General features: G+C 42.9%; 1 protein-coding gene and 1 long non-coding RNA gene across 5 annotated transcripts; one reads left to right on the forward strand and one right to left on the reverse strand.

Moving 5' to 3' along the window:
• Positions 1-6,692: 6,692 nt before the first annotated feature.
• SMTN (smoothelin) lies at positions 6,693-226,648 on the reverse strand. Of its 4 annotated transcripts, XM_073631091.1 has the most exons (20): positions 226,412-226,610; positions 133,548-133,699; positions 128,943-129,024; positions 125,667-125,745; positions 124,745-124,845; positions 119,797-119,896; positions 111,852-112,180; positions 98,806-98,863; positions 63,276-64,022; positions 60,701-61,017; positions 43,214-43,360; positions 42,222-42,297; positions 41,481-41,645; positions 41,265-41,327; positions 36,960-37,023; positions 35,385-35,537; positions 30,352-30,475; positions 29,702-29,853; positions 25,247-25,416; positions 11,376-11,514 (listed from the first exon to the last, which is right to left on the reverse strand). In XM_073631091.1, exons 1-19 carry the CDS (start codon positions 226,460-226,462, stop codon positions 25,272-25,274), a joined length of 3,105 nt encoding a protein of 1,034 aa, XP_073487192.1. In that variant the 5' UTR covers positions 226,463-226,610; the 3' UTR covers positions 11,376-11,514; positions 25,247-25,271. The 4 variants fall into 4 exon arrangements, with proteins under 4 accessions (XP_073487200.1, XP_073487183.1, XP_073487173.1 ...); XM_073631099.1 differs by lacking the exon at positions 25,247-25,416 and having other exon boundaries at positions 6,693-11,514; positions 60,902-61,017; positions 226,412-226,648; XM_073631082.1 differs by lacking the exon at positions 25,247-25,416 and having other exon boundaries at positions 6,693-11,514; positions 124,745-124,842; positions 226,412-226,611.
• Positions 63,550-74,928, forward strand: LOC141144954 (uncharacterized). The gene is made up of 3 exons (XR_012244485.1): positions 63,550-63,680; positions 69,442-69,510; positions 74,218-74,928. It is a non-coding gene; the product is annotated as an uncharacterized lncRNA (long non-coding RNA).
• Positions 226,649-288,358: the final 61,710 nt, after the last annotated feature.

Genomic DNA, 288,358 nt, shown 5'->3' on the forward strand with positions numbered 1-288,358 from the left:
CCCATTTGGGCAGAATCAAAAGTCTTGACGCTTGTAAAAGCGTGTAACACATTTAAGCACATGAAGCGCTTGGGTGTGACTTAATTTCATTGGCCAGAATAATCATTTATTCTGCCCATTGAAATTAACACTCAAGCGTTACATACACCAAGCGCTTAGACGCATTTAGGCACATTGTTTTTTTCCACCGAAAGACTGCTTCTCCTGGACACACTGCCTCTAAATACCTATTTGTACATGGACACATAGGCTAACATGGAGGGGCATAGAGGCAGGGAAAAAAAAAAAAAGGGCAAACTCCCCTAGGAGCAGGAGAAAAAATAAAACTGTCCAGTGTGCATGAGGCCTAATGCCCCGTACACACGGTCGGACTTTGTTCAGACATTCCGACAACAAAATCCTAGGATTTTTTCCGACGGATGTTGGCTCAAACTTGTCTTGCGTACACACGGTCACACAAAGTTGTCGGAAAATCTGATCGTTCTAAACGCGGTGACGTAAAACACGTACGTCGGGACTATAAATGAGGCAGTGGCCAATAGCTTTCATCTCTTTATTTATTCTGAGCATGCGTGGCACTTTGTCCTTCGGATTTGTGTACACACGATCGGAATTTCTGACAACGGATTTTGTTGTCGGAAAATTTTTTATCCTGCTCTCAAACTTTGTGTGTCAGAAAATCCGATGGAAAATGTGTGATGGAGCCTACACACGGTCGGAATTTCCGACAATAGGATCCTATCACACATTTTCCGTCGGAAAATCCGACCGCGTGTACGGGGCATAAGAAATAGATTTTTATACTTCCTGCAAAATCCTTTTCTTGGAGTTCATTAAGGGAGACTTAAGATCATAGGCTGTTGGGTTATACTGCCATATACAGAATAATTGGACACTGGCAAACAAAAAATTTGTAAGCCAGCCCAGGATAATCCCACCTCTACTCAGCATACCTCAGTATGTAGCGATCAGTTAAAAAAAAGCATTACTGTAAACAAGATTTTTTATGGCAAATGCAAAAAAACTTTTTCAAAAACAAAAACTGGGGATTGTATGCAGCTGAAGGGTCGCCTGAAAGACCAAATTCCTAATTTGACACCGCAAAGGTCTAAAAAACGCATACTAATGCCGCGTACACAGGATCGGACTTCTCGTTGGAAAAAGATATGATGGCTTTTCCGACAGGATTCCGCTCAAGTTTGCCTTGCATACACACGGTCACGCAAAAGTTCGCTGAACTTAAGACCGTCAAGAACGCGGTGACTTACAACACGACGAGCCAAGAAAATTAAGTTCAATGCTTCCAAGCACGCGTAGGAATTTTACGCGTTGGAATTTTCCGACTGAAAAATTAAGAACATGCTCCCAATCTTTTGCTGGCTGGAATTCGGCCAACAAAAGTCCAATGGAGCATACAAACGGTCGCATTTTACGACGAAAAACTCTCATCGGTCTTTTGCGGGCCGAAATTCCGATCGTGTGTACGCGGCATAACAGGGAAACCTGCCAACACGACCAGAGGAAGGACAAGGAGAAACAACCTGATGCCCTAAACCAGGGGTGGTCCGCCACCTCCTGCTCAGGGATGGCGGGTCAGCAAGCCCAGATTGTGGGTTCCTGACCTAACATACCCAAGCATCAGTGTGAAGAATGGGGACACGCTAGAGGTAGCAGAGCCAATGCTTCCTGTATAGTGCCGGCTCCTGTCACAGGTGGAGTGATACCAAATGTACTCAGCCTGTGACAGGAGTGATACAGGAAGCATCGGCTCTGCTCTCTACTACAGCCACATGCTTCCTCTAGCGCTGGCTCCTGTCACACTTATGCTTGGGGATGGTGGATTGGGAACAAGCCAGCAATATCCAACAGCAGTACCAGCCCTGGGGCACAGCGAGCAGCAGCCACCAGCCATACCCGCCTGGAGGACAGCAGCAGCCAGCGAAACCTGTAGGAATCCTGAAGAAGTGAAGCTTGAGGTCAGTTGAGGTGCGGGTAAAACCTGTGCATCAGTGTGAAAGCAGCCTTAGGCCCCTTTCACACGATCGGTCCGATCAGGTCTTCTTGTCTGTTTTTCAGGTGGACCCAGTCGGACCCTCCATTCACCTCTATAGGGAGACGCAGATGTAAACAGACTTGTGTCCGTTTACACTGGCCTATCTCCAATCCGATCCACTTAAAAAAAAAAAAAAAAAAAAAGGGCATCTGTCCCCTTCTATCCGGGTGGATTGGAGGGCCCATAGAGTAGAGCGAGCTGTGTCCGTATCTGCTCTGCATATGCAGAGTGGACATAGACCTGTCATGTGCCCACTCCGCTCCTTGTGGCTCGCAACCAGTTACCAAGTCCCTAATGTGGCTCTCGTTCCTCAAAAGGCTGGGCACCCCTGCCCTAAACCAAGTTGAAAGTGGTCTATCAGAGGATAATAACTACACAGAGGGTGAAATGAACCGTAGATCAAGCAGAAACTGATCAATCAGAACCCATATAGGGAACAAAACCACCATCTTGATGTGTGCAACAAAGAATGAGGTCAACCCCTTGCAGAAAACGTGCTGTAGAATGAACCTATGAAGGAGGTAGGGAAACAGATCAACCAGTCCTAAAAGGAAGGCCCTAAGCTTTTAGCTGACCCCACAAGATCAAGGAATGAAAACTTCATATCTATAGATGGTTGTTGGGATATAGATGCACCTCTGGGGTGAACTTAAAAATGGATCGTGCTGATCAGCAATCCTGCCTATCCTTGAACGTAAGAGCTAGAGGGCTACTTCATTAGAGTCCCCTTTGGCTCTGTCGAGTAGGGCCCTTCTTTGTCAAACCCTGTTGAGCATTCAAAATGCACCCGTTTCCCCATATCCAGCAAAACAGCAAGATATTTTGAGCAAGGGAGAGTAATTTTATAAATTGGGTGAAGAAATTTTCCACAAGTGAATCCCAAACAAGGTAAAGAAACCAAAGGGGTCAGCTACATTAATCGGCCAAGTAAAAGGGACTGAACTCCAGGTGTACAGATCCCCTGAGAAAAAAACAATCCCTGTCCCTTACAGAGGATATGTGCAGCAGGGAACTGGGGTATGCCATCTGCAGACAGTCCAGGGTGGCTCCTCTGGAGTACTTTACCTTCAACACAGGGTCTAAGATGCAATTTGGCTCATGAACCTTTCATTTCTTTCCAGAAACAACCAGTTGGGAAGAACTGTTCTTTAGGGAACCAACCACCCTTAAGGGAATCAGTACAGATGGGAAAGAGGTTCACAGTGCTCTCCTCAGCAGGATTCAAACGACCTCTCTTGACACTGGGAGGACTCTCTGGCCTACTTGGTGGTGAAGATACAGCCATATTTAGGTGGTGTCCAGCAGAGTTTAACTGAAGAGAAAAAGGGGTTACAGGGTACAAGGTACCACTGCTGACCTTGCCCACCATGAGGAAAGAACTGTGTGTGTGTGTGTGTGTGTGTGTGTGTGTGTGTGTGTGGGGGGGGGGGTAGTGACCCAGATGGCACTGTTCTAGCAAGCTAGCAAGCTTACAGATAATCAAATCTAGAAGCCCTGTGTTGAGTAAGGTCTGTCAGTCTGTGCAGTTGCACAAAGCCTAAGGCTCCATTCACACCAGCGCGTTGTTTTATGCTTTTTGCAAAACATTTTTTTTTTTTTTTTTTTTTTTTTAACATGGGTTCCTATGGAACATGTTCACATTGATGCATTTTTGTGCCTCTGTTTTTGGAAAGGGTCAGGGACTGTTTTAAAAAGCAAAATGGTGCTTTTTTTGGTTCAATAGATTTCAATGGAGAAGCTGCAGAAAAGCATGTAGTGCGTTTTTAAATCTGCCCAACAAATCCCCCCCCCCCCAAAAAAAAGCATAACAAAAACGCACATTGTGGCAAATTCGCTGTAAAAAACAAAAACAAACAAAAAAACACAACACATGCAGAAAGCACTGCAGAAACGCTCAAAAGCATAGATGTGAATCGAGCCTAAAGGGGTGCCTGAAAGGCAAGCTATCCAAATACCTGAAAGGATTAACCCACCACCACCTGGAAATTTGGGGGACACCACCTTCATATTGAAGGCGTCCCAGGGGGCTTAGCAGGTTTTTTTTTTTTTTGCCTCTAGCCCTTTGGGCTGACCAAGGCTCAGGGGGTCAGGGTGCACCTACTCTAGAAAGAGATTAAGGGACTAGGCAGACTTAATTAGCCTTCTTGCTCTGGTGGTTTTTCATGTTAAGGTGGGTCACTGGTGGCTCTGCAGTGGGTAGAGATCACAGTCTTACAAATTTCCTATCAAAAGTGATATTTCCAGCACACACAGGTGGGATCAGAGCCCATTCAGGGTGCTTTCAGTCCACACAGAGGAATGTAAGAGCTCTGCAAGATCCAAGGCTAAAAAAAAGCAGGCCAATTCTCCAAAAGCAGAATAGTATGTATTTCATCAATAAAAACAAAAATGGTCTCTTATAAATCAGGGGACTGTGACACCTCAAGAACAGTCTCATCATCTGTACCACAGTTTAACTACTCTGGAACTGTTTAACATGTTCAATAAAATTTATTTTCCTTGATAGAACCCCCCTCCCCAAAAAACAAAACAAAAAAAACAAAAAAAAACAAAAAAAAACAAACACACAGTCTAATCTGAAAATGGAGTCAGAAATGGCAACTGTGACCAGCCTGTTCTAAGGTTGTGGGGAGATCAGAGATGGACTCTGATTGCAGAAGCAGCGCGAAGAAGCGTGCTTATAGCCTCTGTGGTCGGTACTTACAAGGAATTAGGCGAATGTGACCAGTCTGATGTGACTGCAGTAGAGGCCCCTGAAAATAAAGTGGGGGACTCTGCCCTACTGAACAGAGCCAAAAGGGGACTCTGTTGATAAAGTAAACCCTATAACCATTAGGTCACTGTATTCCAGGTTGCAAAATGTCAGTGCCCTCATTGGGTACAAAGAAACATTTCCGTGGAATCTATAGTAGAGCATGAGCTGGGGTCATCCTTAACAGTAGGATGCCCCCTCCGCCCACTCCACCCCGTGTCTAAGTAAAACACATATTGTGACTGCTTGGGAGTGATGCAGCTGGGCAGAAGAGGAAAGTACTTACAATTCCAGGAAGAGGGTCAGAAGGCCAGAAATGACCAAACCATTTGTGACCAACTAGGCCCAAGGTGCCAAAAAAAAAAGATATCAGTACTCACAAACCCATGGTGGTTGATGGTCAGAACAGTCAACAGTTCCAGTAGGAACAGACCAGGGATTGGAATTCCACATGGGGCATCTGTAAACCCAGAGCAACAGCAGGCCGATTCTTCCACTATGTTGACTGGTGGAAAAAGCGCAGCGCATGAAACACTTCTCTCAGTGGATGATGTCAACAATCCCTCACTATTATTTTTTTTTAACTAGTGGTGGTGGGAAATTTGCACTGTTGGGATCCTTTCAAAGAATTTTCTCTTAGTGCCCTACTCGATCAAGTGAGTTTTTGGACAGGTCAAGCGTTAAGGCAATGCTACAGCTCTAAATTTGGAAAGCGCTCCATGGTTAACTTTTACCAGTACAGGATTGTCTGACATTTGGGCACTGGGATCTTCTTGTGGCACTTTTCACATTGCAGGCTAGATAGGTACAGGACCCCAAAGCAAAGCTGAGGAGAGGACAATACAGATATCTGCCATGTAAAGACCAGCTCAAGCAGCTACAGTATGTAGCAAGGAATCTTGATTGAAGACTGTGAAAGCAGAAATGTAAAATAAACTCCAAGACAAAATGACTAGTAAAGTGTTTAAACTTTTCTCAGCAGAGCCAGAAAAGCTGCATTTATCCTCCTAGTGCACTAGCAAAAAAACTGAGGTATGCTGGTTAGAGTAGGGTTTATCCTTGCCTAGCTTACATATTTTATGTTTGTTACTGTACGTTCACCAATAACCCAATTTGACTTCCTATGTCCCTCAGTGGATGAAAAATAAATATGTAAACATTAATGAGCCTTACTTAAAAGCTGCATTTAAAATAAAAAGTTCACCTTATCAACAAAAAATTAAAAAAAGGTGAACGCCAAATATGCTGGCAACCCCCTCCTGAGCTTGATGCACATAGCCACGATGTCCAAACTTCCAGTGTATTGGTCCATACACTGCAATACACAGCCTCAGAGTGAGTATCCATCGTAACACTTGCAATAGTGTGTCATGGTCATGTGCCCATGCTAACCAATGAGAAGCGCATCTGAGGCATCTTTTTTTCTGGTAAGGTGTCAAAGAAGAAAGAAGTACTTCTCATTTGTTAGCCTGTTCACGCTGACCCTGCATGTTTTTCATGCATTTCCGCATGTGCATTTACATGCGTTTGCAGCAATTTTTTTCTAAGGGTTTTTGACATTCGGAAGGACAGATCAAAAAGAGCTAAATTTGTTTTTTGTGCCCAGTCTCATTATTAAGATTGAATTGACATACACTTATGTGCATTTGTGTTGTGAAAAAAAGGCAGGTTTGCTGTCCTTTTTTCCACTGCACTGCAAGGCAATGGTGTGATCTATGCTTCTTAGGTAACATTGATTTTTGGACTGTATTTACAGTAGGAATGCGTTAACAAAATGCATCCCCTTACATCTGGTGTGAATGGGCTTGAAGATACATCAGCTATGCTTGTATGTAGAAGTCACAAAATGTATTAAGAAAAAACAAAAAACAAAACAAAACACTCAAATAATTCAATATAACTTTATTAAAATAACACACTGGTGTATAAAAATAGTTGTACACATAAGCTGTGTATGAGGAGTGATACAAGCTTTCTGTTCACAACAGACAGAGCAATGATAAAACCCGTGTGTTTTTTCTTTCTTAGACTCTGATGAACTGCATACATGTGCTCTTTATTTGAATGTCAGTCAAGTATGCATAATAAAACCAAAAAAGGTTTGAGGGTATAACATGATAAATTTAGGCGCTCACACTCCTGAACCTGGCCTGGGCTCTAAAAATTTCTTGTGTTTAAAATGTAGCCATAGAAGGGGGTCGAAGAAAACAGATGTGCATAACCCACAGACCGACATTAATAAAAACCTTTGCGACACTTCAATAAAAACAAGAAAAAAAAATAAAAAGATGCAGAGTGCAGAGATTTTAGATTAAAACTAAAAAATGGCCACCTTCTATTTGATTGTTTAGGTAGGCAAGAGTTTGTTTCATGTTAAACCTCTGCACCTGGCAGTCGGTGTTAGCATGGTAGATGAAGCTGAAAGCCAAGAACAGGATACAATGAGTCTGCAAACTTAATTGCACACTTCACGCAGTTGGTTTGTTTTTGAATGTTTGGGTGTGCTAGTGATGAAATTTTAACTTGTATGGCGAGAAACCACCAAGCTGTAAAGAACTGATCCAGATACACATTTTTTTTTTGTCCCAGTAAAGGGGTCTATTAAAATCTGACGCCCAACACACATACACAATTCCCCCCAAAAGGGTCTAGGCTTTTTTTGTGCTGGGGCAACCTAGACAGTTGATCAATATTGGTTTTAGTTCTTTGTAGAGTGTATTTGAAGCTTACTTAGTAAAGTAGCGGGGGATAGTAGCTATAAAAAAAAAAAAAAAAAAAAAAATCTGCTGTAAACACAATATACATAACTGCTCAAAATGTGTAACTACAGCTACATACCTTCTGCTGGAACTGGGTTTTGTTGGTTATTGTGACTTCAACCTGCATTACACAAAAATGTGCTCAAAAGTGATGAGGATGTCAACATAAAAAAAAAAAAAAAATCCCTAGTTTGCATGTACTCTTAGAGCCTAATGGTAAGGGTTGCATTAGCCTCTGCAGGCCATGTAATGCTAGGTAGCACCCTGATCACAGCCAGCTATACACACGGGTTGATTTACTAAAACTGGAGAGTTCAAAATCTGGTGCAGCTCTGCAGAGAAACCAATCAGCTTCCATGTTTTATTGTCAAAGGTTAATTGAACAAGCTGAAGTTAGAAGCCGATTGCCACAGCAGCACCAGATTTTGCACTCCCTACTTTTAGTAAGTCAACCCCACCGATTGCAGTATTTTTGACAAAAACATCCCAGATATAGTGTGACTGAACAAAAGCCTTGTTTTATGGGAAAATGGCCTTATTTAATAGAGATATTTTGATTGCGATAACCTATAATTTATCTTTTACTGACCCAACATCAGCAATGTCAACTCGGATTGGCTGCTATGGTTTACTGCAAGAAAGAATTAGCAAGAACTCTGTTCATGGAAATCTCCATGAAAAACTGTGGTGCGGTGTGACAATTGGAACCTATTTCACCTATTTTTGGAGAAGATCCTTTTCACCACATTTTAGCTGTGTTAAAATTTCTGTGATAGAATACCCTATTCACAGACTTTTGATGCCTTGGTGTGGTGAATATACACACTACAAAAAAAAAAAAAAAGAGATGCTTTATAATTCTCATTATACTAGCTAGAATATCAAAATTAAACACGCAATTGGTTGCAAGACATCTACATTTCTTATAGCTTACTAGTTTTTAAATAAATGGTGAGGAATGGACACCCCCGAACCAAAGGATAAGGGGAAGCTTTATGTGCAAATTGGGATGTGGGAGTTTAGTAGATCGCTGGGGTATATTTCTAATGTTTTGTTTTTAGGTCTTCATCTTTTTGGGGGCCAGGGTTGTAGAAAACATCCTATGTTATTTTAGCTAGCATACAACATCTAAAACAAGAAGACACAGAACGCCTGCAGCTCTAATTTATATTATGCTCCTGGTACTATAGGCGGTTCATGAATATACAATATAAAACTATGCGGGGCATAACAAAGTGGACAACTACATCAAAAGTCCTGCTTTTTAAAAAAAAAGTATCTAATCCAATTTAAAAGTGATATAAATCTGAACATTTCACACACAACACTCCTCTAAAAACTGAAGAATAAAAAAGACTCAATACTGTAGAACAATACATTAAAGTGCCGTTCCTAAAGATAGCAACACTCAGTTGTACTCAGCAGGAGTCCTAAATTTAATCGAGATGGTACAAGCCATATCAACAACCTAGCATTATCTGCAGTTGCCTTGCCAAGCATTAACCGTGCAGTAATGAGGATTCCTTATAAGGGAGCATCAACTGGTCAGATACATCTGTGTACAATAAAAAGCCCTTTGGCCATTCTGCAGCATTTTACTGTGTAGCATAACAAGATATTCAATGTAGGCATCTCCTGATAGAGAGGGAGCAAGCATCTCAATGGCATGGCTTGGTTAAGGCCAATGGTCAAAGAAGTATATTAGTGCCTAAATAAAATGTTCTGCTCAGGCATGTGTTGTCACACCAAGGCTGGCCATACACACAGATTCCTCCACCATGCTCTACATCACAGATGGGCAAATCTCCTGCCGCGCCTATTATAGTCTGACAGCCGTCTCGGTAGCTATCAAAATACCCAAACTGTGGCTGCATCTGATTGGATGCAACTGCTGTTTGACAATTTTCTGCCTGGATATTTTGATTCTTCAATCAAATTGTGCTGGGCAGGGGTAAGCAGACAGGGCCACACACCAAGTGACTTTGGGCTCCTTCATCAGCAACTGGCTGAAATTCTAAAATGTACTGCAGGGAAGCAGAACACAGAAGGTTTTTCACCTTAAGACAGAAAATGCACCAAGATAAAAACCCTTTTTTTCTTTAAAACTACTTTAACGCTTACCATCTGTAAATCCAGAATTCTAAGGGATTGTTCAACACATCAAAATAAAAAAAAAAAAAAAAAAAAAAAAGAGCCTCCACCTTCACATTCCTAGTGCACTAAAATAATACTCCAAGGGCTGCATTCACTGCAGTGAACAGGAAACTTATCACTTATCTGTTTTATTTTCTTTTACATCTGTGTTAGCGGAGCTGTGCAAGGTGCAGCATACTTAAAAGTGCAACAGCGTAGACTGTGCTTCCCAACTTACTCTGTACAAGTGCACAGATGTAAACAGGATCAAAGCTAAAGGGTCATTGTACACAGTTTACTTTGCTGTGCCTTGGGTAGGTAGGGCTTACACATTATCAAGAACACTCTGCAGGTGAGGACCAAAACTCAAATGTTAACTCAGACACTCACTTTGCCAATTTAAGGGAAAAGAGGGGCAACCTTTGGACAGACACTGTCACTTTGCCCTGAATGAGAAAGGTGGCAGTGCCTTTTTAACACTAGGTTTAATGTCTTGCTGAGGTGGATAGAGATCAAAAGGCTGAAATACTTCCCTTTCCTGAGGAAAATACCCATTCAAACACCCGCTTCTGAATGCGGTCATGTGATCCCTGAAGATCAGAGATTGGCAGATTCTCCACTTAAGCAGGACATGTAATCAAATGCCTAGGCGTTTGGTCATATGACTGGCATTTAAAAGGAGCCTTGTATAGGATTTCATGATGTATTTCAACCCTTTTTACCCCTCAATTTTACACCCAGCAAGACTGTTTGCATATCTTTAAGTTAAAATGTAAGTCTTTAAAAATAGCAAGTCAAAGCTATGTTGGCAGTATTCGTTAGTAGTACAAAAGCTTTTTTTCCCCTAGAGATAGTGTAGTTTTCCTGATTTTAAAAGGCCAGTGACACAGACTACAGTACAGCTCAGGCTCTGGAACGTAGTGCTACACTAAGCACCACGTTGCATGGGCATGTTGCTGTTCATTCAGCATATTTAGGTTACTTTGTGTTAGCTACAGAGTGTAGGTGCCAGGTTCCCTGAGCCTAAGGCACCTATGTAATACTACTTTTAGCAGTTTTCATAAAAATAAACATTTTTTTATTGTTGAACAAAAGTCTGATTAGATATTCTGTATAGTTGTTACTGCTGCCATGCATTTTATAAAAGAGGTTATTTCTTCGGACCTGAGTGCTTCTAGCTCCATTCCAGAGACTCCTGCAGCGCAGACAACCAGTGAATTGTGCAAGATAACTGAAAGCTATGAGACTCTGGTGACCGTTCTATAGCTTGTGGTTGTTATAAAGTTCCAGCGCTTACCTGGTGCTATATTTAAAATACTATCTAAATATATTAATCTGTGGAAGGGAAAGGGATGGAAGGTAGTGATAGATTCCTACCAGCACAGCACTTGATTACAGCCTAAGTGCTTCAATAGGGATACAGTGCATTGCATGGCAATGTATTACAAGGCTCTGGAGACACGCAAGTTAGGGTGAAGATGCGTAAACAAAAGCACAGTCAAATATACAGTCAGTAACTCCAAGAAACCGGTTGTTAACAGTACAATATAACCCCAACAAATGTCTTTCAAGTGATCCTGGGGTTACTTGTGAAGTTGTGCAGTGGCATTAGCTGCACGGTGCTGGTGCTGTGCCAGGAGACGTCAAGGGAGAGTACAGGGGTTTATTAAAATTCACTCTTGCGTAGACGCATCTCATGCCGCCTCAGGTGGTTGTATAAGGACTGGACATAGGTGAAAACGCACTTTGAATCTGGCTTCCTCCCCATTATCATCATGTCCTCAACTTCCACCAATGGGACGCAGTCCACGAGATACCTGTTACAAGAACACCATGGTGAGAATAGAGTAGAAGATGCTCACAAGGGTGGAAAATGGAAGAATTTTAGCAGAAGCAGAAAAACACAAAAGGAAAGCGAGAAGACTATAAAAGAGGACTAAACAAATATACAAAACAGAGAGTGAAAATAAGAGCAGAACAAAATAGAATTCTCCTAGAGTAGAAGGCCTGGTTCACACCCATGCAGGTTGCATTTTTCATATTCTAGGTGCATTTTGCGTTTTTTAATACACATTTTTGATCCACTGAAGTCACTGAAATCTATGGAAGTCAAAAACACAACCTGCTGGTCCCTGGGCCTTTCCATAAAATGCACAGATGTGAACGTGACCCATAGGAAACATGTGAAATGGACTGCAGTGTGTTTCTGCAAAACATAAAACGCACTAAAAAAAGTGTATAGGTGTGAACCAGACCTAAAAAAGTGTAATTTACACAGTTTTAGATAAATCTAGTTTTTATCTTACCCTTTGAAAAAAAACGTAAACATTTTCACTGGCTGAGACAGATTTCCTTTTCTAAAGCCGAATAAAGGGTATATTTAAAAAGCAGTCAATGTGAAATTCATTGAACATTCACTGCAGGTAAACCTGCCTGGTGCATGTGCTTTAAATTTAATGATTAATTCACCTGTGAATGTTTGGGAAATATCACACTGACTTCTATTTAAAAATGCTCCTGAGCAAATAGCACATGAAGTACCAACACTTTAAACCTGCTAATTTTAGTGAGCATCTACATAGACGGCCTCTCTTTCATAAATATTTAAAGGGATTTTGATTTTATAGGATAAAAAAAAAGACTTTACAAACAGGTTATACTTACCTACTCTGTGTAGTGGATTTGCACAGACCAGCCCAGATCCTCTTCTTCTCGGGTCCCTCCCTCCTGTTGAGTGCTCCCAAAGCAAGCAATCTGTTATGGGGGCACCCAAGCCGAGTCACAGCTCCCTGTGTCCATTCAGACAAAGAGCCCCACCCCCTACCCCGATTGGCTAGCGGACTTTGATTGAGAGCAGCGGGAGCCAATGATGCCGCCGCTGTGTCTCTGCTGAGATACTCGTTGACATCACTGGACAGAGAGGGACCTTAGGGGGCTGATGCACACAGAAGGCTTTTTATCTTAAGGTATACCTTAAGATAAAAAAACTTTCTGACTTTACAACCACTTTAACTATATAGAATACTTGGAGGGAAGACTGACATGACTGCAAAAGCAGAGAAGTGAATTGGGTTAAAGAAGAACTATTGGCAAATTTTTGTTTTTCATTTTAGATAGAGCAAGGGAGGGTTAGAACCCTTCAGATTTTTTTTCACCATCTGTGTTCGATTGCAGAGATTTTCCTTCACTTCCTGTCATATAGCCAAACAGGAAGGAGAGGAAAGCCTTGGAAATTAAAAAGGAATTCCTTGGGGACCACTAGGTCACCAAAACAAGTGACCCTATTGGAAGATTTTTACTCCATTAATAGGACAGGCATTACCGCAGTGAAGCTTTCTCTAGGATCCATCTGCTTGCACATTGTGGAACATACTTCATTAAAAAGGTAAGTGATGTGAGTAAAGCTATAGGGATAATTTTTGATTTTTTTTGGGGGGGGGGGGGGGGGGTTAAACTTGAGCTCTAAAAGGGAACCTACAAGCAAAGAAATATGAAAGTGGACGTAGTTTTGTTTTGAAAAGTGAATGATATGGGTCTATCATCTTGGTCCTTAATTCCCGACCTGCATTATTGATCTAGTGACTCTCTAGGACAAGTGATAAAAGAATAAAGATGAGAGCCCCAGGGCATGCATTTGTTTTTTACATAATAGTGGGGTGTGACCACATGCAACAATTGTCATTCTCAGTGAACCATCTCTAGACTGCTATAAAACTTTCTTACAAATCTTTTTTTTTTTGTACTATAAAAGGGATTATTGGTCAAGCATCAACAATACTTTCTGGCCAGAAACTACACAACCAACAATACTCCGGGCAGACACTTTCACATACAAATACATGCCCATATAATACCAGTGGGGTAATATGACATGGGGAGAAGAATTACTAACATGCACTGAACTAAAAAGGTGGGGGGGGGGGGTGATTTACTAAAACTGGAAAGTGCAAAATCTGGTGCAGCTCTTCATAGAAACCAATCAGCTTCCAGTTTTTTTTTTTGTCTAAGCTTTACTGAACAAGCTGAAATTAGAAGCCAATTGGTTTCTATGCAGAGCTGCACCAGATTTTGTACTCTCCAGTTTTAGTAAATCAACCCCACACATACACTATACATACACACTCTGAATCCAAGCAGACAATCAAAGTCTATTGCAGGCCAGTGACCACTTCTGCAGATCTGCTCTAACTGAGCCTGTTCGCTGTACCGGCAACCTATGAGCAGTCCTGAGCGTTCCTAAACATTCATATATTAATCACTTCCAGCCTGGGCCAATTATGACATTCCTCTCCTACATGTAAAAAACAAAAAAACAACAAAAAAAACATTTTTGCTAGGAAACAACTTAGGACACCCAAATATTATATATTTTTTTAAGCAAAGGACCTGGAGACTAAAATGGTGGGTGTTGCATATTTTTAAGTCGCAGTTTTTTCAAATGCAAATTTTTTTGAAAAAAAACACTTGAATGAACTTTAATGCACACAAACACAATATAATACCCAATTGTTTGATAAACTATAAAAGGTGATGTTACGCCGAGTAAATAGATACCAAACGTCTTGCTTTAAAATTGCGTCCGCCCATGGAGCGCCGCCAAACTACTGTACCTAAAGATCTCCATAGGCATTGCTTTAAAAGCCTTTATAGGTTACAAGTTTGGAGTTACATGGAAGGTCTGGTGCTATTGCTCTCGCTCTGGCTTTCGTGGCAATACCTCACATGTGTGGTGCGATCACTATTTAGATAGGAGTGTGGGACCTATTTGCGTGTGAGGGGGAAAGTCAATTTGTTTTTTTTGTTTTTTAACACAGTACTTTAGTTTTATTTATTTTTTGATCAACTTTATTGCTATCCCAAGGGATGAACAGCATCCCTTGTGATAGCATGGGCAGTGACAAGTCCTTTTTATGGAGAGATCTGGAGTCTATGAGACCCCAGATCTCTCCTCTGGCCCCCCAAAGCATCAGATCAAACATGGCTTGTTTACATTAAACCAAAAGCAGAAGCAAAGAAATCCTTATTGCTTCCGGTTTCTGACATCACACCATGGGAAGGAACAACATCAGTTCCTCTCACGGTTTCCTAGGGCACAGCACGTGAGAGCCCAGTAAAGGGCAGAGGGAGCGGGGGGAGGGGGTGTGTGTGCGCTATTTAACCGCTAGGAGTACTTTCACTTTGTAGGGAATCGCTGGCACAAGAATATGAGATCTTGAGCATCGCTGCAGCAATGACCAAGATATCACACTTCCCTATGCAGGAAAAGAACAGAACAAAATTTCAGATGGCAACACTCCAATGACTAATGAATTCTTTACTGATATAAATCCATACAGCAAGGATGAAAACAGCTAACGCATTTCACACCATCAAGGCAGGTGCTATGAGTAAGCACCTACCTTGACAGTGTGAAACGCGTTCAAGGTTTTTATCCTTGCTGTATGGATTAATATCAATAAAGAATTCATTTTTTCATTGGAGTGCGGCCATCCAGACTTTTGTTCTGTTCTTTTCCTGCATATGGTTGCATATTGAGCCACACCCACAACTGAAGAGGGGAGGAGATCTTTTTGGAATCAGACACCTGGAGAGGGTCTCTTTTTGCTATCACACTTCCTGTCGGAGGATAAATATATTATACATATGGTGTAAGAGAAGCGGTTAAGTGTTTGCAAATATAGGTTCCTAGCATATTGCCATTAAAAGACTGGCCAGAGAGATTTCTTGGTTGCAGTTGGCCAGTTTGAACAAGTTTTGCCATTTACAGGAACAAAGAATCCCCGTGCTCTCAGTTAGTTCCTCCATTTCTATTTACATAAGCATTCCTATTGTGCATGTACCAACCTTTGAGGTTATTTACCCTGAATGATGAATTTTTCATGCCTTTGGAATCCACCCCCCCCACAGAAGGACTTATGATCTTTATTTACGGGGAGCACAAAGGGATCACAATTGCCTTCCTACAAACTTGTCCGTTCAACAGACATCGAAAGTGGACTGCTATACACAGATCTACATTTGGCTGGTCCCTGCTGAACTGGCCAAGTTTTGGTCAGTGTTTGGCTAGCTTAAACCTAAATCTGTGAAGGAGCGCAAGTGCCTCCTTGAAAAAAAGTGTGATTTCCACTTAAATGGAACCTGGTCAAAATAATGGGAGCAGCCACTCTGACTCAAGGACCACATACTAGTTCTGGACAGTCACCTCACTTACCAGCTACCTAAACTGGCTCAAATTGTATTGCCTCGACACTAGTATGCAACCTGCAAAACAAAGTGGCAGTTTCTGTCTGATGCTTGTGAGATGGGCGTTTTCATCTGCAATGGTCAAACAACAATATGCATTTTACATTTTAGAAATCATTTCCAACCAATCCATTTTAGCTTGAGCGACAAACTTTTTAGCATTTTAATTGTAAGCAAGTCCAAACCAGAAAATGGTTTCTTTATTCTGTTTATGTAAGCTGTATTGGCAAAAAGCATGCTTCAGTGGACAGTGAGTAACACTTGAGATGAAAGCAGGTCATTGGTAACTCTTTTTTAGTATGACTTTGAATAATTACAGTGGGAAAAATGGATCAAAGAGGGTTCTTTTTCTGCCATCATTTTAGTTAAGGCACACTGTCCAGTACTGGGGCCCTGGTATTAACGTGATCTTTGCTTGGGCACATATACAAGCTCTGTGACTCATAATTTCCATGATTTAGTTTATGTATCTACAGAAACAACCTCCCTAAGTTCCATATAAGTGCATGACCAGTCTCCTGGATTTAACACTCTTCCAACACAACTGTGAGCTGATGAATGTTCAAGCAATGTGTTGAAGATCTGAGCACGCCAGAGGACAGCAATGAGATACCTCCAGCTGAGGGACATTAAACAGATATGACTATTGGTTGTAAACCTGGAGACAATCAGCTGTGGAAACATGCCTATTAACCACTTCCGGACCACCCACCGTCGTTAAACATTGGTACTTTGAAGAGGATTGTCGTTGTTATGGCAGCAGCTAGCTGCCATAACCCCGGTATCCTCTTCTTCAGCGGACAGTCCGCTTCAAGATAAGTGGTCTCTGTGGCAGATTTGCTGCAAGATCAAATTTATCGTCGGCGAGAGAGGGCCCCCCCCCCCCTCCCGCCGGTGCCCTCCCCCTCCCGCCGGTGCCCTCCCCCTCCCGCCGGTGCCCTCCCCTGCTTACCAGAGCCGTCGGCAGCGGTGATCTGATCTTCTCGTGTGACATGGAGATGAGTGAGGGGAAGATGGCCCCCACACGTCTCCATGTCATTGCAAGGCGGAAGCAACGTCAAAACGTCACTTCCGCCCATAACTCTTAATGGGCCATTTTTTTATTTTAAATGACAACATTTTTTTTGTTTTTTAATTGCATTTTAGTGTAAATGTGAGATCTGAGGTCTTTTTGACGCCAGATATCATATTTAAGGGGTCCTGTCATGTTTTTTTTCTATTACAAGTGATGTTTACATTCCTTGCAATAGGAATAAAAGTGACACTTTTTTTTTTTTTTTTTTTTTTTTTTAAGAACAGAGTAAAAATAAAAAGTAAAATAAATAAGAAAAAAAAATATTTAAAAACGCGCCCCATCCCGAAGAGCTCGTGTGTAGAAGCGAACGCATACGTGCGTAGCGCCTGCATATGAAAACGGTGTTCAAACCACACGCGAGGTATCACTGTGATCGGTAGAGCAAGAGCAATAATTCTAGCCCTAGACCTTATCTGTAACTGAAAACATGCAACCTGTAGAATTTTTTAAACGTCGCCTATGGAGATTTTTAAGGGTAAAAGTTTGTCGCCATTTCACGAGCGGGTGCAATTTTGAAGCGTGACATGTTAGGTATCAAATTACTCGGCATAACATTATCTTTCACCATATAAAAACAATTGGGCTAACTTTACTGTTGTCTTATTTTTTTATTTAAAAAAAAAAGTGTATTTATTCTAAAAAAAGGGCGCTTGTAAGACCGCTGCGCAAATACGGTGTGACAGAAAGTATTGCAATGAGCGCCATTTTATTCTCTAGGGTGTTAGGGGAAAAATTGTATAATGTTTGGGGGTTCTAAGTAATTTTCTAACAGAAAAACCTGTTTTTAACTTCTCAGACAAAATCTCAGAGAGGCTCGGTTCCTAAGTGGTTAAAATGGGACATATGAATGTTTTTTTTTTCTACAGATTAAAGGGCAACAGATCTTTTCACTTCTTACATACCTAACTCTTGGTATGCTACGAATATTCTAAAATGTTTATAAAGCTGGCCATACACTAGTAGAATTTAGTTTGAAATAGATCATTTTAAATACTTTTGTCCAAGTTTTTAATTATTAGGGGAGTCAAATAGAAGTTTGTTTTTGACCAAAGTGATAAGAGAATTTGAAGGAGCAGGTTGGAAAGTTTTTCTTGAACAAACAAATTTCTAACCGCTTATGTGGTTTTCATTTGGGAAATTACATTCATTCCAAAATCAAATATTAAAAGCAAACAAAATTGGCTTTTGAACAATATATGTTCAGTCATCGGATGTACAAAGAATGTTCATTTGAAGTTCTACTAGTGTATAGCCAGCTTAACCAGTTAATCTCTTTGGACCTATGCAGTAATAACCATCAGCTTGTGCCCAGTTTTTCCTTAGTTGGCTCCTGGCTGTAAAGTAAAAGTGATCCAGCAGCTGTGCGCTCCCCCACGTGGTTCCTGAGCTCCCCCACTCTTAGGGCCCTTTCACACTGAGGCGGGGGGCGGCGTCGGCGGTAAAGCGCCGCTATTGTAAGCGGCGCTTTACCGTCGGTATTTGGTCGCTAGTGGTTTTACGCCCCGCTAGCGGCCGAGAAAGGGTTAAAAACCACCGTAAAGCGCCTCTGCAGAGGCGCTTTGCCGGCGGTATAGCCGCGCCGTCCCATTAATTTCAATGGGCAGGAGCAGTAAAGGTGGGAGGAGACAGAGGAACATCCATTCCGAAATCTCCTTCACTTCATGGGCACAATGTCCAGCTACTACAGACTCAGGGTAGCGGTCTGCCTGTACCGCTGATACGGGCAGGCAGTTATTTGAGAGCAGGAAGATTAATGAACTACAAAAGACGCTCTCGCAGTTCATCGAGAACTTGTAGTCACAGGAAACTGTAAATGAATGATGCGGCTGTGTGGGCAGAGCTTAGGACCGAAAAAACAACTAGTCAACATAATCGATTATGAAAATAGTTGTCAACTATTTTCATAATCGATTAGTTGACCTGCATACAGAATGCATTATTTGTTTACATATGCCTCATGGGACAGCTAGAATTGCGTTCAGGATAGGAAGGTTTTGACTGCCGGCCACAACATAGTCTGTGTGTACATGAGCCATTACAACCACTTTAACCACTTCAGCCCCGGAAGAATTTATCCCCTTCCTGACCAGAGCACTTTTTTGCGATTCGGCACTGCGTCGCTTTAACTGATAACTGCACGGTCGTGCGACGTTGTACCCAAACAAAACTGAAGTCCTTTTTATCCCACAAATAGAGCTTTCTTTTGGTGGTATTTGATCGCCTCTGCAGTTTTTATTTTTTTGCGCTATAAACAAAAAAGGAGCATCAATTTTGAAAAAAAAAAAACGCATTTTTTTAACTTTTTGCTATAATAAATATCCCCCCCAAAAAATATAAAAAAAGCTTTCCTTAGTTTAGGCCGATATGTATTCTTCTACATATTTCTGGTAAAAATAAATAAATAATAATCGCAATAAGCGTATATTGGTTTGCGCAACAGTTATAGTGTAGACAAAATAGGGGATAGATTTATAGCATTTTTATTGTTATTTTTTTTACAAGTAATGGCGGCAATCTGCGATTTTTACCGTAACTGCGACATTATGGCGGACACATCGGACAATTTTGACACATTTTTGGGACCATTGGCATTAATACAGCGATCAATGCTATAAAATTACATTGATTACTGTAAAAATATCACTGGAAGTGAAGGGGATAACACTAGGGGGCACTCGAGGGGTTAACTATGTTCCCTGGGAGGTGACTAACTGAAGGGGGAGGGGACTGACTGGAGGAAGTGACGGATCGTGGTTCCTAGAAATAAAGTAAGATGTAAATTGTACAGCTAAATTGATTATGAAAATAATCCCTAGTTGCAACCCTTGACCAAACAGTTCAGTCTATTTTTAAATCTATTTTTAGATCCTCAATCTATTTTTAGATCCTGGTCTAAAAGGTTCAGTCTATTTTTAGATCCTGGTCTAAAAGGTTCAATCTATTTTTAGATCCCGGTCTAAAAAGTTCAATCTATTTTTAGACCCCAGTCTAAAAAGTTCAGTCTATTTTTAGATCCTCAATCTATTTTTAGATCCTGGTCTAAAAAGTTCCATTTTTAGAACCCGGTCCAAACAGTTCAATCTATTTTTAAAACCCGGTCTAACAAGTCAATCTATTTTTAGAGCCTCAATCTACTTTTAGCTCTTGTTGTAAAAAGTTCAATCTATTTTTAGAACCTGGTGTAAAAAGTTCAATCTATTTTTAGATCCTCAATTTTTAGATCCTGGTCCAAACAGTTCGATCTATTTTTAGAATCTCAATCTTTTTAGATCCTGGTCTAACAAGTCAATCTATTTTTTGAGCCTCAATCTATTTTTAGAGCCTGGTCTAAACAGTTCAATTTTTAGATCCTTAGGTCCAAACAGTTGCATCTATTTTTAGATCCTGGATCCATTTTTAGATTCTGTCTAAACAGTTCGATCTATTTTTAGATCCTGGTCCAAACAGTTTGATCTATTTTTTAGAGCCTCAATCTTTGTAGATCCTGGTCTAAACAGTTCAATTTTTAGATCCTAGTCTAACAAGTCAATCTATTTTTTGAGCTTCAATCTATTTTTAGATCCTGGTCCAAACAGTTGCATCTATTTTTAGAACCTGGTCCAAACAGATCTATTTTTGGAACCTCACTCTGACTTGTTAGACCAGGATCTAAAAATAGAGTGAGGTTCCAAAAATAGATCTGTTTGGACCAGGATCTAAAATTAGATTGACTTGTTAGACCAGGATCTAAAAATAATCTATTTTTAGATCCTGGTACAAACAGTTGCATCTATGTTTAGATCCTCGATCTATTTTTAGATCCTGGTCTAAGCAGTTTGATCTATTTTTAGATCTTGGCCTAAACTACGGCTGAAACAACTAATCGATTATGAAAGTAGTTGTCAACTACTTTCATAATCGATTGGTTGACCTGCATACATAATTCATTATTTGTTTACATATCAGGAAATACAGTGCAATCTACATACAGCTCAGTACACCGTCCATACAGGTCAAAAATGACCTGAGAACTTGTGAATTTGAATGTGTAAGGAGCAATGACTCATGGGGACAGTCTTGGGCAGGAGAAAGAAGTGATTTAAAGTGACTATAAAGGCAGAAGTTTTTTTACGTTGCTATAGAGGCACTCTATACTATACTTTGTGGCTTGCTATAGGGGCACTCTGAAGGCAGGAGGAGTCAGAGGCACCAGTAGGGGGGGGCCCAGAAGAGGAGAATCAGTGCTGCTCTGTGCAAAACCATTGTACAGAGCAGGCAAGTAAGACATATGTAAAAAAAAAAAAAAACAAAAAAAAAAAAAAGACAAAAAAACAAAAACAAACAACGAAGTTCAACGTTTACAATAAGGGTAGGGAAGATCAACATCTGAAACCAGAGAAGGTGGAGGCTGATCGACTGGAGGCAATACGAGGCATTATAAAAATTGCATTTATTTAAATTAATTGTCTTTTTTAAACTTTACATATTATCTAAATTATACACCACAATGAGGTTTTTATCCGAATAATCGATTAATCGAAACAATAATCAGCCCTAGTACAGATACTGGAACATGTTACATGTTCCAACCTAAGAATGGTTGTAACATGTTCCAAAGGTGAACCTTAAAAAAAAAAAAAAAACTTAAATTACAATAAAATGTATTAATAAAAAATGAAATACAACCTCCACTGCCCTGCACACACCCGCAAATACAAACATGGGCCCAGGGTGTGCACATGTATGTAAACCATGATTGCACCACCCATGTGAGGTATTGCCCCAAATGTTGAAGTGAGAGCAATAATTCTAGCACCAGAGCTTTCAGCTAACTTTAAACTGATGAGCTGTAAAGTCTTTTAAAGTAGCACCTATGGAGATTTTTGTGTATCGTAGGTTTTTGCAATATTACAGGCGCATGCAATTTTAAGACTTGACAGGTTTGATATCTATTAAGTCAGTGTTTCTTAACTGGGGGGTTCCATGGCGATCTACCCATCAGTCACAGGTAGCTGACAGGTAGATCCCATCCCCTCTGATGGCACATGCAGAGATTGTATCCTAGCCACTTCCCTGCCTATTGGCTGTAGTGCACTGTTCCCCGCTGGCCCCTCCTCCCCTCCTGTCCATCCCAGGTGCTTATATGACATCATCTGGGATGGACAGGATGGAAGGATGGGCTGGCCAGGAACAGCGTGCCACTGCGCAAAAAAGAAGCTGGTACAGTAGTGTTCCCCACACTCTGCCCCATGTAGTATGCCCCTGTGTAATGTGCCCTGTGGTCCACCGTATGTAGCGTGCCCTGTTCTGTCCCATGTGGTGTGCCCCATGTAATGTGCCCTGTTCCATGTGGTGTAAGATACCCTGCGGTCTGTACTATACAACTGCCCCCATGTAATGTGCCCAGCTGTGTGCCCCCCCCCCCACACACACACACACACTATGCACCCTGCTCCCATGTAGTGTACCTCCCTTTGTACACGGTTTATCTCAGGTTAGAACCAGAATTAAACATCTGTGCAAAAAAAAAACAAAAAACATTAAATTAAATAAGTACATTTTAACATTCATTCTATTTAATGTAATTTCAGACTTTTTGCCAGGGGTTCTTCGAAGGTAAAAAGGTTGAGAAACACTGTATTAAGTTGAAGCAACATCATCTTTTATATTTTACAAAAGATGGGTATTTTATTGTGTGTTTGCACTAAAATTAATTTTATTATATTTTCCTAAAAACATGCGTTTAATAAAACTGTTGCACAAATATAGTGCTACATAAAAATCTTCTTATTCTACAGGACTGTTGCTTTCAGAAAATATGTAATGTTCTGAGGGCTATAGGTACATTTTTAACCAAAAATTCAGATTTTTGTGTGCAAAAAAAAAAAAAAAAGAAGCTTTAATGCTAAAGTGGTTAAGTACTTGTTAAACACTTTATTAAAAAGGAGACTATATTTAAAAGTGAGCTGACAACTCACTAAGTCTCAGTTTACACTAATGCGGGAAACGCACAAGACTTGCTGTGTTTCCCCGCATCGCACGACGTCCATACAATCTGCTGCAGGTGTCAAAGTTATCTTAACACCCTGAAACCGATGACAAAATGCAGTGCGATTGCCAGAATCGCATTGCATGTGTGTGAACAATTATGCAACGCGATTTAGGTGCGGGAGAAAAAAAGGGTCTTGGACCATTTTGGTGCGGATGCAATTTCCCGCCATACAAAATGTATGGCTGAAATTGCACCGCATAGACAGCGCACGTGATGGGCACAGTAATGTGGTGCAATTCCTGTGCGAATAATAATTTTCCCCACGCACCAGTGTGAACCCAGCCTGCATATTATCTGTGACACATTTATCTGCTTTCTTTGTAAACAGAGAATATCCTATACAAATTGAGATGTCTCCAGAATGCCCTGGTAAACTTGGTCCTCACTGTACAGCATGACACATGCAGAATCAAAGCAGTAAGAGCTCCCAAAGCACAATGTAGTGAAGGTTTTTTTTTTTTCATGATTCACATATACATTATGAAATGCTAAAGACACACAAAAATGTTCAATTATATGCATAGCTTTGGTTCTTAAAGCGGGATTCCGGCCACTATAATTTTTTTTTTTTTTAAAAGTCAGCAGCTACAAACACTGTAGCTGCTGACTTTAAATAAGTAGACTTACCAGTCCTGGGTGCCCGCGATGTCAGCCGCCCGAGGCCGACCCATCCCTCGGCTCTCGGCACCGCAATCCTAAGTAAGGGAAACAGGCCCTGGAGCCTTGCGGCTTCACTGCCAGTTTCCTGGGGCGCGGCGATCTGTGAAAGGCCCCACGGTTTTCTGGGAACACACAGAGTTCCCAGAAGGCAACGGGCCGCTCAGCTAGGAGCAGAACAGGCCGCAGATTAGGAAGACTGCCTAGCAACAAGGGTTCAGGTAAGTTTAAAAAAAAAAAAAATTTTCAAATTTTTTTTTTTTTTTTAAATATTTTTCATGCCATTTTCTATTTTAAAGAAATGTTCCACTTTAAAGAGCATTTGGAGACACCATATACATCTTGTACATTGTCAAAATTAATTTATGGTTTGCCAATATATTCCTTGCTGTAGTCTCTCTACTGTAGAAGAGAGCTTTCCTATTCTCCCTCTACACAGAATGGTGCTTAGAAAATCTGTGTCATATGCTAGGGCTTGCCCTATGAGGAAGACCAGTTTGTAGAATATAGTCGTGGACCTACTGGATGGCGTAGGTCCAGGACCAGGACCAGTGAATGCAAACTGACCTTTCTAAAACAGAAAGCCTTAGCTTAGCAGAGGGAGATTAGGAAAGCTCAGTGTGTTGTTCCAGCAACAAAGGATGGACACTATGTAAAACTGCTAAACAGAATTGTTACATACCTTAAACACAAAACATATTCATACATAATTGTTCAATGTACTGAAAAAAACTAAAACTAGATTCCTACTCCACAGATTGCTCTTAAAGTGGCTGTAAACCCTTACCAACCGAAGTGACAGGCTTCTTGTGACACAAAGAGATGAAACAAATTTTCCTACATAAGTCGCACCTTTTTATCTGTGGCCCTCTGTCCTCTACAGCTTTCTAAAAACACACAGACCAAAGGCTATTTCTCAGCTCCAGCAGGAAGGTGGCGGGATAGGTCACATATGGCATAGCCTAGAGCAGGGAGACGAGTGTAATCTGACACTTGAATGGAGGGAAACACACCCACCTATAGACAGTCTCATAGGGAAACATGCACAGTTGAGGCTGTCAACCACCTTCTGTGCACTGAAGTTGGGGTTGGGCCATCTCCCGAGATTCTGTGGTGTCGGGATAACCTTTCAAAAGTGACTAATGCAGGTAGCAGAGGGGAGACAGAAATGTCACTTTGTGCTTTGGATTGAGCTACCACACACTCCAGAGGGATAGGCTCTGTTCATTTTTTATTTCGGAGGTTTACAACCACTTTAAAGCACACTTCTCTTCTGTTGGAATGTGCTGCTTAGCAGAAAGGAAGAGATTCTCTGGAAACACTCAGAAGTAAGACAATTCACAAGACAAGTTGAAGTGTCAAGCTAAGTGCTAGATCTGTTTAATTTATTGTTTAAAAAAAAGCAGACCTTGTTCTTCACGTTAACCCTTGTCAGCACTCTCTTCACACTCTTGGCATTCAGCATCACATGCATGGAAAACTGCACTCCTCACAAACAGCGTACACAAACAGCTTCCTATGTACTGATAAATAGCATTCTCACCAGTGAGTCTATCTTGGAAAAAGTCCTAGGACTTTTTGGTTTTTACCATCCCCTTCTGCACGAGGCAGCGGTAGAACTCCTGGATGTACGTGTACACACACTTCCAGTCCGGTTCTCGCATGCGGACCATATCCTCTGCGTCTAGTAACTGTGGACAGTCAGCGTGCTTCCTATTGGTGAACGGATGGGAAGAGGAGGTGGAAAGAGAGGAAAACCAGTGAACACAGCCCGGTGGGGAGAAAGAGAAAAAGAAGAGACAAGAGACATTCATCAGTGGTTTAAACATTCTTGTGCCATATCATGAACATACCCATGCTGTGAGGATTCAAGAATTGAGGTGCATGGTTGGGTAAAACAATAATCTACTGGGGTGACAAACAGATATCTGGCAATTACATGGAGTGTGTTTGTGAATGGTGGAAGAAGTGCTGGGGTATGGAAACAGTCAATGTGAAGTGCAACAAAGCCAGACAGTAAAGAGGTGGCACAGATTCTGTAGGAATCTGAGCGTGTGCAGCACATGAACGTATGTATGTGCGTAGTTGGTGGCTGCTCACAAGACAGGACCCACAACTGGAAAAAGTTCTTAAAAAGCCACACAGCTGCTAGACTTCTATAAATGCATGAAGTTCTTCAAGGGCAAGGCCACCTTGGCCCTAATCCAACTTTAGTTTTCCATAAGATGCCTTGCTTGGATCTTGACATTCAGGAAGGTCCCTTGTGAGCTACAGCAGGAAAATGCAGATGGCCAGACCAGGGTTACTGAACAGCGTAGAATAATAGAATTGTACCTTCCCACTAGATTGTACTCCCAAGACTGAAATCATTCAGGATCTGACTTTATGGTTTTGGAGATATGGCCATTTGGGTTCCAAACCAGATAGCCAGGCCATTTGTATTTTCAGTGCATCATTTCATATTTCAAATAAATTATGAACAAATCTAAAGCCCATGCATTGTTTATAAATATATAAAAAAAAAAACTTCATTTAAAAATGCAATTGTTTTTGTTTGTAGAATTTAAATCATTTAGTTACATATACATATCCCATATAGGTTCTGGTACATACTCTACACTATTCTCGAAATACATGAAGATAAAGCAAGCACACAGAACATTAAAAATGATAGGTTGTGCAGAATTAGAAGCATTATCCTAGAGGCGTTACTGTAAATTAGGTTTCAGAATCATGACATTTCATGTACATTTAAGTAAGAGAAGCTCAGATAGACAACTATACTTGGTAATTGTCCAGTGAGGCAGCTCGAAGCGGTTTCAATAGAAAAAGACATTAAAAATGATAAAACTACATCATTAATGTTGTAGAATGGCATGAGAGGAACAGTGCATATGCATGCTAAAGGCGTAATTTCAAGATCTGTAAAAGTAGTATTTCCCAACTTAATCACTGGGAACCACAAGCAGTGGCACACAATTTCCAAACTAAAATTTGGGTGCGTTTGTTAGTACCCAGCACATGATACCACCAAAAATGGAACGATAAAAAATGAATATTTATGATGCAGGGCTAACCAACAAGATGCTTTAATGCTCCCCAGCCAGCAGCACATACCCACCATTCCTGATGTCTGCCACCAGGAGCAAAGATCACACTCACCAATGTGACAGCACCAGTGGTCAGTGAGTGGCCTATTGGTCTCACAATGGGGAGGGAACTCAGTATGATGACCTGGGAACATTAAATGTAGCACCTAATTTAAAGTAGAACTCCAGCCAAAACCTTACTTTTGATCTGTATTCTGCCCAAAACCTTACAACAGGTCAGAGTTCCAGCTTAAAATGTCATCACAAGTGGCTACTCGGTTATTGATAAGAAACTGGGGGATACTGGGCCACTAATTAACACTGAGAAGTGTACTCCATGCTTCCTTTATTCTTGCTAAAGGCTGGGCTGGAGTGTCTATATGCACACAGTCTTTGTAATTCTTAAGAACTGATTTAGGGAACACAGGTCTGAGCAAAAAGGGTAGCTTTACTGTCCTCCCTTTTCTAAAGATAAAAAAGCCAAATTGGCTTGCATATCAAATGCAACCACATTTCACTGGACTGCTTGCAATTGGCCAAGTGCAAAGTCTAGAAGCTGCCAGCAGAAGAGAAGCCAAAGTCATGTAGTTAGAGTTCCTAAAGCAGCAGCACATGCCATGTGACAGAGCAGGCAGGGACTGAGGGCAGCGTGGGCCTCCACTATTTACCACCCCCTGGGAATTGTACTATTTCATCCTCACAAAGTACTGTTTTCTTATCATGAGCACTTTGGAAAACATTTGAAACAAAGTCAATAAATATTCAGACTTTCACAGCAAATAGGACATTTCCTACATTAATAACATTCAAATGATAAAAGAAAGCAACAAAATAATTATACAAAAGCAGGAAAAAGTATGTTGAAAGTAGAACTTTAAAAAGGTAACATAAAAAGCATTCCAAATATAATTATGAAACATTCAGTTAAATTTTAAAATCCTGCAAGTCCCTGAAATAGGCAGGCTTATGTAATGAGAGCCTGTCAGGGTCTTATATATTGCCCAATATTGAAAATCGAATGAGTTTTCTGGCACTTAAAGCTAGAAAGGGAGCTCTTTAAGAACCTTATAGAAAGAAAGCCAGGGAGCGCATCAGTTTTAGGGTGATGCATGGTGCAATAAGCAAATCGTACAGCAGGTAAAACAGTTCACATCTTTGTTTTTTTTAATTTAATTTAAATTTATATTAGCATCCAAAGGGCAAATGGCACAGTCAAGATTAAATGGTCATAGTTACACAGCAGAATGCATTCTGGCATACTAATGAGTAGCCAGACCTCATTACTGGTCTCAGCTGTCCACAGGCCTTTATGTTTGTGAGCTTAAAGAATGATGCACAGGGCTCTCTCTCAGGTCATGGAATGGGATCAATTTTCAGTGACATTTGACAGGTGATATGTTGACCATTTTAACCCTGTAAATGCTGCACCAACACGCTGCAAGTGCGTGCCATTCACTTGAATAATGGGTCACTGCCGCCCCCCCTCCCCAAACACAACGGGGGGGAATACATTTTACCATGGTTGTGAAGCAAAGCATCGCAGGCATGGCATGTCTTTAGAGCATAAGGGGCTAGGGGTGTGTGGGTGTGTGTGTGGTGGGGGGTTATTGTAACATTAAGGCAGCAATGAGAAGCAACATTGCAAAACTGATCTTATGTAGGAGGAGAAAGCCTGCGCGAGGGAGGAACAAGGAAAGTAATTCATCTAGTTTCAATACCCTTGACAAAACAAGCATTTGAGCCTTAGGCCCCTTTCACACGAGGCGGGCTCCGTTTCTACGGAGCCCGCCTCGGTCCGCCGGCTCAGCGGGAGATCTGTCCGTTGATCTCCGCTGAGCCGGCGGATGACAGTTCCCTCTCTGCTCACTGAGCGGGGAGGGGCTTGTCAGGCGCCGCTGCCGCCTATGGAGGGATCGGACGAAAACGGACAGCGTGTCCGTTTTCGTCAGATCTCACCCGATCCGATCCGCCAGCGACGGATCTGGACGTAGAGCCATACGTCTGCTTTTAGCGGATCGGACGGGGTCGGATGTCAGCGGACATGTCTCCGCTGACATCCGACGCTCCATAGGCTAACATGGAGCGCCCGTTCAGGTCCGCCGTCAAAACTGACAGGCGGACCTGAACGGTCCGATCGTGTGAAAGGGGCCTTTGGCTCCATGCACGCTGGAGCTCATAAATGGCCGTTTTTTGGAGTTTGGGCTTTTTTTTTTTTTTTTTAAACAGGCCAAAAACTCCACTCTATGTTATCCTATGTGTTCATGCACAAATGGACGTTTTTAAACTTTTATTAGCAGTGGAGTTCATGGGCTGTTTTCTGAACGCCATAAAATCACGTACAGGAGTCATTTTTCTGACCACAAAAAACGCCAAACGCTCATAAACGCTGATAAAAGTCAATAAACGCTCAAAAACGTGGCTCTCCAGTGTTTAACGTTTTTGATCCATTGAAAAAAAAAAAAAAGCAAAAAAAACGCTAATACACACTATTGCAATGTTAAATGTTAAAAAAAAAAAAAAAAAAAAAAAAAAAAAAAAAAAAAAAAACTTACTGCAAAACTACTAGCATTTTTATAAGGTTATTTTAAACGTCCAGTGTGCATGGAGCCTTACCATGTACAGGGGGCCCCACTGTAAAGGTACTTTTTACACCAGCATGGAGTTCAGCTTTAGGCCACCACATTATGCATAGCTATGACCACCAGAGAAGGACTGTGCGTGTCCTAAAGTTTTGGGAAAGCCTTTTGCTGATATAAAAAGTAAAACATTACTGTTCCCTCTGTGGCAATATGAGTCTGACAGTAAATTCTGCTAAAATCAAGCCACATATATAAAAAATAAATAAATTAAAAAAAAACAAAACAAAAACACAAACACACGACAAGCCTCTCAGGAAAGTCAATACATACTCTGCAGCTGAGAAGGCCAGGTCAAAATTCTGTCTTCTGTTCTGTGGAGTAAGCTGGTTGTAGTCGAACGCCTCAGGGAAGAAGTTATGGACCAAGGCACAGAAGGCCATTCCATCACTCCAGCTAGAAGAAAAGTTATGGATGTCCACATGCTGAAAAAAAGGAAGTAAGCGACAAATGGTAGCTTCCCATCACTTCAGTACTAAAAATTCTGGAAAATGCATTCTTTTTAGGACGGTGTAAAATCATCTCCCAAACATTCAAATGATGGTAACTACAGCTAAAAGAAAACCTCTACAGAGAGAATGTGATTGCTGACCTCCCACTATAATGCTACTCATCTGACCCTCTTTGACTTAAAAGCTTTCCATGTCATTGACCTGGAGCAAATATGCAGAAAATTAAATCAGTGCAGTCAAAACCACTGAACTGCATATGTGTATCAGATAAAATAAATAACCTCAATGTTTTTCCTATCAGCATGATAACCAGGTAAATACAGTAGCATCTTCGGCATGAAAAAGTTAGCAATGGTAACTTTTATAATTATCTTAGTACATAGTTTTCTGAAGCTAAAGCTACTTTATATAATAACATTTTTTTCAGGATCAGGATACATGGCAACATATAAGATCTCATAGAAGACGTACCTCATAACCTCGGGTCTTTGCTTTGCACCAGTCTAACAACATTTGCTTGATACTGTTTGCATTAGGGACGCCAAATGCAGATGACTTTGGAGTGGCGACTTTGGCAAAAGCAGGACTAGATGAGCTAGGGAAAAAAAAAAAAAAGGAAGAAGTGAAGATGCAAAAAGTCATTATGAATAATTTCAAGACAGAGGTCTTTAGAATGCTCAGTCCTCATTCTAGGTGAATATTAAAGCAAATCTACACCCAAAGAATAGCATTGTCCTTAAATCTGCAGCCATGGGTCCCATAATTTGTTGAACTTGTGGGGAGTGCCTTGTCGTAGCATGATATTATTACTATTATTATTATTCACGATTTGTATAGCACCAACAGTTTACACAGCGCTTTACAATGTAGAGGGGGGGGGCAGCACAATTACAGTATAGTTCAATACAGAAGGGACAGGAGGGCCCTGCTCATAGAGCTTACATTCTAAAGGGGGGGGGGTGGTGGTACAAAAGGTAATAAATGCGGGGAATGATTTGATGGGGTTGTTAGGTGGGTGTGGGATAGACTTCCCTGAATAAGTGAGTTTTCAGGAATCTCCTAAAGGTGGACAGATTAGGGGCTAATCGGATATACTGGGGCAGGGAATTCCAGAGGAGGGGAGAGCTCTGGAGAAGTCCTGAATGAGAGCAGGTAACAAGGGAGCTAGAGAGCAGGAGGTCCTGGGAGGAGCAGAGGGGACGGTTTGGGCGATATCTGCAGATGAGGATGGTGATGTAGCTGGGGGCAATGTTGTGGATGGCCTTGTATGTTGTGGTTAGCATTTTGAATTTTATACGGTGGGTAGGGGAAACCAGTGAAGGGATTGGCAGGGAGGAGCAGCAGTCACAAATCGGTTAATGAGGTGTATTAGTCTAGCAGCAGCATTCATAATAGACTGAAGGGGGATAGCCTGCGTAAGGGTAAGCCATTAAGGAGAGAGTTGCAGTAGTCAAGGCGGGAAATAATCAAGGAGTGAATAAGTTGCTTTGTGGTGTCATTAGTCAGGAAGAGTCGAATTCTGGTATGCCTTTCTTTAAGCAGGGTAAAATTAACCTGCATTCGCCAGTCCACAAAAGTAGAAGTGAGTGGTGAAAGCCATTTTAACAGAATAGATTTACAGTCCAGAGATAGAAGTCCAGGCTTGAGTCATATATACCTTCATTTAAGAAACCCAATGTACAGATCAAGAGGTCATTGTGCAAGGGAGACTGGAATGCCTGATTGACAGTAGCGATAACACAACGCCAGTAACGCACCAGTTTGGGGCACTTCCAGAGCATATGTAGAAGATCTGCAGGGGATCCTCCACATCTGGGACAGTCCAGACTTTCTCTCCATAGTTCCAGATATGTAATTTATACCTTTCTATGTACGCCTACGTATAACAAAGAGTTGGGATAGATGTTGCGTTGGTGAAAGGGACACTACTAGGACCTGTTTCAGAATAGTTTGCCAAATCTCCCCATCTAAGGCAGCTATATTTGTAACCCACCCTCTCCTGCCAGGAAGCTGTAAGGAACTAGTCAACAAAGATCTAGAAAGGGTGGAAATGAGGCCCTTGTCCATAGTGGTAGCGAACTGATCCATAAGTGCAGTGTTACTGTGTCTAAGAGTAGTCCGCTTAGCTTGGGCTAAGAAAGCATAACAGAGTTGAAGGAATTGGAAGAATTTGTAAGAGGACATACTGAATTCCTGCTGTAAATCCTGAAAAGGATTTCAGTTGGTCATTGTCAAATAACTGATGAAGGAACTGGGCACCCTTGGAGTACCAGCCATCAAAGCTCTACAGCTGACCAAATTCTTCCAAACACCCTCCCTCCCAAATAGGTAGGTACTTTGCTATCCCATCATATCTCATGATTCACCTCATCTCATCCCAAACATTGCACATAAGAGTCAAAGTGGGATATTGGGAACATTCCCAAAGCCTGCACGTCTTCAATCGAGTCAAAAAATGGTATTTACTGGATCTAGACAAAAGCACAGCCTGAATGAGACATGTCGTTGTTCATAACACCCCACCCAGAAAAGGGTTGCAATTGAGCACCTATGAAGTACAATCTCACAGAGGGAACGGCCAAGCCCCTCCCCCTTTAAGCTTTTATTCCTTTACTACACCTGGTGATCCTGTCAGTAACACACTTCATTTCCTAGGGTGACAATGATTGCTCACTGTACTGTATCCATGCGGGAACAAGGAGTTCTGTAGTCCGCAGAGAACCGGGCAGTTGATAACACTGCAGGGTGCACAGCACTGGATTTCCGGCAGATAAGCAGGTTTTTTTTTTTTTGCACAAAAATAATTGAAAAAATGCTTCCCAATCATAATTTCTCATTCTATCCCACTGAAAATAAAACCGTATCAGCAAAAATTTTTACAGTTTGCTTTGCTTCACAGAGTGTTGTGAAAGCTGAGCATCTACCAAGTCCTGTATTAGTTAGACATCCAGCAGGCAGCTAAATGGTCCAGCAGCAAAAAGTAAAAGTAAACAATCAGCAATCATCTACTGCAGGGGTAGACAACCCCTGGCACCGGTGCCGTAAGCGGCACTTGAAGCCTCTTTTGCCGGCACTCGACTCCCTCCCCATCAGCAGAGCAGCGCAGGGAAATGTCAGTGAGAAACTAATGCATTCTAATTTCAGAGTTCCCCACACCAAACCTGCACTGAGGGGGGGGGGCTCTGTGCCCCCACACATTGTAAAAGATGGGAAACATTGTTTAGTTCTCTAACTTTGCTGTAGCTGTGATCATCAGCTTTTGTGATGGGGAAGAGATTGGGTGCAGTTCAAGGGGGGGGCGGTCCCTGTTTTCAGGAGGACTGTCTTGGCCACTGCTAAAGAAAGAAGGGATTTCACTGTGATTGAGAAAACCACAATCAGGTGACAGTTTGTGGAATTACTGTTGAGCTCCTGGAAACTTTGTTGAAATTATTCCTGAACCGTTGCGTCAATTACTATTGAACCCCTGCAGGTTACAGTGGTGCGGCAGATGAGCAGATGGGTTCAGTGTTAGGACAGGTGAGAAGGCGATTCAGTAGTGAGACAGAAGAGCATTGGGATACAGTGGTGAAGCAGATGTGCAGGGGGGTACAGTGGTGGGACAAAAGAGCAAGAGGGTACAGTGGTGGGGCAGATGTGCAGGAGGTACAGTGGTGCGAGAGATGAGAAGGGGGTTCAGCGGTGGGACAGAAAAGCAGGGGGGCACAGTGATGGGGCGGATGAGCAGGGGGTTACAGTGGTGGGACAGATGAGCGGGGGGGGTCAGTTTCAGTGTTGGGGCAGAGGAGAAAGGAGGTACATTGGTAGGACAGATGAGCAGGGTGTACAGAGGTGGGGCAGATGTGCAGAGAAGAAAGGAGGTTCATCAGTGAAACATATGAGCAGGGGCTACAGTGGTGGGACAGAAGAGCAGGGAGGTACAGTGGTGGGACAGAAGAGCAGGGGGTTACAGTGGTGGGGCAGATGAGCAGGGGGTTACAGTGGTGGGGCAGATGAGCAGGGGGTTACAGTGGTGGGGCAGATGAGCAGGGGGTTACAGTGGTGGGGCAGATGAGCAGGGGGTTACAGTGGTGGGGCAGATGAGCAGGGGGTTACAGTGGTGGGGCAGATGAGCAGGGGGTTACAGTGGTGGGGCAGATGAGCAGGGGGTTACAGTGGTGGGGCAGATGAGCAGGGGGTTACAGTGGTGGGGCAGATGAGCAGGGGGTTACAGTGGTGGGGCAGATGAGCAGGGGGTTACAGTGGTGGGGCAGATGAGCAGGGGGTTACAGTGGTGGGGCAGATGAGCAGGGGGTTACAGTGGTGGGGCAGATGAGCAGGGGGTTACAGTGGTGGGGCAGATGAGCAGGGGGTTACAGTGGTGGGGCAGATGAGCAGGGGGTTACAGTGGTGGGGCAGATGAGCAGGGGGTTACAGTGGTGGAGCAGATGAGCAGGGGGTTACAGTGGTGGGGCAGATGAGCAGGGGGTTACAGTGGTGGGGCAGATGAGCAGGGGGTTACAGTGGTGGAGCAGATGAGCAGGGGGTTACAGTGGCGGGGCAGATTTGCAGAGGGGGCAGTGAACTGAGGTGTGGAGTTGCAAGAATTGGGGCTGATCTGAGGCGTGAGAGTGCAGGATGTTAATTTCTCAATACTAAAGTAGTTTACAGCATTTACTTTACAAAAAATCCTTTGTGAAGTTGACATTTTTTGTTTTTGTTAAATCGGCACGCTAAATTTCTTTGAAAACATTTTTTGGCACACTGTGCTCAAAAGGTTGCCTACCCCTGATCTACTGCATGTAAGGGGCCTAGAGATATAGCAGGCTAGATGCTCAGCCAGACTGTGAAAAGACAGACTATTGCTTCACTGGTGACTGCAAATAAAATCCAGATATCTGACAGCAAGACAGGAGGAAAACCATGAAGTTTCCATACCGTTATAAACTTTCCTACAAATGAAAATCTCTGTAAATGGCATTTTCAGATTATGGAAAGAAATGGCCTTTTATGAATTGGATTATGAATTTAAAGCTTTACTTTGACTTTCTAAAAAATCTTTACCACAGAAAGGTCGGCCAGTGAATAATAAACACCGTAAATACATCTTTTAGTTATTTTCATCCACTGCAATATTAGAGACTTTGGAAAATTCCCATAGACACAAATTCCCACTCTGCATTCAGAGAAAAACAGGTCAGAAATAGCACATATGACATTGATAATAATGCAGCCTTTTCTTAGACTAATACATTGCAGAAACAGGCAAGAAAAGGGAGAGATTTTAAAATCAACGACTTTTAGGTTTGTGACTGAGTTACAATAATATCCTGCAGCCACTCCAGTAACAATTTCCTCATCATAGTTCCTAGATCTGTTCCTAGAAGTGTTACTCTTGCTGTTACTTGTTCCATTACATAAAAGTAATAAATCCAACAGGAACTGAAGAGTGGGATCCCTTAACAACTGATATGGCAGGTGTACAAACCCAGGCATTGTGCCATGAATAATGTAAAAGTGCATACCTTCCACTATCCTTTCCCAGTTTCTCAATCATGGCTTTGCGAGCTTGTGTGGCTGGTGTTTTAGGAAGGTTTTGGGCCTTCATGAGCTCCTTCTTCCTTTCTGCCTGTCTCCTCTCCAAGGCTGCCACACCATCATCCTCTCGATCAAATACACTGCAGGCATTAAAACAATAAAACAGAGTTATACCAACTTAAACTGGAATTTATAGTATTGTAGAACTCCTAAAAAAAAAAAAAAAGTTATTGAAACCAATTTTTGGTGCTAGGTATTACAGCATGTGATCTTTGGTAGAGATCACTAGACCAAAGGCCTAATTTTCTTGTTTTTTCTCCCATTGCAGATTTTTAATGCAGAACTAATGGAACAGTATTGTAAAATGCACAGGGCATTTAGACCTAGGCTGCTGCCTGGCTGAAACATGCACAAAAAAGAATCCCACTGGACTAGTATCCCTGTTTTTTTTTTTGTGAAGTCTGGAGCATAAATACACTCATTCCTACACCTTTGGCTGCTGGATTTTCCTAGAACAGTTTTACGCTTTATGATTTTTTGTAAAATTCAATACATTGCAAGTCAAGAGTAGAAAAAATTGATCTCTAGTACCAAGCTATACAATACATAGTGAAAAAAAGATTTAATTGGAAAGGGAAATAATATTTTGGGTAGATTTTTTTATTTAGTTCATAAGATTTTTCCAGTTTCAGATTTTTTTTTAAATATATAATTTACACACACCATATAAAAATACAAACTTTGATCTGCAAATAAATATTTAACACTATAATAATAATATTATATAATACAATTTAATAATGACAAAGTGGTCCCAGAGCACCATGGATCAGCTAAACGGACAGCATGGAGATAAAACCAAGCTATGTTAGAGTTGAACCTCCTACTAAGTAGTCTGATAATGTAATAAGTCACTGCTAAGAGGTCCCCTTGAGTGCTATAAACAAAGGGACAGCCGAGGGTGATACAAGGCTTCACATGTGAAGAGTATACAAATTCTGGCTGGATAAAGTCCACATAATAATATGCAACATTTCAGTTACTTGACAAAACTGCTTTTCAGTCCTGACCACACTGGACATTAAGAAAATGACAGTAGCTTTACCTGTAGAAAGCTGTAGCTGTAGAATGAATTTTTACAGCGTTTTTTAACTTTTTTTTTTTTTTTTTTTTAAGCAAAACTACACTCCTACAAAAATTTGTGGCTCAAAAACGCTCATAAACACTGAATAGCCGGGTTTTTCAGCTTTTTTCAGAGTTAGATCGTTTTTACAGCTGAAAAACTCCTCTTCAAACCCAGTAGTTTGGGGTATTTTTTCCAGCTAGAAAACGCCCCTGCCAAAAAATGCGGATAACAGCCTATGTGTGCATGGACATGCTGGGGAGTTTACTGGCTGCAGAAAAAAAGCCTGAAGCCAAAAACAGCAGCTGTAAAAACATCCAGTGTGCATGAGGCCTGTGAAAAAAAAGAAGAAAAAAACAAAAAAAAAACAACAAAAAAAAAAAGACATGAAATATGTGCAAATCCACCATGCATCCCTTTAAAGACATCTCGTATTTACCTGCCCACTTTCTTAGATGTTGCGCTATATGAAGCAGATTTTGTCTGGACAACTGTACCACCACCTGTAATAACAAGACAACCAGAGACCTATATTGTGGCATATGAGCAGTCAAACACAAATCAATTCCTCTCTAATGGATGGATACCTAAACAAGGGCTAGCTGTGGTCCCTGTGAGAACATGTGTTAACGAATGGAAGGCATCCTCCTCAGAAAAAAAAAAAAAAAAGGCTGATAAATTAAAAAGCATGATGAGGAGAAAAGTCATAAGGACATAAAAAAATGCCTATTTCAATCCCTGGCCTCAACAAAGATATGATGTTTGGTCTTTTTGAGCCTACCCTAGGAAGTTACACCCAACCATTGGAAGCTCTTGGTATTACTCAAAGAAGATTTCCTAATCTGTGGAAAATCTTTGCAAACCGTCTGATTCTTCCTTTTTGCTGAAAAGTCCTGAACAGTGCATGGGTCACAGCCTGGGGGTAAGAAGCAATAGCAGGTGTCTACGCTACAGAGGACAGGTAGAGGTCTCCTCGCCTGCTGTTCTCGGGGAAATATCTCTATTTATGGCTAACTCAGCCCACAACAAAAGACCAGTTTTCACCTTTTCCCAGGCTAGAACTATAAAATGACCATTACTATTGCTACGATCTTATACTACTTGCATATATGCATATATGTATATATATATATATATATATATATATATATATATATATATATATATATATATATATATATATATATATATATATATATATATATATATACACACACACACATATACACACACACATACATATATATACACACACACATACACACACACAGTTTCCCCAAAAATAAGACCTAGCGTGATTGTCGGTGATGACTGCAATATATGCCCTACCCCCCCAAATAAGCCCTAGTTAAAGTCTTTGTAGGTCTTATTTTCAGGGTAGGGCTTATTTTTGGGGAAACAGGATAGGACTTATTTGAAGGGTAGGGCTTATATTGCAGCCATCACTGACAATCATGCTAGGTCTTATTTTCGGGGAAACAGGATAGAGATAGAGATATATATACACATATATACATACACACACACATATATATATATACACACTGCAAGGGCATTTTACCTTTGCTTATTTAAAATGATTGTAAAGTCTCGTTAACAAACATGTTATACTTACCTCCTCTGTGCAGTTGGTTTTGCACAGAGCAGCCTGGATCCTCCTTCTTGGGTCTCTCTTTGCTGCTTCTGGCTCCTCCCTCCTGTCGAGTGCAGCCACAGTCAGCAGGTTCCTATGAGAGCACTTGAGCCGACTGACAGCTCCGTGTGTGCATTCAGGCATGGAGCCTCGACTCGGCCTGCCCCCTCTCTCCCCTGATTGGCTGACTGACTTTGAATGACAGCCGTGAGAGCCAATGGTGCCACTGCTGTGTCTCAGCCAATCAGGAGGAGTGTCCCGGACGGCTTAGACATTCGTGGACATCGCTGGGGAGAGATGGGGCTCAGGTAAGTAATTAGGGGGTGCTGGGGTGGCTGCTACACACAAAAGGTTATTTTGAATAAGCTAAGAGAAAATGGGGTAATTGGCGCTACCTAGGAACCCTAAGTGCTAAGTGTATTAGGGAACACCACAATAAGTAGTTATATGGTACAGTTATAAAGTTGCACACCAATCCTCATATCATCACAGTCAATGGGTAAGGAAAAAAAACCAAGTGACTGGTATGGAATGAAATAAGAAGAATCTTAGGATCCCTAACCGGCATACGGTAGAGTATATGATAGTATATGTTCAAAGAAAAAAAATTAATAAAAACTTGGTATGAAATGAATAAAAAGTGGTGTATATTTGAGCTGCCTATGTGGGCAGAGTATATTGATCGAGATGTCCCACTTTTTATGTGTTAGTTATATACTGTGGCAGCTATATGGAAAAATACACAACTCAAATGTAATCAGTCAACCAATTGGGTATACCATAGATCATATCCACCAATCGGGTGCATTATAAGTCATACAGTAAGACTGGACCCAGCATGTGCTAAAGTAAATAGATCAGAGTGATATACAATATATATTAGTCCCATAGGCTTATATCTGCATCAACCACAACCACATGTCTATATAGATCAGCCATAAAATGTAAACCATATGGGTGCACTACAGCTCATATATTGAAGTCTAGACTCAGCATGTGATGCAGTAATTAAATCAAAATGGTATACAATAGTCCCATAAGCTTATATCTGCATCAGGTCAGGGGCTCCCAGGGGTGACTTTAGTGCTCAAGATGTTTCCAGATGACTTCTGTGCTCCCCCTTCTGATTTCCTACTCACCGACTCCTGGTACCCCTGCAGGGGTAATGGGCATGTAGTGCTTTAAATGGAGATCGTTGCTCCCTGTTGTTTGCGGTGGATGCCTCAGGTGTATCCTGGCTAGTGGAAGATGTTGCAGTGCCCTCATACACCAAAACATAAAAGAAGAGCTTCCATGGTGTAATAACGTAAAAACATCCGTTTATTGATGAAAACATATATTCAGAACAAAATGTCCCAAGAGAACTGTATGTTCCTACCCCGTTAACACTGGAGTGGGATAACAGCAATTCCCGACAGAAAAAACTATTTAAAATCAATAAAACCAACGGAAGTGACGTAGTGTGCGTGGTTCCGTCGTACGCGACGCTGAGGACGTCAAATGACGAAATGCGTATGACGGAACCACGCACACTACGTCACTTCCGTGTTTATGAGTGGGTGGAACGCAGGTGGAGCGCATAGCTGCCAGCATCCCCCACCTCGTTACACGCGCTGGTTTTATTGATTTTAAATTGTTTTTTCTGTCGGGAATTGCTGTTATCCCACTCCAGTGTTAACGGGGTAGGAATATACAGTTCTCTTGGGACATTTGTTCTGAATATATGTTTTCATCAATAAACGGATGTTTTTACGTTATTACACCATGGAAGCTCTTCTTTTATGTTTTGGTGTATGAGGGCACTGCAACATCTTCCACCAGCCAGGATACACCTGAGGCATCCACCGCAAACAACAGGGAGCAACGATCTCCATTTAAAGCACTACATGCCCATTACCCCTGCAGGGGTACCAGGAGTCGGTGAGTAGGAAATCAGAAGGGGGAGCACAGAAGTCACCTGGAAACATCTTGAACACTAAAGTCACCCCTGGGAGACCCTGACCTGATGCAGATATAAGCTTATGGGACTATTGTATACCATTTTGATTTAATTACTGCATCACATGCTGAGTCTAGACTTCAATATATGAGCTGTAGTGCACCCATATGGTTTACATTTTATGGTTGATCTATATAGACATGTGGATGATGCAGATATAAGCCTATGGGACTAATATATATCTCACTCTATATATCTGATCTATTTACTGTAGCACACGCTGGGTCCAGTCTTACTGTATTACTGTATGACTTATGATGCACCCGATTGGTGGATATGATCTATGGTATACCCAATTGGTTGACTGATTACATTTGATTTGTGTATTTTTCCATATAGCTGCCACAGTGTATAATTAACACATAAAAAGTGGGACATCTTGATCAATATTTACTCTGCCCACATAGGCAGCTCAAATATACACCACTTTTTATTCATTTTATACCAAGTTTTATTAATTTTTTTTCTTTGAACATATAATATCATATACTCTACCGTATGCCAGTTAGGGATCCTAAGATTCCTCTTATTTCATTCCATACCAGTCACTTGGTTTTTTTCCTTACCCATTGACTGTGATGATATAAGCATTGGTGTGTAATTTTATAACTGTACCATATAACTACTTATTGTGGTGTTCCCTAATACACTTAGCACTTAGGGTTCCTAGGTAGCGCCAATTACCCCATTTTCTCTTAGTTTAGTCACGATAGCAGAGTACCCCTTGGGAGTGCTCTATATAGGGGAGGCAGCAACCTGTCTTTTAGCCATATAAGCCCATCCTAAGCGCAGTCTCTCTACGTGTTACTGACAAAAGGTTATTTATTTTAATGCACAGAATGCATTAAGATAAAAAAACCTTCTGCCTTTACAACTCTCTTAATGTTGTGATAATTAACTTTGCAAATACTATTGTATTAGGTGCAAGGTAAAAAAGTGGATTGGATAATGAAAGTCAGCAGTTTCACCTCATTTCTTAAGCCAGGGAACATTCCCTTGCAAAGAGAACAGTCTATCTGCCTTTAGTAAATAAACCCTGAAGTGTTCAAAATGACTGTAATAACTGGTGGAACAACACTGCAGCATGGCCCGAGATATAAATACAGACTTACTTTCTGATCTTTTCATATAACTAGCCTCCACTGTAGTTGTTCTTGATGTTCTATTGCCATCATCTAAAAAAAATCAAATGATTAATGTTCCAATTATCACCTGGGGAGAGCATAATCCAAGATATTCCATTGATGTAATAAAAACACAGAAATATTGTGAATTAAAAATGCGCTTATGGAATTAACTTCTAGTACTTTCCAAAACTATAAACTTACTGGACTGCACCAGTGTCTGTGTTTTGGTGACAGTGCTGACAGCATTGCCATGGTTTATAGTCTCACTCTGCCGCACACTGGTCTCAGTGCTTCTTGCTAGCCGGGCTTCCTTCTCCTTGGTCTTCAGCTCTTGTAAGCGCTGTTCCCTCTCTTTCTCACGCTGATCTGGAAATGGAGGGAACAAAACGGAATAAAGCCTTTTCAAAAGAATGTAAATCAGGAAATGACTAAAGAGCATCGAGTGCACATGGCTCCAAGCAGTACGCAGAAAAAACGCAGAGAAGAAGCTGCAAAAGTAATGCTGCGTACACACGATCGGAATTTCCGTCAGAAAAAACTTGGATGGTTTTTCCGACGGAATTCCGGTCAGGCTTGCCTTGTATACACATGGTCACACAAAAGTTCTCTGAACTTTCGATCGTCAAGAACGCGGTGACGTACAACACTACGAGGACCTGAGGAAATTAAGTTCAATGCTTCTGAGCATGCGCCAAATTGTTTCTGAGCATGCGTGATTTTTTGCGCATCCGAATTGCATACAGGCGAACGCATTTTCGGATAGGAATTTTCCAACCGAAAAATAGAGAACATGCTCTCAATCTTTTGCTGGCTGGAATTCCGCCAGCAAAAGACTGATGGAGCATACACACGGTCGCATTTTCTGACAAAAAGCTCTCATCTGAGTTTTGCTGGCGGCATTTCCGATCGGGTGTACGTGGCATTAGGATACATGTAATATACCTCTCTTCCTCTGTCGTAACTCCCTCATGGCTGTCCTGATCAACCTTCTTTCTTCAAAGTCTGTGGTCTTATCCAGCTGTAGAAAAACATTTTTCAGAAAATTTCAGGAAGGGCAACATCCATACATATGCTTGAAAACATGTTGCATCTAATAGTCAAATTGATTTAAGCAGCATGAAATGGTCCTTCAACCTAATTTTCCTAAAGGCAATAGAAGATGTAATAATTAGTGTAAAGGTGGACTCTATATCTCCATTTTCATGTGGGAACACAATGCTGGCAACTATGAACGGAAAAAATATGGAAATGGAGAGTTAGATTTTCTTAGTGCATTTCCTGTTCCTTTCAGAAAGGCTGGTGCTGGGAGTTCTGTATGTAGTAACACGTGTGTTATAAAAAAAACTATGTCCAAAAAAAAAAAAAAAAAAAAGTTTGGCAGTCTCTTTATGAGATGCCATAAACAGGCGTTCTGGTTGCTTGTTAAATTCTTGGGAAATGCCTTCGTCTAACTTGTACATCCACAATTCAGTGCATAGCCCAAAATCCATGCAGCAAGACGCTGACTTATCTCCGAATAGACAGAAAAGACCCATAGTTTGTTGGACAGAATTCTACAAGAGATGATACATCATAGAAAGAGATCCAGACTTTCCCTGCCCATACATGGTGACACCATCACATTAATGTTTAAAAACAATTTATGTATCGTGACAACTGCTCTCCATTTATGGTGTGCCTTTGTCTTCTGTTATCTTAAAATGCCTCCATTTATCTCTGGAGCGAAGATGAGAAAATGGCAAAAATAGGAAGCTGCCGGTTGCTTTTAAATTGGTTTACATAGCAATAGGTTATGCTTCAGAAATCAGTATAGAGATGGCTGTGGGTTACACTGACCCCATTTCTAACTAACCAGATGGTGCTTTGTCTCCATTAGGCAAAAAAACAAAATCAACTGTGCATTTATAGTAGCAGCCAGTTCACGACGATCTCACCATTTTATCAAGTACATCTTCATCTTCTATAGCGTGCAGCTCCTCTGCTGTCAACTTTGCTTTCTTTTCTGGTTCTACCTTTTCAGATGTGCTCGGAAGAAATACCTCTATTTGCTGGCTCGTTTGCTGTGGTTGCTCTGCTTCAACCTGTAAAAAAGACAGGTCATGTATGTTAATATTTAGGTGTAAGGTTAAAGTAGAACTAAAGAACTTTTTTCTGTTTGGCTGGAGTAAGGGAGGGTTATAACTCCTATCCCATAGCCAAACAGGAAGTGAGAGGAAATCCCTGCAAATTAAAGCAATTGCAAAGTCTCTTTTTTTCTATTAAAATAATACACATTATATTTACCTGCCCTAATGCAGTGGATTTGCACAGAGCAGCCTGGATCCTCCTCTTCTCTGGTCCCTCTTCTGTGCTCCTGGCCCCTCCCTCCTATTGAATGCCCCCACAGCAAGCAGCTTGTTATGGGGGCACCCAAGCCGAGCTGCAGCTCCCTGTGTCCATTCAGACACAAAGCTGTGATTTGGCCCCACCCTCTAATTGGCTGACTTTGATTAACATCATTAGCTCCCACTGCTGTGTCTTAGCCAATCAGAAGGGAGAGTCTTGGACAGCGACACACTTGTGGACATCGCTGAACAGAGATAGGGCTCAGGTACGTATTAGGGGGGCTGCTGCTGCACACAGAAGGTTATTTTTTTTAATGTGTAAAAGGCAATCAGCGCAAACAATTGGTAAAACTAAAATAAAAATGCAAGCAAAACACTACAGGCTAATCACATCACCTTCAATGAGTATACAGAAGAGAAAAATTAGTGCAGCGCAATATAAAGAAAGAAAAGTCCATCCATAAAAATAAAGGAACTACAAGTCCCAGAGTGGAAGATGAGACCCCCCCTTGTGAGAAGGCAATTCCAATCCACTGGTAATTCTAGGTGACAAGCCCTTCACCGGCATACAAATGCTCTTACCAGAAAAGATGGACCCCTGAATTAGCAGGTCAGAAACGCTTGTATGCACAATGGGATGATGGTATTCGTCAGCACAGCAGTGGAACCGGAACATCCAGGGCAAGGTTAAAAAAACAAGGGGACATGTTCTAAGTGCTTTCCGTTAAGTCATTTATTAGTAAAAGATCCACAAAGAACATAACGTGATGGTGCAAACGTTGTGCTGCATATAAAAACGATAAGCAGGTGTACAGATAAACACAGGATCTGAAGATCCAGAGGTGGCAGCGGACATCACCAGGGACATAAATTACACATCTAATTTTCTAACTACCGATTACACTTTTGTGAGGCACTGTAGGGCACCATAGTGGCATGAAGGGGCACTGATGTGGCATGAATGAGGCACGGATGAGAACTGATGAGGCACAGTTAAGCACTGATGAGGCATGAATGAGGCACGTATGAGCACCGATGTGGTATGGATGAGCACTGATGTGGCACGGATAAGCATGAATGAGACAGGGATGGGCACTAATCAGCGCTGTGGGCACTTCAGATCCAGCCCACTCAAGCTGCTGCACTGGCTCCCGCCTCTCCTCACATGCTGTACTGATCTGTGTCAGGAGAGGAGAGAGCTGAACCAGACATGTGCCAATTTGTTGACAAGTGATCACTCCTTCATTGGATTTGTCATTGACCCTTTAACCTGATCTGCTGGGTCCGGAAGGACCTGGCGATCACGGACACTTCCGGGGGAGTGCCAAAAGGGGCGCGCGGGAAGAGAGAGTCTGGGAGGATGTAATCATTGTACACCCTCCCAGAACTAGCTGGCCGCGCTGTAGCCGTCATTTGGCTTTGGCCCAGTCAGCAAATGGCTAAGAACTGAAACTTTAAGATCCCTGTTTTCTTGTGGAAGTAAAGAAGCTGTCGATTGTTCATCAATGAGTATTCTTCATGTGTGAATGAAGGGAATTTAGCTCCACCCTGGAGATTTCTTAAGACAGGCATGCTCAACCCGTGGCCCACAACCTCAAACCTATGGCAATCCGCACAGCCTCCTTCGGGTGCACGCCACTCTACTGAATGAGTGCAGGTGCTCCATAATCTGGGCGGCAGTCATACACAATCCACTGTTGCAGCTGGCTCCCCACTTTTCTCTCTCTTTCCTAACACAAACATGGGGAGAAGAGCCTTTAGCTCAAGGTTTCTCAACTCCAGCCCTCAAGTACCCCCAAATAGGTCATATTTTCAATTTTCCCCTCAGATGAAACAGCTGTGGTAATTACTAAGGCAGTGAAACAGATCAAATCACCTGTGCAAAATAATGGTATGCCTGAAAACATGACCTGTTGGGGGTACTTGAAGACTGGAGTTGAGAAACATTGCTTTAGCTTAATGGATTAAATCTAGTGGCATCCATACAAGAGTTCTAAAGGTGGGTTCTCAGAGTTGTGTGATGAGCTTGGTGTCATTCCGGGGAGCATGTGAGTGCATTACGTGTCATTTTATTGTTGCTTAATAAAGTTTATTGCACTACTAGGGCATGAGCTTTCCTGGTTTATTGTTTTTTTTATTTCACAGTCCACAGTCCATGTTTTGGCAATTCAATGATGGCTGCAAAGACCCAGATATAGCAAGGGCTCATTTACACTTGCTTCAGCTTCAACAAGGCTTCGGACACACTTTGTTAAAGCTCCCTGAAGCCAAGTCAAAGCTTCTGTCACTAAATAAAATGGTTAACTTACAGTCCTGTTTACACCTGCTTTTGCTTTGCTTCAAAAATTATACCCCATGTAGTTTCAGTGGTGCTTCAAATCGTCCTCAAAGCCTCCATAGAAGTCTATGGCAAAGCTCGCTTTAAGACCTCATCGAAACCTCACTGAAGCCCCATCAAAGCACCAAGCAAAAGCAGGTGTAAACAGGATTGTAAGCCAACCATTTTATTTAGTGACAGGGGCTTTGACTGGCATTCAGAGAGCTTTAACAAAGCGTGTCCGAAGCCATGTTTTGAAGCAAGTGTAAACGAGCCCTAAGGGCTCGTTTACACTTGCTTCAGCTTCAACACACATTAACGTTTAGTTTACACTTGCTTCAAAACAAGGCTTCGGACACGCTTTGTTAAAGTTCTCTGAACCATAGTCAAAGCCCGTCACTAAATAAAATGGTTAGCTTACAGTCCTGTTTACACCTGCTTTTGCTTTGCTTAAAAAATTAGACCCCATGTAGCCTTAGTGGTGTTTCAAAGCGTCTTAAAAGCCTCCACAGAAGTCTAAGGCAAAGTTCGCTTGAAGCCCCACGAAGCACCACCAAAGCTCCCCCGAAGCCTCACCGAAGGTGTAAAGAGGACTGTAAGCCAACCATTTTATTTAGTGACAGGTGCTTTGACTAGCGTTCAGAGAGCTTTAACAAAGCGTGTCCGAAACCATGTCTTGAATCAAGTGTAAACTAGTCCTAAAGGCTGAAACACTGATTTTGGCTGGTCACACCTGAGCCCGAGTGTGGAATTAATGGTGTTCTGGTTGATAAAAAATTAGAAAATTAGATTTTTGTGATCATGAATAAACAGTGGGTAAACTTCCAATGGGGATTAGTCCCACGGAAAATTGTGATTTTGATTGTTGTTTAAAATCTTCACTATGCTATTCAAAAAAAATTAAATATTGAAATTCTGATCCATTTCATTGTGGCCCACGACTGGTTACCAAATCACTTAAGTGGCCGGTACTCTTCAAAAAGTTGAGCACCCTTGCCTAATGCATGGTACACACGATCAGATTATTAGATGAATGAGGTTACTAAAGTCACCAAAATTATTGCACGTCAATAAAAATTCCGAAGTGATAGAACGTATTGCATTTTTGGACGACAACTGTTCGAAAGTGGTACTTTTCATACGGCTTTCTGATCGTGTGTGCAGGCCTTTAAGCTGATCACAAACACATACATTTTTTTAAAAATATCAGGCGAAGGATATAATACAGTAGCAAAGTTTTTTTAAAGAGAAGTTTCTTTTTTAAAATCATAGTTACCTAGGTGGATGCAGCATCAGTCTGATGCTGCATATGTCCCCTGCTGGCTCTAAGACTGAGAACTGATAAAGCTACAATAGTAGGAGAACATTTGTAATGTTGCTAGGTATATACTGTCCAAAATTACCTTTGTTGAAAAAAAACAAAAACAAAGGAAGAACTTGTATGTCACTTCTTAAAAAAGGACTACAGGCTGAACTCAGCCAAATATAAACTTGAAATACATATAAGGGGGCTGTGTTTGGCTACCTTAGGACCTGTATTCCTGTCCATCCAGTCCAGAAGTGTACATAAATCGTGCCAGACTGCAAAGCCAGGTTGGTGACCCGACTATTCTCTACCACAGGTAACCAATAGTTAATGCCCAGAGGTAAAACAAATCCTCATACACAAGTTGTACCTGTTTATCTGCAGCCCTCTCTCCTCTACATTTGTTCAAATTGCTGAAATATAAAACTTATCTGAGAGTTCAGAATAAAGGGGTCGGAGAGCTGAAGTTACACCGATTAGAGCTGATTGGAGGGAAAGGACACACCCCCTCCACACAGGAACAGAACTGAGGCTGTCAATTAGCTGAAGCTACCTCCCCATCATTTTTTTTCTCTTGGTGTCAGGAAAACTTGGAAGAAGTGATTCATACAAATGGCAGAGGAACGGGGCAGCACACAATAAGTGCTCTGGATTGAGAAAAGTACACACTGTAGAGAGATATGCTTTGTTCACATTTCATGTCTGAGGTTTACAACCACTTTAAGTCACCACCATGCATAATTATATTACATTATATATATTTTATTTATCACACACACAGAAACTAAAACAAATATTAGATTTTAAAGAAACCCTAGTTACATGTTTTTTTCGTCAACCATTTGGAGTTGAGCAAAACACATAGCAGCCAAGTAGCAAATTGCTAACATTCTAACATTTTGTATTTATTTAGGACAGAGAAAATAGTTTTTTTCACCATCTTATTTCATTAGGATGAATGTATATCACATCACTAATAATCATTATTAATGCTCAGCTTCTCTGGTGGTCAGTGGCTGCTTTCCATTTGTTGCCGTTCTTCTCTACATATGTTAAACAATTTCACATGTCAGAAAACAATCTTACTTATGTGAGTGCTGCCCACAGGATATGAAACCAGAGCAGACAATAGAGGATTTGGATGGATGAGTTGCCAATGAACCATACAAACACATGGACATTTGGCTCCTTCCTCTTGCCAAGAGCTATTATAGGATACAAGGGCTGCAGAACAATGCAAATGACATTCCTGCAAAACCTTAAAATAGTAATAAAAAGGGTAATTGCAACTAATTAACCTCACTGCAAATTTTAATGTATAAAATGTTCTCAGATAAGTCGAGAAAATCGAGAAACCATTAGCCAACCAAAAAAATTTTATTACATTTTTTTTTTTTTTTTAAGGGAAGTTTACATGGAGTTTTTTTCCTTGGTTTTCAATATCTCATACATTTATGTACCATAAAGGGTTACTGCCACCTTTCTTGTACAGGGCTTGGACTCAACAGGGGGACAGCCAACACGAAGGGGATCCTGGACAGGTGGGGGCTATCGGTGCAGCATTTACTGGAAGAGATTCCCTGTAGTTACCCCCTGCAACAGCTGAAAGCTAACTTCTTCTCTCCAGCCCGTCAGCTTTCAGCTGCTGCAGGCGGTAACTACAGGGGACTGGTTCCAGTAAATGTATTTCCAAGCTTCAGTTTGTGAATGAACAAAGTCTCTGTACAGAGTGCTCCTCCTTCATTCATCTGCAATGCAGCTGAGGCTGCACAGAAGAGGATTGGGGATCTAGGTCCTCAATTATTTTCTCGGGGGTCTGTTTAGACCCCCTGATATTTTACCAAGCACCTCCTTCCAGAGTTCTGAAAACAAAAATTGTAAGAGAAAGAAACAGTAACAAAAAAAAGGGGCTCATTTACACAGGTTCTCTGGCCCATACAGCGTGAATGAGCGGTTTGTGCGGCTGGAGCAGTCTGTTAAGCTGGATACACACTATACAACATTTGCTGTTAGATTTCCTTTAGATTTACCCATCAACTACAGTATGTAGTGCAAGGACCTGCCTGATGGCATACAAATTGAAAGTGTTTAGGTTTGACCTTATATTATATGGTTTTGGTAAATCTAAAGAAAAAAAAAAAAAAAAGGAAAGAAAATTGTATAGTGTGTATCCAGCTTTACTCTATGGTTACAAACACAGCTGCAGTGTTCAGGTGTGTAGGCCCAAATTCACACTGTCTGTGTTTGGGAGCCATGCACCTTCACCTACGTCGGCCAAATTAGGACTTGCTGCATTCCCATACCATAACATAGGCTGCCTGCACACGGCTCCAGCCACATAGAAAAAAAGCTCTGATTAAGACTGTGCAGGACATAGTGCTTATGTGAGCAAGTCCCAATACCTCATTTGCACAAAAAGCTTTATGTATTAAAGCAGTACAGCTTATTTTTTTAGATTTAGCAGGAATTTTGTAAGTTATAGTATGTTGTGTGTGTCTATTAATAAAGGCAGCAGGTTTACATGAAGGTAGTATGTTGTGTGTGTCTATTAATAAAGGCAGCAGGTTTACATGAGGGGTAAAAAACTTTCTGCGTCCCAAACTTCCCCCTAATACTTACCTAAGCCAGATCTAGAGATGTGCATGAGAGCTGCTGCTCTCTGCCTCCTAATTGGCTGAGACGCAGCAGCAGGAGCCATTGTGTTATGGACATACGCAGCGGGGCTTTGGAGCAGCTTGCTATGGGGGCACTCAACTGGGGGGAGGAGCCTAGAGCGCTGGCAGGGGAACCGAGAAGTGGAGGGTTGGGGCTGTGCCCAAAGCAGGTAAGTAGAACATGCTTGTTATTTAAAAAAAGAAAAATTATACCGTTTTCTATCACTTTAATGTAATTTTTGTAGGGTGGGGCAGGGTGGCGGGGTGGGGGGGATGCAAAAGCACCACAGTTTTTGATGTTAAGAAAGTGTTGGTGTGCTGAATCCGGTCTACTTGGAAGAGGAAGGTATTTTGGATATCTGCTTACATGTAAACCATTTTCTTGTCAGTGAAAGAAATAAAGCTTTCAAGTACAGATAGGTCAGTTTGCTAGCACTTTGACAGGTGAGCAAATGTCAAAGACAAGTTTGTCATCCATCTCTGCATCAAAGCCATAAAAACCATGTATCCATTAAGATGATCCGCACAGCCAGTTTTAGCTCTTAAGAATCTTCATGTTTATTGAAAAACCAGTGTACAAACGCAGATAAAAACCAGTTGATGCGTTTCAGCCTACAAGGCCTTAGTCATAACTAATAAAAAAACATGTATGCATAGATCTACACCCTATAATAAAGCATGTTTTGTACCAAGGGAGAAAACAAAAAACAGCAGAAACAGTGGACCACTTCTATGTAAAGAAAAGTAAAATACACTGCAGAAAAAAAAATTATCACTTTTAAAAGCAAGGATGCAGGATGATAAAAAGGGAAGAGGTGCAGAGTAGATCTTCTCACATAATAACTTCCAGACCATGTTACCTAAACTAAATGTCCCTATGCATTTAAAAAATTGTAAGAAAACAATGCAATAATGGCTTAACCAGTACACTTACAAGACTGTTACTTCGTGACAGATGCACAGAGGAGGATCTACGAGTGCTTGCAAATCTTGGAGGATGAGGCACAGAGTTGCAAGGTTCTTGCACACCAAGAAGAAGTGTCAGCTCTTCCACCTGTCGCACTAGCCTCTCTTGCTCTATATGGAGTCGAAGATTCTCTTCTTTTAAGTCATTGACCGTAGTGGTCAGTGGTTCCAACAGCATGGCCATATCTCGCATCTGCTGAGTGATCTGCTTCTGAAAAATCCGGAGATCATGCTCAGCACTGTACACCGATTCTGAGAGCTGGTTATCCAGCTCCTGAGTACCTGCACTAGGCATGGTTAGACAAGCTCTGTCTAGGAAGCTATCCTAGGACAGTAACCAGTAGAACAGACACCGGGCAGGATAGGGGGTGGGTGTGCCTTCCAACAGAGTAACTGTCACAAATCAGAGTGGATCTGTCCAAGGACACAGCTTGGGCCCACCTCCGATTCCCATTCTAATCCAGATATGGGGGAATGTTTACAGACAGGAGCTATAAATATATTTACAAAACATCTCTGTGCAGACACAAAGGGAAGAAAGATATGGATGCAGCAGGTGGCAGGAAGCTGCCTATTCCTAGAGCTGAAGCAGCAAGTTAACCTTTGTGCTGCCAATACTAGAACAATACTTTGCAGGAAACCCTGGCTGATGCAGATGGCAATCTGAAAAACTGTTGTTCTTTAGTTCAGTTCAATTAGAAAGCATTTAAGATTTTCCCACACAGTACTGTTTGACTTTTTACAGTATGTTGAGCTAGGTTTAAAGAATACGTAAACCCAGCATTTCATATTCCTGATATGTGCCTGCTGTACCATGTACTTGTATGAAAAAGTTTCCTGTTCTTTGTATTGCTTACTTTAAAAGTCCCTCTGCTTTCCGATTAAAAAAAAAAAAAATACCACACTAGGCATGAGAGCACTGCGTGGTCAGTTCTCTAGCAATGCTGGGAGCTCAGCCTGCTTTCCTCCAATGATCAGACTTGTCCCGACACCTATGCCCTGCCCCTTGCACAGCCTTTCACTGGGAGCACCAGTGTGCTGTTATTTCTCCTCCCCAGCTCTCTGAACCCCTTATGCAGCTGAGAACAGAAGGTATGTGATAAAAAAAAGGTGAATTTTTAATGTTTTTTTTATATCTATACACAAATGGTTTGCCTTTCATTTCTATTTGACACTGAATGGGTTGTTTTACAAGATGGCGATCATGGAACTACTGTTGCTACTTACTCCAAAGATGGCCATAGATAGATTGCAATTTGTCCGGTTCAGCAGGGACCAACCAAATTTTGATTCATCTATGGCAATTCCCGCACGACAGAAATCAATCAACTTCTGACAAAAACGGCACTATTGGAAAATGTTGCATTTGATCAGTGCAGCGCTGAACTGTGTATTCTGGCAGCGAAGGAGTCCCACTGTCAACAATAGCACAGTGGGGAAGATTCCCGTAAGTATCTCCAATGTGTGGATGGGAGAATCAGTTTGATTGCCTGCAGACTGATTGAGAGAAAAAAAAAAAAAAAAAAGCAATGGCCAGCTTAAAGCGGAGGTTCGCTGAAAAAAAAAATTATTAAAATCCAGCAGCTACAAATACTGCAGCTGCTGACTTTTAATAATCGGACACTTACCTGTCCAGGGAGCCCGCGATGTCGGCAGCCGAAGCCGATCCGTCCATTGGCTCTCGGCTGCTGCCATCCTCGGTAAGGGAATAAGGAAGTGAAGCCGTGCGACTTCACTTCCTGGTTCCCTACTGCGCATACGCGACTCGTGCTGCGCGTCCTCTCTGGTCCCTGCTGTGTCTCACATGAATACAGCAGTGGAGGAGAGTGTGGGTGCCGGAAGTGGCGTAGGTCACTGCAAGCGCCACAGTGATCTATGCCAGGAAGTGGGAGCAAATACCTGTATTAGACAGGAATCTGCTCCCTCCTCCCCCCTGAAAGGTGCCAAATGTGACACCGAAGGAGGGGGGGGGAGAAATCCAAAAAGTGGAAGTTCCATTTTTGGGTGGAACTTCACTTTAACTATGCAATCAGGTCTGACTAACACTGTATTACTGAGTTCTGCACTAGTATATAAAAAGGGGCTCATTATGAGACACACCATCTTGGTTTTCCTACTGCTTGTCAGCTAACATCCTGGGTAAACATGAACATTAGTCTGCTTGCAACAGTGTGTTCTATTCTATCCCAGGTAATAATGCAGGAAAATCTCCAGAAACCCAGACTGCTGATAATACTTTACAAGCAGTTCCTGCAAAACGTTTTCTTTTCTCATTTAGAAAAAAGGTTTTACATAAATAAAAGCCAATCGTTGTAAGCACTCCTGTCAGTATTAAATGGTTTATCTCATCAACGTAATTGCAAGAGAGCTTGCAGACTTACTGGCTGGATTACTAGATGAAAATTTGAGAAAGAAAACCTTAAAAAGAAAACGAATACAGCCATCACTTCTAAAAACTCATAAGCTGCAATATAATAAATATTTGCTTTTACGTTTAAAGTGGTTCTAAAGGCAGAAGGGTTTATTGTAACGTATTCTATGCATTAAGATAAAAAAATTCTGTGTGCAGCAGCCTCCCTCAGCCACCCAAATACTTATCTGAGCCCCATCTTGATCCAGTGATGTTGCAAGAGAGAGACTTGGCTGTCCAGGACTCTCCCCCCTGATTGGCTGAGACACAGCAGCGGGCGTCAAAGTCAGCGAGTCAATGAGAAGGAAGAGGGGGCAGGGACTGGCCATGGTTCCGTGTCTGAATGGACACACAGAGCAGCGGCTCGACTCGGGTGCCTCCATAGCAAACTGCTTGTTGAGGGGGCACTCAGCAGGAGGGAGGGGCCAGGAGCGCTGGTGAGGGACCCGAGAAGAGGAGGATCTGGACTGCTCTGTGCAAAACCACTGCACAGAGCAGGTAAGTATAATATTTTGTTTTTTATTATTTTGAATACACAAACAAGACTTTAGTATCACTTTTATAAGGTTTTACCTGACCTGACAAAGATACATTCAGTCACTTTTTAGTGCAAAACTACTTTTGGAAGTGGTTGTATGTGCCACTGAAAACGAATGTACGTTAAGCCAATAAAATAGTCTTTATAAGTATATGCTCCCTTCAAGTTATTGAGTAGATGCAACTTTTGCAGCAATTACATTCTGTATGGATAAGGCTCGATCAGCTTTGCAAAATTGGACACCGCAGTTCTTCTCATTCCTCTGATCCAGCTCTGCATTGATGTACCAGGATCAGAAATGGCCTTTAAGCCTAGCCATAAATTTTTTTATTGGATTAAGATTTCAACCTGCCAAACCAGGGCATGTACACTGTTTAAGACTAGGTTCACACCTATGCTTTTTTAGTGCGTTTTTGCAGTTTGTATACGTTCACATCTATATGTGTTTTTCAGCAGGTTTGTTTTTGGAAAAGGGTCAGCGGCTTTTTTTTTTCCAGCAGCAGATTGTATTTTGCGTGCAATAGACCTGCACCAAAAACACCAAATGTTGCATTTTTAATTAGTTTTGCATTTTTTTTCTCCATAAACTCTGAATGGCCGATTAAGGAGCAGGCGGCCACCACAACTGATGAGTCATCAGCGGTCAGTGGGGTTCTCCGCTGGCAGCAAAAAACGTGAAAAAAAATTGCCGGCAAAAATAAATAAAAAAATTAATTAATTAGGATTTTTTGTCATACTTACCTGTAAAAGCCTTTTCTTGGATAGTACATCATGGGACACAGAGTCAGGCTAATATTCATTACCTGCTGGGTTATACTCCATCATCAGGTGAATGGACAATGGTAGACCAAAGGTCTTCAGACAGGAAGTGATCCCCTATATAACCCCTCCCATACAGGAAGTACTTTAGTTCTGTAGCAAGCACCAAATCCTCAAAAAAAGAGGGGAGGTATCTCTGTGTCCCATGATGTACCCCAAGAAAAGGATTGTACAGGTAAGTATGACGTAAAAATCCTATTTTCTTTTTCATACATCATGGGACACAGAGGCTAATATTCATTACCTACTGGGATGTCCCAGAGCAATAGCCTTGAGGGGAGGGAGACACCCTGCCAAACAATAGCCATCAGAACTTATACGGGAGCCTGCAGTACACTGCGGCCGAATCCTCGGCTACTCGAACATTCACTTGATAAAATTTTGTGAACGTATGCAAGACCAGGTAGAAGCCTTACAAATCTGAGCCACAGATATCCGATGGCGAAAAGCCGAGGAGGTTCCTACACCCCTGGTAGAATGAGCTCTCACCCTAAAGGGAGGAATTTTACGTTTCAGACCCGTAGGCCTGAATGACCAATTGACGGACCCAATCGGCAATGGAAGCTTTGGAAGCTGCCTGCCCTTTCTTGGGTCCTTTTGGTAAAACAAAAAAAGGAGTCTGATCCTCGGATCTCCACAGATCTAGACAAATAAACCTTGACTGCCCAGACAACGTTCAAAGAATGCAGTCGCCTCTCTTCCGCCAAACAAGGTTGAAAGAAAAAAAGAAGGCAAAATAATGTCCTGCTTTAAATGAAAGGCCGACACCACTTTTGGCAAAAAGGTTGGAACAGGTCGTAACACGACCCTGTCATGGTGAAGGATCAAGTTTGGTTCCCTGCACGAAAGGGCCGCCAACTCCGACACCCTTCTAGCCGAGGTGCTGGCCACCAGGAAGGCTAGCTTGCATGACAGCAAGTCTAATGGAATTTCCTTGATTGGTTGAAATGGTCATTTCTGTAACACAGACAACACCAAGTTCAAGTACCACAGACACATAGGTGACCTAATGGGGGGAAGCAAGCGAGTTACCCCCAGCATAAAAGGTTCGGATCAGTGAATTGGAGGCTAAAGGCCTTTGGAAAAATACTGATAGGGCCGACACTTGACCTCTGATTGTACTCAAAGCCAATTTGATATCCACAGCTGACTGTAGAAAAGAGAATTCTCCCAATCACGTATTTCCGAGGATGTAATTTTCTGGCTTCACACCAAGCAATACAAGTCTCCCAGACATTATGATAAATTATCCTAGTGACAGCTTTTCTAGCATTCACTAGGGTAGACACTACTGGTCCCGAGATGCCACGGTCCTTCAGCACCCCGGCTTCAATAGCAATGCTGTCAAATGTAAAGACTGTAAATTGGGGTGGAATATGGGATCTTGAGACAGTAGATCGGGGCGACAATCTCTGGGAACCAGGGCCTTCCGGGCCAGGCTGGTTCCACCAGAATGACTGGAACCCCCTCTTTCCGAATCCTGCGCAAGAAATGTGGAAGGAGAGGGATCGGAGGGAAAGCATATACCAGGAAGTACTGTCTCCATGGAACTATCAGAGCATCTGCTCCAACTGCCAGGGGATCCCATGTTCAGGACACAAATTGCTGTAGCTTGTTGTTGAATCTGGATGCCAATAGGTTGACCTCTGGCCATCCCCAACGCTGGTAAATTTCCTGGCACACCCCTGGATGTAGGGACTATTCCCCCGGGCAGATCTGCTGGCGGCTGAGATAATCTGTTCTCTACTCCCGGGATATGGACTGCTGATATAAAATCGGCACATGTCCCTCTGCCCAGGCGAGTATGTGGTTCACCTTTTTCAGAGCTGAACGACTCCTGGTACCGCCTTGGTGGTTTATATAGGCCACTGAGGTGGCATTGTCAGACTGAACCCAATAGGGCAGTCCTGAAGCTCTACTGTCCAGGACTGTAGGGCCAGACATACTGCCCATAATTCCAGGACGTTGATGGGCAGGATCTGTTCTGTCCCTGACCATTTCCCCTGAGCTGTGAGCCCTTCTAGGGTCGCTCACCAGCCTGAGAGACTGGCATCTGTAGTCAGTACAGTGGAACCTTGGTTAACGAGCAACGCTGTTAACGAGCATTTTGAAAGATGAGCAACGTATCTTTTTTAATTCGGACTCGGTTTGCGAGTGTTGTCTCGCAAAACGAGCAGAATTCAAGCTAATGAGATGTGCAGTACCGCATTTGGCCAGAGGTGCGGGGGCGTCGGTGACACTCAGGACGGTTCGGAATAGTTCGGAAATACTCCGTTCCCGAGTCTTTCTGAGTTCAGCCGAGCTGTCCCCGAGTATTTCTGAGGCTCTCCGGCACCCCCCCTACCTCTGGCCACATGCGGTATCGCATGCAATAGAAGTCAATGCGGAAAAAATTATCTTTGTTTCCATTGACTTCTATGGGGAAACTCGCTTTGATATGCGAGTGCTTTGTATTACAAGCATTCTCCTGGAACGGATTATGCTTATTATCCAACGTTGCACTGTACTCTCCAAGTTACCAGGAGAAACGATTTTCTCTTTTGCAGGTTCTGATCTTGCAACCATCCATTTAGGCTTAAACGTGCCCGGGAAGATAAGCACATTGCATAATCCAGGGCTTTTCCTCTTCTAGTCCAGGCCAACAAGATGTCTTGTTGTAAAGGCCTGGAATGGAACTGGGCATAGGGCACTGCCTCGAAGGAAGAGACCATCCTCCCTAGAAGACTCATACAGAGCTGAATGGAGGGTTGTCTGGTGTCCCTTACCTGATGCACCTGAACCTTCAGGGCACAGATCCTTCTGGGTGACAAGAATATTCTTGCTTGAACCATATCTAGGATCAGACCTAAATACTTTAGACTTTGAGCTGGTTTCAAGGCTGACTTCAGTATTTATGATCCAGCCCAAGCTTTTCAAATACCGCACTGTACATATTATGCTCTGTTCATATTATGCTCTGTTCTAAAGCCTGTAATGAGTGATCTCTGAGTAGGTCGTCCAGATACCCGAGCACCAGCATCCCTTGGGCCCTTAAAAGACCCAGTAGTGGTGCTAGGACCTTTGTGAACACCCGGGGAGCTGTAGCAAGCTCAAAGGGTAGAGCCAAAAAATGAAAAAGACGTTCCTATACTGCAAAATGTAGGAACCTCTGATGAGGCTGAAAGATAGGTATGTGTAAATGTGTGAATGTCTTTTATATTGATGGAGACTAGAAAGTCTCCCCTCTGGAGTGAGGCTACTACTGAACATAGCGGCACTCTTGCAAACGCACGTGTGCCCCAGTGAACCAAGGCGAAATGGCACACAGTCGTGCTCCATCCTACAGGTAAAAAAAACAGCCAGACACAAGCAAAAAGAGCACACTTTGCAAACACCCATAGATAGCCCAAAACTCCCCCATATGGTCAACACACACAGGTGTCCAGCCTCTAGCTAGCTTGTCTGATTGTTACAATCACTGGGACACCCCACAATATTAAGTAAAGGGGTTTCACTTACCTGCGCAGGGCAGCTTAGAAACTAAGAGCCTAATCTTCACCCTTCCCAAGGGGTTCCTGTCACTTGAGGAACTTCAAGGACTGGGTACCCTTTGGGTCCACTCCCTTGGACCTGTACAGCACCCCTCAGGAATGCCTTAGCGCTGTAGAGTCCAGGATTTCATCGCAGGGTCCAGCGCCCAGAGCCGCATTACAGGCAAAACCTTGCAGGATCTTGAGTCTTCTTTGCGAGGCTCGGGTACCAATTATCGAAGCATATAAGCCTGTGTCAAATGGATCTGATCGGTCAATCCCTGGATTCATTTAAGAATTGTTTGTGGGACTAGAGACCTGGAGTTCAGAGAGCTCAAACAAACCGTGCCATCCACATTGCAGATACTGGTAAAAAACTAAAGAACCTCCTGTGAGGGAGGGGTTATATAGGGGATCACTTCCTGTCTGAAGACCTTTAGTCTACCTGTGTCCATTCACCTAATGATGGAATATAACCCAGTAGGTAATGAATATTAGCCTGACTCTGTGTCCCATGATGTATGAAAAAAAAAAAAGTCCAAACAACCTTGTCCATCGTCAATCACAATGCCCACTGCCAACCCACGTAAGGCTACCACCGTCTGCCAGCTCCGCCATCTGACAGTTCTAAAATAACTAGGGGGGGCGGGGGTCACCCACTGACATCACTGGTGGCCCCGCCTCTGGTGACGTCATCAGCCTAGCATGCCCCTGGCCGACAGCACCACAAGGCAGTGGGGTCACTCGGTGACGTCAGCGGGTGGCCCCACCTATTGGTTAAGAACTGTCATATGGTGGAGCTGGCAGACAACCTGAGTGCCGAGTGGTCCATCCCCCACCCCCTATCCCCCCCTCCCCAGGTGGAGGCGGGCGTCGTGACTGACTACAGATCTACATCAGGGGTCATTGTTTTTTGTTTGTGTTTTTTAAATAAAAGGACCTATCAAAAACTGCCTACTGTCATTCTTTACACTACTTTTTTTTGGGTGAATGTGTAGGGGTACTATTGAGGGCATGTGGCCTGCTATGGTTAAGGAGGGGGTGCTCGCTCTTCCCCTCGCTTTCCTGACCTGCCAAGCTGCCTGCTCGGATAAGGGTCTGGTATGGATTTTGGGGGGACCATTTTATTCCTTTTATTGCTGGTAATGCTTGTTTTTACATTCAGCGGGAAACCTTGCTGACAGCTATTGGCTCATTGGTCATTGAGGGTGCAGCGGCCTGCTTCCTCCTGAACAACAAGCTATTCAGTTTGTTAAATGAAAAAAAAAAAAAAAAAAAAACACAACACGCAAAAACGCATGAAAACTGCATGCAAAAAACACCAAAATCGCACGTTCTAAAATGCAAAACGTGCTGGAATACTGCATCAACTGCAAAGATGTGAACCTAGCTTAAAGCCATTTTAATGTCAAATGGCATTTCTCCTGGTGTTACCATCTTGCTGGAAGAAAAGTCTTCACCCTAGGTTTAGGATTCTTGAAGCATACATCAGGATCTCCTTGTATTCTACTGCATGCTTTCCTTCCCCTTCACAAACCTTCCAGGGCCTGCTGCAAAGAAACACCTATGCAGCATACTGTGCTACTACCATGTTTCATAGTGGGGATGGTGTGTTTTTGTTTAGTGGCCATCGGAAAAAAAACACTGTTGGTGTAAGCACTGCAAGCACTCAGTTCTGGTCACATCATACAATAGAACTTCTTCCAGCTGACTTCAAAGCCTTTCCTGTGCATTCTGGAAAACTGTAGGTGAGATGTCTTGAACGTTAGTTATCAGTGGGTTTGTTCTGCCATAATGCAGCAACTGGTGAAGCACCCAGGCAACAGTTACAGTCTCAGCAACTGAGGTTTGTAACCTCCTTCAGAGTGGCCATAAGTATCTTGGTGATCTCCCTTGCAGGTCTACTTCTTTGCCAGAGGGGGGTGTTGATCTTTAGACTTAGGAGATGTGCCATGCTCTGTCACATTTCTTATCGATTTATTTATCTGTACTCCTGACATGACCTTTTTATGGAGTTGCTTTAAGCATTTATTATGCCAAAATACTGATTTGCCAGTGGCTGGACCATACTGACTCACCAGTGGCTGGACCTTACAAATACTGCAGCTGCAGACTTTAAAAACACACCTACCTACCAGCTCATTAGATCCAGTGAAGCCTTAGGGTGGTACCAAGACGGAGCCCAATAGGCTCCTGTGCCGACATCTTGTATTTGGGAGCCGGCTGTCGCCAACTGATGATTTACAGCTGGCCCCCAAATGCACATGTGTAAGATCAACCAGCTGAAGTTGACTGGTCCTTTAGCCTCCTGGATTAAGGAATAAGGAAGTGGTTTTGTCATTTTACCTTTTAAACGGGTTATGGTTTCTCATTTTGTTATTTTTGTCTGGCGTTCTGCTTTAAACCTGCCTAAATACTACTTGGCACAATAATCCTATGATTATGTAGTATGCCGTGAAACCAGCCAATTCATTTATATATGTGCACTGTTTATCTGAACTCGTCGGTGATGCTTACAATTCAGAATTTAAAAATAATGAACTGCTTTAATCTGTATTACCAAACAGTTTTCAAATACCTTGGAGCTTTCACCATTCGTACTGATTCCAGTGTCCACACTGATGCTGCTTGCACTGATGGTTTTGCCTGCATTGGCACTGCTTGTAGTGAAACTGCTTGCATTGGTCCTGCTGCCCAAATTAAAGCTGCTTGTACTTATCCCACTGCCAGCATTGGTGTTGCTTGTGTTCACACTCCTTGCATTGACACCACTGCTTACATTGATGTTGCTCGAACTGATTCCGCTGCCTGCATTGACTCCACTTGTATTGATGCTGCTGGTGGTGACACCACTGCCAATTCTGAATGGGGATGCCGTCAGACCCAAGGTAAGTTCTTAGAGGGGGAAAAAAAAAATATGACACACAGATTACCTGCAGAACTCACACATTCTTGAGATTTTGTCATATACTGCAAATGTTACAGAATTGATCCCAAAATGAAGAGCTAGTTATTGACAGGCAGGTTTAATCCCATTATAGTTCAAGTAAAATACCAGACACCACAGGTACAGACTGAATGCCAGTTTACGTGATGTACTGTACTCAGGGAATGAATTTGCAAATTTTACACCAGAAGTCAGTCATTCGACAGGGGAAGAGTATCAGAATTGTTATAATTTCTGTATCTGTTGTAATTGGGTTTCCTTGTCGGGGATCTTTACCCTACCAATGTTTTGATTTCTCTCTGATGCACCTGAGGCATTCTAATGTTTACCTGTGAATGTACTTGTCGCATTGTCCTAAATAAAGAAATATTTAAAAAAATATGAACAGCTAGTGTATAATTATATCCTGCTGTGTTACTCCTTGCCACCTTCAGGTGAAATATGGCTTGTGACAACTGCGAGGTTGGGTTGGGTTGGGTTGTGAATACTGGTGCAAGAAAGAAGTTGTGTCTTGCTTTATTGACCTGGAGAATAAAAGCTAAACCTTATAGGTTGTTTTGATCAACAGCTACACTCTTGCTTCATCTTTCATAGACCAAACCCAATGCCTCTTTAGTCCATTAAGGAATAACCAGATCTATGTAGAAGGATCTGTCTGTTATGGTGTAGAGAAGGTCAATTAGAAAACCCCAATATCAGTCTGTTGGCATGTAGATACTGTATTGTCAATATCCTATAGAACTTGCCTGTCATCCCAATATGATGAGACACAGATTCAAGTCTCATTTTCCATACTGGGCAATAAAAAATGGTTACATTTGTCTTTAGGTCATAATAGGTTGCTGCCACAGATAAATGAGACATCTGAAACACAGCTGCTTGAATAACAATCACATGAAATTCAGGAACATTTATGGAAAGCACAGTCCTTGCAGAAGCCCACTCTGTATATACACCAAAAAGGTCTGCACACTCTGAGCCAGTATAAGTGGTAGTTAAGAACAGTGCTCTGTTTTTAATAACTGACACTAAAATAACATAATGCTTTTTTTTGCTGCCAATAAAAGTTTCTGCATGTGGCAGAACGGGCTTCTGTTTATTTCCATGACCTACTAGTGATGTAATGGAGCCCCATGATGGATGGCCTAGGAGAAGACATTGTACAGGGGCTAAACATCTCCAAGTAAACACGCCAACAATGGAGAGACACACTGGTGGTGGAGCTGCATGGATACTGTAGAGACATACTGTATACATTCATATACAAGGCAACAGGTACAGAAGGCCAACTAGCAGGAAGAATTAGTGTCTTAAACAGAACAGTGCCAACTTAAACAAATTAAAATGCCGTGTTTTTATTAATGTAGCTAGTGTTCATTAAAAAGTGGAACTTTTATTTAGCATGCAAATCCAGACCATTTACAAATCAGGAACACATACAAATACTGGGCTACATCATTCAGAGGGCAGTATTAACATAAACGGCATTAGCATAATAAATGAGTGAACCTGGATATTAGGCCATTAATATAGATTGTCAGGGTCTTAGAACTTAAAGGGCTGAATTGAATTATTATTACACGATTTCTAAGGGAATCTAAAAAGGCACTTCACTTAAAATGTATTTAATTTTTTAATGCACATGGTTTGGCACCATGAAAGAAAGCCTCTGGATTTGAAGTTAGAGGGACAGAAAAAGTCCACTCTCCCTGAATGAGCTTGGCTTTAATTCAACACTCCCAATAAGGTTTGTGGCTTTTCCATGAAGCCATTATAAATGCCCACCACTAGGGGTCAGCAGAACACCAAAGCAATTCAATTATTACACCCTTTGAACGCTACAGTAGAGAGGCACTTATTATAACCTGTCCATTAGGATAAAAGATGATGATTCAGAAAGATCATCCAACTTTAGTAAAAACTTAATATTGGATCCTAATATTAACCAGAGTTATGTGTATCATTAAAAATAATTTGTGAATTATAGTTCCTCAAAATCGGTCCTCAAATACCACAGGTCATGTTTTCAGAATTACCTTCACTTTGCAAACGTGTTTAAATCAACATCAGCAGCTTGGTATTATCAATAGCCATTTTATCTAAGGGACATTCCCAAAACATGGCCTGTTGGGGGGTACTTGAGGACCAAGGTTGGAACCACTGCAATTTACTGTATAATAAAGATGTTTAATAAATTGAAGTCTACCTGCTCTTTGATTTCCTGGCTGCCCCACGATCCGACTACTAGTCCCTTGATTCCGTCCATCTTTGATCTCAATGGTGAGCAAGGTCTTCATGTCGTCGTCCTGCTGGTTGCCCTGAGTGTCTTTGGAAGATGTGCGCAGAGTTGATGTAGCACGTTGTGCACTGCCTTGTACCACTGATTTTGTAAAGGTCCCATCTGTATTTTCAACTTGTCTCCCCCCCTCTGTTTTGGCCTGGGTAACATGCAATTGGTCGGTGTTGCTCCTCCCACCTTCCTGCTTTGGGATGAATGAGCTTTTGCTTTGGGGAAGTCTCCTGTTCACTTCCCCAGAGGATGTGCTGAGTCCTGCAGAGCTGTGAGCTGAGGACCCTTTTATGGAGCTGCTCCTGAGGCTCTTGATTTCAGGTACAGATGCTGTTTTATTATCTTGTGTTCCGTTACCGCTTTCTGCTTCTTTAGCACTTTTCTGGCTGCCGAGTCCTGACGTGGTGCGATTAAGTGCAGGTTTAGCAGCTACCTTTTCTTCCTGTCCCACCTGAAATTTGTCCTGGTTGTTTTTCTGACCTGTAGAGAACAGGGATTGCTGTAGCTGTATACGTCCTCCTCTTGCAGGGAGTCTCTCACCTCTCATGCTTGAGAATCTGTTACTGAGAGGAGGAGGCATGCCTGGGGGCTCTTCTGTAAACTTCTTCACTCTGTCTCTCACAGAATTGGCTCGTCTGAAAGGGGATAGTGGAACCTTGCCATCTACGATGGAAACAAAGTAATAGCATTAGTATAGATATTTATACAGGACGACTATAAACATGACATGTCAAGGGGAAAATTTGATTTTTAAAAGCGCTCTCCCTATAAAAATCTAAAAAACAGCAAACAATAACCTTTAGTAACCAAGGTTCGAGACAATAGCTGGTTGTTACAGATTACTGTAGTTTACACTGCCTTGTAAGCACAACTGTGTGCTGCACCAACCAGGTTATTAAATAAAAACTGACGGACCGCATTGTGCACTGTAAGTAATTGTAAGAAGGAGGCAAGCTATACATATAAAAAAACAAAAATATTAAAAAAAAAATACAATATAAGGAGTATTGAGGTATAAAACAAAGTAGTAAAGAATGAATCATAAGAGTCATTCTTGTAAAAAGGCATACAAAAAGGTGCACACAATATTTAAATTTCATTTAATACAAGTACACTGCTCCAAAAACTGAAACGGAACACTTGGAAAACACATCAGATCTCAATGGGGAAAAATATCATGCTGGATATCTATACTGATATGGACTGGGTAATGTGTTAGGAACGAAAGGATGCCACATCATTTGATAGAAATGAAAATTATCAACCGACAGAGGGCTGAATTCAAAGACACCACGAAATTCAAAGTGAAAAAATTATGTTAGTCCATTTTTCTGAAATTTCATTGCAGAAACTCAAAAAATGGTACTCGGTAGTTTGTATGGCCCCCACGTGCTTGTTCGCATTCCTGACAACATCGGGGCATGCTCCTAATGGGACGACGGATGGTGTCTTGGGGCATTTCCTGCCAGATCTGGACCAGGGCATCACTGAGCTCCTGAACAGACTGAGGTGCTACCTGGCAGCATCGGATGGACCGACACATAGGGGGTTATTTATTAAAAGGTAAATCCACTTTGCACTATAAGTGCAAAGTGCACTTGAAATTGCACTGAAAGTGCAGTCGCTGTATATCCAAGGGGGACATGCAAGGAAAATAAAAAACAGCATTTTAGCTTGCACATGATTGGATAATAAAATCAGCAGAGCTTCCCCTCATTTCAGATCTACCCCTCAGATTTACAACGAATGCACTTCCAAGTGCACTTTCAGTGCAATTTCAAGTGCAAAGTGGATTTGCCTTTCGTAAATAACCCCCAATATGTCTCAGAGGTGTTCCATTGGGTTTAGATCAGGCGAGCATGGGGGAAATTCTATGATATCAATTCCTTCATCCTCCAGGAACTAGCTGCATACTCTTGCCACATGAGGCCGGCATTGTCGTGCACCAGGAGGAACCCAGGACCCACTGCACCAGTGTAGGGTCTGACAATGGGTATCGGGATGAAATCCTTGGACCCAGTTGCAGTCAGGGTGCCATTGCCTAGCCTGTAGAGGTCTGTGCGTCCCATGGATATGCCTCCCCTGACCATCACCCACCCACCACCAAACTGGTCATGCTGAACGATGTTACAGGCAGCATAAACATTCTCCACAGCTTCTTCAGACCCTTCCATGTCTGTCACATGTGCTCAGGGTGAACCTGTGAAAAGCACAGGGCGCAAGTGGCAGACCTGACAATTCTGGTGTTCAATGGCAAATGCCAATATAGCTTCATGGTGCTGGGCAGTGAGCACAGGGCCTACTAGAGGATGTCGGGCCCTCAGGCCACCCTCATGAAGTCTGTCTCCTGGACTCTCCTCTATGCTCTTGAGACTGTGCTGGGAGACGCAGCAAACCTTCTAGCAATGGCACATATTGATGTGCCCTCCTGGTAGGAGTTGGACTGCCTGTGCATTCTCTATAGGGTCCAGGCATCGCCTCATGCTACCAGTAGTAACACTGACCCTAGCCAAATGCAAAACTAGTGAAAAACAGTAAGAAAAGAGGAGTATTTTCGGGGTGTCTTTGAATTCAGCCCTCTGCAGGTTAATAATTTTCATTTTCATCAAACAATGTGGAATCTTTTCGTTCCTTACACATTACCCAGTCCATATCAGTATAGATATCCAGCATGATATTTTTCCCCATTGAGATTGGATGTATTTTCAAAGTGTTCCTTTAATATTTTTCACCAATGTTTTTATATAGCAACCCCGCTTTAATCAGCATCTAAAATTTTGTGCGTTCACATAAGTCCCCTGTCCTCAACGAGCTTACAGTCTATGATCCCTATCTCACATGCATTAAATACATATCCTAGGGTCAGTTTAGACAGTAGCCAATGAACCTACCAGCATGTCTTTGGAGTGTGGGTGGGGAACTGGGGTACCTGGAGAAAACCTACGCAAGCAAAGGGAGAGCATGCAAACTCCATGCAGTAAGTGTCCCAGTTGGAATTCTAACTGATGACCTCATGCCACAAGGCTTAGAAGCGAGAAACACTAAAAAGGTAGACCAGGGGTGTACAGCAATGCAGATGTTTTATTTTAACTCTTTACACATTGGGACCTAGGGATTCAGTTATTCAAGATCTTGTACATGTTAGCAGTTTAACTCAGAGAAAACATCCTGCCAAGTGTTGAAAACGTCACTGTAAACCAAGATGATATAAGGAAAAGAAGAGTTCAGAGAGAATACAGAAATATGTATAGTCCATGCATGATAAACTGAGGGACCGCAGGGAATCCACCTACAGAGGACCTTTTCCTGCACTGCTGCACATTCCCAGCACTAATGCCACTGTGATGGGAGTGGGTTAGGCAGGTATAGACCAGGACAGTCTTCTGTAGGACTTCCTTTCTCAGTAGGATAGAGCCTCTCTGGAAGAATCACTGTGTATTGTTCTCCGTGCTCTCTGATCTATGCATTGTCCCCATCCTTTCTGAGTACACCGTCTAAGTAATTCCTTTCCTGTCGACCATTAAACACATCTCAAACAACTATGGCATTCAGAGAAGAACGCAGAAGACAAGGAATTGTAATGATTTCTAATGTCTTGCTTACTAAGTGGAGAAACAAATTGAAATTGATTAAAGCAAGTTACCCACTTCTAAAATGACTACAGATTACAGCAAAAAAAAACAAAAACAAAAAAAACACAAGGCCAGGCAAATAGTAGGGAGGCTTATACCAAACAATCCCCCTTCACTCTGACCGCATTACAACTAATAAAAAGTGACAACTGTTTTCTTTGGGCCACTGTATTTGAATTTTCCATTCCTCTCTACTCTGTTCCATCAATTGTGCCTAAAATAAAAAAAACTGGTGAGGAAATAAATGGGTTGTGTTAGACACCAGGAAATACAATCTGAGATTTTTGTGATGCTGATACTGCATAGAGCAGAAAAGAGGATACGTACGCTATCATAGAACATTTATCAAGTTAAAAGAAGGATGCTAGTTACTATAAACAATATACACTGATAGTCTATGCAGCACTATATAAATCCAGTGCTTTAGGATAAAACTCAGCATGGTTTTCACCCTAGACGGCTCCCTTATTTGGACTACAAACATGTCTTTCTCTTCTCTTCCACGCGATAGGAAGGCGCTTTGTAGTTTTAAAAAAAAAAAAAAAAAAAAAAAAAAAAGACACCTTGTAAGGAAGATAATGTTGTATGCGATTTCAGTTTAATTGACAGGACCTTGGCAAAACAAGTTACCAATATTTTTTTGTATTCACTAAAAATGTAATGTAGCCACTATATTAAAATTAACAGAAAGATTGACAAGCTGCAATATAAAAAAAAAAAAAAAGTTTATTCTTGGGTTTAGATATACTTAATATTAAATTATAATGCTCAATATGCTAATGTTACATCCACTGGCTTAAATTAAAGGGTTACTAAACCCACAACAGTAAAATCAGTCTGTATAAGCAGTAAAGCATGCTTGTTATAATAACTGTGGAACCTAAGGGGTTAATCCTGCACACTGTGTAAAAAGGCTGCTTGATCCTGTCTTCTCTGATCTTCCCCTTCTTTCACTGTCCCCCAATCTATCTGCTGATAGAACAGAGGCTAGCTGCACATGCTCAGTTTTGTGTACAGTATATTGCTAGTGTTTTTTTATTTTTATTGGAAGAATGCATGTGATCAGCATAGGACCAATCAGCACTGTCCAGACAGAGGGTCAGGGGTCCTGCAGCCTTATAAGACAATTAGAGTAGAAGGAAAACCTCTCTTTCAAGTTTTAACCAGACACTGATAGAAGTCGCATTATACTGCAGATGAAAAAAGGTATTTAGAAGTTTATATTTACTAAAACCGTTGCATTTCCATGTTCGGTGTACTGTGGGAGACCAGATATGGTGAATGCACGGTCCTATGTTTGGTAATATCGTAAGTAAACCACCAAGTACTTCATAAGTACTTAGTAAGTGTTATGAGATGCCACCATCACATCATGGCAAACACCTACAGTGCCTGCATGTCAGTTGAGCTTTTATACAACAGGTGGTCACAATAGCTAATGCCAACTGGAAAAGTATAATTTGTGACTGGAATGTCCTGCTGTATGCTCCTCCATATAGACCCCCTTGCCAGTTGGGCAACAAGCCAACACCAAAACCAGTTGCAGGCAGCTGGGCCTGGCTTCCTCTGCATGTAATGTACAGGCAAAATGGTTACCCCATCTTATAGATGTGGGGTGGGTTGCCCGTCTGATGACAGGTAGATTTGAACAGGGGAGTGTTTAAGAAGAACTACTTTACCTGTCTGATGTAATCTTATATATCCAGTGACTACACCAACGAGTATGCATGGACAGGAGTACGGGATTTGAACAAAAGCTGTATATAAAGCGTGTGTATGTATATACTGTGTATAAAACCACTCCTGGTGACGGGAACTGCTTATGGCAGATAAAACTGCTTGCCAACTTTCTAAAGCTGGCTCTTGGATTTAAAGAACATTTGTCCAGGTCTGTACTAGAGTGCCCAAGTCTCCACAAACACATTGCTCTTCAACACAGTCATACATACTTCCAACAGACAGTACCTAGCTCCACTTCAGCCAAATCTCATAACTGGCCTGTCAATGTGACTGGTGGAGTCAATGACCAACTGTAAGCCAGAGGTAGGACCACCTTCGTATAAACCCCCCCCAAAAAAACAGCATTTGCATATCAGTGCACCCTGGGTTTTGGGGATCTCTAAACAACTCACAGCCACTTAGAAGTCCCTGCTTTAGAATGGAGGTGGTAATTTAGGAAGCTTCATAAGAAAAAAGTACTTGCTCGTAAATCTAATAAAGGGCATAAAATAGATATAAGAATAGACGCTGCTGACATGATCTAGCTGTACATTTTGGATCATTAATCACTTGGTTACCTAAAAGTTTCAATTGCATCATCTGCTGACTACTGTAAAATTTTGAGTAAAGGGTTTTGGAATCCAATTGCCTTCTTCTGTATACACCATACATAGGTATGTGCTGCAATTCAACCATATTTCACCCAAAAATTATATTTTGTTTTTTGGCAGATGCTGGAATGCTAACTCAACTGACAATTACTTACATCATTTGGGGACTGGATTTCAATTTATAATAAGGTAAATATAGTAGGAAGTATTGCAACACATAAAAGAGGGGCTGCAACACTAATGCCCCGTACACATGGTCGGACTTTGTTCGGACATTCCGACAACAAAATCCATGGATTTTTTCCGACGGATGTTGGCTCAAACTTGTCTTGCATACACACTGTCACACAAAGTTGTCGGAAAATCCGATCGTTCTAAACGCGGTGACGTAAAACACGTACGTCGGGACTATAAACGGGGCAGTGGCCAATAGCTTTCATCTCTTTATTTATTCTGAGCATGCGTGGCACTTTGTACATCGGATTTGTGTACACACAATCGTAATTTTCAACGGATTTTGTTGTCTGAAAATTTTATATCCTGCTCTCAAACTGTGTGTCGGAAAATGTGTGATGGAGCCCACACACGGTCGGAATTTCCGATAACAAGGTCCTATCACACATTTTCCGTCGGAAAATCCGACCGTGTGTACGTGGCATTAAAGCGGAAGTAAACCCATCCATAAAAGAGTTTCATTTCCGGCACGTGCCGGAAATGTAACACTCCCATTGGTTGTGACACCAAACCATGCACATGACAACAGTTATGACACCAAACTATCCAATGGCTGGTGTCATAACTGATTACGTGTGCAGCATCATGGCAGTTGTAGAATAAACAGAAGCAAAGATGGCAGCTTCCTTTAGTGAAAACGATAAGGGGGTTACTTAAACTTTAAAGGGTAAGTTCACCTTTACAAAAAAATAAATGCACATCTTTTAGCAGGTAAAAAAAAATGTGCGTTTTTTTATTTTGTTGTTGGGAGCCTGGAAAGCATTGTATCCACAAATCAGATCGTGGGTTCTATGAAGAGTTCTTGCAGACTATGTGTAAGCTAGCAGGAAGGATCAATGAGCTACCACAGCACTCAGTGCCGTGGAAGTTCATTGAGAACTACAAGCCGACAGCCGCAAAGGCTGCTGGACCTTGTAATTTTCTGATTCACAGAACTCTGTGAATGAATAATGTGGCTGGAGGGTGGAGCCCTGCATGGACACATTTTTTTTTTACAGATTGTGACAGCTAGCAGGAGAGAGGAGATCCCCCGCTAGCTGTCAGACTTGGCGCTTGGGGGGAGTGGTGGCCGATGCATCTGTAACATGTAACAAAAAGGTGAACTTATCTTTTAAATGTGATTGTAAAGAGATTTTTTTACAAAAATAAACTCTGTATAATTACCTGCTCTGTGCAATGGTTTTACACAAAGCAGGCCCAATCCTCCTCTCGTTTCCCCCCTTGGCACTCCTCCCCCCTTCTGAGTGCCCTCATAGCTAGCCACTTCAATCCTGAGCCGCACTTTATGTGTCCATTGACACACAGAGCGCGGTTCGGCCCTGCCCCCTCAGGCTGTGACTGATAGCAGGAGGAGCCAATGGCTCCCGCTGATGCCCTGAATGGCCAGTGGGGCAAGAGAGCGGAGAGAGATGCTGCTCTCAGGCACATGCTGGATCGAGATCGGGCTCAGGTAAGTTTAGAGAGGGGGGGGGTCTGGGGAAGCTGAACACAAATTTTTTCTTACCTTAAAGTAAAGAATGCATTAAAGTGGTTGTAAAGTCAGAAGGTTTTTACCTTACTGCATTCTATATGCAGCAAGGCAAAAAAACCTTCTGCATGTGGCTTCCCCCGCAGCCCCCCTAAATACATACCCGAGTCCCATTTCGTTCCATCGATATGCACGAGAGCCGAGGCTCTCTTGGGTCTCTTGCTCCTGATTGGCTCTGATACAGCAGCCAAAGCCATCGGCTCCTGCTGCGGTCAATTCAAGCCAGTAGGAAGGGAGCGGGGCCAAGCCGTTCTGTGTGTTTTAGGCCCCTTTCACACTTGTGCGACTTGGGACTGCAAAGTCACATGACAAGTCTTACCCCATGATTTCCAATGAGTACCATTCATATCTGTGCAACTTCAAAGTAGTCCCTGTACTACTTTTTTCCGACTTTGTAAACTTGAGGTCTATGGAACTCAACTCGCATCATAGGCATTCCCTGAAATCGGGCAAAATCGCGGTAAAATCATGGCAAAAATTGCGTGACTTTGAAGACGCAGTAGTGTTAAAGCGGCCCTATGGAAACTCAGAATGTGGCTGGGGAGTGAGCACGCACGAGTGTCCCCATAGCAAGTGGCTTGCTGTGGGGGAACTTGGCGGGGAAAGTGGAGCCAGGATCATTAGCAGGGGACCCGAGAGCAAGATTGGGGCAGCTCTGTGCAAAACCACAGAGCAAATAAATAGAACGTTTGTTATTTTAAAACACAAATCAAACAAAAAACAAGCCTTAAAAAGGGGTTGTAAACCACTTTTCTTTTTTATAAATAACAAACATATATCATGGTTTATAGTGCTGTGTCACTTTTAATATGGCCACTAGGTGGCTATTGTGCATTTTCCGACATGTCCCCCTATGTACAAATTAAGCCGGGTCCGGTCTATGACACGGACCGTGCTGGAAAGTAGGACCTACACATTTAGGACTATATCGAGGCCCCCTTTTTTTCTGCCTTGAATTTTATTTATATAATATAGGTTTGCCATTTGTGTGCTCCTATGATTTTACAATTTTATTATTTATGGTTTTACCCTTATTTTTATTTTGCAATTTTCCAATATGGCCACTGGGTGGCCATGGTCTATTTTTAGTAGGTCCCCTTATGGTTATATCAAATCAGGTTCGGTCTATGACACGGATCGTGCTCGCTGACTTGACAATTATTTAATGCCTGGTTGACATTTTTACTTCATGTCTGGGGAACCTGATTCTATATGAGTTTAGTGGTTCCCAGACACTTGATCTTACATTCCACTTCCAGTCGGCGGGGTTTTGCCACTTTACGTATAGGATTATACCCCCATCGATTGCTTACGCACTTGACCGTACTCCGTGTCTGATATTATTCGATCTGGGTAAGTTCGCTGATGGAGCGGCACCCATAGTGAGGCTTGGTCAAGTAAGGCATCACTCAGCTCTTGGGACTATTCGATCCTCTGCGCAAGTCCGCTGATGGAGCGGAATTCAAATCGAGGCTTGGTCAGGCTCTTTGTGCTATAAGGGGAGGTGACGAGATGCGCCGCCCGTGCCCCTGGATGATGTGACTATCACGAAACGCCGCATAGGGCAGAGCGACGTGTTCTCGCCACCTCCCACTGCTGCTGTTATCTCCAGTAGGATGGGTTGTCTGTGAGCTTTCGGCCGGAGCTCCAGACTATACAAAACGCTTACTATTGTCTACTAACATGTGAGTTTAATTCTTTTACTTATTTAATAAAGTCAACGATTTTACACTATATGGAGCCTTCTTTTCTTTCATGCCATATCCGTAATGCTGTGGGCTGAGGTCTGAGTACCTGTCAGTGTGAACATCCCTAGTATGATACCAAGGTCTCTGATGTTTCATCTCAGTGTAAGGCTTCTGGTCCATTGACAAACAGCCCTCTCTGATCCTCTGTAACGGGGGATCATGAGTTTCTGGTAAGCGGCCAGTCTCATTTACGGTGGTGGAACAAGCACTTTTTTCTTCTCACAGCAAGAATTAATGTTTTGTGGAACTTTTTTGAGTTTTTTTATATATATTTTATACCACTTGGGTGATTCACATTTTTGTATATGGACTTTTATATAATATCTTTGGTTTATCATTTTTGAGTGATTATCAATGTGTTAATGTGTTTTGAATTTTACGTTTAATGCACTAATGGGGATTCTTTCACTCATTTTTTAATCATTTGGTCTGGCGATGATGTGTATGATCGCTAACCCTTTCTAGCGTGATTCAACCCCCCCTTTTTTCCCCCTTTTGATTTCACTGTGTTTTTGTTACATAGATGAATCGCAGCTGTAATTGTTATTGTTTGTGTATTTCACCGTAGCGCAGTTTCCCCCCCCCCCTTTGCATATATCATACTTCCCTCCACTGTGCAGTTCGTTTTGCACAGTTTACCGCATCGGTAAACCCCCTAGAAGAAGCGCTCTCCCTGGGAGTTACCGTGCGGGCGCGCTCCCGTGTCCAGCATTTGCGTCCATAGACACAGAATGCCCGACTCGACCCTGACTCCCAGCACCCGCATCATTGGATTTGATTGACAGCAGCGAGAGCCAATGGCTGCGCTGCTCTCAATCTATCCAATCAAGTAGAGCGTGTCTCCGACGTGGGAACGAACGGGCTCAGGTGAGTAAAACGAGGGGTTAGTCAGTGACAGAAGTTTTCACCTTAATGCATAGGATTCATTAAGGTGAAAAAACACAAAGGGTTTACAACCCCTTTAAGTCTCGATTCACCCTAGCTACGGTGTGAATTTGCTTCAAATCCACACCACATCAAAATCGCAACCCGTACATGTGAACCAATTGTGTATGTTACGTTAACAACACCCCAAAAGTGATTTGCAAAAAGCAGTGTGATTTACAGAATCAGATCGCATGGGAGGGAACCATGCGATCCGATTCTGGTGCAGACAAAGAAGGGTCCTGCATGAGTTTGGTGCGAATGAATGCGAATGTGCACCCCAGAGACACCACATGTAATTCTCACAGGAATGCGCCGAGATCCCTGTGCGAATTACATATGGTGTCCCGCAGGGTGATCTTGCGGTTAGTATTTGCTAGGACGTCTAAAAGGCCAGGGCGATGACTTGAGCCCACTAATGTCAGTCTACTACTAGTCTTGTATATGTTATCTCTTTTCCAGGTTTTGTCGGTGTGGCAGAATGAATGCGGAAATTCCTGTCTCACATATTGCATCAAATACACAGACCCCCATGACCCCCTAACTCTTTTTGCACTCATACAGAAGAGGAGGACTAGCGCTCTGCTTTCTGTCAGCCAAAGACAACCAGGTAACACCAAGCAGCCCAAACTGCCATATGGGTAAGTGGAATTGGCCAATGTCAAAAAAGGGAAAGTGAATACCAGGAAAAAACTTCTTTTCCTTTCCAAAAAGAGCACCGTCAGGGTATTTTAAAGGGTGAATAAAGCACAACAGAGCTACATCATAAATGGTGTTGGGCCATGTCACACTGGCAACCTCTTCGCAAATTTTTTTTTTTTTTTTTTTTTAGCAAATTCTCACGAAGGAAACCATTGCCGTTTTCAAAAGGAATCCCTAAATCGGTAATTTTACAGTAATTTTTAGCTCAGCTGCTCAATGGATTGAGTTTTGGCAGCATTACTTGTCAGCAAAATAGCTTGCCAGCAACAATCACTATGGCTTGGCTACAATTTGTTGAAGGAATGATTGTAGCAGAGTACACCAGCCCGATGTTCTAGCATTAGGTAAACTTGTGGACGTGACAAATGGCTTCTTAGTGACAAATCGTCAACAACTCTGGTGATTAAATCATTAGATAATAAAATGCTGACATTAGTTTCATAGCTGGTAAGGTTGAATAAAGACAGTAGTCCATCCAGTTGAACCTGTGTGAGTGTTTGTGTCTTCATGTCGATAATCATTTCTCATATCCCTGTATATTGTGTTCACTAAGATACATGTCCAAGAGTCTTTTAAAACTCTCAATCCTTCTTGCTGGCACCACCAATTAAGGTTAAACTCTCATTGTGTGGCCCCATGTCCTCTTACACTCTGAGACTGAATAGTTTCCTACCCATGCTGGCATCACCATTGAGATATTTGTATATCGCTATCCTGTTTCCTCTCAAGCGCCTGTGTTTCTCCAGGGAGAATAAATTTAGCGCTTGTAGCCATTCCTCATAATTAAGATCCTCCAGTCCCCATATTAATTTTGTTGCCCTTCTCTGGACTCTCTCCAGTTCCAGCACATCCTTCCTGAGGATTGGTGACCAGACCTGGACGGAATATTCCAGATGTGACCAAACCAGAGTTTTATAAAGTGGCCAACTGTAGCAGCAATTAATCCACCACAAAATCACCCACCCTACATTGTTCTTTAGGGCTCATGCACATGAACGATTAGGGCTGTATACTGCCCAGATCATCGTTTTTCTGCGGCAAGTTCAACCTGGTGTTTCCGATCAGCCACAGACAAGAAACCTGGACAAAGCAATGACCAGTTGACATTGTACTCGATTGTCTGCAGATGTTCACATATAAATCGCACATGAGCATGAGCAGACAGTGCATGTACATACAGTATGATTTGTGGCAGCTGGTATAACGGATTGCTGGAATTTCTTATAAAGGAGGATTACAGGTAAATTACATATGGCTTATGACATGCCACTAAATCAACAGGAATGGATACTTAAACTCTTATGCAATTCTGCAGATGAAATATGATAATATTGTAGACCTGGAGTTCCACAGCTGTGCGGAATTGGCAGTGACCCTACTTTTTTTTTGGGGGGGGGGGGGCGGACGGTTGAAAGCATACTTTGCTAATGTTGGCTGAGACAGAGGAGTAAGATACTCAAAGCATGTTTATATTATTGCTCTAGAGCACGGTTGCCCAACCTGCGTCCCTTTGGCACTTTTTGTGTGGCCCTTGAATTCGTGTTTCCCTATTGCCCTGTTGTAGTGGCATTTTCTAGCAGCCTTATAGGTTTCTAGTCTAGGATTATCTCCTGCACCATGTCCTGCACCATGTCGGCCGTCCCTGACCACGTCCTGCACCATGTCGGCCGTCCCTGACCACGTCCTGCACCATGTTGGCCGTCCCTGACCACGTCCTGCACCATGTCGGCCGTCCCTGACCACGTCCTGCACCATGTCGGCCGTCCCTGACCACGTCCTGCACCATGTCGGCCGTCCCTGACCACGTCCTGCCCCATGTCGGCCGTCCCTGACCACGTCCTGCCCCATGTCGGCCGTCCCCGACCACGTCCTGCACCATGTCGGCCGTCCCCGACCACGTCCTGCACCATGTCGGCCGTCCCCGACCACGTCCTGCACCATGTCGGCCGTCCCCGACCATGTCCTGCACCATGTCTGCTGTCCCTGACCATCTCCTGCACCACATCCGCTGTCCCTGACCATCTCCTGCACCACGTCCGCTGTCCCTGACTATCTCCTGCACCTGAAAATTGTAAATACCTCTTAGGTGGGATTTTTAAGGCAATATTCAAAAAAAATTTTATTGATACAAAATCATACAACATTGAAAAAAAAAAAAAAATCAAAAATATCAAACTTACATATTAGCTATATTATTGGAGATAGCATTCCCTCAAACCGATGGTTATCATCAAGGTCCACAGAGACCTTTTTGTTTTTGCAGCCTGAATACCTGGGCCTCCCTTTTTTTCTGCTTGGGTGCCCTTATGGCAGAGGTTCTCAACTCCTGTCCTCAGGACCCACTAACAGGCCAGGTTTGCAAGATAACTGAAATACATCACAGGTGATATAATTTGTTGCTCAGTGATTGCAGTATTCTTGTCTGCATCTCCCCAAGGTAATACATAAAACCTGGCCTGTTAGTGGGTCCTGAGGACTGGAGTTGAGAACCACTGCCTTATGGGATTTTATCCAGTGGTCCTTTTATGTGGTGAAAGGCTCGTCTCTGCGGACTTTGACGATAACCATCGGTTTGAGGGAATGTTCTCTCCAATAATATAGCCGATATGTACTGTAAGTTTGATATATTTTTGATTTTTTTCAATGTTATATGATATTCATTTTGGATTCTAAATTGCATTTGTACTCTATACTTTCAGAAGTGGCATTAGTCCCTGAAGAAGAATAAAATTTATACACATTTCGAAACACGTTGATATTCCCAATACTCACCATCATTTGCATCTTGTATGCATGATATAATAATGTGTAGTGGGGGATACCACTTTTAGATGATCATTGTGCAATATTATGATACATGTGCTTTTTCTGTCTTGTTTTCCACTTTGGGGCTTTTTTAATTATGTTGATAATTTTGTACCAATAAAACTTTTTGAATATATATATATATATATATATATATATATATATATATATATATATATATATATATATATATATATATATATATATATATATATATATATATATATATATATATATATATATATATATATATATCTTTTCATTTTTTAAAATCTGTATATATTTTCATATATACAGGAATGATGAAGTTACACGCCAAGCTGCACGAGTCTTTAAATTTCAACTCCTACATCATGTCCGCCGCCCCCGACATCTCCTGCATCATGTCCGCCGTCCCCGATCAACTGCTGCGCTATGCGCGCTGTCCCTGACCATCTCTTGCGCCATGTCTCCCATACTTGACCATCTCTTGCACCATGTGCGCTGTCCCTGACCATCTCTTGCACCATGTGCGCTGTCCCTGACCATCTCTTGCACCATGTGCGCTGTCCCTGACCATCTCTTGCACCATGTGCGCTGTCCCTGACCATCTCTTGCACCATGTGCGCTGTCCCTGACCATCTCTTGCGCCATGTCCCCCGTTCCTAACCATCTCTTGCGCCATGTCCCCCCGTCCCTGACCATCTCATGCGCCATGTCCCCCCGTCCCTGACATCTCAAGCACCATGTCCCCCGTCCCTGACCATCTCATGCACCATGTCCCCCGTCCCTTACCATCACTTGCAACATGTCCCCCGTCCCTGACCATCACTTGCAACATGTTTAAAAGTCTTGCACTATTGCCCGTTGTGTTTATGCTGTCTTTGATAATATTTACAGACAGAAATTTTATGTGCAGTCCTTGGCTCCTTGCACTTGAGGCCCCTCCATATCAATAGGGTTGACTACCACTCCTCAAGGGCCCAACTATGGGTGCACCTTATGTTCCAAAACAAAAGTTTCATAGTCATTCCAGAGGGACATAGAACTGGTACTGAGTCCCACAACACAGGCATGCTTAACCTGCGTCATAATTATCCAGTAAATACGACTAAAACTAAAACAATTGAGATGACTAAAATGGGACTAAAACTAAAATGGCATTTTAATCAAAAGACTAAGACTAAAACTAAATTGAAATTTGACTTCAATATTAACACTGGTCTGTAGTGCATGTTCATACCTCAATACCTTAAATAATAAAATATGAGATTTTCACTCCAGCAGTATATAATACGTTTGGAAATTCTAGAGAAGTGTTAACTAATGCATTACAATTTAATTACACCCATTATATTTTAATAGTTTTAGTCGACTAAAATGTACTGGAGATTTAGTTGACTAAATACGACTAAAACTAAAACAATTGCAGAAGACTAAAATGGGACTAAAACTAAAATTTCATTTTAGTCCTATGACTTATGCCCTGCACACACGGTCGGACTTTCTGACGGAATATGTGCGATCGAAGCTTGTTATCGGAAATTCCGACCGTGTGTAAGCTCCATCGGACTTTTTCCATCGGAATTTCCGACACACAAAGATTGAGAGCAGGCTATAAAATGTTCCCACAACAAAATCCGATCCCTTAAAATTCCGATTGTGTGTAGACAAATCCGACGGACAAAGTGCCACGCATGCTCAGAATAAATGAAGAGATGAAAGCCATTGGCTACTGCCCCATTTATAGTCCTGACGTACGTGTTTTACGTCACCGCGTTCAGAATGATCGGATTTTCCGACAACTTTGTGCGACTGTGTGTATGCAAGACAAGTTTGAGCCAACATCCGTCAGAAAAAAAAATATGGATTTTGTTGTCGGAATGTCCGATCAATGTCCAATCGTGTGTACAGGGCATAAGACTAAAACTAAATCGAAATTTGCTGCCAAAATTGACACTGGTAGGCACCCCTGTCAGTGGTAAATAGTGCGTCTCAACCCTCCGCTTTCTGTAGGAAAAAAAAAAACAAACTTACTGGCTAGATCACAAGATGAAAAGCCTAAAAAAACATAATGCAGCCATCACATCTAAGAATTGGTAAGCTGCAATATAATACAATACATTTTTGCTTTTGGATTTAATACCACTTTAACATGAAACCTGCTATTATCAGTTATTTCGGAGATGGCCAAGTTAAAAACAGCTTGCTAAAATTATGGATTCATTAAATAACCTTTGTGTGTGCCAGACGTCATGTTGATGTGAACTTCCCACACACTATAGGTTATTAAAAGACATATTAAAAGGCTTCTGCCAAACCATAAACTATTCAACTACTCAGGATTGTACCACAATGCTTTAGCAAGAGACCCAGAATTGCAGCAAGACAATAAGCTGTGTGATTGTGCCAGAACAGGCCACACTCGGGGTCTTTGTACGCTCCTGTAGAGTGTATAGATGTATGCAGGATACACTTCCACAGACCTGCTCATCCTGCGCTGCCCCAGGCCCTTGTTTAAACACAGCTCTGCCTGTCTGTCCATTAAAGGAATGGTACTGGATGCTGAACAGGTCCCATGCATGCTCCCCACTTTATACATATTTTATCCCAATAAGGCAGGGAGATCAGAAGTTGTTTAGTTTTCCCTTTCCCCTCCTTACCAATCCAGTGCTATTTTATCTTAACCCTCTTACTGCTGTTCGGGTGAAAAGTTCATTATCTATTAGCCACGTGTGGATTTCTGCAGGCTGTACCATGCCTAAAACCCTTTCTGCAGACGTCATTCTCTACAAATACACCGTATTGTGGATTACAGCATAAACTATACTGCATTAGGTTATACTATCAGCAATGAAGTTACAGCATGTTCTTCGGGTGAAGTTATTCCATTATGTAAACGGATTTCAAAGATCGCTGCTTTCAATTTTCAAGAGGGATGAACAAAGTCTAGTCAGAGGAATACATGAGCTAGGGAACCACAATTTTTTTAAACATGTATTATGGGAGGGGGTGCACAGGTGATCACCACCACATTTAAGCGGCCACTGCAAACTTATGAAAATGCTAGTTAACCTGAAACGGTAATCTATGTCAGAACACTTGAAGTACTGAGGCAACAGATAAGGTCACATTAAAAACCAGGCAAATGGCATTCTCAGAAGAAGCTGGTAATGGAAGCCTACATGCACTATATTACCAAATGTATTGGGACACCTGCCATTACACGCACATGATCTTTAATGGCATCCCAGTCTTAGTCCGGATTCAGTATTGAGTTGGCCCACCCTTTGCAGATATAACAGCTTCAACTCTTCTGGGAAGGCCGCCCACAAGGTTTAGGAGTGTGTCTATGGGAATGTTTGACCATTCTTCCAAAAGAGCATTTGTGAGGTCAGGCACTGATGTTGATGAAGATCTGTCTCGCAGTCTCCGCTCTAATTCATCCCAAAAGTGTTCTATTGGGCTGAGGTTAGGACTCTCTGCAGGCCAGTCAAGTTCCTCCACCCCAAATTCGCTCGTCCATGTCTTTATGGACCTTGCTTTGTGCACTGGTGCGCAGTCATGTTGGAACAGGAAGGGGCCATCTGCAAACTCGCCATCCCCAAACTATTCCCACAAAGTTGGGAGCTTGAAATTGTCCAAAATGTCTTGGTATGCTGATGCCTTAAGAGTTCCCTTCACTGGAACTAAGGGGCCAAAACAAAAAAAAAAACAAAAAACAAAAAACAAACAAACTCCACCCCATAACCCCCCCCCCCCCCCCCATCAAATGATTTGGACCAGTGCACAAAGCAAGGTCAATAAAGACACGGATGAGCGAGTTTTGGGTGGAGGAACTTGACTGGCCTGAACAGAGTCCTGACCTCAACCCAATAGAACACCTTTGGGATGAATTAGAGCAGAGACTGCGAGACATGGCCTTCTTGTCTAACATCAGTGCCTGAACTCACAAATGCACTTCTGGAAGAATGGTCAAACATTCCCATAGACATACTCCTAAACCTTGTGGACAGCCTTCCCAGAACAGTTGAGGCTGCTATAGCTGTAAAGGGTGGACCAACGCAATATTGAACGCTACAGAATAAGACTGGGATGTTATTACAAGAAAGCCGACTGTCCGCTTTAAAGAACGGTACCGGGGTGATGCTGGAAGCTGCAGGCATCACCCCGGTACAACCACTTGAAGCAATATCGGTAATATTAGTAAGTTTGTGACCAATACTTCATATATCAATATTGACTGCCGATAATCGGTTGACACCTACTTGGATTAACTACCTTGTAGGGAATTTGTAGCATCTGAAAGCGCTTCTGGAGTATGGTCATCACACCAAATTCATTACTTACTCTTCTTCTTTGACTACACCCCCAGACTAGTTCTTGGAGTGTAGGAATTCTTCAACTTAAGGGGGTAGATGTAAAGGCCTATTCTCAGGCCATCTCTCGTTTTGTATGTTATTTGATGTAGATAGAGAATAACACTCTCTATTAAACATTTGTATCTGTTTGATATGCATTACCGGAAATCTTCCAATAAAAACTATTGGAGACTAAAAAAGGTCTTCACTCAAATGTTAACAACAAACCCATGTTAAAAAAAAAAAAAAATAATAATTTGTTGGGATGGATATCATTTCCTATATAAAAAAGTTGCTCTGTTCAGGTGCTCTCCAGATCTTGTCTTTAATCATATGATCTATAAATTAAGATCCAATTAGGCCTCTTTCACACTGACAATCCGTTCAGGTCCGCCTGTCAGTTTTTTAGGCCGACCTGAACAGACCCTCCATAGATCTCTATGGAGCGTCGGATGTCAGTGGTGACATGTCCGCTGACATCCGACCCGCTCCGATCCGAAAAAGTGTAACAGAGGCAAAACCTACTTTTCCATCCGTTTTCGGAATGGATGACGACAGACTCTACAGTCCGTCATCATCCGATTCCCCCTTAGGGGAGAGCGGTGCTCTGACAGGTCCATCGCTGTACAGTGTGCAGCAACAGACCTGTCATCTGCCTGCTCAGCGGGGATCCACGGAGCGATCCCCGCTGAGCAAGCGGATGTTCACGGGGCGGATCATCTCGGATCCGTCCCTTGTGAAGGAGCCCTTAAGCTCAAGTCAGCAGCTTACAGATCACAATACCAAACAGATACCAGCTGTGTGAAACGCATTGGAAAGTTTCTTTTTTTTTCCCCCCATGAAAGGAAAGTATTGCAGTCCCCTTATTTATCCATAATCAGCAAGACATTTAACATTGTTTAAAAGTTAACAGAGTACAGGACTACTTCAAATTTTCCAGTACACTGGTATCGTCCATCAAAAAACAACTTAGGCCTCATGTACACTGCTGCTGGTAAACAGACGTTTAGGAGCAGTTGGGCATTTTTTTTTAGCTGCCCCGAACTCTCCTCTATGTTATCTTATCAGTACATGTACACAGGGTCATTTATAGTTGTTTATAGGCAGCTGAGTTTAGAAGCATTTTTTGGAACGCAAAAAAAACCCAAAAAAAAACCAAACAGGTTCAGAGGCATTTGAAACGCCAAAATGCCTTTAACAGCTTGTAAATGCTGCTAAACGCGGTAACTCATGTTTAGCAGCGTTTGCTTTACAGACATTTTGCATTTTTACAAATGCTTCTAGATGCAAACGCGGCTAAAACGCGACTAAACGCCCGTTTTTTAGACGCCGGTTTCTAGCTGTCAAGTTAAATCTTTCAGGAGAGGTTGAACAATGTCCTATGCACATGAAGCCTTTGGAGGAGAATTATGCCCTGTACACACTGTTGGACTTTCCGACGTAAAATGTGTGATCAGAGCTTGTTGTCGGAAATTCCGACTGTGTGTAGGCTTCATCGGACAGTTTCCATCGGAATTTCTGACGCACAAAATTTGAGATCTGGTTCTCAAACTTTCAGACAAAATCTGTTTGCGCAAATGCCAATCGTGTGTACACAATTCCGACGTACAAAGTGCCACGCATGCTTGGAATCAAGCAGAAGAGCCGCACTGGCTATTGAACTTCATTTTTCTTGGCTCGTCGTATGTGTTGTACGTCATCGCGTTCTCGACATTCGGAAACTCCGACAACTTTGTGTGACCGTGTGTATGCAAGGCAAGTTTGAGCCAACATCCGTCGGAAAAAAACATGGATTTTGTTGTCAGAATGTCCAATCGTGTGTACAGGGCATTACTCTGATGGGGAACAGAACGTTCAGGTGCTAAGCAATCAAAAGTTCTTAGACTGTCATAATCATGCCTCCATAATGCATGTTAAACCAGTAAATTAATGGCAAATGTATTAATGTAATAAAGCACGTTGGCTTTCTGAAAGCATTTTACAGTAGGCCCTACTCAATACTCTAGGAAAAAAAAAAGGATCTAAAAATTCTAAGGCCTCATGAACACGAGACGCTGTTAAACGAGCGTTCAGAGGCAGTTGGACCCTTTTGTCAACTGCCCCTGAACTCCATCAATGTTATCTTATGTGTCCATGTACACAGTCTCGTTTTTTGGCGTTTTTAGGCAGTTGTGTTTAGACGCAAAAGTTTTCCACGTTTCAGGCGGCTAAATGCCGGTACCACGTTTAGCCGCGTTTGCGTTTATGTGTTTTTAAAGGAACCCTATTTTTTGGACCAGAAAACACAGAAATATGATGGTAAACTGCAGCAGAGAATGACATTTTGCGACCCGACTTGGTGTGCAAACACAGTAGAACTAGCACTACAACATATCCAAATTTGGGGTTCCTAGCACCAAGTGGCCCCGAGATACGGGGCCCCAAAGTCAGGTCACAAAATGTCAAGCACTTTTCTGCAGCAGAGAATGACATTTTGCGACCCGAATTTGGGGCCCCATATCTTGGGCTGCTTGGTGCTAGGAACCCCAAATTTGGTATGCAAACACAGTGGAACTGGCACTACAACATATCCAAATTTGGGGTTCCTAGCACCAAGTGGCCCCGAGATACAGGCCCCAAAGTCGGGTCGCAAACATTTTGAGACCAGAATTTGGGGCCCCATATCTTGGGGCCACTTGGTGCTAGGAACCCCAAATTTGGTGTGCAAACACAGTGGAACTGCACTATAACATATCCATATGGGGCCCCAAAGTTGGGTCACAAAATGTCAAGCACTTTTTTGCAGCAGAGAATGACAAAATTTGGGTCGCAAAATGTCATTCTCTGCTCTGCAGACGCAAACGCAGCTAAACGCAGCATGCAAATGCGGCAAAACGGGCGTTTCTAAACGCCGGTTTCAGCTTTTAAAAACATGTGTTCAGCAGAGTTTGCACCGGCGTCTGGTGTGCATGAAGCCTAAATCACAAAAATACAGAACCAGCCAAGTCCATTTTGAAAGTTTACTATTATGTGACCACAGCAATGGGAAGCTATGTAATGGAAAAACGGTCAGACAAGGCAGTTTGTTGCGCAACTGGAAAGATTTCTAGGGAGGTTTGTAAAAGAAAGATTATATCAAGTATAAACCAACGTAACATTATACATTTGAGGGATAATGACTAAATCTACATGAAAGGTCATTTTGTAACATTTATAAATGATGGATGTGAAGATCTTGGAGTACATAAAGTATCTTTTTTGTATATACAATGTCTTAAGCAGATTGAGAATCAGAGTGGCTCAATGCATTTTCTTTTCATAAACCCGAAGAAAGTTAAATTGTGCTTCTTCAAATATATGATTAGAATATTGGGTAGAAACAATTCTATAAATTCACAGACTGATCCAAGTAAATGTCAATTTGTGATGAACCACACACACGTTTAGGTTTACAGGATGTTTTGTAGACCTCAGCCTCTCAAAACCTAACAATCTCTAACACCTTGAACATAAAATTTTATTACACGGACACACATTTAGGAACAGTCTCATTAAAGTATATGTGAACTCTTATCTTGTAAAAAGCAACTTGTTCAGTTTAAAATAGAAAAGCGACGCAAAACGGCCACTTTATTGGGTACACCTTGCTAGTACCGGGTTGGACCCCCTTTTGCCTCCAGAACGGCCTTAATTCTTCATGGCATAGATTCAACAAGGTGTTGGAAACATTCCTCCGAGATTTTGGTCCATATTGACATGATAGCATCACTCAGTTGCTACAGATTTGTCGGCTGCACATCCATGATGCAAATCTCCCATTCTACCACATCCCAAAGGTGCTTTATTGGATAAGATCTGGTGACTGTGGAGGCCATTGGAGTACAGTGATCTCATTGTCATGTTCAAGAAACCAGTGTGAGATGATTTGAGCTTTGTGACATGGTGCATTATACTGCTGCAAGCAGCCATCAGAAGATGGGTACACTGTAGTCATAAAGGGATGGACATGGTCAGCAATAATACTCAGGTAGGCCGTGTCGTTTGAACCATGCTGAATTGGTACTAAGGAGTCCAAAGTGTAAGAAAATATCACCCACACCATTACACCACCAGCCTGAACCATTGATATAAGGCAGGATGGATCCATGCTTTCATGTTGTTTACGCCAAATTCTGATCCTACCATCTGAATGTCGCAGCTGAAATCGAGACTCATCAGAACAGATTTTTCCAATCTTCTATTGTTCAGTTTTGGTGAGCTGTGCAAATTGTAGCCTCAGTTTCCTGTTCTTAGCTGACAGGAGTAGCACCCGGTGTGGTCTTCTGCTGCTGTAGCCCATCTGCTTCAAAGTTCAATGTGTTGTGCATTCAGAGATGGTATTCTGCATACCTTGGTTGTGACAAGTGGTTATTTGAGTTACTGTTGCCTTTCTATCATCGCGAACCAGTCTGGCCATTCTCCTCCGACATCAACAAGGCATTTTCATCCACACAACTTCCGCTCACTGGATATTTAAAAACCCTAGAGATGGTTGTGTGTGAAAATCCCAATAGATCAGCAGTTTTTGAAATACTCAGACCAGTCTGTCTGGCACCAACAACCATGCCACTTTCAAAGTCAATTAAATCCCCTTTCTTCCCCCATTCTGATGCTCGGTTTGAACTTCAGCAAGTCATCTTTACCATGTCTAGATGCCTAAATGCATTGAGCTGCTGCCATGTGATTGGCTAATTAGCAATTTGTGCTACCAAGCAATTGAACTGGTGTACCTAATAAAGTGGCCAGTGAGCGCAAGTACACACACACACACTTTGCATTTTAATTCTATTTTAAACTGCATGTGTTATTGAACAAGGCAAGGGTTCACATATACTTCAGGTAGGTTTTTAAGATAAAACCAGCTTTGTCTTGTACATATGTCAAACGTTTCTCCTAGAAGGCTCAATCCGATTGGACTGGTTTTCTCCCAGTTAACTTAAATTTTGAATTGGAAGTCACCTCAAGGACAAACCTGCTTTTGTGCTGGTTCACACTATAGCATTGTCAGACATCGCAATTGATTCTCACCGCACTGCTGTGCAGATCACATGCGATGCCTGTGCAATGCGAATTCAGCCATACAGATTGTATGGGAGAACTCGCATTGCATTCAGACCAATATCATGCATGACCCCCTTTTTTGTCCACACCAGAATCAGATCGGAATACCGTCCGAATTCACAGTCCGCACTGCGATATGCCAACCGATCTGGGGGCGTCATTAAATTTCTATTGACACCTGCAGTGTGAACGGCTTGCGAGTTCTATGCGATACGGGAACGCGCTGGTTCCCGCATCGTGCTGGTGTGAACCGGCACTTAGTGACGATTCATTTTATCTTGGCATTCAACACGTACAACACACACACTAATAAAGCAGTGACTGCGACCTTCACAAAACATTCACAGCCAGTGAATCTTCCTGATCAATGTGTTTTATAGAAGTCGAGTGCTTAACCAGCAGTGATTGTTTGGTGAATGCTACAAATCACTTCTTGCACCTATGATTTTAGGTTTTTTTTTGCGAAGCATGTAAAGTGAAGTGTTCTCTGGATCCAAGTGTTGCCTCCTATAGCTCTTACAGAATAGAAGACGTGCAATTTGTTTCAGTCCAAATATAAATTCAGACAAATTTTTGGTTATTCTGAGATTTGGATGTATCCAAATCCCTGAACAAAAATAGTAACAAATTTCGTTGAAATAAATCTAATTTTGTTTATTCTTTTTCGAACTAATTCCAAATTTTCGGAAAGATTCTAATTTAGATCGAAAAATTATTTACCAATGCGAATTCTGTGTGAAGTATAGCTGGTTGTTGAGCTCGTTTGGCTTGACTTCTCCTATGGGTCACAGCAGTGCAATTAGTTTTGCACTCCTGTGACCAGTTTTCAGCAGAGAGCGGACTGACGTCACAGGAATCAGTCCGGGCAGCGCGTCTTTGTGACAATGAAGTCTGGATCCGCTAGGTGCCTGAACTGATGACCATCTCAGGTTCTCAGCGAGCCGCTCCCCGCTCCTCCACATTTCAGTGCTCCAGTGAGCGTGGAGGAGCAGGGCAGAGAGCTGCTGATTGACAGTAAGCGGCTCTCTGCTCGGGTAACTGAGACCTGAGCCATTGGTGATGTTCGATCGCTCGGTTCTCTGTGTATAGGTGCTGGGGGGACAAAAACAAGCGCACCCCCCTCTTTTCCTGAACTATACTAGGCCACATGCCCTCAAAATGGGCTCTGCCACCCTCTAAGCACTTTTTGGGTCCAGTGGTGGCAGCAGGCAACGTGATTTATGATGGATCTACATCGGGGGGGGACTTTTTTTTTTTTTTTTTAACAACTTCCACTTCAGCCCCAGAAGAATTTACCCCCTTCCTGACCAGAGCACTTTTTGCGATTCGGCACTGCATCGCTCTAACTGACAATTGCGCAGTCGTGCGACATTGCACCCAAACAAAATTGACGTCCTTATTTTTCCCCACAAATATAGCTTTCTTTTGGTGGTATTTGACCGCCTCTTCGGTTTTTATTTTTTACGCTATAAACAAAACAAGAGCAACAATTTTGAAAAAAAAAAAAAAAAAAAACATTTTGTACTTTTTGCTATAATAGATATCCCCTTTTTTTTTTTTTAAAAAAGCACATTTTTTTCTCAGTTTAGGCAGATATGTATTCTTCTACATATTTTTGGTAAAAAAAAAAAATATATCGCAATAAGCGTATATTGATTGGTTTGCGCAAAAGTTAGTCTACAAAATAGGATATAGATTTATAGCATTTTTATTATTTTATTTATTTATTTTACTAGTAAGGCGGCGATCTGGGATTTTTATCGTGACTGCATCATTATGGCGGACACATCGGACAATTTTGACACATTTTTGGGACCATTGGCATTAATACAGTGATCAGTGCTATAAAAATGCATTGATTACTGTAAAAATGTCACTGGCAGTGAAGGGGCTAACACTAGGCGATCAAGGGGTTAACAATGTTCCCTGGGAGGTGATTCTAACCGAAGGGGGAAGGGACTGACTAGAGGAAGTGACGGATCGTGGTTCCTAGCTAATAGGAACACACGATCTGTCACTCCTGTCAGAACAGAACAGGGAAGTGTGTGTTTACACACACACTCGTCCCTGTTCTGTGTCTCCTGCTCACGATCGCTCGTGGCCGGTGGTCATCGCGACTGTCGGCCACGAGCATCGGCACACCGGCTGTGCAGCTTGCACACGCGCCTGCTATCCCGAGCCTGTGAGCCGACGTATAGCTACAACTGCTCGCGCAGGGGAGCCAACCTGCCACAGTATAACTGCGGCGGCTGGTCAGGAAGCGGTTAAATGAAGGAACTGTCAAAAACTTGTGTTGTGTCTTCATTCACTTTTTTGGTGAATGGGTAGGGGTACTATTCACATGGGATGGGGGGGAATCTAAGGGGGACCCCATGCTGTTTTTTTTTGGGAATTTTCTATTGCCGGCATTCTATTGTTTACATTTCAGCTCGGGGAAGCACGCTGACAGCTGATGAGTCATCGGTTGTTAAGGACGTGGTGGCCCACTCCTTAACAATCAGCTATTCTTCACACAGAATTCAAATCATTCCCAAAATTTGGAATTCGTTAGAAAATTAATAAACTAAACAAAATCAACCGCTTCCGGACCACCTCCCGCAGATATACTGTGGCAGAAGGGCACATACAGGCAGATTAACGTACCTGTACGTTGCCCTTTAAGAGGAGACTCGCGTGTGCACCCGCCGGGAGCTCCATGACCGCAAGTCCCGCAGACCCGATGTCCACGGGGATACCCGCGATCCTCTCATGGTGAGGAAGAACGGGGAGATGCTAATGTAAACAAGCATCTCCCCGTTCTACCTAGCGACACCGTCACTGGTCTCTGCTCCCTGTAATCAGGAGCGGTGATCAGTGTAGTGTAACACACAGCCACTCCCCCCCACAGTTAGAATCACTCCCTAGGACACACTTAACCCCTACAGCGCCACCTAGTGATTAACCCCTTCACTGACAGTGACATTTTTACAGTAATCAATGCAATTTTTTAGCATTGATCGCTGTATGAATGCCAATGGTCCCAAAAATGTGTCAAAATTGTCCAATGTGTCCGCCATAATGTCGCAGTCACGGTAAAAATCGCTGATCGCCGCCATTACTAGTAAAAAAAAAAAAAAAAAAAAACCATCAATAAAAATGCCATAAAACCTATTTTTTAGACGCTATAACTTTTGCGCAAACCAAATGCTTATCGCAATTTTTTTTTACCAAAAATATGTAGAAGAATACGTATCGGCCTAAACTGAGGAAAAAAATGTTTTTTTTTTTAATATTTTTTGGGGATATTTATTATAGCAAAAAGTAAAAAATAATGTGTTTTTTTTTTTCAAAATGGTCGCTATTTTTTTTCTTTATAGCGCAAAAAATAAAAACTGCAGAGGTGATCAAATACCACCAAAAGAAAGCTCTATTTATGGGGAAAAAAGGACGTCAATTTTGTATGGGAGCCACGTTGCACGACCGCGCAATTGTCAGTTAAAGTGATGCAGTGCCGCATCGCAAAAAGTGCTCTGGTCAGGAAGGGGGTAAATTCTTCCAGAGCTGAAGTCGTTAAACTAAACTAATTCCGAAACGAATCAATGCAGCAAAATCATTAACAAATCTATCCGAAACAGAACAAAATTTTTCCGTTCTGCGCAAGTCTACAGAATAGGAAACTTGTTTTCATGATCCTGAGAATGCATACTTTGTAAGAGCTATGCTAAATTTCTTTAAAATTCGGAAAAAAAAAAATTTTGAACAATTGCGTCTGCAGGTAAAGTGATGGCAAGTGTTTTCTGGGACAAACGTGGTGTTATTCATGTGGACTTGTGTCTACCCTGTGGTGCCACTATCAACAATGAATATTACAGTCGTGTTCTGAGTGATGTGCAAATGCATCTTTGTAAAAAACAACCTGGTTTAATTACTAAGGGCGTCCTATTTTTCCAGGACAACGCACAAGCTCATCCTACGCACTGCACTCTGTGCACATTACAACAACTCGGCTGTGCGGTATTGCCACATTCCCTTTACAGCTCTGACTTCTCTCCAAGTGATTTTCACCTGTTTGGACCCCTAAAAGGAGTTCCTCGGAGGTCATTTCAGCACTGGTGGCGAAGTAAGGCAGGCTGTCCTAGGATGGTTCAGGCGTACGGACAAATCCCAAAGATTTCCAGGCATTAGTAAAACACTGGGATATGTGTATAAATGTAGCAGGGAAGTATGTTTGGCTGTACTTGTGTGGATCACAGGAGTGCAGAACGAACTTTTCAGCAGACAACGGGCTGAAGCCTGCTGTTGGCTGATGTCACAGAGCTGGTCCAGGCTCGGGCAAGATCACCACATTGAAGTCAGGATCCGTACACATGCCTGGACCAGCACCCAGCTCAGCGAGCCACTGAGAGTCTCCTGCTCCCTCCACAGCTCTGCGCTCCAGTGAGTGGGGGCGTGGGGGGGTCGTCAGTGCAGAGAGTGGAGACCGACACTCACCAGCTCTCTGCTGAGAACCTGCGAAGCCTGAGAACCAAGTGATCGTCAGAGTTTGATCACTCCATTCTCAGTCTTCAAGCCGGCGGGGAACAGATGCAGCATCAGACTGATGCTGCATCCAGCTAGGCAAGTATGATTCAAAAAACAAATACTCATACTTCTCTTTTAAGGTGGTTATACACATAGCAATTTGTGACCGATTTACATACGAGCAAATGCAAACAATATAACGTGGATTCAAATATCATCTGGCGAATTGCATGGGGTAATACTCTGCATCTTACAATCAAATGGAAATAGTGAAAATATCTCAGGTTATAAATGTAGACGCTCAATCTAATGCAATCATTTAATTGATCTGAATTATCAGTTCTGCGGAAATTAGTTTTTTCTATCAAATGCGCTATATTCGACTTGGCAGAGTAAAAATCGATTGATGCCTCACTAAAACCACCAAACGTAGCATCCTTTTCTTTTTATATAATTCGATCATTTTAGCCACATTGAATGTGTGATCATATTGATTAATGTGTGGCCAAGTTTAAAGGGAGATTAAAAACAGGCATGTGACCAGCTGATGAGCATTACAGATTACAAACTGGAAGGCACAATTTAACACGGTCAAATCGAACATATACGTAGGTCGTGCCCACATATGTAAACGACGTTCAAACCACACATGTGAGGTATCGCCGCAAACGTTCCAGCAATAATTCTAGTGCTAGACCTCCTCTGTAACTCTAAACAGGCAACCTGTAAAAATGTTCAAATGGCTATGGGGATTTTTAAGTACCGAACTTTGACACCATTCCATGATTGTTCGCAATTTCAAAGCGTGACATGTTCGGTATCTATTTACTCGGCGTAACATCTTTCACATTATGCAAAAAAATTGGGCCAACTTTGTGTCTTTTTTTTAATGCATGAAACTTTTTTTTCCAAAACGCATGTGAAACATTACTGTGCAAATACCGTGCGAGATAAAAAGTTGCAATGACCATCAATTTTTTCCCTAGGGTGTCTGCTAAAAAAAAAAAAAAAAAAAAAAAAAAAAAAATAATGTTTGGGGGTTCTGAGTAAATTTTCTAGCAAAAAATGATTATTTTTACATTTAGGAAAGTGTGAGAATTGGCATGGGTAGCAAGTAGTTAATTTGATTTCTGTAGGGCAAGGTTATTGTAATCAGCTATACAGCACTGACCATAATAAAATTGTTTATTTTGCATGATAGTCATCCAACAACAGCAACTTAAAGGAGATGTATGAAAATATTTTCATTACATTTTTAAAATAGTTACTGTATTTATGGCAGTGGCTCTCAACCTCAGTCCTCAAGTACCCACCATAGGCCAAGTTTTGGGAATCTCTTAAAATAGCCGTCATAAATTACAAGGCATTGACATGGTCTCAAGGCACCTGTGCACGGGGAAGGATATACTAAAAACATGACTTGTTGGAGGTAATTGAGGACAGAGGTTGGGAACTGCAGATTTTCCGCTCAAAAGTGGAACTTCCGCTGCCACATTTGGCACCTTTCAGGGGGGAGGGGGGGGAACTGGTACCTGTTTTTGACAGGTACCCTTTCCCCACTTCTGGAGACGGCGCCATACCTCAGGAGTTTGGCCCTCTCCCTCCTTCCTACGCCGTTGGGCCGATTACATTATGGAACCGTCTGTGAAGCCGAAAGGCTTCACTGCCGGTTTCCCTTACCAAGAATGGCGGCGGCACCACCCGACAGCCGATCCAAAAATCGGCTGGGGTGCGGACATCGCGGGTACCCTGGACAGGTAAATGTCCTAGTATTAAAAGTCAGCAGCTACAGGATTTGTACCTGCTGACTTTAAATTTTTTCTTAAGGGGGCGGAACACCTCTAAGACATATGAAAAAGATCATTTACCACTTTTGGCCAGCAGGTGGCATGCAAAACAGTAATCAGGACAGGCTTTCAAACCTCTCCAAGAACAGCGGGCTGCCACACAACACCAGACCATTTGAAAGGGAAAGTAAATTGCACATTTAATTGTGCAGTGGAAGTGTATAATTGTGCCAAGTGCAGTGCTCAAAAAATCTTAAACATGCAAACAGTCTAAATGCCTAACTCCAGGAAATAAATTACCCCTGAAGTGGGGCTGCATCTGCACTGTAAGTGTCAACTGCTTGTTTGTCTAGGAGAGAAGAGAAACAGTTTCACAATCCAGCAGTGGTCTGTCCCGCGGCGTCCTCATGTTTCAGTGCAGGGCTACGTACCCTAATTTAGTTTTGATGACGTCAGGATCTTGGACTAGTTGAGCATGGGGGTTAAGATACTGCAGGGATCGGAAAAATATCTTTTATTGTTCCCCTAGATATAATTGAGAAATTAACCCTTGCAGTGTGGGCACAGCCCAGCTGAAAGATTATTTAATTAAAAGGGATTGTAAAGCTTTGTTATATTAAAAAAACAAAACAAAACAAAACAAAAAAAAACAAAAAAACTAACATGTCATACTTACCTCCTCTGTGCAAGGGTTTTGCACAGAGTGGCCCCGAGCCTCCTTTTCTGGGGTCGCTCAGCGGTGCTCCTGGCTCCTCCTCTTCTTGGGTGCCCCCACGGAGAGCTGCATACCATGGGGGCACCCGCGCAGGAGCGCTCCTGAGTCCTGCTGCTGCGTCCATTGACAGACAGCAGGACTCGGCCCTGCCACCAGGCTCCGTGTCACTGGATTTGATGGACAGCAGCGGGAGCCAATGGCTCCTGCTGCTATCAATCTATCCAACGAAGACCCGAGACAGCGGCTGGAGCTACTGTGCTCGTCCCAATCGCTGGAACGATCAGGTTCAGGTAAGTAAAAAGGGGGGCTCTGGTGGGGGCAGCTGCACTACCAAAGGGATTTTCACCTTAATGCATAAAATGCATTAAGGTGAAAAACCTTGAAGGTTGTTTTTAAGAAGCCCACAGTTCGGGCTTTAAGGCCCAAATAGTCAGCTTGCATTTTAGCCAAGTTCTGCTGAATTGACTGAAAGTTGAACTCTGGGTGTCCTGGCAAGACCCACCTGGCTCAACAAAAAGTATTTAAAATCTATTTGGCTGGGTAAAAAATGATTATCCAAACAGCGACTGCATTATGAGATGCAGTCACGGTTTCGGCTGTCTGAAGAACAACAGTTGGCAGTGAAGATTCCTCCATCCATGCTGTGCATCGAGCCATGTATGGCAGTCATTAGTATCAAGTGAGGTATGGAGAATTCAACTAAGCATTAACGGTTTCTAACAATCGCATATATTGTGTTTACTTTGAGAATATCTACAAACCTCTCTGTGAAAACACACCTTTTAACCACTTTATGACCATGTAACATATGCAGCATCTAGTAAGTGGGCTTTAATCCTGGGTGCTGCATGTATTCATGTGTTTGTGCTGGAAGTGCGCTCAATCACACACTTCCAGCACTAAGACCAAGCTATCGGTGACAGCCTTCGGGCTCACACTAATGATTGAGAACCAGAAGGACTGACTCTTGATCATTGTAATAGCCTCCAATTGGTTATCAGAGTGATCTCTGGATCTCTAAGGCGTCTGGGGCAAAAAAAAAAAAAAAAAAAAAAAAAAGGAAAAAGGAAGGATTAAAAGGCATAGTTTCACACAGTGGGAGCAAGATCTTGGCTCGAGTATTGAGGAGGAGAACTGTAGTAAAGTCTGAACAACAATAGCAAAATGTTCATTCAACACTGCCACCCTCGAGGCTGCTTATAAAGTGCTCCTGCGGTGGTACTGGGTCCCAGCTAGGCTTGCCCACCCACACTTATCCTGGAAGCAGCGATGGATGTTTTCGGAATTGTGGTCAGTGTGGGGACTTCCTACACATATGGTGGTCCTGTCCACGTTTGATCGGCTTCTGGTCCAGAGTCTTAGGCCTATTGCAGACTTTCGGCCCGTCACAAGGAATAAAGGATGCCCGGCTGGCTCTCTTGCATTGCCCTATACCGGGCCTCTTTGCACCCCAGCAGAAAGTGGCCTCATACCTTTTTATTTCTGCCAAGCGGACCATCGCTCATGCCTGGAAGACCCCAGCTGTTACCTTCCAGGGGGTTAAAATCAGAATGACCGCTCTGATGGTTAATGAGCAGATGTCCAGTATATTGAGGGACTTGCATGCAAAATTCTTGAAAATCTGGGAACCGTGAATAAGTTATTCTTTCCCGTCGCTGCCCCTGACTAGCTATGGTCGACTTTAAAGTTTGCTTGCATGGGTCCCGCGGCCTTGGTGCTCCCCCTCTCCTGGGGCCGCTCTCCTTTACTCTCTTTCTCTGTTTCCTCCTTTTCTCCCTTCATTCTTGATATGAAGGCTATCACTACAGATTGAGGTTCTCCGAGGAGTAGAGTATTATAGCCTGTGATATCTACCCAATAGCTAACTTGGTCCTCTATGGTTTAGTTTAGTTATGTTATGCATTACACATTCATACGCTGTTTCTTCACATGCTTGTCTGAAGATGCCCCTGCATGGACAAACCTTAGCATGCTATCATTCTTGAAACGTTAATAAAAATATTGAAACAGAAAAGGCATAGTTCCCCTTTACCAAAAAAATTGCCTATGCAGATAAGCATTTATGTACCTCATGAAGCCTGATTGGAATACTATAGGACGCACTGGAATAGGACATTGCTAAGAGAAGCCTAGTGTTGCTGTTTTTCTTCATCACAGTAGTGACCTCTTTTTCAGATTCAAACCCCCTCACATGCACTGTCTCCCACGATGCAGTAACTGAGCTCAGAGTTTGAGAGCTCACTCGTGTGATGGTGAAGGTGAACAGTAACACTAGGTTTCTATTAGCAACATTCTTAGCAATGTCCTAGAAGTATTCCAGTCAGGCTTCATGAGGTACATAAATAACCTACTTCTATAGCAAGGGAATTATTTAACCTTGGTCATAGCCCCACAGTATTTTTTTTTTAATCTAGTTTAGTGAGTATAGATGTCAGTTACTGCGAGTGTTAGGTCCCTTTCACACTTGTGCGACTTTTCCTGCGACTTTGGACATCAGAGTCACATTACAAGTCGTACCCCATGAGTCCCAATGATAACCATTCATATCTGTGCGATTTCAAGTCTCACAGACTTCAAAGTAGTCACTGTACTACTCTGGGCAGACTTTGATGCGAGTTGAGGTCCATAGACCTCAAGTTTACATAGGCATTCCCCTGAAATCGCATCACAATCGCGTGACTTTTAAGTCGCGGCAGTGTAAAAGTGGCCTTAGTGTCAGTGCTAGTGCCAATGTTGGTGTCCATTAGAGGCAGTGTTAGAGTCAGTGTGTTTTAGGCAAGAAACAAAAAGGCTTTATATTTGGTGTCGGTGTTTGTGTTAGTGTATTTAGATAGGACAAAATACATTTGGCCGCCGGAACATATTGGCTGAAAACGGCCTTTTCGGCAATTTGCCGAAAGAGAAAAATGGCCGATAATGGAGCCGAAAATGGGGCAGGGCTCTGCCCCTGGTGCCGCCCTTTACGGGGGTGTCCTAAAGCGCAGAAGAGAGAGGAGAGCTGCCGCCGCCTGGTTGATTAGAGCGCCTGGAACATAACAGCCTTCATTTCAATAGCTGTGTGTACCCACATACAGCCCCTACCCCTTGCCGGGGGAACTTTGTCTGGGGAGCTCTAATCAACCAGGCGGCGGCGGCGGCTCTCCTCTCTTCCCCTGCACAGTCTGGCTGCACTGGGGACACAGGCTAGCTGGCCGGCTGCACTGGGGACACAGGCTAGCTGGCCGGCTGCACTGGGGACACAGGCTAGCTGGCCGGCTGCACTGGGGACACAGGCTAGCTGGCCGGCTGCACTGGGGACACAGGCTAGCTGGCCGGCTGCACTGGGGACACAGGCTAGCTGGCCGGCTGCACTGGGGACACAGGCTAGCTGGCCGGCTGCACTGGGGACACAGGCTAGCTGGCCGGCTGCACTGGGGACACAGGCTAGCTGGCCGGCTGCACTGGGGACACAGGCTAGCTGGCCGGCTGCACTGGGGACACAGGCTAGCTGGCCAACTGGGGACACAGGCAGGCAGGCTGGCCAACTGGCTGCGCTGGGGACACAGGCAGGCTGGCTGGCTAACTGGCTGCACTGGGGACACCATGTCCCCAATCTCTGACCATCTACTGTACCATGTCCCCAGTCTCTGAGCATCTCCTGTGTAAAAATATTTAAAAAAAAATAAGTTTCAGTATTGGTCATTTTCGGTATCGGTTTTCGGCCTAGTGTATTTTTCATTTTCGGTATCGGTTTTGGCACCAAACTTTGCATGCTTTTTTGGTGGTGGGTCATTGTAACGGCTTAAAAAAAAAAAACTGCGTAAATAAAAGCTAACTAAATAAAAAAAAAAAAAAAAAAAAAAAAAAAAAGGGGGAGGTATAATCCACCTGGATACACAAAGTAGTTATGATCTGTACAGTTTTATTAACACAAGTTGCAAAATTGGGGGTGGGCATTAAGGTTGGTTTTGACCCTGGTCATGAAGGGGTTAAGATGCCTCTTATCTACATGCAAACATAGGATTCATAGTCTCTGTTTTAGCTCCCCCTTCATAAGTATTTTACAGCTAAGCTAGTTTGAAACCGCAAAAGAAAAAAAGAAAAAAAAAAAAAAAGGCTTGGCACACGATAGACCAGGACCTTCTGTCGTATGTTCTACCTAAACTCTAGGAATTATGTGTACTGCATACCTACATTGTTCCAGCTTGGCAACATGTAAGTACAGATCTCATTCTTGATGGGCCACTCGGGAAACCGAAAGCCACTATAGTAGTTGGTGATACTTTAGTAATAGCCACGACCATCCGGGTTCTGCTTGGGTTTTAAGAGACTTCTGTGTTTCTCCTCTGCACACTGATCACATGGGGTTGCTCACACAACACTACTACCATTCATGAAATACCTAGTATTTAAATGAATACAAGACATTCTCTGATTGGAGAGGAGAGGGTGGCAACGTCATAATCCCCTACCTCATCCAATGAGAGAACACTTTGTATACAAACGCACAAAAAAAAAAGAAAAAAAAAAAAAAGTTTGTTCTACAATGTATGAATGGCAGTGGTGCAGCTATCACTGTAGTAACATCGACTACTACAGTGATTTTCAATTCAGGTATGAGATATGCATACCCACATTTTCCCAAGCTGGATCTATAAAACAAAAATACTTTCAAACAGCAGCAGAGCTTATTACAAACGCTACAATGTAGTTAGGCAGCAACAAAAATGATTACATTAACAGTATGTAACAGTCTTACACTTTGTATTCCCAATAGTAGGGATTCAGATTCTCAACTACATGAATTTCAATGAACAAGCAAAGATTTTCATAGTTTCAATAGCAAGAAAAAAAAATTTAAAAAACTGCTACTACTCTTGGTACCTTTTTTTTTTTTTTTTTAAAGCAAAAACCAAACAGCCCCATACATATATGCTATGAAGGGGTAAGCCTTGCATTGGTATTTGCTGTAGTTTCCTTTTACTTTTAATTAACCCTGTATCTGCTATGAAGGAGTAGACCTTTCTCATTCATATACAGCACCCAGTTCTAGGATTCAGATTGGAATTCCAAAGTGTAAAGCAGAAACAGATTTAGTAGTTTTATGCAACTTCATAAGAGAAAACGATATGCTCAGGCTTACCTGGCTCTGTGAATGTCCTTGATGCCTTCTCCTCTGGAGCCGATCCTTTATCAGCACTCTGTGAAGGCAAATAACAGTGTTATGTTAGGTATACTGAATTGTCCTCAGCTAACCACCCATTTCTAGTACGAGGAAGCAAATCATAATAGTTCTCAAATACATGCGCTAATACAATAGCTATGCTACTACTATGATTAGGTTTCTTTGATAAACAGCAATACTAGAAAATTCATATCCCTGTTCTTTATGGAAAACCTCAACAGCCATTTTAAAGTGGCTAACATTATAATTTTTGTGCCTCCTCTGCGTGTCTTTTGAAACTAGTTTCATTTTGTTACTAGCAACTGGCTTTGCTGAATTCAGGACATAAAAAGGTGAGCATTACACTACACCAGGCATAGGCAACCTAAGTCACGCATGCCACGGCAGGCAGACGATTTTGTTTTCAATGCCACTTTTGCTGCAGAACTAAACTTCCTACCCTTAAAGTGGAAGTAAACCCATCCATAAAACAGTTACCTTTCCAGCACGTGCCAGAAATGTAACACTCCCATTGGTTGTGCTCTCAACCAAACTGTCAAACCATCCAATGGCTGGTGGCATAACTGATCACGTGTGCAGCATCATGGCAGGTGTAGATTGGATTAAACAGAGGCCAAGATGGCAGCTTCCTTGGCTGAAAACAATAGGAGGGTTTACTTCCACTTTAAGGCCGGGTTCACATACATGTAGTGCGGGACACAGCATGTGATTCGGATTGGAATTGCACCACATTCCTATTCAAATCACATGTAGAGTTGCCACCTCATCACTTTAAACCCGAACACATATGAATTACACAGATTCTGAGGCTAATTTAATGCAGATAAGGCACCAAATTTAATTACCACCTTAATCAGCCTCAGAACCTGTGTAATTAATACGTGTTCCGGTTTAAAAGGGATGAGATGGCAACCCTAATCACATGCGATACTTTGCAGTGCGATTTGAGCCCATTCATTTCGTATGGGCTCAATTCGCACCACACAAAAATGGTGCAGGGATCTTTTTTGTTTGCAGCACCAGAATCTGATCACATGGGTGTTCATACCCATGTGATCTGATTCTTGCAAATCGCAACTGCTTTTTGCGATCGGTTTTGGGGCGTCATTAATTTAACATGGACACCAGTGGCAGATCACATGAATGGAGTGAAAGTTAAGCGTGGTGCGGCTACGCACAGTAGTCGCTGCGTTTCCCGCATCGCATATATATGAACTGAGTCTAAGGCCTCACGATCACACCGTATGCAGAGACACAAGTTTTTCTGCACGAGTTCTGCAAGGGCACAAAGAAAACAAAATGCTCCCTATGTGCCCTGTTCACACCATAACACTGGTATCATGCGCAGATTTTAATCTGCGCACGAATCTGCAACGTGTATGAAAAAAATAAACAAATAAATAACCAACGTGTCAACATTGTGGTGTGAACAGGGCAGAAGAAAAAGTAATGACGCACATGAAAACTGATGTCGACCTGCATAAAAGTTCACTGAAACGCACAATGAAATCTGATGTAAACTCATGTCTCTGCAAGTGAAATCTGTGCATTTTTTCCATTGGTTTTTACGCTCATATGGTGTGAACATGGTCTTACAGCCAAGGAAGCTGCCATCTTAAACTCGGTTTGATCTGCAGTTACCATGATACTGTACATGTCAGTTATGACTCCAGCAATTTGATGGCTTGACAGTTTGGTCGGGAGCACAAGTCAACTGTTATTATTCACGACATCCTTTGAATTTAACGGTTTTTGGTGGTCAGGCCCCCTGGCATCTGAGTGCTCAGCAGGAAATCTGTCGGCTGATCCCCGCTGAGCAGGTGGATGTCTGGTCCATGTCCGCTCTGCAAAAGCAGCCCGCTCAACTCGTTAGGATGTAAAGGGACCGCTATCCAGTCAGATAAGATGGATGGGGAAATGATCCTCATCTGTCTGTTTTTAGCAGACAGGATCAGATGTCGGTGTGTATACACATATCCATTGACACCCGCCGCTCTATAGAGGGGACTGGAGAATCTGATTGGGTCCACCTGAAAAACTGATGGCGGACCGATGAAAAGGGCCATATGAGAGGCCCTTAAATTGCTGGGTTTATTTACACTTTAAAGTGGAATGCGATGCGGTATCCTGGATTTCTCCGCCCAGCCGCTGACATCTTGGGCTGGCCGGCTTCTTGGTCTCAATCACCAGCTGCTTTCATTGCCTGTGTGGGGATAACATCACTCCCGCACATGTGTGAGAGTCAAGTCAGAAATTAACGAATTTGTACAGTAAGCTTTGTGTACAAGGGTGGACAGGCAGGTAACTTTAGCCAATTAAGTCCTTCTAGGTCACTTCAGGCTGGCCCCTTTTACTGGTATAGTTAGCAAAACATTAAAATTAAGCGTCTATACAGTTCAGTAATACACTCTCACCCTGCTCTGCACATGCTCAGTTGCTCTCCATTTTTAGGCACTGCCGAGTTTGTAAAGGCCGATCTGCTGACAGCCTTAAGGCTCCATTCACACCTTTTTGGGAATTTTTCTGCTTTAAGCCTCAGCTCTAAAAATGGCCAACAAGACAAATCCCATTCATTTCAATGGCCCCTGTTCACATCTGAGCGTTCTGTTGCCTGAAGCAAAGCACCCGTCACTCAAAAAAGTACAGGAGCTTCTTTTTTTGGCAGGTGACAGGCGTTTTACTGCTTTTACGTTGGTGACCTTTTAACCTTGAAAAAGTCTGTACAAAAACGCTGCAAAACTCAGCAAAAACACCTGTAAAATAGCAACGCCTACAACCCCTGGCAAAAATGATGGAATCACCAGTCCCTGAGGATGTTCCTTCAGTTGTTTATTGTTGTAGAAAAAAAAAAAAAGCAGATCACAGACATGGCCAAAAACTAAAGGCATTTCAAATGGCAACTTTCTGGCTTTAAGAAACACTAAAAGAAATCAAGAAAAATAAATTGTGGTGGCCAGTAACAGTTAGATTTATAGAACAAGCACAGGGAATAAATTATGGAATCACTCAATTCTGAGGAAAAAATTATGGAATCATGAAAAACAAACAAACAAAATAACACTCCAACACATCAACTAGTACTTTGTTGCACCACCTCTGGCTTTTATAACTGCTTGCAATCTCTGAGGCATTGACTTAATGAGTGATAAACAGTACTCTTCATCAATCTGGTTTCAGCTTTCTCTGATTGTTGTTGCCAAATCATCTTTGCAGGTTGTAGCCTTGTCATGGACCATTTTCTTTAACTTCCACCACAGATTTTCAATTGGATTGAGATCCGGACTGTTTGCAGGCCATGACATTGACCTTATGTGTCTTTCTTCAAGGAATTTTTTCACAGTTTTTGTTCTATGGCAAGATGCATTATCATCTTGATAAATAATTTCATCATCCCCAAACATCCTTTCAATAGATGGGATAAGAAAAGCATAGCTGCCAACTGTCCCGGATTTCCCGGGACATTTCCGGGACTTGGACTTCATTCCCGGATTTGTGGTGTCCCGGGAAATGTCCCGAAAAATCCGGTTCCCGTTTTTGAAACAGCCGCCGCCAGAGGTCGGCGGCCGGAGACATTGTCTCCGCCGGCCGCCATTTTGTGGAAGTTCAGGAAGACGGCTGGGGGGGCTAGACGAAGCTTCTGCGTCGCCGCCCACCCCCTGCCCCGCCTCGGCCCGCCCCGCCTACCCCCCGCCCCGCTGCCAGTCTGATATGGAAAGGGGCGGGGGTTCTAGGTGGGGGGGGAGCGCGCGCACCGCTGTGGGACACCTGATGTGAGTGGGGGGGGGCTCCGCCGGGGACTCCTGAATGTCAGTGGGGGGGGCTCCGCCGGGGACTCCTGAATGTCAGTGGGGGGGGGCTCCGCCGGGGACTCCTGAATGTCAGTGGGGGGGGGCTCCGCCGGGGACTCCTGAATGTCAGTGGGGGGGGGCTCCGCCGGGGACTCCTGAATTTCAGTGGGGGGGGGCTCCGCCGGGGACTCCTGAATGTCAGTGGGGGGGGGCTCCGCCGGGGACTCCTGAATGTCAGTGGGGGGGGGGCTCCGCCGGGGACTCCTGAATGTCAGTGGGGGGGGGGGCTCCGCCGGGGACTCCTGAATGTCAGTGGGGGGGGGGCTCCGCCGGGGACTCCTGAATGTCAGTGGGGGGGGGCTCCGCCGGGGACTCCTGAATGTCAGTGGGGGGGGGGCTCCGCCGGGGACTCCTGAATGTCAGTGGGGGGGGGGCTCCGCCGGGGACTCCTGAATGTCAGTGGGGGGGGGGCTCCGCCGGGGACTCCTGAATGTCAGTGGGGGGGGGGCTCCGCCGGGGACTCCTGAATGTCAGTGGGGGGGGGGGCTCCGCCGGGGACTCCTGAATGTCAGTGGGGGGGGGCTCCGCCGGGGACTCCTGAATGTCAGTGGGGGGGGCTCCGCCGGGGACTCCTGAATGTCAGTGGGGGGGGGGGGGCTCCGCCGGGGACTCCTGAATGTCAGTGGGGGGGGGGGGGCTCCGCCGGGGACTCCTGAATGTCAGTGGGGGGGGGGGGGCTCCGCCGGGGACTCCTGAATGTCAGTGGGGGGGGGGGGCTCCGCCGGGGACTCCTGAATGTCAGTGGGGGGGGGGGGGGGGGGGCTCCGCCGGGGACTCCTGAATGTCAGTGGGGGGGGGGGCTCAGCCGGGGACTCCTGAATGTCAGTGGGGGGGGGGCTCCGCCGGGGACTCCTGAATGTCAGTGGGGGGGGGGGGGGGCTCCGCCGGGGACTCCTGAATGTCAGTGGGGGGGGGGCTCCGCCGGGGACTCCTGAGTGTCAGTGGGGGGGGGGGGCTCCGCCGGGGACTCCTGAGTGTGAGTGGGGGGGGCTCCGCCGGGGACTCCTGAGTGTGAGTGGGGGGGGCTCCGCCGGGGACTCCTGAGTGTGAGTGGGGGGGGCTCCGCCGGGGACTCCTGAGTGTGAGTGGGGGGGGCTCCGCCGGGGACTCCTGAGTGTGAGGGGGGGCGCTCCGCCGGGGACTCCTGAGTGTGAGTGGGGGGGTGCTCCGCCGGGGACTCCTGAGTGTGAGTGGGGGGGGGGGCTCCGCCGGGGACTCCTGAGTGTGAGTGTGAGGGGGGGCTCCGCCGGGGACTCCTGAGTGTGAGGGGGGGCTCCGCCGGGGACTCCTGAGTGTGAGGGGGGGCTCCGCCGGGGACTCCTGAGTGTGAGGGGGGGCTCCGCCGGGGACTCCTGAGTGTGAGGGGGGGCTCCGCCGGGGACTCCTGAGTGTGAGGGGGGGCTCCGCCGGGGACTCCTGAGTGTGAGGGGGGGCTCCGCCGGGGACTCCTGAGTGTGAGGGGGGGCTCCGCCGGGGACTCCTGAGTGTGAGGGGGGGCTCCGCCGGGGACTCCTGAGTGTGAGGGGGGGCTCCGCCGGGGACTCCTGAGTGTGAGGGGGGGCTCCGCCGGGGACTCCTGAGTGTGAGGGGGGGCTCCGCCGGGGACTCCTGAGTGTGAGGGGGGGGCTCCGCCGGGGACTCCTGAGTGTGAGGGGGGGCTCCGCCGGGGACTCCTGAGTGTGAGGGGGGGCTCCGCCGGGGACTCCTGGTGTGAGGGGGGGCTCCGCCGGGGACTCCTGGTGTGAGGGGGGGCTCCGCCGGGGACTCCTGGTGTGAGGGGGGGCTCCGCCGGGGACTCCTGGTGTGAGGGGGGGCTCCGCCGGGGACATCTGATGCAAGGACGGACTCTGCTCGGACATCTGAAGCAAGGACGGACGGCTGGTGGCAGGCGACGTGGCTGGTGACGTGGCTGGTGACACGCTCAGGGATCCCACTGATTCTGCATTATGGTGAGTTGAATGATTTCATTTTATATTACAATATAATAATAGAAATAATGCGCTTCAATCATCCTGACACCATAACAACCATGGTGCCGGGATGATTGAAGTGCTAACACCAGGTGTTTGGAGTATCTTTATCTGCTGATTGTTAAACTTTCTAGAATACACATATTTTTATTGTGTAGGATCTGGGGCTGCTGTCCCGTCATTTCCCTCTCTCTCCCCCTCTCTCCCCCTCTCTCCCCCTCTCTCCCCCTCTCTCCCCCTCATTCATTTCAGACTCTAACCACACCCTCTAGAGCCACGCCCATTTAAGCCACGCCCACAATTTTACGTAAGCCACGCCCATTTTTCGCCGCGGCTTCGCGCGCCGCACTTGTCCATTTTTGCTAGGCCACGCCTGCTGACGAATGCCCCGCCCCCTAATTATTGGACAGCTCCGCCTACAGCCACAAAAGTGTCCCACATTTTTTTTTTACAATGTTGGCAACTATGGAAAAGTGTCCAAAATTTCAATGTAAACCTGTGCATTTATTGAAGATTTAATGACAGCCATCTCCTCAGTGCCTTTACCTGACATGCAGCCCCATATCATAATTGACTGTGGAAATTTGCATGTTTTCTTCAGACAGTCGTCTGCATAAATCTCATTGGAACGGCACCAAACAAAAGTTCCAGCATCACCTTGCCCAATGCAGATTCGAGATTCATCACTGAATATGACTTTCATCCACAGTCCACGATTGCCTTTCCTTAGCCCATTGTAACCTTGTTTTTTTGTGTTTAGGTGTTAGAGATGGCTTTTTTTAGCTTTTCTGTATGTAAATCCCATTTCCTTTAGGCGATTTCTTACAGTTCGGTCACAGATGTTGACTCCAGTTTCCTCCCATTTGTTCCTCATTTGTTTTGTTGTACATTTTCTGTTTTCAAGGCATATTGCTTTAAGTTTTCTGTCTTGACGCTTTGATGTCTTACTTGGTCTACCAGTATGCTTGCCTTTAACCACTTTCCCATGTTGTTTGTATTTGGTCCATGTTTTAGACACAGCCGACTGAACAACCAACATCTTGTGCAACACTGCGTGATGATTTACGCTCTTTAAGGAGTTTGATAATCCTCTCCTTTTTTTCAATTGACATCTCTGGTGTTGGAGCCATGCTTCATGTCAGTCCACTTGTTGCAACAGCTCTCCAAGGTGTGATCACTCCTTTTACCTACATACTAACAAGCAGATTTAATCTGATGCAGGTGTTAGTGTTTGTAATGAAAATTTACAGGGTGATTCCATAATTTTTTTCCTCAGAATTGAGTGATTCCATAATTTATTCCCTGTGCTTGTTCTATAAATCTAACTGTTACTGGCCACCACAATTATTTTTCTTGATTTCTTTTAGTGTTTCTTAAAGCCAGAAAGTTGCCATTTGAAATGCCTTTAGTTTTTGGCCATGTCTGTGATCTGCTTTTTTTCTACAACAATAAACAACTGAAGGAACATCCTCAGGGACTGGTGATTCCATCATTTTTGCCAGGGGGTGTAGAAGTGAACAGAGCCTAAAGTGGAATTCAATTCTCCTATCCTTTACAGCCAAGAAAGCTGCTTCTGTGACAGTTAGCAATCCATTATTATTTATTTATTATTATTATTATACAGGATTTATATAGCGCCGACAGTTTGCGCAGCGCTTTACAACATTAGGGTCTGACAGTACAAGTACAATACAATTCAATACAGGAGGAAGCCGATAAATCGATGGGTTTAGTTCCGCTTTATGATTTACTGCTGTTCAGGGGCTCTTAGCTTCAGTAAAATGTCAGTCTCCGACAAACAGGAGCAGTGCTGGGGACAATTAGCGGCGCACACTCATTTTGTTAGGGTAATTATTAACGTGGAATGTAAGTTCCTTGCTAAAGAACATTTGTTTTTTGTTTTTTTAGAGTGGTTATGGGTAAAGTTCTGCTTTAATACAAAAGAGACAAAGCAAGTCTATGCTGCATTAAAATTCCTGCCTGTTTGCCCTTTTTTAATTTTCGGCTCTGTTCACACCTGTGGGTTTTAAATGCATTTTGGGAGGGGTGCGTTAAAAGAAAATTCTGCTTACTGCATCTTTGATGTGCTTTCATCAAATCATGTTATCTAGAGTACAATGGTAATGCACCTAAAGTGCATGTAAAGTGCACTGCACAGATGTGAACACAGCCTTACAGCGCAACTGAAATTTCTTCAGTGCGAATGCATCAATGACGTCAGTGCAAGCGTATATGGTAAATATCTCCAAAACTGTGCGGGTTTAGGAGATGTTTACAGTACCTACAAATGGTGTAATAGGGTTTACAACCACTTTAAGCTGTCTGCTTTTGAATAAGACTTATACGAGGCAATAGCCTTTTATTATAGCATGACTTTATGAAAGTATCCTCAACATCATACTGCACAGTGGTACATCACTGCCACCTGCTGGACAAAAGTGTTATTCACCAGTAATGTTTGTCCTTCGCAGGACTGACAGAGCTCCTAAGTATTTTTTTTTTTTTTTTTTTACAAAACCTGCAAATCAACAGAAAACGAATTTATTTTTTACGACATATATACCAGGGAAACAAGTTACAATTAACGTGCAACAAAGTTTAGCTTAACTAAAATATACACATTGCAGCTTACCAATGCTAAGATGTGATGGAGCCACTAGATTTTTTTTAGCCTTTTTCCCTTATTTTCACCTGTTGATCCTGCCAGTAAGTCTGTTATTTTTAACTTCTTTTGACAGTCCAAGCTATACAAGCAGAAATGGCAGTTAAAGGGTTGAGACATTTACCAATGACAGGGGGTACCTACAATGGTCAGCTTTTATTTTCTACCAGAAGAAATATAAACCCGTTTCTGGAGCTGCTTAACCACTTGCCGACCGTGTCACACAGATATATTGCGGCACAATGGCTCTCCTGGGTAAAATCCCGTACGGGTACGTCCTACCCGTTTTCAGCCACCAGATGGCACGCCCGCTGCACAGCAGGTTCTCGATGCGCATGGCCAACGGGCACGATCGCGTGCACGATGATTTGTTTGTGTAAATCCCTGTGCTGTCAGAATAGAGGAGCCATGTCGTTTGATCCTACCAAGTAGAAAAAAACGATATGGCTCCTCTCCTAGTCACTCCCATCCCCACACAGTTAGAACACGCTGAGGGAACACACATTTAACCCCTTGATCGCCCCCTAGTGTTAATCCCTTCCCTGTCAGTGACATTTACACAGTAATCAGTGCATGTTTATAGCATTTATTGCTGTATAAATGCCAATAGTCCCAAAAAAAGCGTCAAAAGTCTCCGATCTGTCCGCCGCAATACCACTAAAAATCGCAGATCACCGCCATTACTAGTAAAAAAAAAAAAAAAAAAAAATGACATAAATCTTTCCAATTGTTTGTAGACGCCAAAACCAATCAATACACGCTTATTGCGATTTTTTTTACCAAAAATATGTAGAATAATATATATTGACCTATGCTGATGAAGAAATTTAAATTTGTTTAAAAATAAATAAAAAAAAAAAAACCTTTTGGAGATATTTATTATAGCAAAAAGTAAAAAAACTTTTTTCTCAAAAAGGTCGCTCTTTTTTGTTTATAGCGCAAAAAATTAAAAAAAAAACGCAGAGGTGATCAAATACCACCAAAAGAAAGCTCTATTTGTGGGGAAAAAAGGACGCAAATTTTGTTTGGGTACAGCTTCGAACAACCGCGCAATTGTCAGTTAAAGCGCTGCAGTGCTAAATTGTAAAAAGTGCTCTGGTCAGGAAGGGGGTAAAATCTTCCGGGGCTGAAGTGGTTAAAAAAGTATTAGCTGGACTTAGGCTTTATTGTTAAATCACACATGTAAAGTCCCCCTAAATCTACTGGGCCATCTAACACTACATTCTCTTGACAAGTTGACAATGTGTTTGTCCAAGGGGGACTACATCACTTTTCCATAAATAGTGGAGAAGTGAGTGTAGACATACTAGGATGGGAGGTGTGTTACTGGCCTGATCACCAGGTGAAAATAAAGCAGGGAAAAAGAAAACGAATGCTTTCACCACATCCAAGACCCCATCCACACTATTAGATTTTCTGAAGATTTTTATCTTCAGATTTACCAAAACCATAAAATATGGAGGTCAAACTTTAAGAGTTTCAATTTGTATGCAATCAGGCAGGCCCTTTATACTACATGGTCTTGGTAAATCTGAAGACAAAAATCCACAGAAAATCTAATAGTGTGTATGGGGTCTAAGGATTGGCAAATTGCAATATATTACATTTAAATTTTTAGTAAAGCTTTTTTTTTTTTTTTTTAAGTGGGCACTGTATAGCATTGCTACTTCCCAATCCTTCAATAAAGTCACAATATAATTAATTGTTCAGCGGTCATCAGCTGTTCAGGTCTGCGACAGCCTAGATTTACCTTACAGGTCACTTTATTCAAAATTAGGCTCCCTTGAATCAATTCCCATTGCAGGCAAGTGAATAACAGGTAAATGACAGGTCCTGACAACTTACAATATCATGAGGATGTTAAAACACTAAAAACGTAATTGACCATAAATCACACACATTATCTTTACTTTAGAAGCCTTTAGGCTGCATTCACACTACAGCGTTTTGAATTGCAGGTAGATCTGCCCACGATTTGACAGTGCAGGTGTGTGAATGACAAAACGCGGAACTCGCATTTGAGATGCCATTCATTTGAATGACGCCTTAAATCGCGGTGCGGGTCTGCTGCAATTGTCGCGCGATAAAACGCGCTGCAACTGTGGCAACCTGCATCACAGGACGCATGCCGCCCAAAAATAGTTCAGGAGCTACTTTGGGGTGACGTGCGTCCCACGATGTGGGTTGCCGCGATCGCAGCAAGTTTTAAATCGCACGACAATTACGGCAGACCTGCACCGCGATTTCAGGTGTAATTCAAATGAATGGCACCTCAAATGTGAGTTCCGCATTTTGTCATTCACACATCAGCACGGGCAGATCCTCGGCAGATCTGCCCGCGATTCAAAATCCTGTAGCGTGAATGCAGCCTTGAGCTTACCATACACGCTTTCTCCATCCACACAAAGTGTATGAAAGAATTCCCTCCATCCACCGCTGTGAAACTGATCAGTGGCTGCAGCTGTTGATTCATGAAAAATGTTCAAACAGGTCCCTTTCACAAGAGTTTAAAAAAAAAAAAAAATTAATTGACTTCTATCAAGCAGTCCCTGAGCGAATTTTGATCTGTGTATGGCCAGCTTTAAAGTCAGTTTAACATGTATAAGACCACACTGCCCTCACTTGCTCTCTACGATGTGTGGACAGCAAGTTGGGGATCCGAGCCCGATTTAAAGTGGCTCAAAAGGCTCAAGGTTTTTTATTTTAATTCATTCTCTGCATTAGGATAAAAACCTTATGTGCCACAGGATCCCCTAACCCCCCCCCCTTTATACTTACCTGAGCCTAATCTCAATCCAGAGCTGTGCATGAGAGCAGTGGCTCTCCCCATTGACTCCTGCTGCTGTCAATCAACTCCTGTGACAAGGAAACCGGGGGGCAGGGTTGAACCATGCTGTCTTGGTCTAGAAAACGCAGACAAGGCAGCTCGGGCTGGAGCACACATGAGTGCCCCCCAGGAAGTGGCTTGCTATGGGGGCATTTGCCAACGTGAAAGAGCCTGGAGAGCTGGTGGGGACACCAAAAGAGGAAGATCGGGGTACCTCGGTGCAAAACCACTGCACAGAGCAGATATGCGGAATGGGTTTATTAGTAAAAAAATAAATCATGGTTTACAAATCACTTTAACCACTTCAGCTCCAGGAGGTTTTTCTCCCACTTCCTGACCAGGCCATTTACTGCACTGCATTGCTTTAAGTGCTACTTTCACACTGAGGCACTTTACAGGCGCTATAGCGCTAAAAATAGCACCTGCAAAGCGCCTCTGTCACTCGAGGGCTTTTACACTGGAGCGGTGCGCTGGCAGGACGCTCAAAAAAGTCCTGCAAGCAGCATCTTTGAGGCGCTGTAGGAGCGGTGTATACACCTCTCCTAAAGAGCCCCTGCCCATGAAATCAATGGGCAGCACCGCCGAAGCGCGCTTCGTTAGTAGAGGTTAAAAGTGCCCGAAAAAACTACGGTAAAGCGCCGCTAAAAACAGCAGCGATTTACCGCCGACGCCTTCCCCAGTGTGAAAGTGCCCTAACTGACAATTGCGTGGTCGTACCCGAATACCTATATAAAATTGATGTCTTTTTTCCCACAAATAGAGCTTTCTTTTGGTGGTATTTGATCACCTCTGCGGGTTTTTATTTTTTGCGCTATAAACAATAAAATAACCAACAATTTAAAAAAAAATAAATAAAAAAATAAAAAAACAAAAACAAAAACACAATATTTTTTACTTTCTGCTATAACAGTTTTCTGTTTGCTATAAAACCTGTCCAAGAAAAATAAATAAATCACATTTCTTCATCAATTTAGGACGATATGTATTCTGCTACATATTTTTGGTTAAAAAAAAAAAAAAAATCCCAATAAGCGTATATTGATTGGTTTGGAATCACGTACAGGTATGTGATTTTGCGCTTGAGCGCCGCCCTGCCACAGTATATGTAAGCGGGGCGGTCCTTAAGCGGTTAAACCTGGACCTAGTTATAAGGTGTATGTAAGGAAAAACTTAATATTTTAGTTTTGAATAGAGTAGGGATACATTAGACCCTCTGCAAAGCTTTATTGTAATCTGTGCTAAGGAGGTTCATCCTTCTGTCCTGTTGACCATTGTCAATGAAACAGAAAGGGGGAGGCCCAAGTTTTGGAACAGTCAAGAAAGCAGAGGAGGGTGAAATCTTCCAATGGGGAAGACAACGGTCTAAGATGGAAATTTCCATCACTTTGGGGAGATTTCTTCTCACAAGACAAAGTGAAGGAAAATCTCCCCAGCAGGACATATAGCAAAAAAGTAACCCATTGTGGATTTTAATCCATCCCTACTGTAGCCAAAACTTTGTTTTTGGTATACATACACATTGTAAAGCAATACATTTTTTAATGCAAAATCTTGTTCCAAATCTGTTCAACCACCATGGACTGCTCAGGCACATACATTTGATGGAAAACAAAAGCTGTGCCTTGATGCATTTAATCCTATTCTTATTAGAATATAGGAGGCAAAGAGAGTGCGGTAGGTGCAGCGAGGAAAGTTACCTTATTTGTTACAGCTTTGCTTGTTTCTTTTGAATCAGGCTTTTGTTCTTCTTGAGAACTCTGTTTCTGAAGGGTGATGCCATTGTCTGGAGGTTTCTCCTCTCTGATCTGTGTGGATGACTCCATGAACACCTCTCTACTTCCATTCTGTGGAGTGTCTTCCTCAGAGTCTGTGCTGAGGGTGGAGTGCTCAGTTGTACGGGACTGCGACAAATGCCCAGGTTCAGATGACGATGATGAGGAGGATGAGGATGAGGAGGATGAAGACAAAGATGACAACTTTTCTCTTGAGGGAGCACTTAGGAGCAGAACCATATCAGATGAAGAGTCTATAAACAGAGTAAAACACAATTATCCTATAGTTAGTAGCAATACATCACAAACCAAGCAAATATAAAAAGCCCAACCCCTGCCATTCTTTGCTGTCTGCACCCTGTTAAGGAGATTACCCTTCACTTTGTGAGCTGGGAGACAATGGGTAGTGACAGGAAATCTCCACAAAGCGAGGGGGAATCCACTTAGTTACGTCATTGTAGAAGGTGTTCCCATCAAAGATTTCCCCTCACCTACTGCTCTGGAGACCACTGTAAAATATTTGCAAGTCTTGACACTTTCTATGTAGGTGACAATATTTTCCAGGACAAGGAAAAGATCAAATCTCCTCTATGGGAACATAGCCCACAACAACAACGAGATAAGGTTTGGCTATACGTACACTTTATTGTACATAAAACGTGCCCTTTTCTATGCCCTAAAGGGCAAACCCACACAACTTATTTCAGTGCTGGGTGAACCTCATCGTTCTGATCCCACCCAATGCATTCTTTTATCAAAAAGCAATTTCAATGCATGTGAGCTCTTGGCTAAACCCACCTATCTGAACCTTAATAAGGGACTTATTTGGAACCTACACACATTTTGAAACAATGAAGTAGATGAAGCAAGACCCCCCCCCCTGTAAACCCCTGTGGTTAAATAATGCCCACAGTAGAAGAAAAAGGGAATTTTAGTGGAGAAATTTAGCCATCCAAGTCTCCTACAAAAATAGCAGTAGGAGATTCAACTCCTCATCCTTGCTGATAGCTAAATTCACCTTTCAAAACCTGTTACACCCTTATTTAGGATGTAAGATGTTCTAGTTCTCCCCCCCACTGACATCGGGCGGGGGTTCTTCACCCTACACCCACAGTCACATTCTGAAAATGAAGCGGCTGTGCGGGAATCTGTGAATGAAGAAACGACTACTCCTATCTGACACAGTGGCAGAGAGATTTGAATTTTTAAAGTGTGGGAGAGCAGAATAGCATGTGTGTAGTTCATTCACGTTGCCTACAGATCTGAAAAGGACAGTTTCAGAGGTCCAGTTACAGAGATGTGGACAGTGTGTGCAGGAGCCTGACATTCCATCTGCAATCTGCTGATGGCGGGTGCAATATTTTTTAGGCTCCTGTTTAAAAAAGATAAATATAAAAATAAAAGCACCATTTAAAAAAAACAACCAAAAAAAAACAAAAAAACACATGTGCATTTATTTAAAGTTGAACGTGAACTTGACCTTTAATCTGCACAATTTTGGTCCTGTGTTACTAAACCATTTACCTACCTGTCAAAGCCACAGATAAATTCAGTATGTTGCAAATCAGATGACCAACATTAAGAGGTTAAATAATCACGGAGCATGAGAGAATATAAAAAATAAATAAATAAATAAATAAAGGAAATGGCCAAAAAGCCAGACAGCTATGAATCCCAACTTACAATGGCATTTTTGGAAACCTGAATAGTTGTCAGTTGATCTTGTCACAACAGGTAAACATGAAAGACAAGTTCTCCACCCTCCAAGCTGTCATCACAGGAGCTTAGCTATTCATATTAGCATTTTTTAAAACTAAGACATTGTGCCAAAAGCAACACGTGCAACAACATCTTAATGAGAAAGAGTACTTCATCTGACAGCATCATGCTGTCAGGGTGTCAAAGATTTCCCAGACTTTCATGGGACTGATGCTCACTATAAAAAAGGAAGAAGCAGCAAATGTGCAACGTGAGACAGGACGGACCAACCTGATTGAGTGCTGTGATCATTTTTACCTTATAGTGGAACTATGGGCAAAATCAAAAAGGACATCCGATATATGGTACAGTGGGCGTGACACCAATGATCTTTCTAGGGGTCTGCATGAGTGGCATTCTGACCACCAATATAAGGGGGGCATACTTACCACTAACCATTAATGTAAAGTGCAATTTTTCACACTGACATCTAATAAAATTGGTTATGACCTGAAAATATTTTCAAAAGGTACATCTGCGGTAAAAAGGCAGTAGCAGTTGCTGAGGTTGGGACATACAATGGTGGTGGTGCTTACAATGGTCAGCTTTGATTTAAATAGTTTACACTTTTTTTTTGTTGTGGTAACCAAACTAAAAATGTAAGCTTCTCCATTGAAAGGAGAACTAAAAACTCTATGGGGTTGATTAAAACTGGAGAGTGCAAAATCTGGTACGGCTGCGCATGGTAGCCAGCTTCTAATGTCAGCTTGTTCAATTAAGCTTTGACAAAAAAAAAACTGGAACTGCACCAGATTTTGCACTCTCCAATTTTAGTAAATCAACCCCTATGTCTCTTCTGCAATAAAACAGAGATCCACAGGGTACAATTTTGGCACATCTCAGCACTGCAATCAAACTCCCATGTACATCAGCAGGAGTTGCATCATTCCAGCCTGGCCAATCAAGATGTCCAAAGGTCTTCAACCTGGAAGAAGGCTGGGTGTAGATGCTGGCACTGGAATGGAAGAAAAGGGGAAAGCAAGGTAAATTCTGCTGTAAAATTGAATTTGAAACTAAGGGTACCTTTTCCACAGGGTGACAACACTGCTGTTTGAATTAACTGAAGTTCATCCCTCTATTGCTGGAAGTACGAGGATAATGGATCTACTGGCAGGATCAACAGTTAATAACACTACAGACTGTACCATTTATCTAATGTCAGATTTGTCCAATTTAAGTTTTATGCAAATATTTTTTCCTGGAAGAGTTGAGCTTAGCCCAACTTACCTGGCTTCCTGAACCTCCCTATTACTTAGTAGGGGCAACAATCCTACTAAAAACACAGAGGAGCAGAGGAGCAGGTGGGTGGTAAAATTGGCTTTTGCAAGCAAATTTCCTAGAAAATTTCAGATGCCTAGATCATTAGATCCACCGATTTATTATGGCAAGCAATATGCACTTAACAAAACTGCTGCTTTTTATTCACACTGGGGAGTTTGAATTGCTCTCACTGTGGCCAGTATAATTTCACTTGAATTCCTGTTATAATGCAGACCTTCACCTGTAGTATGACTTCCTCTCCCAAGCCTCCCCAACCCCTACATCTTACACAATGAGCACTTTTTTTTTTTAAATAAATGTAATTTTTTTTACGATTCATTTCCTACTTCCTAGGTGAGGATAAAAACATATAATGTGCAATCTTGTACATGCAAGATCTACAGCACCTGGTGAAGGTGCGTGGCGGGTCTGCGCATACGAGAAATCGTGGAAAATGTCCCTGCATGTGCAGAAAACAGCAATTCCCTGCCAGTCTATGGAACCTGGCAGAGCCTCACAGCATTTCCAAGCATGTTCACACATGCTGCATGCCTCTGCCAGGTCCCATAAAACATGGCACGGAACTGGTGGCGTGACAGCATGTGCATACTTACCTAGGTGGATGCAGTATCGGCCCCATGCTGCATCCCCCCCCCCCCCCACCTAAAAGACTGAGAACTGAGCCATCAAACACTGCTTGGTTCCAGAGCTCCGTGGGCAGAGAGCTTCTGACTGCCAGCCACCGCTCTCGGCTCTGCCCACCCCCTCACTTGCTCACTGGTGCGCTGGGCTGTTGCGGGGGGGCAGGAGTGGCTGGCTCAGGCTCTCGCTGGGAGGCTGAGCCAGGTGTCGGTCCAGGGTGGTGGGCAGGTCAAGACCAGATTGTCGTGATCTTTCCCCAGCCTGGACTGGCTCTGTGATGTCAATGGACTGCTGACTTTAGCCCGCCATCTGCTGCAGAAAACAGGTCACAGCAGTGCAGAACGATCTGCATTCCTGTGATCCACAGGAAAAGTAAAGCCAAACGAGCTGTACTTCTCCTTTCAGCAAAAAAATAAATAAATAAAAATATACAGTTCAATAAACATCTTGAGATTAAATAAAGGATTAGTTTACAGAGTACTTCGAAAATTTTATCAACTAAAATCCTTAAGGGCCTAATACCTGCCCCTTTGCCCACAGTAAAATACATAAGGGCTAACTTGTACTGCATGTAACAAACTGAGGGGAACTTATCAAAAAACTGGAGCTGCCAGAATTTGGAGCAGTTGTGTATAGCGTTTATCTTTGATTTTTTTTAAAGCTTAACTGAACAAGCTGATTGGGTGCAATGCACAGCTGCTCCAGATTCTGGTTGCTCCAATTTTGATAAAGTTCCCCCTTCCCCAATGTGTTTTATCATGCATAGGTGTGAATGGGCTCTAAATGGTAATGCATTATGTCACTTTCACAAGCTGTCTGGGTAATGCACTAGAAGCCATCACCCGAATCTGCACACAGCTACACTGAAAGACACAGATCAGGAATTAAAATTTAGTGTTGGTTTAACACTAGGAGGTGCACCACCACTGTGAACGTAACCATCAAAGCGGTATACAACCTGCAAACACAGATGGCATTGTTGTATATTTTCATCATGATCAGTTACATTTTTGAATAATAAAATACTGACATATAATCACACACATAGGTTGGACTTGATGGACTTGTGTCTTTTTTCAACCTCGCCTACTATGTAAAATTGAGATAAAATATAAATCAGAACAAAAGCTTAGAATCTATAAATCCTGTTACTTTCGAGGTGCTTTAAAAATAAAATTGCAATTGTTCACTTTGCATATCATTTTTTTTTTTTTTACGTGTGAAGCAACTAGGGTGGATAAAAATCAATGATAAAAAAACAAAACAAAAAAAAACAAAAAAAAAGGATTCTTGATTTAATCCCCGGAAGGATTTGCCATTTTGTGCGATACGGCACTGCATCGCTTTAACTGACAATTGCGCGGTTGTGCGACGATGTACCCAAAACAAAATTGATGTCCTTTTTTACCCAGAAATAGAGCTTTCTTTTGGTGGTAAAACCCCAACAATGTTTTTAAACAATTTTTTTACCTTCTGCTATAATACATATTATAGCCATATATATATATATATATATATATATATATATATATATATATATATATATATATATATATATATATATATATATATATATATATATATATATATATATTATATATTTTTTTTTTTATTGATATTTATATTAGGCCAATTTATGTTCTTCTAGATATTTTTGGTAAAAATAAAAAAAATAAAAAATTTGCAATGGGTGTATATTGATTGGTTTGCGCAAAAGTTATTGTGTCTACAAACTATGGGATAGATTTAGGGACACTTTTTTTCTTTTTATTGTTTTTACTGGTAATGGCGGCGATCTGCAATTTTTAGTGGGGCTGCAACATTGTGGCGGACAAATTGACTCCAAATGATACTTTTTGGGGACCAGAGACATTATTACATTTATTGGTGCTATAAAAATGCACTGATCAATGTAAAAATGACACTGGCAGGGAAGGGGTTAACACTAGGGGGCGATCAAGACGTTAAGTGTGTTCCCTCAGCGTGTTCTAACTGTAGGGGGGATGGGCTTACTGGAACATGACAGAGATCACGGTTTCCAATCACTGGGAACAGTAGATCTCTGTCATGTCATCTGGCAGAACGGGGAATCGCCTTGTTTACATAGGCAGTTCCCCGTTCTGCCTCTCACCGCAATCGCGTGTCGCCGGCAGACAGCGAGTCTGCGGGCTCGCACTTTGTATCCTCCTTGCACAGGTACGTTGGTTCGTGCAGGGGCACCGACCTGCCGCAGTATATCTGTGTGAGCTGGTCAGCTAGTGGTTAAATCAGAGTTTCATTTAAATCAGATTTTTTTAGATTTTTATCAAATGTATTAAAACAAAATGCTTTTGGAGAAAAAATCCATCTAAAAAAGATTTTTTTTAATTTAAGATACATTAATAATTTAGTTTATTCAGCATGAAATGGAGCTTAGTTATGTAGCATGAGGCTGTATATGCTGCGATATTTACATTTTTGATAAACTCATTCAATGAAACCATGCTCTGCAAGCTGAGAGAACATGCACTGCATTAATGCAGTCACAGATTTTCACAGTAGCCATGAGATAAAACAAGGTTCAAGAATATTCCTTTATCCCATTGTTTTGCAAATCTATGTACACTACAAACTGTATGATTGAATCTGTTCTGATACCGCTGTTTTACTAACAAATATTTGCAAATATTAAAGATTCTAACTACCAGCAAGAATCGGTCCTTACATTTAAAGAGCACCTGTTATTTCAGATCCATCATGGCAGCGCCCGTTAGCGGGCATCCACTCAATGTGGCCCTCAAGCTCTAACTGAATGCAGGAGTTTTGGTGCACTTTCAGAAAGTGCACCACACCCACAAGATGTAATAGAGGTTTATGGCAAAACGCAGCTAACCCGTAGGTGCACTATATAATATACAAGGGAACTGATCCTCTCCATATTCCTCCTGCAACTGCTGAAAACCGGCTTCTCCTTTTCTCCCTCCTGGCTGCAGGGGGAAAAAAAACAAAAAACGTCATTATGCTATTCAAAATGAAAAATTTGAATTTGGGAACCATGTCATTTCACTGTGGCCTGCAACCACTTACCAAATCACTTATGTGGTCATCGCACTTCAGAAAGGTTGAGCACCCCTGCACTAATGAAATGTGCATATGTTAACCCCGGCACTACAAACATACTGCATAACAGCACAACTTTCCTTGATTTAGGTGTTCTTGCTGTGCAGCCATTTCAGAAGAGACAGATCTTAGTTGGATTGTTTAACTGATGGATGAGCTTTTTTTTTTTTTTTAAAAACAGGACTTGTTGGAGGGAGGAGAGAACACTGGAAGCACAAACTACAACATAGAGTACAAGCTGTCAGCATCTACCAGTGTTGACCTCAGGGCTAATAATAAAACACAATTCTATTGTAATAACACATTCCATTCATAGTATATCACCGTAAAATATACAAATTACCTACATGGCAAATATGAAATGTGAAAGTTTATGTATGACACATCGGTTTATTGTATTATCATGGATAATTGGAAAGGACAATGGTATAGTGGGTAGCACTTTCGCCTAAGCAGTAAGAAGGGTTGCTGGTGCGAATCCTAACCACGACACTACTTGCCTGGAGTTTGCATGTTCTCCCTGTGCCTGCGTGGGTTTCCTCCAGGTACTCCGGTTTCCTCCCACACTCCAAAGACATGCTGGTAGGTTAATTGGCTTCTGTCTAAATTGGTCCTAGTATATGAATGGGAGTTAGGGACCTTAGATTGTAAGCTCCTTGAGGGAAGGGACTGATGTGAATGTACAATGTATATGTAAAGCGCTGCATAAATTGACGGTGCTATACAAGTACCTTAAATAATATTAATAATAATAATGCCCTCCTGATATTGTGATTCTGGCTAATTCTATAATCTCGCTGAAAAGTAGTAGCAGCCAAAAGTAAACTTATGGCAGATCACATGAATATATATTGTAGAGCCTGCAGGTGGGGTATTGCATATTTCTAAGTGCAAAGTGCACTAGCCCATAGTAACCAGTCAGACAATCACGTAATATACTCCATTCCTCATATCTGTACATCTGCCAGTTGTCAAAGGAACAGATGTTGGTAAAAGGTATCTTTTACGATAAAAAACTACAGTTTTAATTAATCAGTGTTTGTTACATGTGTTATCTTTGTAAAAATATACAACAGTGAAGCCCGAAATATAACCTGCTGGGACTACATACCATCCGCTGAAGAATGGCTGCTTCCATTTTGAGTGCCACGGAGTTCATGGATCTGAGCCTTGATGAGCTTTCTTTCTTCCAAGTCCTCTTTTTCTTGAGCCTAAGGTAATATAAAAGACATGACGTCAGAAAATGGTGTACATTTTTTTTAAATATGTAAAAGCAAAATATAACTTAAAACGCCATTCCTACCTTCCCAATCCATTACCCCTTCTATAAAGAAATCTGCAAGGACCGTCTAGGTTAGCAATCAATACATCTAAAGTCACAAAATTGTACTTTCTCTTTACTGTAAGTCAACTGTTCATTCGTTTCAATCTCAAACTCACCCCATTTATGTATTCTTGACCCTGACCTTTTACACCATATACAAAGCAAAGCTGGTTTTTTAGAGCATGGACAGTGTCATGGAGGTTTTGTCATCTCCTGGGCTTGCAGGATGCACATTAAAAGGTTAGCACAAATCTAGCTATCCACAGACTCTTTGGAGATTATAGCTCATTGGGTAGACAGATCTGTACCTGTTAATGCCGTCTATCTGCTATTTTCATTGGGTATGGTTAGTAACATAATGAGAGCTCTCACCAAGTTTACGTTATTGCTATGAATGTAATGATTTATTGAATGTATTCCTCCTTCACACATATACTGATAATTTCATATTCATCGAATGTTACATTGCTGTAGTCTCAGACTTGATTGACATGTTTAACCTCCCTGGCGGTATGATTATTTCAAATTTTTTGCGTCTCAAAGCGGTACAATTATTTTGCATAGAAATTTGGCGTTTTATATTATATATTATATATTATATAGGTCTGTAATTTTTAGCAATAACACACTTAAAGCTATCCACCAAGAGTCTAGTATATATCCCGGGTATGATGAAGTTTGAAACACAGAATCATAAAAAAAAAAAAATTTATATATAATATATATATATAATATATATATATATATATATATATATATATATATATATATATATATATATATATATATATATATATATATATATATATATATATATATATATATATATATATATATATATAATAAATTACGTAAAGGGACACTCTTTGGTTGCTATGGACAATCTCAAGTTTCCAGGCAGAAAGAACAGTATTTATAATATAAAACTGCATGCAGGGCATTGGACAAAGCATTGGGGACAAAAGGGATGTAAAATGATTTCATACAGTACTGTAATCTGTAAGATTACAGCACTGTACGTGTTATGATTTTTACAGGTTTTTTTTAATTTGCCGCCAGGCTCCGCCCCCGTGCGTCGCAACGCTCACAGGGAAAGGAGCCCGGCACAGAGAGGCTTCGGGAGGAGGACAGAGCCCACGGGCACAGCGGGGGACATGGTAAGTAACACCGCACCAGGATCCTGCAATGCAATCCCGTGTGGCTCGGGGTTACCGCTAATGGTGCTGAAATTTAACTTAGAGCCACACTCGGGAATACTGTCAGGGAGGTTAAAAACCCTCCTTTAAAAAAAAAAAAAAAAAAAAGCAAACACACACACACACCTATACTTACCCACTCAATCGTTTTGCACAGAGCGGCCCCGATCTTCTGGGGTGCCCCGCCAGCGCTCAAGGCCCCTCTTCATCGGGAGCCTCCACGGAAAGCTGCTTTCCCTGGGAGCACCCGTGCGGGCTTGCTCTTGAGTTCCACTGCTGCGTCCATTGACACATCCATTGACAAGTATAACTAAGGGGAATTTCTTGTGCTTCAGATAGATTGGAGAGGAATTAGAACATTTGTCAGATTTTCACTGCTTTATGTACCCGTGTTAGGGAGATTCCCCCTCTATTTGTCACATTTACTATTATTATCAAAAGTGAAGTTGTACGTCAAACAGTAGAAGCGGGCAAATTTTCCAATGGGGACACTAGTTCTGGTGACAATGAGGGATTACCCAATTTTGAAGGGGATTCCTCTTACTCCCTGCTTTGGCTATGGGATAGGAAGTGAAGAGAAATCTTCCCAAAGAGACACAAATGAATAAGAAAAAAAAAAAAAAACGAAATTTAAAAAAAAAAACAAAAAACAAAAGAAAAACAACATTTGGCTTAAGCCATTGGTTCTGTTTTGTATTTGTTGTGCTTTTTTCTGTAAAACAAATCTTGGAAAATTTGGGGAGGAGGAGTTTTTTTTTTAAATCACGAAAAACACACAACCCTAGTGTATTGATCTTTAGGCTCGGTTCACACTACTGCGATTTGATGCAAGCACACTAATAGCGTGGAATCTATATATCATGAGGTTTGTCGTTTCTCCTGTAAGACTGTTTCTTTACCTTACGGGCTTCACTATTATTGCTTTTTCCTCCTATTGGGCAACATCTTTGTTGGCGAGTGCATATCCTGCCAAGCCCTCCCTGGGAGTTTTGAAGATTATACGAGATTGGTGAATTTGGAACCCTTTTGGTCGGTCTTCAGAGTTTGGAATGTGACACCTGTATTTGGCCCACTGTGATATATGATTATATTGTATATCTTTCATGTCTCTCTGGTAAGCAGATTGAAAGCACTTGGGTGTGGTGTGCTTTTTTCCGTGCACATTGAAGTCGGTGGAGGTTCCTCAACATCTTTATCTCCTCTAAAACTTCTAGTTTGTATTCATTTTTTTGATGCAGGAGTCCATAGACTACTGGAGAACCTTAATATTCACCTGATTATCAGTCTGACCCTGTACCTGTACTGCTAGAAAAACCACTTAAAAAAAAAAAAAAAAGGGACTACAACAGGTGGTCTATGTGTTCCTTATATGAATGTGGATAATTATTAGCATTAATCTTCACATTTGGAATAATCCCTGTCCGGATTCTCCTGTGTACAATGGATTTGCCAACATGTACCCATTCCTGAACAGGAGTTTTAGGGGCACTTTCACACTGGGGTGGGGGGCGTCAACGGTAAAGCGGTGCTAGTTTTCGCTGTGCTTTACCATCGTTTTAGCTGCCCTTTTCGGCCACTTGCAGGATGTGCTTGTAAACCCTGCTAGCGAAAAAGGGTTAAAAGCGCCCGCAAAGCGCTGCTGCAGGAGCTTCGGCAGCGCTGGCCATTGAGTTCAATGGCAGGGGCGGTTTAGGAGTGCTAAATACAGCGCTCCCACACTGCCCCAAAGATGCTGCTTGCAGGACGTTTTTTCTCATCCTGCAAACACACCACTCCAGTGTGAAAGCACTCGGGCTCTCACACTGGGGCTGGCGGGGGGGCTGAAAAAATGCCCCAGTGTGAAAGTGGCCTAATGTAGGAGGGCAAGCATATCTTGTAAGGACAGGCATAAAGGGTAGCAGTCCACACGACTCAGGTTTAATCTGTGTGCATGTGTTTTAGCAGAAAGCAAAAAGCAAAGTTCTCTGCCAGGCTACCCACCAATCAAATGCTCAGTGCTGGTCCAAATAGACCTGGAGTAACCATTATGGACATTTTGCCACAAAACAGTACCATTAATACCTTGAGATTAATTCTTTAAAATTTGTTGAGCGATATGGATGACCAGCATAATACTAGCCAGATGATCATAGTGGCTCCCAGAATGGCAGTAACTCAAATCATGACCGATGACCCCATGTATATGGTACAGTCCTGCAGGACACATCACTGTCGCTTTTCTTGAAAAGCCAATTTACCCCAAAACGCTTACAAATTCCTCATCAGTTCATTACATATATGAAGCCAGATCATCCAGCCCCTTTAAACCAAAAGCATCATCTAATACACTTCTTGTCTAAATCTGAGTATAAAAGAACATCTGTAAAGGTTTTCATTTATTCAGGTAATGGACTAACTTAATCCCATTCAACTAGACTCTGTAATGATGAAGACATTTTGATTCTCATCCAAATCGGTCCCTTAGCTCTGATTATCTGGAATATACTCCAGCATGCTGGAATATTAGAAGCAATTGTGATTAGAAGTTACAAGCTGTAATATCAAACCTACCTGTGCAAGAAATTCTCTTGTGATGGGTTTGGCCATCTTAATTAACTGTGACATGACAGGATCACCAACGCTAATCTACTTACACTAATTAATGTAAACATATGTTAACTTTCTTACAAAAGAAATCCTTAAAAGTTAATCTACTTAGGTAAGGTGAAGTGTGCAAAAAAAGCACTGTACTTATCACTATATAAGTAATTATATAAAAAAAAAAAAGTTTTTTTTTTCTCTCATCTTAAAAGGGTTTGTTACCCAAAAAAATAAATAAAAATGGATCCTGTTCCCTTAAAAGCAGGTTATACAGCACAGTGCTTGTGCTATGTAATTTGTCCCTTTGTATCACCCAACATACCTGGATGATCCTGCCTGGTTCTGTCCTCCCCCAGTAAACTGGGCACAGTTTATCATGGTTGCTGAGCCCTGACACCATGGTCAGTTGACATGCCTCCGTCACCCGCTGTCTCTCCTCTGTCCTCTCCCCCCCTCCCTGTCAGCGCCAATTGCTAAAATCATGCTGCAAAAATAATTGTTTTCTTCCTATAATCCTCAGTGTTCTATAAAACAGTATGTGCCCCAATGTATGTATATATATATATATATATATATATATATATATATATATATATATATATATATATATATATATATATATATATATATATATATATATATATATATAAATGGCGCTTCATACCCAATTTCAGAGCACCCCTTGGCGCTCACATGACCGCCCACAGCTCTCCACCCCTCCTCCATGCTGACGTCAGCTGGGTATTCTCAGCTCCCCCCGCTGTAGCTGTCGGATCGGGAAGACTGCGGCGGGCGGTCACGTGATCGCCGAGGGGCGCTCTGAAATTAGGTATGAAGTGACTTTTATTTTTATAAATAACATGCACTGGGGCACATACTCTAAAATAACAGGGGATTATAGGAATCACAACAGTGGCTTTACAACCACTTTAAAACGCAAAATCCATTTTCATACGTACCATAGAAGGGAGATCTACAATACTCTCTATACCATTGGACTGTGTGGAGCCATTGCCTCGGTCAGTGGTGCGGCTGACCAGCATTCCCGCAAATGATGCTGCTAAAAGCATACAAAACAAAGAGGCATGTTACATTTAATGTCAAAAATGATGTGATAGCAGGCCAGAATGTATTTTCATACTTAAAATCCGGGACACAATATCATTCTTACCAACACCACTCTGCTTTTAACCCTTACCTGCCCATTAGTCATTGAGGCTAGATGGCCAGCAGAATTTAGCAGCTTTAAAATGCATCAGTTAACTAGATGACCGATTTGCCTATCTACATTTTTTTGCCCCCATATGATCACCATAATTAACACATGATCGGGAACCATGTTGACTGGCTCCCAATCATTGGTGTAGAAAAGTGGCGGTCAATAACAGGATTAGGCATACACACAACCGAGCGTTTCTAGTTCTAATACAGAATTGATTAACATTCTCTAGGCACAGTGAACCATGCTGTTGAACATTAATCTACATCTTATTTTTGTTGTATTGGATAGCATTATTAGCTCACAGAGCTAATGAGTTTCACTTGTTGATTGGAATTGCTCTTGACTACCTAAGCCAAAATCGGAGCGTTCACTCACTTTAGAAAGTACCCCTAGGGTTCACTGCCAGTGTACTTCCTGAAGCCTACAAAGTGTAATTTCCTCTCTCTCTGCATCACCAATCACATTCCAATTTCATGGGCAGGTTTGAATTTGACTGATAGCTATACAATACTCCTACTTACCCCATCAAGGCTTATACACTTGTACTAAATTTGTAGGATGTATTTCCTCTATGCAATACCAAGGTTTAATGCATAATGAAGACTCAAATGCACCTTTGATATATGGTAAAAAAAGTGGATTTAGATCTGTGCATTTACCTTCAATTTCATCATTTCGGATTTTCCGGATAGCGGCACGGATGAGCTTTCTCTCTTCATACTCACTGGCTCCTCTAAGCTGGGGAGAATAGAAAAGCAAAATGGATGTTTTGCATGGCACTCATGCAGCCTATCAATACCATATAATGTCTTCCTTTTGCAAAAAATAAAATACATACATAAAAGAATAATTAATGAATCTGGGTTATTTTTCTCTTATGGCAAAAATATGTAGATAAATGCCAAGAGCAGCTTTATTAGTAGGTGAAATTATAACAATGTTTTCACCGAAAACCCTTTAAGTTAATCAGACAATGAAACTTACTGTAAGGCTCCGTTGACATATCTGCAGCACCGGTTTCTCTGCAGCGTTCAGTACGATTTCCACTTACCGGTTTGGGTGCGATTCAGGTGCAAATTTGACACTGAAATCGCACCTGAACTGGACTGAAAAAGCACAGGACCCTTTTAAAATTAGCACCGCAACCAATTATAAATTTTAGGCTCGGTTCACATATATGCAAATCAGATGCATTTTTAAACTGCATCCGAATTGCATAACATGTGAACCAGCTCCATTGAATGCTGGTCTGGTTCACATGTTATGCAATTCGGTTTAAAAATGCATCTGATTTGCATATATGTGAACCCAGCCTAAAATTTATAAACTGGATCTTTTCGAAACAAAATGTCTACACATTATGAAGTTACATCACCCTAAATCAACCCCGATTTTAGGGAAACTTTGCACACCAAATACATGAGAATTCACTCCTGCAGGAGCGCATTCTTGTAGGTATCCCTATAGGTATACTCTCTTGCTGGTAGCAACAATGAGGGCATACATAGTCAGACCTTGCATTTTCAGGCAAACTCCGCTTCATGAAAATATCCATGAAGTACACCTTCACCTTGTTCTCATTTAGCCAATCTGCCAACCAGGGGGTTTACTACTTTGTAGCAGATCTACAAAACAGACCTGAGCAGAAGCAATACATACAAGGACTTTCCATCAGCAGGGGCCTGTCTATTTTATCAGAGCCCAAGTCACAAGTTTAAGTGCAAATTGATATCATACCTTGTCAGCTCAAATATAACAGTATAGTGAGAAGATGTACAGTGAAATGAAAAAGTATTCATACCCCTTGAACATTTTCCACATTTTGTCATGTTACAACCAAAAACATAAATGTATTTTATTAGAATTTTATGTGATAGACCAACACAAAGTGGCACATAAATTGTGAAGTGGAAGGAAAAGGATGAATGGCTTTCAAAATTGTTTACAAATAAATATCTGAAAAGTGGAGTGCATTTGTATTCAGCCCCCTTTACTCTGATACCCCTAACTAAAATCTAGTGGAAGTCACCTAATTAGTAATGTGTCTAATTTAATCTTATTATAAATACAGCTGTTTTGTGAAGCCCTCAGGTGGTTTTTTTAGAGAACATTGGAGCGATTAGTCACACCACTTAACAGGTCAAATCACATGACAAGTTGCAGCCTATTCCCAGCAATGGCACTGTTCTAATCGGCGCAACACCAACTTTGCAGCACTGCACCGATTTGGAAAAGTAGTTCCTGCACTACTCTAGCCAATTTCAGGTGCGACTTCAATAGACATCTGTGCATGAAGCCACACAGATGTCTTTCAAGTAGCACCTGAAAAATCGCACTGACCTGCTACTTTAAAATTGCGCTACTTCAAGTGAAGTAGCACGATTTCAAAGTGGAAAAAGTAGAATCAATGGGAACCAGGACTTGGTGAACAAACAGCATCATGAAGGCCACACAGCAGATTAGACAGGTCAGGGATAAAGCTGCGGAGAAGTTTAAAGCAGGATTAGGTTAAAAAAAAAAAAAAATCCCAAGCTGTGAACATCTCACGGAGCACTATTCAATCCATCATCTGAATATGGATAAAGGAGTATGGCACAACTGCAAACCTACCAATACATGGTCGTCCACCTAAACTGACAGGCCGGGTAAGGAGAGCATTAATCAGAGAAACAGCCAAGAGGCCCATGGTAACTCTGGAGGAGCTGCAGAGAGCCACAGCTCAGGTGGGAGAATCTGTCCACAGGACAACTATTAGTCGCGCACTCCACAAATCTGGTCTTTATAGAAGAGTGGCAAGAAGAAAGCCATTGTTGAAAGAAAGCCATAAGAAGTCCTGTTTGCAGTTTGCGAGAAGCCATGTGGAGGACACAGCAAACATGTGGAAGAAAGTGCTCTGGTCAGATGAGACCAAAATTTAACTTTTTGGCCTAAAAGCAAAATGCTATGTGTGGCGGAAAACTAACTCTGCACATCACCCTGAACACACCATCCCCACCGTGAAACATGGTGGTGGCAGCATCATGTTGTGGAGATGCTTTTATTCAGCAGGGAGAGGGAAGCTGGTCAGAGTTGTTGTGAAGACGGATGGAGCCAAATGCAGGGCAATCTTAAAAGAAAACCTGTTAGAGTCTGCAAAAGACTTGAGACTGGGGCAGAGATTCACCTTCCAGCAGGACAACAACCCTAAACATACAGCCAGAGCTACAATGGAATGTTTTAGATCAAAGTATATTCATGTGTTAGAATGGCCCAGTCAAAGTCCAGACCTAAATCCAATTTAGAATCTGTGGCAAGACTTGAAAAAATGCTGTTCACAGACGCTCTCCATCCAATCTGACAGAGCTTGAACTATTTTGCAAAGAATGAATGGGCAAAAATGTCACTCTCTAGATGTGAAAAGCTGATAGAGACATACCCAAAAAGACTTGCAGTGAAAGGTGGCTCTACAAAAAGTATTGACTCCATTTTGAAAACCATTTATCATTTTCCTTATACTTCACAATTATGTGCCACTTTGTGTTGGTCCATCACATAAAATACATTTACGTTTTTGGTTGCAACATGACAAAATGTGGAAAATTTCAAGGGGCATGGATACTTTTTCAAGACACCGTATAACTCTACTTTAAAACAAGCAAAACGCTTCTCACATCTGAGAGCAATTTTAGCACATTCAATGAGAATATTGTGGCTCCAATATTGTGATAATGTGGAAAGCCTTTATACGTGAAAAAAAAATAAAAATAAAACCAAACATTCCAATATTTTTTTTTCCCCAGCTTTTCATAATACAGAAATATTTTTTTTCAAAGCAGCGATGAAGAAATGGAAGATAAATGCAAGCAGTTTAGTGAAGAGTGATTTGAAGAGGTGAGCATTGGGTTGAAGCATGGTTTACATTTCATTCCGATCATGTTTTACAGTAAGTTATGTACCAGTGTTGTGAGCTCCTCCACATCATTTATCTCCTGTAACCTTCCTGCCAATGTATGCAGAGCCCGCTGCTGTTTTTCTTCCCTGAAAAGAAAAATGGTCCATGGATTATTAAAACATCTGCTGGGTAGAATGAACATGATGCACATTCAGTTAAAAGGTACACTCTAGTAAAACATAAAAATATGCCTTTAATATGATTCGGAGAACATAACCACCTGGCCACCATATTCTGGAAATTAACTTTAGCTGCCACAAATGCAGCCCTTTCCATTTACTGCTTTCAACACGGCCATCTCTGAGAGCATAGAACGGCGCAGAAGGATGTGAAAAATAGTTGCAGTTCTGTTATGAAGCAATGTGGGGGGGGGGAATCAGATTTCAATTTTATTTTTATTCAATTTTTTTTTTTTTTTTTTTTAAAGGCACATTGTAGTGCATCTAAGCCAAAACCTGAAGATATTGATTGTAGCTTATTATTCATGGTAGTGGCTACATTCTTTTTCATTCAGGGTTCTTCCGCTTTATTTTTTACCTCATGACCCTGCCAGTCCCATGCTTTCCTACCTAGGGCGACAATGCTTATTGTATCTATGGAGGAGCAGCATTGTCACCTTAGGCCAGGAAGGATGCAAACTCATCAAAACAACTCCCCCTCTTCATAACCTGGGAAAAGGGGGTGTTCTGTAGTACGAGAGCTAGCAACAAAGCTAGCCGATAACAGCTAGCAGAGGAAGAGAGTACAGGAAGTTATGAGCTCTCTAGCATAAGGAGGTATTCTTTGTACTTCACAAACCGATATAAAAACCTTATCAATTGTATATTTAACAGGCCAAAAGGCAGACACGGATTGTGAGAGTTAGCATATACTAAGTGAACTTTGCCAATTTAGCATATTTTCAACGTTTTGTGAATAGCACTTTCAATCCATTGGTTATCTCAAAAGAAGAACTATGGGCAAAGTCCTCCCCCCCCCCCCCCCCCCCCCCATTTTGGTTAGAGTAAGGGAGGGTTATAACCCTCATTGGTTTATTTTTTGCCACCTGTGTCCCATTGAGATTTCTCTTCACTTCCTGTCCCATAGCCAAAACAGGAAGTGGGAGGAAATCCTTGCAAATTAAAGGAATCCCTTGGGGACCCCCAGACCAAGTGTTCCTATTCGAAACTTCCCCTCTTACTTTTCTGGGGATAACCCAAAACTTGGGATTTTCCTTTACTTTCAATGCGAATGGTAAACAGAACAAATAGAGAGGTTGAATCTCTCTAATGGGGCGCAGATAGCAATACAAACTGACAGGTGTTCTAATCCCTCTCCCTTCAAAGAAAAAAAAAAAAGACCTTTCAGGTGATTGGATACTATAAACACATATGAGCATCGTATTCTGATAAAAAAAAATAAATAAATAAAAAGCCCACTTTGCGATATTGGGTGATGCCAATCATAAATGTTACTATATTACTTACAGTATAGTACAGTATAGTTTCATAAATCTATCTGCCCTCATTAAAACAGAAGTCTTTCTGATCTCTGGTTAGTTTAGAGCAGCCTTTCTCAACCTTTTTGACATGGAATCCTTGAAATAGCCTTCTGTTCTCAGGGAACCCCTGCTAAAAGTTACGATATCTACAACTCTTGATACATTAGTGTGATGGTCAGTGGGAAGAATGCTCCCTACACTTGTGGTCATTGGGAAGCATTACCTGCTTACAGATAGCTAAAAAGATCAATGGTGTCAGTGGGAACTTATTTGAGAGATTCAGAAAATGCTCATTGCTCAAGGACCCCTAGCGAACTCAGGGGGAACCATAGTGTTCTAAGGAACCCTGGTTGAGTAACCCTGGTTTAGAGAATTGAAGAAATATCTTTTATATTATAGGCTGTGCCAAACTGAGGAGCAGTCAGAGGCGACTGCCTTGAGCACTTTAGCAGAGGAGCGCTTAAAAAGCTCATAGTCCTTAGCAAACTCCCTGTCTTCTTGTAGTAAAGAAATGGTCTGCTAACAAACAATGCTCAAAATATGGTACATCTCTTGTTTTTATTAAGCCATCTATGGCCAGCCTACGTGCACTGAGGCCCTGATCAGGATCTCTGAAGTTTTGGAAGCTTAATCCTTTAAAGATCAATGGCAACCAGTTGGGCTGGAAGAGGACACTAGGAGGTAAGCTTCTCCTCTCTCTGCCTGAAGCTGCTCCATTCTCTCCTAGCTGGCCACTACCTTGACTTCTGGATCTACTGCACACACAGGGAAGCAGAATAAAAAAATGGACATCTACATTAACAAAAATGGTGGTAGGGAAGAAAAAAGAAATAATAGAATATAATATATATATATTATATCTTACTGCACTACACTAGATACAGTCATTGTTCAGGTATCCAGGCAGCTGCAGTTGTGCAAATACAATAGCCAACAATGGAGATTTGTCCATCGGGGAATCTATCGATATTCTCTTGTTGCAGGATGAGCAGGAGAAAAGCAAACTGTATGCTTGCTTTCACGCTAAAGAAACTGTTCTAATGCATCTGTTGGAAACGGTGTACCAACTAAGCTTATTCTTTGGTTTCAAAACCAAAAAACTGTCAGGTGTCAGAGCCCAGTTAATGTATACATTCATTATTAAGAATGTCAGCAGCATAGCAACACTGAAAAGGGAAACAATGGTATAAGCCACATAAAGTTAAAGATTGACCATCAGAGCTGCCAGGGAGATCTTCATTGATCAGCCTTGCCTGGCTCTACACAGCCTTTGCTTGAAACAGTCCCAGCCATATCCAGAGGCCACTTCACATATGTGCTGCTTACCCCAATCATTTATTAAGGACGGGGCCATGCTACATTGTATGGCTGCAGCTGGCATGAGTAGAGGCCCAGTTGCAGAAAACGGGTGAGCAGCATGCATGCCCGGTATGACCTGGATTTGGACAGGAGTTATGGGCAAAGGGTAGTCTCTGAGCAGGGTTGCACAATAAAGATTTTAGGAGGGTGACAGCAGGTAAGCATCTTGCCCTTATGGGATGAGGTGGCAGAGTTTTAGGCCGGCCATACAAGATTCAAATCTCAGCCAGTTCAGCAGGAACTGGCTGAGATTCAAACCATTTATGGGCAGGCTGAATGTACCAAGTTGATTAATCAATCAACTTGGGTATAACCAGCCTGTCGGATTCTCTTGCGATTATTGCTAGTGGCTGCTATAGCCGCTAATGATAATCACTGTCTTCTCCCGAAGGGGAAGGCTTTGCCCCTCCTGGGAGAAGACAATTGCAGATTCCCCTGTTAGCACCATCTGTGTTGATGGGGGAATCATGCAAATTTTGCACTGTGTATGGCATGCCTTACGGACTAAAGGAGAGGTTACACTATGGGTTATCTAAAGAGACAGCAGTGCAATAGCTCCCTGCCTGGAGGCTTACTTTGTGTAAAACTTTAGATAAAGCTATCTGATATAAGGATGAATTACTCCAAACTTATTTACTTGCGGGTTTAAATTTGAGCATCAGCTGTAAAGCTCTAAACAGGGTTTTTTTTTCTCAACAAATTGATGAGAGCGGAAAATGTGACAATGACCCCAACTGCTGGCTAAAATTGAGACTGCAACATATTGGATATGGAATATCTAGCAGAGAAAAAAAAAAGGGGGGGGGGGGGGGGTTTGGAGAAGAGGTTCTGACCTAAACTAAACTAAACTACTGACCCGAATCTTTGTTCAGCTAATCCTGCAACCTTGGTTTTCTGTACTGCGGTTTGGACCTACAGTTTTGGTCAATATTTCACCCCTAGGAGTGTAAGCATACATATTATGCCATCATAGAATTACTGTTAAGGCTCAATTCTTTTGCACTGTGCTATAAATCTGACAGTCATGCTGTGCAGGAGGTTACAGGGTTACAGGGAGCCAATACAAAGATTGACTTAGGTATTTAATTAGCTTTATTTAAAAAAAAAAAAAAAGTTTTGAATTGGATAAAATGACAAACTAAAATTACCTGTCTGCAGTTCCGTTTAAGGGTTTTTACATTTATGAATTAAAAAGGGAAATCATTCAAATGTTTTTAAAAAGCACAGGGGGGAAATTTATTTTCAAAAAGTGTCCGAGAAACTTTGTCTTAACTGGAGCATAGCCAATCAGTTTTTTAAGAGGTGTGGAAAAAATGAAAGCTAGAAGCGGATTGGCTGCTATGGACAACAGAACCAGTTAAAACAGAATTGGTCTAAGACACTTTTTAATAATTCACTCTAGTGTGTTTGAGATACATAGATATATAGAGATCTCTATCTCTCTCTCTATCTTAGTACATTACAGTTAGAGGTAAAACCCACCAAGCTTGCTTACTGCATGTGTAAGTTCTGCTTCCTACTCAGTAATATACAGTGACAGTACTACAGTATTCCTGTCTCTGAGTGCAAGCCTCTGGGTCAGCAAGAGGACCATTTAAGGAGCAATACCAACAGGACTACAAAATGCAATAAAATGTGGAACAAGCATGTAAAATGTTATAGTCTTAAAATATTACTTTCTATATTGTTACAATTAGTCAATGCTTACACTAAATGCACTATAGCTTCCCTTTAATGAAGGACCACTAGAAGACAAAGACATGAACTAACCCAGGCTGATTCTCTTTGTCCTCTTGTCCTCTCTCCGATCTGAAGCGTTTAGAGGCCAAGGCTTCCTCACATCTCTCCAACTCTTTGTTGCGTAATTCTCGAATCGCCGAGCGGATCACCCGCCTCTCCGCCAGGTCCAGGGTCACCTCCAGCTGCAAGAGGGGAAGAGATATACATAAGCCTTGTGCCAAAAGTGAAAATGTGCATCGGGTTCTGAAGGATTGCTACAAAGTAAATTGTTAAGAAAAGCCTGATGCGGGGTGACTGGATAAAGAACGACTCAGATTTTCCATATTCAAAACAAACAAGGCCTTTAATTTCAACAAAATTTGTTTATGGAAAACCGAATTTTCAGCCCATGACTGCATGGAAGAAAATTAAAAAAAAAAAAAAAAAAAACTCGGCTGTAGATAAATTATCTCAGGTCACCTGCAGAGCAAGGCAATAAATGAGACTGCACAATTATTTTGCTTCCTGCAGCAAAGCAGCTGTCAGCATGAGGGGTTGTCAGATAGGGCACATGTTGGCAGATCATATGCTTAAAAAAAAAAAAAAAAAAAAACAAACACCACCACGACCACCACGACTAAGCAAAGGCTTAGTTCACTGTTCTTTACATTAGGTAGAGAACTGAACCCCCCAAGGTACATAGGAAATCCAGTGCAATTTAATATAGCAGGGCCACAGAGAATGCTGCTCACAATCGCACTCTGAAGAGGTTAAAATCAGAATGCACACTTTGAGTGCCTTGACACCTACTATATTATACAGTCTTGTTTAAAGTCATTTAAAGGGTTGGTTAACCAAAAAGATAATTTAAAAAAATTGGATTCTGTTCCCTTAGAGCAGGGATATGCAATTAGCAGACCTCCAGCTGTTGCAGAACTACAAGTCCCATGAGGCATAGCAAGACTGACAGCCACAAGCAAGACACCCAGAGGCAGAGGCATGATGGGACTTGTAGTTTTGCAACAGCTGGAGGTCCGCTAATTGCACATCCCTGCCTTAGAGCATGTTATACAGCACAGTGCTTGTGCTGTGTCATTTGGCCTTATGTAACACCTGAAATACCTGGCTGATCCTGTCAGTTTCTACCCTCCCCACTCAGATATATCAGGGCTGCTGAGCACTGACACCAGAGTCATCCGTGCGTGCCTCAGTCATCTGCAGCCTGCTGTGTCTCCTGTGTCCCCTCCCTTCTCTGCCTGACAGCACCCTGAACCTCTCCTGCGCAAAAAAAAAAAAAAAAAAACCACACAGTCTTTCTTCTAAAGTTTCCTCTGTTATAGAACAGTAAGCACCCCAGTGAATAAAAACGTGCTGTATAATAGCTTACTTCAGAGCGCCATTTGGCACTCATGGACTGCCCACTGGTCTCCTCCTCTCCTTGTCTCGGCTGACGTGTCAGCAGGGGTTTCCCAGCAGCTCCCGCTGCATCTATCGCATCGGGAGAGAAGACCGGCGGGCGCGGCACTCTGAAGTAAGCCATTATACAGCACATTTTTTTTTTTTTAAAGACATTCACTGGGGAGCTTACTGTTATATAATCAGACGCAACTGTAAAAATAAATAAATATATTTACATTAACACGCGATCCGGAAAAAAAAAAAAAAAAAAAAAAAATTGTGCTTTCGAAAGCGATCGTATGATAAATCGGATTGTTATTACAGAGCTTTTGAGAGCCGATCATAACAGTTTATCCGTGACATGACATCACTTCCGATTTTTTATTCTGTTGTACGAGAATTTTAGTAAACTTTTCGTGTTCGATATGCGACTAGCATGTAAAAAAAAAAAAAAAAAAATGTCATCAGGCTCGTAAAATGTTTGCAGGAGAAGCAATAGAGGGATAAGTTCCTATTGATCTAGGCACACCTCCAGAACTATATCCCTCAAGAAGTCCTTCTCTGCCACCCACCCCCCCCCCCCAATCATACCAGACCACATGCCCTCAACATGGGGGGGGGGGGGGGGGAGCTTATGTTGATGGGGACAAGAACCTCTTCCCCACAACCCTGGCTGGTGGTTATGGGGGTCTGCAGGCTTATCGGAATCTATACCCCCATGTGAATGATTATGGGGTACATAGTGTTCCTACTATTCAACAAAAGGCGTAAAAAATAAAAACCCAAATAAAAAGGTAAAGTACCCCAAAGGGCCTGGTATGAACTGGTGGGAGGGCACACGCCATTTTTTGCAGTTTTAATTTCTGGCATTCTTATTTTTACATTCAGCTGTCAGTGGGGAAACCCGTTGACAGCGGACGAGTCATTGGTTAAGGACAGGGCGGCCGGCTTCCAGGCCTGCTCCTTACCAATCTGCTATTCTTCACACAGAATTTGAATTGGTCACTCAATCTTCGACTGATGCGATTTCAAACCGTTAAGAAACCAAAACGAAACTAAACAAATGTTTTCATTCTGCACGTCTAATAACTTTGTACAGCACAAACAAAAAAAAAAAAAAAAAAAAAAGATCACATGATCAAAGCCAAAGTCGTAACAAAGTCACACTCATCCAAAATCATATCAAAATCGAATCAAGTTGCAATGGAAATTGGTTCAGAAACAGCAGTGGCAGTCATTAGCTCCCACTGATGTCAATTACAGACAGTGAGAAGGGAGCAGGGCCGAGCTGCGCTCTGTCTCTATGAACACACAGAGCTGGCTTGCTATAGTGGGCACTTGGTGGTGGGGGAGGAGCCAGGGGATCCAAGAAGAGGAGGATTGGGGCTGCAGTGTGCAAAACCATTGCACAGAGCAGGTAAGCAGGTAGGTATCACCTGTTTGCTATATTAAATTAAATTTAAAAATAAAAAATTTTTAAAAAAAAAATGTAAAAAAAAAATGATTGTTTATCATCATTTTAACAAGTGGAGGATGAGGAGGACTGGCCTGGTAAATGTGCCTTCGAAAACCATTTCGGCAGTGTGAGCCCCCGTATTCCTGTGCTGACAGGTTCCTTTAAACTGGGATGTCAGGCATTTCTGGCAGTTATTCTACAATCAGGCATTCATAAAATGATGTAAGAGTTTCCAAGTTTGCTCTTATATAATTCTCCTGTAATCTCCTGCACAGCAGCAATCAAGCTGGGGCAGGGAGGGACAGTTCTAGGAGCCTGCTGAAAGAACATGTACTGACTGTGAACATGCTGACCAGAAGAAGACGGGTGTTGATCTCATAAGTGTGCTGCATTAAAAATACTTGGAAGATTTAAAGGGGGAAGGGTGTTCTCCACCAAGCTGTGCTGCTGCAGTGGAGGTCAAGAACCCAACTATGTTGTCTGGCACGGGTGCCTGCATCATGCTGAATTGAATGGAAAATCCTTTTGGTGGTGAAAGTACATATTATATATATATAAATAAATATATAAAATTAGACCCCCATACACACGATTAGATTTTCTGCAGATTTTTGTCTTCAGATTTACCAAAACCATATAATATGGGAGGTCAAACCTTAAGGGCTCTTTCACACGGGGCAGTGATGATCCGCCCCGTGAACACCTGCTTGCTCAGCGGGGATCGCTCCGCCGATCCCCGCTGAGCAGGAAGATGACAGGTCCATCGCTACACACTGTGCAGCGACGGACCTGTCAGAGCGCTGCTCTCCCCTATGGGGGATCGGATGACGACGGACCGTAGTGTCCGTCGTCACCCGATCCGACACGAAAACGGATGGAAAAGTAGGGTTTTCCTCCGTTACACTTTTGGGATCGGAGCGGGTCGGATGTCAGCGGACATGTCACCGCTGACATCCGACGCTCCATAGGGATACATGTATGTCAGTTTTTCATCCGAAAACGGAAGGATGAAAAACGGACATACGGATTCCCCGTGTAAAAGAGCCCTAAGAGTTTCAATTTGTATGCAATCAGGCAGGCCCTTACACTAAATGGTTTTGGTAAATCTGAAGACAAAAATCTGCAAAAAAATCTAATAGTGTGTATGGGGCTTTAAACTGTATTTGCAGGGTTGCCTGGAATTCAGCTTTATTGCTATGAAACCTGACTTTTTGTAAGAAATGCACAAACTGAAGACCTGCACAAACAAACCACAAAACAATTTGTCCTGACATGTAATAATCACCAGTGAAAGCAGCTTTCTAAGGATTTTTATCTCCTGCACATTTTATTTGGAGCTTCAGGCTGTCATAGAGCACACCATCCTTTGCTGGGGAAGTGGTGTGCTGCAAAACATGGCAGGATGTGGAATGCAGACAAAAATAGAAGAATGAAAAAAAAATAAAAAAAATAAAATAAATAAGCCTGTACAAGACTTTAACTGGCTAACAGTTTGTTTTTAGGTCTACTTATAGATCGGCTAGGGAAAAAAGACTTGGCAACAAAATCAGTGAATGTTATGGTTGATTCCCCCTCACTGATAAGTCTGTGTATTTCCAGTCATTATGCAATAATTATAAATAAAGTGTACAAAATTCTACCAAAATAAGCAAACAAATCAATTCACCATAAAACCCAAAGGGAGCGAGTGGAATGACTGAGCATGGAACATCCATATCCCAACATCAAGATCTTATCTTAATTATTCTTTGACCAATCTGTAAGAGTTTGAGAGATATTAAAAAAAAATCTCTAAAAAAGAAAAAAAAAAGCCCTAAGATACAAAATAACTGCAGTTATGATTTATCTTGCATGCCTTTGTTTAATATGCGCCTTCAAGAACTGTCTCTCCAGGACACAGCCCTGTACGTTTCTTGTATGCTGTACCTGGGGTTGCAATAAGACAGACAGGAGGTGGAAATGGGAAGGGTGGGGGTGGTGGAGAGGACATCATGAGATCTACCTTCTCCAATCAGAGAATGTCTTGTATTATTTGAAAAAATACAAGGTGTTCTCTGAATGGTGGAGGTACCAAGCTAGCAACCCCTTGTGTTCAGTAGGGAAGCTGCTGGAGCAGGACCCATAAGATCACACTATCACCGTATGTAGTGCAGACTATTGCAGTGATTTTTAGCATTCCCAGTGGTCCTCCAGATATCAGATACATATATCAAGCCAACCTGGACCAATGTAAGTTTTCAAAATAAGATCATTCCTGGAGTTCCACTTTAATATATTTTAGCTTCCAGTACACCGGGATTGACCTAATTATATGGTTTTGGTAAATCTAAAAAGGAAAATTGTACAAGAAAATTGTATAATGTGTAGCCAGATTAACTCAGGAGATTAGCCCTGGTTGACAACATGAGATACAGTATACAGACTAACCTTAAAGTGAAATTCCACCCAAAAGTGGAACTTCCGCTCATTTGTTTCCTTCCCCCTCCGGTGCCACATTTGCCACCTTTTGGGGGAGGGGGAGACAGGATACTTATCTTTGACAGGTATCGTGTTCCCACTTCCTGGAGCCACAGCTATTGACGTCACCGCTCAGCTCCCACCTCCTCCTCCCAGTCGCCGGGCCAGTAGGAGAGAGGAGCGGAGCCTCACGAATGCACAGTAGAGATCCCGGCGTGGAGGCATAAGGCTACACTGCCATGATCCCTCACCCGCAATGGTGGCGGCAGCACCTGACAGCTGATGGAAACATCAGCTGCCATCGCTGGACTCCAGGACAGGTAAGTGTCCTATTATTAAAAGCCAGCAGCTGCAGTATGTGTAGGTGCTGACTTAGTTTTTGCAGCGGTGGGCGGACCTCCACTTTAAGTTCACATCTATGCGATTGCAGTTGATGCGGTTTTCAGGCAAGTTGTGTTTTTAAACCTGCGTTTTTGCATGCAGTTTTCATGCATTTTGCTTTCTCCCCCTCTTTAAAAAACTGAATAGCTAGTTAAGGAGCAGGCCAGGAAGCTGGCTGCAGCGCCCTTAACAACCGATGAGTCGTCTGTGGGTTTCCCTGCAGACAGCTGAATGTAAAAAGGAATTGCCAGCAATAAAAAAAAAACAAAACAAAACAAAACCAAAAAAAAACACAAACACAAAACAAAGATTTTTATTTTTATTGCTGGCAATTCTTTACATTCAGCTGTCTGCAGGGAAGCCCACTGACAGCTGATGACTCATCGATCGGCCACTGCATCCTTAACAATTGATGAGTCATCAGCTGTCAGCGGGCTTCCCTGCAGACAGCTGAGGCTGGGTTCACACTATAATACACGACAGTAGTACGACTTTCATCCTACTTTGCTCTGCGACATCAGTCCTACATTGGTCCTACATTGGTCCTACATCCATCCGACTTTCATGAACCAGATACTACTTTGATCCAACTTTTCAATAGTACACTTGTCCTTTGACCAATCAAAACTAACACACAATGGGAGGGGCTACAGCAGGGGGCAGGAAATTACACAACGTCGGATGCCAAAGTCGGATGGTTAGGACAAGGATCCAACTTTGATCCTACTTCAATGATAGTCAATGGGCTGAAGTAGGATCAAAGTCGGACAGTGAGCATTTTCAAAGTCGGACCGACTTGTGTCGGACCAGTTAGGATGGCTCCCATAGGGAAACACTGATTTTCACACGTTATGCGACATGAGCTCCCAATGTCGGAGCGTTTGTCGGACCAGTGTGAACCCAGCCTAAAATGTAAAGAATTGCCAGCAATAAAAAAAAAAAAAAAATTGGGGAGTGTGTGTGGTTTTTTTTTTTTTTGTTTTTTATTGCTGGCAATTTCTTTTTACATTCAGCTGTTTGCAGGGAAACCCGCTGACAGCTGATGACTCATCGATTGTTAAGGACGCGGCGGCCAGCTTCCCAGTCCATTCCTTAACCAGCTGTACACAGTGCGTTAAAGAGAAAAAAAAACAAAAAAACAAAAAAAAAAAAACACATGTAAAAAAAGCATCAAAAATGCAAGTCTATTACACGCAAAATGCAATCTGCACTGGCTGAAAAACGCATAGGTGTGAACCTAGGGTAAGCATTGTCACTCATGGATAGTGGTATTTGTTGCAACACCAGGTGCAAATAAAGAAAAAAAAAAATTTTTTTTGCAGCCACTACATTGATTGAAAATCTACAATATATTACATTTTTGTTTTGGGGTTTAGTTTTAGGTTTAATACATCAGTAGTGCAAGTAGTATACTCCTGCTGAAACACCAAAACTAGTTAAACTGATCAGCAACTTGAAATTTTCACTCCTGAACATTTAAGAATCTGATAATGTAGTCACACTACAATAAAGAGCTTCCTGCACTTCAAAGTCAATTCTTAGGGCACACAGGAAAGGAAAATTCCGAATAATGTTCCCGCACAGGGGATTTCATGATAAACATCCACGCTTTTACTAAATCTTATTAAAGCAGATAAGATCTTGGCAGCAGTATAGCTGCAATCTAATGGAGTTACGTAGCAAGGTTTCCAATCTGCAACAATCGTTCCTCAAGACAGGAGGATTGTTACAGATCGAAACTTTTTGCTGCAGAGAATTCATTCTGATGCCAAAAAACTGTTCTGTTTTAGTGGAATTTTTATAAAAGCACAAAAATGTTTTATGAAGTCCCTTGGGTCAGCAGAGTTTTGAAATTAAACTTGTGCTTATATTTAATGAAGACAAGACCAAAGCACAGAAAACCACAAACTCAGAAACCATTCATTGGTCTAATTATGTTAAACTATTAAAAGCTGAAAAAAAAAATTGAATTGACTTAATGGGTAGCTGCACATCCCCAATTTTATCCGAATATCATACAGAAGGTTGGGAACCAAAAAGAAGTGGGCATGTCAGTACCAGCTTAAAATTGCCTAAGCCTTGTACTTAGTCAAGGACTACTGCTCCCTGTGTGATATATTAGAATAAAAGTCACGTGTCTGAATATTAGTACAGCTAATTCCCTTTTCATCTTCTTCAACCAGATCAAGGCCAAAGCCAGCCTATGAAGCCAAATAAGGCCGAGGCTAAGGGTGGACAAGCACATGGGAGAACTCTCTTTTGTAGAACAGATTCGACAGTTTTTGGACAGCAAAATATTAAAACTACCAAAAAAAAAAAAAAAAAAAAAAAAAAGGAACACAGCAATCACAAAAATCTTTTTTTCTTTGTTTTTATTTCTACCTGTGACATTTACTCACCTTCTCAGCTTGACAAGACTGCCGCAGAAATAAGTTTATTTTAAAAAAAAAAAAAAACAAACAAACAAAAAAAACAAAAAAAAAAAAAAAAAAAACACATAACACTATCCACTGCACAAATAAAAAATAAAAATAAAAAAAATGTCTTAACGCAGCCCAACAAACTGCATGGCAGGTACCCGCAGATACTGTATTAGTTTGGTGGAGTGCCATTTGAAATAAATGGCAACGGAACACACTGGGATATACATTTTGCAGTAAACTGCTTGCTGCACCACTGTTCATAAGGCTGAATGGGCCCCAAGTGCAAGGCTTCCCTAAAAATCTTTGGCAAGGCACATACTTGCCTCTCATATATAAAAGGGTGAAGAGGTGGATGTTTTTTTTTTTTTCTCTATAGTGCGGTTAATAAATGGGGTTTCACAAAACAAACTCAAGCAGCCAATACACCTGTGAAGTGCTGTAATCTGAATGGTCATTGGACAGCCCAGATTTCTCTCACAATGTAGATCCAAAGAGTGGCTCTCTGTACCTTGTGATTGCTATGCACCAATCACAGCCATCAAAAGTGTAAATACTGATAGTGTTTATAAACATTCTGCTTGTTTTTTTTTTTGTTTTTTTGTTTTTTTTTTTTTAACCTTTTTAGAATACAAAGTAAGATGTAAGCAAACCCACATTTTTGGTCTTTTTTTACCTTAAAATAGTAAAAAATAAAAAACACAATAGTTGGTAAAGCAGAACTCCAGGATAAAAAAAAAAAAATACAAGAGTCCTGTGTATTATTCATTGAATGCGCTTTGTGTATTTCCTTCAGATCTGTGCAGTAATCCAGAGTGAAACGTTGCCTCGGTGTAGGAATATTCTGTAATAAAAGACCAGTCACTGTCGCGCCCTCTCCATGTGCAGGGTGACTGGCCTTGGCTCCGTCCCCTCCTGTAGATTTCTGCAGGCAGACAGTATTGGGTGGGGCCTGCTGAGCCCCTCACACAGCTCTGCTCTCTCCAAAGGGGGCTCTGACAAGGGCATCTTCCCGACAACCCTGGGCAGGGGTTGTGGGGGTCTGCGGGCAGGGGGCTTATCAGAATCTGGAAATGCCCCTCTGATTTAGTACTCATTCACATAGGAGGGGGACCAGGATCTGGGGGACACCCTTGTTAAAAGGGGGCTTGCAGATTTCAATAAGCCCCCTGCCCAGACGCCCACAACCACAGCCCAGGGTTGTTGGGAAGAGGCCCTTGTACCCATCAACATATGGACAAGGTGCTTTGGGGTTGAGGGCATGTGACCTGGTATAATTCGAGCAAGCATGCAGCCTGACCTACCAAATGGATTTTTTTTTTGGGGGGGGGGGGGGGGGCACGCTGTTTAACATTTTGGTATTGCCAGCAATGGTACTGTATTTCCGGCACTTTAAATGCAATTTGTTTTTCATTGTAGAAAGGCCACCTTTTTACAATGAAAAAGGTTCTATACACGGTACAGATGCACCACCTTACAGGCAGACTAAGGGGACCCCCCCTCCAGGCACTAGATTTAAAGGAATTTTTCATTCTTATTGTTTCACTTTAAGCAGAATATCACTGCTCCTGTATACAATCTTTTTTTAAAAAAAGCTTTTGCATTGATACATGTCCCCAGGGCAGTACCCAGGCCCCCCTACCCTTTTTATGGCCAATAACTTGCATATAAGCCTTCAAAATGGGGACTTTTCAAGTTTGGGTCCCATAGACTTTAATAGTGTTTGGGTCCGAACCGAACAGGGGAGTGTTTGACCCAACTCCACCTATGACTGACTGAATTATCCTCCAGGCAATTTTTTTTTTTTTTTTTTAAAGCTCACGGTAAACCTAAGAAATGCATATCACTTTCATAGAGCATCTGGGGGAAATTATACCAAGTATCCCGTGCTGCAAGAACCAACTAGTCACTACAGTTTCCCCTTTAAATACAGCTGCAGTTATGACCTTTGACATCACAGGACTCAAACGACTTTATGCACAACCTGTACTGTAGATCAAATTCCTAAATAACCACACAAAAGGTTCAAGTGATGGCCTTTACACTGTACTTCCGTGTTGGATATCTTCTGCAGACTTGCAGTTTTCCGTGGCATTCCTGCAGTGAGAGGAGGTTGTTTTCTAATAAGATTGCTCATTGTAGGAGAATGTCCCATAGTGTATGTACAATGCAGGGGGCATAAGTGTTACAACACAAAATGCCTTTGTATTGCAGGAATGCTGAAAACTCCTGTACATAGAATCGAGGGAGAAGAGACAAAATGTCAGATAGTGACCTACAGAAGTTGGAATGGGTTTATGGAATATTTGTCATAGTCTCCGAAATTTGACTGCAGAGCTTGCGTGAAAATGTTACTGCTTTGCCTGTTCTAGGAGCAACAGAATGAGTAATCCCATAACGTACTCTGTTAGAGGAGAGTAGAGACCAAGTTAAGTAAAGATACTAAGATGCAAAAGGAAAACTCATACACTAAGTGTATACAATGTTGAAACATTACCAGTTAATAGGGAAAGTGATATTTTATACCAATATATCAATGTTAAAACACCAAAAACTAGTAAAATTGATGCCTCCATAAATGCACTAAAAGCCAGTGCTGGTTCAGAATATGTGCAGAACTATATTAACAATAAAGGGCTTCCATTTCAAAAGAGTAGATTTTGAGGCTAGTATTTTTTGATGCAGAAAGATTTATTTTATTTATTTCAGGTACTTGTATAGCGCCATCAATTTACGCAGCGCTTTACATATATATTGTATATTCACATCAGTTCCTGTCCTCAAAGAGCTTACAATCTAAGGTCCCTAACTCACATTCATACAAACACATACTAGGGCCAATTTAGATAGGAGCCAATTAACCCACTAGTATTTCTTTGAAGTGTAGGAGGAAACCCACGCAGGCACAGGGAGAACATGCAAACTCCAGGCAGGTAGTGCCGTGGTTGATCTTTCACCACAGTAGAGGCAAGGATGTAAACAAGAAGTCAAAGCAAAACTCCACCCAGAGCAAAAATGCTCCAAAAGCAAGAGTAAAGCATTACCTTACCACAATCTTTCTTCACTTTGCAGTTTTTTTTTTTTAGATACATTCTACTTAATCCACAAACTAGTCTCTTCTTTCCATGGCAACAGCTTTTGCTAAAGATGACCAGAGCCGTTGTTTACTGTCCTTGAGCAGGGCAGCCACTTTTGTTGTCACCACCGTGTATTTCAGATCTGTAGAAGGTGAATCCTACTGGCGGATAGCAAGGGGCTATGTAGGCGGCCACTGAGGAACATAGACCTCCTCTGCCAACCTTAAAACTATTCCAAAAGGATCATGGGAAATGATACAAGACACATCAACTTCCATAGGGTGCCTCACAGAACCTTATTTTCTTTGGCCAGGCATAGCTGAACTGGGACTCAGTGATGCCATAGAGAATAAAACTTCACTTTGAGCTATCAACATTAAGAATTTAACAGAGTTGTATGTTCATTACATAGAGAGGGAGGGCGGGTTAAGAGGGAGGAAGTGAATCATTAGGGAAGGTTAGTGTTAGATCCCCTTTCACATTGAGGCAGTTTTCAGGTGTTTTAGTGCTAAAAATAGTGCCTGTAAAGCGCTTGAAAACTGCCCCGAATATGAAAGCCCAAGCGCTTTCACACTAGGGCGGTGCGCTTGAGGGACGTTAGAAAAAGTCCTGCAAGCAGCATCTTTGTGGTGGTTAGAGAGTGCTGTGTACAGCGCTATCAAAACGCCCCTGTCCATTGCAATGAATGTGCAGCGCTTCTGAATCACTTTTCAGGCGGCGCAACACGGGCGTTTTTAGCCCGTTCGGCTGCTAGCGGGGTTAAAAGCACCCCTCTAGTGGCCGAAAAGTGCTGCTTAAACAGCGCTTTAGCGCTAACGCACGGGCGGCCCCAGTGTGAAAGGTGTCCTATAGTAATGGGGGGGGGGTAGAGGTTGGTGTTAAGATTATGGGGGGGGTTAATGTAAGGGGGCCTAGGGTAGGTCATCGTGCTCAGAACTAAAAGCTCTGTGCCAAAAAAAAAAAACAAAACGAAAGATAAACTCCAAGCTCAAAAAAACAAGACGTTTGAGGATAGATTTTAACGTATTTAAAGGGCAAGTTCACCTTAAAATAAATAAAATACTCTATGCAGTCCATGAACACACAGTTTCATAATGCTAAACTAATCCACCTTTAAAAAACACTAATTTATGCTCCTCCCATACCTGTAGGCTTTTTGTGAACTGAGTGAATCCTGCCCCAAACAATTCTAATATTTTTCACAGCTCTGTTCTTTCCCTTTTCTAAGGTGGACCAGCCGTGAGGGCCTCAGTAGATGAGAGCTGAGGTCATCTGCGGCAACAAGAAACTGCGCTACACATGTGCAGGGCAAGCTCCTGTACTGCTAGGGGGCACTTGTCCTAATGGCTGGTCTGTCCTAGAGAAGACGATAGGACGGAGTTGTGAAAAATGTGTTTGGGGTAGACTTCACACTGTTCACAAAATGCCTACAGGTATTGGAGAAGAATATCTGGATATTTTTAAAAATCTGATTTGTTTAAAATTAGGGAATAATGTTCATTAACTGCACAGAGCATTTTTGTTTTTTTTTTGTTTTTTTTTTTAAAAAGGTGAACTAACCCTTTCAAATGCTCAAAATAATTCAAATTCCAATTCCAGCCACCCCCTTACAAATTAAACATGCTGTATTTTGTGATGTTAGGGTTAAGGTATGCATTGGTGCTGACATTTCTATGTATATATCCTGCCCTAGTTGAGATTTTCAATAAGATTGAGGCTCGGCTATTCACAGCATCCATGCAAATAATGATGGTCTGGTGTACTTATAAGCCACAAAGAAATTAATTGTATCTGTCACATTACAGTGCTGTTCTGTGCTGTAAATAGCTTAGCTGAAGGTAAATACAGTTAAATCTTGGACTTGAAGTTAATTTCCACGTAACTGGGTTAATCATCTAGCCAACCTTTTTTTTTTGCAGGAAAGAAAACGTCTACCACTAGTAGAGTTAGAAATGTCATTCCCAGATGGGACGGTGTCTGGTACAGAGGCCTCAAGGGGCTTTTTGTTTGGGAATGTCAACCAAGTCTCAGGACTACACTGGGTGGGAAAAGAGCCTCCCAGGTGCAGAAAACTGAAATATATTCCAAACTCTGGTTTTCACTGCATTCCAGCACCACAAATTTGTTCACAAGTTGGCGTTTATTTCAAACACAGGAAATTACATGCACTAATGCACCAGTAAGGTAGTATACAGAAACATTTTCAAACATATTTAGGTTAATAATGTGTTGGCTTAGTGCTAAGAGTTTGTTTCCTCTCAATTATGCAAAATTGCCATAAGTAGGAAACAAAGCTAAACAAAATAAATGTACCACAAGGAAAGGCCGATTCCACCATTCTGACTAGGTTTCAGGTTTAGGCCCCTTCCACACAGGGTAGACTCCTGACCCTGGTCCGGGGAATCTGTCCACTGATCACCGCTGATTAGGCAGCTGGCTGGTCCATGTTCACTCCACTTATGCAGAACAGAGGCAGCCCAATCGCATCTATGTCCGTGTACGCCCGATTGCCATCTGATCCGATTGACGGAAGGGTCCAATCACAAAAAAAAAAAAAAAAAAAAAAAAAAAAAAAAACCAAAAACACACACCTCACAGGTGAACCTGATCGATCCACACATGTGAAAGGGGCCTTAGACCTATATTTAGGGCAGGCCCCCACTCTCAAACTGCCCCCTCCTACCTGAATCATGGGGTTAATCCCCACCCACACAGCCATGTCAACCATTCACAGATGCACATGGATTAAAAACTTTAAGTACCACCTACCACCGCAGCAGAGGAACTCATTGATCATTAAGGGGCCGAAGAGCAATGAAGTCCCTGCTCTGGTAATCTACTGGTTACTTGCTCCATACAGACCTGGGGCTTGAGGAATAGTCTAAAGACACTTCTGCACTGCACCACCAATCCACCGATTGCAGCTGCAATGCTTTATAGGAGTACAATGCTAAAAAAAAAAAATATATATTTTTTTTTTTTTTTTTTGTCAAATGGTGGAATATGCCTTTAGTGCCAGGCAAGCTGATTTATATATTATTATTATATTCATAATATTTGGCTTAGATACACTTTGCAGATATGGTATGGTTGACTGAAGCTTTAGTTTTTTTTTTTTTTTGCAAAGTTCAGTACATGTTGCCTTTAAAACTGAGGCAGCAAGGAATCTTGAAATTTAGAACGCAATTCCTGACTCACCAGCTTGCCTTATATGGGAGGAGAAAAGCTTTAATAAAAAATGTAGAAGTGTGCACAGATCAGTAATACACAGGTGATGACATAAAATCCAGAAGACTGAAAGGATCACTCCGAACCTGCAATTTATTAGTCATGTTCACTCTTACGATTTATTCACAGTTTGGATTATATTTATCATACTATTAAAAAAGGAAGAAAAATGCCTAAAGAACAAGAATGTTCCAAAGTTTCATGTTCTAAAGAATTTGTGATGTAAGCTGCTTTAAAATAATTTTAAACATCTCTGGTTTTCATACACGTCTAACATTTTCCATCTTCAAATGATTCCTTTATAGGGAGTTGTATTTAACGGTTGGCAGGTAAGTGATCGGGAAGTGTAAGTGCTCAGAATGCTATCAAAATCTAAAAACTGACAGCCAAGTCAAAGGATCACGTGCAGCAAGCTAATCAGATATGGGCAATATTATAAAGTGATCAGGAGGTATTCCCAACCACATATTGGTATGACAGACAACTATTTTGGGGGGAAAAAGGTGGCAATCATTTACCGGACAGACTGTAAAATATACTATATGGCCAAAAGGACACCTGTTTATCACATTTATATTACTATAGGCGTTAATATGGAGCTGGCCCCCACTTTCCCATGAAGACGCTCTACAGCGTGCCTGTGCCCATTCTGCCAAGAGGATTTGTAAGACCAGGTACTGCTGTTATACAAGGAAGATCTGGCTTGCATTACAATTCAACCCAAAGTTGTTCAATAGGGTTGAGGTCAATGATCTCTGCAGGCCACTCAAGTAACTTCACACTAAACTCAACCAACCTTGCCTATATAGATCTAATTTATGGCACAGTTAAGGTGGAACAGAAGATTGACCTAACCTAAACCGTTGCCAAAAAATAAAAAGAAGGATTGAAGTGCACAGTAATCTAAAATGTCAGTATGTTGTAACACCAGTTCCCCTCGCTGGAAACACCTGAACTCAATCTGGGAGGGGTGTCCACATACTTTTGGCCAGATTGTGCAACTCCACTTCATTCCATTACCATTTCCTCATGTTATCCTATCTCACTGAATAGGGAATACTTTACTGCCTGATATTCACTTCCTTTTATTTAATGTGTATTTTGTGACCAATGATTACAGCTGATTATTATTTGTTTTCAAAATTTAAATACCAAGTTACGTTGTCAGGGATCTGGTTTGACTACAACAAACAGATTTCATAGTCAAGTTTAGCTCCACTTTAGCTGTCCCCAGTGCATTTCTGTCTTTGTCATTATTGGAGTGATCTGTTAGGCTAGATTCACACTGCTTCCATTGCGTTTGGATGCCTGTTGCTGTGTGCTAAGGACTCATTTACAAGGCTGTGTTGGGTCAGCCAATAATGAGTCGTGGCCAGCAAGCTTATAGGAATCAAAGACGGATGAGCTAGGGCAACTCATCTGTTCCTAACCACATGAACCACGTGTGGTAGCTGGCATGCACGGGCATAATGTATCTCAGCCCCAAACAGTATAATGATACATAGAACAATGCCCAAGGGACTTGGAGAGACACATCGAAATTAATAAAAATTTACTACATTTTATTAAAGATACATAGCCTAAAAAGAAACACTTCAGCAGTAATACATATGAGATAGAGGTAGTTACATGGATGTCAACATTGCACATAGTCCATAATGAAAGAGTTCCTACACATATCTCTTGACGCGTTATGAGAGCTAGAACAGCACTCACTTCCTCAGGAGAAGAACTCATATCTGCAGGGAGAAACCAGACTTAAAGGGGTTGTAAACCCTCACATTTTTTCACTTTAACGCATCCTATGAATTAGGGTGAAAAAACTTCTGTCACTGAGCAGTCCACCAGCCCCAACCCCCCCCCCCCCCCTTAACTCACCTGAGCCTGTTCATTCCCACAGCGGAGACACGCTTTACCTCTCTGCCCGGGCTATCGGTTCAATTGGATAGATTGATGGCAGCGCAACCATTGGCTACTGCTGCTGTCAATCAAATGCAATGATGCGGGCGCTGGGGCCGAGTACAGCATTCTGTGTCCATGGACGCAAATTCTGGACTCGGGAGCGCGCCCGCACTGTAACCCCCAGGGAGAGCGCTTCTCCTATGGGGTTTACCAATGCGGGGAGGAGCTGCGAGCACTGATAGGGGCCCCCAGAACATGAGGATTGGGGCCATCCTGCAAAACGAACTGCACAGTGGAGGCAAGTATGATATGTTTGTTTTTTTAAAAATGAGGGTTTACAACCCCGTTAAACGTTCGCGTTTCCTGCCTCCGGAGGTGGAGCCGGTCTCCTCTGTGCTGTCCTGGACAGATGACTGTTTTTTTATTTTCTTTGCATGTAAATGGAGTTTTCTTTGCAAAGTGAAGTTTTACCTCATTTTTTTTACTAAGCTCTAGTGCAAGTGCACAGTGTATTTGCCTTCAGTAAATCAACCTCAATGGGGCTGATATACTAAAAGGCAAAATAGAATGTGCACTCTGCAAAGTGCAGTTGCTCCAGAGCTTGGTAAATGAGGTAAAGTTTCACTTTGCAAAGAATACCCAATCGCGTGCAAGGAGAATTAAAAAACAAACAAACACACACACACCATTTTTGCTTGCACATGATTGAATGATGGAAGTCAGCAGAGCTTCTCCTCATGAACTAAACGCTGCAACGTGCAGTTGCTCCAAAGTGCACAGACTAATTTGCCTTTAGAAAATTAACCCCAATGCCCCCCCTCCCCCTCCAAATACACTTTAAAGCGGTTCCGGCCAAAAATTTTTTTTAAAAGTCAGCAGCTACAAAACACTGTGGCTGCTGACTTTTAATAAAGGACACCTACCTGTCCAGCGAGCCCGTGATTTTGGGCCCCCCGAGGCTGATCCGTCCATCGGATCGGCCGCTGGCGCCTCCATCCTAACTAAGGGAAACAGGCAGTGGAGCCTTGCGGTTTCACTGCCCATTGTCTACTGCGCATGCGCGCGGCGCTTTGTTAATGGCCCCATTGTTTCCTGGGACACACACAGTTCCCAGAAGGCAACGGGGCTGCTCGCCGAAGAGGAGGAAGCGCCGCAGAATAGGAAGAGACAGATTAGGAAGACTGCCTAGCAGCAGGGGTTTCAGGTAAGTAAAAAAAAAATTTCTCTTCAAAATTCTTTTTTTTTTTTTTTTTTTTAAAGAATTTTAATGTTATTTTTTATTATAGGGTGGCCCTCAACTTTAAGAGGTTCTCCAGGAGAAACAATGACTGTATAGCATTTAGCTCATCAGCTTTCATAAGAAGACAGAGGACTATTTGAGCCTTTATCAAAAGCTCATCACTGCATAAACATGCTGGTTGTTAGGCAAGGTGATGTACTATACCTATTCAGTTCTGCATGGAGGCACCTTTAACACCTGGCCCCTTTTAGCAGTGCTGACCAGAGATAAGGGCTGCTGTAGAAGATAATGAGCTTATGGCAACAAATCACTAACCAGGCAAAAAAGAGCTTAACTCTTTCCCATCCTAAAACACACACATATCTCCCAGAATATAGCAATCTTTATGACTAATTAATTAAAGGGAAAAAAAAAAAAAAAAAAGAAGGGGAGGGAAGAAGGTTATGGAGCACTGGAAATATACACATTCGGTTTTAGAATCTCAGAAAAATGAATGTGCTGTAATAATTAATTTTGTAATATTGCTTTATCCATATATTTTTGGTATATACTAGCTGTGTAGACATTTTCTGAGTAAATGCCCCGTTTTTTCCCCCCTTTCTCATTCGATACAAAAATAGAATCAGAATGAAAGCCACGCCATAAGGTTTCCGTGGGAGGCCACATTTTAAAGGGGGTAAGGATTTAGAGTGAGAAAAGAACAGTAAGTGGGAATTATATTTATATCTGACAGTCACAGAAAGAAAATATTTGGTGGAGAAATTGCGTGTCCTGCCTCACTTTCTCAGAGGTCAGACAGCTATCTTGGCAGCTCATATGGCTCACATCTGGATGCTGTTTGTGGTGATGTTTTCTGTTGATATGTTCGGAAAAAAAAAATATATATCTAAAAACACACACACGCAAAAAAAAAAAAAAAAAAAAAAAAAAAAAAAAAAAAGACAAAGACAATCTGCTGAGAAACGGCAACTGGAAGGCTAGGGTAGAGATTTCCCTTTGAACTGTTTTACACACTAGACTACTCCAGGGATTAGGAATTACCTTTTTTTTTGCAGAATATAGAAAACAAATATAAGTGCGACTGAGTATGAACAGTATGTAATACGCTATTTATTGATTTTGTTTTTTTTTTTTTTTTTTATGATGTGGGTTGAGCGACACTTTAAAGCGTGTTACCCCCAATACTTCATATTCCTGATATGTGTCTGCCATACCATGTACTTGTATGAGAAAGTATCCTGTTCTCTTTGTATTGCTTTCTTTATGTGAAATCCTTGGTGTTCCTGCTAGTCCCCTTGCTTTCCTATTAAAAGCTGACCACACTAAGCAGGAGAGCACACTGTGGTCAGTTCTCTATAGCTATGCTGGGAACTCAGGGTACTCTCCTCTAATGATTAGACTTGTCCTAAAATGCCCCCGCGGCACAGCCATTCACTGGGAAGCCCAGTGTGATGCTGCTTCTCTTCCCCCCAGCTCTTATGCAGCTGAGAACAGAGGGAATGTAATCATTTATAAAAAATAATTGTAAATATATATATATATATATATATATATATATATATATATATATATATATATATATATATATATCTCTTGGGGGGAAAAAAAAAAAAAAAAAGGAAGGGATGTTTTCCTTGTTTAAACTGCATTCAATGCAATCTCAGAGTGAAGAGTGATCACTATCATCATCCTAATAATAGGGAGAAGATAGTGATAATTGCTATTACACTTGTCAGTCGTCGTACGTTATATTTTATTATATATATTTGCAACCTTATTTATGTAGGTAAGACCACTCAGAAAATAAAAGACCGAATAGCTCAACAACACAGCAAGATTAGGCATTTACAACCCGGTCTTCCGGTATCAAGACACTTTCTGGAGAAAAACCATAAGGAGTCAGAATTACGCTTCATGGTTTTAGAGGAGGTTCTCTGTGATAAGAGAGGGGGTGACAGAATTTTAAAACTAAAAAAAAAAAAAAAAAAAAAACACGTGAAGTATGGTGGATTAATAGGTTACAGTCTCTTTACCCCAAGGGGATGAATAGAGACTAAGGGTCCTTTCACATGGGGCGGATCCGTGATGATCCGCCCCGTGAACATCCGCTTGCTCAGCGGGGATCGCTCCGTGGATCCCCGCTGCGCAGGCAGATGACAGGTCCGTCGCTGCACACTGTGCAGCGACGGACCTGTCAGACCACCGCTCTCCCCTATGGGGGATCGGATGACGACGGACCGTAGAGTCCGTCGTCACCCAATCCGAAAACGGATGGAAAAGTAGGTTTTTCCTCCGTTACACTTTTTCGTATCGGATGTCAGCGGACATGTCACCGCTGACATCCAACGCTCCATAGAGGTCTATGGAGGGTCCGCCTAAAAAAAACTGACAGGCGGACCTCAACGGATCTTTCGTGTGAAAGAGGCCTAAGACCTATACTTATTTTTGTGGGATATGACTGGACAGGTGGATTCAGACAGCTAAATGTATACATATATATGTTGATAAAAAATGTGTATATATAGATGTATAGGTTTCTCTTTTGTCTCCCTAGATTTAATGGATACATCGTATTGATTTTAAGGCTTATATTCTGTTTACACATTTTGGAATGAAATTGAAACAAAGAATTGTCAGACTGAAAATAGGGGAATTATCTTTGAGAGTAACCCTTTGGAAATATTTAAATAGGATTGTGATACAAGTATATAAATGTTTGACATTATTTCAAGTATAAGCAAGATTGATTGTTTCTATTTATCCACGTAATATAGGGTTTCTCATTAAGATAGGATTAATGTTAGCTTTATTAATTACAACTAATTAAGCTCCACATCTGTGTGGCACACTTTGGTTCAGGGATAAAAGCATGATCATTTATTGGTGTATCACACATAGCCAGAAAAGCCTGATGAAGAGCAGTGATGCTCGATACTGTACAGTGGCTTGCATGTCTGCACTTTCTGTAATTGAATGAATCTTGAAGTAAAGATGCTGCATTGAAGCATTGGTCCCGTCTTTTTTTCTTTTTTTTTTTCACAATAGAAGTCCCGTCTTTTTTTCTAATTGATTGTTGGTGGAGGATTGGGAGTCCACCCTGACCATGCTTTGATATAATTAAAAATAGGAAGAAAAGAAGAAGGTGACCCACCCATTGAAAGATAGATAGATAGATAGATAGATAGAATCACACAGTGGGGATGGAAAGTATTCAGACCCCCTTAAAATGTTTCACTCTTTGTTATATTGTAGCCATTTGCTTAAATCATTTAAAGTTCATTTTTTTTCCTCATTAATGTACACATAGCACCCCATATTGACAGAAAAACACAGAATTGTTGACATTTTTGCAGATTTATTAAAAAAGAAAAACTGAAATATCACATGGTCCTAAGTATTCAGACCCGTTGTTGTGACACTCATTTGACTCAGGTGCTGTCCATTTCTTCTGATCATCCTTGAGATGGTTCTACACCTTCATTTGAGTCCAGCTGTGTTTGATTATACTGATTGGACTTGATTAGGAAAGCCACACACCTGTCTATATAAGACCTTACAGCTCACAGTGCATGTCAGAGCAAATGAGAATCATGAGGTCAAAGGAACTGCCTAAAGAGCTCAGAGACAGAATTGTGGCCAGGCACAGATCTGGCCAAGGTTACAAAAAAAAATTTCTGCTGCACTTAAGGTTCCTAAGAGCACAGTGGCCTCCATAATCTTTAACCGGTTCAATACAGAGCATTTTTACCCCCTTCCTTCCCAGGCCAATTTTTAGTTTTGAGCGCTGTCGCACTTTAAACGACAATTGCGCGGTCGTGCGACGTTGTACGTCCTTTTTTTCCCCACAAATAGAGCTTTCTTTTGGTGGTATTTGATCACCTCTGCGGTTTTTATTTTTTGCGCTATAAACAAAAGAAGAGCGACAATTTTGAAAAAAAAAAAAACACAATATTTTTTACTTTTTGCTATAATAAATATCCCAATTTAAAAAAAAAAAAAAAAACTAATTTTTTCCTCAGTTTAGGCAGATATGTATTCTACATATTTTTGGTAAAAAAAAAAAAAAAAAAAAAAAAAAAAAAAAAAATCGCAATAAGCGTATATTGATTGGTTTGCGGAAAAGTTATAGCGTCTACAAAATACGGGATAGATTTATGGCATTTTTTTTTTTTTAATATTTATTTATTTTACTAGTAATAGCAGCGATCGCGATTTTTTTTCGTGACTGCGACATTATGGCGGACACATCGAACACTTTTGACACATTTACATTTATACAGCGATCAATGCTATAAAATTGCATTAATTACTGTGTAAATGTGACAGGCAGTGAAGGGGTTAACCACTAGGGGGACACAAGGGGTTAAATATGTTTCCTAAGGGAGTGTTTCTAACTGTAGGGGGCGGGGATGTACAAGGGGAGGAGACCGATCAGTGTTCCGCTGTACTAGGAACACAGATCGCTCTCCTCACAACTGACAGGACGTGGATCCATGGTCCGGCCTGGTTAACAGGCAATCGCGGGTGCCCGGCGGACATAGCGGCCGCCGGGCACACGCACCGGGTCCGGAGCAACGCGGCGGGCACGCGCTCGCCCCCTAGATGGCCGGGAATCCCAGGCCGTCATATGACGTCCACCCAGGATGAGAGATCCCATCTGTGGACGTCATATTACTATGGCTGGGTAGGGAAGTGGTAAAATGGAAGACGTTTGGGACGACTAGAACCCTTCCTGGAGGTGGCCGTCCGGCCAAACTGAGCTATCGGGGGAGAAGAGCCTTGGTGAGAGAGGTAAAGAAGAACCCAAAGATCACTGTGGCTGAGCTCCGGAGATGCAGTCGGGAGATGGGAGAAAAGTTGTAGAAAGTCAAGCATCACTGCAGCCTTCCACCAGTTGGGGCTTTATGGCAGAGTGGCCCGACGGAAGCCTCTTCTCAGTGCAAGACACATGAAAGCCCGCATGGAGTTTGCTAAAAAAACACCTGAAGGACTCCAAGATGGTGAGAAAAAAAGATTCTTTGGTCTGATGAGACCAAGATGGAACTTTTTGGCCTTCATTCTAAGCGGTATGTGTGGAGAAAACCAGGCACTGCTCATCACCTGTCCAATACAGTCCCAACAGTGAAGCATGGTGGTGGCAGCATCATGCTGTGGGGGGTGCTTTTCAGCTGCAGGGACAGGACGACTGGTTACAATCGAGGGAAAGATGAATGCGGCCAAGTACAGGGATATCCTGGACGAAAAAGAGTGCTTCTCTAGAGTGCTTAGGACCTTAGAATGGGCCGAACGTTTACCTTCCAACAAGACAATGACCCTAAGCACGCAGCTAAAATAACGAAGGAGTGGCTTCACAACAACTCCGTGACTGTTCTTGAATGGCCCAGCCAGAGCCCTGACTTAAACCCAATTGAGCATCTCTGGAGAGACCTAAAAATGGCTGTCCACCAACGTTTACCATCCAACCTGACAGAACTGGAGAGGATCTGCAAGGAGGAATGGCAGAGGATCCCCAAATCCAGGTGTGAAAAACTTGTTGCATCTTTCCCAAAAAGACTCATGGCTGTATTAGACCAAAAGGGTGCTTCTACTAAATACTGAGCAAAGGGTCTGAATACTTAGGACCATGTGATATTTCAGTTTTTCTTTTTTAATAAATCTGCAAAAATGTCAACAATTCTGTGTTTTTCTGTCAATATGGAGTACTGTGTGTACATTAATGAGGAAAAAATGAACTTAAATGATTTTAGCAAATGGCTGCAATATAACAAAGAGTGAAAAATTTAAGGGGGTCTGAATACTTTCCATCCCCACTACGTGTGCGTGTTTATATATATATATATATATATATATATATATATATATATATATATATATATATATACCACACTTTTTTATAGCTGTACAAAAATACGTCGTATTTAAATTTCTATTTTAAACTGAATGGGTTGTTTTACAAGATGATCCCTTACAAATCACTTTAAGTTCGGTCCACAGTGGAGTGACCTCCTAGGCTAGGGGAGAAAGGCTATAAATAAGGACTGATTGAAAAGTTTATATTATCAGACAGCTCGAATGAAGCAGGGCTAATGATCCCTGGCCACAGTGCATGAAAACACAGAACTTTCTCACAGATAAATAGACATTTTCGGAGCACATTACTCTCTGGTGGTAGAATGCTTTCATCGTGTTTGTCACAGGGTGATGACTATCCACTTCACACACGCCTGCTGCTGGTTTAAACAATGTTTATACAGATTTTCATAAAAATAAATATTTCATAGTCTCCATCCAAATTAGACAACAGAACTCCTTGCTCCTTGTTATCTTCCAAATGGCTTTTTTTTTTTTGCCATTTGTCCATCATTCTACAACAAACCATTTTGCATAGAACAGCAGCTGTGCATGTTGCCTGTCCTCCATGAGCATCACCAACTGGCGACATGCTGGATCAGAGAGCATGAAATTTGTTACCATATGTTCCTTGCATGGAAACTACACCTAGCAAAACAGGTCATAACGTCAGAAGAGGTACTCTTTTATAGAGCCAAAAGTTTTGCATGCACCATCTGTTGGTTAAAGAGTTAGGCATCCTTTGTCGTGTAAAGTGAGGTTTGTTTTTTTACATCTACTTTTCTTGAAGAGTATTCTACCAACTGTGCCCATCCCACAGGGTTCTAGTCCTGGGAGGAACCATTTGATTACCCATGTTCTTATTCAACTAGAACAGGAACAAGGGGGGCAAAAACTCAACCCCCCCCCCCCCCCCAATTCATCTTTATATGCCAATGAATGGGATAGGAGAAGACAGGTGAAATATAGTTATTGCATGCATGATTAGTATGGTGGTCGGGACCAGTGACTGAATGTTCAAGAATAGCCCATCCACTAAAATCATTACTATATAAAGCTTACAAACTCCTACCGCCACTAACCTTTCATTAACAGGTAGATTAGATTTACTCAGAATGATTCTATTGATTTAAAAAAAAAAAAAAAAAAAAAAAAAAAGGAATCAATTACAGACCACCCAATCAGTTACGACATGTTTTTGAGAGTCAATATTCCAATCAATGGATTACAGACCACCCAATCACTGAAAACACTTTTTTTTAGAGCCAATATTCATGTTTGGACAGGTTTATATTGTTTGCATGATGGGAAGAGATGGGAAGAGAGGCAAGGACTGAAAAGAGTGAGAGAGTCATCTAGGATGGGAGAGAGGGATACAGAGAAACCATAGGTCTTGCTGATGTACATAGAGAGGATATTTTTCCTCTTCAAAGCTGAAGTCCAGGTCAAAAAAAAAAACCACAAACACACACACCACACACACACACACACACACACACACACACACACACACACACACACACACACACCTTTGCCTTGTAAAAATAAATTACCTGTACACTTTGAGGCTGCATTCACACCTGAGCCTTTTAGTCACGTGTTTTTACCGCGATTTTTGTACAGGTCACCAATGTAAAAAGGCAGAAAAACGCCTGTAATCTGCCCCAAAGAAGCTCATGTTCTTTTTTTAATTTAGGGCATTTTTCAGGCGTTTTGCTTCAGGTGACAAAACGTTCAGATGTGAACGGGTGCCATTGAAATGGATGGGATTTTGCTTGTTGGGCGTTTTACGAGCATTTTATGATGAGTGGTAAAAACACTCAGTTGTGAATGCAGCATGAGAATTACGTATGACATATTCTGCTGTTAGGTTATTTGGAAGATGACCTAATAAACCTTTTTATTGTGAAAAGTCAATTACCTGGTATGATGGGTGTCCGAATACTGGCTGCTTTTGCGTTTAGAAAATATCTAGCCTTCATTTAGGGCCTTTCACACGGAGGAGTTTTTCAAGCACGAAAAAAAAAAAAAAAAAAAAAAAAAAAAAAAAAAAAAACACACACCAAGAACGCTCCTCCCCACTGAAATAAATAGGAACCACATCAAAAGTGCCAAAAAAAAAAAAAAAAAAAAAAAAAAAAAAAAAAAAAAGGGAAGGAAGAAGGGGAGGACACCGCCACTAGAGGTTGCTGGAGGCACTGGTTGCCCCTGGAGCGAGGCCCGGGTTGGGCTGCATCGGAGTTAATCTGGACCGTTGCACTGGCTGCTGCCAGTGCAAGGCACGAGGTTGGGTTCTATGTTAAGTAGCCTACTCCAGATGGCGGGTACCTGATTGGCGACTGTCACCCTGAACTTATTTCAAGCAGTAGGCGGACAGCACCACTAGAGACATGTAACCTTTTAATAAATGATACTCTCCTCACGTTTTATATACTCTTGTCTGTTATCTGTTTTCGTATTCTATGATGGGAAGATAAAATATCTGTGACACTACGGTACCAAAGGGAAGGAGGTGGTGTGGAAGGTGACATTCTCCCCTCCATTACAGAATGCTTTTCATCCTGTGAAAAAGAACAAAAGACGTTTTGTGAATAGAGGGGGTGTAAAGCAAGTAACTCCCTATAATCCATTAAAAGAGCCAGGCCTCATTCACATGGGCGTACCAATCCATAGACCCATGCGAGAGCCACAGGTGTTCCGTGCAGTCTGTTCAAATCATTGACAGGCGGACAGCTGCACGGGATCTCCGAACGCATCTCTAACTGTACATCCATGGAAGGCCAAAGCATAGCTCAGAAAGCCATCGGTCTGCACTTGGAGATCTGTACAGCCGCCTGTCACTGAACTGAACACCTGGGCATCCTGCGTGGGTAAAGACAGCCCTTTGCATGGGTGTATGGATTGTTACACCCATGTGAACGAGGCCTAAGATTCACCACTGGAAGTTTGACAGAGGTGTCGGGGCTGAATGAAAGTTAAGCTGGGTTCACACCATTGCGAATTGGATAAAAAAATCCCACATCCAATTCGCAATAGCAGGAGATTTTGACCGGAACTCTATGGAGCCGGTTCACATATCCCCGCAGCAGGTCTGGTTCGTTTTGCAGAAAAACGCTGTTCATCTTTTGGTCCGTTTCAGATCCAAATTCAGCCAGAAATTTGGGCTGAAAATGGTGAACCAAAACGCACCGGACCCCTGCTGTGAGTCGCATGCGGATCATCTGTGAACCCAGCCTAAGAGCTTTACTAAATGCAGCAGCCACTAACAGGACATTAGGAGGTAATTTATTTTACATGGGGGGGAAAAAATAAATAAACTTTCCTGCACAGTTTAGCTGCAAATACAAAGAGGAATATTATAAAGTAGTGAATCTGACAGTCAAACAAACATTCACTGTAAGTGAATCTTCCCAATACAGGTATTATTAAGGACAATGCTCTTGCTCCACAACCAGAGACGATCACATTATTGGCCTTCTTAATAGACCCCCATAAACACAGGAGCGTGCACAAAAATCCTGTAAAATGATGGCACATCCTTCTACATGTCATTTATTCTACAGACTTTATGTAACAGTTTGCACAGCATTTTACAATATACAGCGACAATACAAATCAATACAAGAGAGTTAGGCTCGGTTCACACTGGGACGACTTGGGATCCGACTTGTCGCCCCTCAAGTCGCCCCAGAAAGAGATTCACATGACAGTGAATGGGAGCGTCTTAATAGACACTACTGAAGTCGCTCCGACTTCAGAGCGTACTCCCTGTACTACTTGGATCCGACTTGGTAGGCGACCTGTACCATAGAAATCAATGGAAGTCGCCTCCAAGTCGGATCTCTCTCTAAAGTCAAGCGACTTTGCAGGCAAAAAATTTTGTTTGCCCAGGCAAACCCCTCCCTCCCAGAGAGATGATTGTCCTGTGATTGGCCACAGCCGAAGTCGCCTGTCCTGGAGGCGACTTGAAGTCGCGTTGTAATTTGCTAAAGTCGCGCTGAAGTCGCGCTGAAGTCGCGTTGAAGCCGCGTTGAAGTCGCCGTACAAAGTCGCGCTGAAATCGTGTTGCCCCTGTGTGAACCGAGCCTTAGGAAGGCCCTGCTCTTCCAATCAGTTTACTGCAACTCCCCCAATGTCTTTATACAGGTAATCCAGTTTTGATTACAAAGAATTAAAAGTGCCGAATATAATAAGACTCCTCAATTGAATTTCCTACGATACAAAAACAAAAAAATTGCCTAATACCAGCTTGTAAGGGCTCATTGAGTGATGCTTAAAAAAGGAAAAAAAAAAAAAAAAAAAAAAAAATCAGGGCAGATTCTATCAATCACTTTAGTATAATGATTGTATTAAAATTTTATACAGAACTATCCATAATTCTTACCAATACATAATTGCTCAAATAAAAAAAAAAAAAAAAAAAAAAAAGGCAGCGCCGGCAACAAGGGGTTAAAGAAACAATCTCAGGAAAACAGACCCACGGGAACGTATCCAGCGGAAACTAAACTCGAATATCAGGAAAGTATTTGTGGCAGGGGCAGATAAATGGTCACTCCAGTTACAACATATAATCTATGTTAAATGGCAAAGGAATTTTAGTACAGGATCCAAAAAGAAGATTTCCTTTGAACGTAACGCTGAAATCATCATATGAGTCACACCTCGGCAAGCCACACTGTCAAACAGAACAGACAGAAGACAACTGTCGTAACAGCATATCCCAATACACCAACAGTAAATGGACACCAAATTTTGTGATGGGAAAAAAAAATAAAAAAAAAAATAAAAAAAAAAAAAGGAAGGAAGGAAATTAGTGAGTGGGAAAGCGAAAGGGGGGAGATTAGGAGAATGATACCATCAGACATGTGCAGTTTTGCCTTTTATGGTTTAATCCCAACTCTCAGCACCATGGCTGAGGACGTCACATTTGTAAAAAGGAGAGGAAAGCAGAAAAACACTGTAGACGTGGTGGCTGGATGGTTCACAGCAATCGAACACATTCGATGTGAGCCAAGATAAAGTTTCATTACTTGCTACTGAAATCAAGGTTCAAGCTCCCCCACTGCTCTTAATTAACAGGCTCGGAGTACAGCAGTATTAATTACATGGTCACTGAAAGAATGAAATAAAATGACGCAAAAAAAAAAAAAAAAAGAGAAACTGCAGACATTTGGGAAGAATATATATAAAAAAGGTAGCGTCAAATTCAATATAAGGTATTATAAGGCATCTCCTATACTGGCATTATACGCCATTAAAGAATCAGGACAGGACTTCCGCACATCTGGGAATCTTCTGCATTCAGCCTGGAATTCCTGGTTACAAGTGGAGTCTTCCTGCTGATTGTACTGTCCACTTTCAGGGGCTAGGACAAAAGGCAAGTCTAAAGAAGAACTCTAGACCTAGACCAGCAGGACGTAGGTGGAAATTCACAAATGTAAGATGCACGTGGTATTTTTATTACGGTGCATTTTTTGGCCTTTTTATGACCAAGAATTGACTTTTTAATTCATGCAGGCAAGATGGATACACTGCAAGCACAATATTTTATCAGTTTTTGGACTAACTCAGTTCACAAAGAAGAGGTCCATGCCAACATTTTCAGGTTAACAATAACCAAGTTTCAATTAGGTGTGTACTGTGGGCAGTGGGTGAAGACTCAGTGTAAGGCAGTCATAAAATAATGTTTTCCAAGATAAAAAAAAAACATGTACAATAAGGTTTGCCATAAATGAATTTTTTTTGATCAGCCAGAGGGCTAATTGGAAAAAACAAAACAAAACAAAACAAAAAAAACCAAACAAAACAAAAACAGACCCCCCATCCACAAAAGTGAGGCGATTGTAGGAACAATCCCCGATGTGCCACTGTATCCTGACAGCAGGACTCCTCTGCTTTCAGAATACACTGATCAGTGGCTGCAGCTAACTGATCAACAACATTTTTCCAAGAGTTCCATTCAACAGAAGCCGATCATTAGAGCTTAAAACTTCTGTCACACAGGAACAGCCAGAGATGGATTAAAATTAGTCTGGTCCCTGCTATCTATGGGCAGCTATGCACTCCTGCAGGGTTTTTTTGGTGTTTTTTTAAAAGGTGTTTACGTTTTTTCTGTAACTTTCAAAATTATTGTCATCTAAACCAGGTTGATGGCATAAAAAAAAAAGTGTTACTAAGCTCAGTAATATGAAAATGGTTCATCTGCGTACGCCCCCCATGGTGCCCACAGCTTATAAATCTTTTTTACATTAAAATACTGCCACTATATACTTCTGGGGTGATCTGTATACCACAGTTACATGATAAACTACAGTTTCTCCAGTGCTGAGAGTTCCGGTAGGAGGAGATTTCCAATACAGCCTATGTACACACCCACATGTGTGATGTCAATATCATGTGACCTGGCCATCTCATCAACAAGTAAATGTTCTCTCCAGCTTAAAAGACACATTTGAGCATGTGCAGGTCGGCTAGATATTTTGTGTCATGCTCCTGGCTTTGCAAAGTGATGTTGAACCTTGAACTCTGTAGGCACCATCAAAAAGGTGATTCAGCAGCCACAGCTCAAGGAACCCCTAGAAACCTCCGGAGGAACCCTGGTTGAGAATGTGGGGGGGGGGGGGGGGGCACAAGTAGCTGTAATAAGCCACTAGGCTGTGTTTCTTAAAGTAGTTCTAAACCTCAGACCTGAAATAAGAACAAAGCATATCCCTCTATAGTGTGTACTTGGCTTAGGAGCACCAAGTGTCATTTCTGTCTGCCTCTTCCTTCCTCGGCTATCAGCATGAGTCACTTCTGACAAGTTTTCCTGACACCAAGCGAAAGAAAGGTGACGGAGGAGGGACCTCCAGCGGATTAACAGCCTCGGCTCAGTTCCTATGTGCAGGGGGGGGGGGGGGGGGGGTGTCCCTTCCCTCCAATCAGTTCTCAGAGCTCTCCTCACTGAAAGCTGCAGATTGTAACTTCAGCTCTCTGCCCTCTTTTTCCTGAACTCTGATAAGATTTTTTTAAATTCAGCGCTTTGAATAGCTGTAGAGAAGAGAATACTTCAGATAGATAAACAGGTACAATTTATGTAGGAGAATTTATTTATTCTGTTTACCAGCTTATCTGAGGCCAGTCACTTCACTGGGTATATGTAAGGGATTACAGCCGCTTTAAAGTGGACCTGAACACAAAATGTTTAACATTTTCCATTTTATGGGGAACATTTAGAAACGATAATTTGTCTAAACACTACCTTGAAAATCTACTTTTTGTATTGAATTCCTCCTGAAAAATAGCAATGTCAGAGTGCCTAGGTACTTCACATATACAGCGAGGAGTCTGTTGGAATAGAAGTGTGCATCTGACTGCTGATTTGGTGAGGTCACTACAGGTTTGCTCACTGCTCTCCTTGCTGGAGGCTCTTATATGAGGAAGCAAGCCCCTTCCTCTACCAAGATTGTAGCCTCCACATGGAGAACAAGGCATGGTAAGTCAGGAATGGGGAAAGATCAGCTCAGACCACAAACCGGCAGGTAAGTCCTTTGCGGCTTTGCCTGCCTTTTTTTGGGCACAGCTTTCACAGTGTTGAACCTTTTCAAGGCCAGATGCTTGTAGAAATGACAGACAAATAAGATGTGCCTGCAGAGTAAGAAAGAAAAGAAAAGAAAAAGAGGAAAAAAAAAAAAAAAAAAAAAAGAAAAAAAAGGGAAAGGAAAGAAAAGAAATTTCCTTAAGGCTCTGTTCACATTTGGCGATTTGGGATCATGGGCAGAACCGCTGTGCTTCTGCCTGTGACTCCAAATCGTATTGCAATAGTGGCAAAAAGCACCATGCATCAGTCTGCGGCATTTATTTTTAATGGCACTTTAAATGCCGTGCAGGTTTTGGTGCGATATATTGTGCAGTAATTGAGTAGGAGCATCTTTTGGGTGACAAGCTTTGCATGATGCAGTTTGCCGTGGCAAAACTGCACCGCGTTTGAAGTGCCATTAAAAATGAATGGCACCCAAACAAGTGTGGTGCATTTTGCCACTATTGCAGTGCGATTTGGATTCGTGGGCAGAAATCACCCAAATCGCCAGATGTGAATAGGGCCTGTTGATATCACTTTCTGAATTGAAGAAATTGCAAACAGTTCCTGTAAAATACAAACATTTAGAAAAAAAAAAAAAAAAAAAAAAAAACATACATACAGTGAATAATAGAAACATTTTAAATTAGAGCCAGTGTGCAATGAACATATCTGTGACAGCTGTCCTTTGCAGCAATACCAAATGTCATCAATTCCACTGCTCTATTTTTTTAAAACAAAAAAAATAAAATAATTTTGGACCTTCCCCAAGGGAGAAAATTAAATCCACACACAAAAGGGAAAAGGAAGGAGCAATAAAAAAAAAAAAAAAAAGTCAGGACATATGCTCACAACTATGACAGCCATACCCCACTACTGCAGATCACTTGCCAGCTATTCCAAGGTCTCCATTATATTTTATGGCTTGGCCACCAGCTCAATATTTCATTATTCAGCCCTGGTAGACAGAAAGCCCAGTTGTGCAATTTTATCCCCATACTCTTAGCACTATAACAGCAATGTGTGTTTCTCTCCCCCCAAATATACGTAGCTGATCTACATACATCTTGGATCTACAAAACATTTCTATAAATGTAATGGTATACATTAAATTGGGGATTTTAGTTACAAACCATGCTTTGCAGAGCACTTTAAAGCAGAACTCCGGGCAAAATTCCTCCTGTACTCCCAGCCACCAGTCTTGGAACTTTCCAATTGTAGTTCTCTACAGCAAGCAGGGACTTTTACCTCCATCCCCACCTGCTGTAGTGGGTGAAGGGGGTCCCGGTCTGTACCGCCCATGAAGGTGGTGTCCTCCTTCTCCTCTGCTCCCTGCCAGCACCGCCCCCACTGATAGGGCTGCACTTATGGGAACGGATTAGCAGCACGGATGAGGCTCCACTGATGAGCTGCACTAATGGGCACTGAAAAGCTGCACTGATAAGGCAGCACTGATATGCTGCACTAAGCAGTGGGCACTGTCCACTGCCAAATATCTGTAGGAGGGGTTTCCACCATCCCTGCAAAGTTTGCAGTCATTTTTTAGGTCTTATTGCAGTTTGATGTGTATTATACAGTGGGGACGTAAAGTATTCAGACCCCTTAAATTTTTCACTTTTATAGTGCAGCCATTTGCTAAAATCATTTAAATTAATTTTTTTTCCTCATTAATGTACAAACAGCATCCCATATTGACAGAAAAAACACAGAATTGTTGACATTTATGAAAAAAGAAAAACTGAAATATCACATGGTCCTAAGTATTCAGACCCTTTGCTCAGTATTTAGTAGAAGCACCCTTTTGATCTAATACAGCCATGAGTATTTTTGGGAAAGATGCAACAAGTTTTTCACACCTGGATTTGGGGATCCTCTGCCATTCCTCCTTGCAGATCCTTTCCAGTTCTGTCAGGTTGGATGGTAAACGTTGGTGGACAGCCATTTTTAGGTCTCTCCAGAGATGCTCAATTGGGTTTAAGTCAGGGCTCTGGCTGGGCCATTCAAGAACAGTTACGAAGTTGTTGTGAAGCCACTCCGTTATTTTAGCTGTGTGCTTAGGGTCATTGTCTTGTTGGAAGGTAAACCTTCAGCCCAGTCTGAGGTCCTGAACACTCTGGAGAAGGTTTTCATCCAGGATATCCCTGTACTTGGTCGCATTCATCTTTCCCTCGATTGCAACCAGTCGTCCTGTCCCTGCAGCTGAAAAACACCCTCACAGCATGATGCTGGCACCACCACCATGCTTCACTGTTGAGACTGTATTGGACAGGTGATGAGCAGTGCCTGGTTTTCTCCACACATACCGCTTAGAATTAAGGCCAAAAAGTTTTATCTTGGTCTCATCAGACCAAAGAATCTTATTTCTAACCATCTTGGAGTCCTTCAGGTGTTTTTTTAGCAAACTCCATGCAGGCTTTCATGTGTCTTGCACTGAGGAGACACTCTGCCATAAAGCCCCGACTGGTGGAGGGCTGCAGTGATGGTTGACTTTCTACAACTTTCTTCCATCTCCCGACTGCATCTCTGGAGCTCAGCCACAGTGATCTTTGGGTTCTTCTTTACCCCTGTCACCAAGGCTCTTCTCCCCCGATAGCTCAGTTTGGCCAGACGGCCGGCTCTAGGAAGGGTTCTGGTCGGCCCAAACTTCCATTAAAGGATTATGGAGGCCACTGTGCTCTTAGGAACCTTAAGTGCAGCAGAAATTTTTTTGTAACCTTGGCCAGATCTGTGCCTTGCCACAATTCTGTCTCAGAGCTCTTCAGGCAGTTCCTTTGACCTCATGATTCTCATTTGCTCTGACATGCACTGTGAGCTGTAAGGTCTTATATAGACAGGTGTGTGGCTTTCCTAATCAAGTCCAATCAGTATGATCAAACATAGCTGGACTCAAAGGAAGGTGTAGAACCATCTCAAGGATGATCAGAAGAAATGGACAGCACCTGAGTTAAAGATATGAGTGTCACAGAAAAGGGTCCGAATACTTAGGACCATGTGATATTTCAGTTTTTCTTTAATAAATCTGCAAAAATGTCAACAATTCTGTGCTTTTCTATCAATATGGGGTGCTGTGTGTACATTAATGAGGAAAAAAAATGAACTGAAATGATTTTAGCAAATGGCTGCAATATAACAAAGAGTGAAAAATTTAAGGGGGTCTGAATACTTTCCGTCCCCACTGTATATCACGTTACATATCACAGAGACCGGTATTGTGGTAATATTGAAGTTTGAGATCTCCATCCATTGGAGGGTTTCACCATTATTGGGTTATCGATTAGTAAGTTAGCGCTGCACTTTGTTTTTTTTTCTCACGCCATTTATTTGTGCCACATGCGAATGTAAAGCAGCACGTCCCGGCTCTGTTTTTCTGTGGTACGGCTAAGGGTGTTTTCATATACATCATACAAGCACTGAATGCTGTTAGAAAGAGCTCAAAGCTACAGCAGGAGGAGGAATATTTCTAATACTGAATTACAGCAGAGTACAGCGTGTATAATGTATCATTTTGGGTATGTGTGTACAGTTCAGGAATGATTACATAAAGCAAGTAAGGGCATTATGTTTATCTCCTGTTGTGGCTGGAGGTGGGTAGCACAAACATGCTTTGCCTTTAGTCCTCATGCACACGGACGTTTTTACAGCTGCTTTTTTGAGCTTTTTTTGCAGCTTAAAAAGGCCTGTCTATGATAGTCTATGGCTTCATGCCCACCTAGGCGTTTTTGAGCTGCAAGTGGCATAGGCGTTTTTAAGCTGTAAAAAAAAAAACCCAGGACCAGTGGGTTCTGAGAGACGCTTTTCAGCTGTAAAAATGCTCTAACGCTGAAAAACGTCATTCACCAACGTTTAACGTTTTTGGTCCATTGAAAAAAAAAAAAAAAAACACACCACACGCTAAAAAACGCTAACGCGGAAAAACACTCAAAAACGCTCAAAAACGCTAAAAACCGCTAAAAAACGCTATTGCAAAAACGCTGAAAAAAGTTTAAAAAAAAAAATCACTGCAAAGATACTGGCGTTTTCATAACGTTATTTTAACAGCCTGTGTGCATGAGGGCTTATAAAGGCTGTAACCTACCTATCCTGCTGTGTGTTAATGAGTAGTGTGGCTGGCTGGCTGCAAAATGAGGGGTGCAATTTATGTTGAAGTGGGCTTGTTCACATTTAACATGTATAGGCTTGGTGTATCGTCCCACATTCACTGCAATTCCCTAAACATGATGGGAAGTGTAGATTGATTATAGTGATGCAATCCCTGTTGTAACAGCTCCTCCTTGGCAGAATACATGATGCATTTTTTGAACTACAGAGAGGACTTCCTGAAAATTCAATTAGACTTTTCTCTTCAATGGTAAGGAATTTCACAAATGTAGTAACAGTTTAGTGTTTTGTGTAGGGGGGGTGTACACCGTGTACCGATCCCGAAATTCTGCTTTAACGAAAGGGTGTAAACCAGGGATATGCAATTAGCGGACCTCCAGCTGTTGCAAAACTACAAGTCCCATCATGCCTCTGCCTCTGGGGTGTCATGTTTGTGGCTGTCAGAGTCTTGCTATACCTCCTGGAACTTGTAGTTATGCAATTAGCAGACTTCCAGCTGTTGCAGATCCCTGGTGTAAACCATAGTAACCACATTGCAGGATATCATCACGTATTCACCCTAAGATATGGCTGCTACAGGTTACACAATACATTTTTTTAATACCATTAATTAGCAGTTACAGGAAATAAGCAAATCCATTCTGTATTGTGTTACTGCTGTCAAGGGAACATAGATCAGTGCCAACACCAGATAGGTCACTCAATATACCTTTAGCCTAGATTCACACACTGGTGCGTGCAAAACTCCACATGTGTGTCGCACCGCATTCCTGTGCACATCACATACAATGTCTGTGCAATTTGAGCCATATATTCTGTATGGCACAAATCGCATCTCGTTTTCACCAAAATGGTGAAGGACCATCCCCCCCCCCCCGCACATGAATCGCATCGCATGGGTGTTCACACACATGCAATGTGATTCTGACAATCATACTGCATTTTGCTATTTGTTTCAGGGTGTCATTAATCTAACAGCAACACCCGCAGCAGATCGCATGGACACTGTGCAATTGCCTTGCAGTGCGATGCATGGAAACGCAGCGAATCTTGTGGGCTTCCCACATCGCTTCAGCGTGAACCAGGTCCTATTCTGAAGATTTTGGCACTTGGGGCCCCCCCTTCTAGGATTCATGACCAACCATCGCAGGAATTGGCCACTAGCAAGATGCCGGACCATTGGACTCCCTCTAGATTTTCCAACCCTTTACAACTACAATTCAAAACGGTCTACTGCAAGGATTCAGAAGGCTTTTCACAGTGCTAAGGAGTGAAACCATATGCTCTTATCACACAGTTAAGCACTGTGAATCCGCCATCCATGCTCCAACCTGTGTGGGTAAAGCTTCAGTAGACTTAAATGTGTTACTAAGCCCAGGACCCTGAATTCACTATTATCTGTTCTCCCAAAGTACACAGAACATGGAAAAACAATTATTTTAATAAATATAAAACTGCTAAATACCTTTTCTCAGCAGTCTTGTGACTCCTATCAGTGTCTAGCCAAGCACTGATTAAAGCTTGTAGACGTTTTCTCTAGCAATACACACCAAACTGAGCATATACAGTGAGTATATCAAACAAACTTTACTTATACAGACTGATTTTACTGCTGTAGGTTTAGTAACACAGAGCAAATTTCTTTCCTGCTGCCCCATCCAGCCACAGCAGCTGTCAGCCTCTCAGAGTTTGACATGATGGCAGCAGGCAGGACACGACACCTGTGTCCTCCTCCTGCAGCCAAACCCCCAGTGTGCACGGAGCCTTAAAACAATTTGGAGAGAATACTTGCAACTACAGAGATATGGCTAACAAAACAGCCACATTATGTCATTTATTGTCAGGATGAACATCAGAGGCTTTCAGAAGGTAGGCCATGTTCCATGCCTTAGTGTGCATGCAATATACCCAAGTCTACACAAGAACGCAGGTATGCTACAATTTTCCTTGAAAAATTGCATCATGAACAAAAACAGCTGTTTAAAAAAAAAAAAAAAGGGGAGAGAAGGGGAACATCTTTCTCTTGAGGATTCATTTAAAAGTGTAGCTAAACAAGCCTAGTTCCCAATAAAGTCTTTAACCCTTGGTGTTTTAGCACATTGCCTGTATAGCAGAACAGAATAAACGAGCATCGTCTCTTACTCCAAGATCACCATAAGGTCACACGTGGCCTGTTCCTAGCCAAAATACGTTCATTTGTCATCAGGAATACATGCTGCCAAATAAAAAGTTTATACTGTCTCATTTCTTTTGGACATATAAAGTCTGTTAAACAGATTTCATCTGCCCTAAAAAGGGAATGGTACCATTTACGACAGAATGCATGGCCCGAGATGAACACCTTTCAGCCTCATGCCATCAGCAGAGCACTGTAGGTTGCGTTTTACAGCAAGGAACAAAAAAGACCAAAATGACAGAGATATGGGAGGACACCAACTGAAACGGACTTGCAATGGCAAAACAAAAACAAAAATAAATAAATAAATGTAAAGGAAGGAAGGTGTTTTTCACAAAAGAAATATGCTCCGAATAGAAAAAAGGAGCTATAATGCTTTCAGGAAACGGTATAGTCTGCCCAACAGGAAAGATCTGGCCATTGACGGGATGAACTCTCATCTATTTCAACAGAACAGGAGACATACAATAACCACCCAAACCTGCTGGGACTTTTCCTCCATTACCAACAGGGAAAAGTGAACGATTTCTAACCTATTTTAGTTGCATCTCCACCTCAAAGTTGTAGCTTTCATTTAATGTTATGGAAAATGCTGTAGGAAAAGTAAGATTCCATGGTGTGGGCAACTCAAGAAGCAAGATCACCCCACTGCAGCTCTGAAGAGATATAAACCCATCACTATTCTAGACATTTAAAAAAAAATCCACAGCTACCTTGAGGATATAGGCAGGATACTAACTGACAAAAGCTATACTTCTGAATTACTGAAAGTGGAAGTACAGGCAAAAAAAAAAAAAATTCCTATTAATAGTATGTTAAATATCATTATGTTAGAGATCATTCATTTTCTGGCTAGCCGATTGTCTACCTTAGATTAGATTTTCTAAGCGACACAATCGCTTGACCGATAACGCTATCTTCCTTTATCTGAATTTGCGAAGCAGTCTTTCACTTCCTGAAAAGGTTGTCGGTCGTTCTTAGACAGGCATAGACCTGCCCAGCCCCACCCCTCCTATCTTCATTGCCTTGTTTGGGAGTGAGGGAGAGGGACTTTGGAAGTATGTTTGTTAGAAACTTTAAAGACAGATTACAATGCAACAGCCTGCAGATTTTCTACAGTTTACAACCATGTGGTTGTTTCTGCATGGAACTGTGATGGGCACTGTGTACATGGTGTGGCACATGCCCAGCTGCTGTGAACAGCGGAGGGAGCTGGGGGGGAAATATGAAAGAAATGGGGTATAAAAAGGAACATTTTTTGAAAGTTTGGAAGGCTACAGATCGATTTCTATTGTTCATTACACGTGAGTAATGAGTTTAAGGCTCTGTTTCCACTAGTGCAACTTGTCACGCGACTTTGGTACCTTTTCAAAGTCGCATAGATGGAAACGGGTGCTGTGACTTGTCATGCGACTTAAAAAAAAGTAGAATTTAAGTCATACGATGGCACTGGATACTACATATTAAAGGCAGGAAAACTGGGGATTTTCTCATTTTGAGGCATAAGGCTGAACTTGGTCACATAATGAATGCAGGGGAAAATTTAAGTGTTGTTAGGGTGGACTTCCACTTTAACAGGTGGAAAAATACTGCACAATTCCTCAGACAAGTAGTCCAATCTAGGAGCCAGCAGGCAATTTTAAAAAGGAACTTAAATTTCTATTCCCAACATAAATGCTGAAAGAAAATTTGGGTGCTAGTAGTAACATTCAAGTTCTTAGCTTTGCTTATTTCAAGTTGAGTGTTTACCAGTTCTTGTAGGGACCTTAGACTAATATTTCAATCATTGCACCACAGATTCACCCCTAACACTTATCGACTACCCCTGCAGCTCGTTCCATGATTTTGTCCTAAATGCATTTAGATATTTAAGCTTAAAATTACCACAATGGATGAGTGCTAGGTATCAATACATGCCACTACATATCAAACTTCTAGTGTAAAACAAAACCAAAAAAAAAAAAAAAAAAAAAAACACACACACACCAAAAGAAGTGTTAAAATACCAATAAAATGACACTAATGCTAGTCTTTGGTCTTCCATTCCTGGGCTGCAAAGAGAGAAGGGGAATAAAAGGCCACCTTGGCACTAACGGACCGATCGGGTCCGCCTGTCAGTTTTCCAGGCAGACTCGGTTGAACCACCCACGTGTCCATTGACACCCGCCTACATCCGATGAATATAGAACAGATGGGGGATCAGTTTCCCATCTGTCTAGCGGGTTGGAAGACAGTCGGATGGAAACGGACAGGCAGTCTGTTTCCATATGACCGCCCCATAGAGAACAGCGGGCTGTGTCCATGACCACTCTGCAGCAACAGAGCAGACAAGGACCGGTCATCCGCCTGCTCAGCGGGGGATTAGTGGACAGATTCCCCACTGAGCAGGCGAATCGGCTTGATGGAGTCCACCCCATGTGAATGGGGCCTAAGGAAACTGGCTATACCAATATCCTGATTTGGGAAATAACCAAAGCATACGTAAACCCACCTAAACCCTGTGTCTAAGGATCTGGTGAGTTTCAGTCTATAAAGGGGGTTGGTGTGGAATCATTGAAGAGCACCATTTGGAAAGTATTTTTTTCTGCATGAACTGTGTGGAGCACTTTTAATGGAATACAAGCACATTCATTAGGGCACTTTAGAATGAATTATTGCCTTATGGACACTTATGGTTTTTTGAACACTAGAATTAGTGTCACATTATTGGTATTTTAACACTTTTTTGGTTTGTTTTTATTTTTTACACTAGAAGTTTGAGGTGTAGGAGCATGTATTGCTACCTAGCGCTAATCCATTGTGGTAATTTTGAGGGACCCGAGACTGCCCAATACATGGTTAAGCTTAAGGTCTAATAATCTTACACATTGAGGCCGGGTTCACATATGTACAGCTGCGGGTTCATGCCTGGGGTTCAGTACATGTCTGTTCACCAGTTCAGGTGCGATTCGGGCCCAAATTTTGCAAAGGGAAGGATCAGTCCTTCTTCCCCTATCGCAACAGTTGAATCACTCCAACTCAATGTTTACTCCACGCTCTTCGGCTTTTATATTAATTTGTGAGTTATGGTACAATGGTAGACACCAACAAAGCATGGCTCCCTCTGACAACCAATCATTTTAATGTAATCTAAACTAGACATACGGTTTTGTTTTAAGATCTAAACAGCTTTGCAATTAGAAACAAATTAACTACACCAGGGTTCTTTAAGAGTGAAACAATGAAACATTTATATGATAAATGGATTATGTCATCTTGTACTGATTCCAAAGTGCTTCCTGTTGGGAAACAGGACCAACGAGAAAGAACATTGGGAGCAGGAAAGATGGAAAGGAACTATGACAAAGCATCCCAAGTAATTATGAAAAGTTTATAACATGATAACATTAATAAATACAACAGCTAACAGAATGACTCATGTGTCTTGTATATATTAGGAAATGTAAACTAACTCTCTTACATCTAAATTCTGTCTCAGTACAGAGGGTGACAGCGTATATGCAAACATATGTTATACAGTTCAGTATTTGATCTAGTAGGTGTCATAGGGAAAAATGGCTAGTCCAGAAAAAAAAAAAAGATTCCCAGCCATTTATAGAAAGATCATGCTCTAGGTTAAAAGGTCCATTACTCAGCATGGTTTGTGGAAAATAAACGTATACAAATACAACCAGAATATATGGAGAGCACTTCCAAAAGTCTAGTATGCATATTACCAGTTCCAACATTCTAATGATGAAGACTTAAATACAGAACGTGTGTGTGTATATATTGGGCTATTAAGCAAAAGAGACACAAGGAAGAGGAATACACATCTTGGAATGGATTTGTAAAAAATCAGGGGCCTCCAATCTAAAAACAAAAAGGTTCAATTTACTGTCTTTTAAGCCTGGTACACACGGAGTTTTTTCCAGCAGCAGGTTAAAAGGAAAAAAAAAAAAAAAGTCCCCTTCGGTCGGAGCCGATGTGTTAACGATCCAACGTTAGTACAGCGACTTCCTTAGCTGAGCTGTTGTGTTCCTCCCGCCAGAACACTCCGGTCAGCTGCTGGTTTTCCAGCATGCTGGTCCGACAGATGACCAAACGGCCCACTTCTGTCGGACCGGCTGCCATACACGCAGGCCGAATGTTGGCCAGTTTTTATTGAACTGGCCGATGTCGCCCGACGTTCGGCCTGGGGCTCAAGACTTAAGGGAGGCCAGACTGTGGTCAGTGGGAGTACAAAATGCCCCAGCATCAGTGGTAGTAAACAATGCCCCATCATTGGTAATAGTGGGAAGAATAGTATGCCATTGTTGGCAATAATGAAAGGAGTAACACCCCATCATTGGCGTCATTGGGAGAAATTAAATCCATCTTTGGTATCAGTGTGAAGAAATGGGCCCCAATGGCCAGATAAAAGGAAGACCACAGTTTGGAGGCTACTGGTATAAAATTGCCAATATCATCCAATCTGTGGACTTCAGCCTTTGGAATAAGCTGTTACAAAGCTATAAAAATGTCAGCTATTAAAATCAAGCATTCTAATAACACTGCTTAAAATACTATGTTATACATACAGTTGTGCTCATAAGTTTACGTACCCTGGTAGAATTTATGATTTCTTGGCCATTTTTCAGGGGATATAAATGATAAAAACAAAAAAACTTTTTTTCACTCATGGCTAGTGTTTGGCTGAAGCCATTTATTATCAATCACCTGCGTTTACTCTTTAAAATCATAATGGCAACAGAAACTAGCCAGAATGATCTTGATCAAAAAAGTTTGCATACCCCAGTTCTTAATACTGTGTATTCTCTTTAACATCAATGACAGCTTGAAGTCTTGTGTTATTTGTGGATGAGGATCTTTATCTTCTCAGATGGTAAAGCTGCCCATTCCTCTTTCCTGTAAATTGTCTTGCATGAACTGCACATTTGAGATCTCCCCAGAGTGGCTCAATGATATTGAGGTCAGGAGACTGAGATGGCCACTCCAGAACCTTCACTTTATTCTGCTGTAGCCAATGACAGGTCGACTTGGCCTTGTGTTTTGGATCATTGTCATGTTGGAATGTCCAAGTATGTCCCATGCGCGGCTTCCTGGCCGATGAATGCAAATGTTCCTCCAGTATTTTTTGAGAACATACTGCATTCATCGTGCCAACAAGTTTGACCACATTTTCTGTGCCTTTGTAGCAAAAAAAAAAAAAAAAAAATCCCCAAAGCGTCAGCGATCCTTCTCCGTGTTTCACAGTAGGAATGGTGTACCTTTTTATCATAGGCCCTGTCGACTCCTCTCCAAATGTAGTGTTTATGGTTGTGGCCAAAAAGCTCAATTTTGGTCTCATCACTCCAAATGACTTTGTGCCAGAAGGTTTGAGGTTTGTATCTGTGCTGTTTGGCATTACAAGCGGGATACTGTGTGGCATTTGTGTAGTAATGGCTTTCTTCTGGCGACTCGACCATGCAGCCCATCTTCAAGTGCCTCCTTATTGTGCATCTTGAAACAGCCACACCACATGTTTTCAGAGATTCCTGTATTTCACCTGTTTTTTTGTGGGTTTTTCTTTGCATCCCAAACAATTTTCCTGGCAGTTATGGCTGAAATTTTAGTTGGTCTACCTAACCGTGGTTTGGTTTCAACAGAACCCCTCATTTTCCACTTTTTGATTAGAGTTTGAACACTGCTGTTCAATTTCAATTCCTTGGATATCTTTGTATATCCCTTAACTGTTTTATACAGTTCAACTTCCTTTTCCCGCAGATCCTTTGACAATTCTTTTTCTTTCCCCCATGACTCAGAATCCAGAAACATCAGTGCAGCACTGGATGAAACATGCAAGGGTCTGTCAGGAGTCCAGAAACTCATTGACAATATATATACACACACACTAATTACAAGCAAACAGATCACAGGTGAGGATGGTTACCTTTAATAGCCATTGAAACCCCTTTGTGTCAACTTGTGTGCATGTTATCAGGCCAAAATCACCAGGGTATGTAAACTTTTGATCAGGGTCATTTTGGCAATTTCTGTGCCATTATGAATTAAAAAGAGTAAACACAGTTGGATTGTTAATAAATGGCTTCATCCAAACACTAAACCACGAGTGAAAAATGTTTGTGTGTCATCATTCATATTCTCCGAAAAATGAATCATAAATTCTGCCAGGGTATGTAAACTTCTGAGCACAACTGTATGTTTCAAGAGTATTGTTAAGGCCCTCGTTTTGGGCAATGGGAGACTGAAGGAGAACCAAAGTTTAGACTTGGCAAGATGGAATTTGAATACAGTACATGTATGGCTCCAGGAGCCCTAGGATGTTCAGGAGTTTGAGCTTTAAAATACGAACACACTGTATATGTACCTTGTTAACGGTTACTAGCACCACCACAGTCCAATTCTTGCCCTCAAATAAAATTTTATAACAAGATCTCATCTTAATAATACTGTATGCTATAAGATGCTGTCTTTTATATAATTATTATTAAAGCCTATGGAGATCAGCCTTAGCTTTACATAGACCAACTACAGTGTTGCCATGAAAAAATAAAACTATGTGTGGCCAGCCTTATGGTCTCCTCTAGTTCTTGGTTGGACTACAGATGTGAACAGAATCACGGGTACCCTGTGTGCAAATGGAGGAGTCACTTAAGAATAGTTATGTTTTTATGGACAGTCAGTCTAGCAGAGTTTTATATTTATTCAATCCCTTATACCCAAAGACGTGGATTGGATGTCAATCTTACATCTTACATCTTATGGTTGCCTGTAGACACCACAGAAATTTCAAGGGAAGAATTAACTGGAAAAACTATTCCTATGACTACTGGGCTTCTTTCACATTCATAAAGTGCGCTAGCAGTTTCTGGCCACACTTTGCTTCTCTAGATTCTCTCCCCCCAAACCTATGGAGCTCACCATACATGACCTATGACCTAAGCCTGAAGGCAGTTATATTGTGCAAGGAAAGTCTGATGGATAACAGAATTTAGACTGGACATACACTAGTAGAATTTAGTTTATTCAATTTTTCAATCGATAGTGGGATCCAATTGACAAGTTTTTGACCATAATGGGCAGAAAAATTTGAAGAATTAGGATGGAAAGTTCTCAAATGAATGAATTTTCAACAGTGAATGTGACTTTCCTTACAGAAGTTCTATTCATTCAAAAATCAAAATGTTTAAAATTAACAAAAAAAAATTTAAAATCACCAAAGCTGGGTTCACACTATTGCGAACTGGATGCAAGTTTCCCAGCATCCAATTCACATAGCAGGAGATGGTGACTGGCTCTCTAAGGAGCCGATTCACACATATCTCCGCAGCAAATTGCACAGGAGTTCCGTGTGTCTTTTGGTCCGAATTCAGCCAACAATTCAGGCTGAAGTCAGACCTGAAGCGGTGAATGGAGAAGCACCAGATTCTTGCTGTCAGCCGCTGCGTTCTCTAGTGTGAGCCCAGCCTCAGGCTGGCCATACACAGAGCAAATTTCTTTCCTGCAACCGTGGGTTGCTGGAAATAAATTTGCTTGATTCATTGGTTCAAAACATACAGCATTGATGCGGGAATCTCTCCTGCAGGGCCATTGTCTTCTCCCCCATGGGAAGACAGCAATTACAGATGCCGCTAACGATAACTGCAGGGAAAAAAAAAAAAAAGGGGGGGGGGGGGGTGGCGGTCGATGAACTTGGTACATTCAGCCTGCCCATACACGATTCAAAAAGTGTATGGCCTGCCTTACAGGCAACTTTCGATGAGTCACTGGTGGCATTATTAAATGTACTAACAATTCTTTTCTGATAATGTTTGGATGAAAGTCTACCATTTTATCATTTTTTTTGCTGATGTCCATAAACCCTGTAATGTCATTGGACAGACTAATAGGGGAGCTCATACAGGGAAAGATTCACTAAAACTGGTGTACTCACAATCTGGCGCAGCTGTGCATGGTTGCCAGTCAGCTTCTAACCTCAGCTTGTTCAACTAGGCTTTGACAATAAGCCTAGGTTCACACTGACTGCGGGTTAGAAACCGTGCAATTTCAGCTGAACGCACACGATTTCAAACAGGCAACGCAGTCCGACTTCGAGAGGTGATCTGACAGACATCTGTGTGGGTTCATGCACAGATGTCTATTCAAAAGGCCCCCGAAGTTACCATAACCAGTACAGAAACTACTTTTGGGAATCGGCGTCCAACCGATCCGGATGGTGTCACTGCCGGCAAAAGCTGCCATTTTGGCATGCGATTTGATTTGAGCGCCTCCGATGACGTCCGTATGACGAAACACTTAAGGCAGGACTATCTTGGCACGCACAAAGTCACATCCTGAGATCGTGGTTTCTGTTACTCGGCCGGTGGAACGCAAGCGGTGGCCTTGGACAGCGCTGCTTCCCCGGATCGCGAGGAGTGTAAGAGAGCTTGTGTGCTCCCTCTCCTATTTTTAAATATCATTCCTTGGATTTTGGTTGTACTCCTTGGATTTTTATCAGCATGTACAAATAAATCTACCAATACGGGAGTTACGCTATGTGGATGATTTTTATATAACATACTAAAGTGGATGTCCGGCTGGGAACTGGATTGGAATAGGGGACAGCGTATCCTCCCCCCTACCTCCCCCCTTCCTATGAGTGGATGACCCAGATTGAGCCATTTGGAATTGGAGGGACATCGACACCTGAGGATTCGGAAGGACATCGGAACCTGGGAAACATCTCACGCTTATACCCCTGCAGGGGTATAGCGCTCCGGTGAGTGCAATCACATCAGGGGGAGACTGTTAAGAACTACTGCATGTTTTTTACTTTAAAGGAAGAATTCGGTTGGAAGACACAATATATCACTTTATGAACTTTTTTCTTCGGCTGAGGGTTTATTACAAGAATATATATTATACTATTTGAGTCTATTTAGGATTTATTACAGAATATATATTATCTGATTTTATTTAGGATTTTTGCACATCACTATATAGGGGTTGGAATACCAAAATATTTGGTTAATTTTGCACCTGCCACTTTGGTTTTTTTAAATAGTAGGTTGATTTATATGAGACGGTTCACCACAAAGCAACCAGTGCTTATATTCCATGACCTCTCTCTTTTTGAGTATATGGGATCATGACTGCACCAACATATTTATATATATAGTTTATAATTTTTTACACTAATTAACACTTATCACTTTATATGTGTAGTATACACTATTGCATCTATTTTTAAATTATTATTTTTGTACTCATTTAATATCACATTGTTAATCTATATTCGTGAGAGGATTGAATCATTACACAGATGCACTAGTCAATTTAATTAGTAGGATTACTATATACCGATATTCCCTCTTTATAGCACAGCGCCACTCCCTACTTTCTGATTTCATGCGATTTCACATGTCAAATGAACGTGGGCTAAAACCTGGAAGCCAATTGGTTTCTATGCAGAGCTGCACCAGATTTCGTACTCTCCAATTTTTGTAACTCCTCCATACGGTCTACAAGTCAAGCCTACAGTGGAGAGGATAGATAGATAGATAGATAGATAGATAGATAGATAGATAGATAGATAGATAGATAGATAGATAGATAGATAGATAGATAGATAGATAGATAGATAGATAGATAGATAGATAGATAGATAGATAGATAGATAGATAGATAGATAGATAGATAGATAGATAGATAGATAGATAGATAGATAGATAGATAACCAACCACCCACACCCTTGCATCACAGGTTTCTGTGATGTAAAAAAAAAAAAAAAATGACAAACAGAAATAAAATTTCAGAACTTTTTCCACCTTAACCACTTGCCGACCGGGCCATAGCCGAAAGACGGCTGCAGCGCGGTCAGCTGGTTCTGGGTGGACGTCCGTCGCACGTCATCTGGAACTCTCGCTCCCCGAGCGCCCGGTGGGGCGCGTGCACGATAGTGGCCGGGTTCACGGGACCCGGCGCAACACGGATTGTGGTAAAGGGTCAATGACAGCGGCCCTTTACCACGTGATCGCTCCCTCCAATGAGGGAGCGATCATAATGGCAACAAACTGGGGTCATGCAAAGGTCCCAGCTCTCTTCTCTCCTCACACCGATACAGAGTGAGAGGAGAGAAGAGAGATTGAGTGAAAAAATGCCTGAAATAGTGGGTGAAAAGTACTACAGTGCCCAGCAGTGCCATACAGTGCCACTACAGTGCTAAATTGTGCCACCAGTGCCACTACACTTACCATCAGTGCCACTACAGTACCCATCTGTGCCACCAGTGCCACTACACTACCCATCTGTGCCACTATAGTGCTCATTTGTGCCACTATAGTGCTCATTTGTGCCATCAGTACCACATCAGCGTCACTAGAGTGCTCATCAGTGCCACTACAGTACCCAATAGTGCACATCAGTGCTCATAAGTGAGTGCTCATCAGTGCCACCATATCAGTGGATCCTCATCAGCACCCATCAGTGCTACCTTAGTGCACATCAGTGCCAGATAATCAGTGCATCCTCAGTGTGGTGACTTAGTGTACATCAGTGCAGCCTCATCAGAACCCAGCAGTGCAGCCTCATCAGAACCCAGCAGTGCAGCCTCATCAGAACCCAGCAGTGCAGCCTCATCAGAACCCAGCAGTGCAGCCTCATCAGAACCCAGCAGTGCAGCCATATCTGTCCAAGTGTCCCTACCACAGCAGTTTGTCACCACAGCCCACAGTCACCAGTATGGCGAAAAAAAAAAAAATTTCCACTGGAGGAGGCATACCAACAGCTTAGCTTGACTGATGAGAGCAGCGGGGAGCTGTGGCATCAACCAGCAGCTCAGTGCCATCCACCAGAAATGTAGTGGCATCAACTAGCAGCTCAGTGCCATCCACCAGTAGCACAGTGCCATCCAGAAGTAATGAAATACCACTGCAGCAAAGGCCAAGAACTAGCGGGGTGTCAGCTCGGCCCCAAAGCGTTACGACAAATGCCGGCCTTCCCTATGCCCTTGAAAACCCTCTGTGGCTTTCCCCTAATTCAGGAGTAGCAAACATCCCCCCTTTCACCGCCCAGCCAGGTGTTCAGGTGAACACAGAGAATTTTGCCCCTATTGATTTTTTTAATTTAATTTTTACCCAAGACCGATTGTCCTCCATCGTGGCCCAGTGCAACCTCTATGCACAACAATTTATAACAAGCAACCCTGGTTCAAGTTATGCCCTTCCCCATGAGTGGAGACCATTGACAGTGGAGGAATTTAAATTATTTTTAGGGCTAACATTCGATATGGGACTCACAAAAAAAAAAAAAAAAAAAATTAATTATACTCCTATTGGTCCACCAACCCCATCCACCATATGCCAATCTATTCATCCATTATACGAAGATCAAGATACCTCATGATAATGAGTTTCCTCCATTACAATGACAACACCCAGTGCCCTCCCCGAAATGACCCATCATATGACAAAATTAAAATTCGGCCACTCCTGAATTTTTTCTCTGAGAAATTCCCCCAGTTATTTATCCCCGACCAAAATATTTCCGTGGATAAGTCATTGGTCCACTTCACAGGCAGGCTTGGCTTCAAGCAGTTTATCCCCAGTAAAAGGGCTCGATATGGGGTTAAGCTCTACAAGCTATGTGACCGAGAAACGGGGTACATTTACTCATTCCGGGTGTACGAAGGGAAGGACACCCAACTGCATCCCCCTGAATGTCCGGAGTACATCGGAGTCAGCGGAAAGGTTGTTTGGGAGCTTGTATATCCACTCCTTGGAAAGGGTTACCACCTTTATGTGGATAATTATTATACAAGCTTGCCCCTCTTCCACAATCTTTACCGCAAGGACACTCCAGCGTGTGGTACAGTGCGAGCCAATAGGAAGGGCTTCCCGCAAAGGCTCCTTACTGAAAGACTACGACAAGGGTAGACGGCGTCTTTGAGGAATGACGAGATATTGGCTCTCAGGTGGAGGGACAGTTGAAACGTCCACATACTCACAACGATCCACAACGACACCTACGTGGAAATCCCCAGAAGAAACGGCCCAATCCAGAAACCGAAATGTGTCCATGATTATAATTTGTACATGGAGGGAGTCGACTTCAATGATCAGATGATCGAACCCTACCTTCCCACAAGAAAAAGCCACTTTTGGTATAAAAAGGTCTCCATATATCTTTTCAGTTTGGCCATTTACAATAGTTTTGTTATTTACCGTAAATCTACAGAGAGCCCCGTATCTTATCTTCAGTACCAAGAAGCAATTATCTCCACCCTTTTGTACCCTGAAGGAGCACCAGAAAGCATTCGCTCGGATTCAGTGAGCAGACTCCACAAACGCCACTTCCCTGAAAAACTCCCTCACCATGAAACAGACCGGAAACGTCAGAAGAGATGCCGGGTGTGCTCAAGAGGAGGAACTAGAAGAGACACCGTGTATTATTGTCCTGATTGTCCTTCCCAACCAGGCCTTTGTCTTGATGAATGTTTCCGCCGTTACCATACTTCTCTACATTATTAGGGAAGTATGGTAAACGTAATTGTCATTTACCGTCACACCCCTTTATGCCACTGTACATACCGCTGCCTTCTCCGGAACTGACCCTGGCTTGCTAAACGACCACGCTTCTGTCTAACGCTAAACTGTACCTACCTCTGCCTGCTCTGGAACTGACCCTGGCCTGATATACGACCACGCTTCTGCCTAACGCTAAACTGTATCTGCCTCTGCCTGCTCTGGAACTGACCCTGGCCTGATATACGACCACGCTTCTGCCTAACGCTAAACTGTACCTACCTCTGCCTGCTCTGGAACTGACCCTGGCCTGATATACGACCACGCTTCTGCCTAACGCTAAACTGTACCTACCTCTGCCTGCTCTGGAACTGACCTTGGACTGTTTGACCATGTTTTTTGCCTGCCTCTTGGACTGGTCTTTTACTCTGCTATTGGAGTAGTGGGCTTCATAACACAGGGGTCTCACATATGTGAGGGGCTCCAGAATTGTTTTTCTGGATGAAGAAAACAAATTTTTTAGTTTTCTCATTCCCAGATTAGGGTCTGGAGACTCGGAGGCTTCAAGAGATTTGGGTGGGAGAAGCCTCCACCCCTGTCCCCATTCTTTCCTGGCCTGCTACTTGGACCATGTTCCTGCTAACTACCAGGACCAATATTTTGGCACTGCTGGCAATGTCTCTACTTGCACTGACCCTGGACTGTATATGGACAGTATCCCTGCCTGTACGGACTATGGACAATATTTCTGCCTGCTGCCTGGATAATTTCATTCACTGTCACTGACCACGTCCCTGCTTGGATCAGGGCTCTCCTCCTGTGGACAACTGCACTACTAAAACCACAGGTAATCTTTTGTTTACCCTTTGCTCACCAGAATGTATTTTAGGGTGTAATTCTTGGTTCATGCTATGTGTTAGAAATATGAAGGGCCTTCAAAAATGTGATAGATTGTAAGGAATTTAGATGTGTAATTTATGCTCCTAGAACGCCTGAATGTGCTACGTCGATATTGGGCCTCTGTATGTGGCCAGGCTGTGTAAAAGTCTCACACATGTGGTATCGCCATACTCAGGAGGAGTAGCAGAATATATTTTGGGGTGTCATTTTTGCTATGTACATGCTATGTGTTGGAAATATCTTAGAAATGGACAACTTTGTGTAAAAAAAAAAAATGGGTTTTCATTTTTTTCCACATTTTCCAAAAACTTCTGGAAAAAAATGAACCGTTCAAAAGACTCATTATGCCTCATAGATTATACGTTGGGGTGTTTGCTTTCCAAAATGGGGTCACTTTGTGGGCGTTTCCATTGTCCTGGTGCTCCAGGGCCTTCAAAATTGTAATAGGTGGTTGAGGGATTAGATATGCAATTTATGCTCCTAGAATGCCTGAATGTGCTATTTCAATGTTCGGCCTCTGTATGTGGCCAGGCTGTGTAAAAGTCTCACACATGTGGTATCGCCATGCTCACAAGGAGTAGCAGAATATATTTTGGGGTGTCATTTGTGGAATGTACATGCCATGTGAGAGAAATAACCTGTTATAATGACAATTTGGTGTGAAAAAAAAAAAAAAAAATCAAAAAAAAAAAAATCAAAAAAAAAAAAATCAAAAAAAAAAAAAAATCTTAATTTTGCAAAGAATTGTGGGAAAAAATGACAACTTCAAAAAACTCACCATGCCTCTTACTAAATACCTTGGAATGTCCACTTTCCAAAAAGGGGTCATTTTGTGGGTATTTGTACTTTCCTGGCTTGTAAGGGTCTCAAGAAGTGAGATAGGCCTCAGTACATCAGGTGTGATCAATTTTCAGTGATTGGCACCATAGCTTGTAGATGCTATAACTTTCACACAGACTAAATAATATCCACTATTTTGGGTTATTTTTACCAAAGATATGTAGCAGTATAAATTTTGGCCCAAATTTATGAAGAAAAATTACTTATTCGCAAAATTTTATAATACAAAGAAAAATGCATTTTTTTTTTTTTTTTACAAAATTTTCGGTCTTTTTTCATTTATAGCACAGAAAATAAAAAACCCAACGGTGATTAAATACCACCAAAATAAAGCTCTATTTGTGTGAAAAAAAGGACGAAAATTTCATATAGGTACAGTGTTGCATGACTGAGCAATTGTCATTCAAAATGTGAGAGCATCAAAAGCTGAAAATTGGTCTGGTTAGGAAGGGGGTTTAAGTGCCCAGTGGTCAAGTGGTTAAAGTGGATGTAAACCCGAATTTTTTTTATCATACTGTAGAGTATAAGATTTGCTATCATTTGAGCCCAGTCTTGCCACAAAGAGTTAATCCATCTCTGAGCAATCCTCTTTTATTGTTCAGTGAGACAATTCTTGACAAACTGACAAAAACTTGGTCAAATCCTCCCCCTTGCTGTGAGTGACAGGTGATTTACATCTCGTGCACTAGCCTAAGACACAAGCATTATTTTTTAAATTCCCTCCCCCACTCCTTTCTTCAGCAGCTCTGCAAGGATTGGCTGTTCCACACCTCACCATGATTTGGCATGCTGAAGTCATGTGGTTACTTTCCTGTCTTTTCACTGGATGTTAGAGATCATAGCAGAAGTTCAGTGTAAGAAATACACAGGAGAAAATGCATATTGACAAGGGGAGTGTAGAGGTGGGCGGGGAGTCTACTGACATCATGACCCCACCCACCAAGCTCCAGCCAACAGACCCACCCACAGAATATGCAGTTTTTCGGCTCTCATAACAGACAGAGGGGAGACATTTGATAGATAAAGATACATGCAGGAGGCATGTATATCCTTATAGATAACCACTATGGCAGTAGTTTAGAAAGGATGACATTGGGTTTACATCCACTTTAAGGCTGGGTTCACATGAGTGTGAATTGGATGCGGAGAAATTCACATGTCAGGAGACTGACCAGCTCTCTATGGAGCCGATTCACACATCTCCGGAGCGGCTCCGGTGCGAATTGCACAGGAGTCCTGTGCATTTTCTGGTCCATTTTAGGTCAGATTTCAGCAAAAAATTCTGTGAATGGAGACACTCCACACCCCCTGCTGTGAGCCGCTCCATTCCTCAGTGTGAACCCAGCCTTAATGTGACCTATAAACTGTACAACTCAGTTAAAAGACAAACTTTTATTTAGTTGGAGGGAAGAAAAAATAAAAAATAAAATATGGTTGCAAAATACTAATACTTTGTTGAAGCACATTTTGATGTTATTACAGCACTCAGTCTTTTCGGGTACGAGTCTATCTTGACTTGGCAATATTTCTTCTTTGCAAAAACACACCAAATCTGTCAGATTGCGAGGGCATCTCCTGTGCACAGCCCTCTTCAGATCACCCCACAGATTTTCAATCGGATTCAGGTCTGGGCTCTGGCTGGGCCATTCCAAAACTTTAATCTTCATCTTTCAGCACAACAACGACCCAAAGCATACATCCAAACCAACAAAGGAATGGCTTTACCAGAAGAAGTTCAGACTTCTGCTAGAAAGCTTAACATGAAGAGGTAGGTTTTGTGTCAATATTGACTAGTATTTGGAACTGTCCTTAATTCCCTCTACCTTGACTAAGGCCCCTTCTCCAGCTGAAGAAAAACAGCCCCAAAGCATGATGCTGCCACCACCATGCTTCACTGTGGGTATGGTGTTCTTTTGGTGATGTGCAGTGTTTTTGCGCCAAACATATCCTTTGGAATTATGGCCAAAAAGTTCAACCTCGGTTTCAGACCATAAACACATTTTCCCACATGCTTTTGGGAGACTTCAGATGTGTTTTAGCAAAATGTAGCCAGTCTTGGATGTTTTTCTTCATAAGAAAAGGCTTCCGTCTCACCACTCTACCCCATAGGGTAGACATATGAAGTATAAGGGAAATTGTTGTCAAACATACCACACAGCCAATACTTGCCAGATATTCCTGGAGCTCTTTTAATGTTGCTGTAGGCCTCTTGGCAGCCTCGCTGACCATTTTTCTTCTCGTGTTTTCAACAATTTTGGAGGGACGTCCAGTTCTTGGTAATGTCACTGTTGTGCCATATTTTCTCCACTTGATAACTGTCCTGTGTTCCAGGGTATACTGCGTGTATACTGTGTTCCAGGGTATATTTAATACCTTGGAAAGTCTTTTGTACCCTTCTCCTGACTGATACCTTTTAACATGTCAAAAAGGTAGGAAAAGACCTACTAGAACAGCTGAACTTTATTTGGGGTTAATCAGAGGCACTTTAAATGACGTCAGTCATGTGTGGACTCCTTTTTACCATGAGTTTGAATGTGATCGCTTAATTCTGAACACAGCTACATCACCAGTTTTAAGAGGGTGTGCACACTTATGCAACCACATAAAAAATTTTTATTTTTTTTATTTTTACTCCCCCCCCCTTAAAAGTTTTCAGTTTGTTTTTCAATAGAGTTGTACGTTTTTTTCAGGTCACATTAAAAAAGATGGAAAAAGTTCTGAAATGATTTATCTTGGTCTCATTTTTTTACATCACAGAAACCTGATATTTTAAACAGGGGTGTGTAGACTTTTTATATCCATTGTATGTTGCAATGCACAGTACAATAGACACTGGAAGGAGAGGTGTGCTAAGCCAGTTTATGAAGGGGGGTAAAATCAAAAGACCTCACCAATAAGGAAGCTAGAACATTGCAATGAGAAAAAAAAGGTGGTGTCACCTTCCTACTGTGTAGCATGGCAGGGGAGCATAAACTGTTCACAATATCACTTTTACCATCTTTTTTCCCCATTTTAAAACAGGAAGTGTATGACTGATAAGACAAGTAAAATGATTGGTTAAGTTAAATTTTAACTCCGGACCTGACATCCTGAAACATTTTGCATTAAATGCCCATCCCTGCAGGCCATGAAGCAGACTGACTGCACATTTTACACAGAGGTAATGTATGGGAAGCTCCAAGTGCATCATGGGAACAAAAGCTTTTTCCTGGTCAAAGCCTATTTGGCCACTACATGCCATGGTAGGAGGAGTGGGCATGCACGTGCACCCGATTCATACTATTAGCTGCAAAAATCCTCTTTTTATAGAAAAAGGTTTTCTGAAATTATGTTTTATTCTAGCTACAAACAGTACTTAGCACAGTTCTTTTTTGTAATTCAGCACAGCTCTTTAAACACAATGTAACCTGCGTACAATACCTAGCTTTGACATATACCTACCTTCAACAAATATGTATACCAAATATACACCAGAGCTGAACAAATACACTATGCACATTAAAGTTTACAAGCATCGCACTGGTCAGAATTGTAGCCTTAATCAACTATGGGCATTAGCCATAATAGTGAATTTCCTGGCAATTAGTTTGACAAAGATAAAGAGCAGGAATTTGGTGTTTAGCTGATAAGTGCGGTTAACAGCTAATGAGGAAACCCTTCAAAAACTGCATGAGAAAGCCTGATTACAGACGACAAACGTTCTATATCAGGAACATGCTAGTATTTAGTTTTTCCAGTCATTTATGGAACAGAAGCCAAACAAAAATTCACAATTTGAATTGACGTAGAACCACTAAACCATCAATGCAGTTAAAGAGGAACGTCACTCTGGTAAAAAAAAAAAAAAAGTAAATAAAAAGTAAGCAGCTACAAATACTGCGGACTTCTAAGAAACGAACACTTACCAGCACATAGGATTCACCACTATCTCTTCAGTTAATGCTTAGGCAGGCTATCGCTCTCCAGTGCAACCATTTTGGTTATGGGAGTCAGTGGCGATTCCCCGATGTCTCACAGCCAGCTCCCCACTGCATGTGGAATAGCACCACGGTGGGACTGGTCCTGCAGCTTCATGGGACGTTTGAGGTGTCCCTGGAAGCAGTCCAAGTAGACAATTTTCGCTTAGGTGAGGTGTGAATTGAGGAAGTGGAAATGGGAAGGGGGTCTGTCAATAGATGCAGCAGCGGGACCTGGGAGCGAGACCGCACATGTGTCCCCCCCAATGAAGAAGGGCCTGGAGCGCTGACGAGGAGGGAGGGAGAGAGAGAGCGAGAGAGAGAAAGAGAGCGCGAGAAAGAGAGCGCGAAAGAGAGAAAGAGAGCGCGAGAGAGAGAGAGAGAGAGAGAGAGAGAGAGAAAGAGAGAGAGAGAGAGAGAGAGAAAGAGAGCGAGAGAGAGAGAGAGAAAGAGAGCGCGAGAGAGAGAGAGAAAGAGAGCGCGAGAGAGAGAGCGCGAGAGAGAGAGAAAGAGAGCGCGAGAGAGAGAGAAAGAGAGCGCGAGAGAGAAAGAGAGCGCGAGAGAGAGAGAGCGCGAGAGAGAGAGAGCGCGAGAGAGAGAGAGCGCGAGAGAGAGAGAGCGCGAGAGAGAGAGAGAGAGAGAGAGAGAGAGAGAGAGAGAGAGAGAGAGAGAAAGAGAGCGCGAGAAAGAGAGCGCGAGAGAGAGAGAGAGCGCGAGAGAGAGAGAGCGCAAGAGAGAGAGAGCGCAAGAGAGAGAGAGAGAGCGCAAGAGAGAGAGAGAGCGCAAGAGAGAGAGAGAGCGCAAGAGAGAGAGAGAGCGCAAGAGAGAGAAAGAGCGCAAGAGAGAGAAAGAGCGCAAGAGAGAGAAAGAGCGCAAGAGAGAGAAAGAGCGCAAGAGAGAGAAAGAGCGCAAGAGAGAGAAAGAGCGCAAGAGAGAGAAAGAGCGCAAGAGAGAGAAAGAGCGCAAGAGAGAGAAAGAGAGCACAAGAGAGAGAGCGAGCGCAAGAGAGAGAAAGAGAGCACAAGAGAGAGAGCGAGAGCAAGAATCAAGGCTGCTCTGTGCAGAACAATTGCACACAATTAAGTACAAGCGCATTTTGTTTTTTTTGTGTTCAGCTTTAAAATCTTGCCAGGTGTGTTTAGTCTGAATCAATATTTGTTACATGACTGAACTATGCAGAGACATGCAAAGTAGCGTTCTTGTGTCTTTGAAGGCAAGCATCCTGGTAAAATCACTGTATGTGCCTGTCTCTCATCCACTCTAGAGTAATTCTAAGCAAGTTGCTCTTTTTAGCATGTTAGTAAGGCCCCTTTCATGCTTGTGCGGCCTGAAAGTCGCACGATTTGGATGCGACTTGAAGCAATGCCTGGGTAATCTTGAGGTCTATGGACCTCAAGTCGCATCAAAGTCGGACCAAAGTAGTGCAGGAAATACTTTGAAGTCGCACAGATATGAATGTTACTCATTGAAAATCATGGGGTACAACTTGTCATGTGATTTTGCAGTCCCAAGTCGCACAAGTGTGAAAGGAGCCTTGCTAACATACTAAAAAGAACAACTTAAAAACAAATAAGCCACTATTAATACTTTAGGGCTGAAACAACTAATCGATTATGAAATTAATCGATTACTATTTTCATAATCGATTAATCGGCCAGTAACATAATGGGGTTAAAAAAAAAAATAAAAAAATAAAAATTAGCCTTTTGTATTAGTACAAAAAGAATAATCACTACTGTAAATATTACTTTCACAGTTCTACAGTAAAAAAAAAAAATGAACCCCTTACAGTAGTGATTATCTGCTTTTTTTTGTGCTATAAAGGGCTAATTTTAGTTTTTTTTTAACCCCATTATGTTACTAAATGTTTTAGACCTGGTTCACATCTATGTGTTTTTTGGTGCTTTTTGCAGAAACGCACTACAGTTCATTTACATGGTTTCCTATGGGACCCGTTCACATCTATGCTTTTTTCAGCCGCTGCGTACTTGGAAAGGGTCAGGGACTTTTTTTTTTAACGCAAAACGGTGCTTTTTTGGTTCAATATACTTCAATGGAGAAGCTGCAGAAAAGCATGTAATGCGTTTTTGCAGCAATTTGTGTTTGTGTTTTTTTAATCTGCCCAACAACAAATTGGCCAAAAAAAAAAAAAAAATGCAAAAACGCAAATCACAGCAAAATCACGTGTGCAAAAATCAAAACGCACAGCAAAAAGCACTGCAGAAACAGATCAAAAGCAAACTGCATAGGTGTGTACCGAGCCTTATGCTGGCCACAGGGATCAGTTTTCAGATGAGAATGTAGGGTCTCTTGCTTGGTCATCCGCTTTACTTTCTCACTCACCATCAAATAATTGACTAATTAAATTTGTTCCAGTATATGTTTGGGTGCTTGTGTACTTCTAAACATGACAAGTCTAAAAAGCTAATCCCAGGGCCAGGAGGGATGGCTGCCCTGGGCACTGTGGCATTATGTGGGGTGGGGGAATTTGGGGGGTGGCAGGGTTGCAGCACAATTTGGCATGTTTGCCCTGGGCTCTAGGTGACCTTGTCCCAGCACTGACTATACCAATCATTTAATTACACCAGAACATAATCCAATCATGCTAAAGTATACTGGGTTTAACAAAAGACAAAAAAAAAAAAAAAAAAACACACAACACTTTAACAAGTAAAAGATTACATGATATTAATCGAACAATGCGTAGTGATAGGATCCAAAGTCCGTTATGCAAAAAAATAAAGAAATTAATGTGTATGCCAGGAAGGGAAAAGAGATTTGATGGCCATTTCTACAGCAGTTCCATTATATGGGTGTCTACAATCTGGAGACTACATTTTTCAGTTATAAATACTATTATAGGATATAAAACGCACTTTGCGTCCTTCCAATGCTTGTTCCTAATTGAGAAATTCTATTTCCTATGATGCTCACCTCTGTATTCATTAGGAGGGAATGAGCATTTTTTAAGGCAATCCTAGGGAGGTAAATGAACAGGAGAAGCAGAGAACGGGTCTTCACCCACTATCAACAGAGCTGATGTGATGAGAGCACTGCAAGGAGCTGGTTAATAGACTAGTCATCCCGAGCAAAGGTGACTAGAGCAGTTACCATCACAGGAAATTTCAAAGGAGAGGAGGGAGCAGGTCAATGCCTGGCTTTGTAGGACTTCATTACCTTTCCTTCACAGTTCCAGAAAACGCATGCTGCAAATAAGTGTCAAGTTGTTCTCTTTACTTGTTGCAGTGTTTAGGATCAGCGACTTATTCAAAATCATCAGAATGACTGCCAAGGAACTAGTATTCTCAACAGAATTCCACTAATCTTACGTGATAGTGTGCTCCATAAGTCCTTAATTTTTCAAGGTGGCCAGACAAGGATCGAAACTTGGCTGGTTTAGCATTTCGATCCTTGTATGGGCAGGCTGGTTGTGCAGAAGTCAATCTACAGCTTTGACTTCTGAGCAACCAGCATGTCGGGTTTTTCTGCGAATGATCAGTGCTGCTGGCTATAGTCTCTCCGCCGTCACAACACGAGCAGCTTGCTATGGGCCACCCGAGCAGGCTCTCTCCCCATCTGCTGTTCTGCGTGTCTATACACACACACAGAGCCATGACTCATGTCCCCCTCCCTCTCTTCATTGGCTCACTGGCCAATGGCTCCAGCTGCTGTCTCAGCCAATGAGGAAGGAGAGTTCCCAAGGAGCTGAGGCTCTCATGCACATCGCTGATCATGATGGGGCTCAGGCATTCATAGAATGCATGAAGGGAAATAACCTTCAGCCTTTAGAACCACTTTAATGTATGGACAACTTTAGAACTGATGTGCTAAAGGTTTGGCCAATGTACCTAAAGCTGGCCATAGATTCAAATTCTACCAATGAAAATTTTTAGGAAAAGAATGCAAGAAAGGTTGCTCATTTTTTTTCTAATCGCTTGCCCATACGTTAATAAAAAAAATGTATTGTTCAACCTAGTTACTGCATTCTGACAGTGGGGAGACTTCCCAGCTGTTAGAATACACTGGTCAGTACTGCTCGCTATAGCCAACTCCACTAACCGATGCGTGCATGGATTTTTTTTTTATTTCTATTCTTTAAAGTTATGCTGGCAGCATCTGAATAGCAAAAAAGCAAACTAAGAAAAATGATTTAAAAAAAAAAAAAAAAAAACACACCACACACAAAACACAGCTTCAAGTGCAAGATGTCCAATGATGCTCTTGCAAAATATCTTTGTACTGTACAGTAATCTTTGCCAGTTCTATCTCCTTAGGGGGCTATATTTTATACGTACAGCATGAAAAGATTTCACAATCTAAGTTGATGCAATCTTTTGATGAATGATCTGCAAAACAGAGTAAAAAGTAGCCAGTGCTCTTCTAGCAAGTCAGAAAATACACTGGTATGCGGATTCACATTATCCTCTAATCTTCTCAGCTGGATCACGTGCCTTTGACATTTTAATGCTATATTACGGGATTCCAGGCTGACAGTTAAGGCCTCAGTGTGCTAAAGAAGAACATATGTCAAATTCACAGTCTGTGTTAAGAGGTGTTTTTGATGCTCCTTAATAAAAGAGGAGACATCGAGTAGTAGCAGAACCACGTATATCTCTCCTCGCCAGACAATCAAAATTACCCCAAAAAATTTAACCATTTAAAACTTTCTAGAAGAACCCATTGGTACATTAAACTAATCATGCGATTGTCTTAAAATTGATAAGCAACATTACAATTTTGCATTAACTGTGATAACTGTGGGTGACTGAATACATGTTTGATTAATAATATGTGACATGTGCTTAGCTGTATATGAGCCACTGTCTAATTCGAATAAAATAAACCAAATAAAAAATGCACAAAGCACCCCATACAGATAATTTCACTATCAACTGTTAGTGACATTTTTTATGATAAGAGCAAAAAGTCTGCTAAAAACCATGTACAAAAATGATGTGGAAATATACGACCACGTCCCTTGGTAAAATGTAGTCTCCACTCTATTCAATGACCCAGATTTACTAAAGTAGTAGTATATGTTCATTTTGGAAATAGCTAAATCACATGCAAGGAAAAGAAAAAAAAAAAAAAAAAACCCAACAGGATTTTTGCTTACACATTATTAGATCACTAAAGTTAGCACAACGTCCCTACAGTCACTAGGCATGTGAAATGTCCCTTTGCAAAAGATTGTACCAACTTCAGCTATCCATATCACGGGCAAACGGAAATCTTTTAGTTTTTCTTGCAAGAGTCTAATCAGAAACACAGAGGGGTAGGACTTCAATGGACTTGAAGAAAAAAAAAAAAAAAAAACCCTGACAGTCAGCTGCTCCTCCTGAGCCAACTATCCGGTGTTCATACAGCGATCGCCCCAGCTGTGCCCCTGCCAGAACACTCTGGTTAGCACTCTCAGCCATTGGCCGAGAGAGCTGATCGGCAGACCTTTTTTGGTCATGCCCCTAATGGCCTGCTTCTATTGGACCGGCTGCAATACACACGCCCGATATTCGGCCCATTTGTGCTAGGCTTCAAGCTGGCCATAAATGGATGGAAATTTGACCAGCTGAACGTCAATCCATCTATGGGCATTGCGGAATGCTGTAAAATGTTCATCCAAACAGCTGCAGCACCGATCAGTGTATTCTGACAGTGAGGGGTCCCTGCTGTCAGAATACAACAGCAGAGAGGATGCCTCCATCCACCTTGCTTGTGTGGATGAAAGAATTGTTATTTTCTCTCAATCAGCCAGCATGTATGACCTTGCTGGTGGAAACGATGGCTGCAAGAAAGGTACACCTCAAACTACATGCAGACAATGGGGGTGGAATCTCTTTCTGATGAAATTAAGTCAGACAGAGGGGTGAATGAATGATGTCCTGGGTAAGCTGAAAGGCCAGAGCTACCTTCAGTAGGAAGAAAGCTGTGCCCTCAAAACCACCTTGCCTTGTGTTCCTGGTCTTACACAAGGGCAAGGTGGTGTTGAGGGCACAGCTTTCTTCCTACTGAAGGTAGCTCTGGTCTGGAGTAGAAAAGGCAATACCCCTGATCGGTTCAAAGCGTTTGTTTTTGTTTTTGGAGCAACAATAGAACTAGATTCAGATACCATGGGAGTCACAGGGAACAAATGAGGTAGTTCGATATAAAAAAAAAAAAAAAAAAAAAAAAAATGGGAAGTCAGCAGTTTCTGGAACAAGGTCACAAGAGCAGAGATCTGACCCTTGATGGTGGTGATGGCCAAATGCTGATCCAGACCCACCTGTAAAGAGCAAGGATTCATCTCAGAGAATGGTCTGGGGTGAAAGCCTTTTACCTCATACCACCTGCAGAGACGGAGCTTTCCAGAAGTAGTTTTCTTAGCTTTTCGCATCATGGTGCTGTAACAGGCTGATGTAATACATTTTCCGTGAAAGCATCCAGTTCTTAAATAGGTTGTTAAAATGTTTTTTTATCTCTAAATAGCCCTTTGCACCCGTGTGAACGAGCCTTACTCCAGTTTCTATACCTCGAATGGCTGATGTATAGGAGGGACGAGGAGGGAAAAAAAAAAAAAGGGTCTATGAAAGCTTTTACCTTCATCAAGCCAAGACAAGGTGGTGAAAATGAGGTCATCCTTCCAAACATTTGGAAAATTCTGCTCAGTTTAAGTGTAGTGTTACAATGGAAGTGGTATATATTCCACACTACAATGTAAATGTATACAGCTCACAAAAAACTCTGAAAGCTCTGTCAATACTTCCATTGTGCTAAACATGGATAAGAGCAGTTTTTCACTGAATATTCCAAATGGTCTTAAATAATAACTAGCACAAAACCTTCTCTGCCGTGAAGACGATACTATCTTTTTGGCAGGTCATCTTGTCCATAAACTGAAGCTCATAGGCATTCATTCAGCCTGCTTCACAAGAGGGTCAGCCCACCCAAACGGTTATAGGAGTTCTTGGTAGATAAATCAAGATTTAAACCAACCAATGCTTATTTGTATCTACAAGGGACTTTGGTAAGACCCGAATCCTTGGGTTCTACACAACTGCTGCAAGGATATCCTTTTTAAAGTGAATGTAAACCAAAAGATGAAACTACAAAAAGATTTTGCGTCTATGCTACTACTGTTGTGTTCCTACTCCTTGGAGGCTGCTAGCACTGTGAACCATACATCCCCCTAAGTGGATAACAGTTATTTTGGGATTACTACAATACAGTGCTGTGGTCCCCTTTTATACATAAATATGAGCACAGTATTTATGTAAGTGGAGTGCAGCACTTCTTGTATTTATCACAATGTAAACCAAAGTTTGGGTGCTTGCAAGGCAAACCTACAGTAGGTTCGGTGAGGGTAATTTTTGCTTCTACCACAGCAGGAGGGATTCCCCAACACACATAAAATGTAATGATGGGGGAAGCGAGGTATTATCTCATTCAACCAGCTTGTTGAACACACAAAAAAAAAAAAAAAAAAAAAAAAGTGTGTAAACAGCTTTATGGACAAAAAGGTGAGAGGGAGAAGCAAAAAAGGATTGGCTCAAGCAGCCCACACGACTCGATTTTCTTTCCATCCACCCGTGGAAATCAGTTAAAGTGACTGTAAGCACCGGTTCACACAGGGGCGGCACGACTTGCAGGTCGCCTCACCGAGGCGACCTGCACACGACATCCACGGCGACTTGCAAAACGACTTCTGTATAGAAGTCTATGCAAGTCGCCTCAAGTTACCCCAAAAGAAGTACAGGAAACTTTTTCTAAGTCGGAGCGACTGTACAGAACGGGAGGTGACTTGTCAGGCGACTAGGTCGCCTGACAAGTCGCCCCTGTGTGAACCAGCACTAAAGGTTTGCTTCTTTAAATAAACATGTCATACTTACCTGCTCTGTGCAAGGATTTTATACCACAGCAGGGAGGGTTTCCTGCTCAGCCCCAATCCTCCTCCTCTCCTGGGGTCCCCTGGCGGCGCTCCTGGTTCCTCCTCTTCATCGGGTGCCTCCACGGAGAGCCGGTTTCCCTGGGGGCATGCTCACAATTCCCGCTGCTCTATTAACACAGACAGGACTCGGCCCTGCCCCCTGTCACTGTATTTGATTGACAGCAGGGGGAGCCAATGGCTTCTGCTGCTATCAATCTATCCAATGAGGACAGACAGCGGGTTCAGGTAAGAAAAATGGGGGGAGGGGCTCTTGAGGGGAGCTGCAGCACAGAAGGTTTTTCACCTTCTTGCATAGGATGCTTTAAGGTGAAAAACATTGAGACTTTACAGCCCATTTAACACTGTATGCCTCCCGCAGTGCTATTGTGTTCTGCCAGCAGGGTAGCGTGGGGAACCTTCCCAGCCAGCAGAATACAATGATTACTGCTAGCGGCTATAGCTGTCAGCAGTAATCGAATGGAAAAAATAAATAAAGAGAGAGACAGACTGGTTATATCGACTTGGGTACAATCAGCCTGTCTATTCATGGACCGAATATCAGCCAGCTCAGCAGAAGTTCGAACCATGTATGGCCGGCTTAAAGTGGTTTTAAACCTCTGTGTCACTTGTACCTATAGCTATAGGTACTGTAAATATCTCCGAAACTTGCGCCGCTTAAGAGATAATTGCTGTACACTGTGCCGATGAAGTCATTGGCGCATGCGCTGTGAAGACACTGCCCTCCGTGGCGTTTCTTCACTAGCAAGTGCCGTGCCTGACGGCATGTGCACGCATGCATGGGAGTGACGTCACGCGATTCTGGCCAGTCAGAGAGCCAAAGTCCGCAGACCCCGGAAGGAAGAGGGGCGAAGAGGGATGCGGCCACCAGCGGTAACAGCATGGGCTTCGTTTTCAGGCAAGTGCTACATAATGGGCTAGTATGTGATGCATACTAGCCCATTAGGCTTTTACTTTGCAGTAAAAAAAAAAAAAGAGGAAGTAAAACCCATCAGTGTTTACTTCCTCTTTAAGCTCAAACGCCAACTATTTTTCAAAGTAATCACTAGGCTTTCCTCTGAGAGTAAAATGCTTTCAAGGTAGCGGTAGCACAATAGGAGGGCATGCGATTTTTAACCTCTGTTGCATCTCCAATCTTGCTAAAACCACCTAAAATTTCAGGGAGGAGGAAGCAATTATTCTTATTTTACGTTGTCCTTTGTATATTTGAAGACAGCCTCTCACTAAAAAGGATGCTAGGTTGGCAAGGAGTCTACTAACTTTCATATACTGGTTTTTAATCATGAAGAATCACATTTTGTGGCTTTCCACAAAAATGTTCATACCAGCATTCTGCCTGTATATTTGAAACCACCAGCTCTAAAAGATGATAAAAAAAAAAAAAAAAGTTGAACTAAAAAAAAAAAAAAAGGCACATTTTTTCCCCATTTGTATGGAGTAAGGGAGGGTTATAATCCCGTGACTTTTATTTTTGTCATCCGAGTTAGATTTCCCTTCACTTCCTGTCTCATAGCCCAAACAGGACGATAGAGGAAATATCTCCAAAATGAGGAAATCACTGGTTGTCACCAGAACTGATGTCCCCAATGGAAGATTTATCCCCCATTACTGTTCTGGGGAAACCCAAAATTCATTTTTTTTTCCTTTCACTTTCGGTAATAAAATGGTAAACATCACAAATAGAGGGTAAATTTCCAAAATGGGGCACAAATGGCAGTAAAAACTTGACATGTTATGGTTTAATCTCACCATTTAAAAAGCACACTTTGGGAAGATATAAAAATCAGTTACTATAGTTATTAGCTAAATAACAAAAATGCTGGGTTTTTAAAAGCAACACATAGAAGTACTGTATTTGACTTTGTAGTAGCCTTCTGTAATCCCTTGTATAACAGAACTCAGACTGGGAGTGTGTGGAGCAGCACTAGGAGCCAATTTGGCATGTTGACAGCAGCAGAGAGCAGAGAGGGGTTAATCGATCTGCTGTTTCTCCGGCTCTCCAATCACAGGCTGGAACATAGGGAGGTGACCCTAGCTGTATTGTTTAGCTGCTGTAGAGAAAGAGCAGGTCATCAACCACGGTTGTATAAAATCTTAGAAATGTTTCGACACGAATCCTAATCTTTTGGCGATTTCAATTTATTTATTTTAACAGGTCTTCTTAGTGTTATTTCTGGAGTTCAGCTTAATACTCCACAAGTAACAGGTACACATACGTAAGCAAATGTTCAATACAGAGATACATGAATGTAAGAATTTAAAAATGTACCAGGGTTACCAATGCTGACCACCTTATGAATATCTCTGACTTAAAGCTTTTTAAAAAATTGTAAAAAATTAAAAAGTTACACCCAAGCACATAAAATTACTCCCCCCCACGACCACCACCACCAAAAAAATAAAATTAAAATTGAGGCACCCCACATATACATATGTACAAACGTAAAACGCACAAGGGGGGTCTATGCCTGAAAAAGAATAAAAAAATAAAGTCGAAATACACAATTTACTTGCACCCTCGGCTATTATATCTTACCAAAAAATTGGGTAATTTATTGCGTTTTTTTGTGCCCCCTAAAACTTTTAGGCTCAGTTCACACTGGAACCGGCTGCAGATTGCACAGGAACGCTATGCGTCCCCATTCTCCAGTTCAGGAATTAATCAGGGCCAAATCTGTGCCTGAATTTGGCCCTGAAATTAAGCCAAAGACGCATAGTGCAGTGCGCTCCTACGCCGCCCCAGAGATATGTGAACTGGCTCCATAGAGAGCTGGTCACATTCTCCTGCTATACGAATTGGATGCGAGGAAACCGCATCTAATTCACATATATGTGTTTTTTTTTTTTCTGAAATTTTGCAGTAATATGTGACAAAAATATAGAACCACCACGATTTTATTCTCTAGGGTGTCTGCTTTCAGAAAATATATAAACGTTTGGGGGTTTTATGTAATCTTCAGGCCTAAAATGATTTTTTAAATGTTTGCAAAAAACAGCTCTGGCTATGAAAGTTATAGGATAAGTTCACCTAAGATTTGTAATAATAATAATTATTATTATTAACTCCTAACTTTAGATGGCTCCTAGGTTCAAAGCAAATTTTGTCAAGCCCTGCTTTAACCACCACCCGCCCGCGCTATAGCCGAATGACAGCCTTAATTGCCAGGAGGCCGTCATATGACGCCCTCCTGTGCAAGAGCTGCCTGCGCGTTCTGATCACCGATCAGAGTAAGGGGCCGATACCGCCCCCTTACCGCATGTTCAGCCGTCAGCCAATGACAGCTGATCATGTGATGTAAACAGAAGATCAGTATTCGTCTCCCCCCCCCCCCCCCCCCCACGCTGACATTGGTCCCTCACACAGAGAGCCGTGGCTGCCTCTTCTGTGCTCACCAGTGCCACATCAGTACCCACAATGCCACCTATCAATGCCCATCAGTGCTGCCCATCGATGTCACCTACCAGTGCAGGAGAAAATTATTTTTATTTATTAATTATTATAACAATCTATGAGACGGTTTTGTTTATTTTTCAAACATTTTCGGTCTTTTTTTTTTTTAGCAAAAAATGATTTAAACGGTGTTTAAATACCGCCAAAAGAAAGCCCTGTTCTGATAAAATGTCACCTGGCAGAATGAGCAACCCGCATCACTTCCATTTTCTTTAAACCATCATGAATTGCAGATTTTGACGAATTGCTGTTCATTTTCACAAATTACTGTTTGGACACAACAGCGGCAGTCCGGTGCACGATATTATGAGTGGAGATCCTTACTCCGCTCCGAAACTAACCAAGAAAATGGACGCCTCCGAGGCGACAACAACTTTGCCCTCGTTAGCTGCTGTGCTGTGAAAACAGAAGAATCTTCCTGTACCGGACTGTATTTGGTAGCCGGTGTGTCCAAACACCAATTCTTCCAAATCAGCAATTGACGGTTTAAAAGAAAGCGGTAGTTATGTGGTTCAATTTTCTACCGACTTGCCTATTTTGTCAGGACACAGGCAGCAAGGTACTATGGGATATGTAGTTCTCTGAAATATTAAACAGCAGAGGATAGCTGCAAAGCATGCAGAGAATCCAGGAAGTTGTGGAAAGAGATGGCCAGCAGACAGGCAGAAATCACAACATGAAAGGAGGAGATTTTTCAAGTAAGGATTGCGTTATATTTTACAATGCTGATGCTCTATGGACACAGCATACGTTTTTTATTTTAGAACTCAAAATATTTTTCTGACCATGAAACAGCGGAAATCAATCTTCATGCACTGTAAATTTGTTCCAGGTCAGTGACTCAAAGTACTGAAGCAGCACGATAGCCAGATAACTAGCATTTTCCTAAGGAGAGGTCAGGAGCCTCTTTATAAAAGTCCAATTCAAGTGTGTTTATTTTTAATATGTTTTTGAATTTGAAATTCCAGAACCATATGTTCTCTGCCAATGACAATATTACTAAAATTATAACGTCTGTAACTATGGAAACTTAAAAAAAAAAAAGTCAGTAAACCAGTTTCTCTCAAACTGCCAAAATTATGCAAATGAGCAAACAGTATAAAAAAAACATAATATTTACAGATTTATTACACACAAAAGCATAAAAAAAAAAGAAACACAAACACATTCCCTCCATTGGCTGCCACTCAACCAACAAATTAAATTCAAGCTAGCAATAACTTACAAAGCCATCCACAACCTGGCCCCCAGCTACATCATTAATCTAGTCTCAAAATACCAACCTAATCGTCCTCTTCGCTCCTCCCAAGACCTCCTGCTCTCCAACTCCCTTGTTGCCTCATCCCATGCGCACCTTCAGGACTTTTCCAGAGCTTCTCCCATCCTTTGGAATGCTCTACCCCAATCTTTCTGACGTTCTCCTACTTTGTCCAGTTTCAGAAGATCCCTGGAAACTCAACTCTTCAGAGAAGCCTATCTGGCTCCCAACTAACTATACATTTTCTCCATTAGCACATCCCTCACAGTTACTACTTCTTGTATCTCTTGACCTTCACTCTTAGAGAGTAAGCTCTAAAAAGCAGGGCCCTCTGATTCCTACTGTATTAGAGTGTATTGTATTTGTACTGTCTACCCTCAAGTTGTAAAGCACTGTGTAAACTGTTGGCGCGATATAAATCCTAAAAAATAAAAAAAAAGTAATAACAAAAAAAAGGGTTATGGGCTAACCAAACAAGGAATCTGTGTCCCATTATAGAGAGTGATTGCCAGTAACCAATTCCCATTATAGAGAGTGATTGCCAGTAACCAATGTTGGCATGGCACAATAGCAAACAAGACCGTAATATCAATGATGGAATCCAGTTTGTCCTCTACTTTACATTAGTAAAGGAGGCCTTGGAAACACCACATTTTTCTGGGCTGCAGGGCATTATGTTTTATAGTAATTCAAGCATATTTGTTGCCAGTGTGGTTATTTTATGGTCCTTTTATTGCGCAACAATACATATACTTATTGGCCTGTAAAAGAGAAAAATGTAAGAAAAAAATAAAAAATAAAAAAATTGTAATTGACAGGTAGACCTTGTACTACGTCAAAAGCAAATGTCTATGCAAAACATCTGGTAATATTTTACCTCGACAACCCCCAGGGGTGACAGCCGTGTGAAAACAAGACAAGAGAAGTTACAATGGAAGTATGCAAGCGGGCTTCGGAGTGTTGGAGGTACGGGAGTGACTTGTCTACAAGCTGCTACTCAAGACAGAAGCATTCAAATGTTCCTTTCAAAACTACAGAAAAAAAAAATTGCAGGAGCTTAGTGCCAGGGTGCACGTAAATACTCAGCATTCCTAAAACGTACAGGAAATCAAAGCTCCCATTGTGGCTATTAACTCTTTCAGTGCTACACTGGCACCATAATGCCTATAAGCACAATAGATCCAAAGGCTCTTTGATATACAAAATAGTCCAACATCCACAAAAAAAATAATAATAGGCTGTACATCTGAATATGCTGTATAAACTGCACATGGCTAAGACTGTAATCACTTTAGTCCATCTTTTTGAGATTTAACAATACTGCACAAAGAGATTTACTATTAGATCAAAAGTAGAGCGGCACTGATTTGAACTGCTTGCCTGACCACTACTTAAAGTAGAAGTCCACCTTAACACTAAAATCCCTGCATCTATAGATAGGTTAGTGTTAGATCGTGGCTATCTAACCCTGTAAAGAAAAATACATAAATAACATAAAAATATTGGTATACATACCTTTTTTGAAGCCAATCCGACCCGATCCCACGCTGAGCTGTCATCTGCAGCTTCGCCGTGGAGGCGGGTGCAGAGGACACAGCCAACAACGGTAAAATCATAGTAAGTCTATGGGTGATGTCACTCCCCAGTCATTTCACAGCAGTTTTCGGCTGTGTCCTCCTCTGCAGAGCTTCCGCCGCTGGAGACCGGATCAGATCGGCTTCAGAAAAGGTATGTATACGGATTCCTTCTTTATAGTGCTAGATAGGTTAGTGTTAGATCGTGGATGTCTGTAGATGCAGGGATTTTAGGGTTAGGGCTCATGAACACTGCAGCTCCAAAGAAGCAGCTACTACAGGCTTTTGAGCTCTTTTTTTCTGCCTGGAAACTGCCCTCCATGTTAGCCAATGTATCCATGCACACTAGGGCTTTTTCAAGCTGGTTTCAGGCATATGCTCCTACAGGCAGAAAAAACTCCACCAAACAAGTTTGAGAGGAGCTAGAGCCCAAAGAGCACAAAAAAAAAGCGTGAAAATGTTTGTTCCAGCTTTTTGTTTGGTCTATATAGTGGTTAAGAAAATCATCATCTAGAAGGGTTTGTGGAAAGAAAAAAAAAAAAAAAAAAAAAAAAAAAGGCTTATGCTCAAAAAAGCACAAGCTTCTGGAAGCGGAAATAAAAGCTGAAATACCTGTAAAAGCAGCTTTTATTTTTGAGCTGCAGTGTGCTTGAGCCCTTAGGCTGGACTTGCACTGGAACGTAAATCCAAAAACAAAAATTGAGAGAGCTGCAGCCTAAAATTGGTCTCCATTCATATACATATATATATATATATATATATATATATATATATATATATATATATATATATATATATATATATATATATATATATATATATATATATATATATATATATATATATATATATATATATATATATATATTTTTTTTTTTTAAATCTGGTAATCCTGCCATTAACACGCTTACTTTCCTAGGGTTACAACCGTACTGAGCAGCAACTCTGTTGCATAAAATGTAATAAGGTGGATTCAGCTCCTGTTCTTTATCTGTAGAGAACTCCTCAGACACGTTTCGCCCTTTTTGGGGCTGAACTATAAAATGATTATGCTCCAAAAAGGGTAAATGCCTGAGGAGTTCTCTACAGGTGCAGAATAGATACTGAAGCCATTTTTAACCAATCTCATAACATTCAGGCCTCATACACACGTACATTTTAAAAAACGAGCTGTAAAGCTAGTGACAACACCTGGAAAAAAAAGCAGCGTTAAAAACGAGATTTTATTAGCGTTTTGATTTGGCGTCAATGTGCGTTTACTGTCATTTGTAAGCGTTAACTCCAAGATGCGTTTTTTTTTTTTTTTTTTTAAAAACACATCTCTCTGCTATTTTCCACTCCCAAATTACCCACATAAACATTTTTTACAGCTTAAAAACGCTGACACTGACTCGGTTTAGCGCCAATGCACATTTTTTAGCTTTTTTTCTGCGTCAAAACAGCTCTAGCGCTGGTCCTTTTTTTTTTTTTTTTTTTTTGGGAACTTAAAAACGACCATGCCTGTTACAGCTCTAAAACGCCATGGTGTGTATGAGCCCATTGAATAACATGGAGTGGCGTTCTTAAGCAGCAAAAACAGCTCAAAAAATCCGCTGTTAAAACGTCCGTGTGTATGAGGCCTTCTGCAGCAGCAGGCCGGCCACCATTTTGTTTTAGTCTACTGGAGCCTGAAAAAGCTTATTCTGTCTTGCACCAGTCTTTTCACATGCTGATCCAACTGACACAGGTTTGGAGGGGCATTCAAGCAAAACCATTTTCATTGTTTTGGGCTACAGATTTTAAACCCCTCAATGGTTTAACAGACCAAAAGAAAGAAATGAGAAATTTACTTTACATACACTTAACTTTAGTTGCTTCCTGGAGGCACCCTTCATCACTGTCTGAGACACAGACACTTCCTATTGGATGGCTGCCGGCAAGGTCCTCTTAGGAGAGAGAAGAGGATAAATGAATCAAAGGTGGGTGGCAGGGGGCATCAATGTTTTTGCAGCACCATCATAGCACTGGGCCAGCAGTCCCTTGCATCGGAAGCAGTGGCAGGGATCTGGACGGGGGACTTAAGCCTCGTGTGTACACACACACACACACACACACACAATAAGAATATTGGACAAAATGATCGTCCTTTTTTCCTGCATGCTAGTCTCATATCGAAAACCAATAGGTTGCTAAAGTTACAAAAATTCTCGTATGACAGAATACAACTTCGCAAGTGATGTAATGTATTGTATTTTTCTCATTTCTGAGCATGCAGTCTTGGATTTTTTTTTTTTTTTTTAACGGACGAATCATGTACTGAATATACGAAAATCGTACACATTCTGTTATCATATGAGAAAAATTTTCGCGCCCTTTCCTTCGGATATTTTTCGCATGAATTGTTATGATTGGTTCTCAAAAGCTGTGTACTAGTGATCAGATTAGCGGATGATTGCTTCAAAAGCAGAAGTTTTCTTCTGATTTTCTCATTGCGTGTAGTGTGTACTAGGCTTTAAAATATACCTGCCTTCACTAGGTAAGGGGAAGGTTAGAATTGTACAAAAAACAAAAATATAGGGGCTTCGAGAGCACTTTAAGCAAGCAACTGTTGCATGTTTGCAAAACTGTTGCAACGGGCCTTTTGGACTGCAGATACCCGCTCTGGCCGATCTGCTCTTAAAAAAGGGAACCTTGTTCTGCAATAACCTTCTAAATACCCTCTTTTTCCATTTTTTTTTTTTAAAGTACAGCTTTAAAAGTTGCTTCCATAACTCTTCAGCATAACAATCTCATGAATGCTGAAAAAAAAAAAAAAAAAAAAAAAGAAGAAAATCAAGTTCTATGCTGAAGTCTGCTATTTTGAGACACACAAATTGGTATTGCACTGTAAATTGCCTATAAAAATTTAAATGGCATTTGGATACTTTCCCTGTAAAAAAAAAAAAAAAATGAGTGAACGAAAAGTGTGAGCTGGTATGCTTGCCAGATGCAAACATAGTGGAAAGATTTTGCATGTCCAAAAAAACTTGCAAAGGTCATTAACTTAATAAATGTCAGCAGACCTGCACTGCAAAGTGTTAACGACTGGATAACTCTGCATCATTTTTCACATTTTTACTGAATCTTTATAGAGATAGTCACCGTAAACCCATCCCCTTTCTTGCACAAACCTGCAGAGAACAACATATCATTGCTGCGAGGATCACGTTGTATATTGTGTGTGACGATTTTAGCCATGTAAATCTAAGAGTTGTTTTGACTATATTCTTAAAGAGCTAGTAACACTCTGGCCCCTTTCATACAACCCTTCTGATGGAGAACCGCTTGTCAATTTAGTAGGTGGATCTCAATGGAAGCTCAACCCTAATCTATAGGCAGACAGACCTAAAATGGACATGTGTGCTTATATCCAACATAAAATAAAAAAGAAATAGATTTATATATACAGTGATGAAAACTAAACAAAAATAAAAACATTTTCAATTCAGATGAATAAAATACAACTAAAAACTGCATTTTTGTCAAAAGACTGACTAAAACTAAATCAAAATTAACATTGGAAGAGACTTCCACTAACTCTTCTGCAAGGGACCGTTGAAGGAAAGGCAATTATTGCTCACTCTAGTTCTGCTTTAAGTTTGCCTAAGTAGTACCTTGAAAAAATTTCCAATTTTGTCTGAAATTCTTCCTGTATATCTGCAGTGTGAGATCTGAGAAATTGCTGCTTCGATAATCAGAGGCTAATCTGGTAGGCTGGTTGTACCTGAGATGAACTTCATGCATTCAGTGAGAGAAGAAAAAGGAGGGAGAAGAAAGAGAAAAGAAGAAAGAAGAAAGAAGAAAAAAAAAGAAAAGAAAAAAAGAAGAAAAAGAAGAAAAGAAAAAAGAAGAAAGAAAAAAAAAGAAAAAAAGAAGTGTAGTCTACCCAGGTAAGCCCTGACACCATCACCACCCGACATTGAAGCTTACTCAGGGTGAACACACTATGGCTGGGTTCACATTGCAGCACACTACAGCTCACAGCAGGGGTCCAGTGCGTCCCCATTTACAGTTTCAGGTCCGATTTCAGCCTGAATTTTTGGCTAAATTCGGACCTGAAACTGATCTAAAAGACGCACAGGACTCCTGTGCAATTTCCACCGGAGATGTGTGAACCGGCTCCATAGAGAGCTGGTCACAATCTCCTGCTATGCGAATTGAATCCAGTTCGCAACAGTGTGAACCCAGCCTAAAAGTGTGAAGGGGATATGGATCAATATAGTTTGCTGGGGTGAGGTATTGTCATTCTGCCTTGATTGGGTAGATGACCGTGAATTCCACCGAATGGGGTCAAAAAGAGAAACACCAGAGCCTCTACTGGTCACAGAAGAAGATCTGGCTTTTGAGAGCTGGATGACAGCAGGTGGAAACCAATGGGAGGGAAGACAATGTTTTTTTTCTTGATTTGCACAGTAAACAATAGTGATGCACCGAAATTTATTGTCCGAAAATAGAGTTTTCAGCATTCAGCCGAAAAGGGATAAAAAGCTCCGACAAGGGCTGCCGAAAACACCTGCGTATTTACTTTGTTTATGGTGCGTTTTTCTTAGGTCATGCGACTCATAAATGCATTTAAGAAAAAAAACACAATGCGGTTCATTTTTGATGCATTTCCAATGCATTACAATGGGGAGATGCGTTTTGGTTTTTTTTAACTGACCAAACTGAATTTTTTTAAACACAGCTTCAAAAAGGTGCAGACAATCAATACGCATTTCAATTTTTGAGAAATGGAAATTATATATATATATATATATATATATATATATATATATATATATATATATATATATATATATATATATATATATATACATACATACATACATACACACACACACACACACACACACACACACACACACACACACACACACTTTAAAATTTTCGTGTTTGATTAATCGATTTTTTAGAATCGATTATAAAACGCACATACAGATCCAACTACTTTTAGCTGATTTAACACTGTTGTTATGGCAACGGCCGAAGCCAGACATAGCGGGGCATGGCTAGGACATCACACCTCATAAACTCAGCCTCAGCGTGCCCATAATGGCAGCCTCACTGTAGTCAGTGCCTGGATTGCACAGTCTGTGGGCATCTCCCGTTGTGTGTCTCGGAGCAGAGTGTGGAAACTTTGGCTGCGCTGTGAGAAAAGTCCCGCCCTCCTCCTAGATCAGCTCGTGTGATAGACAGAACACTGTGTCTATCACATGAGCTGATCTAGGAGGAGGGCGGAACTTTTCTCACACACAGCGGGAGATGCCAGAGGAGGGAGGAGCGCTGCGCTGCAGCCACAGCTTGGCCCAAAGCAGCCCCAGGGCAGGCAGCCTACGGATCAAAAAAAATTAACGATTAAATCGAGGAATTAATTGTTAATTTCCACAGCCCTAATGCACCGAAACATATCGGATGAAAATGGCTTTTTCGGCAATTTGCCAAAAGAGAATTCTTGCCGATAATGGGGCCGAAAATGGAGGCGGGGCATGGGCGGGGCCCCACCCCCTGGTGCCGCCCATTGCTAGGGCATCTTCCTAGCTTGCCCCAGTCCTCCCTCCCTCCTCACAGAGCGGCAATCTCCGTGTGTCACAGAGCTGAGAACTGAATTGCCCGGGCAGCTGCAGTACCAATGTCCTGCCTCCTGTGACAGATGGCACACTGATCCAATGGCGGGACATTGAATCAGCGTGACACGATTACAGGAGGCGCGACATTGTTACTGCGGCCACCCGGGCAATTCAATTCACAGCTCCGTGACACGGAGATCACCACTCTGCTCCGGGCACGGGTGAGGCTGCATTCAGACACTGGCAAGCTGCATGAGGGGAACAGGCAGGCTGCATGAGGAGAACAGCGTGTGCCCAGGGCAAGCATTAACTGCAGAGTTTTATCCGCAGCTAATCCACAAGATTTATGTGCCCACAGTGCTACTGCGTCCGGAAGAGTCACTGAACACGGCAAACTATCCACCTCTGGCCCCTTGTGTGACTGTAGCCATGCTATATAAAACTAGGTCACAGGCCAAAAGCTGTACTCCCTTTATTGACCATATAAAAAATAAAATAAACAACAATCTTGATTTTGACCCAGCTAGGTTTTTATCGCCATCTGATAGAATGGGGGGAAGGGTTAAGTTGTTATTGCTAGTAGAGTTCCCAATAGAAGTCTGTTGGAAGGAACTGGGTAGCTTGAGAGAGAGAGGAAAATGTCCAAATTGGGCACAATTAGCCATTTTCCCTCCCCAGTGTCATGTGACTTGTTAGTGTTACAAGGTCTGAGGTGTGAATGGGGAGCAGGTGTGTTAAATTTGGCATTATCGCTATCACTCTCTCATACTAGTCACTGGAAGTTCAACATGGCCCCTCATGGCAAAGAACTCTGAGGTTCTGAAAAAAAGAATTGTTGCTCTACATAATGATGGCCTAGGCTATAAGAAGATTGCCAAGACCCTGAAAATAAGCTGCATCACGGTGGCCAAGACCACACAGCGGTTTAACAGGACAGGTTCCACAAAGAACAGGCTCTCCATGGTCAAAAAGAGTGCACGTGCTCAGCGCCATATCCAGAGGTTGTCTTTGGGAAATAGACATATGAGTGCTGCCAGCATTGCTGCAGAGGTTGAAGGGGTGGGGGTCAGCCTGTCAGTGCTCAGACCATACGCCGCACACTGCATCAAATTGGTCTGCATGGCTGTCGTCCCAGAAGGAAGCCTCTTCTAAAGATGATGCACAAGAAAGCCCACAGTTTGCTGAAGACAAGCAGACTAAGGACATGGATTACTGTCCATGTGCCAACATGTACTGTAACATACTGAAGCAGAGCATGAACCCCTCCCTTCAGAGACTGGGCCGCAGGACAGTAATCCAACATAACGACCCCAAACACATCTCCAAGACGACCACTGTATTGCTAAAGAAGCTGAGGGTAAAGGTGATGGACTGGCCAAGCATGTCTCCAGACCTAAACCCTATTGAGCATCCTCAAACGGAAGGTGGAGGAGTGCAAGGTTTCTGACATCCACCAGCTCCATGTCGTCATCATGGGAGGAGTGGAAGAGGACTCCAGTGGCAACCTGTGAAGCTCTGGTGAACTCCATGCCCAAGAGGGTTAAGGCAGTGCTGGAAAATAAATGGTGGCCACACAAAATATTGACACTCTGGGCCCAATTTGGACATGTGTGTGGAGTTATTTTGAGGGGACAGCAAATTTACACTGTTATAAAGGCTGTACACTCACTACGTTACATTGTTGCAAAGTGTTATTTCTTCAGTGTTGTCACATGAAAAGATATAATAAAATATTTACAAAAATGTGAGAAGGTGTACTCACTTTTGTGAAAAATATAAAATATATATTTTTTAGGTCCATATATATTGGGACACAGGTATTTATACCAAAACATATTCAAGCTATAGTTATATAATGGTTATGGGCTGAAAGTGCACACTCTCAGGTTTAATTTGAGGGTATGTACATCTAAATTGGAGGAAGTGTTTAGGAATTACAGCTCTTAAAGAATAGCCATCCCACTTTTTAAAAAGGGACCAAAAGTAATTGGATGATTGAATCAAAAGCAGTTTCATGGCCAGATATGGGCTACTCCTTGGTTATTCCTTCATCGATTAAGCAGGTAAAAAAAGATCTGGAGTGGATTCTAATGCCCGGTAGACACGATGAGTTTATCGGACGAATGATCTTCAGTTTTTTTTTTTTTTTTGCATGCTAATCTCAGATCGAATCTGATGAGTTTACTAAAGTCACGAAAATATGTGTACGACAGAATAAAAATTCAGCAGCGATGTCCTGTGTTGTAATGCATTTTCGAACAACAGCGGAAAGGTTTAAATGAAAATCGTACGATCTGGCATTGTACCAAATTTTTTTCCGTGCATGTCCGATCAAATAATATCGGATGAACTGTCCTGATCTGATCGTTAGTATAGAGCTTTTGAGAGCTGATTATCGCACGATTGCTCCGAAAACTATTTTTCCATACGATTTTCTGATCGTGTGTACTGGGCATAAGTCTAGGTTTACATCTATGTGGCTGCGCTTGATTCTTTTTCCCCCAGGCAGGCTTTACATTTTTTAAACTTTTTTTATAAAGCAGTTCTCATTTTAGGTCCCCCCCTTTAAAAACGCACTGTAAAACACTGTATATAGCTGGTAGTTAAGGAGGGGGCCAGGAAGTCGGTTGCCGCGTCCTTATCAGTCATCAGCGGGCTTCCCCGCTGAAGGAAAGAAGAGCCCCCCAGATCCCTACCAGACCCTTATCCGAGCATGCCACCCAGTAGGTCAGGAAAGGGGGGGGGAGCGAGCACCCCCCCCGAATCATACCAGGCCGCATGCCCTCAATATGGGGGGGGGTGCTTTGGGGAGGGGGGCTCCCCCCTGCCCCCCACCCCAAAGCACCTTGCCCCCATGTTGATGAGGACAAGGGCCTCTTCCCCAACAACTCTGGCTGGTGGGGTCTTCGGGCAGTGTTACCGGAATCCCCCCATTAACAAGGAGGCACCCAGATTCCCCCCCCCCCCATGTGAATGGCCATCGGGTACCCCTACCCATTTATAAAAAAAAAAAAAAAAAAAAACACACCACACCTGAAATGTTAACTACAAGAGCAGATTTTTGACAAGGTTTGACAGGTTGAAAAAAGACACAAGTCCATCCTATGTGTGTGATTTTATGTTAGTATTACATTGTATATCCCTGTATGTTGTTGTCGTTCAGGTGCTTATCTAATAGTTTCTTGAAACTAAATCTATGCCCCCAGCTGAGACCACCGCCTGTGGAAGGGAATTCCAAATCCTTGCCGCTCTTACAGTAAAGAACCCTAGTTTAAGGTTAAACCTCATTTCTTCAAATTTTAATGAGTGGCCACGTGTCCTATTAAACTCCCTCCCCCTTAAATTCTTTTCCATCCTTGATTCCCTCAGTGGTTCTCCCCCCAGTGAGTAGATTGCATTCATATTTTTGTGACCCAAATGCAATTTTACCTCATTTGTCATGTAGTTGCCCACCCTATTAATTTGTTCAGATCTACTTGCAAGCTTTCCTTATCCTGCGGAGAAGTTATTTCCCTGCTTAGCTTAGTATTTTCTGCAAATACAGAGATTGAGCTGTTCATCCCATCCTCCAGGTCATTTATGAATAAATTAAATAGGTTTGGTCCCAGGACAGAACCCTGGGGGACCCCACTTTCCACCCCTGACCATTCCAAATACTCCCCTTTAAACTCTCCCTTGTAGCCAGGTTTCAATCCATGTACTCACCCCTATGGTCCATGCCAACGGATCTTACTTTGTACAGTAAATGTTTATGGGGAACTGTCAAATGCTTTTGCAAAATCCATCATGTCTACGGGCCTTCCTTTATCTAGATGGCAACTCACCTCCTCATAGAAGTTTAATAGATTGGTTGGCGAGAACGATTCATCATGAATCCATGCTGATTACTGCCAATGAAACTGTTCTCATAACGAATCTCTTATATATATAGTCCCTTATCATACCCTCCAAGAGCTTGCATACTATTGATGTTTGGCTAACTGGTGTGGTTCCATTGAAGTCTATTACCCGCAAATCGCAGGGAAAAAAGCCCCATTCCTTTCCAAAAACGCACTGGCCGCAAACGCATAGATGTGAACTTGTACCGTAGGAAACCATGTTAAATGGACTGTAGTGCATTTCAGCAAACTGCACAGGTGTGAGCCTAGGGTAAAGTGTGGTATTTGCATTTGAATTCTATTGCTGTGAACTAGAGCTGCACGATTCTGGCCAAAATGAGAATCACAATTTTTTTTGCTTAGAAGATAGATCACGATTCTCACGGCGTAACATCTTTCACATTAAAACAAAAAAAAGTTGGGCTAACTTTACGGTTTCGTTTTTTCTTTATTCATTGAAGTGTATTTTTTCCCAAAAAAATTGCATGTGAAAGACCGCTGGGCAATTACAGTGTGACATAAAATATTGCAGAAATTACCATTTTATTCCCTAGGTTCTCTGCTAAAATTAATATAATGTTTGTGGGTTCCAAGTAATTTTCTAGCAAAAAAATATTGATTTTAACTTAAAGAAGTGTCAGAAAAAGATTTAGGCCTCTTTCACACGAGGGATCCGTATGTCCGTTTTACATCCTTCCGTTTTCGGATGAAAAACGGACATACATGTATCCCTATGGAGCTTCGGATGACAGCGGTGACATGTCCGCTGACATCCGACCCACTTCGATCCGAAAAGCGTAACAGAGGAAAATCCTACTTTTCCATCCGTTTTCGGATCGGGTGACGACGGACACTACGGTCCGTCATCACCCGATCCCCCACAGGGGAGAGCGGCGCTCTGACAGGTCCGTCACTGCAGTGTGCAGCGATGGACCTGTCATCTTTCTGCTCAGCGGGGATCGGCGGAGCAATCCCCGCTGAGCAAGCGGGTGTTCACTGGGCGGATCATCACTGATCCGCCCTGTGTGAAAGAGCCCTTAGACTTTTAATGGTTAAACCTCCTGCATTTACACATTGTTGAAATCTTGGCAGACTGCCCAGCTTATTTATTTACACAGAAGTTCTTTCCCTTTGATCTAAGAAGGAAGCTTAGTTAAAATGTATCAAGTTAAAGACTTGGCAGAATGCCTGAATACTTTCTTTTGACAGCTGAGTGAGCAGATAAAGTCTCTCCACTTGTTATATGAAAGAAATCGGCAACCTCTGCAGGAGAGATCGTCAGGGGAGGTGAATCGAGATCACGATTTAACGATTAATTGTGCAGCTCTACTGTGAACCTACATCATGCTTTCAAAAGGAGCTGTCCATGCAAGTGAAAAACAGGCCATTGTAAGGCTTCAAAAACTAAACAAATCGTTTAGAGAGATAGCAGCAACATCAGGAGTTGCCAAATCAACAGTTTGCTACATTCTGAGGAAAGAACACACTGGTGAGCTCAGCAACATAAAAAAGCCTGGACATCCACGTTAGACAACAGTGGTAGATGATCACAAGATCCTCTCTATGGTAAAGAAAAACCCATTCACAACACCCAGACAAGCGAAGGACACTCTCGGAGGTGAGTGTATCATTGTCAAAGTCTATCAATCAAGAGAAGACTTCACAAGAGCAAATACAGAGGGTTCACCACAAGATGCAAACCATTCATAAGCCTGAAAAAAAAAAATAGAAAAGCCAGATTAGACTTTACAAAAAAATAAATACAATTCTTTGGATGGATGAAACTAAAATTAAACTGTACCAGAATGACAGGAAGAAAAAATAAATAAAAAAAATATAATGTGAAGTAGGCTTGGAACAGTTCATGATCCAAAGTGCACATCTGTAAAACATGGTGGAGGCAATGTAATGGCATGGGCATGCATGGCTCCTAGTGTCACTGGGTCATTGGGGTTTATTGATGATGTGACTTAAAACAGAAGCAGCCAGATGAATTCTGCAGTGTTTAGAGATATACTGTCAGCCTAGATTCAGCCAAATGCAGCAAAGTTGATTGGACAGTGCTTCACAATACAGATGGACAATGATCCAAATTTATTGAAAAGAAATTCACATACTTTTTTGAGCGATAGGCCCCTAAGTGTTCAGGTGTGTGAACAAGCACCCCTTAAAACAAAAAGATTTTAAAAAATGTTGAGCTACAAAATGCTCAGATGTGAATAGGACCTTAAGGCTGGGTTCACACTATTGCGAATTGGATGCGGGTTCCACACATCCAATTCGCAATAGCAGGAGATTTAGACCACTCCCTATGGAACCGGTTCACATATCTCCGCAACGGCACCGGTGCAAATTTGCGCAGGAGCCCTGTGCGTCTTTTCGTCCATTTCAGGTCCGAATTCAGACAAAAATTTGGGCTGAAATCAGACCTGAAACAGTGAACGAGGACGCACCAGACCCCTGCTGTGAGCCGCATGCTTAGATAGTGTGAACCCAGCCTAAAGGTGCTCATATAAACAAGATGCTAACTAGTAATTCAAATTCATGCATACCCATACTTGGTTAAACTTAACTTTGATTTCACAATGGAGCGCTAAGAAAAGCGAAAAGGAAATAAAACATGGCATGCCTCAGGAATGTGCACACAAAGTAGTTTGATGTCTGTATTAAGAAGAATGATTCATTTATTATGACCTCTTAGGAGGAGATTACTAGAAAACAAGATACTCAAGCAGATAATGATGAACACCTCCTAATCTTCCACTCACACCTAGTACACCAAAACAATTACAGCTTTCAGTGAAACTCGCCTACAAAAAACAAGAACCAATCTGCAATTTGTTTAATAGCAGCAAAATTAGAGCTCAAATGGAAAGAAAATGTTTGCAATAAAAAGGAAAAAATGATGGAGAAGCACATTTTGCAAACATCTGCTAAGCTTGAAAGCATTCTTCCTGTGATGTTTGACAGATTTCATCATGTATGGCCAAAAATATCTCTTGTGGATTCAGGGCCAAATTTGGAGCTCCAGTTAACCAAATGTGGATTTCCTAGAAGTCAGGAACAATGGAACCTAAAGCCCAACTACAGGCAAAAAATGAAGTTTAAGTAGCACATCGTGCATTAAAATTGTGTCAAAGTTACCGTTTCCTCTGAGTTAAGCCAATTTCTTCCCCTGTGGACCAGGCATTTTTCCCTGCTCATCTTCTTGGGCACTCGTCGCCTCCATACTCCATGAATTCTCCTGCCTCTGGAGCTTATGAGAGGGGACCCACTTGTAGCGCAAGTAAGTATTTCCTGCACCATTAGAAGGCGTCCAGATCATGTAGGCAGAGATGTGGACACTCGAAGGACTCCAGAAAGTAAACAGATGAGAAGGATCAGGTCACGGCTTCAGGTATGTAAAATGGGCATTTGGTTAGGGTTTTTTTTTCCAGTTGGGCTTTAGGCCTCATGCACACTGGAAATTATAAAAAATGCCAGCAGCTGTAGAATGAGTGTTTCCGCGTCTAGCATAAATTATACTCCTACAAAAGTTTATGGCTCAATAGATAGCTGCGTTTTTAAGCTTTCTCAAAACACACTAGTTCTGGGGGTTTTTCCAGCCAGAAAATGCCCCTGCCAAAAACTGTTGATAAAAGCCTATGTGTGTGTATGGACACATAGGACAACATGCTGGGGAGTTTACTGGCTGCAGAAAACAAAACAAAAAAAAAAAAAAAGAGAGAAGAGGTTGTCTGAAGCCAAAAACAGCAGCTGTAAAAAACATCCAGTGTGCATGAGGCCGTGAAGTGGTCGAGGAAACATAAAATAGCATTTAGTACATCTGAGGAATACATGCACATTCTCCCACGTTTTATCTCTTTATACACTCTGCAAGTCCATAAAAATTAATAACGGCTCTGAACTCTAGTTTAGGAAAAATATTCAACTAAAGTATTCTTTAAGTGGAAGTAAACTTCCATCACTAAACTTTACCCAGTGTTCATTTCGTCAACGTAAACGTTTGTCAAAAGATTTAGTCTGCGTCATTTTTTACAGTGACGAAAACCAAATGAAAAGTACAGCACATTTTCATCCCTCGTGAACTAACTTCCGGATTTCACACAACTCCGCCTGCTTCCTCAATCCGCTCCCAGCGAGCAAGCGCACCATGATGAGACGACTGCCAGAGACCTGAGAGTGAGAGCAGCACTGCGCATTACAGGCCAGCCAGGCCTCCCAAGTCCCAACTCCTGACGAGATGACCGCACCACCAGGCACCCAGAGCAGACTGAGGTGTACAGTAATAACAGTTGTGGTACATTACAGACCTGAGGCCTCCCCTCAGACCTCTGTTCGTCCAGAGCACACTGTGGATTACAGGCATCCTCTGACCAGTGGCAGTGGTATCCAGGGCACTGTGCATTAAAGGCCATCCCTCAGACAACCACCATCCAGCATACTTCAGCATTACAGGCCTCCTCAGACCACTGTCCAGAGCCCTGTGCAGCATTACAGGCCTCCTCAGACCGACTAAATCTGTATCTGTGAGCTTGTTCAAACCACCATAAATCAGGGATATGTAATTAGCGGACCTCCAGCTGTTGCTCCCATCATGCCTCTGCCTCTGGGTGTCATGCTTGTGGCTGTCAGTCTTGCTATGCCTCCTAGAACTTGTAGTTCTGCAACAGCTGGAGGTCTGCTAATTACATATACCTGCCATAAATAACATATTAGATTTTTTTACTCCAGGGGAGTATATAAATGGAGTTTTGAAATTCTAGAGAATTTAACTAAAACACATTAGATTTTTGTTGACTAAAATGTTATTCGACTAAAGTGTACTGGAGATTTTAGTCGACTAAAATAAAACTAAAAATTCCATTTTAGTCCCAAGACTAAAACTAAAAATCGAAATTTGCAGCCAATATGAACACTACTTTTACCTATAGGTAAGCCTTATTATAGCCTTGTCTATAGGTAGTGTAAATATCTCCTAAACTGGTACTGTTTGGGAAATATTTACTGTACATGCACGCCAGTGACATCACTGGCGCATGCACTCTGAAGTTACAGCCACCCGTGCTGTTCCTTCAGAGCCCAGTGCCATGAACGGCGGCTCCCACACGCATGTGTGTGACGTCATTGTGGCTCCGGTCAGTCACAGAGCAGAAGTCCGCAAACCCAGAAGCAGCTCTAACATCTTAGCGCCGGAAAAGATTAGTTTTAAAAGGCAAGTAAACAATATGTGCTAGTATGCGATGCATACTAGTACATTAGCTTGCAGGAGGAAAAAAAAAAAAAAAAAAAAAAGTTATATTATATAAAACACACAAATATGTTTACAAACGCTTTAACTTAAAGTACCTTCTATTGCTCTCAGCCTCCTTCAAATTTTTTTTCTTTTACTGCGATTAATCTTTTTAGATGTTGTCTACGTTCATGCTACATGCTTCCACTGTATGTTGGAATATAGCCACCCTCTCTTGCTCGCTAACAAGATGTACTTTGGGACATGTAGTGTGCATAGAGCGGTGCACAAAACCACACCCAACATGCACTGCTCATTCCAAGGGAGGAGGAAAAAAAAAAAAAAAGGGGTGGGAGGATTTAAGCACTCATGGGGGGGGGGGGGGGGGGGAATGTTACAAGGAGGCAAGAAAAACCACAGTAAGAAAAGATTTAATGAAGGATAGTCTGACATCAGTGAGCTGGTCCAGGCTTTGTAAAGATCCCCACTTTGTCAGGATTCACCCAGATGCCTGGACTGGCAGCTGGCTCAGCCTCAGTGCACCACTGAGAGCTCAAGCCAGCTGCCCGTCTCCTGCACAGCCCGGCGCTCCACTTAGCAGGTGACTGAGTCATTAGCTCTCTGTTCACTGAAGACCAAAAACTGACTGATTAGCAATCTTTGACTGCTCAATTCTCAGTCTTAGAAGCAGCGGGGGACAGATGCAGCAGTGGACCAATAATGCATCCAACTAGGTGAGCATAAAATGGATTTTTTTTTCTTTTAAGATTTCTAAGCTTCTCTTTTAGTGTGCCAGGAACATACTAAAGCTCCTAACTTTGACAACACAGCTCTGAATTCCTCAGCATGTGGTCTTAGAACTGCCTAATTGACTAGAAAACACAGACCTCTTCTCATGTCCATAACTCCTTCTTGTGCACATAAAGATATAAGAACACAAGATTTCAGCCCAAACCAACAAGTAATTTTTGCATGCATTGAACAGATAAAACGTTTAATGGTATATTTAGCTGACAAAAAAAAAAAAAAAAAAAAAAAGTGCAAGTAGAAAATGCTCATTGTTACTGTATATACACTCAAGTATAAGCCGACCCGAATATAAGCCGAGGCACCTAATTTTACCACAAAAAACTGGGAAAACTTATTGACTCGAGTATAAGCCTAGGGTGAGAAATGCAGCAGCTACTGTAAGTGGAAAAGAGGGTCAACAATACCCATCTGCATCCTCACTGTGCCTGTCTGCATGCCTCATGTGTAACAAAGCCCCACCTCCTCCGTGACGGAACGCCGATTTAGTTTCCCAGCAGTGAGTCGGTGTTCCGCCTATCATGGACGAGGAGGAGGTGGGGATTTGTTACACTGGACGGCCGCCAACTAGACTGCACGTCACAGCGCTGGGAGATAAGGTGCATGAGGCTGCAGATGGACACAGTGAGGCAGGGAGACTCGAGTATAAGCCGAGGGGGGCGTTTTCAGCACACAGAAAAAAAAAAAAAAAAAAAGGGTGCTGAAAAACTCGGCTTATACGGTATACTTTAAAGGCAGAGGGAAACAAATAGTGTAGCACTTAGAAAATAACGTGACACATAGGCCAAACAGGGGCAGTGAACTCAAATAAGCAAAAACATATAGTGAATGTCCAAAGGAAAACAAAGCTAACGATTTTCAGCAAAAAGTTCTTAAGCTTCTTGTGGATAAATAAAACTTTCTTGTGGAAAGCTTCATTATAGATATCCCAACAGTGAACCAGGATGTGAAGTGAAGAGAACCACCACCATAAAAACAGGAGGCTTACCGGAACGTTTGAACACACAAGAACATATGTTCTGTGAGTCAAACAGGCTTGTGTTATATAAACAACCAATAGAGATGGACACTGGAACCGTCAATTGCCTAGAATGGAAACTCCCGACTCTCATCAAGGTGAAGATGTCTGTATGGGTTGGTCTCATAAAATACAGTAATTTAGCAGATAAAATCAGCGCTTTTAAAATCAAATGGCGGCAGTGGAGACCTTCCCAACGCGTTTTGTCTCCAAGGGAAGAGCCTTGAATTGCAGGTGCAGCACCTCGTTCCCCATGTTTATCGCCATCCTTAGGAATCTTTGAGACTGAGGGGCTATAGGGATGTGCAGATAGGCATCTCGTAGGACGATTGATGCCACAAAACACTCCTTGGTCAATAGGTTTCGGACCATGAAGACAGAGTCTCTTGTATAAGACCGATTTGTTTAGTGATTTTAAGTTGAGGATTAAATCGAAAACTTCTGGATGTTTTTTTATTTTAATTTTATTATTTTAAATCAGAAATATATGGGAATAGAATCCCTGATAACGTTCCCCCAGTGGTACCCAAGTCACAACCCCTTGTTGCATCAGATCCTTTAACAGGTTCTTCATAGCTAGGGCCTTTGTTGCATCTCTTGGTAGGTTTTTTTACAAAGTACTTTTCTGGAAGGTGATCCGAAAATTCTATTTTGTAACCTTGGAAGAGCATGCTCAGAATATACTGGTTTTCCATCATGCTTGCCCAATAAGGGAGGAAATTTTAAAGCCTCCTACTTGTAACAGGCTGTCATTGCGTTTTGCTGGTTGACGCAGGAGGATGGAAAAGGACATTTCCCTTGCCTTTTCCCCTCTGCCCTGACCAATTTTTATTTTTCTCTTGAGGTTTGTTACTTTGTTCCTGAGCCCTTAGAGGGTGAAAAAAAAAAAAGTCTTCTTGACAGTAAAGGACTTCAAGAACTGAATCCAAATCAGGGCCAAAACAATAAGTCCCCCAAGAATGGGACCCCACAAAGCTTGTTTTTGGATGCCGCATCTCCCGGCCAGGTTTTCAACCACAGCGCCCTTCTAACGGAGTTAGTTAGGGCTGTGGCTTTTGCTGTCATCCTGATAGATTCTGCTGATGTGTCTGAAACATAAGGTACAGCTGCTGACAAAATCGTAAAGGAATCGAGAATTTCTTGCTTGGGCGAATCAGCTATTATATGGGCTTTAAGCTGATTCACCCAATATTCCTAGAGACACAAGTAGCCGCCATTGATGGTTTGAGGTTGCCCATGATGGACTGCCAAGCCCGCTTAAGCTGCTGATCCTTCTTTTTATCCATGGGGTCCATTAAAATCCCCATGTCCTCAAATGCCAGATCAGTTGATCTTGAAACCTGAGAAAAGGCTGCATCGAGATTTGGAACTTTATTCCAAAGTGCCGCTGGGTCTTCATCGAATGGGAACCTCCTTTTATGGGCACTTGGGAAGAAAGGCATTCTTTCTGGTTCAGCCCATTCTTTAATTGTCTCAGTGATTTCTGCGTGGTCCGAAAAGAACAATTTTTGGGCTCACCGAGTCCTGCGTACAGCCTGTCATGCAGACAATTCTTCTCGCTCTTCCTCCAAGCCCAAAAGGTAGCATAAATTTCCCTTAGTAGGCCATCTACTTGCTCTAAAGACAATTTATATTTAGAATGTGCATTTTCCACCTAGTCCTCCTCCTCATCTGACTCTTCCTTATAACTGGGAAGGACATTCCCCCTCACATTCTGAGGACCTAATTCAGGTGCCTGTCCCACTTGCAGCGGCCCCCGAATCCATCCTGGTACTGCAGCGTGTTGCATGCGGCTAAAACGCCGGTTCCGGGCGCCATTAGCGCCTCTGCGCCGGACCGGAACTATAGGCACCAGTCTTGTTCCTCCCTCCTACCCCTGTGCTTTCCAGCAGAAATTACGCCATGCGCCTGCTCCTAGGATGCCGCCCCACTTCTGGGTACTTCCCTTCCGGCGGATGCAGTCCTCTGACTGCCCAGAGAATCGGCCGAATTTGAAACAAAAGAAAAATTTCCGCTGCCACCTGGAAGCGGCAACCCCTAGAGCAGCCCTGGCTCTCCCCGAGCACTAATGAGGGAAGAGCCCATCCCACAGCTTCTGCCATCACCCTGTGGAAAATGTAGGAACTGGCTCTCTGGAGGTATGGAAAGAAAAAACGGTGGGGCAGGGAGCCTGGCCTCTCAGAACAGCACCTTGTTTCGTTAGTGGAGTCGAACCGACAATTTCAACCGCAATGATGAGAAAATTTAAAAGCTCAGGATGGAATTATTTTCACTAACAAATGATTTTCAAACTATGAATTTGGGAAATTACTTACACTTAAAGTACTTACAAAACAGACATTTGACCAGTCATCAAAATGTTTATAGAAATACGTTTTGCACACCTCCAGTATCCAGCTCAAGGTCTGAGATGTGCAAAAAGAAGCTGAACACAGAATGACTTTTGTGTTTCCTTCAGCATCTACAAGTATCCAAAAGACTGCTGAACTCAGAAAATTTAAATATACAAGTTACTAGTCCATACAGAGGGAGCCTGGGAAAGCTGAGGATCTTGCTGGAATACCCTGCAAGAAGATGCTCCAGCATCCTGTACCTAGATTTGGGATCCTCAGCTTTGCTAGAAACCAGCTTAAAAGTCTCAGCGACGTCACTCATGCCTAGGCAAGTGCACCAAAAACCTGGAGAAAAAAAAAAAAAGAGCTTTTTTTTTTTACATTTGAATGCTTTATTTTTATTGCTTACACTTGTTTTTATTGTTACAGGACTGGGTGCTGTGAGGTCCACTTTAAGGCAATTTAGGTTTAATTACCTGAACATCCCTTAAAAGCAATGACCATCTCAGTAGGTCATTGCATGCATGCACGTCACCTGTGGCTGGCCAGTGGAGAAGACAGTGAAGTCTAGATGCAGAACAGAACAAAGATAAGTTGGCAGTGGTGGAAGTGCCAAGGGGGGTTGTGGACTTTATATGGCTGGGGGAGGACACACCAAAAAGCTAAGGTTCAGATAATTTGCAAGTATGCTGTGCATATCTGCAGAATACAGCTAGAGCTTTGGGGGGTCCAGAATAAGGAACATTTTGATTGAAAACCAAATGCCAAGCATGGTTAGAATGGAACACAAAATCCATTGTTGCAGGGCATCTTCAAAATATCTACAGAAAGGAACCTCTAGCTTACAGGAACATTGGCACTACATTACATATAGGGTGCATCCCACAATGCAGGGCACCATAAAAATTTGTTGTAACTGTGTGGATCAACAGGATTGAAGGGAATTGACAGCACAGCAGGGGAGATACACATTGGATTGTTAGTACAGCGGCTCCAACCTGAGCTATCAGGTTTTTTTTTTTGTTCAACCAAAAAATTAAAAAAAAAAAATTTAAAATAGTAGTGTGTACGAGGCTTTAGACAATCCATGAAAACGCATCTCTTTAGAGAAGCCTATCCTGCCCCTACCTAACAACTGTACATTTATTTTCTTTAGCCCATCCCTCCAGTTATTACCTTTTGTATCTCTTGACCCTCCCTCTTAGATTGCAAGCTCTCAATGAGCAGGGCACTCCGATTCCTCCTGTATTAACTTGTACTGGAATGGGCAGCACAGTGGTTAGCACTTTCACCTAGCAGCAACAGGGCCGCCGGTTCAAATCCCGACCACGACACCATCTACCTGGAGTTTGCATGTTCTCCCTGTGCCTCCGGGTACTCCGGTTTCCTCCCCCACTCCAAAGACATGCTGGTAGGTTAATTGGATCCTGTCAAAAAATTGGCCAAATATGGGTATGTTGTATGTGTTTGTAAGCGTGTCAGGACCCCATGGGGCAAGGACCGCGCTATACCGCAGATGGACACAACGGCGGCAAAAAGCACCCTGAGGCGATTCAGTTCACATAAGTAGAGCTATACAAGTCACTCATTCATTCATTCATTATGTAGTAAAAGTACTGCACAAACTGTTGGTGCTATATAAATACCGTATAATCATTATTATTACAGGCCATGGTTTTATATTGACCACCACAGTAAACCACCACTGTGCTGTGACTAACGCACCACAAGCTGTAGACCTAATCATCTGCAACAAAGGATCACTGAGCCCCAGAACCTATTTCAGGGGGTTCCTTAGTGGTAAAAAGGTTGAGAAAGAATGCCCTAGAGGCAATAGCTATACCCAGCCATAGAGGACTGCTTGTGTCCCCCAAGGAACACTGGGGGAACATTGGTCACCAGCAGTGATTTCTTAAAGATGTCAGGATAGAAAAACGAGCTGCCAAATTTTAGGAGGAAAGTGCCAGGACTGTCAACCCTATCCTTACTTCTCTACTTGGGGAGTCATTCTCATAGAAGAAGCAAGTTCTTATGGTTTGTACAGGCACGTTCCTTTGAGACCATAAATGAAGCAAGAAAAAAGACCAGAAAGCACCTTCAAAAATGAGTCAGCTCCCCTATTCCTATCCCAACCAATTCACAATAATTTCAATGCCTGCTGCTTGGTATTTGGCAATCTCCCATCAGCCTAAGGATGGCCATACATGGCTCAATAACTGACCATTTTTTTTTCTCTAATCGATCCCTCCCCATAGGAATAATTGATCTATAGTGCATTTGATTGAGATCACACATACAGGGAAGTGGAGTCGATAGTCACAAAATACAACTAAGTTACTGATCGTATCTGTTGGATATTATGTAATCTCACAATCTGATTGACAGAAAGTACAATCTAAGCATCTCAGTGCTGGCGATCAATGCAACGACCTGGCTGATCAACTCCATCCAATCAAATTGGATCAAAAAGGGAAGTGATGCCTGTTTGATCATCTTCTTTGAAAAGCACAATCAGATAATAAAATTGATTGTTTATGGCCACTAAAAGGCTTCATGTACACTAGCAGCTCCTAAACTTGAGTTTAGGTGCTTTTGGAATTATTTTTGCCAAAGCTTCTAAATAAAATCTCATAAAAGCCTATGGGGTTGATTTACTAAAGGCAAATCCACCGTGCACTCCAAGTGCACTTTGAAGTGCAGTCGCTGTAGATCTGAAGGGAAAATCTAAATGAGGGCAAAAATGCTGGTTTTTATTTTCCTTGCATGTCCCCTGCAGATCTACAGCGACTACACTAGTGCAGAGTGGATTTGCCAACCCCTATGTGTCCATGTACACATAGGCTTTTAGGATAGTTTAGGAGCTGCTGCATTTAGCTAAGATTAAGAGCACTTCCACACTGATCTGCTGCGGCGTGGTTTTTAAAGGACGTGCGACTCAAAAACCACACCAAAAATGCTTTCAATGGGAAAGTGCATTTTTGGTGTTTTTTTTTTTTTTAAACTCCTCAAACACGTTCCAAAAATGCTGCAAGCAGAGTTTTTTTCACCTCAATGGAAGCGCACCGCCCCAGTGTGAACACATTCATTGACTTTAAAAGGGAAGCATTTTTTTTCCTTGAGCTTTTTAAGCAGGGTTTTTTTAGCGCTTTTGCAAAAAAAAAAAAAAAAAAAAAAAAAAACACACACACACACACACACACACACACACACACACACACACACACACACACACACACACAACACCTCCTCAGTGTCAATGCAGAGTGAGGAGCCTAAACCTCCCTCTCCTGAACGCAGAAGAATTGCTTTCAGGATAGGAATATTTTGATCACCAGCCACGGTCAAATCGCTAACTGTTTCAGAGTAGGCTAGTGTACGTGTAGCCTAAGATGCAATATACCACAAACAAAATTAGAAAAAAAAAAAAAAAAAAAAAAAAAAAAAAAGAAGTACACTCTGAAGACCCCCTGCTCTCTAGATCCCTGGTCACCTCTCAACATAATCACCTCCAGGACTTCTCTTGAGTCTCTCCCATCCTATGGAACTCCCTGTGCGGATGACTCCTACTCTATCTACATTTAGGGAACCAATAAATTACAGGTTTCTAAAAGCAAGCCTAATCAACATCCCAAGAACTTCTACCTCCATCAGCTTATCCCCATTTTGTATCACTTGTAGGTTCTCACGAGCAGAACCCTTTTGTAATGTGACTGTATTTTATGGGGTAACACACTGCACAAACTGGTGGTGCTACATAAATGGTGAATAATAATAATAATAATAATAATAATAATAATAATAATAGCTCTCATGGTTTCTCTAGTGGCAATATTTTCTGATTTAGTATGATAACATATACACAGATAAGGACAATAAACTGTTATCCTACACTTTAAACCAGTAATCATCAGGAAAAAACCCAGGGAAGGCCAATTCCAAGCATCAGTCAGGTAAAGGAGAAGAGCAGCCACAACAGGAGCAGAGAGGTCTATGTGTCATCCTGGGTGAGGAATGTTTGGATGAGTTATGTCAGGAGTGTACTCATTTCCTGATGACCTGTCACCGCAGGACTACACAGCACACCCCCCCAGGCTATGATCCTCAGACATCCAGAGGAAGACAGCCTGTCATCAGCTCTCACAAGGCTGATCTTTCACAGATAACACTGCGATCCCTTTATTACAGGCAACAAATGAAGAAAGAAGCTCCCACTAACTCGCTCCATACCGAATGGCTGCAGATCACCAGCAGCTCCCACTAGAAGCCCTCCTGATCCCCATCTAAACAAAGCAGACGGATTAGTAAAGGCGTGATAAAGTGGGAGCCAAGTCTGGAGCCGCCGCACAGCAGACAATGAGTTAGCGGGGGATCAGCCCTCCAATCAGGAGCTGTACATGAAGCAACACATGCAGTAGAAATGAGCAGACAGCATGGACTTACCAGCTTGCGCAGTGATCCCTCGTCCATGGCGGTGAAGCGCTCCTCAGACATGTCTCTCTTATTATAATCACTTCACTTCTTCTACACACTTCTCCACTTCCCACCGATCTACATCTGTTCTCTCCGGCACACGGCAACTTCAAATCACTACTTTGCCCGCCCCGTGTGCGCCCCCTTTCCCCTCCCACTGATAAACCAGCCAACCACAGGAGGCCGTTGTGCTGTTCGCACCGCCCAGGTGTGTCGTGACTGGACGGATCGAATCTATAACACCCGCCCCCTTCGCAGGGCGCGCCGGGAGTTGTAGTGTGGTGTGGTTAAAGGTGAAGGGATTGCAGGTATAATGATGCATTTCAAACTGAAACTGTCACTTCCAACGGACTGAAGAGTGAGTCAATGTCTTCTCTGTGTGGCACCGAGGTGAAGAGGCAGACAGGGTGACGTCATATTGAACTGTGCCATTCACACTTGTCTGCTCAGTGAAGGATGTACACAGGAGAGCAAGTCCTGTGTTGTAGGTTTTTGTTTACTTTTGGGTGTTATACATGTGAGAAAAATTCCTCTGTGGTTTTTAAATGTATTCTGTTGCCACCTAAATAAAAAAAAATGTGCCAACTTAGTTCACCTTTACACCCCATATACTTATGTGTGATGCTTTTTTCAAATTATTTTTTTTGCACATATGTAGCATAGGGCAGCCCATTCACTTTCATGGGCTAACCTATGTACGGAAAACGCGCCAAAGTAGCTCCTGCTCCCTTCTTTCTTTTTTTTTTTTTTTTTTTATGTAGAGAGTTTCGCACCTTTTTAAAATATGTGTTTTTCACACAACAAAATGTGTGACTGCTACTCACGTTTGGGCACTGCAAGCATGATGCGTGTTTATGTGCACATTCTGGGGACGCCAACGTTTGCAGTGCAGTCAAGGTGTCCCATGACTTTCCAAACTCTGCCTTTAAATGACATACCTCTAGGCAAACAACAGCTTCTGCTCAGAAAAGTTCTGCGCTGTCATTGAATAACTAGGGCAGTAGAGGGTACTATGAGTGTGTACCCATAATCGCAGGCGCAAGCTCTCTCCCTCATCCACACTTGCACAGTGCCCTCTCCCATGTCCACAAATCCACATGAGCATAGTGTGGTTTCTCTCACCAACATATCCACTTATGTAAAGTGCGCTCTCTATCGTCCACAAATCCAAACATGCACAGTGCACCCTCCCTTGTCCACATATGCACAGTGCGCTTCCCTTCATCCACAAATCCACATGAGCAAAGTGTGGTTTCTCTCACCAACATATCCACTTATGTAAAGCGCGCACATGTACAGTACACTCCCGCTCAACTACAAATCCACACATGTACAGTACGCTCCCCCTCAACCACAGATTCACACATGTACAGTATGCTCCCCCTCGACCACAAATCCACACATGTACAGTACGCTCCCCCTCGACCACAAATCCACACGTCTCCCTCGACCACAAATCCACACATGTACAGTACGCTCCCCCTCGACCACAAATCCACACGTCTTCCTCGACCACAAATCCACACATGTACAGTACGCTCCCCCTCGACCACAAATCCACACATGTCCCCCTCGACCACAAATCCACACATGTACAGTATGCTCCCCCTCAACCACAAATCCACACATGTACCCCTCGACCACAAATCCACACATGTACAGTATGCTCCCCCTCAACCACAAATCCACACATGTACCCCTTGACCACAAATCCACACACGAACAGCTCCCCCTTGTCCACACGTGTACAGTGCACTCCCCCCAAAATCTACAAATCCACACATGTACATACAGTGCGCTTTTCCTCATCCACAAATCCACACATACATAGTGTGCTCTGCCTTGTCCACAAATCCACACATGCATTGAATGTTCTCCCTTGTGCACAAGTCTACACTCTCAAAGTGCTTTCTCCATCGTCCACAAATCCACACATGTGCAATGCTCGCTCTCCCTCTCATCCACAGATCCACACATGTATAGTGCACTCTCCCTCATCCACAGATCCACGTATGCATGGTGCGCTCTCCCTCGTTCACAGATCCACACATGCACAGTGCACTTTCATTTGTGCACAAATCTGCAGATACACAGTGCACTCTCCCTTGTCCACAAATTCACACATGCATGGTGCGCTCTTCCTCTTCTACAAATCCACATATGCATAGTGCGCTCTCCCTTGTCCACAAATTCACACATGCATGGTGCGCTCTTCCTCTTCTACAAATCCACATATGCATAGTGCGCTCTCCCTTGTCCACAAATTCACACATGCATGGTGCGCTCTTCCTCTTCTACAAATCCACATATGCATAGTGCGCTCTCTCTTGTCCACAAATTCACACATGGATGGTGCGCTCTTCCTCTTCTACAAATCCACATATGCATAGTGCGCTCTCCCTTGTCCACAAATTCACACATGCATGGTGCGCTCTTCCTCTTCTACAAATCCACATATGCATAGTGCGTTCTCCCTTGTCCACAAATTCACACATGCATGGTGCGCTCTTCCTCTTCTACAAATCCACATATGCATAGTGCGCTCTCCCTTGTCCACAAATTCACACATGCATGGTGCGCTCTTCCTCTTCTACAAATCCACATATGCATAGTGCGCTCTCCCTTGTCCACAAATTCACACATGGATGGTGCGCTCTTCCTCTTCTACAAATCCACATATGCATAGTGCGCTCTCCCTTGTCCACAAATTCACACATGCATGGTGCGCTCTTCCTCTTCTACAAATCCACATATGCATAGTGCGCTCTCTCTTGTCCACAAATTCACACATGCATGGTGCGCTCTTCCTCTTCTACAAATCCACATATGCATAGTGCGCTCTCCCTTGTCCACAAATTCACACATGCATGGTGCGCTCTTCCTCTTCTACAAATCCACATATGCATAGTGCGCTCTCCCTTGTCCACAAATTCACACATGCATGGTGCGCTCTTCCTCTTCTACAATTCCACATATGCATAGTGCGCTCTCCCTTGTCCACAAATTCACACATGCATGGTGCGCTCTTCCTCTTCTACAAATCCACATATGCATAGTGCGCTCTCCCTTGTCCACAAATTCACACATGCATGGTGCGCTCTTCCTCTTCTACAAATCCACATATGCATAGTGCGTTCTCCCTTGTCCACAAATCCGCACATGTACAGTGCACTCTCCCTTGTGTACAAATCTGCAGATACACAGTGCGCTCTCCCTTGTCTACAAATTCACACATGCATGGTGCGCTTTTCCTCTTCCACAAATCCACACATGCACAGTGCACTCTCTCTCATCCACAAGTCCACAGTACGCTGTTCCTCATCCACAAATCCACACATGCACAGTGCACTCTCTTTCATCCACAAGTCCACACATGCACAGTGCACATTTCCTCATCCACAAATCCGTACTTGCACAGTGCTTTCTCAATGGTTCACAAATCCACACATGCACAGTGCATTCTTCCTCGTTCACAAATCCACTAAGCTCAGTGCTGCTGTGACATGTGGAGGGTGAGTGCACTGTGCATGTGCGCATTTTTGGACAAGCAGTACAGCAACTGCACACTTGTTCCTGTAATGATGAGGGAATGCTCAATGAACCATATGTCCAAGTTTTTATGCAGGATGGCACCAATCACTCAGAATGCTTCTTTTTTGGCCACACTTTGTGGAAGCGCATTTGGCCTACAGTTATGTGATTTAAAGCCCAACTCCAGGCAAAAAAAAAAAAGTTTACCCATGTTAACTGCTCATGTTGTCCAGTGGAGAGGAGAAAGCTGTATACACATCCGATCTTCCACTCAACCAGCAATTGGCGCTCCACCACAATCCAGCGGTGTACTGTTCTGGACGTCCTCATGTTTAAAGTAGATCTATGAGCGTGATGATGTCAGGAACAGTCCATCGCACAAGACTGCTAGACCGTGGGGGGAGCAAGAGGACTGGTCTTGTATGGGGAGGATCGGAGGATTAGGTAACCCGTGCAGTACAAGTTCAGCCCCACTGCATAGGAAAACTTTTTTTTTTTTGCCCAGAGTTGGGCTTTAAATGAAGCTTGATATCTCTACACTGCAGCATGATTTGTAAACTAATGGGGCCGCTTGGCTGCTGTGCAATATTTTTTTTATAAAGGTGAACTAAGCCTTGAGGGCCGGTTCAAACCAGAATCATACAGGAACATGGTACGCATTCCCACGTCTTCCCCTGCAGTGCGATTTTCATCTCATTCATTTGAATTGGCTGAAATATGCATTGGATCACACAAAAAGTGGTGCATGTACTACTTTTGAAAAAATGTGCAAAAGCAAATCGCATGGTATTGTGGTACCAAGCGATCTGGTGCCCGCAAAAGTACTGCATTTGCAATCTGCATTTGAGGTGCCATTAGTATAATGGCACCCGCAGCAGATCGCAAAGGCAGTGCGTTTTGAACACAGTGCGGGAAACACGCCTTTCCTGTAACGTGTTCTGGTGTGAATTGGCACTAAAAAAAATGTTGCATTCAAAAGACTTTTAATACTTTCCTATTTACACTGCTGATTTTTTCTGTTTTGAAGAGATACTACAATATGGTACACTGTTCTGAGATTGACAAGTGCCTGCTCCCCCACTGTGTGCTATGTTTCCATCCACTGGCTGCTGCGTTACTGCTTTGTCCTGTAGTGATGTAGAGGCCGGTGGATGGAATTATACAGCACATAGGGAGACAGGGCATTCTTTAGAAGAAGACTTCAGCACTATTATTTCTTCAAGACGGCAAAGATTGGCTACATAGCTAGCGGGGCAGACAAGCATTAAAAGCCTTTTTTTCCACACAACATTTTTAAACTTCATTTAGGAGTGAAGTGGACTTTCAGTAATTCTACCAGGCAGTCTGTATGAATACATTCCTGTCATGTCACAGTATACAGCAACAATATCATTTCCAAAAAAAGCTCTTCCTTTTATGATTAAAAAGCATTCCTTGAAGTCAAAGAGGGAGGAGCCGGATGTTGAGGCGGGGTTAGTGTGGACGCCGAGCTCGTCCTGTGTGCACGCAGCACGGGCTCTCCTGAAATGCGGCTGATCGGAGATATGGCCGTATAGCTCCCCCCCACGGCCCCCCCTGCCCGTCTTCCCGAGGCTGCCTGAAAGCGGCAGGACACCCGCCGAACCCGCCGAACCCCCCGGTGAAAAATTAAAAGATCCGGAGCTGAAGAGAGAGCCTGATGGTAGTGCAGCGGCAGTAAGGCAGGAAGGAGGATCAGAACAGCTGAGAGGGAGGATCGCAACGAGCCCTCGGAGCTTTGAAAAGAGCTGGAGATCGGCGGAGTAGGTAAAAAAAAAAAAAAAAAAACTTCTGAGGAATTGCCAAACCCAGGAGGAAGGAAGTAGCGGCAGTGCCCTGGGTGAGTCTGAAAAAAAAAAAAAAGTAGATGTGACAGTTTATGCTGAACAGATGTGTATGGTCTAAGATGCAGGATTGTGAAAACCCATAAGGGGAAAACGAGGGAGGAATCTTATGCAGGACTGTTGGGGAAACTGGTATTGTATGCTGTGTCATTTTGTGCATCCTCCGCCGTAACTATAGAGTATTAAACGCCGTAGAGATATTGGTCCCATCTGACTTATCTGATCTGCACGACGTGGGGGACTGAACTGTTTAGTTAAAGGACTACTCCTGCCTTAGTGATAAGGAAGTGGAGTATAGTAGAGAGATCTGGGCCCCGACAATAGACTGAGCAGACCCTCACCCCCAATCCTATTCACAAGAAGCAGCAGACAACCTCTGGGGTATAGGAAGAAGCAACCAATCAGAGACCTGGACGCCAGAAAAACCCTCAGTTAGGAAACAGGAGGAGATGAGGGGTAAGGCTGGGAAAGGGACCCCAGGAATCCCACCTAGAGTGAGCGCTAGTCCAGGGACTATAAGAAAATATATGACACAAGAAGCGACAAAAGAAAATTTGGAGAACTCGTCTGGAACAAAAAATAATCAAACAGAGAGCCCGCAGAGGAACGGAACAAAGAAACAGCCGGCAGCGACGGAGACCCCAGTAGGAGGCGCGACGCCGCTAGACGAATCATCAATGGAAACCCGACAAAAAAAACAACTACCAACTAAGGATGATATGGCGGAAATGTTCACAAAATTAGAAGTGTCAATAAAAGGCGAAATCGCAATAATACAAGAGAGCATGAATCACCTATTGCAAAGGGTGGAGGCCACAGAAGAGAACTTGACGATACAGGGAGAGGAGATGGGGGGAGGGGGGGGGGGATGGGAGGGGGGGGATCGGGCGGACAAGGGGGGTGGGAGGAGGGAGGGCGAGGGAGGGCGAGGGATTGGGAGTGGTCTGGGGGGTTAGGGAGGGGGAGGGGGAGGGGGAGGGAGGGGGGGGGGCACTAGAGTGGAGGGGACAAGGGCGACCCAGCTCCTTACTAAGTGTAGACACCCGAAAGTCAAAAAAAAAAAGAGAAAAAAGGAATGGAAAGAAAAAAAAAAAAAAAAAAAGAGCAAGTAATCTATAATGTCTAGGGTCAATTTTATATCCTATAATGTAAGAGGCATGAATGCACCTATAAAACGAGCCAATATTTTAAATGAACTAAAATTCTTAAAAGCTGACGTCGCTATGCTCCAAGAGACGCACTTATGTATTAATAATCATCAAAAAATATACTCCAGGGATTTCCCGGTATGGTACTATGGGGACTCCCCTGTTAGGGGAGCAAAAGGAGTCGCCATAGGGTTCGCCAGAGGGGTAAGGTTCGAGTTAGAGGAGAGAAGGACCGATCCGGAAGGAAGGTACATCTTTCTAAGAGGCAAAATAAATGGATCTGCTTGCTCACTGGCAAATATATACTGCCCAAATAAGAACACAATGAAATTCGTATTGGGAGTCTTGTCCAAGTTTGAGGAGTTTAAGAGAGAGGGCGCCATAATAGCAGGCGACTTTAACCTGTGTCTGGACCCAGGGATGGACAGTACGTCCCGTGTGCGTGAGCGGAGCGAAGTGTGGGGGGCTAAGTTAAAAAGGAAGATGCACCGACTCCAGCTGGTGGATATATGGAGGTCACAGCATTTGGATCTCAGAGACTACACCTACCGCTCTCACGTGCACGGGACGTACTCGAGAATAGATCTTTTCCTTATAGAACATAGATTACTAGAGAGGGTACCTGAGTCGAGCATTGGTAGTATCACATTCTCTGACCATGCCCCGGTGAGTTTACAATGGACAACAGGGACGCCTCAAGTACAGAGTAGTGGCTGGAGGTTAAACGAGGAGCTCCTACATGATAAAGAGGTAGAAAAAAGAATCAAAGAAGAATTAGATATGTACTTCAAAATTAATGTACCAGGAGAGACATCTGAAGCCACAGTTTGGGAGGCGCATAAAGCCTACATTAGGGGCATACTTATGATGGTGGGATCCGAAAAAAAAAGGAGCAGGGCCAAGGAGAAGAATATCTTATTAAAGAACATCCATGGCTTAGAGCAACAACACAAGATAACGGGAGACCGGGAGACACTGGCCAGATTAATGAGGAGAAGAGAAGAGTTGAGGGATTTAATGGAGCAGGAAACACGCAAGACATTTAATCTATTGAAAAAAGACAGATACATCAATGGGAACAAACCAGGGAAGTTATTAGCAAGGGCCCTAAAAAAAAAGAAAAATAACAACTATGTAGAGAAAATAAGGACAAAATCTGGGGAAATTAGATTTAGAACAGGGGACATAGCAGATACCTTCCAAGAATTCTACGGAGGGCTATATGCCATCAATACTAAAAACACCCAAGCGAATAAAAGTAGCAAAAGCGCTAGAACCAAAAAGTTTTTAAAGGAAGCAATGCTACCCAAGATAATAGAAAGCGACAAATGCATACTAGAGGCCCCCATTACGGAGTTAGAGATCAAGAAAGCTATTCAGGAAATCCCAAATGGTAAAAGCCCCGGGCCTGATGGCCTGACTGCTCTCTACTACAAAAAATTTCAGGAACTCTTGACTCCCAGGTTGTGTTCGTATATGAACGGAATTGGGGAGAAATGGGGGATGAGGAATGAAGCACTGGAGGCCAGCATCACTGTAATTTGGAAAGAAGGAAAAGATAATACGCTCTGCTCGAGCTACAGGCCCATTTCTCTCCTGAACGTCGATACAAAGTTATTCGCTAAAATCCTAGCTGATAGGCTGAAAAGCATAATTAATGGGATCATCCACCCAGACCAGGTGGGCTTTGTGCCAGGAAGGGAGGGGAGGGACAATGCCATCAAGACGCTACTTGCAGTCCAGGGTGTCCAGGATAGTGGGGCCCCAGGTCTTCTCCTGTCAATTGACGCTGAGAAAGCCTTTGACAGGGTTGACTGGGGCTTCATTTGGGACACCCTGGAGGAGATCGGCCTGGGGGACAGACTGATTAGCTGGATAAAAGCTTTATATTCACATCCCTCAGCGCGAGTGAAAATTAACGGAACCCTATCGAAACCATTTAGAATGTACAATGGTACGAGACAGGGGTGCCCCCTCTCCCCATTGTTGTTTGTGATTGCTTTAGAACCCCTCCTGGCAAAGATAAGGACCAACCCGGATATTAGAGGGATAAAGGTGGGTGAAGAGGAGTACAAACTCGCCGCCTTTGCGGACGACGTACTGTTCTATATCACACACCCGATGATCTCACTCCCGAACTTGGTAAAGACTCTCAAAGAGTATGGCAGACTGTCCAATTTCCGTGTGAATCAGGCCAAATCAGAAACACTCGAGATAATAAAGGGTAGTGCGAGCGATACGGCGTATCAATCGTCATTCCCATTTAAATGGGGGGCAAAGGAACTCAACTACCTAGGTATTAAAATTACCACCACCAAGGAGTCTCTTTTTCTCGCAAACTTCATACCACTCCTTAATGAAATTAAAACTGACCTTAACAGAATCTCACACACCCAACTATCATGGGGAGGGAGAATCAACTTATTCAAGATGTCAATCTTGCCAAAAATCATCTACAAATTGCAAATGATACCAATTCCAATCCCTCTGACTTACTTCAATAAGCTACGCACTGTTTTCTTAAGATTTATATGGAGAGGGAGAAAACCTAGATTAAAATTAGCACAATTAACAAAAGACAGGAAGAAGGGGGGGTGGGGGGCACCAGACATTAGAAAATATTATTTTGCGATTGCTTTATCACGGTTGTTAGATTGGGTTAAAAATAATGAAGAAAAATTATGGGTGAAAATGGAAAAAAGTATGAGTGGAGTGGATTTGAGCAAGATGGTCTGGATCCCACCACAGTACAGAAAATTGGGCACAAAAACAACGTATATAACTAAGCATACACTCAATATTTGGGATAACGTACACAAAAAAGAGCACTGGGAGTTCAATTCACCATTAATTCCTCTAAAAAATACAGATTATTTTGCACCAGGGAAAGAAGAGGTGTCTGGGAGATGGATTATAAAGGAAGATCTACAATTAAAAGATGTCATGAAACAGGGGAAGATTTGTACTGAGGCAGAAATAAAAGCTAAAAATGAATGGTTGATAATAGATCCTTGGCGATACTACCAACTGAAACACTTTGTCAATTCACTCCCGCAACCAATCAGACCGATAGAGAAACTACTCCCTCTGGAGAAACTATGTGTCGAGAAAAAAGGGAGAGGAGGTATAGCCAAGACATACAGAGCGCTCAATGAGTTAGAGGGAGTAGGAGACCTGAGATTCGTGGAGAAGTGGGAGGAAGAGCTAGGTATAAAGATTGACAGACAGGAGGTAGGGAGGATTATGAAAAGGGTGAACGCTACTTCAGTAAACTACAAGCTAGTAGAAATGAACTACAAGATCCTCACAAGGATGTACATAACCCCAGATAGAGCGCATAGAATTATGGAGGGACGGTCACAGCTATGTTGGAGGGGCTGCGGAGGAATAGGGACTATGGCGCATATATGGTGGCAGTGCCCGGTAATCATGGAATTCTGGGGGGAGATTAGGCAAATCATCAACAAGATCTTAAAGATAGATATCCCCTTGGATCCCTGGGTGTTTTTGCACCACGGGAGGAAAGTTCCCACGAAGGAATATTTGAGGTCATTACTCCCCCACCTCTTAAATGCTGCAAAAAGCCTCATCCCCAGATATTGGCAAGATAAAAGGAGACCTACGGTACGGGAGTGGCTAGGCAAGATAAACGAGATTTTTAATCTTGAATACTTGAAGTATAGCGAAGGAACCGAGATGAAAACCTACGAGGAGATATGGAAGGACTGGGAGAATTTTAGGTATTCACTTCAAGCGGCAGAATTGTGGGGAATATAAAGGCTAAAGGCTATAAAAGGGAAAAAAAAAGAGAAAAAAAAAAAAAAATAAAAAAAAAAAAAAAAAAAAAAAACTACCCAGGTAGTATTTTGCTAAACTTGGAATAGTATATCGACTCGAACTTGCACATGAGCTACTGGAGGAGGAGCTGGAGCCGGGAATGGGTAGGGTCTCACGGGTGTAATGAGGGGGGGGTAGGGGGAGGGCAGGTATAGGCGGATCACGGGGGAAGGGACTATGTTTCCACCTTATTTCCTTTTCTTTTCCTTTCTCTATTGGAGATGTCTCTCCTAGAAATCTCTTTTCGAAATTTTTTTTTTTTTTCCCGAACCAAATAAGGAAAAAATAGCCACAATGATGTGAATGCTTATTGGGACAGACTTGAACTGAAAAGTTGAAAACATAGTCCCTAAAAATACTTCGCTGAAGTGGCAAAAAAAAAAAAAAAAAAAAAAAAAGCATTCCTTGGGCTCCAGTGAAGGGATTTGGTGTAGATTGAAATGATGTCTTCAGTCTGCACAGGAGGAAGCATTTAATCATTTTCCTCTAACCCAGTGATCAGGCTGTTGTAACCATGTAGCGGAATAAAAAGGCTACAGCAGAGGTTGCTCTATGTCAGACATTTGTGAACACAACCAAGTACTACACAGGCATCAGGATTTACATAACTGTGTCATCTCTGAGACAGCATCTCAGTTCGTGAAGGAGATGCTGACCCTGGATGATGTTTTAACAAAGATGGTATGATCTTTCAGGAGAGAAAATAAGCCATATTGGGGCATTACTGTGATTTTTTTTTTTTTTTTTTTTTAGAGAGGTAATACATACTCACACGTACTACACTTAGACCCCTTTCACACTGAGGCGCTTTTAAGGTGCTTTCATGCTTAAAAAAAAAGTGCCTGAAAAGCTCACAAAAATCTATTTCCATTAAAATCAATGAATGCTTTCACATTCGGGCAGTGTGCTGGCAGGGCAGTGAAAAAACGCCCCTCTCCATTGAAATGAATGGAAAGCTCTTCAAAAGCACTTAGTATTTTACTGGCAGTTTAGAAGCGCCTCAGTGTGAAAACGGCCTTACACATTACTTAGCATGCATACATGTAACATGAAAAAAATATCTCATGCAAAGTCCACTTTATCATTTCATCCGTAACAACTTTGATGAAAAATAGGATTTTTATAACAGCTTACCTGTAAAATCCTTTTCTTTGAAGTACATCACAGGACACAGAGCCATAGTAGTTACTATGTGGGTTATAGGCCACCTTCAGGTGATGGACACTGGCATGCCCTAAGACAAAAAGTGCCCTCCCTATATAACCCCTCCCACTACTGGGAGTACCTCAGTTTTGTAGCCAAGCAAAACACGTGTATAACAAAGAAGGGAGGGACCTCTGTGTCCCGTGATATACTTCGAAGAAAAGGATTTTACAGGTAAGCTGTTATAAAAATCCTATTTTCTCAAGTCGTCTTCCAGGACGGCACCCTGAGAGATGACTGGTCCACCTGACAGGAAACACAATCAATCAAAGAGGTTAAAAGCCCCCGCCCCTCCCCGTGCTCCTCAGTTTTTGATTGTGTTTCCCCACAGCAAAGCCTTTTTTTGTTATTTTATCTATAGACCCGAGCCTGGGGCTGGTGGTCTCCTCCTGGGAGCCGGACCAAATGCCTGGAAAGGCCTCTGGGTCCGGCCGGATATTTTTATCCTTCCTAGTTGGGGTTTCCCCTATCTTTTCCTCTGGGGGGGCAACGCAAACTGAAGAACCCCCCTGAGAGCTGAAGGCCCTGGGTACAGTGGTGTACCCAGAACTTCAGGGGCCTATCTTCCTGCCTCCTCTCCTTACTTGTGCGGTGGCCGTGCAGAAAAGGAGCCTGGTTTCTCCTCCCTTCAGGGCTGGTGAGTTTGTCTTTACCTTTGCTGGATCCCCTAGTGCAGAGGTGCTGGTCAGGATGGGCCTTTGATCAGCAGTGGGATGGGAGAGGTGAGCTGACTTGATGTCCCACAGCGTCAGTTCCCCCCCGCGCGTTTGCGCGGTTTCTCTCCCCTTAGCTGGCAGCATGTAAGCTGAGGGGGTGTGCCTGCACTGCTCAGCGTCCTGTGGGCGTTCGGCGCCATTTTGTTGAAGATAGGGGAGGAGTGGTGTTGTATTACATCACTCCCTCCACTGCACAGGAAGTGAGCTCAGAGCGGCCCGCGTCATTTCCGGTCTACGGCAAAATGGCGGTGGCGTCAGCGAGATGGAGGGGTAAAAGCACAGCTGCTCTCATCATAAGAAGGAGATATAAATCCAGCTGGAGCAGGCGCCCATTTCTCCTATGGACCAGGCTAATTGTACAGCATGGAACATGAGGAGTGACCCGCAGGGTCCACGGCTATAGAGGAGACCACAAGGGGTGAGTCTGACCTGCCGCCAGAGGTTTAGATGGGGGAGGGAACCCCAATTCTTCTCCTCTGGGTAATACAGTGCTACATTTATGCCTGTGTATTTTGTTTCAGGGGACGATGCCACTGCCCGTGAGGTTGCCAGTCGTCCCGTTAAATTTAACCGTTCTAAAAGATGCGGGAACTGTAACGATAGGTTACCCTCAAATCATCCTAAGCCTTTCTGTTTTAAATGTATACAGAAACTAACAGGGAAGGAGACATCTCAGATCATGAAGGATTTCCTCACAGTTCAAACTGAGATGCTGTCCACTCTAAAGGCTTTTCAATCCTCCTTTAAGTCTAGGGCAGAGGCCCATGCCAGTAAGGATGCCTCCTCCCAGGAGGGCTCTGCTTCCTCTAGAGGATCTAAACGTGTCAGGAGAGAGGATCGGGATAACCCAAAGTACTCCCTTTCTCAGGATTCGGAGGAGGAACTAGAATCCGAATCTCTTGAGCAGAGATCTTCGGATGAAGGGGTAGCGGACAGCCAGAAGGAGGAGGAGGAGGGGGAGGACTTCAGGTCTAGTAGGCATATTTTTTCAGCCGACGACATGGAGGGCCTCCTGAGAGCCATTTATGCTTCCAAAGAGATTCAGGAGCCCACTGAGCAGGTCTCTGCCCAGGATAAAATGTATAGAGGCTTAATTAGGCCACAAGCTCGGGTTCTTCTGGTACATTCTGCCCTTAAAGATGTTATCTTGAGGGAGTGGAAGGAACCAGAGAAGAGGCTCCTGAAATACAAAACGTGAAAGCCTAGATGCCCCTTCACGCAAGAAAATGAGGAAAACTTTTTAAGACCCCTAGATTAGATGCCTCCTTAGCTTAGGTGTCTAAACAGTCCGATCTCTCCTTTGAAGATACAGGCAATATAAAGGACCAGATGGATCGGAAGGCAGAAACCAATTTACGCAGGGCCTGGGAGGCTAACTCTGTGGCTATGAGCCCCGCATTGGCCTCAGCTTGCATCGCAAGAAATGCGGACATGTGGGTATGTAAACTGATGGACCATGTGTCCCGAACCTCAAAATCTAAGGAGGTCTTAGATTCATTAGAGGTCATAGCGGATGCTGTGGTTAAGACAGTGTGTGCCACCGTCTGGTGCCTTATTGAACTCAGCCAAGCGAGCCCTCTGGGTTAAGACCTGGGATGGGGATAGTTCATCGAAGACCTGGCTTTGTGGCCTCCCCTTTGAGGGTTCACTCCTTTTTGGTACTGGGTTAGATCAAGCCCTGGCTAGGTCTACCAAAAAGGGGAATAAATTCCCCGTTAAACCGAGAAGGTACAGGAAGAGGTTTTTTCGTGACCCCCAAGCAAAGAACTGCTTCTCTGAGAAAAAGGTCTCCCCTAATAGGCATTGGGGAGCTGGAAAGGGCAAGCAAAAATCAGGCATTCTCTTTTCCAGCCAGAAGGCGGGCGACAAGTCCTCCAAATGACTTGCCAGGAGGGGGAAGACTTTCCCACTTTGTCCCTCAGTGGGAAATAGTCATACAGAGCCCCCACATTCTCCAGATAGTGAGAGAGGGTTACAAGTTAGAGTTTCTCTCCCCGCCTCCCCCCAAGTTTCTTTTAACCCACGTTCCCAAGGATCCCTGCAAGGCAGTAGGAATCCTACGGAACATAGAAGAGCTGGCCAGTCAGGAGGTCATAGTGCTGGTCCCAGGGGACCAACAGGGTCGGGGGTTTTACTCCCACATTTTTGTGGTGCCCAAGCCCTCAGGAAAATATCGTCTGATAATAAATTTAAGGAACCTCGATGTTTTCTTGCGGTACAAAAAGTTCTGCATGGAGAGTGTGTATTCCCTTAGAAGACACCTCCTCAAGGATGTGTTCATGGTAACCTTAGATTTAAAGGACGCTTACCTCCACGTCCCTATGTTTCAGGGTCATCAGATTTTCCTGAGATTCGCAATTGCATCCCCACAGGGAATTCAGCATTGGCAGTTTGCGGCCCTCCCCTTTGGACTGGCATCCAGTCCAAGGGTCTTCACAAAAGTGCTGGCAGAAGTAGTGGCCTTCCTACATCTCCAGGAAATAACACTGATCCCTTATTTAGACGACATTCTGATTAAGGGCTCTTTCACACGGGGCGGATCAGTGATGATCCGCCCCGTGAACACCCGCTGGCTCAGCGGGGATCGCTCCGCCGATCCCCGCTGAGCAGAAAGATGACAGGTCCATCGCTGCACGCTGTGCAGCTACGGACCTGTCAGAGCGCCGCTCTCCCCTATGGGGGATCGGATGATGACGGACCGTAGTGTCCGTCGTCACCCGATCCGATCCGAAAACGGATGGAAAAGTAGGTTTTTCCTCCGTTACACTTTTCGGATCGGAGCGGCGTCGGATGTCAGCGGACATGTCACCGCTGACATCCGACGCTCCATAGGGATACATGTATGTCCGTTTTTCATCCGAAAACGGAAGGATGAAAAACGGACATACGGATCCCCCGTGTGAAAGAGCCCTTACAATCAGAATCGGGACCAGCTGCTTCTGAATCTAGCCAAGGTGATGGAGACCTTAGAATCTTTGGGATGGATCATCAGCAAGGAAAAATCCTCGCTGGTTCCGGCCCAAACGAAAATGTACCTAGGATTCCTGGCGGATTCATCGGAACAAAGGTTAATTCTTCCTCAAAGCAAGGTAGAGGCCCTAATTTCAGCCGCCACTTCTCTGCTAGAAGCAAGGACGGCCTCATACAGGGGTATTATGAGGGTTTTGGGCCTAATGACTGCATCTATCCCTGCAGTTCCTTGGGCACAACTTCATTCCAGGACCTTCCAGCACTTTCTCCTATCCTCTTGGGACAAGAAAAGGAGTTCTCTAGACCTAAAAGTCGTCATTCCGGTCGAAGTGAAAGAATCTCTTCACTGGTGGCTTCTTCCTCAGAGGCTTCAGGGGGATCTCCTTTGGAGTCAGCTTCAGCCTCTCAGAATAACGACAGATGCAAGTTCCTGGGGGTGGGGGGCACACCTAGAGGATCTAAAAGCCCAGGGGTCCTGGGACTCAAGACAGAGAGCATCCTCCTCCAACTTTCGAGAGCTTTTGGCCATCGGAGAAGCGTTAAAAGCGTTCGAGGGAAGAATCAAGAACCAGGGTCTTTTTCAGATCCTTTTAGACAATGCCACAGCAGTGGCTTTTCTGAATCATCAAGGGGGCACCAGATCCACGTCCCTCCTGGCCCTGTCACTAGAGATCCTGGGTTGGGCAGAGCACAGGGTTCTCTCTATTTCCGCAGTTCACATAAAGGGAACTCTGAATATAGAGGCCGATTATCTCAGTCGCCAGCCAATTCTGCAGGGAGAATGGACGTTGAATCCAGAGGTTTTCTCCTTGGTATGCCAGCAGTTCGGCGTTCCAGAGGTAGATCTCTTCGCCCGCAGGGAGAACAGAAGGGTAAAGAGATTGATTTCCCTTGCTCGAGAAATGGGCACGGAGGGGATAGATGCATTGGCCCAGGTTTGGAAGTTCCGCTTAGCTTATGCTTTTCTCCCCCTGGGGCTTATCCCGAGAGTTCTGCAAAAGTTATTTCTCTCGGAGGGCAATCTAATTCTGATAGCCCCATGGTGACACAAGAGAGCTTGGTTTCCAACCTTACAGCGTTGGTCCATAGCCCCGCCTCTTCACCTTCCTGTTCGGCGCAAGCTTCTCCTTCAGGGTCCAGTCTGCCACCCAGACCTCAGCTTCTTCAGGCTGACGGCCTGGCTCTTGAAAGGCGGAACCTGCAGGAAAAGGGGCTGTCAGACAGAGTAGTGGATACTCTTCTTTTTAGCAGGAAGCAGGTCACAAGGCGTATTTACGCTAAGACTTGGGGGGTTTTCTCTCGCTGGTGTCAAGCAAGAGGAACTTCTCAACAAGGGATCCCTGCCATTCTGGAATTTCTCCAGGATGGAGCAGATCAGGGTTTAGCAACCAAGACGCTTAAAGTACAGGTCGCAGCCCTATCCTGTTTTTTGGAAAGACGCTTGGCATTGGACCCCCTGATCAAGAGATTCCTTTTGGTCAGAGAGAGGTTGTCCCCTGTCAAGATTTCTAGCTTTCCACCTTGGGATCTTACCTTGGTGTTGGAAGGTCTAACTAAGGCTCCCTTTGAACCTATAGATCAAATTCCCCTTAGGATCCTCACCTTTAAGTTGACTTTTCTACTAGCAATCACATCTGCCAGGAGAGTAGGTGAGATTCAGGCCTTCTCGATTAAGGAGCCATTTTTTCATTTATTAGAGGACAGGGTGATACTTAGGCAGGACCCCCTGTACCTCCCTAAGGTAGCATCTAAGTTCCACAGAACTCAGGAAGTAGTGCTGCCTTCCTTTTGCAACAATCCCAATAATGAAAGGGATGTTTCTTTTCACTGTCTGGACTTCAGACGTTGTTTATTATCCTACTTAGAAAAAGTTAAGGAGTTTAGAAGGTCCAGCATCTTTTAGTTAACTTTTCCGGCCAAAAGAAGGGCCAACAAGTAAGTAAAGCATCCATAGCTAGATGGATTAAGCACACTATTTCCTTGACCTATGAGCATTCCGGTAAGGCAGCCCCTAGGAACCTCAAGGCACATTCCACGCGATCTCTGGCAACCTCTTGGGCGGAAAGGGCCGGAGCTTTGGTGGAGCAGATATGTAAAGCTGCTACTTGGACAAGCCAGAACACCTTCCTGAAGCATTACAGGGTGGAGTTACTGTCTCCTCAAGATCTGGTTTTTGGCAGGAAGGTCCTGCATGCGGTTGTCCCGCCCTAAGGTAGACCTGAGCTACTTGCTCCTCTCTCAGGGTGCTGTCCTGGAGGACGACTTGAGAAAATGACCAGTTACTTACCTGTAACTGTGTTTCTGGGAAGTCTTCCAGGATGGCAGGCCTACTTCCCACTCGTTCTGTTTAGGTATGTCTAATATATAGAGTGTGGTGGTGTTAGTCTTTTTTCTTCACTCTCGTGCACTGGTGTGGGTCAATACTTTGTCACAACTGGGGAGGGGCGGGGGCTTTTAACCTCTTTGATTGATTGTGTTTCCTGTCAGGTGGACCAGTCATCTCTCAGGGTGCCGTCTTGGAAGACTTCCCAGAAACACAGTTACCGGTAAGTTACTAGTCATTTTCTTATCGTACATCACTGGACACAGAGCCATAGTAGTTACTATGTGGGATGTCCCATAGCAATGGCAACTGAAGGGAGGGAGACACAACAAAAAAGTAGGGCATTAAGAGACTAGAGGACTCATACTGCAGCCTGCAGTACACTGTGCCCAAAGGCAATATCCTCATGACCTTTTACATCGATTTGATAGAATCTGGTAAATGTATGGACTGAAGACCAAGTTGCGGCCTTGCAGATCTGAGCCATGGAGGCCTGGTGATGCACTGCCCAAGAAGCACTAACAGCCCTGGTGGAGTGCGCTTTAACATGAAAAGAAGGAATTTTCCTCTTAAGCTTGAACAATCACTTGACAAATCCATTTGGAAATAGATTTTGATGCTGCCTGTCCTCTTTTAGGACTTTCTGGCAATACAAACAAAACATCTGTTTTGTGAATCTGAGCTGTCACCTTTAAATAGACCTTGACCGCTCTCACTACATCAAGAGAATGTAGTGACCTCTCTTCCACAGACAGAGGTTCTGGAAAAAAAGAAGGCAGAACAATATTCTGGTTTAAATGAAAACCTGTCACTACCTTCGGTAGGAATTTAGGATGAGGCCGCAATACCACCTTATCCTTATGAATAATCAAATATGGCTCTTTACAAGAAAGAGCTGTCAATTCCGATACTCTTCTGGCAGAGGATATGGCAACCAAAAAAATTATCTTCCTCATCAAAAGAACCAACGGAATGTCCCATATAGGCTCAAAAGGCTGTTTCTGTAAAGCCGATAAGACTAAATTCAAATCCCAAGGGGTCATGGGTGTCCTGACGGGAGGATTAATCCGCATTACCCCCTGAATAAAGTTACGAACCAGAGAGTGAGAAGCAAGAGACTGTTGAAATAATACCAATAAGGCCGAGACCTGGCCCTTGATAGTACTCAAAGCCAGCTTCATTTCCAATCCCATCTGCAGGAATTCAAGGATCCTACCTATGACATACTTTCTGGCGTGCTAACCCCTGGATTCACACCAGGAGGCATATGCCTTCCAAACTCCTATAGTATATGACTCTGGAGGCCGGCTTCCTAGCATTAACCAAAGTAGACACCACTAAAGGAGACAACTCACGGTCCTTTAGAATGTGGGTTTTAATAGCCAAACCGTTAAATTTAGTGTTTGTAAGGTAGGATGGAATACCGGAACTTGTGCGAGAAGGTCTGGCCACAGTGTCGGGGTCCCCTACCGCCATCTTTATGATCTCAGCAAACCAAGATCTTCTGGGCCACGCTGGGGCCACCAAAATCACCTCCTTCCCTTCCTGCTTGATCCAGCAAAGAAGGCGTGGAAGAAATGCATAGATCAGTGAAAACTGATCCAGTGGAAAGACCAAGGCGTCTGTTCCGCATGCCAGTGGATCCCTTGTCCTTGACACAAAGTTGTCGACCTTGTTGTTGAATCTGGACATGAACAGATCCACGTCCAGAACACCCCATCTTTGACATATCGACAGAAAGATGTCGGGGTGAAGGGACCATTCTCCCGGAAACAATTGTTGGCGACTCAAGTAGTCCACCTGTCAATTTTCTATCCCTGAAATAAAAATCGCCGATAGGGAAGGAATGTTGTTTTCTGCCCAAGATAGAACATGATTCACCACTTTTTGGGCTGCATGACATTTCGTGCCCCCTTGTTGATTGATGTAAGCCACAGCCGTGGCATTGTTGGATTGAATCCTGACAGGACAATTTTGTAATCTGAGCATCCAGGCCTCTAGGGCCAGACGAACTGCCTGAATTTCTAGAATATTGATGGGCAAGGTCCTTTCTGACTTAGACCACTTCCCCTGGACAGATGCCTCTTCCAGGACTGCTCCCCAGCCTAGAAGGCTGGCATCCGTTGTTACCACTTTCCAGGATACTGGTAGAAAGGATTTCCCCTGTTGAAGGTTGTTGTATATTAACCACCAATTGAGGCTCTGATGCAACTCGGGGGATAAGTGCACTGGAAAGTCCAAAGCCTGGACCTTCTTGTTCCAAGCCGACAGAATACTGTTTTGCAGCAGTCTTGAATGAAACTGCGCATAAGACACGGCCTCGAAGGAGGCCACCATCTTTCCTAACAATTTCATGCAAAGCCGAATAGAAGGATTTCTCTTTGTTTTGACAAGCCAAATCAGCTCCTTTATGGAACTGATCCTTCCCTGGGGTAAGAATACCTTCTTTTGAACGGTATCTATGATCAGCCCCAAATACTGTAATCTCCTTAATAGTTTTAAGGAGGATTTTTCTAGGTTGAGAATCCAGCCTAGGAATTCTAGGTAACTCATGGCTGAGACTAAACTTTGGTTTAGACAGGTGACTGACTGATCTAAGAGCAGATCGTCTAGGTAGGCTAGAATTGTTATACCCTGAGGCCTTAACCTGGCTAAAGGAGGGGCCAGGATCTTTGTGAACACTCGAGGTGCGGTAGAAAGACCGAAAGGCCAAAAATTCTTCTTCTTGTAGAATGGAGACAACCAATCAGATTGACTCCATGCAAAAGGAATGGATATTCAAGTGCCAGTTTAGATCCTTGAGATCTAAAATGGTCTTACCTCCCCGTTTGGTTTTGAAACCGTGAAGAGGTTTGAATAATATCCCTGATCCCTGCTCTTCTGTGGGAACCTCTAATATCACTTTCTGAGACCAGAGATGATCCAGAGCCAGAAAGAGAGACTTCCTTTTCCCTGGATCTCTGGGAACGTTTGATCTTAAAAAACGGGGAGACGGGAATTCTCGGAATTCTAGTTTGTAACCTAGAGAAATTGAGGAAGCCACCCATCTGTCCTGACAATGCTCCTGCCAGATCTTTGAAAAGTGTAGAAGTCTTCCCCCCACCTGAGCGAGCGGGGGCGCCCCTTTATAAGGAGGCTTTAGTATTTTGCTTCACGGGTTTCCTGCCCCAAGTCCTCTTTTGGCCGTGGGACTGCCCTTGAGGTCTTCCTCTTGAACCCGACGGTGGAGGCCGTCGAGCCTGCCTGGAGGCAGGTGCTCCTGGCACTGGAGAAGATGCACGTTTAAAAGGAAAAACGTTTAAACTTGTTCTTTACTGGTAAAAGAGAACTTTTTCCATTAGAAATTCTTTGGATATACTATATATATCCAGATCATCTCCAAACAACCGTTCACCATGAAATGGGAAACTGGCCAAGAGCTTTTTACATGGCGCTTCAGCTGACCAATTTTTCAACCATAGGACTCTGCGCACATGTCCAGCCCTAGCATAAGCCATGAGGCTTGAATAATAGAATCTTTCATAGCATCCACTATGAAACACAGTGCCTCTGATATGCCAGCCATGTGCTGGGCCTGCTGATCAGGAATAATTTTGAGTACCTCTACAAACTGGTCCTTTATGGACTGAGATATTCCAATCGCCACAAGAGTCGGCTGAACGACTGAACCTGCAAAAGCAATGTTGTTCTTAAAAATTCCAACCTTTTATCTGTTGGATCCTTCAACATTTGTGCATTGTCTACAGGACAAGTCAGGTTTTTGTTTACCGAGGATATAGCAGCATCAATTGCTGGAATCCCCCATTTCTTATAGAATTCCTCCTCCATAGGATAAAGTATAGAAAACTTTTTTGGGTGCTCCCACTCAGAATACATCAGCTTTTTTAGCCATGAATGGATAGGAAAGGTATCAGCAGATTGGGGAGGCTTTAGTGATCCCAAACCAGAGGTGGGCTCATCAATAGACTGCGTTACAGGCAGTAAAAAAGTTGAGCGGACCAACTTAGTAAGGGAGTGTACCAACAGTCTCTCCTGTGAGGCTGATCCCTCCATATTAGGATCTTTGGAAAAGGAGTCATCAGCCTCTTCCTGATCCTTTGAGAGAACTTCATGATCTCTCGCCCCTTGTTCCGCAGCATGGGGATCTGCTACGCTTGGGCCCACGGTGGGAAGCGAATAAAGCATCAATCTTCTGTTCCAAACTTAAAATGGTAGAAGAAAAAACCTCCTGAGTGATATATATATATATATATATATATATATATATATATATATATATATATATATATATATCATATATATATGATATATGTATATATATATATATATATATATATATATATATATATATATATATATATATATATATATATATATATATATAGGGGCTGAAGTGTCTAGAGCTGCTGCAACACCAGTCCCCCCTGACGGCTCACTCTGACCGGCCACATCGCTCTCAGAGGAGGATGCCATCTTTTTAGACATGGATTTAGGTTGTCGTGAAACAACAGACCGTCTAGAACCCTTTGAGGTGTTCCTTGTCCCCCTTCCGCTCATAGCCTGATGCACAAAGAGGCACTACCAGAAGGAATGCATACACTGCTAGGTCTATAGTCCAGCATAATTGCTGCTATTAATGCCCAGCCTGATGCAGCAGTAAAAAATGTCAAAGGAAATGCCTGTGCCACCTCTTTGCTCTTGTGTCCCTCCACTGCCCCCCACGTTGTCTACGGCTCCTCCCACTTTTTGAAAAGTAAGGGTTTACCTGCGCGAGTGGCGGACTACAGGTCCTCTCGGACCTACCGAGAGACAGCATGGCGCGGGGGAGGGGGTTTGCAAGCCACCCAGCGGCGCGATGATTGCGCTAGTTCCTGTCTTTTTTTTGTATTTGTATTCCAACACTGTACATAGGCATCCTTAGCTACAGTCATCATAAGATATACTACCACTCTGTTACTAAACCTTATTGGAGATAGTTAATGAGCTCCGACTGCCGGTGAAGACCATCAGATCTGCAACAGGGACATTCTGTCATTGCTGCTTAAAGGGCCCTCATACCATCCTTATTTAGAGTCATCTCTCATTAGGATAAAAGATTGAACAGGCCGGCCTTGGTTGCTCTCTAGAAGTATTGTCAGAATTGTTTGCTTAACCTCTGCTTATCCTTTCAGGTTATGTCCAAGTGGTGCCCTATTGTACATATGAATATATAATACTCTGTTGTTATCCAACTATTTTGACTGGCATTTTTGGAGGAATTATTCTACTGAGGTTGTGCTGTTATTCAAAGCTCAGTTGAACCATTACCTCCCGTGTAAGGCAATACCTTATCTGAAGTATTCCAGTAAACGTTAATAGAACAAAAACGCATTGAGTGTTCTCTTATTACTTAAAGGTGCTTCAATGATGTCTGAACCCAACCCAGAGCGTCAGGTCGGTTGGAGTGTTTACAGGGTCATGACGATGCAGATGAGCAGGTAGATCCAAGCAGTCCCCAAGGGGGCCATGCTACACTACAATAAATCAATAGCAAACAGAAATGAGCACAATTGTATTTTAAAGCAGTAACATCTGGATAATCCATTTAAAATTTCAGGTTTGTGTTTATCAGGGAGGTCAGACCTTTTTGTTGTATTCTATAGTTAATATAGGGAACTTTTAAAAATGTACACTGTTTTTCAATCAGGGTGATAAATGTCAAATCCCACTTTTGGGTTTTTCAAAACAAAGGTCAACAGATTGAATTCTGATGTTTTTCAATGGTTTGTTATACTTAAAGTGACACTAAACTTACATTTTTTATAAAATAAATGCAATATGCTTAAATATAAGTAGAAGGTGTCTTCTATTTTTCTTCCTTTGTTTCATCTCTCAAATTTTAATTTCTCTCTTTTTTCTGCTATTCTCAGATTTCCTGTTCTAGGGTGGCTGTTTGCTTCCCATGCTCCCCTCCTGGTGAATGTAGCCACCTATTCCTGCCCACCCCCAAGATGGACTACACCTCTACGGATAGACACGTTCAGCTCTATAGGGAATGAAGTACACATAGAGCGGAGCATGTGACCAGAAAAGGCACTGCTCATTCTACGCTTGTAGCGGTCAAGTGCATCAGTGGTAGATAGGTGCAGGATAAAAAAAAAGAAACCTTAACACAACAGTAAGAGACTTTAAAAAAAACAACAGAGAGCTAATGTAACTTTAAAGATTAATATGAACTTTAAAAAGGTAGGGCAAGGTTACAGGTTTACTTTGATGCTGACACCCAGAGTTGGCTATATTTATCTTCTTGTTGTACCCCCATTGCTCCATTCCTTAAAGCAAGGTGACATACCTAGTATTTCCAGGTATGAGGGAGCACATGAGAAGCTCTGTCTCCAAGTCACAAGCTTACACATTTATATTTCATCACCCAAACTCACCTTTATTTCTAGGTCCTTTATTTACCAACCCTGCTCCCCTATGCCATTTCAATCCCCACTGTGGACTCACCACTTTGGTATAAAACACCACTAAAAGTCACGTTATACCACACATGACATCACTTGGGCCTTGCGATTCGCTTAAGCACCCAACAGTATAGTGTTAGGGAAAGAGGTAGTGCATGGATGGTTTGGGGGGGATTAATTATATGTAATGCTTAAACAATAACTCTTTTGAATAGAACCATTAGTGTTTTATTCTCTAAAAACTAGAAGCATGTCAAAACATAATTTTACAGAGGTAGGCTTTAATAGAGTCTGGCAGTAAATTGCCCAATGCTCCTCTCTCCCTACACCCTCTGGCAGCAGCTGCAACCCACAGAGCTTAGTCTCTATTCCTCTTCTTCCCAAAACCAGCCTCCCCTTCTCCTGTGCCCTCTGGAATGCCCGCTCTGTTTGTAACAAACTCACCGCCCTCCATGATCTCTTTATCACAAATTCCTTTAACCTACTTGTCATTACCGAAACCTGGCTTCATTAATCTGACACTACTTCTCCTGCTTCCTTCTCCCATGGTGGCCTTCTCTGGACTCCCTCCCCCAGACCAAGTGGACAGAAGGGAGGTGGAGTGGAAATCCTTCTAGCCCCATGCAGCACCTATCAGGTACTTCACCCACCTCCCTCTCTGAGACTCTCCTCTTTTGAAGCCCATTGTATTTGTCTATTTTCTCCTGTTTCTCTAATAATTGCTGTCATCTGCCGGCCCCCTGGACCTGTATAAACCTTCCTGGATGACTTCTCTACCTGGCTACCCTACTCTCTCTCTTCTGAAATCCCCACAATAATTCACGGCGACTTCAACATCCATGTTAATGTTAATACTACTACTTCTTCTAAACTTCTCAGTCTAACCTCATCTCGTGACCTTAAGCAATGGATACAGGCTCCTACTCACTCCAACGTCAACACCCTCGACCTTGTCTTCTTCTGTCAATGCACTCCGTGCAATCTCTCCAACAATCCTCTCCCACTCTCTGATCACCATCCTATTAGTTTAGCTCTCTCCCAGTCTATCACTCTGCTACTGATCACCTCTATGACAAAATCTCACCCCTGTCCTGCCCCAACCTAGCCACTTTCATCTACAGCAGCTCACTGTCATGCTCGCTAGACAAACTTGCCCCCTCACTACACACAAACCAGGACCCGACCGCTACAACCCTGGCAAACAGACGACACCAGAAGTCTCAGAAAACGTAGCCGCGCTCTTGAGCGTCTGTGGCATAAGACTAAGTCCCAGGAAGACTTTAACCAATATAAATCTGCCTCCTAAAATACTATTTCTGCCTCCACACTGCCAAACAGACCTATTTTATCACGCTCATTAACACATTATCATCCAGTCCCCGTCAACTCTATGCTACCTTTAACACTTTACTCTGTCCTCCACTGCCTCCACCCTCTAACTCACTCACTGCCCAGGAGATCGCCAATCACTTCAAATAAGATTGATACAATTGGTGAGGAGATCTCCAATGTGCAGAAACCTCCCCCACTCAACATCCCATGACCACAGGTACAATCATTACTTCCCTCATTCAACCCTGCTAGTACAGTATTAACGAGGTTGCTAAACTGTTTTCTAACACCCATCTAACCACCTGTCCCCTGGATCTTGCTCTCTCACAAATGCTACGCTCATCCTCTGAAACTATTGTACACTCTCTAACTCACATTTTAAACCTCTCCCTCTCTGGCATCTTCCCCAACTCTCTAAAACATGCGCTAGTCACCCCTATCCTTAAAAAGCCCTCACTGGACCCTCACTTTTTCACCTTTTTTCCTCTTTTTTACTATTTATTAATTTCACACACCACTCAACATACAATCATTATCTTCCAGATTGGTGCGGATTGTTATTTGATCATCTATCCTCTCTGGGATTGCATTATGATGATGTGACCTGCCTACGAGCTGACCCCCTGACTTGGTTTTGGGTTTCCTGCCTCAGCTCCAGGCCGGGCAAGTGATAGGGACCCCCCTCTCCCCCTCTCCCACTCCTCAGATGAGCCAGTTTAGTTCTTGGGCTGATCTGTAAGTATTAGTATATCCAAATACTGCCTTAGGGAACTTTTTTGTATCGTTCAGAAAGTCCCCCCCCTCGTCTTTATGAAGGGTTTATTATATTTATATATATGATTTTTCTGTACTTACAGTGAATGAATTTTTACATCCATACTCCTGACGAGTGAACGTGATTCACAAAACGCGTAGAGTTTTTCTAGTCATGTGATGCCAAGACAGTTCGGCTTTTATACAGCATGTACTCAGTTATGAATATGTATAATTATGTATCATCATTGTATACAGTGTATGTGTTTATGGTATATTTTTACCAAAATGTCAGCCTTTGTATATGGCTATGTATGTTTTGAAAACATTATCATGCATTTTTAGACCACGGAATTGCTTTTGATACAATAAAGGTTTTATCATATATTTACTCCATACACTAATTTTTGCAGCAATAAGCCTCATTTAAAGTCCCATTCTTTTTCTTTGTTTCTTTATTTCATGATAGTATTTATTGTATGGTCTAGGTCAGGGGTCTCAAACTGGCGGCTCCCTAGCTGTTGAGAAACGACAAGTCCCATGAGGCATTGTAAGGCTGACAGTTACAAGTATGACTCCCTCAGACAGAGGTATGGTGGGACTTGTAGTTCCGCAACAGCTAGAGGGCCACCAGTTTGAGACGCCTGGTCTAGGTCTTGCAGCCCTAACAGTATGCATAAACAGCTGGAACAACATAAAAACATAGCATGGTGAACTGACAAATGGTATCATCTAAGATGGGTTGACAAAAGCAAATACAAATATTGCATGTGCCCAACTGGAGCAAATGACAAAACAAAGGACGTTCAGCAGTAAAAGTTGGCCACCTGAAGATCCCTATTCTTCCTATTTTGAGAGTGGCCATGTAATGCTTTTTGGGGGCCTCCCCCTTTGTAAGGCCTGACTAGCTATGCAATGGATACCCTCTTAACAACAAACGAGAGGACCATGTTGCCAGCATTCCAACCATCTGTCCAGACATGACCTACAGAAAACCCTGCTGGTTCATCCAAAGCCTCAACACTGGCCATGATGTTGGCAAACTATAGTAATGTTTATAAAACGGGAAAAAAGCAAGTAACAATGACCATTTAACAGGAAAGGTCTCTGGAGTTGGCCCACTGTAGACCTGTATTCTTCTCATTTGGAAACTTGCTGGGCAATGCTTTTCAGGGGCCTCCCCTTTATAAAGTTAGTGGACTGGGAGAGGCAAATCAGCAGCTGAATATTTATGCAGCCCTGGCTAATCCCAGGAGAGAGGTGCCATGATTCTGGCTAGGAAGGAACATAAATGTCTCTGAGACCTGGAGCAGAGGGGTCCCTTTCCTAGAGGAGGAGATCCCAGCCTGGAGGCTGTTGCCCTCCTGAGCAGGCTTGCCATGTGTCTGCCATTTGTCATCCCAGCTAGACTAGCCTGCTCTTATAAATGTTGCTGGAGCTGACTAAGGGACTTTCGTCTAAGGATCTGGTTTGGTATCATCGGAAGAGGTGTCTGGAAGTTATTGGAAGGAAGTGTCCAACTATTTAAGGACAATAGTGACTACAGACTGGAGTGAGAGATAATTGAGACTGTGTGCTGCTGGATTTCCTTGAATGCTGTAGTCAGCTTTGCTCAAAAAGGGGACATTGTGCCTGGTGTTCTGGTATAGTTCAGTTCACTAACTGCTTGTGCAAGGACTCAGAATCTTAGGAGAAAGATTAGTTTCCTGAAGTTGCTGCTAAAGTTCCGAGAATATACCATATTTAGGCTTCATGTACAACCTGCCTACATTTATTGCGGCCACGGGAAAACGCAAAACGCTGCAAAATCGCACTGTGTTCAGGGGAGGAAGGGTGAAACTCACCACACAGGCTTTTATGGAGTTGAGTCTAGGAGCTTTAGCAAAAAAACGGCAAAAGCTCCTAAACTCAAGCCTTACCCTACTCCTATCCAAATTCTGCAATAAAGGATTAGAAAGGCATACCCCTAGACTGATCATTGAACCAAAGGTTAACACTGCCCATGACACGTGCAAACTTCAGGGACTTTTGATGAAACGGAAGAGTCCAGTGATGTCACAGGTCCTTCTTTTTATTCCACAACAGAGGGTGGGCCTTCTTCCTGGTCTGAGGGCCACCAGGAGTACTCTGAGCCCTGACTGTGCGATTTTACTTCTCAGGGACAACCAGGGCTCACAGAATGTAGGTTGGATGATGCTAGATGTCATTCAACTCAGAAGAGGATAGCAGCAGGAATAAAAGTTGTCCGTCTGCGTGGATCAGTGTGATTACGTTTTAATTATTATTATTATTTTTTTTTTTTTTTTTTACTTTGGACAAACTAAAAATCGCCAAAATATTTCTTCTTCTTTTTTTCTTTTTTTTAAGTGGTCTGTTGGCTTCCTAGCTGCAGCTACATAATACTAGTTTTATTGTTCGAAAGCTAGGGTTCTGCTGTATATTTAAATGTGTTTTATATATACAGTATTATCAAATAAATTGTATATCTGTTAAGCAAGCCTAGGGATTTATATAACATAAACATACAGTATATGTATTTTAACTGCATTTAACTGTTTTCATGCACTTTCACTTAGTACACTTTACAAAGAAAAAAAGGAGCCCATCTTCCCCAGGCACATAACCCAATCTAAACAGTGCCATAAGATTTTGGACAGAGGATGTAAACACCCAAAGAGGCTGTCATAGATAGGTAAGCACCTTGATATTATAGTTTTAATTTAGATTAGGTTAGGAGGCTAGAGGGTGGATGGAATTATGTTTTCTGTAAAATGAACTTGTCCTTAACACACAGAAAGCCTATATAAACCCTTACAGCATTTTTGGGACAGATGAGGCTTAATTTGGTAGCAGGTTTGCAATAGAGAAAAAAATGGGAAAAAATTCATTTTTTTGTGATTTTTTTTTTTTTTTTTTATTTACTCGCATCCTCAAATATTCAACCCAAAAAGTAGTTCATAAAGCGTTGTACGATTTGATTTGTAGTGGAATGACAATGCACAGTGAACATTAACTTTCAAATAAGGATAGCTGTTTTCCCTTTTTAACACTATGCTGCGAGGCATACTGTTAAAGTACTGTTATTCTTTAAAGATTCATCTAAGCAGTATGCTCATATTAAAAAAATCTTTCTGTTTGGTAACTGAATGAGAAAACTAGGTAACGATATACATTGCCATCTAGTGGTCCAGAGGGAGAATGCAGGGACGTGCGGTGAGGTCAGTGGCTGGTAAGGCACTGGCGAGTAACAGAGCCAGATACACACAGGGTGCATACGCCATGAACGTTAGAGCAAGAGCAATAATTCTAGCACTAGACTCCCTCTGTAACTCTAAACATGTAACCTGTAAAATTGTTTAAAGTGTCGCCAAGGAGATTTTTATGGTTCAATACGTTTTTTTGTTTGTTTTCAACAAATATTTAAACAAAAAAAAGAAAAAGTATAGACAATGCCAGTTGCCTGACATCAGGTCTCCTGGTATACAAATACGATTTATACAAATAATCAAATAGTGCAATCGAGTAAATGTGCAAAAGTCACTTTAAATAAAGCTTTACGTTGAACTCGTAAACGTGTGTCTGTTTGACATTTAAGAATTATTTTCATGGTCCTGGGTGCCCCATTGGGAACCTGCTGCGCCCAGAGGCTCAGGGAGTCTAGATATTTAAACTAGAACAAAAATTGTCAGAAATATTTTTAGTGACAAGATTTCCGATCTCCTAAAAAGTAGAGAGTGGAGAAACACATATTGAGGGAAGGGAAATCTTATGAATTGCATTGCATCTAAGGGAGGTCATAGGAGACAAGGAAGAAGAAGTTAGAAATAACAGAATAGCAGACAGGAGAATGAGTGTAGGATAGGTTGTAGAGGAATAGGAGGGAGGGGGAGGGGGTGGAGAGACAGCGAACCTCAGTCTATAGATATGACCATAGACCCAGTGTATGGTCCTTCGGGTAGGACATATTCAGCTCTTAGGTGGAATTCTTCCCCAAGAGTCTGTTTGGGTTTGTCTGAGGTGGAGTAATTCCTCTAGATACTCCAGAAAAAAAAAAAAGCTTGTTTGTCCAAGGCTTAGGCCTGCATTTCTTCCATGAGCATAATATTATTTATCTCACTTACCCATTCTATTAGAGAGGGGGGCGTAGTGGTTTTCCAGTGCCTGGGTATTAGTTGCCTTCCTGCACTGATAAAGAATTTCAGTAGATTATTTTTTTTGTGACTTGATAGCCCCGATTAATATGGAGAGGAGAGCAATGGAGGGTGATGGCGCTAGTGGCTTGTCGTAAATTTCTGTGTAGATCTGGAAGATTTGTGTCCAAAATGGGAGAAGCACATCACATTCCCACCAGATATGGATGTATGTACCTTTCATTGAGTTACATCTCCAGCACATGTCTGAGTTAGATGGGAACATGATCCTGAGGGTTGTTGGAACCCGATACCACCTTGATAAGAGTTTATAGTTTTTTTCCTGCGTATAGCTCGAAATGGATGTCTTATGCACGAAAAGAAAAGCTTTACTCCACTCTGCCTCAGTTATCTCTTTCCCAATCTCCGCTGACCATTTTGTAGCATAGTTAGGTAGGGCTCCTTGAGTGTGGTCTAGGATTAGTTTATATATCAATGATAAGGTGTGTCGTGGAATGTCAGAGAGTATGCATAGTTGTTCGAACCCGGTCAGGGGCCTGTGAATCTGTTTACAGTCATGGAGTTTCTTGCAATAGGAGTTCAGGTGTCCACGAGTGAGCCATGTCACCTTGGAAGTAACGTCTGTTAGGGTAGATATGAATGTGCCTAGGATGTTGTCAACAAATTGTCGTGCCGTGGGCCAGAGGTCTCTGTTATATTTGTCTATAGAGTGGGTTGAGTTATCTTCCAGAAAATTTGGATTATCAAACAGAGGGGTAAGGGGGCTTGGTTCCGATGATAATGAGTAGTTATCTCTCCTACAAATTGCCAGACGTCCCTAGTAAGGGGGGGCAGTGTTGAAAGTGATTTGTAAGACTGATCGTAGCCCCAAAGAAGCGCTCGGAGATCATATGTAGATAGGTCTTGTTCCACGAACGTGGCGGCTTTGGTCATAGGGCGAGAAAACCACTCGAGGATACGGGAGATAACTGCCGAAGTGTGATATAGCTCAAAGTCAGGTAGGCCTAGCCCGCCTTTTGTAATAGAAGAGCATAAAAGTTTATGTTTCAGCCTCGGGTGGTTACCCCTCCACACAAATCGGATCGCCTTAGATCGAAGGGTGTGGAAAAACGCAGAAGGAAGGGCGATAGGTAGGGTCTGAAATAAGTATAGTAGCTTGGGGAGCAGTGGCGGCTGGTGGTCAAAATTTTAGGGGGGGCGCAAAACAGACCTGGCCCCATCACTCACACCCCCCCCAGGCAGGCTCTTGCACTACATAGTAGATGGCAGATCTATAGGAGATTGCACAGACTGTATTGTGCATGGTCTGATGAAAAAGGGGATTTGACAGAGTATAGTCAGCTTTAGGACAATACCAAGAAATAACCTGCTTTCATATAGGAAAGAGGAGGGATAGACAGGATATACACAACCAGCAGGAAGGGGTGTGCAGGGATGGATGGACAGGTAGATGAGTAGGTGGGTGGATGGATGGATGGGTGGGTGGATGGATGGATGGATGGGTGGGTGGATGGATGGGTGGGGTGGATGGATGGATGGATGGGGTGGATAGATGGATGGTTGGGGTGGATGAATGGGTGGGGTGGATGGATGGATGGTTGGGGTGGATGGATGGGGTGGATAGATGGGATGGATAGGTGGGATGGATGGGGTGGGTGGATGATGGATCGATAGGTGGGTGGATGGGTAGGTGGATGGATGGATAGGTGGGTGGGTGGATGGATAGGTGGATGGATGGATGGATGGATAGGTGGATGGATGGATGGGTGGGGTGGATGGATGGATGGGTGGGGTGGATGGGTGGATGGATGGATGAGTGGGGTGGATGGATGGGTGGGGTGGATGGATGGGGTGGATGGATGAGTGGGGTGGATGGATGAGTGGGGTGAATGGATGGATGGGGTGGATGGATGGGTGGGGTGGATGGATGGGGTGGATGGATGAGTGGCATGGATGGATGGATGGGGTGGATGGATGGATGGATGGATGGATGGATGGGGTGGATGGATGGATGGATGGGGTGGATGGATGGGATGGATAGGTGGGACGGACGGATGGATGGATAGGATGGATGGATGGATAGGATTGATGGATGGGTGGATGGGAGCAGCGAGGAAGGAAATATTTAATGATCTGAGATGGTAGATCTGCCTGTCAGTATTCTGATCCATCACAGATCAGTGTACAGTGAAGGAAGCTCGTTTTCCCCTCCTGCTGTCATTTCCTGTCCTCCCAGCACAATGTCACCATCCAGTATTATCAGATCCCCCCTGCCAGGGAGAAGCTCTGGTCTCTGCTCTCAGACTGGGTGTAAATGCATATAATTGATTGCAATGAGTGCTAAGTGCCAAAATAAACAAATACATAAACAAATGTGCTTAAGCTGACCAAAAATAAATCAGAAATAACTTTTAGTGCTTAAACCTTCTAGTTTTCCAAAGTGCAAAGTGCTGTATAAAACACACAATATAAGTGCCCAATCAGAAGTGAAATAGCAACATTCCTCATGAAAGTCTTTATGGTTCAAAGAGTGTATATCCAAAGATATATAAATATAAAGTGCCCAAAATTAGTGTCTATAATCAGTGAAGTTCATCCGTCTTGTTCCTCCAAAAGTGCAACACCATAAAGCATGCCTTAGTGTCTTCAGGTGACCCCCAAAAGCGTATGCGCTCACCTTACAGTGTGTGACACAGTAATTAAACTCTGTCAAACACGCTTTGGAGACACTCCTGTGCTCAAATGGAATCAACTGTGCAGACCTCCAATGCTCCCAGTCATGATATTATATGCAAAAGAAAAGAAACTCCATAGCGCAACATTGTATGATAATAAAGGATCTTTTATTGTGAACAAAAACTCTCCCCTTGCAGGGGTACTCACATGCTGTGGGTGCGTGAGTGCACCATCCTAAACAGGCAAAAGCTCAAACAGGCTGATCGTGCGGTATGGCGTGCGGTGCGGTGTGTGCCTCAAACTCTCTCTCTCTCTCTCTGCTGACAGCTCCGTCCAGGCCCCTCCCCTACGCGTGTTCGGCACCGGGATCACGTGCCTTCATCAGGGGGAATCCCCCTGATGAAGGCACGTGATCCCGGTGCCGAACACGCGTAGGGGAGGGGCCTGGACGGGCCGCCATTGTTGGGGAGTATGTCCATTTTTAATGTGTTAATACGTCCTACCCAGGACAATGGCAAGTCCATCCGTTCCTCCGTGAGGTGTCTGAGTTTTTGGAGTAGGGGGCTAAAATTCAGGGGATATATGTCTGAGGTTTGTTTTGGTATGGCCGTGCCTAGATAAGAGATAGAGTTCAGTCGCCATTGAAATGAAAAGTTGGATTGGAGGGAGGAGAGTGACAACGTTGTCAGTTTTTACCTTATGCAATCTCCTATTGTTTATGCTTTCCTTTCAATGATTAAAATGTTTTTCTACTAATTGTTCTAATAAAGTTATATCAGGTTAAACCGCAGTTTGTTCCTTTTCCTTCACTGAAGGTAAGGACACCTTGGGTCCTATCCCCAATCTCCTTTTATTTTGACTACTTCTCCTGTTCTGACAAGGAACACCACCTTATTAGGTGAGCCGGTAACCTGTTACCTGATTTGACTAACGATACTGGTCATCAGGACCCCGCCCATTGCGTTTTTTTTTTTTTTTTTTACTATGATCGGGAGGAGAGTGTAGCCTGTGATAGAGAAAGGTTTAGGGCCTCCGTTTTAGAGATGTTTAATTTGTAATTACTAAAACAACCGAATCTGTCTATCTCTGCCAGTATAGAGGGTATGCTAATGTGAGGTTGGGTTACGTAAAGGAGTAGATCGTCTGCGTATAAGGAGAGTTTACATTGGGATGAGGGGGTCTGTATACCCTGTATGTTAGGGTTTGATCTGATGGCTTGGGCCAGGTGTTCAATTACCAGGGCGAACAGGAGAGGGGAGAGAGGACAACCCTGTCTGGTGTCATTAGTGATCGTAAGTTTTTCTGATTGAATGCCGTTTACCAGAGCCAAGGAGATTTTTTTTTTTTTTTAACTGACAATTTTTATTATTTTTTTCACAAAAATATACAAATCTGCAGCATTGGGTACAAAAAAATAGAGTTCATAATATCACAGTTCGGTTTGCCAGACAGTCAGCTGAACTTTGAACGACGATGCCGTTCGGTGCAAACATTTAGTGATTAAACAGAATGAGTTTACTGGATTATTATACATCTCAAACAGTATATCCATTAATACCCTTTACAAAAATATATAAACACATAAAAAAGAGAGAGGGAAAAGAGTAAAGAAGAAGGGAGAGGGAAAAAAGGACGGCCACCCACCTCCAGAGTCCAGGACAGCCAGAGAAGGAATGGGCCATAAATACGCAAAGGACACAGATCATTAGGTCGCAGGAGTCTCCAACAGGACCCAGGGTTCCCAAATACGGTTATGCTTATCAAGAGTATCATTTAATGATGCCGTAAGATATTCCATTCTCTTAACATCTCTGATCCTGGAGTGCAGCTCAGACAGTGAGGGGGGTTCCCTCTTTTTCCACTTTAGAGCCACCAAACAGCGTGCTGCAGTGAGCACATGGGCTAAAAGTTTTTTTGATATTTTAGAGAAGGTGGCAGGTGGGAGACCCAGAAGAAAGATCCTCGGATCGAGGAGCACCCCAGTATCAAAGATGGACTGGAGTAAGGATTGTACCATACCCCAATAGGGGATGATTAGAGGGCAGGTCCAATAGACATGAAATAACGTCCCCCTATCTTTATAACATCGCCAACAACGGAAATCGGCCGCGGGGTATATGGAGTGGAGCAGATCAGGGGTCTGATACCAGTGGAATAAAATCTTATATTGATTCTCTTTATAAAGCGTGCATATGGAGCTTTTAGTAGCCTGGGTCCATATGGATTGCCAGGTCTTTAAGGATAGGTCTGTACCCAAGGCCTGCTCCCACTTAACCATATATGAATGTCGCGGCCCATCCCGTGAGAAATCTGTGACCAGGATCTGATAGGTGCGGGAGATCATGCCCTTAGGGGACGAACCCTCTAAACATAGCTTTTCGAAGTCTGTTAGGACAGAAAATCTTAAGTTCGACACTAGTGATTGTGCATAGTGGCGTAGTTGTAGGTAACTAAAAAAAGCCTGTTTAGGAATATCAAAAGCGATTTGCAGTTCTTGGAAGGATCTTAGCAATCTGGTTTTAGGATGAATTAACTGGCCATAACGAAATAGGGCCTTATCCATCCAGAAATGAGACATCTGTGAGGTTAAGCTGTCAGGAATGTTGGGTGTAAATAGAAATGAGGTGACTGGGGAAGACGTGGTAGAAAGCGGGTACTTCGATTTGGCACGTCGCCATAGTGTGCGTAAGAGGGCCATTGGTCCTAACAGTTGTACGCTGCCAGGTGGTATATCAGAACTCCAAAGCATGGAGTTTGGGTGGATGGGGGCTAACCATAACTTCTCAATCTGTGTCCTCCTATTGTAGGCATGTAGGGTACACCAGGAGGCTACAGGTCTTAACTGGGCTGCTAAGTAATACTTAGCTATGTTAGGGAACGCCAGTCCACCTTGATTACGAGGAGCATATAAAACCGATCTAGCAATGCGATGTCTTTTATAGTTCCAGAAAAAATTTATCAGGTCACCCTGAAGTTTTTTTAGGTGTGAGGATGGGATGGGAATAGGGAGCGTCTCAAAAAGATACAAAAGTCTGGGTAGTATCGTCATCTTCAGGGTTGCAAGTCTACCGAAAAGGGACAATTTCAAAGATTTCCATTTAGTTAGGGAGGCTCTGATAGAGGTAAACATTTGGGGAAAGTTAGCTTTATATACAGTAGAGGGTCCTATGTGGGTGTGATATGTATCCCGAGGTATTTTAAAGAAGAGGACTGCCAATAATAAGGAAATGTTTGCGAAAGTGTTGACAGTGTTTGAGGGGATAGATTGAGAGGAAGGACCTCCATTTTGGAACTGTTAATTTTATAACCCGAGAGGGTGCTATATCTATCCAACTCAGCCTGTAAGTTCGGAAGAGATATATGAGGTTGGGTGAGGGTAAGAAGGACATCATCCGCAAATAGGGAAATCTTAAAATCTCTAGTACGGACTGGGATACCATGAATACTTGGGTTATTTCTGATATGGGCTGCTAGAGGTTCAATGCATAGGGCATATAGAAGAGGGGAAAGTGGGCAACCTTGGCGGGTCCCATTAGAAATCAGAAAGGTAGGGGAAGTGGCGAATTGAGTGCGGACCTGGGCCATAGGGGCCGAATAAAGGTGGGCGATAGCTCGGAGGAATGGACCTTCAATACCAGCCCGATTGAGAGTTGCAAACAGGAAAGGCCAGCCCAGCCTATCAAAGGCTTTTTCGGCATCCAGACTGAGCAGTATTGCCTCCATTGTGTTCCTGTTCGCAACCTCAACCAAGTCGATGACCCTGGGTGTTATCTCCGGTCTGTCGAAAAGGAATAAATCCCACTTGATCTCTATGGACCAGGGATGGCATGAAGTTGTTTAATCTGTTTGCCAGCAGTTTCGTAAAAATTTTTAAGTCTGTATTGAGGAGAGCTATTGGTCTGTAATTGGACGGAAGAGTGTGGTCTTTTCCTGGTTTTGGGATTAGTGTCAGGTAGGAATTTTGCATATCTCTGGGGATGGGTGTATCAGAGAGAAATGAATTAAAGAGATTTGTCATGTGGGGGAGTAAATGTGGTAGGAACGTCTTATAGTAAAGGTACGGTAGTCCATCAGGTCCAGGGGCTTTACTATTTGGCAATAGTTTAATCGTTTCTGTTACTTCCTCCTCTGTGATGGAGGCATTAAGCGTCTCCAGAGCAGAGGGGGTGAGCCTAGGGGTATCCGTGTCTGCTAAATAGGAATGGATGGCCTGGGACAAGTCAGGAGGGGATGGGTTGTGCGGGACACTTGGATCATTATACAGAGTAGAGTAGAAATCATGAAAAAGCTGTGCTATTTTGTTAGGGTGAGATTGAAGGACACCATTAGGTGTCTCTAAGATGTGTAGTGGTAGTTGTTGCTGCCCTGTCGCAAAGCTTTTTCGCCAAGAGCGTGTGTGGCTTATTGGCTTTGTCGTAATAAGTCTGTTTAAGCCTAATCAACACCTTTTCTATCTTACCCAGGTCAATATCTCTCAATCCTGCCCTAACACTGACGAGTTCTCTAAGGATCGTTAGTGACGGGGATGAGAGCAGGCGCGCTTCTAAATGTTTAAGTTTGTCTAAAAGGGCGCAGCGTGTTGCATTAGTGTTCCTTTTCAGGGCAGTAGAAAGCGAGATACATTGGCCTCGAAAGACCGCCTTATGGGCCTCCCACAGTGATGAGGCGGAAATCTCAGGGGAACAATTTTCTGCAAAGTACAGCTTCAGGGTTTGTTCCAATTCTACTCTAGATGTATCATGTTTAAGTAGGAAGTCGTTCAGACGCCAATGGCATTTACGAAAGGAGCTTGAAGAGAGTGCCAGGGAGAGCGTAATCAGGGCATGATCCGACCATGAGATAGCCTGGATATCTGAGTCCATGCACGTTCGCAGAGTCGAAGCATTGACAAAAAAATAATCTAGTCGTGAGTGGGACTTATGGGGATGGGAATAGAAAGTAAATTGTTTAGCTGATGGGTAGGTGGTACGCCATGTATCGAACAGGGCATATTTTCTAGTTAGTTGGCGAAATTGGGTAGCTTTTCTATTGATAGTTACTTGGGTTTTCCCCTGAGCCACAGAATGTTTATCAAGACCCGGAGAGTGGATGAGGTTAAAATCCCCTCCAATCACCAGGTATTGATGGGTGGCCTCGAACAGGCGGTCAAAGACCTTAGACAAAAAGGGAATTTGATTCGTATTTGGGGCATAAACATTGCATAAAGTGAGATTAGCACCCTTCCAAAGGCCTCGGAGGATGAGGTAGTGTCCCAATGGGTCTGAATATAGAGATTGTAACTGGAAGGAGGAACCTTGCTTAAAAAGGATTGCTACCCCTGCTCGTTTATGTGGACCAGAGGCCTGGTATATGTGAGGGTAGTATCTTCGCGCAAATGTCATAGTGCCCGTTTTAGCAAGGTGCGTCTCCTGAATGAAAATAATGTCAGCCTTAGACCATTTAAACTCTCGTAATGCTAGGCTTCTCTTAACATTCGAGTTAAGGCCTTTTACGTTTAGTGAAAATATGTCAATCATGGTGGGTACATTGGGGGGGAAACAGTAGCTTACCCAGTGGATTTAGTAGAGCCTCGGTGTATAGGAGGTCCACGAAGCGAATCTCCATGGTGGCTGCGGTTTGGAGGTCTGCGACCCCCCGAGCAAGAACCGGGTCCCGGAGATGGATGGCGTCCAAAAGGTTGAGAGGGAGAAAGACGAGAGGAATGGAAAAAACAGTAGGAAAGATGCAGAGAAAAAGGTACAAAAAAGAAACAAAAAAAGAAACACAAAAATTAGTACAAGATTAAGGTTAGTTAACCATTCGCAGTATAACCCACCTACACGAAGTGGTAAGCTGGGAAACTCCGGAGGGCCCCCTCTGACATAGGAGGCAGAGGTGCCACCGTCAGAGAAAATAGGGATGGGAGCCATTCGGAGATCCCCGGGGGGGGGGAGAGGACGGACCCAAGGAGGGGGCGACCCTCTTCCGGGCCTGCCTGCATCAAAATTCAAAAAAGGAAAACTAATTAACAGTAGAAACATGGAACCTGCATTTATCAACTGATAACCGACATATCTATAATCATAACTATGACCCGAAAAAAAAAAAACGATGAGACCATTGATTCGGGGAATATTGAGCAATAGTGAAATGTAGTCTGTGGATTAAAAAGCATTGAAGTAAAGGTACAGGGGTTTTCCCTCTTCGTAATATTCCCCTAAGGCTTGTCCTTAAACAGAAGGAAAGAAAAAGGGGAGGGATATCCTTCCCAACCAGCCATGCCCTCCCCCTGGGGCAAAAGAGTAAGAGGAAGGGGAGAGAGGGGGAGAAGGGGGGCAGAAATAGGTAGATAAAAAGGGGGAGAGGAGAAGAGGGGGAGAGGGAAGAAGGGGGAAGAAGGTAGGGAAAGAGAGGGTGTGTGAGAGAAAGGAGGGATAAGGGGGAGGGGGGTGGTATAATCCGGCTAGCTGTATGAATTCTATCTGATGCTTATAGTCACCGTCAAACATGTATTGCTAACATAAAAGAAAACCTTCTTGCTAAATAGGCCCAAACTAAGGATGAATAGGATGAGCAAGATATATCTACGGGTTCTCAGGTAGAAAAACAGAAAACAGACAGAATAAGTCTGATATCAGACATCAAGGTGGAGAAGGGATTTAAAGAAGCAGCAGTTCATCTCTGACAAGGTGGTGGGGAAGGGCCCGTCTTGTACGTTTCCGGCCAGTGACTTGGATCCAAGGGTCTGGACGAGGTGGGGGTACCGGCAGCGGTTCCCACCCAGGGGTAGGTGGGACCGGGATATCCAATTCCCTGCAGAAAGATTGAAGATCTTCTGGATATCGGAGGGTTGTGGACCTCCCATCTTTTTTTGCCGTGAGGCTAAAGGGGAAACCCCAATGATAGCGAAAGTCATGTTCTCTTAACAGGGTGAGAAGTGGTTACAAGGATCGTCTTTGTTGGAGGGTGATCCATGATAAGTCCGGGAAAAGTTGGATGGAGGCCCCGTCAAAATCAATGGCGTGCATGTTTCATGCCTTTCTCATAATATCCTCCTTAAGGGTGTAGTTGTGCACCCTACAAATCACATCTCGTGGTCTGGATCCTGGCCCACGGGGGCGCAAAGCTCGATGTGCTCGATCTAACTTAACTCGCTGATGCTCCGGGCGACCTAGAATGCTGTTGAAAATGGCTTGCAAAGTCACATTCAGATCTTCCTCCTGGGTCGACTCCGGAAGGCCTCAAACCCTAATATTGTTATGCCTACCTCTATTGTCGAGGTCTTCAAGATGGCGTTGGAAGTCTCTAAGGGTAGAGGCTTGTGAGGTTAGGCGATCATGTATTTGCGAGAGTTCAGTTTTAGTGTTGCATGTTTCCTCCTCCAAAGATGCGACTTTAGTGGACAGTTGATGAAGGTCAGTGCGAAGCATGCTAATCTCGGTTCTACAAGTATCCCTTACTTCTTGGATGAGCATACGGAAGTCTTGTTTTGTGGGCATACAACGGATGTAATCCCTCCAAGATGTACATGCTTCAGGGTCAGGGTCAAAATCCGGTGTGGTGTGAGCATGGCAGCCCTGCACTACGGCCGAGTATGAAGTTGACATGGGGGATCCCCTCTGAGGTGGTAGTGAGGGGGGAGTAGTGCTGGATTTTTTGGTTATCGATGGGCCCTGCGGACTCCCCGTGTGAGACTAAGCCCCCTGGAATTCTGATGGCCGTGGGGCCTGGGGAGGTGCTGGAGCCTGGACTGCGTCTCTCTGGAGAGGGGATAGAGAGGGGGCTCTGTCCCTATGTGGCTGGGAGCGTTGTGGTAGGGAACGGGGGTCCCAGTCCAGAGCATAGGAGTCCCAGGAGGGGGATGGCTGATCGGAGGATACAGAGGACGCGGGTCCTATAAGGCATGGGGGAAAAGTTTGTGACAGGCTGCCCAGTATATGTCCTCCGGAGGAGGCCGGGGGGCCAATCGAGAGGTCGGTAGGGGGGATCGGAGAGTGTGCAGCTGGCAAGTCACCTTCGGATCCGTACCTGTTGTTCCTGCGGTCTATGGAGGCTTGTAGAGAAGGAGAGGGAGCGGCCGCTGTGCATGGCGCCGGCGCCATCTTGGCCTCGTGCTGTCCGGTCCTAGCTCCCTGCCCAAAATACTTGGTGATGAGCGGCGGGGGGACCGAGGAAGAGCGGGTGGTGTGTCCCCTGGGGTCCGTTTCTTTGTTTTTGCGCGGTTTGCCCATGATTGATAGCGAAAAAGAGCAGATTCCAGCTGTGTGCAGGCAGGCCGGAGCGGGAGCTTCAGAGAGACACGTCTGCCCGGGAAGCCATCCAAGCCACGCCCCCGCCAAGGAGATTTTTAACCACTTCAATACCAAGCACTTATACACCTTCCTACCCAAGCCAATTTTCAGCTTTCAGCGCTGTCGCAATTTGAATGACAATTGCGTGGTCATGCAAGACTGTACCCAAACAAATTTTTTATCATTTTATTCCCACAAATAGAGCTTTCTTTTGGTGGTATTTGATCACCTCTGCGGTTTTTATTTTTTACGCAACAAATAAAAAAAGAACGAAAATTTTGAAAAAAAAAAGTTTTTCTTTGTTTCTGTTAAATTTTTTTGTAAATAAGTAAGTTTTCTTCTTTAATGACGGGCACTGATATGGCAGCATTGATGATGGGCACTGATAGGCGGCACTGATAGGGGGCACTGGTATGCTGCACTGATGGGCACTCATAGGCGGCACTGATGGGCAGTCATAGACAGCACTGATGGGTACTTATGGGTGGCACTGATAGGGGGCATGGATGGGCACTGATATGTGGGCACTAATAGGCATGGATGGGTACTGAGAGGTGGCACTGATGGACACTGATGGGTGGCATTGCTGGGCATCACTTGTCTGTACTGATCCATAATGTTGCCAGTCAGTGCCCATTTGTGGGCACTGATTGGCATGTATTGGGCATATTTTTTTATATGTGGATGGCCATGTGGTACATACCTGGAAATCCACATGCTTGGGGCTTCCCTGGTGGTCCAGTGTGGGCATTCGTGGGGGGGCTGTGCTGATAAACAATCAGCGCAGACCCCCCTGTCAGGAGAGCCGCTGATCGGCTCTCCTCTACTCGCGTCTGTCAGACGTGAGTGAGGAAAAGCCGATCAACGGCTCTTCCTGTTTACATCGTGATCAGCCGTGATTGGACACGGCTGATCATGTGTTAAAGAGCCTCTGTCGGAGGCTCTCTACTGATTCGGTGTAGCGGTGTGTCAGACTTACATACCACACCACCGATCGCCGCGATGCACGTTTGGGGGTTCTGAGTAATTTTCTAGCAAAAAAAATGATGATTTGTACATGTAGGAGAGAAGTGTCAGAATTGGCCTGGGTGGCAAGGGGTTAGTTAACATAAGTAAGTAATATACAAATAATTATTATATATTGTTTTTAAGGTAATTTACTATATTTTCAAAAACTGTACTCAAGCAGATGGACAGACGGACAAATTACTGAAGTTTGAAGTTATAACTTCCAACCAGTAATTTCACAGTAAATAGATAAATAATAAATTATTATGTTATAACATATAGCATAATAATAAACTGTATGATTTAGCTTGATTAAAACAGTACCTTTTCAACAGCAGCAGATTGAACTGTGTGAGAAAAACATGGGATTGTGGGTAAATCTTATACCCATAAACCCATGATTTTTCCTTCTAGTTAAAGGAGAAGTCCAGCCTGAGCTTGTTTGGCAGGGCTTCTCCTATGGATCACAGGAGTGCAAATAGTTTTGCACTCCTGTGACCCGTTTTCAGCAGAGAGTGGTTTGAAGTCCACTCTCTTCTGAGACGTCACAGGAATCAGTCCAGGTGCCTGGACAGCGAGCCACTGAGAGCCTGAGATGGAGCTCCACGCTATAGGTCATAGGAGCCTCAAATTTTGACCAGTGGGGTAGGACTTCAGCTGTGACCCTAGGTTGCCAAGCTATGACCCTCAAAGCTCGATCATTTTTTTTTATGTTCATGGCAGATGAGGCTCTGCCTCACCTGCCTCCACGTCCCTGGGAGAATGCAGCTTAAGATACTTGTTGTAAATACACCAAGGAGAACACATGCTTCCAGGTGCACGATGGGAACACTTGTTCAGCACATGGGGTTTAGTCTGTGAAAGTCCTGGATCAGCCCCACAGAGGACTGGCTCAGTATGGGGGAACTAATGGTTCCCAGCTCAGTATGAGGGAAATGTTAGGGCACTGAAGGGACATCAGCTCTGGATGGGGGCCATTGTGCATGCACTACTATTTGGGGACACTGTCATAGAATATGAGAACAATGGTTGTTTATGTGGACACCAGGGGGTCACTAGCTGTTTATAGGGACATTAGGGCCTGTTTACACCAGATGCGGTAGGACTGTCAGCAGTCACACCGCAAGACAAGGCACAATGCTTTGTCTCCTACATGGGAAGTTTGCCAGCTGTCTGTAAATGTATGTGCAATTTCTATTATGGGGCCACTACATACCCTGGTGTGTGTAGTGAGCTTCGGGGCAGGCTGCGCTTGTAGTACCGGGGACAGGGAAGATGTCACTCATGTATCAGTGACTTCCAAGCTCTCACTTGCTGCTGTGCTGTAGAGCTTCCTCTCCTCATGTGCTGCTCAGATCTGTGGCAGTGCCTCCAGTGTTCGGCTTTTCAATCCTTCACAGTTCACATGGAGTTCTAGGTCCCCACCAAGATGGGGGGAAGAATCCAGTTGCAGGATCAAGAGTCAGAGAAAGACCGTGTTCTGGCTGAGCCTGCCCTGAGTGCCCCACTGCCCTATACCCGAGCAGTCTTATGGAGGAGGCAGGTCAGTGAGAGCTCCAGCCACGCCACACAAAGTCTATGCGACACACACACTGATGTAAAGGACACTGATCTAAAGGTTCCCCTCATATCAATAATGCCCCCTCCCCTTACCTTAGTGTTTTATTCTGTGGAAGGTGGTCTGTGGTCACCAGATCCCACCCCCATCAGAGTTCCCAGTGGTGTTCCCCCTTAAATCAGTATCCTTACAAGTTCCCCTTTACATCAGAGTCTGTAGGATTACCTCTTACAGTGCAAGGGCAAGGGGAAGTCTGTGGACCCTGATGTAAAGAGCAATGCTGCTGCCCCTGATGTAAGTGGGAACTCTGATGTAAAGGGCTAAGCTGCACACTCTGTAAGGGGGAATCTAGCAGACTTGTGTGGAGGGGGGGTCTGGTGCCCAGTGACCGCCTTAGAACAACAAAGTTTCCCGCTTACATTAGAGTTTTCATTTACACCAGAGTCCACAGTATTCCCTTTTACATCAAGGTCCACAGAGTTCCCCCTTGAACCATAAAGGGGAACCCTGCAGACTCTGATGAAAGGGGGAAATCTGTTCGGGGGTATATTAACCTGAACTGCATGTAAAAGGAGAAATATGTTTTTTGCCTCTTGTTATACCTTAACCACATTGCTAATAGCACTAGCTACATGTTCATAGCTTAAATATTGATATTTGCACTGAAAACGGTCATTTTGGCTAACCTTTTGAACTGCCAGTAAAAATTTGACTTGGTCAATACATTTTTGTGTCCTGTCTTTAAAAAATTGGCTCTGACCCTTGGCTCAACTGTGTGCTGAGAGGGTTGTTTCACAGTGGACTTACCTTGATATGATGGATATGGACCCACTTCCCCCTCTGCTATTCATTGGATACCCCCTTCGCTTCACCCAAAGGGGCTCAATCCAGTTCTGTCACATACCCTGGCGGTCTGGGACTCGGTTACATTTTCGACTGGGCTGATTTCTACGCATCTCCCATTGTTGCCTCTTTTCATTTGCCCACTTTTTTCTACAGGACAGGAAAACTCACAGGATTAACGGTGGCAGCAGCATAACTTTACGAATGTTTGTTCCCTCCTAACCGCACAGGGTATCCAATTGTTCCAATCTCTTAAGGAATCCTATTCAATACCAGACTTAGAGAGGTTCTGGTATTTACAAATCTGTCATCTACCAGCGTCTCTAACAAAGAATTATGACTGGTCTACTCTCCAGATGGCATTTGATCCTAGGTGCCGTACTAACCCGACAACTAAAGGTCTGGTTTCCTTAATATACTCTTCCATATACTGTAATACAACTGTTCAGACCCCAGTCTATTGTTCTAGGTGGGTGCAAGATTTTGCGACCGCCAAACCTCCTGAGGATTAGAACAAGATCTGGGAGGCGCTTCACAAATATTCTCGTAAGGTTTTGGCAATTGAGCATTTATGCAAGGTTTTGACCTGGTGCTAATATACTCCCGCTAGGATTGCTCAATGTCTTCCAACTTACCCACCCACTTGTTTCAGGGGATGCTCGGACCAAGTAGATATGAAACACATTTGGTGGACTTGCCCAAAAGTCAAGAGGCTATGGATTCCGATGTACAAGCTGGTCAATTTGATCCTCTTCCTTAACTTGTGGAAAAACCCATGGGAAGCACGCCTTTATAAACCAATCCCAGACATCGCACATCAGGAGCGAACACTAATTACACATATCTTTATGGCCATTAAACAAACCATAGCGAGATCATGGAAAATCCCGGTTTTCAGTTTTGAAGTGGTCAAAAGCAAGGTACACTGATAAATGAAAAGCTGACTGCGATTCTTAATGACTCTCATGACCGGTTTCTACGTACTTGGCAGTCTTGGTTGGATCACTTTGCAGCGTCCTTAACAATGACTTGCTTTTTGGACATTTGATCGCTGGCACATTGCCTAAAGTTTACCCGTTGGGCCTCTGAGAGGTGAGGGAAGATGGGAATGGTTTTCCAGTCTCTCCTGACTCTCCTCTCTTCCCTCCCCTATCCCCTCTTCTTTTCTCTTTGCCTGGTCTTTGTCTTTCTCCTTTACTTCTATTCTCTTTCTCCTCTCCACTCCAGCTTTTCCATTCAGTTAAATTTTTGTCTTTATGAGCTCTTCCCAACTGAGTCAGCTACCCCTTTTTTAAATAAATTACCCCCCCCCTTCTTATCTCCTTTTTTATTACTTTAGTTATTTACTCTGACTTGAATGTCTAAGGGTTTTGCCCAGTGTTTGTTAATTCTACTGATCGAACTGAATGACTTCAGTAGTTGTTTTGTGAGAGAGAGAGAGATATTAAAAGTTGTTTATTTTTTTGGGGAAAACTGGATTAAACTGTGGATTTCAGCTCTGTGCCAATCTGTATGTTATGTATCAATGCTGTTTTCTATTTTGCTTTAAAGCGGTTTAAAACCCTCACATATACCTAGTGAAGTGAACAGCCTCAGATGATACACAGAGATGAAACAAATCTCCCTACATAAGTTTTACATGTATATCTTCTGTCTTCACCTTTATATACTGTTTAGAAAGTGGACGTCCTGTTAGAATTTTCTCTTCCTGTAGGAGTGGATTATTGCTAGACACTGTGAGACAGCTGATTGGAGGAAAGGCCCACATGTGCCCACCCCCTCCCCACACACGCAGAGGTTGCCTGTGAATAGTTTAGCTGTGTGCTAATCTATTTATAACAACCTCTCCCAACACACACTTCAGGCTCCCGTCTCGGAGAGCTTGTCAAAAGATATCAGGTTGATAACAGAAGAATGGAGCAGGACAAAACTACGGGACGCAGTGCTTTGAAGAGAGATAAAAAAAACACTGCAGATATATGTGCTCCACTAAAATTTCATGAATCAGGTTTACATCCACTTTAATAAAAACAAAGTGAAAGAAAAAATTGGCTCGGTCAGTAAATCTTTTGTGTTGTGTCTGTAAATTTACACTTTCAGGAGGTTGGCAACCCTGCTACTTGGCCAGTTCAGAATACCGTGGTGGTGTGTACTGACAAAAGGCACTGCACACACCACTTTTTTCAGGTGTATTTTGTGTATTGGTATGCTACCTTTCGGTATGCTACCTTTCTATCAATGAGGCTACAATGGTGGCAAAATTAGAAATGAAACGTCTATAGTATCCTGTGATTCCATGAAATGCTCGAACTTGCTGTTTATTTATAGGTTGGGGCTACTTTTGAATCATCTCAAGCTTATTGATCTGAGGCTTAAATCAGCCCTTGACCAATGATGTAGTCAAGTATTTGACCCTTCCAAGCTTATGGCATACTTTTTGGGAATGGCAGTAAGTCCCACTTTCCTAAGTGAATCCACTTCTGCTGCAAACCATGGCAAATGAGACTCCCAATTAGGGCTGTGGGTGAATACATTGTCCAAATAGGCAACTGCATATTGGCGATCTGGTCTTAAAGTAATTGTAAGGGTATTTTTTTTTTAAATAACAAACATATCATACTATCCACTGTGCAGCTCGTTTTGCACAGTGGCCCCAAACCTGCGCATCTGGGGTCCCCCCAGCGGCTCTCGCGGCTCCTCAGCGCATCAGATAACCCCCTTGGAGAAGCGCTCTCCCGGGAGACAACCTTGCGGGCGCGCTCCTGAGTCCAGCATTCGGCGTCCATAGAGGCTGAATGCAGGACTCGACCCCGCCCCCGCGTCATTGGATTTGAATTACAGCAGCAGGAGCCAATGGCTGCGCTGCTATCAATCTATCCAATCAAGAGCCTGGAGCCCGTGGAGAGAGAGACAGCGTGTCCCCGCCGACTGAATGAAGGGGTTCAGGTAAGTAAAACGGCCGAGCTAGGGGACCGGTGACTGCCAGGTGTTTTTTCACCTTAATAGGGAAAAAATTGGGGAAATTACTGCGCTGAACCAAATATGATAAAAAAAGCTGCTGACACTGAAACAAAGTCCCAACTAAATGTGAAGAAAACAAAGTGCAGTGCTAAATATAACTATACGACAGCAATAAACTGAAATGTTTGATATGTGAAACATATAAACATGTAATCCAAACATGTAAAGTGCAAATCCAATATTCGCATGTGTAAAAAGGACAAATCAGTGAACACGAAATTCAAATAAAAATACACCAAATAAATGAACTTCCAAAGGGGTGTGCCCATCTAATATGTGACTTGTGAGTCCTCAATGGTATTGATGGTGCAACAATGTAGGTCTGGCTATGAGACTCTTGAAACAGGGAGATCTTCTGTTAAAAAGATGTGAATGGGTACTTTTACCGGATAAGGTGGACCCACTTGCCAGCAGCAGTGGGTCAATCAGGCAATCAGGCTCAAGTAGGCCGAACGCCTCAAGGTTAAGAGTTGGCTGGAAGATGGTCCCTCCAAACGGAATAGATCTGCTCATCAGATGCAGATTCCGTTTGTGCTATATGCTGGGTGACCAGTGCGCCCCTGTGCCTTTAAGGAGGGGTGGGCTCCCTCCATCCTCACCTACCTTCTGCCTGTCTATTATAACTGCATGTGCTTCCACTGTGGAGGCTCTCAAAATTTAGAGTTTGGACTAGAGATACCGGGATGCCTTGATGGGGCTCTGTAGCTTGCGCATGTATTTGCAAATGTGTGGAAACAAAACCCCTGTTTTTAACATACTGTAATGGGGCGTACACACGGTCGGACTTTTCGACCGGACTGGTCTGACGGACGCCGACGGACCAAATCCGGTGAACAATCCGATCTTGTGTGGGCTTCACTGGACCTTCAGCGAACCTTTCCAGTCGCAAATCTGACGGACTTTAGATTTGGAACATGCTTCAGATCTTTACGTCGTAACTCCGCCAGACCCAGAAATCCACTCGTCTGTATGCTAGTCCGACGGACAAAAACCGACGCTAGGGCAGCTATTGGCTACTGGCTATCAACTTCCTTATTTTAGTCCGGTGTACGTCATCACGTACGAATCCGTCGGACTTTGGTGTGATCGTGTGTAGGCAAGTCCGGTCGTTAGAAAGTCCGCCAAAAGTCTGTCAAAAGTCCGTCGGACATTTGTAGCTGAAAAGTCCGACCGTGTGTACACGGCATTAGACAGGACTATATGGATGGATAGCAGGCTGGTCGACAAGTTGAGCTGGGAATTTGTTTTGTTTTGCATGTGTTGCTCTTCCATGTGCTCCTTGCTGCAAAGGTGAGTCATAGGTGACGGCAGTGGCCATTTGTTTGTACTGTTGAAATATTGGTTAGGGGACGCACTGGACACCTTTGCTGCCATGTATTTGCAAACGTGTGCAAACGAAATCCGTTTTTAACACATATTGTTAGACAGGACAATTCGGGTGGTTGGCAGACTGGTTGGTAGGTTGAGCTGGGAATTTCTTTGGTTTTGTTTTGCATGCGTTGCCCTTTCATGTGCTCCTTACTGCAAAGATCAGTTATACAGTTGTGCTCATAAGTTTACATACCCTGGCAGAATTTGATTTCTTGGCCATTTTTCTGAGAATATGAATGATAACACAAAAACTTTTCTTTCACTTGTGGATAGTGTTTGGCTGAAGCCATTTATTATCAATCAACTGTGTTTACTCTTTTTAAATCATAATGTCGACAGAAACTACCCAAATTACCCTGATCAAAAGTTTACATACCCCAGTTCTTAACCAGTTGCCGACCGCCTAACGCAGATATACTGCGGCAGAATGGCACGGGCAGGCAAAATCACGTACCTGGTACGTGATTGCTTGCCGCGGGCGGGGGGTCCAATCGGACCCCCCCGGTGCCCGAGGCGGTCTTCTTCTGACTGGGAGCGTTCAGAGATGAGGGTAAGGCCATCCATTCGTGGCCCCCCCCTCGCTTCCAGCCAATGAGAATCTTCCCCTGCCTCTGTATAGTACACAGAGGCAGAGGAAGTGATGTCATCTCTCCTCGGCTCGGTATTTTCCGTTCCGGCGTCGAGGAGAGAAGACATCTGAGTGAGTTGCACAAACACACACCGTAAAACATGCCAGGCATACTTTACACCCCCCATCACCCCCCGATCACCCCCCAATCACCCCTCCCCCCCCCCCCCCGTCACACTGACACCAAGCAGTTTTTTTTTCTGACTACTGCATTGGTGTCAGTTTGTGACAGTTAGTGTGGTAGGGCAGTTAGTGTTAGCCCCCTTTAGGTCTAGGATACCCCCCTAACCCCCCCTAATAAAGTTTTAACCCCTTGATCACCCCCTGTCGTGAGTGTCACTAAGCGATCATTTTTCTGATCGCTGTATTAGTGTCACTGGTGACGCTAGTTAGGGAGGTAAATATTTAGGTTCGCCGTCAGCGTTTTATAGCGACAGGGACCCCCATATACTACCTAATAAAGGTAAAACCCCTTGATTGCCCCCTAGTTAACCCTTTCACCAGTGATTACCGTATAAGTGTTACGGGTGACGCTGGTTAGTTAGTTTATTTTTTATAGTGTCAGGGCACCCGCTGTTTATTACCGAATAAAGGTTTAGCCCCCTGATCGCCTGGCGGTGATATGTTAGGTTTTAGGGTCAGATAGGGTCTGCGTCGCCCCAGGCAGCGGCAGGTTAGCGCCAGTACCGCTAACACCCACGCACGCACCATACACCTCCCTTAGTGATATAGTATCTGAACGGATCAATATCTGATCCGATCAGATCTATACTAGCGTCCCAGCAGTTTAGGGTTCCCAAAAATGCAGTGTTAGCGGGATCGGCCCAGATACCTACTAGCACCTGCGTTTTGCCCCTCCGCCCGGCCCAGCCCAGCCTACCCAAGTGCAGTATCGATCGATCACTGTCACTTACAAAACACTAATCGCATAACTGCAGCGTTCGCAGAGTCAGGCCTGATCCCTGCGATCGCTAACAGTTTTTTTGGTAGCGTTTTGGTGAACTGGCAAGCGCCAGCGGCCTAGTACACCCCGGTCGTAGTCAAACCAGCACTGTAGTAACACTTGGTGACGTGGCGAGTCCCATAAGTGCAGTTCAAGCTGGTGAGGTGGCAAGCACAAGTAGTGTCCCGCTGCCACCAAGAAGAAGACAAACAGGCCCGTCGTGCCCATCCTGCTGCATTCGCCAATCCTAATTGGGAACCCACCATTTCTGCAGCACCCGTACTTCCCCCATTCACATCCCCAACCAAATGCAGTTGGCTGCATGAGAGGCATTTTCTTTATGTCCTCCCGAGTACCCCTACCCGACGAACCCCCCCCAAAAAAGATGTTGTGTCTGCAGCAAGCGCGGATATAGGCGTGACACCCGCTATTATTGTCCTTCCTATCCTGACAATCCTGGTCTTTGCATTGGTGAATGTTTTGAAGGCTACCATGCACTAGTTATTAACGTAGGGTACAGCACTGCACAGACTAAGCACACTTTCACAGGGTCTCCCAAGATGCCATCGCATTTTGAGAGACCCGAACCTGGAACCGGTTACAGTTATAAAAGTTACAAAGTGTAAAAAAAAGTGTAAAAAAAAAAAAAAAACAAAAACAAAAAAAATGTATAAAATAAAAAAAACAAAAATAGTTGTCGTTTTATTGTTCTCTCTCGCTCTATTCTCTCTCTATTGTTCTGCTCTTTTTTACTGTATTCTATCTATTCAATGTTTTATTGTTGTTATGTTTTATCATGTTTACTTTTCAGGTATGTAATTTTTTATACTTTACTGTTTACTGTGTTTTATTGTTAACCATTTTTTTGTTTTCAGGTATGCCATTCACGACTTTGAGTGGTTATACCAGAATGATGCCTGCAGGTTTAGGTATCATCTTGGTATCATTCTTTTCAGCCAGCGGTCGGCTTTCATGTAAAAGCAATCCTAGCGGCTAATTAGCCTCTAGACTGCTTTTACAAGCAGTGGGAGGGAATGTCCCTCCCTCCCATCGTCTTCCATGTTTTTCTCTGGCTCTCCTGTCCCAACAGGGAACCTGAGAATGCAGCCGGTGATTCGGCCAGCTGACCATAGAGCTGATCAGAGACCAGAATGGCTCCAATCATCTCTATGGCCTAAGAAACCGGAAGCTACGAGCATTTCATGACTTAGATTTCGCCGGATGTAAACAGCGCCATTGGGAAATTGGGAAAGCATTTTATCACACCGATCTTGGTGTGGTCAGATGCTTTGAGGGCAGAGGAGAGCTCTAGGGTCTAATAGACCCCATTTTAAAAAAAAAGAGAGTACCTCTCACTACCTATTGCTATCATAGGGGATATTTACATTCCCAGGCATAACAATAAAAATGATAAAAAAAAATGAAAGGAACAGTTTAAAAATAAGATAAAAAAGCAAAAAAAATAATAAAAAAAAAAAAAAAAAAAAAAAAAAAGCACCCCTGCCCCCCGCAAGCGTTGGTCTGGCGTCAAATGTAGACAGCAATTGCACCATGCATGTGAGGTATTACTGCGAAGGTCAGATCGAGGGCAGTAATTTTAGCAGTAGACCTCCTCTGTAAATCTAAAGTGGTAACCTGTAAAGGCTTTTAAAGGCTTTTAAAAATATATGTAGTTTGTCGCCACTGCACGTTTGTGCGCAATTTTAAAGCATGTCATGTTTGGTATCCATGTACTCGGCCTAAGATCATCTTTTTTATTGCATCAAACATTTGGGCAATATAGTGTGTTGTAGTGCATTAAAATGAAAAAAAGTGTGTTTTTTCCCCAAAAAAATGCGTTTGAAAAATCGCTGCGCAAATACTGTGTGAAAAAAAAAATGAAACACCCACCATTTTAATCTGTAGGGCCTTTGCTTTAAAAATATATATAATGTGTGGGGGTTCAAAGTAATTTTCTTGCAAAAAAAAAATATTTTTTCATGTAAACAAATAGTGTCAGAAAGGGCTTTGTCTTCAAGTGGTTAGAAGAGTGGGTTATGTGTGACATAAGCTTCTAAATGGTGTGCATAAAATGCCAGGACAGTTCAAAACCCCCCCAAATGACCCCATTTTGGAAAGCAGACACCCCAAGCTATTTGCTGAGAGGTATGGTGAGTATTTTGCAGACCTCACTTTTTGTCACAAAGTTTTGAAAATTGAAAAAACAAATTTTTTTTTTTTTTTGCAAAAACAAATGTGAGCTGCAAAATACTCACCATGCCTCTCAGCAAATAGCTTGGGGTATACTAAGAAACAGAAAAAGGAAAAACTAATCCTGCGAGACCAAAGACCCTTTCTGGGGTTATTCCAGAAAATTCTTAATGATTTACACCTACTCAGGTGCTGCTGCTGTAGCTGGAGAAACTAGACACACAGGGGAGAAACCCAGTATTGCTACCAGGATCTATACAGATAGCTACTTTTGCAACAGAAATTCTAAACCACTTGGTTCCAAAAGTTAATTGCAAAATTTATTAATAATCTAAAAATAATTCATTACACAATAATTCGAAAGATTATGAAAAACAACTCCACATGTAAAGCTCTTCGGGTCCCATCCATAGGAGGGATGACCCGACAAAAGCTCAATATGTTCAAACACAGAAAGACAGGGACAACACATACACAGTACTACAAAGTCAAACATAAACACAAAAACCCCACCCCTCACATACAGACGGTCCGGACATCTACCTAGCAAAATTATTCACTGGGAACTTGCCAATTGGTGGGGAATAACTGAATCGCATGTGACGTATATTGACATTAATTCAAGGTTATATGAATTCACCACCAAATGCAAGTTACCAGTGGATGGCCCCCGGGGGATGTTAAAATGTAATTTGCAATTGCAAGTATACATACAACCTCCCACCAGCATGGAGAAGGGACATGGGAACAATTAAAAGGATCACACACTGAGCGATATCTAGTACTGCGAGGTCGCCTATATGTTCCCTCTGTTAAGTGGACAGTCCTGATGTTTACCAACAGTAGGTACTCCAGTATATTGGATAACCAGACGACTATATCACAGTGAACTAGGGATTATGCATCATATATGTCCTCCAGGAGAAACTGACGGAAGTTATCTCAATCAATGGTGTAGGTAGTACAAAGTCAGTTCATTGCAGAGGGGATACTGCAGATATCTTTGCTAAGGAATCCCTTCGACATGTGGCTCAACAAAGTTTGTAACAGTCAAAACACTATACTGTCTCCAAGATTGCAATATGCAGTTCCCACAAGAAAATATACTGATGGTATTGTTGCAATATAGTCACAGCAAATAGTCCGTCACTTCCTAGTTCAGTGGGGGTACGTATTCAAGCCGATGCAAATACATCTTACCACTCTGTTGATCATGTAATGTATTCGGTCCCCTTCCGCATCTGATATGCTGGTGCTCAATTCCGAGATGTCACTCTTTAAAGTGACCTTTGTTTACCGGGATCCGTGAGCTGCAACCACCGATCGGTTTGAAGCATGCTGCGCGTATTTCCATATATGGGATTGTGTTGATCCCAGATCCTGGCTCAAAATTCCCGCAGACGGAGGCACAGCGTAGGTCGACGCCACATGACCACTGTGACGTCAATGCGTTTCGCTAAATTGGTAGGCGTAGCTTCATCTAGACTCAATGAAGGTAGGGGCTGAAACTCCCTTTTATTCCTGTAGCGCCGCCCCATGTTACTGGGTTTCTCCCCTGTGTAAATAGCTTGGGGTGTCTACTTTCCAAAATGGGGTAATTTGGGGGGGGTTTGTGCCATCTGGGCATTCCATGGCCCCCCGAAACTGTTATAGGCAGTGAGGAGTGAAATCAAAAATGTACGCCCTTAGAAATCCTGAAGGCGGTGATTGGTTTTCGGGGCCCCGTACGCGGCTAGGCTCCCAAAATGTCCCACATATGTGGTAACCCCATACTCAGGAGAAGTAGCTAAATGTATTTTGGGGTGCAATTCCACATATGCGCATGGCCTGTGTGAGCAATATATCATTTAGTGACAACTTTGTGCAAAAAAAATAAAAAAATTGTCACTTTCCCGCAACTTGTGTCAAAATATAAAATATTCCATGGACTCAACATGCCTCTCAACAAATAGCTTGGGGTGTCTACTTTCCAAAATGGGGTCATTTGGGGGGGGGGTTGTGCCATCTGGGCATTTTATGGCCTTCAAAACTGTGATAGGTAGTGAGGAGTGAAATCAAAAATTTACGCCCTTAGAAATCCTGAAGGCGATGATTGGTTTTCGGGGCCCCGTACGCGGCTAGGCTCCCAAAAAGTCCCACACATGTGGTATCCCCTACTCAGGGGAAGCAGCTGAATGTATTTTGGGGTGCAATTCCACATATGCCCATGGCCTGTGTGAGCAATATATCATTTAGTGACAACTTTTTGTAAATGTATTTATTTATTTTTTGTCATTATTCAATCACTTGGGACAAAAAAGATAATATTCAATGGGCTCAACATGCCTCTCAGCAATTTCCTTGGGGTGTCTACTTTCCAAAATGGAGTCATTTGGGTGGGTTTTGTACTGCCCTGCCATTTTAGCACCTCAAGAAATGACATAGGCAGTCATAAACTAAAAGCTGTGTAAATTCCAGAAAACGTACCCTAGTTTGTAGACGCTATAACTTTTGCGCAAATATACGCTTATTGACATTTTTTTTACCAAAGACATGTGGCCGAATACATTTTGACCTAAATGTATGACTAAAATTGAGTTTATTGGGTTTTTTTTATAACAAAAAGTAGAAAATATCATTTTTTTTCAAAATTTTCGGTCTTTTTCCGTTTATAGCGCAAAAAATAAAAAACGCAGAGGTGATCAAATACCATCAAAAGAAAGCTCTATTTGTGGGAAGAAAAGGACGCAAATTTTGTTTGGGTACAGCATTGCATAACTGCGCAATTAGCAGTTAAAGCGACGCAGTGCCAAATTGTAAAACGTGCTCTGGTCAGGAAGGGGGTAAATCCTTCCGGGGCTGAAGTGGTTAATACCGTGTATTGCCCCCTTTAACACCAATGACCGCTTGAAGTCTTTTGTGGTATTTGTGAATGAGGCTCTTTATGTTCTCAGATGGTAAAGATGCCAATTCCTCTTGGCAAAAAGCCTCCAGTTCCTGTAAATTCTTGGGCTGTCTTGCATGAACAGCACAATGGAGCTCTCCCCAGCGTGGCTCAATGATATTGATGTCAGGAGACTGAGATGGCCACACCAGAACCTTCACTTTATTCTGCTGTAGCCAATGACAGGTTGACTTGGCCTTATGTTTTGGATCATTATCATGTTGGAATGTCCAAGTATGTCCCATGCGCAGCTTCCTGGCTGATGAATGCAAATGTTCCTCCAGTATTTTTTTATAACATCCTACATTCATCTTGCCACCAATTTTGACCAAATTTCCTGTGCCTTTGTAGCTCACACATCCCCAAAACATCAGCAATCCACCTCCGGGTTTCACAGTAGGAATGGTGCACCTTTCATCAAAGGCCTTGTTGACTCCTCTCCAAATGTAGCGTTTATATTTGTGGCCAAAAAGCTCAATTTTGGTCTCATCACTCCAAATGAATTTGTGCCAGGTTTGAGGCTTATCTCTGTGCTGTTTGGCGTATTGTAAATGGGATACTTTGTGGCATTTGCATAGTAATGGCTTTTTTCTGGCGACTCGACCATGCAGCCCATCTTTCTTCAAGTGCCTCCTTATTGTGCATCTTGAAACAGCCACACCACATGTTTTCAGAGAGTCCTGTATTTCACCTGAAGTCAACCTGTGTTGTCTCTTTTATAAAATATTATACTTAGTTATGGATCGCCCCTGTGTGATAGTGTGTTGTTGCACGGGTGATGAATGATACCTTGATTGGATTATAGCGCAATTAGGATGTCCTCTTCTGGAATCACTTAACCTGTAATTAACTGAAGATTTAAACGAGGACTCCAAACTACTGTGCATGCTCTGAAGAAGCTTGTAAAAAAGCAAAACATGTAAGCATGATGCTATTATGGTATCGGTAGTGAAGACACGGTGACCCCCATCTACTTGCTTGATCCCCCCCTCTACCTCCCTCGGGCCGCCACCATTCATTTGACAGTGGAATCTGATGTAACCACCATGGGTGGCATTGTCTTGGTCCATCATCCGCGGTGAGCCTCTGCTTACTCTGCCCCCCCCCCCCCCTTTTCCGATACAGATAACTACATTAACTCCAGACGGAGGAAATTATCTTCACCTCTCATCCCGTATCCGAGCCTCCCTGCAGCTGGCGGGACAATGGACGATGAACTATAATATCAAGACTAGATGCCTAGGCTGTGATCAGTCATACACATGAAGAAATGGTGAGCTGTATCATTTTCCTATTACTTTTGAAAGGAAATATTTTCAGCTCATTCCGCCAGGCACTTGTGTTAAGTCTTTATGCTACATATCTGACACTAGCCTTTGATCTTCAGCTATTGAGCGTACTTGATGGTTACACTATAGACTCTGTAACATAGTATCCATAGCGGCAAAACACAGAGGAAACTTTCACACTACACCAGCATTTGGAATTCCAAAACTCCTTTTCCCTGGAATATCCTCAATGAACACTCCAAACACTCCCCACGGAAAGTAATTTTTTTCATCTACAATTTTTTTACAAAAACTTTCAGTGTTCTAAAGACATTATTTTTCTAAATCTGGACAGCATACTCTAGGTGCGGCCGGACCAGAGTTTTGTAGAGTGGGAGAATTATGGTTTTATCTCTGGAGTTGATCCCCTTTTTAATGCATGCCAATATTCTGTTTGCTTTGAAGGGTATTTGACGTTCCTGCACACGCCACTTCTGCTGCCAAGAGCCTCGTCCATCAGAGTACACGAACTGTTGCAGATAATGCCATTGAATTCCGTACTCTGGCAGCAGAAGTTTCTTGGAACAATAAGGTCCTCGTGGCTGCTTTTTCTCATGGTCTCTTGGATACCATCAAAGATGAGATAGCAGCCCAAGACATACCCACTAAGCTGGAGTAGTTGATCACGTCTGCCATTCTCATTGACTCCAGACTCCGAGAGAGACCTTCCTTCAAGGATCGCTTGCGGAAGCCTCCTGTACGTTTGGCTCCGAGCTTTGCAGTCCCGCCACCCGTGCCTCCCTCACCTCCAGGTACCAAGTCTGCCAGTGAAGTAGAATCCATGCAGTTGGGCTTCACACGTCTCTCTGTGGATGAGAGGGCCTTTAGAAGGAGAGAGAGATTGTGCCTTTGTGGCCAGGCAGGTCACTTCCTGAAGTCTTGTCCTACCTGTCCAGGAAACACTTGCACCTGAGGTCCTGTAGGGGACAGACCTTAGGTGACGTTTTTACGTCCCCAGTTATCCAGATAAGCCCCTGGTTCCAGGTACCCTTTCTTGGTCTGAGTCGTCCATCGAGATACAGGCTCTAACTGACTCTGGGGCTGCAGGCCTGTTCATAGATGGTGCCTTTGTGTCTAAACACTCGATTCTGCTGCAGCTTCGTGCCACTCCACTTGCCATTGAGGCTATTGATGGGAGGCCTCTACAACCTGCCCATGTGACTCATGAGACTGTTCCTGTTGACCATGGCCGTAGGGGCTCTTCACCATGAGATAATCCAATTCCAAATAATTTCCTCACCTCATTTCCTGGTGGTTATTAATTATCCTTGGTTACAGCGGCACAACCCCTCTTTTGATTGGCTTCATGAGGTTCCTTCCTGGTCATCACAATGCAGAAAGACATTTTTTCAGAAAGTGGCTAAAGGTCTTGTGCACCTCTTCACTCTCCTCATTGCCGGAGGAGTACCGAGAATTTAGCAATGTCTTTGACAAAGATCAAGCCGGTAGTTTGCCTCCACACCGGTCGTATGATTGCGCAATTGACCTTCAACCTGGTGCTATACCCCCTCGTGACCGGGTTTACCCTTTGTCTGTCTCGGAGGACAAAGCCATGCAGGAGTATGTTGCCGACGCACTTTCTTGAGAATTCATCTGTAAATCCTCACCTCCTGCTGGTGCTGGTTTCTTCTTTGTGAAAAAGAAGAGTAGTGAACTGAGACCTTGTGTTGATTATAGGGGTCTCAATCGCTTCACGATTAAGAATGCTTGTCAGATTCCATTAAATACGGAGTTATTTGACCGCCTCAAGGGAGCAACGGTTTTCACAAAGCTTAATTTGAGAGGGGCATACAATCTCGTAAGGATCAAGAAGGGAGACTAATGGAAAACTGTGTTTAATACCAGAACAGGCCATTACAAATACCTTGTAATGCCGTTTTGTCTTTGCAACACCCTGGCAGCTTTCCAGGAATTTATCAACGACTTCCTTTGAGATTTGTTGCAGCTATGTGTGGTGGTTTATCTCGACCATTTCCTCATTTTTTCCAAGTCCCTAGAGTGCCACCACACAGATGTCTGCCATGTGTTTCAGAGGTTGATAACCTGTACTGTAAATTGGAGAAGCGCGAGTTTCATTGTGAAAAGGTTAAATTCCTGGGCTAGGTCATTTCCACTGCTGGTTTTTCGATGGACCCAGAGAAACTTTCGGCAGTTCTACAGTGGCCCCGACCCATAGGTTTACGTCCATTGCAACGTTTTCTTGGCTTTGCCAATTATTATTGGAAGTTTATTCGTAACTTCTCGTCTCTGGTCAAACCCCTGACTGATATGACCAGAAAGGACGGTAACCCACAGAATTGGTGTCCGGATTCCATTAATGCCCTTGAGAGTCTCAAGGCTGCCTTTGTTTCTGCTCCTGTGTTGGTACATCCTGATCCTTCAGTACCTTTCATCCTTGAGGTTGATGCATCCGAGACTGGAGTTGGTGTCCTACTGTTTCAATGTCCTACCTCTGAGAGCGCTCCTGCATCCTTGTGGCTACTTTTACAAGAAATTGTCTCCTGCCAAATGCAATTATGAGGGGAAGTTGTTAGCGATCATTTTAGCCCTTAAAGAATGGAGGCATCTCCTCGATGGTACCACTGTGCCGGCTCTTATTCTGACTGACCATAAGAATCTAACATTCTTGTCTGAGGCTAAATGCCTCTCTCTCAAAAGGGTGCGATGGACTCTTTTCTTGTCAAGCTTCAATTACAGTCTCATTCTTACCCGGTACTAAGAATGTAAGAGTTGATGCATTGTCGTGACGGTTTTCCTCCGCTTCCAAGATGGAGTTGGTTCCTGTGATACCTCCCGATCGTATTCTGGATACGGTTCATACCAGTCTCACTTCACCTCTGGGTGACAGAATTCTTGCCGCTTAGATCCATTCCCCATCTTGAGAAACCTTGTGACCACTGTTTTTGTCCCTGAGATTCTCCACACTGCCGTGCTCCAGACTTACCATTCTCCCAGGGCTGCTGGCCACCCATGGAAGAATCAACTCATTTGGGCTATTTCCCAACAATTCTGGTGGCCCAGTCTACGCGCTGATGTAGCCACCTTCCTAGCTGCTTGTTCCGTGTGTGCTCAGAGTAAGACACCACAACACCTTCCAGTGGGTCTCCTACAACCCATATCCAATGGAGAGAGGCCTTGGACCCACCTGTCTATGAATTTTATTGTGGAGTTCAACTCTCAGGGCAATACAGTTATCCTTATGGTGGATGACCGGTTCTCAAAAATGTCTCATTATATTCCACTTAAGAAGTTGCCCACATCCAAAGAACTGGCTTCCATTTTTGCTGGGGAGATCTTTCGCTTAAATGGGCTACCCAAGGTTATCATCTAGGACAGGGGTAGCCAGTTTGTGTTCAGGTTTTAGCGAGACTTTTGTGCACAGTTGGGAATTCAGCTTTCCTTCTCCTCTGCGTATCACCCGCAGTCCAATGGGGTCGCAGAACGAGCCAACCAGTCCTTGGAGCAGTTTTTACGTTGCTACATTTCTGACCACCATAAGAACTGGTCAGACCTCTTACCTTGGGCGGAGTTTGCTCACAATAGTGTGTCAATACCGCTTCCCGATTGTCTCCATTTATGGCGAATCATGGTTTCCAACCATCCATGTAGCCTGACTCATTTGTTCCTCAGAGCATTCCTGCATTGGAGGAGCATCTCCGTGGTCTTTGTTCCACTTGGGTACAGGTCCAAGAGTCCTTGCGACGTGCCAATGATAAGTACAGACTCCATACTGACCAAGGACTTGCGCCTTCCTACCAAGTTGGGGACATGGTTTGGTTTTCATCTCGCAACCTCCGACTCCATGTTCCCTCACTGAAACTGCCACCAAGGTTTATTGGGCCTTTCTGTATTCTCCGTAGGATCAACCCAGTGGCTTATGCTTTAGACCTTCCTTTGAATATGTGTATTTCATGTCTCCTTATTAAAACCTTTTGTATGCAACCGCTTCACCACCTTGGTACGTCCTCACCCAGTTCAGGTTGAGAACCATGAGGAGTATGAATTACAATAATTGATTCCTGTAGGTTCCGTGGGCGCATACAGTACCTGGTTCATTGGAAAGGGTACGGTCAGGAACGCTCTTGGATTTCATCCTCGGACATACATGCCCCTGTCCTCCTCCACGCTTTCCATAGACGTTTTCCCCTCAAACCTGGTGGTCCTCCGAGGGGGAGGGGTCATTGACTTTCAAGGCTGGGCTCAGCCCTTCCTTCTCAGAGCTCTGTGCTCAGCTGTCGGTTATTTGCTAGTACTCTTCATTTCACAGTAACTCACCTGGTCATTTCCTGCTCGTCAGCTAGCCCTGCTGGCTATTTAAACTGCCTGGATCATATCTCCTGTGCCTTCGCCTGGTCAATATCCATATACTCTCTGCTGTGTTTTCCTGTTAAAGACTTTTGCCTGGATGACGACCCTTCTGGTTCCTGATCCTGTTTACTACTTCTACTACACTGATCTCTGGATTCCCGTTTCACTGGCTTGTTCCGACTACCCGCTCTGGTTACCGAACTCTGGCTATATTTGACTATGTTTGCTCTGTTTGTACCATTTTATTAAAAAGTGTGATTTTTACTGCACTTCTGTCTCAGTCTGATTCATGGTTCCTGACATTTGGTTGCACTGGTAAACTCTGACAGATGGTGAATGGACACACTACTACTACAGATGTTTTTGGGCACAGGTACACTGTGAAAGATGTTGATGGGCACTAGTAGTACACCTGACCCAGGGACAACATTTTTAGAAAGGAAGAACGACCATGATTTTTTTTCATCAGCAGGAATATGATGTACACATTTCAATTATGCTTTCAAATTCGAATTGACTTGAAATCCTATTAATTTGAATATTGGATTGCTATTTTGGTCAGATCAGGTAGCCTTTGT

This window comes from Aquarana catesbeiana, linkage group LG01, assembly GCF_042186555.1.
Source record: "Aquarana catesbeiana isolate 2022-GZ linkage group LG01, ASM4218655v1, whole genome shotgun sequence".
Classification (NCBI taxonomy): domain Eukaryota; kingdom Metazoa; phylum Chordata; class Amphibia; order Anura; family Ranidae; genus Aquarana; species Aquarana catesbeiana.

Bases quoted from the DNA above. Each gene is read 5' to 3' on its own strand.
- SMTN (XM_073631072.1), bottom strand. From the start codon at position 226,462: ATGTCTGAGGAGCGCTTCACCGCCATGGACGAGGGATCACTGCGCAAG. The intron at 112,181-119,796 runs GTATGTAGTCCC...CTCTGTTTATAG, and splicing joins CAGCCATTCTTCAGCGGATG to ACTCTTCATCTGATATGGTT. The intron at 35,538-36,959 runs GTAAATACGAGA...TAATGCCTGCAG, and splicing joins ACATCTAAGAAAGTGGGCAG to TGTATTTGATCGAGAGGATG.